Raw genomic sequence first — 259,439 nt, 5'->3', positions numbered from 1 at the left:
ATTCTGGGAAAAAACGGGGGAAAAAACCCCAATCTGCTGCAACATGAGAAGGGGTGTGGTTAAGGCTGCAGTGTGTGCATGATACTGCTGCAAAGAAAAGGTAGTTTGGGGATTAAGTTTATCACCAACTCCGATGGAAGATAAGACTTTATAGAACACCGTCTTACATAACATCTGAACATAATCAGAAAATCAATAAATAATACAGTAAACACAGCTTGTTTTTATGCGCCTTTAAGAAGCGGGAAAAGAAAAAGCAAAGGAACAGACTTTGTCCACCATTTAGTCAAATCGTTTTTTCCTTGATTGCGTATTTTATTGTTTTGAATGCTGCTGATCACACTCTGTGGACAGCAGTCTGTGATGATTCATCCCATTTTCTATCTTTACCCAATTTCTTTATTTTTTAAAACAACCGTAATAAAAAGAAGACATATTAGTTATGCAATGTTTAACATTTTTACTCTCCAATGACGATGAGATGAAAGCCTTATATAAGTATACAATTTCTGTTCATTTCACAAAGATATTTGAGTTAGTCAGCTAACAGTAGTCCTTGTTTCATGCTAACAGTTAGTGATGCACAATATAAGCAACGGTTTATTGAAATTAGTTGCCAGTATGCATTAAAAAAAATCTGATACAGGCACCTCCAACCAAACTGTGCTGCATCATTTCTGTTACATTTTTTTAAATGTATAAATTCTCATTTTGAAGAATAAACTCTGTAATCTCTGTGACGTTTTGTAAGAGAAATGCCCACTAGAGGTCGCCATATCACAGGACTTTTTTTTCAACCAAACAATATGTTGAAAACATGTTATCACCTTTCACACAGCCATGCAGTGCTTCAGTTTAAATCAGGTTTTCTCCCTGCAATGTCACTGGATCGCAGACCATCATAACCTCAGATAATGACTATACACTTTAAGGGTGAGCAGAATTTCTCCAGTGTAAATGAGACACAGTTATTTGTACTGTTTAACATTACAAGTTTTGACAATAGAGAATTTTTTTTTTATTTGGGAATGATTTAACCCACGTAAACCCAGTCTGGTTATTTGCTAAAATTGAAAAACATTAAAAATGAGCATAGACATCATTTTTACATTGTTTTATATTATTATTCTAAGGTAAATATCAATGTCCAAATAAAACAGATAAAAGCACATGATCCCTTTTTGAGATGTTAAATAAAACGCCAAACAGAAGTTTGGGTTACAGTAATGTACAAACACACAAGTTTCTCAGATTTGCAGAAATTAATTTTGCAAGTAAAAACTTTTTAAAAGCATTACAACAACCATAAAAGGATCAATCCATTTTGTTCTGCTTCCAGTTCGGAGTGGCAGGAGCCTATCCCAGCTGCCATAGGGCAAGAGAGAGGGCACACCCGGGACAGGTTGCCAAGCTGTTGTAGGGCTAGCATAGAGAGACAGACAACTATTCACAACTGTTGGCAATTTAGAATAACCAGTTGCCTAACTGCATTTTTGTACTGTAAGAGGAAGAGGGAGTATACAGAGATTCCACACAAAAATAGGGAGAACATGAAAACTCCACACAGAAAAGCCCAGGCCAGATGGTTGATTCAAACCCAGGACCTGCTTCCTGCAAGGCAACAGTGCAAAACCATTCTGCCATTGTGCCTACTGCATGCTTTATAGATTATTACTCCTACATATTACAGAATCATCTTGACGTTTTCTCAAATTGAAGTGTGTTACATTGGGTGTCACCACATGCTATAAGAAAACAGACAGATTTATGTGCTGCAACATGAAACCTGGATTTTGAATACATTTATATTTTTTATAGCAATACTCATTAGAAAGCTTGTAGCTTAAATGTGCTGACTGGCAAAACAATTCAATACCAAGTTAGGATTTTTTGTTGTTGTTGTAAATAAACTCTATTAAAATAATGACCTTCATTCATTGGTGTTAATTACTGTGTTTGAAATGGTTTTTATAACTAGAAACTTGCAGTGAAAGGGCAAACAATGGGACTTTGTGAATATGTGGAAGCCATATATGGATATTTTAGGAAGTGGAGGTGAAGGACATTTATGAAAAAGAAGGAAAAGTAGAAGGGAAGGAAGGGAAAATCTTGTCTATCCTATCCCATTGTATTTTTGTATTACTGTGAGAATTATGCTCATTTCTACATTTGAATGTGATGTAGGCAGGTTTGATGTATGGATGGATGTGTGAATGAGAGGGTGTTCAACATTTGTTTGTATTGTACTATAAAAAATTTCAATAAAAATATATGGAAAAAAAAAGAAACTTGCACTGGAATAAAAAAAAAGAATCCTCCAAAATATCCAGCAAGGTCATTGTGCTAGTCCAAGCTCAGCTATCTTAAATCTCTGCGAGGCACGTGCTCACCAAGGCCAGACGATGTCTTCGCTCCACTGGTTACATCCTTAGATGGTAGTTAAAACTGATGTGTTTGGACGGTACCCAAGAAGGTCCAAACTTAAATGAGAGTCACGTCTTTCTCCAGCAATTACTTCAATTAGCTCATGAAATGATGTCAACTCATGTGCATACTAATAACTCATTAAGCTGTGCATTCAAATTCCGTCTCTTCTCTTAGAAATTCACGTGAAAGATTCATGATGTCTGTGATGTTATTTGTATTCATTTCAGTGTGATTTTTAAATGTCAAACCATCTCTATGTGTCATGGTCGTTTTGAGTTTTGGCAAGGTTTAAGGGTTTTGTAGTTTTGATTATTTTTGTATTTAGTGTTGTTGACATCCTGGCTTTGTGTTATAGAATTATGATTATGTTCTGTGCCTTCAATTGATTAGAAGTTGTTTATCTCTGTTTGTGTTCCCTTTCTGTTCCCTTGGTCTTCTCTCTGTGTTTTGTTTTCTCTCTCTATGTGAAGCTTGTGTGTCTTTATCTTGGTCTCGGTGTTTGTTCCTTCCTGTTTTATTTTGGTGGTCCCTTGTCCTGTGCATTTTGTTCAGTTTTGCTGCCTCTGTCTCTTTAGTCTGTGATCTCTCATCAATCTGTGTATAGACTGTCTCAGTCTCGCTTTGCCCATAGTGTAGTTTAGTATTGAAGTTCCATTGTCTCTTAGTTTGTATTTGTATTCCAAGTTTTTCCCCTGAGGCTTAGCAATAAAGCTCATTCATGTGTTTTGAGTCCTACATTTGGGTCCAACCCTGCCTGCCACACAGCCATCCCTAACACTATGAGGCTTGGAGACTACCTAGGCTATTCCATGACCTTAATGTTTTTATTATTTAGACACTCTTTTATTCCCTCCGTGGTATGTTTTGGGTCATTGTCATGCTGGATGATCATCCACAATCCATCTTTAGTATTCTGGTTGAGGGGAAAAGGTTCTTGTCCAAGATTTTATGGTACATGACCCCATCCACTGGCCCCTCAATACTGTGAAGTCATCCTGTACCCTAAACAGAAAAACAGCCCCAAAACATAATGTTTATGCCTCTGTGCTTGACTGTACTTTGAGTCATTTGTCTTCCTCCAAACACAGCAGCTAGATTTTGGTTTCATCTGACCGCAGCACTTTCTCTGAATCATTTAGATGTTCACTGGCAAAGTTAAAGCAGGCGTGTAGATTTCTTGAGCAGGAGTGCTTCAAGATTTCAATCTATTGCAATTAGGTGTGTTATCAGTAATGTTCTTGGTGACTGTGGTTCCAATTGCCTTCAGATAATCAACAAGCTCCTCCCATTTAGTTTTGAGCTAATCCACTAACTTTTTTTTTTTTTTTCGGTTGCTACAAACGGGACAGACATGACTGGGGGATAGGACAGGGAGAAAGAATGAAAGAAAGAGAGGGAGAGAAAGAAAAACAGAGGGGAGAAGAGACGGTGAGAAAGGGAGGAAGAAAGAAAGAAAATCAAACAGAACACCTGGATCACCTGTATGGAGAAAAAAAAAACAGAAGAGAAAACAAACAAAAAAAGAGCAACATAATAAATACAGCACCATCACAATAAACTAGCTAGGAGCAGATAACAGTAGATACTAAATATTAAACGCTATTGTGCAGCACGCAAGCTAGACAGTGCACAATGTGCTTTGAGGCAGCAGTCAAGAAAGGTGTAGTCCGCGTCTGTGATAACCCGTGTGTACACCTGTGTGGATCAGCATGCTTGTATTACAAAGGTTTCTCCATGTAACAATCTGCTAGGGAGTGTGGGGAGCCATAGCCCCCACAGGGCATGAAGCAGGTATGGAGGAGATCCAGGCCCCAGACATCCAGAGGCCCCAGAGTACGAGGACCCGAGGACAACCACCAAAGGGGGGGAACCGTGCCACCCTCCTGGGAAGAGCTGAGTAGAGCCCCAAACAAGAGGTCACCCAGCAGCTACGGAGCAGAGGCCAGAGGGGGTTGCAGTGGTGTGCCCGCGGGCTCTGCCGGCAGCCAGCTGTGCCAGAGAGGACCGAGCTTCAGGTCCAGAGGCCAGAGGCCTGAGGGCACCCCACCCCCCGGAAGGGGCCCAGCCGGGCCACAGGCGCCAGGCCCCGCCAATTGGCCACCAGGAGTGAGCCGGTACATACATGAGCGCCCAGCCCCAGTCGACAAGAACCACCAACACACCAACGTCTGAGGGCATCAGCCACCGGCAGGGAGTGTGGTGAGGGGAGATAGGCCTCCGTACTTTGGAGGGCCTGAGATGTACCCAGAGAGGTTGAGTCTAAGAGCCAACCTGACATATAGACACAGACGAACAGGCGCACGGGGACACAAACGTGCATTCCCACCCCATATACACAACCAAATACTCGGCACTCACCCAACGTGTAGACAGACACAAATAGACACTGCACAGACAGTCACACTCCCCAAACATACTCTATATCCCAGGTCCAGGTACCCCCGCCCCCAGAGGGGCAAGCCGCACCTAGACCCAGGAGATGTAACCCTTCTCTCTGGGGTGGAGGCAAGCGGACCACCTCCTTATCTGCAGTAGCAGGGAGGCCCCGCATCCCAGACCCCAATCTGACGGCCAGCACCTCCTCCCAGCCCCCCAGCCCTGACGGCTAACAGAACCGGGGTGAGTGAAGACCCCAAACCTCCCTCCGGCCGCTCATATGTAGTGTTGCTGTGTGCTGTTCTAAAGTGCATTTAAAACACAGGAGAGCATGGTTCCTGCTTCCTATCAGAGAGCAGCACGGCTCCTCCCTAAAACCCTCAGTGTCTATATGCATTTAAAATTGAGGGTAGGGCACCAGCACCAGAGGTGGGTTGGAATACACCGACCATCCTCTGGATGCTGTTCCACTAATTTTCTTATGATCACGCACCCCTCATGAGTCAAGATCTTGCATGGAGCTCCAGACTGAGGTTGTTTGATGGTTATTTTATATTTCTTATTTCTGAATAATCATACCAACAGTGTACCTTCTCTCTGAGTTTCCTGATGACTGTCTCATAGCTATTCCAGCCTTGTGCAGGTCTACAATCTTGTCCCTGACATCCTTTAATAGGGTTTTCATCTTGCCCATAGTGGTGGAGAGGTTGCAATGGAGGAAAGTGATTCTGTGGACAGCTTTGGTTTATACACCTAATGAGTTGAGATCAGGCAGACAGTCATTCTGTCTCTGGCTTGGTTGCAGGGAACCAAATATTTGACTTAATGACATAAAAATCAATTCATAACTTTTTTTGTTCTGTTTTTTTTTTGTTTTTGTTTTTTTTGTGGTTCTGTTCAACCTTACTGCTTTCATTGGAATTAGGGTGACTAGAGGGCAAGTATCAGCCAAGTGCTGCTAATGAAATCAACTTCATTATCCAATTATCAGCAACTGTGAGAACTTGTATAAAAGCAAAGGTTTTAGCATTCAAGTGTGCTTTAACAATGCTGCACTGTTCCCTGAAGTTGACGTCACAGTAAGGTCAGTCAAGGCTAACAGGCAGGTCGGACTCAGGCACAGGACTTGGAAGGTCACCGTTAAATGCGTTTATTTATATTGAATAGATATTTACACAATGCAGAAGGGGAATAGCCCTCCAGTTGGGTCCAGGAAGGAGGGGAATCCATTCATCCAACATTTACAGGCAATACACTCTTAATCTCAGAGTTAGGATCACCACACTCCAGCGAAAGGAATCCAGGGGTCTGTACAGAGGACCCACAGTAGCCAGAGACACAAAAGCAAAGACCTAACTAGGTAGTTCAATAATCTAGCAAACAATGACCCTTAGCCACTACCTTAAGTAGTAGCTGCTTCATGAGATCATCGTCACAGATGTGATTGGCCAAAGCAAGAAACCCGCAATGAGTCCCATCCACAACACAGACAGAAACAAACGAGCACAGACAAAGAAGAGACTAGAGAAAACCAAGGGAGAGAGACAGAAAGCCAGGGAGGACTGAGGGACCATGACACTTAGACTGTACAATGCTTCAAAAACCCAAGACCTACATTTCAGACTCTACAAGCCCGAATCAGCAAGTTAAATATTTAGCTTCTTCTCTCTAAATAAAACATAGCAATACAGCTTAAATTTACAAAGTTGTATCTGTACAAACCATGAGATTTTGAGAATAATGTTCTTTCAACAGAAGAGACAAGACCGAAATGGAGATGTTTGGCCTTAATGCACAGCGCCATGTTTGGAGAAAACCAAACACAGCCTATCAGGACAAACACCTTATTGATGGGTGGGAAAAAAGAGAAAAAGAATCAAGATATTCCATTATTAAAATTCAGACCTCAACCTGAATAAAACACTGTGCTGGGATCTTAAGAGAGCTGTGCATAAATGAATACCTACAAAAAACCCTCCGTGTCAGTGTGAGAGTCTGATAAAGTTATACAGAAAATGATTACTCAAAGTTATTTCTGCTGAAGGTGGATCAATAAGGTACTGAATCATGGTGTGTATTTAGTTTTTCACAGAGGAGATGCCAGGTCAGAACACAGATAACCAGCTAAGATAGAAACAAAGACAAAGTTCACTATGACGTATTTGGCTTATACGTGACCACAATGGTTTTATGCACCACATCATGAATGAAGGTTGAATGAGGGGGTGTGACTGGCACTTCACACTCAGACTTAACACAAATTTATCATTGCTTCACACATTTTGACATTTGAACTTACTAAATTAAACAATATCTATTTATACTGTGTATGCAGAAATATAAAATATTGCTGCGAAAATATGCAGGAAATCAGTGACTGAAATTATTTAGCTAATAAGTATGAAAGCTTCCCTGCATTTAGCTAGCAGGATGTTAGTTCCTATGACTCCACAGCACAGCTGCTATCCGCAGTGTGTAAAACAATGGGTATATTATGTGATCAATATTAATATAACTTCATTACAGTGTGCATGGTGCATTGCTAGAAAATGTTTTATAGTGCTAATTTAAAAGTGGCTCCATCTTGTCTTGTCAACAAATTGATCAGCATTCCTGTGCAGGCTCTGAAATAGTTTTATAGCTACGTGGTTTTAGATCTAAACCCTATGGCTTAGACCACAAGAACGTCTTACTGATGTGGGTGAAACTTAGCTGGAAGCAAAAAATTAGATCCTAATCTTGCAAGTAAAAATGAAAATCAATAATTCAGAAGGTTTTATACATAGAGCTTGACTATTCTAATATTCATGGTAGCTCCAATTGCAGTGGGGCAGCTCTCTGAGACTCTTGCAGATCATTTGGAGTGAGGAATGAAGGAATTCAGCGAGGGGATTTATCTAATCAGTTCAACTTATGCAGTACTGTGAAACAATATAAACTCAATATTTAACTAATTTCAGAAAATGGCTTTATTCAAACTCAAAAAAGGTCACGGGTAGTGTTATACACTGAGTTTCTATTCCTCTTAATCTTTATTTGTGTACTATAGGTGGACATTTGTGCTTCTGCTCACCCTGAACTTGTATAACAGTCAATAAAGAAGTAAAATGCAGAGATATTGCTGTAAATGTTTACATTTTGCACATTCTGATTGTGAGAAATGGCCTCGCTGTTTAATAAGACACACTTGGTGCCCTGTTGTATAATGCAGTTATTATTAAGTAGACTTTTGCCAAAAAGGAAAGCCTTGCAGGAGGCTTGTTCTTGTGTCATCTCCCTTATAACACAAATTGCTTGGATGAAAAGATGCAAGGCAAATAGCAGTGCCAGCCACAGAGTGAGTCCATACATTCTAAGCCAAAGAATAACCTGCATAATTCATGTAATCAAAAAGGGAAGTTAGCCAACTGCATAGCGCTGAGTGAATATCAATCTATTTTCAGTTCCACCAAATTTAACATGTTGCTCCCTGCTGCTTTATATTTATCAAAAGTGCTTATCAACAAGCAGGGCAGGTAATTGTCATCATTATGCTAGTGCGGAAACGGAACATTGTTATGAAATGAACCGACGAGTGACAAGTAGATTAAACAATCATTGTTGCTATAAATGTCGTTTACACCAAAATGGAGTGTAACAGGATGGGCATAATAATGTGTGCTGAGGAGTTCCATATTTGGTCAACAGATGGTGGCAGAAGGCTGAAGATAACACATGTGCAGTAAAAAGAAGCATCTAGGCTTTTACCCCCCGCCCCGCCTCATTTTAATCATGTATTATAATCTATTACAGCGGATTTCTGGGAAATACTGTTAGTATCTTTAGAGAGATTCTTAAAATTTACTGAGGTTTTCCTCATCAATGTGAGGACCCAGCTGAAGCAAGTTGTTCTGTTGGAAAAACATAATTCATCATGAAACTCATAATAATGATCCTAATCTTCAAAACAGCAGGTTGCTCTCGCTGTTGAATTTATAATTGCTGAGACATGATCCTGCTGCTGCGAAGAACAAAAAGTTATGTGTCATACTGCAGCTGTTCATTGATGTGCATTATCATACAACAGGTTTGGTTACATAATACATGAAATATACATGATCAGGTGAAAAAAATATCCCAAGCATGGTCATCATTAAGTAAATGCCAACCTTTTAGCTTGCATGAGAAACTATTAGAGCTTCATAATACTGAGCAAAAAATTGTGATATTGGTATTTTCTGGATTATATGCAGTTATGTGTCTTTAACATAACTTGATTCAAAAGCAATATTAATCTCTAGTCTGAATACATGTTTTCAGTTGCCACACTGGGAAAATAACAAAGGATGATTACTGCAGTGTGTATTATTAATGACATGGAAAAAGAGCTGCGCTGCTGCATGCTTCCTGGAAGCTGAGAGACTGAAATACTTTAATGTTTCCTGTATTATATTCGAATAGCTTTACATTTACTTTTAGATATATAACTTCAGTTTTCAACAGTTTTTCTTTCCTGCATCAAAAACCTAAAAAACTTGACACACACTTGTGATGTCACCCAGATTGCATCCATTCCCTTTGTTTTCAGTCAATCCTTATCAGCAGCACCACACTGCTGCAACAACATTAGGACCTTGACTGACAGTGACAGTCATCTGGCCTTGAACAGCTGTTGTTGTAGTGTGCGTTCAGGCCAGCAGGTGACTCTGCCTCTTCTTCTTACTGGGGAAGAAATCTCAACTGTGAGCCATATAAGAGCACCTCATCTAATTCTATAATGGAAGTGATATAAACAACACAAAACATGCAGATCGTGGGATAAGATGAAGGATTTTTTACTTATGATTTTTTAAAAAAAAAATTGTTGTTGTTGCCTTATATGGCTGCATAGGTATGTCAACAATATGGGACTGCAGCAACTGCAAAAGATAAACTATAGGCTTGTTGTGTTCGGGCCTGTTCTTCCTTGTGTTTTTGAAACTTGCTTTTGTTGCAATCCGTAAAACTGAAAAGAAAAAACGGTATTTTGGGATTCCAAGCCAGTAAACATTACTATGTAACATAAGTGAGAATGGTGCAAAGAAGTCCTATAGTCTAAAATAACATCTTGTGTGTGTCTGAGTGTCCACGTTCGCGCACACAAGTGTGAACGTGTAGGTCTGCATGGGAATAAAATAGATTGAGGTTTTCATGCGAAAAAAAACCCAAACTAACTAACCGCAATGTGGCTGCTAATGTAAATACGGAATCTACTTTCACATCTTGCACTAACCCTAGGTAAAGAAAATTATATTTGGGGGGGGGGGGGGGGGGGAGTGTGGGGCTTGCATAACTGTCAGGTAGGTTATTACGATGATGTGCACGTTGCGATTTTCTCCCTCCACCGTATCCAATCACACCCTCCCCCATTCTCAAGTACAATTACGTGATGGGTGACGTTTCAGCATGCGGAGGAGGGCTCTGGGCAGGGACCACTTGGACCAAAGAGGACTAAACACTATTTCATTTCGGCGCAGAAACAACGCGTTCAAGTCAGTGGACCAGGGCGCCGCGCTGAAGCCTAGCCCATTGTCTGCCTCAAACATAGCAACTAAGGAAAATCGGCTTTGACCAAAACAGCGCTATTGCCCATAGGAGTGTCCAAGTGGTAGGCATTGCGGGTTTGTTAGCAACAGAAAAGGGGCCCTGGACAGATCTGGCCAATAACGGAAAATGAATCACAGTCAAGTTTTAATAATATGAGCCGCGTTTTGTTGCAATAGGCGACCAACTATTGATGCTTCTGCGCCGATCGTTTTCCAGACCATCAAATCGCGCGGACTTCTTTTGTTCGCATCGCTTTTATCCCAAATTATAGTCTGCTTATTATTTGTGTTGCCGTTGTAAAAGAGTTAGTAGCTCTAAAGAGAGAGAGAGTGAGCGAGAGAGAGCGAGAGAGAAGAAGAAGATGAATTTTCAGGCGAACGTCCCCGTGTCCGGTATCTCGCAGCAGTCTCAGCCAGCCATGCCCACTCCAGGCACGGTCCCGGCGCCTGTTCCCGTCCCAGTGCCCCAGTCTATCCCGTCCCAGTTCGGATCCGGATCGTCTGCAAGCTCAGGGGCTGGTCAGTTCGGTTCGGGGACTGTTTCGGGCCAGGCTGCACAGCCCGGCCCGGCCGGCTCGCAGTTTGTTTTGTCCAACTCAGCGGCCATCCGGGCAGAGATCCATCGGTTCGAGTCTGTCCACCCGAACATTTACGCAATCTACGACCTGATCGAGCGCATCGATGACCTGGCACTGCAGAACCAGATCAGAGAACACGTAATTTCCATTGAAGGTGAGTAAAGGAGGAATGACTGTTGTTTTTGTTGTTGTTTTTTTCTTCCTATTTCGACTAGGTCTTTTCATTCATTGAGATTCAGGGAAAGGGGGTGTAGTGTATGCGTGTGTTTTTCTTTTTTCCCCCATTCTTTTTTTGAAGTGGGGGGTGGGGAAGGTGTGGGGGGTCCTCATTTCCTTTCTTTTATGCACATTGGTAACATTGCCCTGGGTGCATAGCCTAGTGTCAACAATCACACTTTGAGGCTGGGGGCGTAGCTGATCTCATAGTCCTGTTCGCGGTTTGAACTGCACCCATGCACTGCAGTGTTAACAATAAACTCTTCAATTGCTCTCACAAGAGACACCCTGTGCAATTGTAATTAGCCCCCAAAATTAGTTCTGCTGCTTAATGGCATTTGCCAAAGGGTACCTTGTTTTCCATCTGATGCTGACCTCCAGTAATGGGCTGAGATTTTTTTTCTTTCTTTTAATATTGAGTTCACGTGAAAAAGAGGCTTCCAAATGTGAGATCACGTGTCCTGTGAAAGTAGTAATTGTCCTCAACAATGCAGAGGCAAAATTCAACACTCACATGCAGTCAGGGTAAAAAAGGAGAGAACACATTATGATGCACCACTACAGATGGTGTGATAGACATGATTGGGTTGGTTATAAAGCCTCTCCTGGGCATATTCCTTGTCGCACTGGAAGTCAATTCCAAATCTTATGACCTGCCAAAGAAAGGATGACAGAGGCTGTAAAACATAGCTGCCTTGTATGTGGGAATCAACCACATCATGACAAAATCGACTGAAAAAGATGCACTGTCAGATGCAAACATCTGAAATGATGATAGCAGATTCTTAAGCGCTTCTCCACCTTCTCACACGACCATTTATCAAATCGCTGGCTGCGTGACTGTGAGTCAAAACTCAGAGTTCTGGAAGATCAAGTCTCTGAAAGTGCACATTTTGTTTGGCTTTGGACTCATTCCTTATGATTAAATATAAAGAATCAAAATACAGGCTGAATTAACAATGAATCAACAAATACATAACATAAAAATAAAAACCCGACAGTGCTTTTAAAATTCTGTTTCTAGAATAGGAAAAAGAGTATGAAGAATTTGTGAAATTAGTTTAAGGCAGAAATCATGAAGAGAGAACAACTGCAAATGGAAGCTAATCCTACAACAGTGTTCATATTTGACTGGAGTTTATCATTAAAACACAAAATAGCCGTGGTTATGACACAGCATGATACAACTACAGTTCCCATTAAGTTTTGTGAACTCACCATTAAGCTATGATATATGCGTAGTTTACTTAGAAGCATAGGCTAATCTATGGATGGAATGGATTAATGTGTTTGCACAGACTTTTTGGGGGTTTTAACCTGGATTTTCACAACACGGCACTGGTCACTGCCATAAAAATGAAAGCAGGATCAGAACATTATACGGTGTGTCTGGTTTTTAGAGCAGGCTCAGTGTGAAAATGGAAAATCATCTCCATGTGAAAATGGAAAATTAATTGGTTGGCCTGTCTTGCCTCATTTCAGCCTTTTGAGGAAAGGATGATATTCTTAATTTTCCTGTTGCTTTGGGATGGTTACATAATCTTCTCACTTTTTTTTTTTCAATGTAGACATGCCTTTATTCTGTTTGATGGGACAACACTGGAGCCTTTAACGAGTTACCTCTCAGATGTACCTTTTTTACAAGTCAAAAAAGGTTATTGCTGAGTCTATTCAGATGTCAGTTATCATACAAATGTTTTGTTTCTTTTTCCTAAAAAGGCAAGTGAACACTTGACCCAAAGCAAAACAAGCCAGGCAGTTTCAGCGCTGTTTCCCTGTTGGCTGTCATAAATATGGAAAGCATTCAAGGGACAATTTTGTGGTGCAGAGCACAACTTTTGTTGTGGATTTGTTTTCTCTCAAGTTGGTGTGTTTCCTTCAGCTAAAGAAAGTCTGCTTTTCCTATGATGCAATTAAACCATCCTCTGGAAAATAACAAGGCTTTCAAATGTGATGTGAATGTAAGAGAGGATGTTTTGCATTTAACTAAATGCGGCCGACCAGTTCATGCATATTGGTGCTACCTTTCTGTTGTTCTCAAAACATGCCATATGGGCTGCATTAATGTACAGTGCATGTTTTAGTTGTATTGAAGCATGTTTTCTAAAGCTTTATCATTATGATGCACTGCATGTTTGACTAGAAGCCTAGTGCTGATGCTTTAGAAGGGAAATTGTCATATTCCAAATGATAAACTGGGATAATATGTTTAGACATTTGTGAAAATCTGACACCTAACAACAGAATATGCACAGATATTAACTGAATGTTTCCCTTCAGCTTATTAGTTATCAATTAATGTAGCACATTGTTAGCATTTTTAGGATTAACTGTGTCTTTTGTTCATACAGAACTGTAGTGAACTGATGTCTCTCAGCATGCACTAGAAGCAAAAAGGCGTTTTTGGCATCCCTCTGATGAGACACTGCAGTGGTCTGATGGTGCTTTGTCATTCTCTTAAATAAGATATGGTCGCTCTAATAACCACAACTTTAAGGAGCTTTGAAAACCTGCAACAGGAGACATTGGTTGACTTCTTTTCACCTGCACTGTGAAACTGCAGATCTGTTCCTCTTCAATCTTGCATCATTGCAGAGTCTGTTGCTAAGGAACCAGTGGCTCGTGCATTTAGCTGAAAAAAGAGTGAATAGAAATTACACCCCTTACAAAATGAATTCCCATCGATACTCAGGTCTCCCTGTTGTTTTGTTGATTAATAAGGCCTTTATGTGATGATGTCTCGCCATGCATGGTGATACTTTTGCGGTGATTGATATTTAGGGTGCTGCTTGCTTTCTGGAAGCCATTTCACATTACAGTTGCTATGATTACCATTCAATTTGGTTTTTCCTCTTCTACCTTTTTTTTGTTATTTTAAAGAGCCATGTTTGAACATCGCAACTGAAGTTGATCTGAATTAGACCAGTAGGAAATATATGATGAGCTAGGACAATTTACCAGGGAATACATGCAAGCAAAATGGCTGTGAAACAATATGAGAGCACTAGTAGTTGGAAAATCTTGAAGACGCTACGCTGTTAATCCAAGACACAGGAATAAACATGGCCAGGAATCCAGTTTGGAGAGCCTGGGGGAAAACATTTGTACTGATACACATACGGAGCTTCCTTACATTTTTCACAGGGAACCACAGAGGGGTTCCTATATTGAAATAGTATCTGGCTCAAGGCTCTCAGTTTATCAATAGGTTTGTGGTAACTTGATGAATTCCAGCTTTTGTAGGAAAACATCATCATCAGCGATTATATATAATACACTAATACAGAGCCTAGATGTATTTTAGAGGTGCAAATTTACTAACAAATTTGTAGTGTGAAATGACACAAAAGAGCCGTAACAAATGGAGAACCTGGGATTTCTGGGCCCCCTGTGGATAAATTGTCTGCGACCCAAACCGCAGTTACTGTTGGCCTTCATTGATTAATGCTAAAATGATGACGGTGAGGCTGCTAGTGTGGAAAACCCAAACTTTATCAATTTTGTGAGTGATTACTGTGCGTAATCCCTAAAATGTTTTTAGCATATGTGTCGGTTAAACTGTTTTCAGTTGAGGATAAATTACACAGCTTTTAACTGTTATGACATGAAACATGTGGAGTATTTTTTTCAAAGACAAGCACACTGACTACCAAGCTCATATTTACAGCGAAGTGAAGATTTGCACACTGTCTGCAGTAATCGATTCATTGCTGTTACATACGTATAAGCCTACTCTACAGTGAAAAGGTGACTTATCACATCACAGCCTAATTATTAACATTTTATTGAGTATCTTTTATACAGAGGAGTATATGGATCTTTTCATCTATAATCACAATGATGATCATCATAGGCTGTCCTCCTGCCAGTGATCGACTCAAAGCCTCTGCGAAATAACATAAAGGTACAACAGCTGTTTGCAGACCGATGATTGCACCACTGCATTGGTCAGCTGATTGCAGGCTAAACCCCATCCACCCGCTGGTCCCGCTGGGACTCAATCATGCATTATGATTATTAAAAACAAAACAAAACATGGAGTCATACAAAATATGTACTGTTAACTTGTAGCCATAATTGCATCCTGTATTTCTGTAAAATGTTGCTTTTATTCTTCTTAATACACCAGTGATAATTCAGCTAACATGCCTGTGAATACCAAATCAGGCATCTGGCACGAAACTGAATTTGAGCTAAAATTATTTGTTTGACGTAGCAAGTCAAGACAACATAGGACAAACTTATGTTTGTAAATGTAGTTTCTACCGACTCAACAGTGAACCAGGACCTTGAGGAACATTAGGTTTAGGTTTGTTAAGGGAATAAATCATGTTTTTGGACTTATAAGAAGAATATAATTCTGATAACTGATATATGGAGATGTAGCTGCAGAGATGATATCTCTAATGTGATGATTTTAGGTATTCGTGCGAGTGTAGAGGGAAATTCTGTTAACAAGGCTCTGCCCTAGAAATATTATCTTTAGTGTTACTCGTAAAGGAAATGCTGATTGATGCTAATTTACATTTTAATCAAATCTATCTTGTATAAGGGCTTTGTTTTCTAAGGACAGTTGCAGGGTAAAAATTATGGAGGTTTGTGAAATTTAAATATCACCTCTAGACTGACAAGAATTGCACAGATCAGTGAAAGACGGAGCAAAGTGGTCTGACTCCTTCCTGCTTTTTTAACCTCACGGTGGCGTTGCACTTTCTGAGTAGCACGTTAGGATTTGGGGGCAATGTCCCGTGTGTATTACTGGGGGATTTCCTTGGGTCAAGTGCTAGAATGTCCTTACATTATTCTATATCTCGAATTATAAGTGGATTTCATAAAACTGGAAAAGCTCATGTAGCATATTTCCAACTGGCAGTCCAATGTCAGAGCAAGGGCAGCCACCTAAATCTATTGCTACTCAAGAGGGGTGCTTGGGATTTCAAGAAAAGGACTAATAAGCTTGCACAATGGGTTATTGTGTGCTCAAATAGCAATAGGGATGACACAGAGAGATACAAAAAGCACACAGACAGAAGCCTCAGAGCTCTCTGTTGGCATTGTGTGGCACCTAAGCATCTCCCCAGTACACACTGCTTCTCTCGTGTAGTCAATCGCCAAGAAGAGCACGAGCATAGAGCTCATCCGCTAATCACAAGCAGAGAATGAAAATAATAAATCTTGCCTCCTGATCACTGACATGTAAAACACTAAAACCGTAACTAACACTGTTTCCATTGACTGCAAGATGCCATCCTGTAGTGAGTTATGGATGACACTGTTTTTGTCATTTAATTCGAGAATCATGATATGTCACAGGGTCATTAAATAAACATGAAAATGCGGCTCAGCAGAGGTTTAAAGTGTAAGGTGTGTGTGTGGTTGCGGGGTTTGTGTTATTCAACTGGGTGAACTGGGCAGTGGGCCATCTGTGTCAGGCGAATGCTGCTGCTACATTTGGCAAGTGAAATCTCCACAATGTGCTCATTATATTTCAAAACCATATCTGTGAATATGAATAAGAAACTTTCATAGAGTTGGAAAATGTCAGTCAATAACGCCAGCTGGGACTCTTACGCTCTACGTCAGTGTAAATTTCTGTTAAAGTGGAATGCTGTTGTTTATAGAGTAGCTCAGTAAGTATTTACTAGTTGTAGATCTTGTGCCTAAATAAAACCCTCGCATAAATACATCTGTGAAGCGTGGAATAAACTCAGCCGTGGCCCCGTTTTCCACTTCCCTCTCTCGAAACACAAATTGATCAGCTGCTATTAGAAGAAGAAAACTTTGTCTCTAGGATGTGGTGTTAAAATTAATTAGATAAATCTTTTATGATCCAGCCAAGAGATCCACAAATATCTGTACAAATAAACTGCACAGCAAAACTCGGGTCTTACATAAATTATCAGAATTTCACACTTGTTCAAATAAATATATCACAGAGTTGCAATTACTTTAAGCCCATAAAGTAAAAAGAAAAACAAAAAACCAAACCACTAAGCATAGTCAAAATATGTCAGCACAATGAAGCTTTTACTGCTTTTGCAGGTGGGATAGCTGATTAATCCAATTGCTTCTGACACTTAAGTATTTGTGGAGCCTTATTATTATTTCTTGTAGGAAAAAATAGAAATCTCTTGCCTTCTTAGTGAAAGTAAGATCAAAAGATTGATAGCTATTCTCATGCCTGTCTTGTCAAGTATAAAGCTGAAGCCTGGGGGCGATTACCCCACCTTATTGTAGAAGTAACCAGCCAGCCTCTCCAAAGCTTACAACACATTTTATCTTGTCTATTTATTCTACTAGCACATGCCCATGCTACAGTATTGTTAGGTCTGTGATGTTAGTCCATTTTTAGGTGGCTGCTATGGAAAATGATGATGTCATAATATAATCACACATAATTAAAGTTTCGTAGATACAAATTAGATGTTACGGTTACGCTGTTAAAGAGTTCTGAGGTGTTCAGGTGCATTCAGCCAGGTGGTTGGCATTCAGCCAATGTATCTGATATAGATGAGAAACCCCCCCCCCCCCCCCTTTCTGGGGCCTAAGATATACCTGTGTGCTATGTTTGATTGCTAAACTTGTATTGTAGAATTTAGCTGATGAACACAGTTTGTTTATTATAGTAAGATTCCTGAAAATAAAAGAGAAAATGAAAATTTATTGATTCTTTAATTCTTTGATATTGTTTCATGGATGCTGCTGTGTTCTCCTTACATGTTTAAGCTTGGTAAGCAGCCCCAGTTCACCTCTTTAAGTGGGGCAAGGAATGGTAAGCTAAACCAAGCATCACACTCTTTCTTTTGGGGTCATACTGGCTTAAATGTCCAAATTGCACTTTACATCTGATGTATGTTGATACTGCAGGGAATCTTTCTCAAATCAAGAGAGAGAGACATCAGAAACATCTGTGCTGGATGAAAGAGCAAGCCAGCGACTGTAGATAGAAAGGACTTTTTTGCTGTAACTCGTCTCTCAGCGGCCTACAACACCACTGTCAAGCTTTCACTCAAGTCTGTTGGTGTGATGTAATGAGGATCTGAACGCTTCAATTGTGCATGAAGCTCCCATGTCAGTCGCCCAAGTGGGGATTAATAAAGTATTCTTCTCCTTTTGATTTCCCATTCACTTGAAGACATTGTCACATCTTCTGCAGAAATTGAACCGAACCACCCCTGTGCACGGCAAGTATTAGGTTTCAAGTATATTTAATCCTCGAGCAACACTTCTCGTCAAATATACGTCACAGGTTTATTCTTCAGAGTGTAGTAGTAACAGACTGCCCCCCCCCCCCCCCCCCTCCCCGACAGATGCTCACCAGATAACAGGGTTTGCACATGCCTCAGACTCAAACGGCTCTCTGTGCGGGATCGGCCTTTACGATTTCTGTCATGTGCAGCCTCAAAACGCTCATGGCAGCCCCATTAAAATTCACAATAATGCTGCACTCGACTCCTGACTGCAGGTCAGCAGAGATGAGCTCAACTGGTAAGCTGTAAACAGAGCCTTGGTCTGAGGGCTCAGTGGGTCTGTGGGGTCAGAGTGCCATTTCTGTATCAGCCCTGCTCTCCCCTCTGTGCTGCCACACCATAGCTTATTGAATGTGACGCTATCCTCTACAGCAGAATGTCCTCCATTGTGCCATTGAACAAAGGTTCTCTCTCTCCTGTTGATGGATGCCTTTTTTTTAATTTTTTTTTTAAAGTCTCTTCTGAATATGCAGGGGTCAGACTAAGCTGGTCAGTTTAAAAAAAAATCTTTTAAATAAAAATTTGGAATCTACTCAACACAATCTCTTGTAAATAGAGAGTTTATAAGAGATGTTTTTCCCCCTCTGTTTTTTCCCCCTCTGTCGTACCGTGACATTGTCGGTTCTGATTTAATGTTTTATTGAAGGGAAAAGCCATTGAATCTCTTAGCTGAGTTCATTTTGAATAACTGGGTTTTCAGTACGGAATAAGAGATGCGCTTTTCCCAGCCAAGCACGAATCTACAGTTGTTTAGCAGCGAGCTTTATTAGATTTAGATGTAACATAGTGGGGAAAATTACCAATTTTCTTAGGATATATGGTGATCAGTATGGTTGTTTTTTTTTTTATTGCTTCAGGGATATTGTGTAATTGTGAAGATGTGACTTTCTCAGTTAAATTTCAGATGACAGACTACAACAAAGAGCAATACCCTCGCATTCACCAAAGTTTGTAGTCATTTTATTCCCAGAGATTTGAAGCGGTTTTGTTATTTCACAGTCAAATAACTATTTTCACGATTGATTAATCGATAAAGTTGTTTTGAGGAAACAAAACAAAAAGGCACTTTCCATTTGCTAACACTGAAATCTTGAGAATATGCTGCTTTGAGTTTGTAGTGTTGATAAGGGAAAACAAGCATCATCATCATGTCAGCTTTTGCTTTAGGATATTGTAAAGGGATATTTCACCTCATATTTCATTTTTCAGATTTTTCATGGATTAAACTTTTGATTCAGAGATAAAGAGCCAATAAAGAGATAATAAAAATAAGCTGGACCCTTACAACTACCCTTAAATTGCTTCTTGATGGCTATAATTTTGCCATTTAACATTATTTTTCAAGCTTGAGATGTTGGCCAATGAAATTAGCCATAGGCTATTGCTTTTTTTCTTTCTTTCTTTCTTTTTTTTGAATTTGTGCAGCAGCCATATCCTATGGTGGAAGTGCTCATGTTTCCTGCCAGTGGGGTAGGGCTGGAAGCAGATGGCTGCTGACAGAGGAAGGGGTTTGGAAAGCAGTGAGTGAGCAACAGATGGAAAGACGCATATGCCTCCAAGTCCCCTTAGCTTGCCAACAGTCCCGTGACTAACTGTGGGAAGATTCTGTCCTCATCCAGGTTGGGATGGAGAGAGGACCATGGGGAAGAATGAAGTGTCCTTAGAATAAAAACGGTTCTCTGAGACCAGTTTGTCTCTGGAAATTCAACTGTGGCAGGATTCACATCCCATTTAATTGGGGATGAATAGAGAATCGTGGCATCAAATCAAATTGAGTCAACCTGGGCTGCAGCATCAGTTTAGCCAGCGGAGATATGTTAAGCAGAGTCTTGTTTTAGTTATCGTGATATTTTAGGAAATTAGACCCAGTCGCCTTTTCTCCTTTGAAGGGAAATGTGATACAGGGACTTTTCTGGCCTCCGGGGAGCCGCGTTTCTTTACTGAGGACAATGCTGGATAACGGAAGTGTGGCTCCACACAGTATGTGACGCTGTGAATGTGCAGTGTATGATTGCATGCACAGAGCTACAAAGACAGCTCTGGAATTATAAGTTAGTTACTCTTCTTGGAGAGTCACGTAATTGACAATGTGCAGACTATTTAAAGGCAGCAGGGCAGTGGAAATTCAATGTAATTCCCTTAATAGCTCAGGGACGTGTCACAGTTTTTCTGTCTAAGTCAGTCTTCAAGGACAGTTTGTTTGTTTCCACATGAGGCAGGTTGGGTTATTCATGAAAGTTACTGTGGTGTGAATGGATCCCGCTGAGCAAGGAGGGGAAGGGCTGTGTTGTTATCTACTGCTATTGCTACCATTGAAAGCCTGCAAATCCTCCTCATAAATATCCCTTTAAAACCAACAAAGAAACCAGTTTTTACCTTTAAAATCCGCTCTTTATGACAATACTTAACTCTTGCCTTAGCAACCATTAAAATAGGATTACGAGGCACATTTGTAGTGGTTAAGGGAGGATGCGTGTGTGGCAGTGTGACATTTGAGCTCACAATTTGCTGTAAATGGAATATCCTTATATATCACTTTTCCTCACTGTATTTCTTATTGAACTTATAGTAGTTGGGAAAACCTTATCAGCACTAGTTTTTCTGAGGCGAGTCCTCCTGTCAGTACAGCTTGTTTAACATGCGCCAGCTAAGGGTTATCACCCAGGTCCTACATTCCTTTTGTAGATGTCAGTGTTTTGAGGGTGTTCCAACATGTCCTCTGGCCTCATCTTCCCTGTCTTCAAACAGCCCAGGCAGGCAACGTGCCAGGTGTTTGTTTTCTAGTTTGTTCTGCTGCTGATTGTTTCAAATATGACTTTGGCTTTGTGTTTTCCCACAATTGCAAATTAAAAAAAAAAAAAAAAAAATAGAAAAATGCTCCAGTGGACAGTTGGTTTTGATAAAGTATTCATCTGTTCTGAAGCATCTGTTACTCAGCTTAAGTCTGGATCAGCTCGGATATTTTGGTCACTTGTTTTGTGAATCATAACAAAATTTTGCAGAGCTGTTTGTTGTGAAAGGATGTTTTAGTCTGTGGGAATAACTGAGGAGGAAGTGTAATGTGACCCCCCAGCCCCTATTTACTGTTTATATCCCCGCTTCCTGCTTTCCACAACTGTTCCAGTTGTGGAAAGTTGTTCCACTGCTGGGTCCCTCTGGCCATGACCTGAGCTCATGTCATGTGGTACAGTATGTGCGCTACATGTGCTGCAGCCGCTTTAGGAACACAATCGCAGTCTACTCCCGAGTCAGCACCATTTGGCATAAGAGATGACATCCAAACGGCAAACATCTACTTCCTGTGGAACTCTCTGGAAAACTGGAGTCTGAAAGTTTTTCCATTTCAGAAGTAAATAATGACTTGTGGTGAACAAAAGTAGTAACCCTAATGCGTTCTACGTGTGTGGATTTAAGGTCATAATTACGCGCTAAGCCTTCGATTTACAGGCGTGTCCAGAAGGTAAATAGTTAATATCTCTTTGTGTGCTTGGAACCTAATGATTTCTTGGCTGCAGTATTCTCCATCCATATACATAAATCATGAAAATAAGTGGTAGGAGATTTTCCCTATGTGAAAAAAGTAGAGTTACTGGCAGAAAGCTGGCATATTTATCTCAGGGTTCAATCAAATTATGGAAGGCCGCAAGATGCCAGGACACGAGAGGCCGATGCCAAACAGCAGATGGGAAGAGCGGGTAAAATATGAAGAAATCATTCATAAGTGTCATATTCTTAATAAGCTGCCAGTTAGGACCAATGTTTCTATGGAGATTTGGAGAAAAAAGTCCAGAATTACCAGAATGCTACATTGTTTGCCGAGCACCATTTGGTCCGTTCTTAAAAATGCAGCGTTTCTGATACGAGACAGTGCTGCAGACGGAGTGACTGTATCGTCCTCTCTGCGAAGAGACACTCTGCAGTGCCCATTTGAAATAAGCCATTCAGAGTCTCGCTCAGGGCTGTGTCAGTGCAGCTTCTCAATAGCTTCGGTTTGGATGATGAGATTTTCCTCATTGAGGAGTCTGGCGTGAAAAGTGCACTGTTCAGCAGCCTGGCACTCGTTTTTTTCTCCTTCTTTTTTTTCCTTCTGAAGATGAGCTCTCCCTCGATTTTGTGATCGCGTTCTGGAACGAACTGCTGGCCCCAAATAAAATACTGCACTGGTAAAAAGGAAGAATTATGACACTCGTGTTGTCATGCAGTATATCTCACGCCCTGCTGTGCTCTTGGGCCCATTCTGTTGTGAAATTGGACCAACTGGTGTCTAGAGATGCACCCTGCTGCCGTATTAAAGCATAGTGAGCAATTTGTGTCAATTCTGTAAGACATTTACACGGCTTTTATTTCCTTTGCACACCTCTTTCTTAGCACCGCTGATTTGCAGGCTCTGTGTTATTTGCCCAATTGCAAGCACTTGCACAAAAATATGTTTAGGCCAGTGGATATGTGTTACTAATGTTTGTGTCTCTGAAGGCCTTCACTCTACTAAACTGTGGCTTTTCACATATTTGGCTTCAAGAGACCTTCTGCGGTTAAAAAAAAAAGGTTTCTATTGTTGTGTCAGAATCTGGCATGAAATCTAGATTTGGTCTTAAAAAAACTGGCAGCTAATCGCAGCCTAGACTAATTCAAAGCTCCATTTTGTCTGTTAACACAATAAAACAAATCTTTCTGTGGTCTCTTCATGCCAATAGGGCTTTTAGTAAATAGGACCCTGCCTTTAGTGGGCTGGTGAGTGAGAGCCTGGGCATGATTAGTGATCCACTTTGAAGATAAATCCTTTGGCCAAACTCACCCTTGCGGATTGTCAGATGTCACGTTTGGGAAGAGTCCATCTGACTGAAATCTCAGCTTACACCGACAGGACGGGCACAGGTCATTAAGCATCACCAGCCTGTATTAGTTTGTAAAATGAGTCTTCTAAAGAGAGACAAAGAAGTCATCTATATTGCTTCAGCAGTGTATGAGCTCTGATGATGCATCTACGTCGGTGGCTGAGTGTAGTGCAGATCGGCTGGTGCATGGGTAGGCAGTGGCATGCGTTACGCAACACAAGTAGGTGGCTGGAGTAGGTCTGCATGAGAGTGTGTGTTTGTGGTGTCCCTCTGGTGTTTTCTTTTCTTGCTTTTTTTTGTTGGATGTGTGAATTTCCCCGCACGCCTTTGCCACTGAACCTGGAGGGGTGTCTGTTGAATTCAATAGCCTGAGGAGATGGATGTGTTTGGAGTTTTGCTGAGGAGTAGTGACAAGGTGCTAGAGTAGTGTCATATTCTAGCAGAAGGTCAGGAGTTGTTGTTGTAGGGGTTAGACTGCCGTCTAGGAAGCCCTTTCAGAGAGCTTGTCTGCAAGAATCAGCCTGCAACATTTTTCCAAGTTTATAACCATTTCCTTTTTTTACTCCATGCTCTCCATACTTCTATAGCCTCAGTGCAGATAATTGCCCCTGCTGCTGCCTCAGACCCCTTTTGTTTGCAGCCAGTCCATGACTAGACATCCTCATTTCTGACAAAGAAAGAATCAGATCTCATCAGATAGAGTGCCCTGAGGGCAGGTTGACCTGTGGTTGTCTGAGCCTGTGCTGCTGGTCTGGTATATTTGGATAGACGATATAATTCAGCACAGTATTTGTTCTCTAAAACATCCACACTGGTTTATTTGCAGCCGTGCTCTTTGTGCAATCACACATGAGAGATATTTTAACCTTTCAGTCAACCCTAAACATGCATTCAATCATTCGCCTTCTATATCCATTTACTTCTGTTTACACAGGCGGATGGAGCACTGGGTAATGAGCAGGGAAATGCTTAGAAATGCAACCTGGCTGTCACTGGACGACCACATATTCCAGACAGCCAGATTCACACTGGCTGCAGGCAGTTTTTGGTCCAGTTGATCTGCATGTTAGTTATGAGCCAAATAACACAAAATAATCTCTTAACATCTTGATAATCAATAAATCCCCTTCTCCTTATGGTTTTGAAACAGCGTTAGGATATAACATCCTTGCAAAACATTTTGTGCTCTAAATTATGTATAAAGTGATTTACAGACACCTCCACTTTCTGTTTATTACTTTCCTTTCATGGGTCGTTACTTTAATTTTTCCACTTCATGTATTTTGTTGGTCACTGTGTCTCACAACACAGCTACTTGACTGCAGGAGGAACCGAGCAGGCTATTATATGATGCACTGTGTGAATTAACTGCCGTGCTGATGACTCACTGAAAATTCTTCTTGCTGCATATGATCCGTGCTGAGCAATGCAACGCCTCAGTCTGCACTGACTCAAGGACGAGGGAAGCTATGCAAATCCAAACATGGAGTGGTTTAGATGACTGTGACTTATTCAGTTATTGGACATGCACTGGAACCAAGAGGGTTCCACTGTATGTATGTATGTATGTATGTATGTATGTATGTATGTATATATATATATATATATATATATATATATATATATATATATATATATATATATATATATATATATATATATATATATATATATATATATATATTTATTTATTTTCCCTCAAGATGGGAACAGTTTGTTTGGTTGTTGCTATGGAGCTTTACTTGAATATCTTTCCTCTTGTGTCCATCTGGAGAAAATAACACCTACTCTAACATTCTTGTTGGATCCTTTGTTTATGAGGACCTTTTTATTGCTTAAATGCTGTAAAATTGAAATAGTCCATGTTTAGAATATTATAAAATGTTTAGTATTAATTGTCTTCCCACTGTGTCTGTATATTCATGCAGTCTGGGCATTTTAATCAAGCTATAGTTTCAATTTCGAGTTTGACTTCTGTTTGCAATAATTTTCTTTGTTAGAGTCTTCTGTGATAAATAGAGTGCCCCCACTCCCCACTCCTACCCACCAAAAGCCCAAACTCATTCCCTGTAATACCTTTGACAGATACAGTTCAATTTAAATATATTTCCTTTTGAGTTTTATTGTTATCTTTACTGTTATTGGTAACTGAGTTCAGACACAAATATCTTTTGCCACAATCCTTCTGTCCTTTTTACATGTGCGCTTCTGTGGAAATTGTTTAGATAAGCCATTCCCAGACTAATTTGAAATCTGAAAATCCAACGTGGCCTTCTTCAGTCACAGCTCTAATCAACACTTGAGGCATAATAAAAGTACTTCTTTCTTTTTGTTTTTGATTCAGTTCATTACAGTTTTATTTATACAGCCTAAAATCACAACAACAATTGCCCCAAGTCGCTATGATGACTCTCTATGAGCAAGCACTTGGTGACAGTGGGAAGGAGAACTCCTTTTTGACAGGAAGAAACCTCCTGGCAGAACCAGGCTCAGGTACGGGCATCCATATGCTAGTGTCGAACTTCACTGTGCATTCATGGCTCACCAGGGGCCTGCATACTGTTTTTTAGGCTTACCCTCAAGCGCTACAGGGTCTTCAGATGGCTCCTGTTGAAGAAGAAACTATGTCAAATAACGCAGGGCAGTTCTTTTTGTGCAGTTTCATCAGATCAGGTGAACCATGGGTGGTAGATAAGTAGATGGCTTACATACAGAATTAACTAGTTGATTTAAGGACTGGAAATTGAAGAGCACAAGCAAAGATAATGTAAATATCTCTGATGCCAACAGATGTTTTGATGAGATTTAACTGAGCTGGGCTGTTATCTTGCCATCTGATAAATATCTGTCAAAGATTAAACTTGCAAACAGTATTTTACACTGCTATTAAAAAATCCCACTTTAACCTATGCTTGCTTCAAAGACATAATGAAAATGCCATCCAGATAGAGCGTCTCACTGGATGAAGGATACCCTGACGAACTGTGTCTGTTTGCGACAATTTCATGAATTATTCACTCATTATTTTCAGATACATTATTCTATGCTGTTGCTGAGCTCCATTAGACAGCTTGTGTAAGTTTTGCAAGGAAGTATCAGCAAACTGTCAGCAAACTAAACTATCAGTGAAGATTTTTTCCTTTAATGAAAGAGAACTCATCGGGTGGCAGGTTGAGAGTTTAATGTGAACACTGGCAAACTTTTGATCATTACACAAGATACATGCTATCAAATCGATGCATGCATTTGGTAGCATGGGTGGTTGGTCTTATGAGGTGACTCTCAGCCTTCCACAAATTTCATACTTTATGAATCGTGTTTTGAAGTCAGTATTTATAGGGCAGATAAGTAAGAAGGCTCACGGGTCATGTGCTTGTCTCATTAGAGTGTACATAGAGTCAATAGATATGATTGATTCATAATGGAAGATGTTGCCTTATTGAGTAACCCGCTGAAGTTTGGAGTGATTTATTTTTAACTTCACATCTATTGGACTTTTCACTGATTTTCTTTGCTTCTTCTCCCTCATGCTCCTGATGTGTTTGGCCCATCTCCACGGACTCGGACACATTTAACTCTGCAGGTAAGCCCCACAAATACTGACTAATATCAACACACGACAGGAATGGCTATATTGTTAGACACCATCATTTTTTAGAAGGTTAACTTTGAAAACCCCTGGGTGAATTCATAGATTCATAGACTGGGCTTTCTGACACCATCTGTGGCTCTCAAAGAAGACAAAGCCCCGACTTCCCCTCTGTAGTCGTGGAACCAGCTGTTGAGTGTACCTTTGTGTCATTAACTGTGCTTAGTGGCCATCTGGCAACTGGTCATAGTGATTGTCAATGGGTACCCTGCCAGTCACAGGTCTAAATAAGAGCCAGAGAAGTATAAAAATATTTGCTTTCCATGCGCTTAAACGCTTAAAAGGGTTTACTTTCTGACTTGATATAAGAGCCTTTTCTGAAGTTGGAGCTAGTTTATCCACCCGTAAGCCTTCTAATATATTACATAGGTGGATTTTTTGTTCTAATCTGATGAAGGAGTAAAAAAGGGGAAGAGGGGGTTTAGCCTTGGGTTTCTGTGCTGAATAGCTTTGTATCCAGTGTTTTTATTTCCAGCATATGCTCCATGAAAGGTAAGGAACATAGGCCGGGCTAGATCATAAGCAGGGCAGTGGTGGTGATGTATTTAGAGGTCTTAGGAACAAAAGGGTTTTGGGAATCTCAGATTCTTCTGGAGCACGGGGGATTCTCACAGTGATAACCTCCAGAGATGATCCCAGATGGGGATGCCATCCTTTCAGCTGGCCTACTTCCCTGCCATTCGTCGCACATAGCAATTTGTGCAATCCGCCTTCACCACTTGTCCTGCTAAGCCAGCCATGTAATTATTGTGTACATTTTAGCCTTGCTGCAGTGGAAGACATTCATCTTGCTGCATGAACAATTTCCATACGGTTTGGACGCCGTACTTTGAGTGATTGTGGTTGTGGCAGGAGTGGCAGGAATGACAGCAGAAAACGTGTTTCTAACAGTGATGCTGTTATGTCTTAGGTAAAAAGAAAGAAAAAAACACCCCAATCCACCTCACTGTGTAACACCACAGAGCTGTGGGACATAATATAGTGGGACTTAAGTACAGTGTGCTACAGCTATTTTCTTTTTCAGTCACCTGCATGATAACGCACGTGAAGCCATTCAGTATTAGCTCAATAACAGGGCTTGGTTGGGAATACAGCTTTGGTGTCTGCTGCTGTGAGGATGCAGCTAAAATACTTGGTGTCCTGTGAATTCAGTAGTAAGTCAGTCCTGACCTGAAGGACAACTTTGGTGTGTGTGTGGTGTAACATGCAGCAATAGCCTTTGATTTACTGGAGGAATTCTGTTTATGAAGTAGTTCAAGAGCTTAAGAGAATATTTTTTAAATGTTCTTACAGTGGCTGCCCTGAAATCAGAGGTTCATGTTGCGGTTACTGTGGCTGAAAAAAAATATGGTAACAGTGTTGTGATGATTTCTATTGAAAATCTGGTGGGAAAAAGGGAAATAAACAAAAAAATATTATTGTGCTACAAGTCAAATTAATCTATAACTACCATAAAATTCATCATCTGTAGTTATTGTGATGACCCCAATTCTCCATAAATTTTTAAACATAAACTTGCAAATAAGTGGAGTCAACTCCCTACTCTTCCATTGATTCCCAATTTTAAATTGTGTCTGAAGTTGGAGTCTGTGGTTTGGTTTCTGAACGTTCTAGCTGTCAGTTGCAGATTGATTAGAAGTTTCTGTTTACTTCTCTACTTGCTGTAAACATATCGACATGGACTGCATGGTTTTGGCACTAGGTGGCTGCATAAACAACATCTAAAGGTTTCTGTGCAATAAAAATCTAATAGCCTAACTTGTAGGGCTTTGATTTGTAACAATATCAAATGTGTATTTATCTATGAGACCTGCAGAGTAATTTCCCTTAAAAAAAAGCATTTTTTTAATTCAGCATTTGCATTTGTGAAAGACAAAACTGAAAACCTATCACCAGTTCCAGTGTAAACTTGTAAACTTTGTTTTTCAGTGATTTAGCTGTGTGTGTAAATGGTACTTGGCAGCAAAGCCTTCTGTACTTGTAGCTGATAGTTGATGGTTCAGTGTTCACGGAAAATAAAATAATTCTCTGTCAGAATTTGTGACGTCTTTAATACAGTGCTGTGCAAAAGTCTTGAGCTCCTCCTCATTTATTTATATTTTGCTTGGAAAATTAAAAATAGGTGGAGTGATTTATTGAACCATATGGATATACATACAGGAAATACAGGATATAAGGGAATTAATTCTAATGAGCTTAAAAGTCAACATTAGATATGACCTTTATTCTTCAACACAGTGGGAACTGTCTCTTGTTTTTTCTTTATGTAGTTTTCAGGACTAGTCCTCCAGACATCCTGAAGGACATTCGAAGCCCTTCTTTGGATGTTGGCTGCCTTTTGTTCTGTTCTCTTTTAAAAATGATCCCACCCTGCTTCAATAAAGTTGAGGTCAGGGCTCTGGTAAGGCCTGGTAAGGTGTTCCATGGTGTGTTTTTCTACCCAGTTATGCTTTTAGTGCATTGGCAGTGTGTTTGAGATCACTGACTTGCTGAAAAATGACCTGTTGCCACTGAGTTTCAGTCCAGTTCTTGTGTATCTTGGCATAACCTAGCCTTTCCTCTTCGTTTCCTGTCTCTAAGAATGGCTTCTTGAACATTTTTGATGAGGCTTCAGTGGACAATAGATGGATAAGTTAAAAGGCCAGGATCTCTGAGGTCCCATGTCAGATCTTTGCTGGATTTTTTTCCCCTCGTATTTCTTAAGGATATCAGATTCTTCTCATCTGCTGTAGATAGATTTTAAGCCTACCACTTCTTCTTTTGTCCTCCAGTTGTGCAGTTTCCTCTTTTTAAGGAAACATTGAACACCATGTTGAAATTGCCATATTTTCATTTTGGGAATCAACAAAGCAGTTATAGGTGACTTAAGACTTTTGCACACAACTGTATATTTCCTTCATGTGTGGAGTTTGGATGCTCTTCCCACTCCTGTGTGCCTTTCCTCCGGGTTCTTCTGGCTTCTTCCGCAGTCTAAAGATATGTTTGTCTGGTTAACTGGTGATTTTAAATGCTCTGAGGATGTGAGGTATATAAAGTGCTTAAAGTGCATTGAATAAAGCACTTTATAAATGTACGGCTAGTCCAAAGCACTTTGAGTGGTCAGTAAGACTAGAAAAGTGTGATATAAATGCCATTGCATTTCCATTACTCTTATAGCTACACTAATGATTTTCCCCACACATGATCTGCTTCTGTTGTTCATGTTGTAGAATAAGAAATGCTCGTTTAGGGCATATTTCCTCTTCCTATTGTCCTTCTTGTGCTAATGTAAATGCATATTGACGTGTATGAGTTGTTCTTCAATAGCCAATGCTGCCTAAACCCTGTTAATGCTTTGCCTGTGATTTTGTCGCATTGAATGAAAATAAGCAATACAGTCCCACGCTTCAAAGCATCCACTTGTTCCATTATCCAACTTGTTCAATGAAAAGGGAACAAGGACATGGATAAAGAGAGACAGTTCACCTTCAAAGTATACCTTGCATGCTTTTAAGCGTGTTGGCTGCAGTGGCAAATTTTAGGAGAACTAGACTAAATAAATAAAAAGGGAAGGGAAAAAAAGTGGTCCAGTGGGTGACTCTGATACACAAGGCTTCACTCAGTAGAAACTTTTTTTCAGGACAATTCTAAGTGGAATTGATCAAAGCCCACTGATTGGCTTAGCCACATCTTTTTGTCCGAACCCACAACACGAGTCTGCACTCACCTCAGACATAATGATTTTTAAAAAAAAATCAATATTAACGTAATGGGTCATCACGAGTATGGTTACAGATCTGATTCCTCATTATTTATTTCAGGCTTGCTGGATGACTAAGCGTCATTTTGCTCTTTTGATCCCAAATTGAAAGAAACCTGTTTATGTCCACACCTCACTGCCTATAATCACATGTCATTTCTAATTCTGTTTAGCTCCTCAGACACTATTTGTGAAAATTACCTCATTTACTTAAATACACATCAGACTACAACTGAGCCAGATCAAGGGAGAAAATTACTTTAAGTATGCTTTTAGGTGATTTTTTTTGTGCTTTTTGTAACATTGGATACTGTTTATGTTGTAATTGGTTTGAAGACCTGCGGCCGGACAACAGCACCTGGTGATGATGGCAGGTTTTATGTGATCCATAATAAAGGATCACTTAGGGGCTTAGGCCCCTTTTATTTATTTATTTTTGCATTTCCTGCTGTGTTTCTGTACAAATCAAGGCACTGGACACTGGGCACAGGCAGCACAGGAATCATTCAATGACACCCTGTGGTGTAGTTCACAGCTTCTCCAGTTGAAGGGGGTTACGCAAGATCTGCAGCATCACACTTAAAGAGGAGAGTCATAAATCAAACAGCGCAGTCACAGCAACGCAGCAACTTTGTGTCTGAGTTGCTCTGAGTGCTCTTCATCTCTTCTGCTTCGTTTCCCCTCTGCTCGCTCCCTTTATCCAATCTGGAGGAGATAACAGATAACAAATAAATAAATAACTTCATTGTTCTTTTTCTGAGACTCTTTCAGTATTTGTGTGGTTAATAACAGCAATTCATGTGAAAATTTTCTTATCCTTTGTCATGTCCCCACCTCTTTCACACTTCTTCACTGCAGTGTCCTTTAAGCCTGTAAATTATAGGTACACTTTTTTTTTTTTTTGCCTGAATTGCCACTTTTCTTGTCTCATCAACTTTCCTGAACAAAGAAGGAAGTCTGAGATTGTGTTTTGCTTACTGTTTCAGCACCAAGTTGCAGGATTTTGGCACGAGCATCTCTTGAACGTCTTCAATAACTCTGAAAAAACAGAAGCTGATGCAACTTTTTTCAGCCATAGTTGAATTTAACGTTTTCATTCAGGTAATTCAGTTGCAGTACGAAATTTGCTCTGATGTGTTCGTTCTCTCTTGGGGTCTTCTGGTTTTTTTGCTCTGTTTTTTATTCTACCTAGTACCCTACATTGCTTCTTCTCACACACTCTTTTTGAACAGATTTATCTCTATTAAAGCCGTAAGTTTAATTAAGTTTTAGATTTCACTTCTGTTTTAAAACCACCGTCTTCCCCTTTTTTTCTGTCCGATAAATACTGTTTTAGAGGTGGATGCTCATATATAATAAACATGGTCATTCATTTAAAATGAATGAGGACAGCATATGTGTAAGAAATCCACATGAGAACAAAGATCAGGCTTCAGATTGCTGTAAATACTCAGATTCCAACAGTTTATTTCTACACCTGGTTTGTGATGAATTCACCAACACTAACATTATTTCTAATGTGGTCATGTCAGGCACACAGCGCAAGACCTAGTTTGGAATAAATAAAGGTTATTTTGAACTGTGAATCATACAAAACTACTCTGATGGACTCTATTGAATAAAAATACAGAGGTGCATAAAAGACCCATTTAAAATAAAATCATAAAGAATCATAAAAAAACAAACAAAAAAAAATGGTATAGTCAACATCCTGCTGACTCAATAACTGCTGAGCTCCAAACTTCCTCTGGCATTAACGTCGGCACAGTAACTGTGGGCCGGGAGCTTCGTGGCTTGGATTTTCATGACTGAGTGACTCCTGTAGGTGTAAGGTGGATGTGGCCCAGTACTTTTATTCATATACTGTAAGTGAGTGATGAGTGTAGGCATTATATTTTTAAGTGATTCCACCTGTCATCCATCCCATTATTGTGAACATGATATCTCAGGAACGTTGGAAGGGAATTTCTTCAGATTTGGCACAAATGTTTACTTGGACTGGAGCATGAACATCTAACATGGGAGGTCAAAGATGTCACAACACATGCTTTCAGGCCCAAATTCATATTAGAAAATTAGTTTTTAATGATAAAGTAATAGCGATGATCTTTAATGTCCATAGGTCAAAGATCAGGTTTGATCAAACATAGCTAAAGAGTGCAATTTGACCAGTTGGCAGAGACAACAACCAGATGATGATTGTAGTTAAACTTTTATGTAAAAAAAATATGTGGCCTCTCTAAAGGGCTTGTACTGCTTTGACCTTCCAGCACTCCCACAGAATCACGTTATGTTCATAATAAACAGTTTAACACCTCGCTGAAGTACAGAGACCAGGGAGCATCCGGTATCCATGGCCATGGCTGGCATGTGATAGAAGAAGGAGGAGAATGGGACTCAGCCGCCGGATGTGTAGTCAGGAACCAGTCATCACTCTCTTCCTAATCTCCCTGTTCACCCCCCTGTTCACCACCATCTGGAGAGGATGCCAAGGACTGGCCTGGTGGCAGAATTAGACTCACGGGCTCAGAGCGCTGCCAGGCTTGAGAAGAAAATCCTAGAGGGAAAGGGCCTTTTTGCTGTTCACGCTTGTCTGTCCTGCGTCCTTGCTCTGTGGAATTGGACAGCAGCCTATTGTGCTGACGTAGGCTGCCCGGCATCTCAACAAGACAACATCTAGCTCATCTGGCACCCAAAACATGCTCATAAGAGCAAAACCCTTGATTGATCTGTAATCAAAGCCTCTTTTATGCTTTTCCCGAACCCTCCTTTTTAGCAACTGTCTAATTCAAAGCAATTGCAAGGTTAAATTTGTGGTAGAGGTGCCTATCGTTTCCTGAGCTCTACTCCCCTGGAGATCACCGAACTGTAGAAAGCTGTCTTTTGCCAAATAATGGGAGTTTTAGCAAAAATAATGAGTGCAAAGATGCACTGAGGATGTGTTCAGGTGTTTGGTGTTTGCTGTACGTTCTATAAATAATGCTTTATTTGCTTTGAAAAATGGGGAGCCCACCAGATATAATCAATTCTGACCCTCTTGTCTTTTGAATCGGTGCAAGTTGGCTAATTGGTGATGTGAGCAGAGATGCAGAGCGAAGTAAACCCCCCTCCATGGTTACCCAGGTTTTATGCTTACAGCAGGCCACAATAAGGAACATTTTGTCTCTGTCAGCATGGTTAGTAAGCCAGATGGAATTCAGGCTGCATGGAGGAATAATTTTAGTTCACTCAGTGGACTGCCACTGCCAAAATGTCTGATTATCTCCTCTTTCTGCACCTCTTCTCCTTCATCACTACCAGTCAAACTAGCTTTAATAACCTGGTGGTCACTGCTTTGCTTTCACCTTTCATATCCTGACAGCTCAGTGGTCTGCCGAAAGACGAGACGAGGACAGGAAGTTATAATAGGTCGTTTGAGGCAGGGGTACAGCACCAATGTTTGTGTGTGTTCATAAATGAGTGGCCTGGCCTTGACTATGAGCCACGAGAGGAGCTCATCCTCGCTGATGAACTGCCTCTGATAGATTCCCTCCCCCTGCAGTAATATGGGTCACAATCACGAGGGATCTTCAAATGATAATACAGATCAAGTCCAACATGATTCCCATTTCACTTAGACTGCTAGGATTTTGATGTAAGCGGTTTGTACTGTTTGTACTGATTTTGGAAATGCTGAAGTTTTGATTGCTGGCACCAAAGACCCTAAACACTAAAAAAAGCTTAAATAGTTTTCATATCAGGGGATTTTTTTTTCTAAATGTCATTTTGTATTGAGGTCTTTTGTTACAATTTCTTTTAAACATGAGTGCGAGACCACTCTTTAGCCATCCCTAAAGGCACACTTCACTGTCCGGGGTCGACTGTCTGAGACAAATAAAGATCCACAGCACTACAGTATCACTGCGTCTAGGCAGGATTTGAACTTGAAGGTGTTCAGTCACAATCGTGCGCATGGTAGCTTAGCATTGTTTGCTCCTATCTGACCCGCAGTTCATACGGTCGTGCATTGGTTAGGACTGGATTTTAATCCACTACCTGGGTGGGGCCTTTTTGTGTAGTGTTTGTATATTTTGTGAGTTCTGTCATGCTAATTGGTTTTCTTGTCGTAATCCAAAGAAATGCATTTTAGGTTGGTTGGCAAATGTAAATTAATTTACTTGGACTCAATCATGAACTGATTTGCTCACTGTGACCTCACATCTTCAGAATGTATCCACTAATAGTCTAAAATGACAATTTGATGACATTTTATATCTAAAAAGGTCAAAGGTCAAGACTGAACAGGCATGGATGTAAAGTGCAAGCTGACTCGATGGTGGAGGCACACTTTTAGTTTTTGATTAAGGTGATAATCAGCGCATGGCTTCTCCTCTAAACTAGAATGTAACCTTGCTGTTATCATCAGTAGCAGCTACAGTTCATGTCCCCATTTGCACCATCAGTCTAGTTTATGATCTTTTAAGATTTTTAATATGGAAAATAAATAGCCTTACATAACACGACCGCACTTTGTTTCCCCCGTTGCTGCTTCTTAATTATGAAAGCCACGTTTCACAAATAGATTTCATAATCTTGCTGCAGTATTCTGAATTTGAATTCTGTCTAGACAGAAAAGCAGCGTTTCTTGAGCATTGATACGTTAGAAAAACATGGAAGCTGGAGTTGTTCGCTTTCCCCTCCGTGAAAATCAATGTTGTTCTGACCTGAGGGATAAACAGTACCTGAGTCTGTTGAAGTGGATTTCAAACAAAATGAGTTTCCTTTTTCCTTTAATTTAATTAACCAGAAAATTGCTGAAGTTCAGGAAGGACAAATGTGTTCCCCGCTGTATATACATAAAAAACCCCAAAAACAAAACATAAACATAACCTATTGGTGAACACATTTAGAGTTTGCATGTTTCCCTTCTGGCTCTATTCAGCCGCTCAAACGGGGCGATAGTAATCAAGGCCTGGCACTCCGCCTTCGATGTGTATAATATGCAAGTGTATTGTTTGTTCGTGTAGTCGTTTGTAAGAAAAACAGCATGGAGCAATATGGTTTGTCCTCCCATAATGTATTGTTGGTGTCTTACTGTGAAAGCAAGGTTTTCTCCTGTACTCCCTCCTACTCTCCCTCCCTCTCTATCTCTCTCTCTCTCGCACTCTGCAAGGTTGAACGTGGGCGGCTGTACAGAGCATGACAGCAGTGCTCTGTTGAATGTAGACTTGAAATGAGGAATAAAGAAATCCAGCACCCATGGAAACACTGAGACAGTCTTGATAATGGTGCTTGTTTGTCTTTAGGGCTGTGGATGTGCAATTGTTGAGCCGATAGTTGCAGCGCCATTTTGTGGTTTTTGTTTTGTAGTATGTCTACATTTAGGGAAAAGGGTGGATTGCGAGACTTTCCATTCTATTTTATTTTATTTACAAAAATTTGAATGTGAAGTTTGTTTTTTTTAATCGATGCTGTGTTCGTGTGCCAATTTCTAGTTTGAGTGTGTTCGTGATTTTCTCTGTCATGCTGTATATTTTTTTTGTTCATGCCAGGGGATGTTTGCATCCCATAAAGCCTTTGTTTCTATGTTCGCCTTTATGTAAGCATTCTTTTTCTTCCATCGTCTGCGCTCCTGCTGTGAATTGTTCAGCGAGGGGCTCAGCAACAGTGACACTGATGAGCACAGCATCAGCCTCCAGCAGTGTGTGTGTGTGTGTGTAGTTGGGGTTTTGTGTGTGGTTGTCCGTGCATGTGCCTCATAGTGAGTTTTTCTATTTGTGTCACGCCCCTCTTGACAGTGCGATGGCATTGATGAATGCAATTGCAGCTGGGCCGAGCTGAATGTTGCTTGTGATTGTGTATCTTTTCTGCCTCTTTTGTTCTTTTGGTCTCACCCAAAGTCAAACAGCAGAAAGACGTTTTTCCAATTTCTTGACACACTTTAGTTTCTGATAGAGAGAGGGGAAATGGTGTTGATTAGTTGGATGGCTGCACAGCAGTCAAACTGGGTGTGGAGCAAAGGCTGCAGTGGGGAGCTAGTAGATGGGTGACTGTGCAGAAATCGCAGCAGAGTGGATTAAATGTGAATTGAAATTAACCTAATACTCTTTTAATGTTCTTAGATTTTAGACATTAGAAGGTCATTTAAATGTAAATAGCTAGCCAGAGAATCTCATTTATCATATGTACAAGTTTATGGAAAGCATTATACTGTAATTCCCCATTGCATTATGGTAAAACACTGGCAGCTAGATTTTCTGGTGTTAAACTGTTATTTTACTGTGCACCTATCTTAATCCAATACAGTACTGTGCTATTATCTTGGTTTTATACTGTTATTTACTGTTCTTGCTGTAATGTGAAAAAATAACCAAAAAAAACCCCTGTTTATTTTTATTGATGTACTAAAGTAATCTGGAACTATGCAAACACGGTGCCTCGGCTTTGTCCGAGTACCCTGAACTTGTGGGCGTTGTAGCCTAAATATTATATCAAGATAGTTGAAATGAAAATGTGCATTTTATTGATGCTTGCACCAGCATTTAAGAGTATCAGTAAATTAAGAGTATTTTCCATCCTTCTTTTCCAGTCAGTTTCTGTCATTGATGATGCATCACATAATTTGAAGTGTGAATCTATTGAAACAAGATGCTAGCACGTGCAGCAGCAGCATTATTGTGCAATAGTAATGACACGGCATTATATTTAGTAGCTCCCATTTTAGGTATTAAATTTTATTGGCAGTGTGACGCAGCTCTTGCTCTCAGACATGCCCGGGCTTATCTTGTTGTTGGAAGGGGAGTTAAATGTGTGGCATTGCTGTAGCAATGATATCTAGATATTTTTAGTTCATGTTAAAAATTAAGGCCCGTATTGTCACGACAATGAGCTTTTGGCTCCCTTGCTCTTTAACACTTAACCTTATGGGAGTGCTCCTGCATTCAACATGTGAACATTTGTACACCTGAGCCTGACATGATTAATTGGACTCTTTCTTGGTAACTCTTAACACAGTTCTTAGAAATCACGTCACACATCCAGAACAGTCACAGTTTAAATGCAGCATTAAGATTGGAACTGAACCATTGTGATACTACTTTATATTTTTAGCTCATCATCTCCATCATCTGTCCATCAACAGTTGACAAGAAGTACTAATTACAAACTTGCGCAGATTGTGTCAGAGTCCCATTTAAAGCAGGACATTCTGCTTCTGTGTGTGACTTAAGTCATTCAAATATGATGCAATGTGATTTTTCCCACATGAATTAGGAGCTGAAAGAATTGAGCTGTGTTAACTGGGAATGGTAATGCCCAGAATTCCTTTATTTTATTTTTTACAGCAAGTTGTTAGAGTGTATAGTCTACAGCAAACTCTTGGTTTGAGTGGTTTTATTTCCAATACTTAAGAGCTCAATAAGACGCCCTCTTTCAGAAGAAAATAAATAAATAATCAGACTCCTGTTATGTAACTGCAATTATGCCAATATCTGCCTGGTTAGTTGTTTTTGTTTGACAATTGATTTTGATCATGACTTTGGCTGTGTTTCACTCCAGCTTCATTTTTGCACATATAATAATTGCTTTGATGGAAACAAGCACATAGTAATTGGAATTCAGATTATACTCATCCATCTGAGCTATTTGAAGATGATCTTAATCATTTTTTTTTTCGCTGCTCATGGCCTACTTTGTAAAGACTAAAGGCTGCCACTTTTTTTTTAGTTCTTATCATCTCATGACTGATATAAGTCAGCATCTAATTGTCTGTTTCAAAAATTCTCTTCACTTTTATCAGGATGCTGTGGGGTTAAAGTCTGAGCACCAGGTTTTGCTTACAAAAAGCGACAGGCAGATGTGGAAATAAAATCATGAATGAACGGATGAATGAAAAATGAAGTGTTGTGCAAGTAAAATGTAAAACAGAATTTGTCTTGACACTTAAACAGGCACGAGGGCTTTTAGGTTGCCTAGGCAACTGGTTGCCTGTGCGATGGATGGGCAAGTGGGCGTGGAGTCAATAGGGGTTTGTGGGCCGGCGAGAGCGGAGGCAGCCGATTGGCACACAGCACATGCAGCACGGGGGCTTAAAGCAGAGCTCATCATCTGACAGTGGTGTCTACCCGCGTCCATCTGCAGCGAAATGAGGAGGGTCACGGCAGCGCGGCATGCTGGGAGTCCATACCTTTGCCTTTGTATCCCACAACAGCTGTTTGTGAAAATGGCACAATCATGGGGACTCCCTCCCCTCTTGATTTTTTTTGTTTTTGATTGCCGCGTTCTCTGGATGCAGCATTAAAAAGTCACGTACTGCGCCTCTTAACATCAGACTTTTTAGTCATGACCTTAAGCTAGAAAATAGAATAAGAAATGCTTATTTATTTTTTGATTACTGGTCCATATTCCAAACTAATGTCAAGATTATCCTGGCAATATTGAAACCTATTGATCTCCAATGAAGTCCTGTGATTTAAAACCTCTTCAGAGATGACATACAAAAGCATCAGATCATTACCTACTTGCAGCACAGGCAACACATTACACACATTTGGCAAAGCTAATGAGTCTTCTATTGTTTGAAAAGCTATGTAATCAGCTAATATTTGCAGCTCTGGTTTACTGTAAAGTGAGACAATGAAAACAACAAATCCTCACACTGGAGAATAATCAGCCATGAATTGCCTTGCAGTAGTCTCACCACTTTCAGTGTTGACAACCTAGGCATGCAGCAGTGTTTCCAGCAAAAACCACTGAATAGAAGTTCAAAGCTCCCTATTAAAGGTCAGAGGTCTTGTGGTTTGCACATTACTGTGTGCTCTAACCGCAGCGAGGACTCCACTGACCCCCACTCTGGTGTTTATTTACAGTTGTGTTGCAAAATGATACCCTTAGCTATAAGACAGGTTGTGGTTTAGCATGAAATAAACAGCTATTTTCACGGGTATATTTGTTATTCCAGTGCATGAGTGTTGTTTTTGTTTGCAGTAAGAGCCTAATTAGTATTCCCTCCTGATAGCATCTCGTCTGTATAAATACATTTAGCTTATGGGGATGTCAGCAGCCATTTCTCCTCAATCATACAGCCGCCCAGGTCATTTGCATTAAGTAGCCTCTTTTTAGGAGCTAATTATTCACATAAATTTCTAGCCTCTGCACTGTTTTTTTCCCCTCAGGCTGTCACCTCAGCCATTTTGTTCTTACTTTGAGTGAGAGGCTGATCAACAGTGAGAGATTCCACTGAGGATGCATTGTGCGTGGGCCACTACCCCACTGATGAGCTCCTTATGTAATATCTGTCTTCCAACCTCTCAGTGCACACTGGTGGTGGATTGTCCACAGTCAGCGCGACCTGGCAGATTTCACTCTTGTGTGGACACATTTAACATATCTCACCCATGCATGTGTAATATAGTAGCTGAAATATCTGCACAGGAATCTGGAATTTCTTTTAGGTAGATTCAGATGGGTTTACCCTAATACACACATGCAGTAAAAATTATGCCATGTGTGTCAGAGCTCATCTTTGTTTCTTTCTGTATCTCCTGTCACTCTGGGTTAAAAAGGCCTTTAAATATATATATTTTTTATTATAGTCTGTCTAGTGTATTTGGTTTTTATATAGCAACAGTGGCCCCCTGTGGTGAGGCTCTGTCACCACATACACAACAACTGAGGCAGGTTTTGACCTTTGGTGTGAAAGCTCTCTTTTCACATTTCATCTCACAGAGAAATAAAGGACAAAGTGAAGCTAGACTGCAGCAGAATCACTGCAACAAGCAGTATTACCCACCAGCACCGGGGTGGGGAGGTTTGCAGAAAATGAGGGCGTCTGTTGTGTTGTGCCCCGCACTACGTGAGCAGAGCTTATGCTGGGATTGACATCAATCTCTTTCGTTTATTGTGTCAAGGCTGCGCTCAGTCGTTGGCTAAAGTCAGATTAGCCATTTATTTACTCTGCAGCTGTCCCTTCTCCAGAGGCAGTGCAAAGGCATTATTGTGTTTGGGTTATTATCTCTGGATCTAGCAGCCGATAGAGTACCCTCCCCCCCCCCAAAAAAAAGAGTCTGTTACAATAATTCCCTTTATCACTCGTCTGGCTAAATTGCCTTTTTTACCACGTAGGTTTGGTTGGTTGAATGAATGGGAACATCCTTTTCCAACCTTTTAATATTCTGGAATCCGGAATTTTCCAGATCCGGAAGTTTTTCAGCCATTTTCTCCGGTAATTCAGCATTTATGACAGGAGCTTTAAATGACTGTGCTGACTTTGCCTCAAGCCGCCCTGCATTTTGATGGCTGAGATGCTCATTGAGAAATCAGAAGGCATATAGGCACAGACAGAGTGAAGAAATCAATTAAAACATCATTACATCTTCACAGCATTCACGGCATTGCACCGCTGATGGTCTTCACAGCAGCTCTGAATCATGTGACCGTCTCCTCTGATGATAAGGCATAAAATATGTCAGAGTATCCGAATCCTAACATGTATAAAGGCGCCTGACATGCAAGTAAAGTGAGGTTCATGAATACTTTGATAGATGGATAAGCCGTAGATGTGTTCTAGCATGAGTCATTGCCGGACCATTAGGAGATATGGACACACCGATAGGATTACAGTGCACTGAGCAGCTGTTTATATGTAAAGAGGATAATTAGCAGCGCTTCTCCCACATATTTTTATTAATAGAATAGACTTCGGAATAGTCAAGAGAGTTTATTTGCGGTCAGTGCCCCACAGGATGCCGGCAAGTACGGCCTCTGTGCAAGTAATGCATTCTCTGTGGTGTTTGTTTCATGCCGAATGTGCGTGTGTCATGACTTTTTCAGTGTGTGCTTTGAAAGCAAAGTCTACTTAGCACAGAGAAAGTGAAAGCCAGCACAAATGAGACTGAATCCCGAGAGCAGCTGCTTATCTGTCAAGTATTTCATGTGCAAACATGTATTTACCTCCTTAGACAGTTTACACAGGATGATGATGATTTGCCATTCGAGCGCCATAGAGATCGACGCCATATACAGCTTCTTGGTTCATGTAAATTCCCTCACACACACACACAAACACACACACACATATACGCACCATTCTGATTTTCATTTACGTTAATTGCACTGTGTATCTTTGTTTTTTATAATTTCCACGCCGGACACCAAAATAATTCTTTGAATAGATGGAATTTAATTTGCGACTGCAGTGGACTGTGTCAGGGTGATTCGTGAGAAAACTCATATCGGCCGCTTTGAACCCACAAGATCATCACTTCTTGAATTTATGCATAACAATAAAATCAATTTGAAATCTCTCTGATCACCCCGTGCCTTGGTGTAGCACATAAAAATGACCATCACTAAAATAATCATTCATTTTGACAGCAGCAGCGCGGAGATAATCACCCGATGGCAGTGCAAGATGAAAGCAGTGATGTCACCTGCATGCATGCATGTAGATGTTCACTGGGAGGTTGGATAATGATGAAATACGCTGAGGGCCGCGTGGTTCCTACCGATCATCAATGAAATGCACATCAGTTAATAGAAACCATCGTTCTTCTCTTTCACTTGCCACAACTGATATGAAAACGCACACTTTCAGCTTGTTTTCTATTAGAGCGTCAGCAGTTTTATTGGCTTTCAGGTGTTTTAATCATCTGTTTGATGTTGCTCTTTGCATTAGGTAGTCTGCGTCAGCGTGCCTGACTACATACCAACACAAAGGAAGAACATCAAAGCATGTGGACTTGTTTGTTACACACTCCTTGGGAAACCCAGTTTTTTGTGTTGTAGCTTATAATAATTTCAGTGGAGCTCATTTAATTTTGAGTATGTTTTCTTTCCTGTTGCATCATTTCCTCAAATGTCCTAAATTCCAAGACTGCATGCTTTTTAGTTTGCTTATGTCTTCGACAGGAATTTGCCTGAAAGAAACAAAGAAACAGACTTTTTGCACTCAATTTATCCACAGTGGGTCACAGAATCTGTTACTGACTCAAACAATCAAGGCTTTCTATTCGAAAACTTGTACAAGCATATATCTTATACAAGAATCGTGGCCTAAAATGAAGTTTTTAACTTCATTTTAGGCCACAATTTTAGACTCAGATGTGATTGGCAGCATGGGGACAAACAGTTGTTGAGCTGGTCACAACTGCTGCACAGCAGTTGGTCACAAGGTTTTGCAATTAGCCATAGCTTCTTTTTAAGTGGCCACAAGCCAAAGGGACAGGAAGTCCGTGACAACCCCCCCAAAAAAGCATAGCATATGACTGAAGTAATGGTTAGCATTTAACAGTAAACCACACTGTTTTCGATATCTGTCACAATACACATCTACTCAGTAATTCGCTGCCTTCTCTCCTTTTCTATTGTTATTCCTGACCAGCTTCACCGGCTCTCTGAACGTTACCAGCCCTGTGTCTTTACAACAAAACTGTAGATGAGGCAAAAGCGAGCGATATGCCAGCCATCCTGCAGCTGTCACTCTGAAGAGGCGCAAAACCTGACACTGCGGCTGTGCTCATCTCATTGGCATGCAGCAGCAGTGACCAGGCAGACTCAGTACAGACAAAAGGGCCTATCAGAGAAAAGCGACAGCAGGCTTCACGCGCCTTTACCTTTTGATCCCCAAGCACTGACCTTGACTCCCAACTGTTTAAACTGCCTTTGTTGCTGCAGAGGTAAGACAGGAAGGGAATGAGACTTGGGATCTCTGTTATTTTTTTGTACCATGTGGTAGCTTTCCATCATCGGCCCTGAAACAGTGGTGTGCTATGGCACCTTTCAGCAGGTTTCTCTCATACCTGATTCTTCCAGCTGGGAGCCCAGAAATAGTGCACTGCAGCAGTGTGCTTCTCTTAGGGGTGGGCCGCCATGTGACCTCAGAAACTACCTATGGAGATGCCTGTGTAAAAATAGCAGAGCCGTCATCATCTGCTAGTACTGGAGATCAGGCTGTGTATGTGTGGGGTGGTGTGGGGGGGCTTCCCCTGAATTTCATTAATCTCAGAGTGTCTGCAGTTATTTATCACGCAGGATTGCATAACAGAGAATCGCATTAAAGAGCTGCATCTTCCCAGAAGTGCGGATGAAGCTGATGCATCTTGGAGGGTTTGAGGTAGCAGGTATTTGTAATGGTCCAGTTAAAGAACAGGTCTCCCTTCTGCTAGGGACTCTGCTGATGCAGTGTTCAGCAAGCACAAGAGGGGGATGGAGGATTGTGGGCGGATAGGACTGAGTTAAGGATGAAGAGATGCAGAACGAGAGAGGAGGAGGAGGAGGAGAAGAACCAGAAGGAGATCACATTCTTGTGTCATTTCTGCTGCTGAGGATTGTGTTCCTGTAGCCTAAACCTAAAATTCACAGCTCATTAGCCTGCTTATTTCACTTTGGAGTACACAAAGGAAGATGTGGCATGCGTGTGGAGTGTGTATGTGTGGCAGAGTGTTTATCATATCGAAACACATTAAACCTTAGTGGCAAGGAAAAAAAACTCAATTGCTGAAAAGTTAGCATGGATTGGAGGTGTAGGAGGTTATGACACTTCAAATCTCAATGAGGCCATAGTGTTGAATAATAATGCACACTGTACATGCTCTGCATACAAGGTGCTTTCTGTTAAATGGATTCAAGAGGCCTCTGGAAAATGAAATGTTTAAAACGGGGTAGATCGGCATCTCAAGTGCAACATTGTTCACTCTTGCTCATTAAATGGCCATTTATTGCAATTTAGATGCAATTTTCTTGGCTTTTAATAATTTGTTACAGGTGAGTGGGCGCTAGAATTTTCAGCAAATGGCTCAGTTACTGATATTAGGGCAGGCTACGCCTAACGTCAGTAGCAGTCTGGCTCGGCGAAGAACACGAGGTTGACGAGAGATGATGACTGCATCATTCCCATGGATGTTTGCTTCAAGGTCTCAACTGTACTTCTGTGGCAGCTGTCTGCCTGGACACTCTCCACAGAGCTGCAGAAGTTATTAAATTAATCTCTTTGGTACAGCAGCTACAGTATGTTCCTCCATTAAAATGACTAGATTGTGACACATCCAGAAGAGAGAAGTCCCCCATGTCTAATAAAGACCACTTGTCAGCATTTAAAAGAATCCAATCTGTGGTTTGGATGTAAGCCCGAAGAAGTGTGATCAGTTAATATAAATTCCAAGTACATTTTATATTTTGCCCGCAGGTCTGTTCACATGATATCTCACAAGCCTTTTGCCCCTCTTAAAAAAAAATCAAAAAAAAAAAAATCAAAGTAATAAAAAACTGATCAGTGCTGCTTCTGTGCACTTTCTGTTTTGCTGATTTGACTGTGATTTTTAAAAGGTCTCTCGTTCGAGCTTTTACGTGTTTTTGTTCCACCTCGTCTGTGTCAATACCCGACAAAGGAGCTGCGGTAAAATATCAGATGGAGGCACAGAAGCTTCGCATCGAGCTCTCTGCGGTCATGAGAATCATCAGAAGTTGACAAACGGGGGGGAAAGTGCTGAGCTTACGTGTGTGCAACATATTACCGTTGTTTCTGTGATTAAGCAAAGCCGTTGTGCGTGTCCTAGCTAGTCCATTACTCTCCTGCCATTTTCAGATTTGGCTTACATTGTAACAAAAGCCCTCCAGCAGGCCTCGGTTTTTTGGAGAGCCAAATTGCAGGAAACACTGTTTGGGGACCATTACTCAGTGTCTCCATGTCAAGTCTAATCAGGTCAGGTTTTGTGATTCATTTCGGCCTGCTGCTCGAGCCCACACCATGCTGGACAGAAGCAAATAGCACAGCGAAGTGTTTCCTCCTTCAGTGTATCTGTCGGGGACAGGATGATATGCCATTATGTTAAGGGAACCTAAAAATGTCACAAAGAGATGCACAGCTCCATATTGACTTGCACTAATAGAGCTGTCACGAAACTTCACCAAGTACGATACAGATGTTTTCACTGGTGTCCTCAACTTCTTTGTCATTCAGCCCCTATAGATAGCAGCTGAGCTGGAACTAAGCCTCTGTGTCTGGCTGTCTGGGTGAGGACACGTTCTCCTCCGGAATACTGAATGTCTGTCATTTCTGATAGAGGTTCAAAACGTTTACTGTACTGACTTTCAGGTTATTCAATTTCATGCTAAAGTGCCACTTTTGATGCCTTGGAGAGACGCCGGGCCTGTGGAAGTTGCAGAATGGGAGTCGTTATCTGTCAGTTTGGTGGGGTTTTTTTTATATCTAGATATTGTAAGTGAATGTTTTCTGGAAAACCCACAATCTGCCTTTGATGGATGTTAGTAAGCATGTTACAATGGCGTTCACTGGACTGAGTGCCATTAAACTGGAGCCGCTGGAGTGGGAATTAATTTTCAGTCACCTGTAGAAGTTTGTCTCCCATGGCTTTTCCACAGGCTGAAGATATGAGATTCTCATCAGTCACAGATATGCTAGTTAGGCGAACATAACAACAATTAATCCCACACTGAATGCAGAAATCGACGGTGCGTCAGAATTCTGGAGCCATTATCTGTTGAAAACAAATTGCGTAACTGTATGCTGTAAGCCAGCAGCACCGAATCTATTCACATGCAGCTTTTATTTCACAAACCTGGGGTTCATGAACTTAATTCAAAACAAATAAATGACCCTATTAGCTGCTCCACAGGCGTGCATGAGGACGGGTCACTTCTAGGTATGACTGTATCCCTCCTGACTTCTTGGTTGTTGTAGGTTTTTTTTTTTTTAAATTAATTATGTTTTTTTAAACGCGCTGTTGTCAGCTTCATAACGAAGCTCCCAGCTTATTGTTTCAGCATGCATGGGCGGCACAGGAACGGAGACAAAAGGCGTGGGAAATTACATGGGAGCTTGTGCCCGAATGTGTCGCTATTCTTGGCCCTCTTTTTGGAACAGCACAGGAAGAAAAACCTTGAAAAGGAGTGAAAAGACTCGACAGAATCAGACAATATACTGTAGATTCTGTGTAACGCAGCAGAAAGAAATATGGCCCACTTACGTATTTTGCACAATTACTAGCTTGTGAAGATGGAAAGATAAAGAAAACGGTTATATTGCAATCGGAACTAAAGTAAAAGTCTCCTAATAGTTTTGAGTTGCTTTACTGTGCTTTAGCAAGATGACAGCTGCGATTGGCTGCTCCATTTATTTTTCCAACTGCAGGGTTGCTGCAACAGGATGCCAGTGAGATACAAGAATGAAGCTGAAAGCCAGATGGTGCATGACAAATTACATTTTGCTGCTAGTAGAAAAAGGAAAAAAACTGAGGGAAAAGATGATCCAGTGATGATCCAAATATAGTCCAACTCCAAGTTTAAAAAAAAAGACCACACAGCTTGATTAAAATGATTTCTTTCTGTTTAAATTGCTTTTCACAAACCGTGCCCTACCTCTGACCTCTTTTTTATTAAGCAACAGTTTAGCTCACACAGATGTCAGCGAATTATTGCACATCCTAGCCATCGCTGCTCGCTATTTTGAGTGGATTAATTCACTAAAAGCGAGCATATCTCTTATCAGCTTCGCGAAAAAGATCATTGAGGATCGCCTTTATGTAATAACACTCCAAATAATGCTTATATTGCTGCTGCTTGCACATTTCAATAAAGATTACACAATATGTGCAATAGCACATCAAAGCTATTAGATAAAAGCGAGTTCGAAGGCAAGTTTGAAAAGACGATAGCAGAAGTAAGCGGGCGTTTGCAAACTAATGTGGAGAGGAGGAGGACTGGGAGCCACCAGCCCACACAGATCTGCCTGTAAAAAGAAAACCAAAACAACAAAAAACAACAAAAAATGTGCATCTCTCTACAGCTTCCTCCTACGTCCTCTTAGTGGTCATTTTGTCATCTTCTGCAAACCAGTATGTTGCCTCCGTGTTTCCCTGCCTATGCCCAGTTAGTGAATTCCAGGCTGACCTTTCCTGCACGCACTTGTTTCATTCTCTGCTGCCAAGTGTGCAAACCTCATCTTTTCTGCACAGTGAATTACTCCCCGTGGCATCACATGGCCAGTAGTATGTTAGCTGTCAGGGGCGGCTGTGATGATTACATGACACGAAAGTCAAAAAGTCAAGTCTCCCGCCTATTCATGCCCCCATGCACATACAGTAGACTTGTAGATACAAAGCATAAACACACAGCAAACAAACACTGATCCCTGGTACTGTTTTATTTTCTGTCAAAGGGAACAAGAAAATTAGCAGTGAGCAGCTTGGATGTCAAACATTTTAATTAGGGCTTATACAGCTTAGGTTACGCAACTAATACACACTCTTGTCACTGTCCCTCTCTCTCTCTCTCCCCCATTCAATCTCGTTGCATTCTCTGTCTCCGTCTTTCTCTCACACACGCGCTATACAAACGCACAAGCGCTCACTCTCAAAACCTGAATTTTAGAGACAGAAGCGTCTGGAATTTTTTCACAGCCTCCCACAGACGTCCTCGAACCTATCATTTTCTCTGCAGTGGAGCAATGGTGACGTATGCTCGTCGCTAGTGCAGCTGAATTTTAAAAAGCTCTCCACCCACGCTCAATACCACTACTGCAAGCATAATTATCATAAACTTTCCTCGCTGTCTGTAGCCTCTTCTGTGTGTGATTCTTCTGACTTAATTCATTTGCAGATATTAATTCAGCGTCGATGTGGGGAAAAGAGGAGTGGTGGGGCGAAAGTGGTCTGGTAAATTGATGTCTTTTTCAAAATTGTGTAAATTACACAATGACAAAATTGTCATTGTGTAATTAGCAGCACTGTGTAATCACCTGGGCGAAGCGCTTGTTTGCATGTATGTTTTTTTTTCTTGTGCCCGGTGGTACGTGTGTTTTTACGTGCACAGATCGGCTTATATCCCTCTCAAACTGTTTGTTTACATTGTGTCCGTGGCTGATTCTCGCTTGGGAATAAATACTGTTGCACAATATTTTTTTAGGCGAGGAACACGTTGTTTTAGTCCTCAGCTGCAGTATTCACCTGTGTTTCTGTGTAAGTTTTATTAGATGTTCTGCAGATGTTTGTTGAGGATTTGCAGATCTTATTTGTGGTTTTTGAGGGAAGCCACGAGTGCTGAATGTGCCACACAGAGACCTGAATATTCACACTCCAGAATAATTCCCCCATCCTACAGACTCTTAAGGCAATAATTAATTCGAGGGACAGATTTTTTTCATTTAATTTTTCGGTTTCGCTTACTTGTCCTTGTGCAAGAGTGGCATAATCAGTCAGGAAATGCTTGGGTGTTGTGAAACATGAAGATCTGTTGTATTAAAAGAATGTGAGAGCATGCACCAAAGCAATCTTAAAAATAACAGTTACACTATGATTACTGGTTTTCATTTTCACTCATGCTTGAATAAATCCCCCCCATACCTTCCCCGGATACTGATTCCTGTGATCTCAAGGCTGTATTATCTCCTCATTGCTTTCCAGATTATTTGATTGTTCTGTAAATCTCATATAGTAGTGAGTTTTGCATAGCCAGTAATGGTTATATATATGAGATGTTTTTGATATAGTTCCCATTTTCTCCCCCAGTTGCCCTACTGACTCCTGGTCTGTGTAGAGCAAAATTGGGCCTACAGAGGGTTTTTTTTTAGTGTTAGCACAACTGTTATTATCTCTAGATCTAAATACAGCGTGGAAACAGTAGAAAGAAAGACGTGCAGCTGTGTGAAAACTGACTGCTATGAGTTTGGCATCATTATTTTGCAATATGCAACTGTCTGGAAATCATGCCAGTGATAATTAAAGGAGCTGTTAAGCTTGGAAGGACATAATTCTGAAGGATTGGGCAATTTGGAACCTGTTCTCATTTCTCATCTCCACCTAAAACTCCAGGTTAAAACCAACAAAATTGCTTGTTTTTACTGACACATTTTTGCCAGCTAAAATCTTGTTTTCATGATAACTGAGGTAAAGCCCAGATTTTAAACGCAGACAATTAATGGGTTGGTTTACTTGAGAGTCAGGCAGGGAATTTAAAGACAATTGACTTGAGTCACTATGTACTGCATTTCTGGTTTCTGCTTCTGAAATATTACAGAAGATTCACCTTACAGGCACAGAGTTCAGTTCAGGTTTACATGCTTTGTCTGCCCTGTGTATACGCTTAAGGAGCTACATAGTTTAAAATGCAATCATCCAATTTTATTAAAGATTAAAATTGGTGTTATGAACCTTAAGTTTCCCATGTTTTAATAAATCCTTGTTCAGCCTTATATTTTTTTAAAATAAGTGGTCGCTTGGAAACTGTTCCAACCAGTCTTGCCATGTTCAGTCTTTTTTTTCTTTTTTCTGAACCAGAACAACTGGTTACGTTACGTTTAAATGCTAAAGCTTCAGCTAAGCTGATTTGAATACAGTTATCACTAAGATCTTGAAGGAAGCCACACGGGTTCCACTTCTGTCAGCACAGAATAGGAAACCGAGGCAACAGTTTACATGGGCTCACCAAAATTGGAAAATGACAAATTACAAATTGGTTGTTTGGCCTGATGGATGTCATTGTGTCATTCAGATGGTAGGGTCAGAATTTGGTATAAACAGCATGAAAGCATGGATCCATCCTGCTTTGTATCAATGGTTCAGGCTGGTGGTGTAATGGTGTGGGGATATTTTCCTGATGCACTTTTGGCCCCTTAGTACCAAATGAGCATCTTTTCACCACCACAGTCTACCTGAGTATTGTTGCTGATCATGTCCATCCCTCTATGACCACAGTGTACCCATTTTCTCATGGCTGCTTCTGGTCAGGTTAACACGCAGTGTCACAAAGCTCAAATCATCTCAAACAAGTTTCTTAAACATAACGATGAGTTCGATGTACTCAAATGGCCTCCACAGACATCAGATCTCAAGCCAGTGGAGCATCTTAGGGATGTACAACTGACAAATCTGAAACAACTGTGGGAAGCTATCATGTTGATATGATCAGAATGTCTGACGAGTGTTTCCAGGATTTATGCCATGAAGAATTAAAGCAGTTCTGAAGGCAAACAGGAGTCCTCCCTACTTTTGAGGTGTACCTAATAAAGTGTCCGGTGATGGCGTTATTCTGACAAGTGCTCTGAGAATTGTTTTTTGTATTAACCCAAACTACACCCCAACCTTCTCCCTTTTCTCTATCAAAAGAGCACAGCACTTTTTCTTGCATTTTTCGGAAATCCAGAAGATGCCACCAGGATTCCTTTGTTATTAGACCCTCAGGCAGTCTTGCATGAGGTCAATTAGCAATTCCGAGCGCCTGTGTTTCGTCTGTGATGATGATAATGATAATCACAGTACCTGACTCTCTCCAGTTAGGGCAAACATCTCTTCAATCAAGGGGTATTGCTGATAGCTCTGAGTAATTTTCTCCTGTTTCTCCACGCTGTGCTTCCTGAGCAATATATTGCATTCACATGTTCACACGAGGCTATATTTAAAGCGTGACATCAACACCTATGAAAAGTCATGAACATTTCTGTTCTCATTAAAGCTTGTTAGTCACTGTGGCAAACTTTGCCACCAATTTGTCACACAGAGCTCACTTTGAAAAGTTCTGAATAAATGTATTTGTGTTTTTTAGAAAGCAAACAACACATCCTTTCTCCCCTCATACGTAATGCTGGAGAATACCGGATGCCTGAGGCTTGAGCTGTGCTGATGTGTGAATGAGGTCAGCAAAAAACCATATTCGAGAAGAGTTGGGCTACAGCCTCCTACCTGCCGAGTGCTAATTATAATAAGTCGGGAGGCCGCCTTCAGTCTCTCTTCCTGTCACCCTGTTTGCCGGAGGAAGCAAACCGTCTCCGCCAAGGAGTTTACATATGTACGTGGCCGTCTTCCTCACACTGACTCATGTTCTAATACTGACGAGGAGTTAGTAAGCTTTACTCATGTGGCTTGAATGCATCATGCAATCTGCTAGACAGCACCAGTGTTTGTCGCACATAGTGTCTGCGTCTTATATAAACACACTAGTTCTGAGTGTCTGCTATGTCTGCTGTTGAGACATTTCCGTTATGTGTGTGTGAGTCTGTGTGTGTTGCCAGCTAATAGGTATCCAGATATATCACAAGCCCCAAAACTGCTCGAGTCTTCCAGATAATTGATGTTGCTGTAAAAAAAAAAAAAGCCTCGGGCTGAATTGGGAAGGCTGTGGTCCCCTCCGGGCTTACAGGAGGGGACCACAGAGACCAGTCTGAGTGAAGCTTCTTAGTTTTGAAAGTTTTCTTTGCATTATGAAATACTTTGTTATTTTAATGTAACTGATATAATGTTATAATTACATGCAATTCCTTAGCGATGTGACTGCCCCCCACTGGAAATGTGGTATATTGTGTCAAATGATCTAATATGAAGAGAAATACTGCTGACTGGCAAAAGCCTTGATTGAATTCGATTAGAAAGTGAAGGCGAAAACCCCAACAGGCAGTCTAATTAGGGATTTGACGAGATTGTCCAGTCAAATTTTATAATGATGCCTGCTTTGAATTAAATTCTGATGCCGCCATAATAACAAAAATGAAAGTACTGTAGAGATGATGTGCACGCTGTATTTGTGACACATTTAAAATATAATGTCGTCTTATGGGATGCTGGAAAAGTACAAAAGGGGTTTTTTGGATGTTAACCTGACAAAGAAAGATTCCAAACGTAGCTTATAGGTGAGATAATAATCGCATGGCGAGAAAATTGTCTTGCAAAAGCAGAGAGCGTACCTTTCTGTTGCTGAACGACTAAGGAATGTAGCCTAAGAAAAATTGAAAGAGAAACTCAGGTCGGGGTGTTGGCAAAACAGCTACGCCTGTGTTTGACAAGGTGACGCACAGAAATGAGATAAACGGCCAACACACACAGTATGACCTCCGCTTACAATCAGACAGGTGTGTACACATACACACAGGGAGATACAGACGCAGAGGGTAATTCTGAAACCTCAGAACATGCCAATCCAGTTTTTCAGAAAAGGTTTTCCCTCCACCTTCCATCAAGATACAGTTTCAAGACGGAGAAATATTTAGCTGCAGGACAGGGTTAAACACAAGAGAGGCTCTGTTACCTGGTCAGCACTTTGAAATCCCAGGATTTACAGCAGCACAGGTTTCCTTTGGACCGGACCACAACAAAGACAACAGGATAGTGGATTAACTTTAATCCTATCAGGACTTCATATGTAGGACCCTGCTAACCAACACCTGCATTAAGGAAAGGACTCAAAGGGAGCGATACCACATGGCCTTTCTGGGCCGCCTCCTCGGACTGTCCAGTAGCCGCTCCGGCTTCTGCTTGTTACCACAATATCAGGCTGGCAGGGAGTGCGTGCCAGAAATGACAAAATAGGGGTTTTTTTGGTTTCTAAAAAACAGGACAGAAAAAAACTGGGGACTAACTGAGCTGCATATGTCAACAGAAATGTCTGAAAGAAGCAAAGGAAGATAAAAACCCAGGAGTGGCGCAATGAATCAAAGATGATCAATAATCTGGATTCAGGCACCTAAATATCTTTGTTTCTTTTTGGTTATATCACGGAAAAGTGCCGCTGAGGTTATAGCTAGAATATGTTGATGTGCTTCGGGAGTCGCAAGCAAACTCGAGACCGGCACGAAATCCAGTGGAGTGAAAAGGACCGTTTACTCGACGATGAGACCCACATCCTTTCAAACCCCTGCTTCCTAGACACAGGTAAAGGCCGAAATTACAACCTCTGACAGCCTGATATGGGATTCAACTTTGCTGCTGTACTCGCTCACTTCAGATTTTTCTGACGGTGCACGCACTTGGTTAGAGTTTCCTGTAACAATATCTAAAATGCTTTTGATTGTTTTCATTCTAACACCGCTGAGTCAGTTGATAAAGAGACATAAGGGAGAAAGAAATGTGCCAAGAAACACTTCAAATATCAGGAATATCACACATACTGTAGATGGCACACAACGGCAATAGCAATTGGAGGACTTTAGGGAGACGTTACGAAAAAACAAAATCAGTTCAAGTCAAATGCTGTTGAGATTTAGCTTTTGGCACAAAGTGCAGCAGTTGGGCTGTAACTTTCTGCCTCCCGGTTATTCTGGTTTCCCCACAGTGATGCACTCAAGGAATGGCCACTTGTTGTTGTTGTTGTTATTCTTCTTTTCTCATAAGCAGTGTTGTTCAATTCTGATTATCCATCTGTTTTAGATATATGTTTTTTGTCCAGGCAAATTACACCAGCTTTGAATGGTTATCCAGCCGATAACAGTACATGCCCAGTGAACATTTTCCCTTCCAGTGTGCTTTCTCTTGTTGACCACAAAGGGGCAGTGTTCCAGTCTTAACCACACTGGGTGCTGCAGAGTTGTGGGGGTAATATCTGCATTGATTCTTTGTGGTGCATGGCTGTCTAAATGAGCTCTGCCCATTACGCTGCACTAATGCACGAGAAGATTGAATAGGCCACGTAAGGCTGCTCAGTCTTTTTATTCTCTGCATTTAATCGAATGCCAGCATTCTCAGTAGCTCAATGTGCTAATTTTCTCAATGAAGTTAGATGCAGGACTGCCCACGCAGTGAATGTGTAATTATGTTTAGATTCAGAGAATGCCATTTTACATAATGTCCAATGTACTGATTTCTGCCATGGTAACCATTAGTGCTTTAAAAAGAATAAGTTCCTCAACAGAAATAGCTGTCAGCCAATCTTGGAATTAAGCTAAGCTCTCCCACTGAGTGTAGGCTGTATAGTGGGAGCCACTGGAAGGTTGGTGTGTGGTTGTGTGGGTACTCCCATGTTACTCTGTGGCTGTGCTGCATTAGTATTCTCATAGATCTTTGAGCGAGGGAGACATTTTGACTTCTGCGTCCCTGTAAAAGTGTTTAAAACCTAAGCAGCGTATCCCCAAAGCTGATGTGTTTAGGTGAATCAGTCAAGTGTCTAAATAAATACGAGAAAGTTTATAGTTTATTCTTTTCTTCTACCATTGGTCGACCCAAGTAAAATGCCCACTTATGGCTGTTTCTTGTGGCTTGTAGTCTGTATATATCAGTGTGTAATCAGCAGAGTCTTATCTCGATCCTGTGTGTTCACTTTTGTCTGTTTATACCTCGGGGGCTGTTAGCAACTCTGGTGAAATCATGAGGGCGTGTTCAGTGTCCTTGGGATCCACTCCTTGTTTTCCATGTGTCCCGGGGGTTGGAAGGCAGCTGAAAGTTCAAACAGAGACACACTCCCTCATGCTCTACATGGCAAGAGCTCAGAGATTAAGGGGTTTCTCTGCACCGCCAACAACAGGGATTGCTCGCAGTTTGCAACTTGCCAAAGAAGAAGGATGATTCAGTTTTTTTGAGCTGTAACTTTTGTGTCAGATATGCCTTTGTTGCAAAATCAGCAGTTAAAGTTTTGTTTTTCTTCTGTGCATCTACTTGCTCGAGACAGGTAGAATAGAGCGGAGCAAAGAGCAGCTACCATCTAAATGCCTGTTTGATTCTGCTAAGGAAAGGAGCCAGAGGATGCAGGTGGCAGCGAGGCTTTGAACTAACTTGTTTGAAGTTGTTTTTTTTTCTTTCCTCATGTCAAAGGTGAAAGATTATACCTGGCAGAGGAATTTAGTCTTCAAATGAAGGACTTCATGAGCTGAATCTCAACTCTCTGGCAGAATGTAACACACTGGTTTCAGTGTGTTGATGAGGATGATTGTGTGAATCGGTCTGAATGAAGTGTGATGCTATTCCTTAGCAGTGGGAACGTGGATGTGACCCCAAGGAGTATAGCTATAGAACAGCAGCAGCAGCAGGAGATAACTGTATACCAAGTCTCTGTAATCTTGAAAGAAACACATACAGATGCACCGGTGTCAGAGCTGGAAATGGGCCAGGTCACTCACACCCTGGTTGGGAATTGTCAGCCAAATGGAGAAATGACTTGTATAGTCCAAATGGAGAAAAGCCCGAGGTTGGGCAAGGCACAGCACGAGCTCAGCAGGTGGCTCTCCCTCAGTAGCGCCGGGAGGCATAGAGAGGAGGTAGTGATGGAGGAGGATGAGGAGGAGTTGGAGGAGGTGATTGCGGGAAAAATGAAGACAGACAAGTTTTTTAAACCACCTTCAAAATATACAGGAAACTCCTTACAACAACACAGAGACGTGGTGGAGCTAACAGCTCAACTAGACGCCAAGGAGCAGCTCATTCAGAGCTCAACATTGTGCTCTGCCACCATCCAGGCTAAAGGACTTGTTCATGGGAATCATGACAGTGCACCAGGAAGAAGGTCTCTGCCTTGGGCCCTGCTACGAAGGTCACATAAGGATGAAGCCCTGCTCGGCAGAAGGACGATGAGCATGTATGACGGTCCGGTCAAGGTCCAAAGAGATCGTGAGCCCGAACAAGAACGACGACTGCTAAGGCCCAGGAGCGTTTGCATGCTTCCAGGCGCAGTCGCAGTTCTGCCAGAGCCCCAAGCCCAGGAATCCTGCAAATGGACAGGAAGTTTAGACAGCCACCAGCACAGGAGCAGGAAGGCTGAGCTAAGAGCAGTGGATGGCCTCAATTCTGTTGTGGCTCAACGGCCATCAGGCCCTGTGGAGGTGAACTTTAGGGTCCGCCAGAGGAGCTGGAAGCCCAGGCCCGTCAGTATGACAGTACTGGAACTAAAAAAGAGGGGCTCTGATGAAGAGATAAACAGCGAGAGGAGTGGCAGCCACAGAGGTGGCGAAGGAGAGGGATTTTTCAAAGGAGGCTTACGATGGAAACTGTTTGGCAAAACCTCTCAAGAGAAGAACAAGGAAAAGCAAAATGACAAAGATGCAAAAATTTCCCCCAAAAACAACAAATCTGATACTTCAAGAAGTACACTGAGCTCTTTAAGACGGAGTTTTAGTCTGCGAATCAGGAGGACTCGTCCTAGGGATTTGGGTCCTGGGGTAGAGTCAAAGGAGTACTCTCAGACTAAAAGTACTGCTGAAGAGGCAACGATGCCTCCTCAACCCTTCTCGTACCTCACAGGAAGAAAGATTTCAACTTCCAGTGATCAGACGGAAGATGGAGGCATGCAGTACATTCAGTATCACAGCAGGGGGAAGGTCAAGGTAATGGAGGTACCCCTCCATCCACCAAAACTGACTTCCAAACCAGTTCAGGAAGAACAAAGTATATGGCAGCTCATAGCAAACCGTTTCAGGAGGAAAGACCAGTCAAGCAGTGGCAAAAGTGAAATTCAGCAGTCCCAAAGCAAAGACAGTGGTCAATATCCCCACACTGGGAATAATAAGTCACAGCCTGTCACCATAGAGACTCTGGCAGGCATTGACTCCCACAAAGGTCAAGGTAAGACCTGCAAGACTGCTGATTTATTTCTCAGCTCAGTGCTCCATTTTATATACCCCCTCTTGCTCACTGCACAGAAAGTTACAGCTCAAGAGAAATGAGGAAGTGCACTTTTTTTAGGACAAGCAAATGAAAAACATGTGGGGGAATTGTGAGTTTGGATGGCATTCAAAAAAAGTCCAAAGAGTCCTTTTGGAATTTCTATTTCGGGTATTTTATTTCTCCAGTGTTTTTCATGTGTGAACCTCCAGTTCGTGTGCACATGCACAGCAATTACTTTGCCTTCTTTGAGGTTTTTGTAGTTCAGTCAAAAAGTAGGTGAAGTGAAATCACCAGTGACTGAAAAGAACACATGATAACAGTTTGTTTTACAGAGGGGCGGCTGTGGCATAACACAGTCCCCGTGCTATCTCTGTGTTATCCTGACCCAGGCCTGCTTATTGGTCTCTCAGAGACGCAGCTTAAAGAAGTAGCATTAAAGCAGTTAGTGGCTGTAATGGGGATGCATTTGGCAGTCTCGCAATGCTAAATTAAGAGAGCTTACATACTGTAATGATGGGGAGAGGAGCAAACGACTTAAGCGCTGTGTTTAAAGGTTAACTCTGACAGTGAAGTGTGTTTGTCCAGTTGCCTGGAAGAGCAGGCAGGGAGGCAAATATTTGTAACTATCTGAATTAATGGCTGTGATTTGCTGTGATTTGCTGTGTTTTGCGCGTCAAGCTCCAATTTCACACCTTTTCAAAGAGACCTAATTAGTCGTCTGTGACAACCTAATAACTTCTCCCGATGTCAAGTTGCACATGTCATGTATATATTCGCAACTTTTGAACCAGCAAAACATTTCTTTTGTTTTAATTTTCATGTTAATTTGAGACTCATGAAGGGGCTGAGGTCAGACTTGTTAATCGCTTGTCTGTTTGTATTCTCCCATGACACGTTACCAAGGATACCTATTGATTTGTTTTCCAGAGTCAAGTGGTATTTGTCCATTTCTTCCACTGCAGTCAGTCAGTCAGTCAAGCTTCAGGAATGTAGGTGTGCCGATCAGCTTGAGTTAAGCTGGGTGTTCAATGCCCTGGGCGGGACTCTGCGCTTGTTGCTACCTGCCTAACTGTTGGTTCTTAAAGTAAATTAAATCCAGAAAAGCCGAAGCCCAACTCTTCTGTGACTGAACGCTTGCATACACTCAGGCTGTACTTCAGTGTGTGTATGACGTTTGGGTGGAGGAAGGGAGTTTAACAGGGGGAAGAGTTTGAGGTGTCCCCACCCCCACCTGTTGAGTAAACAAAGCCATCCTGTTGGATCCAGGAGTGGCCAGTGAACTGTGTGCTGAAATGGGGAGTGGGGGGTGGTCTCTGCGGTCCTTTGAGTCGGAGAAGCAGTGTAGGTGGTCAGCGGTGCACATGTGTAGCAGAGGTTGAAATACTGCAGTGGTGCTGCAGATAGAACTCTACAGTAACCTGTACTCTAACCTGTCAATGTAGCTTGCAGACAGAAAAACACTCAGTGATGGGTATTTTTTGGAGTTACCTTTTAGAGAAAAAAATCCCCCCCACGAAGGTGAAATCCAGACTCATTTATCTTAAATCTGACACAAAATATATTCATGAGGATGGAATTCCCTTTGTTTCCCTTTCGCTTTGCCATTTCACATAAGGTGCTTCCTGTATGTGCTTTACCTTTCAGATGGAGTGGGCCTTACTTTAAAACCTGCAGAGTGAAAAATAATTAGAAAAAAATGCTTTTGTTTTTGGCGTTCATATCAGCAGGTGTAGTTGAGTCCCCAGCAGGTAGCTATGTTCAAGATAAATACACTTTCAGGGGAAGTTGAATAAACAGTGACACTGCGATAATGCCCTCTCAGCTGCAGCAGGACACATGGGGAGACGGCAAGATATTGAAACACCACTGAATCGCCGACAGTCTGGTTAGGAGCAGAGGGAAATCTGTTAATAACTGAATGTAACTTGTATATGAGCAGCTGCCACTGCAAATCTCAGCTCCAGTACATTGTGTTTTTCAGAACTGTGGCTCATTTGAAGCAGGATCCTGCCGTTTCACCAAGAGGTCTACAAACCATTTGCCAAAAAAACTGCAATTTGTAGATCTTCTCTAACTTTGCTTGCAGTTTCATTCATGCATGACTGATTCCTTTGGTTTTTGTTCTTTTTTTATTATTCCTTTTTGTAGCTGCAAAGATAACCTCTGGCACTCCCTTCTTAATTTGACAAACTGAGTCCGTCAGCCTGGGCATTCCACTGCAAGGCTTCTTGAAAACCCAATTTGCAAATCTCGTGTTAAATGTGAATCGGGATGTCCAATTTATTTTAAGGGGAAGTGATCAATGCCTTTCTGCAGACAACACAAGGCTCTGGGAGCTTTAATTAGGCCAGACCATCCAGGTTGTATTAGACGAGCTCGGGGTAAAGATTTTCACCTTGTTCTCTGGTAACTGTGTTTGTCACTTACCTAATTTGATGGAAATGACTGGCTTGTGTTTGGGAGCTCAGCAGAAGAGAAGTAAGAGCTCTTATACTTGTTTTTTTTCTGTAAATGTTTTTTTTTTTTTTTTTGTAGAGCTACAGACAAAAGGAAGATGCTGCAGGACCGTTTTTGTCATGACATGCATGATAAAAGTAGCCAGACAGGGAATGTCAGTTGGTGAATCATCGGAGTAGAAACACTAATTGCTAGCTAAATTCTCACTCTGTAATTCATGACGGAAGGAAAGTATGGTTGGAAAGTTGGTCAGAGTAAGAGTGGAAGTTTAGATCTCAAGGTTGTCCTCTCTCGTTCCCCCAAAAACCACTTCAGATTCACTGCACATTGGCACGCATGCATGCATGTGCATACGCACGGACTTGCTGCTCACATTAGATTTTCTTTTCTCATGGAATAAGTCGGGGCTTCGCTTGTGCTTCGCTACCCTCAGACTGAGTGGTCATTTTTATCTGAGCAGACGTGAGCAGCGAAGTGAAAGACCTGACAAACATGCTGCCAACAGTTTTACCCTCACAGAGACAAAGACACTGGTGTCCTCTGTAGGCATCGCGAGTCCCGGGCTCCGTTGTTTCCATAGGCATTCTGGGACACAGCGATATGGGGAAGGTCATATTTAAAGAATGACGTAATGCTGACCACATGGATTCAATTAGGGGTTTTTCTTTTAGTGGGGAAACAGTTCGGTTCCACTTTATCTCTTTCGGGATGGCAAATTTCAGGCATCTTTACCATGATGCTGTTTCTTTGTTGTGTTCTTGATTTCAATATTATTTTAGTGAAAGGCACTCATTTTCTATTGCTTCCTTTTGTTGTTATTATTGTCTGTGAAAGAATAAGTGGTGCTATTTTCCGGTAGTCAATGCGGTGCTCCAGAGATGAAGCAATTGTCAATGGCCAACAACACAATTTCTGCATTGACCTGCGATGACCCAAAATTTTCCTTCATGGCTACACGTTAGTTGGGTTGAGTTTAAAATACTCCTTGTTTAAAATCTGAAAATCACATTTTTGGGGGGCTTCATTTATCAAATATTATTCTTTATTCATTCTGCTTTATTTCACTAATAACCAGTTCTTCATTAAAAAGACAATATAGGAACTACTTGCTAATTATATTACTGTACTGATGAACGCATCTATGTACCCATGATGGCAGGCTTGTGCTAATGATACAGTAACAGGATGTAAACATTAGATGAGCTGTGATGAGACAGTAGAAAGAAAATAGTTCCTATATGAAAGTGCCGGACCATTTTTGTTAAAAGTTCATGATACCACGTTTGACAAAAACATATTTGTTGGCACTTTAAGTACAACAAAAAAAAGCTACATTGAGTTCCATTATATTCAAGAGAAAGCAGATATTACTACAGCCAGTATAAATGACTCACAATCTAGTCAGATAAATAGCAATGCAGCCCAGAGGAACATACAAAAAGTTTGATTTTGGGTGAGCTGTTAACAAAGCCTGAAAGACTGGCACCTTAAGATGGGTTCATGTAATTGCTATTTTTGAGTATTACCGCTGGTTGACCTTTCAATAACAAGAAACAGGAACTGTAATAAAATGGGGCGGCAGCCTTATCGGAGATCGCCTCAGAGAGCCGTGACCTGCATTGAGTTTCCTGCACTTAAAAACTGAGGCAGTTTGGATGTCTCCGCTCATGTTCTGACATGTCAAACCCACACTGAGAGGGCTTAACTGGAGGCGTGCTGTTTAAAGACTCCTCTGCTCCAAACAATGGTTGGTGAAAGGCCCCTGTGTTCGGGATGCACTCTCCTCTCCCACAACAAGTGAGACATCCACAGCAGAGTGACATTCTTTGTAAATGGATTGGAGAAAAAGTCAAGATTTTAACTGATTTTTGTGTTTGTGGGGTTTTTTTAATGGACAAGTCAAGGGGAATTTTTGGCTCATGTCTCCCCGTCTATGAGTCATTTATGCTTTTAGCATATTTGGAGAAAAAAAAAACCTGAAACATGTCCTATAATGACACTGGGGTCCTTACTGTTTATGCTTTGTGTCTTTTCATATTGGCATCGCCTGCAGCAAAAAGAAAAACCGCCATAGCTGTGTAATGATGGTGTATGAGTAGTTTAATTGTTATGGTTTAGAGCTGTGGAGGGGGTTACCTGTGCAAGGCGGCATGTAGGCTCCTGTATTAGAGATGGTATCTTATTTGGGAGGTTCAGATGGCAAGAAAGCCTTGATCCGAAACAGGAAGGTGGTCTTTGTTCTAATAGATGTTATGACACACATCTGTACTCCATCTCTGTGGGAAATGGGCACAGCTTGTGGAGCTGTCATTTGTGTTTTTAGTTCTGATGGTTCGCATTGTCCTTTATAGTGTTCTGCCCTTTTTCAGAGCTCTATTATCTAGTCAATGTCTCCAAATGTCACTGGTAAACCTACCATGCTGAATCAAGCCTGATAATAACTGCCTTTTAAAACAGATTAGCAAAATCCCTTCCTAAGATTGGGCTGTACATTGAAATGGCCTTCACAGACTGCATTAACTACAGGTCCCTTGCAATTACTTCTTCACACTTGTGTTGTAAACAAATAAACAAATCTAGAGAAAACAGAAGAGTCGGACAGATTGAAAATCGGTGTGGATTGATCCATCCATCCATGCATTTTCTTAACCACTTATTCAAATCAGGATTTCAATATGGAAATAGCTGGACCCAGCTGACATTAGTCACTCTTGGGGCTTCATCTAATATCGCCGTTAGATTTTGGTTTAAGTTCCTTTAATCAAAGTGCTTCCATCATTGAACTAAGCCTGAAAAACTGGCACCTTAAGATTCCTTATACTCTGAATGCAGGGATCAGTTTTTCCAGGTATCCGTTGTAACCAGCAGATACCTGGTCCAAGGTATTTTGTGATGTTTACAAATGGAGATAAACTTTTTAAAAAGTTAATTCGTCTTCAGATGTTAGCTCATGAATTTAAGATTGCATTTCAGTAAACGGGGTTCCACTTTTGAGGGGACCTGCATGCAGCTAAGGCTTGCTTAGATTTGATTGGTCGATTGAATTTGAACTAGGAGCGGACTATAGACTGAAACCAGAAAGCTTCCAGCACTAGAAATCACCAGAAGGTTCGAATTCAGCTCATTCATATGCAGATATGTTTCTGGAGGATTATAAAAAAAATCCTAGTTTATGCAAATTATTATCACAGAAATATGAGATGCACTAATTGTAATTTTCTTGGCTGATTTTTATTTCATATTTATTTATTTTTCAAAGTGAGGTGCTACTGATTTATTCATTTAGTTATTTATTTTATTTTATTTTTGCTTATTCCAGTTTTCTAAGCTCTATAAGGGACAGCTTATACAAAAAATCTACTTTTTTTTTCAATGCGGGATATTTTTACACTAAAATAAATTATTAAGTTTCTTAATTTCTCACAAACTGGACATGATAGACGCTCACTGAAAGAACTGAGAATAAGGCTACAGATAATTAGCTAAAATTGGTTTCTATACATTCGCCTTTACTTGACATATTTTACCCTACCAAACAAAAGCAGGTTTATCAGATTTATATATCAACACAAATGCAAGTTACATAAATAATATAATAATAATGTTTATAACGTCATCAGATAGCAGCACGTGGACCCTTTGCTGTTTTTTTACTTCGCTAAACAATTTTTTTTCTGTTTCTGCTTTGAGCCCTTGCTCATACTGAGTCTGTAGATACTGAGCTCTGGATAGCTTTAGCTTTAGTCACTCTTCCTTTATTAGCCTCTTTAAAATGTCCATGTTCAGCTGGGTGAGGGTGATTTAAGTGTCTCATTAGGTTTAAACATTTCATGGCGGTTCCTCCATGGTTTACTTTGGCCAACTTTGTGTCTTCCTCAGAGCTCAGTAATGGCTGTGAGCAGCTATTAGCCTGTGCTGCTGTGCACATGTTGCACATGCATAATCAGACATCTGTGAGGCTGTCCTATTGGTCACCAGTCAAGAACACAGAATGACTGTATCTTTTTCTTTTTACTTTTTTTTTTTTAAAAAATTCTATTTAAAAAAAAAAAAAAAATTTTTTACCTGTCTTGTCCAACAGCATTCAATATCAGAATTATGATCTGAATGCACTGTTTGCCAAACAGATTTGGTTTGCCTAAACTCTATAAATAATGTTTTAATAATTCATATATTTTTATTATTATTCACATAGGATATGTGTAATTTAGCAATGCCAAAGCTGACAAGCAGGGAGGGGTTGAAGTGGTAAAGAGAAGAGGGGGGGGGGGGGGGGGGGGGGGGGGGAATTAAAGAAAGATAAAAGAACAATGGGGGAAAATAGGAGAAAAGGTAAAAATAAAAGGACACGACAGGCCAAATGGCTATATATTCATAACTACACAACTTTTTCACTAAAGTTGGCTCTATCTATCTGCCATAAAACTTTGATTCAGTGGTTCTGGTTAATATGTGTGCAGGAATTTTTTAAAAAAGGGCAACAACCCCACAATTCCTTTAAAAATGTTTTACTGTAATTGACTGCTGTGTAAGTCGAAATGCTTGATGTGACTGGTGGAGCATTCAGCATAAAACTTATTGCAGACTCTTCAAATTCAGCCGCTAGCAAAAGCTGTCAGTGCCATATTACAGCTGGGGGTCAAATAGAACAGAACGCATATTATCGCTTAGTACTTTTTGCTTTTGTCATTTACGTCTTCATTTGTCTTTTTCTTTTTAGACTCTTTTGTCAACAGCCAGGAATGGACATTGAGTCGATCAGTGCCGGAGCTGAAAGTGGTGAGTAACTTTTTTTTTTTTTTTTTTTGACAATCCTGGTGTTAATTTGCCCTCAGAGGTTTCATCTTACTAACAGATTTAAATGTCAGTGGGAAAGCATGTTCTCTCCATGTAATACTAGTTTTGCATTTCACATGAGAGGGAACATTTGAGAAATTGGCTGGACTTTTCCCCTGGCACATAGTGGGTGATTTTTAATGAGATGCGTTGGCATGGCGATACAGGGTGGTTTTGCAGCAGGACACAGGATGAGTGACAGTTTTGGGCTAGGCCGGTGACACATCCTGGGTCCGCTCCCACCCGCCAGTGAAGCACACGCACAGCCTCTGCCAAATGCACTACTAACATCCTCACATGATTTAATGCCTTCCCCACATAAAGACTAGCAGCCTTGAAAGGCTCCGCTCTGCCGTTCTCCCAGTGGATATAATATTTTCAGTGTTAGGTGAATTCATTGTTGTGGCACCTTGAAGAAGGGGAAACTTCAATGGGGGGATTCACAGCGAGCACAAAGACAAACTTCCTTTATTGGCTTCAAACACTTTTAAATGCGTCTGTTGCTTTTTATGTTTCTAAGGTGTTAATTGGCAGCTTCCATGCGGGGGTTTGTTAAATGGACCCGGTAAGACTAAATTAAGTGTCGCAAAAATAGTAATCATTCTTTTCAAAACTTTCACAGAGTTACCGTGCAGCGACAAGGTCGTGCTGAAAGGAAGTTGGTTACAACTCTCAGAAGCTTTTAAAAACGATAGGGGGGGGGGGGGGGGGGGGGGGGGAAGCAGGTTTTGCTTTCTTCCTCTTTGATACCACAATAATAGGGGTCAAAACAATTCCTGTAGATGAATTAAAACGATTAAAACCATGTGAGAAAGCCTCTAATTTTTTTTCTGCCGCAACAGTGAGCTGTACTCTGGTACTGTTGATTTCGTGCTGGTGACTTGACTGTGGTTAAATCCTGTTTTATTGCCATCTTTTGATCATCTCACATCAGAGCTAAACGTCTACAAAGAAGAGTGAAGGTTCTGTAGTAGCATAATGCTGATACAGCATTTCGAGATCATGAATCCTATATACCCGTGGGCCACAAAGCCCAGCAGTTAAACAGCAGGAGAACGCTGGTTTTGTGGCACATTCAAAGCCTTTTTTTTTGACTCATAGCTTTTACAGCACCACAACTTTTTGCTAACTTTGAATTTATTCATAGCTTATTCTGCTGGGTACCTCATGATATACATACTTCAGTTATAAAGAAGCTAGGCTAGGAAAAGACCTTGAACACACCTTTTCTCTTGTGCCTCAAACGTCCCTATAATTAGAACCATACCTGCTTTAACACCCACTAATGATCTGTGGAAGGAGAGGGCGATGGTGGGTAGAGGAGGAGCTGGAGAGGGAGGAGATGAGGCATGTTGCAGTCTTTGTTCTTCCCAGACATGCTGGCATCGTCAGCCCACCCTCAGCCATGCATCACCCCGAAGGCACTGCAGTTTGGTCTGGTCTAGACGGCAGGGAGAGGTAGAACAGGACATACAACCAAAGTCGGGTGTAAATCAGAGGCACTTGGACAATATTTCAAACACGCATGGCCTACGAAAGGGACCTTTACCCCCTTGAACACAAACCATATGGAGTTTCTTTTACTGCCTACTACCTTCTAAAGTTTTTAATTTGATTTTCTTCCCCCTAGCCAACACTTGTTTTCACTTCAGGCCAGTGTGTAATAAAAATCTACTTAGCAGAGAAGCTAAACAATGGAGTCACCTTTAGGTTTAGTGTGAAAGTTTCATTACTTTTTTAAATAATTACACCTTGACCCATTTTAAGAGTAAAAAAAATAATAATAGAAATATCACACCCACAAAACTACATTTTTCATTTTTTCAATAAGAAACTTGCATACTGGTGAAAAAAAACGAGTTAGTCTTTTCAAAAATGCCTTAAATGCAGCACTTCTTCTTTTTTACTTATCTTCTTAAATACACACACATTGAAATATATGCGCAATACAAATGCCCAGAACGTCAGTCTTTGATTTTTCAGTTGAGTTCTGATGGTACGTCTCTGTAGAAAGAATAATCTCTAAAACTTTAGTGACTCATACAGCTAGGATTTAAGACTTAGCAGCCTAACTAAAGATTAGGAATGAAATAAGATGTGGAGATGGTTGTATTTCTGATATTATTGACCTTGATGCAGTGTTTTGCTTTTTGCTACACACAATTTGCACACACTGGGCTGAAAACTTGCAAAGCCTTAATGATTGAGGTTGAAGCTTCAGTTTTTGGGAAAGAAAATATAAAAAAATAAAACTCAAAACAGCACGACTTATGTAATTTCAGTGCCTTTATGGTAGGATCTTTTTCTCTGTCAGGTCACTTGAACCTGTACATCATCTCATAGCTTTTTGCTCTTGGACTTGCAGGGGATTGTGGGAAACCTGTCCAGCGGGAAGTCTGCCTTGGTTCATCGATATTTGACAGGGACATATGTGCAAGAGGAATCGCCTGAAGGTAAGAGCCTGCTGAAGAAAGCGTGGGTCAGGAGGTGGATTACAAACATGACACCCAGCACAAAGATCAGAGCATTGCAGATTTAATGCAGCATGTTTACTGTGGCTCTTTTGACCTCAGCACCTCGGCTGCCGCAGCCTGTCATATGTATTACATTGTTGACGATGTGTGAAAAGCTGGTTTTGTCAGCTTTCTGTTATGATGGGACGGTTGGGTGACCATATTTGGAGGAGTGTAATAGGATATTTAAATAATGAAGAACAGCACTGGTTTTTTTTTTTTTTTTTTTGGGGGGGGGGGGGGGGGGGTTTGCCGCTTCTGTGCGCATTTTTCTAATTAGCTTCCGTTAAACTGTTTTGTTTTGGATTTTGTTAAGCTCCCAAATAGTGAGATTGATAACTGGCTCAGTTCTATTTCTCCCTTCACTGAAAATGGTGGGAAAATGACAAAATGTAACATTTCTAGTAATTTGAAGCTCAATACTAAAACATGCAAGTAAAAGTGTCACTTTTACAAAAGCAGGTGCTTTTTTACACATTTAAAGCATTTGATATGAAAGGAATGCTTTATATATATATATATATATATATATATATATATATATATATATATATATATATATATACATATACATATATAGGGGGGCAAGAATGCCCCCCTCTGGCCTGAAGACTGCGTCCTCTACAAATTCCAGCAAGATGTTGGCAAACCCAGAGTTAACTGATGATCTTTGAGGGGTTTGCAGTGTTTCATTTTAGTGTAATTATAGTGAGGATGAGACATGAAGCGCATAATTAGTTTCTGGCATTTTGCTGCACCATGGGAGAAGGAAAAAAATCCTCATAGCTTAATTAGTCCTTGAGAAATCAATGGTTGAAATGCTGGGGGAGTAAAAAAAACCCAGATCGACCCTTGTTGCTTTAATCAAGGAAATGTATCGGTTCATATATGTCCGTGTCCCTTCACATCGTTGCTCTGATACGACGTACCTGTCTGGCGAACACCGGGTACCTCATTGTTTCTTGCGCTTCAACACTGGCTTCACTCCAGACTGACTATTACCATTGCAGAGAAGCTTCACCCAGCAGAGGGAAGGTTCATCCGTGGCTGTTTCTTCACTGTTTTGTTCCTGGGCTTTTGCTATGATATCTGAAAAAAGGTACTGGGGTGTGTTACTATGGCAACGCCGGATGGAGCTCCGTTGGATTGTGGCTCTGTGTCAAGGTCTAAGCCTCCGTGTAAGCAGAGTATGCTTACTGCGTGTTAACCATGCCTACCAACTCACCGTCTCTCTGTAGGCTGTGTGTGCAACGTTATCACTCGCCTGTTTTTTTTCTCCTTTATGAGACGTTGAGCACAAATTCACATTATTCATAATTAGTCTTCACAAGAGAGTGAGGTAGTCTGCCTCATTTATTCACAGCATTGGCTTATTCGGGCTCTAAATAGAGACCACGACATTCTGGATGATTATGTAACTGAGATGTTTACTTTGAATTTCCATCCATGTTTTCTCCAGAGTCGTATGCTTTCATTACAGATACTGGTTTCTGAGAGTCTCCTCCATAATCCATTCTGGAGTACGAACATGTTGCCAGCTTCCATGCAAACCCTTTTCTCTGATAAATCTTTGGTTTGCTCTGATGCAATCAGCATTCACACGTTTCTCAGTGCTTTGTTGGAATCTGCAAAGCGCTTTGACTTCAGTAGAAAAATATAAATAAATAAAAAGCTGACTGGTGGTTTATGAATCTCTCTCTCCCTGCATGTTATGCAACCAGCATCCAACAGGCTTTGAGAGCCCGTGCAAAAGGCTGGGAGAATCCCCGATTTGCAGAGCGGGCTAAAATCGACTTAAAAGCGTGGAAGTGTGGCTCAAGTGGATATGTACTGCACGCTGACACAGGAGTAGTGTCCGACTATTAAAAAGAAAAAATCTGGGGCCCCGCCCACTTACAGCTCCTCTGATGTGTGATCTTTAGTTCTGTGGGCTGGTTTAACAACACGATTTCCAACTTGTTCTTACTCAGTCATTCCAGGAGTGCACACATCTGCTGCCTTCAACATAATTTTCCCTTTTTTGGGGGAGAGGGGGGGATACATTTCACGATCATTTGTAGACCTTTTTAAATGTGTGCCTTATTCAGTTTTTTGAAACGGCTTTTGGCATATTTTTTTTGTATTCATGAGACATCGTTTTCACTCCCAGGGACATCTCTAGCCTCACAACTTTCTCATTTCAATGTTTTTAATCTCCACAGGATCGAGAACCCTTCAAATGATATGCAAAATCTAATTTACAGCGTGGTTCTCCCATTGGTGTAGTCTTTATCTGCAGCCAGCTTTGCTAACGGCAAGGAAAATCTATTTGGGCTACAAAAGAAATGAAGAAAAGGGGAGAGAAACTCAAGGCAGTATGGGTGCTACGTTCTTAACTTTCCACCAATTTTTCTGGGATGTGACTTCTGGGAGCAGAACAGTTTCGGAGTCACGACACATTTACTGGATTCTGATGTTTATCTTCCGTTGCTTCCTTTCCATCCTTTTATCATCTTTTCTAAAATTAAGTCTATTTGTCTTAAGATATAATTTATTACAATTAGCCGGAGAGTGTTTGTGAAGCAAAAGTCGGGCCTTTTCGTGACTCATGGAAGCGCAGTGATAGTGGCGCTGAACTGGTTCCCTCAGCAGCTGTGCATTTGACACGCTAAATGGCAATTTCTCGCCCACATAATTGGCCCCAGAGAGACCTGGTTTCCTGTCAGCATGTGATCCAGGCAACACCGTGTTCAGCAGGTCTAAATTGAGAAGCTAAATTGGTCTAAATTCAGATGCATATCAACAAACTTTTAAGAGCCATACATTTCAATTGCTTTCTTCCTCTTCTTCTTCTTTTTTAACTTATCAGTGGGTGTGAAATGTGTCTGCTGTCTTTCCTTTTTTTTTTTGACAACCCCCTGGTGGTTGGTTTACGTTCTAACAGACAATTTACACTTTGATTAATTGACTGGCTGTGGAGTAAACTCTTGGAATAAACATATCTTCCTTTAGGTGGACGTTTCAAGAAAGAAATTGTGGTGGATGGACAGAGCTACTTACTTCTGATCAGAGATGAAGGGGGGCCTCCAGAATTGCAGGTAGGATCCTTAAAAAGTTCTCTTTAATCAAAAGCTGCTGGGTAGAAACTGTCAAGCTGACAGAGCCTGCTTAGAGACAGACCATTACTTCTACAGGCCTGTTTGGAGCACACAGCACTCTGTGGGTGTTCTAACAAAAGAAACAACGGATCGATGCAAAAGCCAAGTCGAGATGATTTTTGTGGTCAAAGAAACAACGCCTAATTATCTTATTAGTATGCGAAATCTGAAGAGTTATGGTTAATTTTTAGGAGAAAATGTGATGTTGTGACACGTGTTATGACAGTGCAGCCATCAAAATCTCATCTTCGATTATTTGTGAACCACGGAGGGCCCAATTTTGAGCTACTGCAGGACTTTGTGACATTGGCTGTCTCCAATTTATATACTTTATCTAGTCTAAGAAACTATGAAGCTGAAGCATCAATGTCTTGATCAATCATCCAGGTAAGGAAACCCCAAAAAGTTTATTCTGCTCATCTGGACGTAGCATTTTCGGTGGGAGAAACATTTCATCGCTCATCCGCGTGACTTCTTCGGTCTTAGCTGACTGCAGGTTTCCCCAGCCTTCCCCAAGAGTACATTTGCAAAAGGAAACTAGCACCACTGTCAAACAATCATCATGATCAAAATGCTACGTCCAGATGAACAGAATTAACTTTACTTTGTAAAGCACGATGTTAGAAATGTAGTAGAGAAGTAAGAAGAACATTGTCATGCTACTTTATTATTTATACTTGAAGTAGAATAAGTAAATCCACTTAATTATGGGACACAAACTTTGCTGACACAAACAGTGCCTGTGATCACTGGCACTGTTTGTGTCAGCAAAGCATGATATCTGACAAATCTCCTTGTTACACCCTGTTTCCACCTTCACTCCTACAAGGCTCTACTCAGACCGATTTCCATAGATGGGAGGATTCAGTTTCCCATAACCAATCATGAGAGACTAACGTGCCCCCCCCCCACCCCATGAATGTAACCTAATTTCAAGTCCACCTTGATGCATACTAATGGCACCACACTGTTATACAGCTGCATAAACCGTGAGTTTAGCCTGTTCCTTCGTTTAACTGCTGTGCCTCAGGGGTGCCGACAACAAACATGCACTGGCCGTTTAAATTTAATATCGCTGTTGTGGCACAAAGCTTGACTACAGCCCATGGCAGTGATTGGCTAATTGGCACTCATGGGACACCTGTTTTTGTAACTGAAAAACTGCTGTTTCATGACGTAATGTCCGGCCAATGAACACGTCCAAAGAGCTTGACTCATTCAAAGCTGGCGGAGCTTTACTTATAAACTTATCTGAACTGATGACTTCCTCATGAGATCACAGAGGAATGTGGCGACATCTATGGTACTTTTTTGTCGCCTAGCGGCCGTAAAACTCTCAAGCACATGAAGGAAGGGTTGGGAAAACAAGGGGCAGGGGTCATCACACTCATTACTGTACAAAGTCGGGCTTCCAGCAACACAAGCTTGAAACATAGTGTTTGATAACATGGACAAAGAACAAATGTAGATTCCTTAAATTTTAGTGAGATAAGAAAAAAAGTAAAGTTAACCCTTATGTATGTTTTTTTCCCATTTGACTGCCGTAAAAATACCATAAAGGTCATTTTTTAGCTTGAAATTTGATGACTTTCTTAAAGTGCCCTGATATGCCACATTTGCCACACTTCTGGTCTTTAAAGGATTATGAGGCAGTCTCCAAAGACCGTCACAGTTAAACAGCATAGGAGTGGTCAAAATTGACCAGAATTACATTTTTAAATAATAATAATACAACAGAATAATAAAAAGTCCAAACTTTATGTCCTCCTTAACATTTATACTTCATATGTACTTCACATCTTCCAAAAGTCAATGGACCGGATTGAAGTGTTCACCAGGCTGATTCTGGCCCCCGGACACTCCTGTCTTAAACCAATAACAACATATAAAAGGGGTTAGGGTTGGGAAAAAATCACACTAATGTAAAGGTCTAAAAAACACATGTCAGATGTGATACACTTGGCGTTACAAAGTTAATACATGCTTTGTGGTCACCCATAATTACAAACTCACAGTTTTAACGTTGGTTCTGCTGCCCACTTCTTAGACATTAGGATTCACTCTTCCCATTCTCACCAGCATGGTTTCCAGCTGCAGCAGGCAGGAGTAATATGTACTCAGTTACTTTGCAACCTTAAAGTAAATAAACTCTCTCACGTGAGTCTTTCTTCTAACTGCAATGTTATTAATATTTTCTGTTGCTAAGCTTACATAGATTTGATGAGGGATTTAAAAAGATTCAAATGTAATAATCGGATTCAATTAAAGGCCCAAGTATCAAAACCACCAGCCCCGGAGAATATAGACGAACTTGCTTGTGGCTTCATTCACAGGGTTCAGTGTTTCCGGTGTATTTACCCTGCAGTTGTTTTAGCGGCTAGTGATGCCTGGCTTGGCAAAGCTCCGATTTACGCTTGCATTACTCTCGGCGAGATTAGGGAATAGAAATGAGTGCAGCTCAATTGTCAGCTGCCTGTGTAATTACTGGCATAATTAAAGGCCTCCATTATGTTCCCACTCGCAGGAGGCTGAGCACAGTTGTGGTTTGGAAGCTCGATTTGCCATTCAGTCCCTGTGGGGGTCTGGGCAAACGTAAAGCTGAATAAAGAAGAGGGCATTACAGGAGAATAGTCACTTGATTGTCACCGTTACTAGTACTGTGGAGTCAGCGTAGCCTATTTCCTGCTGTGGATGTTGAATCAGATTGATTCGCCCTGTTGGATCATAAACTATCCAGAAATTCTGACATATATAGAGATGACACAGAAAATACACATTTTCCTGTTTTATGGTAGCTGTGGGGATAAAGAAAGCAGATACGGATTCAGTAGTAATCATTATTCATTCAGTCTGTTCACCTTGGTCTGGTATCTTGTCTAAAAACACGTTTCAGTGTCCTAAGATTGTTGCTACACTGCCCCCTTGTGTAGATATACATGAAGTACAATAACAGTAAAAGTGCTGCAACCTATTATAAGGTAAAATGTATTCATAAAAGCTAAAACAAATAATAGCTTTGTGCAAATTAATTTGTGCATTAATTTGCACAAATTAATGCAAACGTTAATTTGTGCAAATGTTCTTGTGGTAGCTTTATTTCTTTAACACATTACCTCTGCTCTGCCCTCAGTTTGCTGCCTGGGTGGATGCCGTGGTTTTCGTTTTCAGCCTGGAGGATGAGATCAGTTTCCAGACGGTCTACAATTACTTCTTGCGCCTTTCCAGCTACAGGAACACAGCAGAGGTTCCCATGGTCCTCGTTGGAACACAAGGTGCTTGCCCTGCATCTGATATGTATATACAAATGTTCTTTATTGCCTCTTACATAATGAAACTATAGCTGTTATATGCTATTCTTTAATAAGTGAGGTATATTGAATTTATATCTTAATGTCAACAAAAGTCAGGAAAAGACCAAAACTGTTTTTGTGGTTTGAGTGCCGATTTGTTTTTGTGCAAAGCGGACTTCTGTTGCTGTCCACAGATCATTAAAACACACCAGCAAAGCACACTGTTGCACATCAGTACCCATCAGTTTTGGAAATATGGAAATATGTAGGCGTCTTTCAGATTCCGAGTATATATTCGGGACTTCTCTGTGGGGTTAATTTTTTGGTGAAAGCTGTTGACACTGGGTATTGCCAGCTTCATTCATGGAATTAAATGTTTGATCCACATCTTTTTTTCTTATTGCTCTCTTCTGCTAGATGCAATCAGTGCTGCCAACCCCAGAGTGATTGATGACTCACGGGCCAGAAAGTTGTCAAATGACCTGAAGCGCTGCACGTACTACGAGACCTGCTCCACCTACGGCCTGAATGTGGAGAGAGTCTTCCAGGACGGTGAGAGGGGGTGTTTTAAAAGTGCAGCTAGGTTAAACAGGAAGGTGTAAAGCGTAGCTTGAATGTAATGACGTTTTATTTTACAGCCCACTTTTAGTTCGATATACTTAGTAGGTTGTTTATCCTGCAATGCTTCAGTCAGTCGAAAGAGCAAACACTTGTCAGCTAATTTTAGAATAAACTAGTTCTTCAAATGTAAGGATATATGCTTAGGAACAATGTTGCGAACTTTGGATAGGCATTTTACATTTTTGCTGTTTGTAATGACCTTCATCTAAATTGCCTTATTCCCAGGTTCCATTGCAGGCAAAACATTTAAATTAGTCTCATTTCAATTCCACTCTCAGACTTCCACTTAGGATTTCTTGACAGTTTCTTGAAGAAACATTTAAATTGCAGTTTTTCAAATACCGGATTTTGTGTGAATACGACTAGGATATGCAATCTTGTCACCTCCTTCCAATTTTAGGAAACATGGTCCAATTTGGTCTAACTTGTATTTGCAAAACTATGAGCCTAGTAATTAGTGTAACCCTTATATTACACACTCTGGAAACTGTCTCAAACTGGCAGGGAGAGCATTCACAGAAGAGTTTTTCTCAAAACAAATGTAACTTAATAAAGCTGAAACTCACAAGTCGGCATTATTAGTGTTAGTTATTAGTGTCCTGTTTGCTGTGGAGGTGCTGAAAGGTGCAAAAAAAATGAAGGGAACAGGAGGTTTGAGGGAATAAGCACATTTTTATAGCCTGGAAGGTCCAGCTGCCAGCCTGCCAATGTCAGCCAGTTTCCCCTTGATGCACAGCCTCCACGGTGTGATGCCGTTCCCTCACATGGGGAAATGTTGGATCAACTCAATAAACTTGGATCAACATTTTCCTTGCTTTCCCGTGTAACTTTGTAAAGGCTAGAAGAATTTGTGTCGAAATTTCCATAATGACAGTTGTTTCTCTGTTTCTCTTTACCTCAGGCTACATGCAAAGTACTATAATATTTCACATTCAGTAACATATGATTGTCAGTACTGCAATTAGTCATTGTGGAAGTTAGATACATGATCAAGGCTCGCATGTAAATGCGAACTTCATTCAGTTCGGCATAAATGGCGGAAAATCACCATCTTGTATATTGTCTCTTTTTCAAGTTTCTGGAAACTGTTGAGTTTTTCCCTGAATCCGTAATTGAAGTTATGAAACTGTTATTTGGAAACTCGGCTGCTTCAACTCTGGCACATTTTCCCCTCGGGCGGCAGCTCCTTTGAAAGGCTGTCATCCCTTCAGAAAACATCTGAATATGTAACGCTGTGTTCACTTTGCATTTAACTGACTGTTGATGCGCAGGCACGTTGTCTTCCCCCCTGCCTTAATTGCTTCCTGAAGCTCAATTTGAAATAATTAAAAGAGATGAAGGAAGCGCTCGCTGTCTGGAGAAGTCGTCCAGTATCACTCGCACCCTCTTTCTGTATTTGCCATGCTGCAGCAGGCAGCCGGGCGTTATGGTCCCAGCTGTCAGCACGACTTCAGATCATCTCCCCTTCCCTCAATGCTAATTCACGTCATGCAGCCCCAAACATCACCTCCCTCCTTCGACGCCTCGCGCTCCACCTAGTCGCGTGTGCAGCAAATTAACGGTTTACGCCACCACCAGCATAGCCAATCAGGCTGTTTCGCGTAGTGACAATAGTTCCATTTGGCTAACATCACACTATAGAGCTCCATGAATGACAGAAAAAAATTAAAGCAAGTGTCATTTTGTATGATTACTTTTCTTGGTAACAGAGGCACCTTATTGTCCCAGGAGACATGCATAAGCAGTATGTTCCTTATTACCTGCCTGGAAAACAAATGGCCTGAGGAGGTTTAGATAATGTGCGTAGTTGGGAGTGCTAGTTTTTTTTCATTGCTTTTAGCACTCTAGAAAGACTTTTTTGGCATTTGAATTGCATTAAGACTGAATGTTGTGATGCTGTAGTCCAAATCTATAGCAGTCACAAGGTGAGATGCCTGATGTAGTTTTTCTACTTCTACATCTCTTGCTCTAATGCTGTTGAGCAATGACTTTATTGTATTATGCTGTAAAAGATACCCATTGTGCCCATATGAGGACATACTCTTTTTTTTGTTTAATAACAAGAGGATCTATAATGAAGTAACAGCTTCCTGTTCAAAGAGGAAGTTGGTTTTTATAATTATCAGGTCCAACTACTTAAATAACTGGGAGAAATTTAAAAGAGCATCTCAGACAAGAGCTCGAGTCTCAGGAGATTCATAGTGAGTGAACTGAGCTAAAACCCCAAAGTGTTCTTCAATTTTAATAAATATAATATTTTTGTGTTTGATTTTATGTCTGAATCGAAATTAAAAACAGTCAGTTTTATTTGTCAGTTTTTGTCTGTAAAACACAAGGATGCCGCTGACGTGTGCTGATTGGTTGTAAATATTGTAACCAACCTATCAGCCGACGCATTCCCTCGATGGCGCTCAGTTTTGTTCAGTGACCTTAACAGACATCTGAACTAAAACCATTGAACTAAAACAAAACCTTTTGTGTCAGAAACAGCTGACACAAAAGCTCAAAAGGGAGCGCTATGGGTCCAGAAAGAGGCTTTTGGTTCTGTTATGTCCCTAAAACTTAAAGTACTTTACTAAAACCTAAACTCCATAAATGTTAAACATAATAAAAATTCATTTTATGTCTGTTTTTACTCCCATGAACATTATATTTTTTGGCTTAAATGGCATATTTATTCTGGACTGTCGCAGAGACCACCTGTTAAACCTGAAGTTGAAGAACGGGAATTCTCTGTCTAAGAATTCGTTGAGGTTTCCCACTGTTGCTCAGCAACCGAGCTAGTCTACATCATCACACGTGATCCTGGGTTTCACATTCTCACAGTGTAACCCACTAAATCCCTAAAAACTCTCCCAAGGTTGGCTGACCGGACTAGTTGACCGTATCTTGCTGTGTGTTTGCCTCCAGTTGCCCAGAAGGTTGTGGCCATGAGGAAAAAGCAGCAGCTCTCTATTGGTCCATGCAAATCACTCCCGAACTCTCCCAGCCACTCATCAGTCCCCACTGCATCGATCCCCTCTGTTCACATTAACCAGGTAAGATCCAGATATTCACAGCCCACACTTAAATCCTCCACGTGAATATGTAAAAAAAAATCTCCAGTTTATGTAATTCTTCTCATGGTGATTGGTTGTATTGTTAGTGAGTGGGTAATTTTGTCCACATCATATTTTTCCTAAATTGACCTGGTTCTGTCTCCCCTGTTGTTGTTTTTTCTTTTCCTTTTTTCTTTTTACTATCCTCTCTCCTCCTCTTTCCTCCTGCTTTTCCTCTGATTCTGTCGGTTCGTGTTAATCCCTCTCGCTCCCCAGGCGGCCAATGGTGGGGGTGCATTCAGCGACTACTCCTCCTCCGTTCCCTCCACCCCCAGCATAAGTCAGCGGGAGATGCGCATTGAGACCATCGCTGCCTCCAACACGCCCACGCCCATCCGCAAGCAGTCAAAGCGCCGCTCCAACATTTTCACAGTAAGTATGCGACAGCTGATGCAAAGCAACACCCACTCACACTACTAGGAGGCATGTTGCCGAGCGCACTTTTTCCACCAGAGGGAGACAGGTAGCTCAAAATGCATAAAAAAAGCCACCTCTCCTGCCTCCGATGCAGGCAAAGACAGTGTCTTGTTCACACAGCACAATGGGCAAAGGAGAAAAAGACAAAATAAATCTCATTAAATCCCTGAAATGCACCAAAAAAAAAAAAAAAAAGAAAGAAATAAAATGAAACCTTAAAGCAAATATCAAAGATAAACACTGTGGAAGAAAAACATTAACTCTGTTCATGTCCTTTTTCTTTTCTAATTGGATGTAGTGAGTGCACATGAATTAAGTTCCTCATCTCACCCATAACAAACTGGGCCCTCTGCGCTGTCTAAATCTTTGACCTCCCTCCCCCTACCCCTCTTATTTTTGCTAGATCCTTTCTTTGCAGTGACTTCCCTTTTGGGGGAGAGACGGCAGCGACAAAACCGCCAATGCCACTTCTCCTGCCCCGATCAAGCTAAACTTTAAAATCCCAGCCAACCTGTGGCCCATTTACACGCTGCTAATAATGCATGCTGGCACCCTCAGCACCCCTGCTTCAGACAGAAAGTGCTCTAACTGGCCACTAATCAACTTGCTGAGTCCCCATTTTACATTTGATTTCGATCGCTAAGATTAACTACCACACCAGTATCCCGACACCCCTGTCTGCCTGCTCTTTACCCCATGTCCTGTCACATTTGCCCTTTGCCCTAACCGATAGCGTATGTGTGCACTAACCACTCTAATTTCCTTAGCTGTCCTAAGCTTGTCTTTTACTTGTAGCCTCTGCCATGTTTTTCTACCCAGCCTGTTCCCCTTCTCCCCCTTTTCTCTTCCCAGCCTTCTTCTTTGCTGCTAAGCCTTTCCTAAACTCGCGTAGCCGGACCTGGGCCTCCTTAAGCTTAGGGAGGTCTGCAAAAAAAGTACAAATCAGCAAGCTTTAAAATCAGTACAAACAATTCTCTAAAGTTCCCTGGTTGGGGAAAAACAAATTCCCCTGCGAAACCAGTGTCTCATTCACATGCCATCTTTGTATCCAAGTTTTCAATTTTTTCTCTGCAGAACTTTTTGAGCTTTATGAGACAGAGATCAGGCTATGTGAAATTACCCCTTTGCCTCTCCCTCCCAGTCATATCCCCTTTCTTTCACCAATCTACCTCCCTCTCACCTCTTGCTGTCACCTGTTTCCCATCTCATTCCTATTTCCTCTCTCCTCTCTTTCTAACCAACTCCTTCTCTAACCCTCCCCGATCTATCCCTTCCCCTCCTCTATTTGTCCTACCGCCTTCATGTTGTTGCCCCAGCTGCTGGGGAGCCGCAGGTTTTGTGGCCACCGAGCAGTACAGGCTGTGTGCTAGCTCCCCTTGTTGTCTCCCTTCCCCCCCGCTAGGTAGTGACTAACCATGTCCACCAGAGAAATGAGCCTCTCCCCGTCCGCGTCATGGAGATGCCGAAGCACGCCACCTACCCAGTGTGGGTGCCAGAGTGGCAAGCCGAGCGGGAGTTTCAGCTCATGACCTTCTGAGGAGCAGCGAGCCGAGGGAGGGAGGAGGGAGGGGGAGGGAGGAGAGGAGGAGGAGGAGGAGGAGGAAGGGACGGAAAGTTGACGGGGCGATGTCGACATTTCTTCAGTGACACTCGAAGAGAGCAATGGGCTCAGGAGAGGAAGACTTGCTTTGCAAAAACCTCCTTGCCATTTTACGAAAAACAGCAGAAAGAGAAAATATTTCATCAACACAACAATGCCGAGGATGTTCCTTTCCTAGCTTTGCACGTCTTAAAAAAGAAATTGGTATCTGTGTTACAAGTTCACAAAAAGTTCTGCCGGTAGATCGCAGGTTGCCAGGCACAATCTCGAAAGTAGGTGAGTAGATTGTAAAGCAGATCTCAGAAGGCCCCAAGAGAAGCTCTCCAGAAAAATGCCTTAATGTCATTGGTAGACGAGCTCTGGCAGATCAACAACAGACTCTCTTTAGTCACTACATACGAGGTCCGGTCCTGTTATAAATCTGAGATAATAGTAACACATGTCACAATCATGGCACTGGCATTGGGACTCTTGAAAATGAAGAAAAATCCTTTGCATTGTGCAGTTTACTTAGATAATACTGCTCCAAATATACCAGATATGGTTTACTTAAAAAGAAAAAGGCCCTTGAAATAGATCAGTGCTTTGCATTAATACATTTAGATTTTTTTTTAAAGTAAGTAAAATAAAACTCAAAGCTTTACATCAGAAGATCTTATCACTCCGTCTTTTCACCACCCTCACAAATCACCAAACCACAATCATTTCAAGCCAGTTTCCACCATAACTGTCATTGGCCACTAGGTGTCAGCACAGTACACGTTATTCTTTCCTAGTGCTTCCATAGTCAATAACTAAACAATGTGTTTTGTAGTCTGTCTGTGGTTTCCTGAGGTCTTCAGGCTGTCTGTCCCCTTTTTGTGTTGAAAAGCACACTATTGAGGAATATAAATGAATATTACAGCATTTTTATACTTAATTCCATCATTCATTCGACCCGTTTATTAATGTCCGCCGTTCAGTGTTTCTCCATTCTGTATTTCAGTCCCTGAACTTGTTTCTCGTGTGAAACAAAACTCCAACAACAACACAAACAATATTCATTTGACACTGTTTTTTAATATTTGCAGATTTGTGCTTCTGTTTCCAACCTTTCTTCAACAAAAAGGGCTTTCCGACTCCTTCCGAATTAGAAGAGCATGATGGTTTAAAAAAAAGAAAGAAAAAAAAAAAGAGTCCCCCTGCTTTGCCAGTCCTGATAGAGAGGAGATTATTGGTTGAGGACTTTCAGCTTGTTGCTGCTTTACCCTCAGTGCCCTATTGTATTTCGGGTAATGCGTAGAACGTGTGGAAAACGTAGGACTTTGCGTCAAATGCAACCTAAAGTAGAGTCCGCTCAAGTGTTTGAGTGCACTCAGAGTAGACCGTCTAATATCACAGCATGAGACAAACTGTAGGGACTCTTGTGGAAATGCCCCATCCACCCCCTTTTTTGCCCTGCCCCACCCTCTACTCACTCCCCCGTGCTCTCATTCAGACACGCCACACAAAAAAACAAAAAACATGCTGTACAGTCGAGTCACTTTTGGAACTGTTACCCAGCCACCTAAAGGACACAACCTTTTCCTTACATGACATCACGCTGCCTTTTGCCATAAATGAGGACTCAAGGACTAGAGGTGCCAAGTTGTTGTTCTTCTTTTGTTTGTTTGTTGTTGTTGTTTTTTTCCTTTTAGATTTTCCTCAATTCATTTGGTCTGTTTTTATTTGACTCGCTCTCCTTTTCCAGGACGTTTTGAAGTACTGAATGGATGTTGAAAATGTGATCTAAAGGTATTAGCGCAGAGGTATTTTAGATTAAAGCAGTTTGGGGTAAATTTTATGAAGGCCTTCATAAAAACTAGTGTAGATCGTCAGGGTGTTGAGGTAATACAGAGGCATAATATACGAAAAACAAATGAAACTGGGTTGCACCGACTTGTATGAATGTAGTTAAACTTAACAGTTATTTTCCTTTTATTTATTTTTAATTTATTGGGTTGGGTTTGTTTTTTTGTTTTTTGTTTTTGCAGATTCAGTTTTAATTTATTTTTTAATTTCTTTTCATTTTCCTCGGTTTAGGTTTGGTACAGAGATTATGAACTCTTGCATAATCGCTTTTCTATCATGAATGGATTGACAAAAATATAGACTGCTGTATATCTTGTATTGTATTTTATTTACAATGGTACTCTATAAAAAGTACATACATATAAGGAATATATGAAATAACTGTCCATCCTATATTTTGTGGGAACTGCAATGTTTGGCTCAATCTGTTGAATATTTTGAAGTGACTTTGTGACTTGCTTTGTATGGTGTCTGTATAGAAGCTAAACAAGTCATCATAAAAAAAAATAAAATGTTGGAAAAAAATATAAACGCCAGAGTTGGTTTACTTGAACTCAGACTACCTCTTTTCCATTGGTGACTGGACATCTCTCATGTTCTGAGTGAGACCATACACACTCATGTCTGTCCCTACCTGTACCTCATCTCTTTATTTGTGTTGGGGTGGGAAGGTTATGATTAAACTGTTTCATGTCAAGTTTCAGTCGCTGTACCACTGGGTTTTTTCCCCCCTCTCCACAGGCATTCCCAGGAGTTTTAATGCTGATGTATTTTAACTTCTCTGACACTTAAATTGTCTGACTTTGGCAGATTGATTTTGTGTCCTTCTAGGTTTTGCAGGCTGGAGGCTGGAGGAAGAAATACTACCAAAGCCTTTTTTTTAATAGAAAAAAAGAGAGAAAGAAAAATAACCACTCTCCTTTCTTTCCTTTCTAACCTGTTATGACGTTTAACATATTGATCGTGCTATACAAGCACTTATTATTTGACTATGTGAAAGGCACAGCTGATGCTGCAGTGGGTACAGCAGCAGGTGGTCTGCAGGTCCACTAAGGGCCCGCTCTGGGTCTCAGACAGAGGGAAGGATCTACCAAAGGGTTTCAGGGCTGAGTCATGACTCAATGTGTGGTCGTCTCTGGTCTCCTCTGTGTTGAGATGTGTCCAGTGTGGTCTTGGTTTGGTCTCTATTTTTCTTTAAATTTCTTATTTTCATTTTTTTTGACTTGCACGTCGGTGTTAATGCTGTTTGTTCCGCTGGTCTGCTTGTCTGTTAATTTGAAGCTTCTTTTGAAACTATTTTTTATTTTGCAACGCTTAGTTTACAGCAAATGTTCCAAACACCCTCTGACCCCCAGTCTCTTGCCCTCACGCACACACGCCCCAACACGCACGACCCCACCCAAATTCTCCTCATACCCCCACGGCTCCCATCTCGTGCTCTGTGCGTCGGTTCGGTGTCTGACTGACTTTCTTGTTTCCTTGCAGTCACGGAAAGCCAGTGAACAAGCAAAGAGCGTTGACAGTAAAACAGACAGCATAGGCAGTGGAAGGGCCATACCTATCAAACAGGTAAGCAGTTTTACTAACCTTTTTTTTAACTACATTTCCCACAGTTCCCGTGGTAAGTATGGCTTCTTTGGTCTGAGTAGAGGTTTAAAGTAATTTTATATTCAGTGATTTTGGAGAAAGGCAATATGCTACAAAATCCACTAGATGGCAGCACAACCCAATGTAACAAATGCTTTACAAGCAGGCACCACTACCACTATGATATGGAAGTCACACACACACACACACACACACACACACACACCCACCCACCCCTACCTATCAAAGTGCACACTTCCAAAAAGCTAAGGCAGAAATTTTAAACCCTGGAGAACTGAGGAGTTTGGTTACCTTTGACCATTATTGAGTCATTTTGTTCTCAGCAAATGACATGATCTGTCAGGAAAAAAGAAATCAACATTTCATTCATTAATATTTGATGTGTGATTTTTCTGAGCAGCAACTATAAATTTATAGATTATATTTAAAGCACCATCCTTTAAAAAAACATCCAACTTTGTCTACTGCAATTTTCCAGTCACAGTTTAAGGCTTATTAGTAGATAATAAAGATTTTTGTGTTTTTCATCAGCTGTTCCTTAAAGGATACATCTTGTTTTGACTGTGGCTACTAAACAAATATTTACTGGATCTCAGAACATTATTTAGGGTCAGATTTTTTTACATGTCTGTCAGCTGTAGATGACTCCAATCCAGTGAGCAATAATCCTGTAGTTGAACCTCTGACTCCACCTGATTGTGCTGAACTAATATTTAGTTCATTCATTCATATCTATATATTGTCCCAATAGGCATTTTTTATGGCGGCATTTTATTTGATTTTTTTGGGCCATGGTAAAAATGCTACAGCTTTAATGGTAATGATTATTACACAAACACTGCTGGAATATTAGTCTAATATTGGTTTGTTTTAAAAAATCTTGTCATTATTTATTGATTTTTTTTTGTGTGCCTGTGTTTCTTTATTGTTTCCCTATATTATATTTGTTTTAGTCACACGCTGCAGTGAATGGAACAGATGCACAGCAGCAAACCACCGAATAAAGCGTTTTCTAAATCCTTTCTAAAGGTCCCGACTGTAAGGAGGAGTAAATGGTACATTCATTAGTAATCACTCCTGATTATATGAGGGCTTTTGAAAATAGGTCAGCATTCCTGTATTATCATCTTTACCTGCAGCTGATAGAGGACACTGTCCTTTCTTTTGAAAATGTTTTGCCAGACCTCCTCGTTCCCTGTGGGAGAAAATTGCCAAGGCTTTGGGTCTAGCTGAAATAATAGCAGGGTGATGCTTTCTTAATCAAAAACGTTCCTTTGTGTTTAAAGTAGTTATAGTTGGCTATGAGGTGATCCCTCCGTGGGCAACGATACTTGTTTGTGTAATAGATAAGGCTTTTTATTTATTTTTTTATTCAGCAATACAAGTTCAAATTATGAGTCTGAGAACAGCTAAAAACACCTTTAAAAATGTTTAATACGTCATGATGGCTTTTCTACAAAGATGTAATTTAGGTCTCAGCGAAGTGGCTGCGTTTTTGTAGATCTGTGTAATTCCCTGCAGACGCTCATTAGTCCACAGGTGATCAGGAGTTTGATTTTCACAGATTAAATGAAATCCCCCTCAGAGCTATCTTTAGTGTAAACTCTTTCGGTCTTAGCCCGCGCATTTCTAAAGTGCGCAGCCAATTTCCCTGAGTATCACAGCCACTTTTGGCAAGATCAGAACCAATGCTTTATCTAAAGAAAAAAAAAAACACTCCTTCTTTTGGATGGGTAGGGATGCAGTTCAGATACAGATGTGGAGGGACGGATGGAGTGTTTGTGTGTGTGGTGGTAGTGGGGGAGGCATGTGGAGGGGGACTGACTAGCTGATCTCCAGGCCAGTGAAATGCACAATCAAGGAGATCAAAGTATCAATGTGAGCTTAATTACCACTACTCCCCACGCCCCCACCCCTCACCCTCACACCATCAGGCCAAATTACACATTGCACGCCCCCCCCCCCCCCCCCCCAAACACACACACACTTTCTATCTATAAAAATAGTGAGTGAGGATAGCAATGCACTCACTGCTGAGGAGCCGTCAGCAGCTCTTCACCCCCCACACACCAGCACACACACTTTTTTCCCTTCTCCTGGTGTGTCACAAAGGGCCGGCCTATCAGTCAGCCACAGTGGCAGTTTGCAGCTTTCCTCCTGGTAATCTGACAAAAGGAGAGAAAGACACTATCTCCTCTGTGTAGATATCACAATTGTGTGGACACAGAGAGCGTGTCTGACGACTGGCCCGTTTCCTTGTGTCGCACAAGCTTGACACACTCATCCTTTTGTGTGTGCGCGCGCACCCTCATGTGTACGTCAGTGTCGAGGGGAAGCGCTGGACTCCGCACCTCTCCTCGTGATTTCACACTATCCCATTTTCTAATCTGAGACAGAGCCCCGATGATTAATTCAATTAAATCGTATGTCAGGCTTCCAGTTATTGAAAGTGACCTGATCTATGATGATATTTATCACAGTCGTAATGGGCAACTGTTCACATAAAATAACAGAAAAATTAGTGTGCGTGTGTAGATTTTCACGTAATTGCCTTAGCATCTTTATCGATCTGCTTCACGGCTCTGATGAATAATTTGAAGCTCCACACTGATTGCGTGTATAGATTTGTGTATGGTTCAGTAAGACCACAAGATGAGGAACATATTTGCTTGTAAAACATGCATTATAAAGTTGCTAGAGGCCCTCTGACTGCATCATTTACTTTGTATGATTAAAGACACATTTAAAAAGTGTTTACAGTTCTTTTATTGACCATATTGAGAGAGAGCCCGGGCAGTCAGCAGCTAATCAATTAAAAGGACACAAGTTTCTTCCTGGACAAAAAATCCTCTTCAAGTATGAATAGTTACAAAAGGGTTAACAGTGGCTTTTAGATATTAAAAAATATATATAGTTTAAATTCTAATTTAATGGCCTGTGTTTTCCCTGTCCTCATTTTCCATCAAAACTTTAAATGCTTTCAAAATATTGTTCTCATTTTTGATTCATCTTCCCTGAAAACTTATGGGTTCTTAAATGTATTCCAGTACAAGTAATTCAGCAATACTTCATCGTAATAAACAACAGGCTTCGGCAACACGATCTGACAGAGCCGGCCTGCTCCCTCATTTTTCAAAGCTTACATTTGGATTTTCTTTTTTTCATTATAAAAATGTTATTTCTACTCTGTAAAGTAAAATTCAATTATTTCAGATGCAGATTTGTTGATAGGATATGAAGCCTGTACTTATGAGCACCAGCGTACAGCCCAGTTGTCAGGACAGTCAGGATTCATTTGTGGGGGGTGGGGGGGGGGTCGTGGCAGATGAATCAGGGTCTGGATTAAGATGATTGTCGGCAAACAGCCTGGTGCCCAGGTCACCGAGGGTCAGCTCTTCCTGATGTGTTAATCAGGATTAAAGCCTGCAGGATGGTCCTTACTAGCAAAACACTACCCCTTTGACCCCCCTTTTTTCAGCTCTCTCTCACACACACACACACACACACACACACACACACACACACACACACACACACACACACACACACACACACACAGGGCTGGGCTGTAAAAGCACAAACATTGCCCCGACTTAATCCCCTAATTAAGCAGGCCCCTCCTCACTATTTAACCTCAGAGAGAGCCTCCTGGCCCTTGCACTCAGCAGCCTTTGGTCACCTCCAGCGGTGGAACTCCATTGTTTACTAGTGGATTTACTAAACAGATAAGGAAACCTTGTGAGGCCCTAAAAGGCCCCAGAAGATAAAGTTGAATAGAATAAGAGATGAGTGGGCTTTGAAGAGGGTAGATCACACTCTCTAATCCCGGGATTGAGGGGTCTTCCAGAGTTCAGCATGTTATGTGCATGAATGCAGGGAGGAGGTCTGGCAAATTGGATTGTCTCTGTTTCTGAATGGTCCCTATAGCAGAGGAACTTGTCCAGCTTTGTAGGTTCAAGAGGGCGCAGAAGCAAAAGCAGCATTTCATTAAACCTGTCAGCCGCCGAGCTATAACAGAAAGAGATTAATTGCAATTGTTAGGTATTTGCCAAACTGTTTTTAATGTAATTACTTCCATACTGTTTCATAATTGTCATTTAATATGATGTTTGTTTGCTTTATGGTCTACCTCCAAGAAAATTCTCCATGAAAGCGCAATAACAAATCTGTAATAACAATAACAGCACTGTTTTATGGTATTTAACATCCATAATGGCTCATATCATCGACCGCGCTGCTCTGAGAGGAGCATATGCTCACCGTGATGGCTTGTCTCTTACAGGGAATCCTTCTGAAGCGAAGTGGCAAATCCCTCAACAAGGAGTGGAAAAAGAAATATGTCACACTGTGTGATAATGGCGTCCTCACTTACCACCCCAGTTTACATGTGAGTCCCCCCACCTCCACACACAGACTTTTGCTCCTTCCTTTGCTATTTCTTTTCCACTCGGCTTTATGGGTTTGTTACACCACTGTTTGTACTCGAGGGTGCTGCTGGAGGTTTTTAATGCAGGACTTTTGTAACCGCTGAGCACGATTCTCTTGATGCGATTACATTTGCCACCATTGCTGTAGGAAACTGGATTGCAACCACATATGCACACGATGTCAACAGAGACTTATTGCTGTGTGTAACGTAACGGCCATATTAGCAAACCCTGGGACTTTGAGCTTAGTATTAAAAAACGGGGTGTCCTAGTGGTCATCTCTGCCCACCCTGTGGTGCCAATCCACGGTGTCTGCTAATGGAGACATGGCTGTGCTGCTGCGTGCCTGCCGCGCCCAGGCCTCACGCTGGCTTGTATTTATAATGGTTCTCACCGCATGGCAGCAGAGCCTGACCAGCCTCCCACATCCATCTTTGTCAGAGTCCCGCTGGGCTGCTAATACCTCTTAAACACTCGGCTGGCTGGCAGCAGACAGCTGAAGAGCCCGGTGCTCCACTCAGAAATGCCCGTCTCTGCCCTCGGATTCCCTCCATCACTCTCTGATTCTTCCAGCCTTGCGTTTGGCATGTCTAGATCATTCGGCCACATGAAATGAGCGATATTTTCAGCATCTTGTCTCTAATGAGACAACTCAAACTTTGAAAACGGGCCCAGTGGTTAGACATGAACCCTGTGTGTGGTCTTTTTTACTCTGACATTGTGTTAGTGGTTTAATTTACAAGCAGTTATTAGTAGAGCGGTGCCAGGCTAAAGTGATGTATGTAATTGACTGAACAGGCTATCTCTTGATCATTACAGCTATTACAGGTCATTGGGGCAATCTATGAATCTATGAATCTGTTGACTTACAGAGGGAGGTGAAATAAGGCTGACAGTTACATTAGCTCAAGCTCATTTTGAGCAGTGGAGCAGAGAAGGAGGAAGAAAAGGAGGAAAAAAAAGGGGGGAAGAGAGAGATTGAGGAAAGGCGCGAGGGAGGGAGGCAGCCTGAGAGTGAAAGAGGGGAACCTTTAATTTCGCAGTCAGCCAAGCCATCCACACAATCACCTTCTGTTAATTCTATCTGCTACATCAATTAAATTGTTTGTAGAAACTAATTGAATGTGGCTTAATCACACATCTTAATAGCTTTGCACGCTTCGATCTGGCTGTTAATTCCAGCAATAAAATGAAATGAGAGCGCTCACTGGGTAATTAGCGAGGAGGCTTGGGAAAGAAATGAGTGCTTTATGACACGGTAATAAAGCAGAGGAGCCGGTGGGGGGACGGCAAAGGCCGAGCTCGCCTCTATCTGGATCTTTTTCTGCTGAGCCCAATGATTTTCACCTTGGCTTCCCACATTTGGGCGGCAGTCGCTTTAAACCAAATCAAATGGCCAAATTGAAAGAGAATGAGACAGTTTGCATTCATTAAGCCTACCATCTCGCTATTTGGAGAGACGGCGTGGGCACAGGTGATGTATAATGGCTTTACAATCATTTTCCCACTATCACGCAGCCGTAGTGGAAGGTCTAAGATGGGTTGTGACTAATGGGGATGGAAATTGAATAGTCTTTTAATTTGTTTTTCTTCTATAATTCCTGGATTCTTGTTGGTCCACAGTCTGTAATCAAGTAGGTAAATTGTGGGATATATCTGGAAATACGAGACTTGTGTAGGGTGAAGGCTGCTTGATACAATTGTAATGCTCTTATTTATTACTTCCTGTAGGACTACATGCAGAACGTGCACGGAAAAGAGATTGACCTGCTGAGGACAACAGTTAAGGTGCCTGGGAAGCGACCGCCCAGAGCAGTGGCCACCGTCGCCCCCACTGCTAGTCCCAAAACCAACGGGCTGACCAAGGACCGCAGCACTTTGCAGCTGGGCATAGGAAACACAGGTCAGAATCCCCGCCTCATTATTTGTCCAATGAGCAGAATTTCTGCTCTTTTTTCACATAAACAGTTATGATATGATAGGATTAATAATTTTAGGGTGCCGTGTCACAACATGAATGACGGTATCACCCTCTTCCTCCCTGCTCTGTATCCACTACACTTAAATTACACTGCACTTTTGTACAAAGAGCACAAATGTGAGCAAAGTCTAATTATTTGAGGAGCTCATAGTTTGCTCAGCTTTGCAGATTTCAGATTTAATATTTTATGTTTAAAAACTTTATACAGCTTAGTAATGTTAATGTTGATGTATCAAGAGAGGCACACTTTGCAGTTTTGGTATAGTTAGCTGGCACACCTGATGCATACTGCTCATCTAGATCTAAACCTGCACCGTTCTCTCAGCTTTGGGCTCAAATAAACTAGAGCAAAGTGCAGGACTGCACATGTGAAAACACCCTTAGATAAACTACAAATATGGTGGTATTTTTTTTAATATGACTTTTTTACATCATTGTGGTTTTGGACAAATCTCAAAAAACATGTTCTAGTCATTAAGTATTTTTATTTTGTTGTAGCCATAGTACAACCATCACTTCATCCTTTGGACTTCGGAGTGTCCAAAATGTAGTCTATTGGGAAATGATTTGTATATTTATATAATCTACTGATCCAGCTTAATCATAAAAGTTGCAATTTTAGCCGTGGTATTGAGGCTAGTGCCACATTTATAACGCTCACTTATGCTGGTAAATTTAAACGCATGGACACTTTTAAGTTAAGAGAGATCATATATATACATTTCCGGCTCTTAGAAGAAATAAATCATACCTTGAATATGTAATGGTTACTCAATTAGGCTTTTATTACATTACTAATTTTATATTGCCCTCTGTTTGCGATTAATCACAAAAATGGCTCCCAACAGGTTAATTATCTTTCTGTATGTTTCATATATGCAAATTAGCTGCCGTGTAGTATACACACTGATGACTTAATGAGCATCTATGACAAATCTATTACTTCTCTATATTACTGAACAGGGAATCGCAAGTTGTGTTCAAATAAATGCTGCAACCATGTTTAAGAAACAGTTGTTTATTGTTGTCTTTTAAGTCACTGACCTACTTATTCTCCATCCTCTGTGGTACTGTAGTGGTCACAGAGACAGCAAGCAGTTTGGTCCTGAGCATCGTGCCAGGATTTTTCCACCTTCAGGCTTAAAAATAGAGCTCTTCTCTCAGCAAGCAGTACCACTGGAGGCTGCTGAGAGTCTGGCAGCCGTATAGAGAGGAAGCCCGTGATTGGATTTAGGGGTTAGGATTAAGAGTAATTAATACTAATTAGCAGAGTGATCCCCGGAGGGAGGTGGGGTCCTTCGTCAGCTGTGAAATGGGCACAGTGTTTCCATCATTCAGGCTAAAGCTAACTGGCTGAGAGTGGGTTCAGTGCCAAAGATGGGCCACCAGGGACCGTTAGGACTGTCCGGGCAGGTTACTTTCAAATGTGGCCAAGGTGCTGCCACAGCTGAATGAGTTAATCAGTCACAAGCAGAAAGATGTAGGAGTTTACAGAGCGCAGGACAGGAGATCAAGGTTGTGTCATCCTGGAAAGTGCTGACCTTGAGTGCAGGGTTGAGGAGAGTCGTCTGAGTGGACGAAGGGCGGTGATAATCAGGCCAGATAAGGTTTTGGGGAGAATAAAACCCACCACCAACTGGGTTGTTTTCTTTCTTGTTGTTAACGCAAAAGTGTTGTTTTCACCTGATGATCATTTCTTGGAAAAGACTCATCAATGATGAATTCCCAACATTTTCAGTTTTCATCTATGTCTGCATCAGGGAACAATGTGAGAGAGATTTGCCTTAATCTCCACTTAGGAAAAGAAAGGTTACAAATCACATCAGGTCTCTCTCCGGGTGGAGGACCCTCTTCTGATTATGCGATCGGGATTTTGATTTCATTAGACATGCAATTGATGAAGGGAACAAAGGGGTAATTTTTCATTCACAGCGTCCAAATCACAAGCCTTGTCTTTGCCTTTGGTTATTCATTCATTCCTTAGATCTAAAGACCTTTATAATCACTGGGAGAAGAGGGATAGCAACCGGGAGAAGGAGGGGCAGAGTGGATGGGGGAAGATAGGAAGATGAAGAGGGGAGGTTGAGAAGACAGAGAGTAAATGTGGGAACGCACGCGCCCGCGAGTTTGCCAAGCGGCCAGGTTTAATTCCTTTGCTGGGTGCTGAGCGGAACCATTTTAAATATGATCCTCCCTGTTAACATGCGTCCTGCCGTGTCACCAGCGACAGATACATTGTATCAAAGTATTAATGGGCCCAGTCACTTTTAATCAATCCTCTGGGAGGGAGAGATGCGCTCACCACAAGGGAGGAAAAGGAGAAAAGTGTTTCGCCCATTCCCTCCCAGCTCTGCGCCATGATTTGTCTCCAGCTTATATAGTGCTACAGAACTAAGAGCCACATACTCCCTAACTAACAGGCCAGTAACAACTTCGGCAAGTTGAAATATTTCCCAATCTCTTCAGTCTGAATCCCTCAACCCTGTTGGGTAAGCGAAAACCATCTCCCATATTCCAAATGTGCTTAGCTTAATTATCTAAAAGTGAATGTTGTTTCTCTAAAGTTGCTTTATTGCAACATGGAAGTGCTGCTGGGGATCCCTCTGAGATCCACTGTGAGAGTTAATTGTTCGTATCGAGATCTGTTTTGTCAATAGAAATAGACGTCATCAGATGGAATCTGAAAAGGAGCTGAAATGGAGAAGAAAGCAACCGTAAAAATGTCTATTTCCAAACATAATACAGGCTGTACTTTCATACACAAGGGCTAAAATCAATATTTTAATGTTAATTTGCTGCGTACAGTTTATGAAATCTTTGTATAAAATGCATAAGTCTGAATGCAAATGCTGGAGTGACTTGTGATTGGACTAGGAGCCGCAGTATGAGAGGCGAAGGGGGACGTCTGGGCGTTGGTCATGATGATGATGGTGGTGGTGGATTACACAGCCGCAGATGATGTGTTGCTCGGCCCACATTAGCATGAATGCTTCATTATCTCACTACTTGTACATAATGGGAACAACTCCACGGAGGGGTCAGGCCTCGTCACGGCTCATCAGCCCACTGACGGCCCGGCCTAAAGAGAAATGAGAAGCAAGGCAGAGCTGCTCCCTGCTAATCCATCGCCTGTACTTAACACCCGAGCCTTGGATCGCCTGCAGTAGAAACTATATGGCTTTTGTTATCTCTTTTTACACATGACAATAAAGTCCACAGTGGGTTTTTTTCTGTGAAGAGTTTAAGCAGGAAATGAACAAAAGTTAAATGTTTAGCGTGCTTTCTTTATAAGAGAATCAGTGTCAGAATATGTTGAAGAAAAGTAGCAAATTGTTTTGTTTTTTTGGTGATATTTTTTTAATAAGTAGATGCAGTGGTAAAAGAATTACAGTCTAACAGATAGCAATATTCCAGTATAATAATGCCCCATTACAAATTCAATTATAATGTAATAATATAAGTAGATCATTATGATACATAGCAGTATTTTTCTTATTATTGTAGCTTTTTAAACATTTTTTAATGACTGTGCAGAAGGGTGGTTTAATCTATAGAAATGCTATTATTCTAAGCTTAATGAGGAAAGCTGTCAAACAAATAGAGCTGGGCAAAAAAATGTAACGTCCCAGTAGTCTAATATTTAGAACTAAGCAGTAAATGTCTTTGTTCATCTAGGTTTGCTTATTTTACACTACTGTTTATATTTCATGTAATGTCAACATAAATGGCTGCAATGGTTTTTCATAGAGACTTAAACAGAGACTGGACAGAATGAGGCCTCAAACTGGGGTTTTGGTTCATCCACAATTCAAAATAAATCCAGTTATATTGTCAATAATCATTAATTACTAATATTTTGTATCGTCTATGACACCAAAATCCGTGTGAGAGATTTTCAATTGAGTATTAATCCCTTGAATCTCAGTTTGAGTCATAATGTTTCGTCATTGTCAGTCCACCGTAGCGCCACTGTTAAATCTATAAAATGTAAAGGAGTCGGGCCTGGCTGGAGCTTTGAGTACAGTGTTCTTTTAATGCCACAAGCTGATTATTTCTCCACTGTAATTACATTATCCTCCCCTTTATGCAGGAGTGGTCTCTGGGGACTAATGGATACAGCCATGTATAATTCATTAATCATTAGCATCCAATTTGACAATTAGACATGATTGTTGAATTTTAAATATCAATCGAAGTTGCCTTGGAGTTATCTAATCCTTTTCCCTCCCTCTCCTCTCTATTTTAAGGTATCACAGAGTGAAACTTTGCACTCTGTGAATTAAAACACATTTTGAATAGTGGAAAAATGGATTTTCTGTTACGAATGCCTCTAACTTTAAACAGTAACACTAACGTCGGCTCTGGGAAATAACATGCAGTGGTGCACTGTTGTCCAAAATCACATAATAAAAAAAAAAACACTTACCAAGAGCAAATGTATAGAAGTCAGAGCTTTTAAAAAAAAAAAACAATATAATTTATGCATCACGTTTTTGGAAAACAAAGTTTCACATTTTCTTTTCAATTCTCCTACTCCAAGGCTCTCCCCCTCCCCTCCTCCCCCCCCCCCCCCCCCCCCCCCCTCCTCCGCTCTGATTTCAGCATGCTAATTTAGTCGGTGCTCCTCAGCATGATTCCCTCGCTCTCTCTCCCATTCTTGCTGCGATTCTGCTCCCTCCCCTCTGGGACCTGAAGATTAATATTCCTGGGCCCAACAAGATAATTACTGATACTAATTAGACATGATTATGTGAATTTGATACACTTATTACTCTAGATAATGAGTAGGACATATTATCCTAACAAGCACCCGTGCCGCTTAGTTTACTTTACACACGAGCCACACACTATATTTTCTGTTATTGTCACCTCAATCAGAAACTGATATTCTCTTGTAATTATTAAATAAAGGGCCTTGATGTGTGTTACCTGTAAGATGAGGAAGCTTTGTCAAGAAAATCAGAAAATTGTGTTGATTTCCATAACAAAACCTCTGATGTTTTAACCTTCTAAGTGCCAGTGTGATATCTATTGGCCTTATTAAACTGAATTGTTTTTACAATGTCATGCAGCATGTGTGTGTGTATGTGTGTGTTGTTTTTTTTTTTATGGCAAAAACGCTGTGAAAAGGATCTTGTTTTTAGACACCCACGCTACTTTTAAGTAGCACTTACTTTCCGTTACTTTTATGTATTATTTATTTTTAGAACATATTTTCATGTCACATGAGAGATTCCCATTCATCAGATTAACTGTCGGAGCTGTATTTTCCACCTCCGACAGTTAATCTGATTCCGCTCACATGACTGGAAGCATATCGATGAGTTTTTCGGAGCAGTTAGGACGTGTTGTAGGAGCTACTCGCGAGCAGGAGGGAAGGACCCCACATGGTTCAGCCTAGCCCATGAATTAGTAAAGAGAGCCAGGCGTCCGTGGCTTGCCTGATTGGAAGTTAGGGGAAGAACGCCTGCTGACGCCAGTGGAGATCGATGTGGCAGTCAGAGGGATGAGGCGAGATAATTAGCGTTCAGAGTGTATCTTGTTAATTAAGGGCTAATTAGAGGCAGAGGCGGAGGGAGAAGGGTTTTGTGTGTGTATGTGCGTGTGTGTGCGTGGGGGGTTGGTTGACAGAGATATGTGCACAAATAGGGTGGCAGCAGTGTTGCAGTGCAGTAGAAACTACCTAAAACTGTTAACTCAATTACATCATTATCCTCTGAGCTTGAAGAAAACAATCCTGCAAGTAAAGAATTCAAACAGCTGTACGCAAAATAAGAAACGAGCATTAATTTTTTATTTTATTTTATTTTTCCAGGCGCTTCTCACTCCAACAGCAGCACATCCCTCCAAACGGGCGGGTCGGCGTTTGGCGGCAGTAAAGATGGCATGCACCAGCGCTCCTTCTCTGTGTCCAGCGCCGACCAGTGGAATGAAGCCATCAACACCAGTACAAGCAGCGGAGCCCGTAAGCCCTCCACCTACGCTTTCTACACCCTCACTCGCCTCCCGAGTTCTTATGATTCGCATATAATTCATTATTGCCACAAAGAACAGAATGTATTAAAATAAACTTAAGGGGACCTGATCCTGAGTTGTGGAGTGATGGAGCTGCCATTTGCCGAGCTTCTTCGGCAGGTGAAACAAGCCTCATTTTCATAATTAGCTGATTAGAGCTGTGATCGCTGTGACCTTTTTGGCTGCTGCTCTTTGATAGAAGCAGCATGTTCAGAGGAGAGGAACGGTGAAGGTTAACTTTCCGCCATCGATGCATCTCCCCTTGCTGCCTCCTTGTCACATTTCGCCCTGTCACTGTACTTGAGTGAAGTAAGAAAATATATTCACCATGTCTGCTGCGCCCCCCCAATCCCATCCTGTCTTTACCTTCCATCTTACTCTCTGCCCCCCCCCCCCCTTCTGTTTTCCTCTCTTTTTCTTCCGAAGAGGAAAATGAATGCTTTTCGGGGGTACCATTCATCACCAGTTATTTCCCTCTCTTTGTGGTTGGCAGTAAAAAAGCACTTAAATGCACATCAACAGAATAACAGTCATTTCCATGCATGTTTGCACTCTGGTAGTTCTCATTAGCACGGCGGCGGCTCCCCCCCTCCCCATGGGCTCCCAGGGGCCCCGGCAGTTTAAAGAGCGCACTTTACGAGCGCTGCTGGAGTCCAACTGCACGGCCCTCGTGGTTCCGCAGACAAGCCTGTCTCTCATTTGGAGCTGCCAAACGATCAATTCTGCCTGGACGCAGGCACTTCCATCACCCCCTACCCCTGTCTCCCATCAGCAGCATGCCCAAAGCAGAATTACTTAGATTCGTGGGGTCCTCAAATAAATGAGCATGAGTGTGTGTGTTCGTGTGTTTGCATGTGTGTGTGTGTGTATATATATTCTGTATGTGTTCTTGCAGAATTTTTGTGAGTGGCTGTTTGTATGTGATTTTGTTTTCCACAGAGCGTGTTTGCATTATAATGTGTGTGTGTGCGTCTGTGGGGATGTTTGTGAATGCGGGTTGGGCGACCGAACTGCAGAGAACAAATAGGACTTCCTAAACATTGTGCTATTGGAAATAAGGAGGCTAGAATTTCCTATTTTCATGTTTGGTAAACTGTAAAGCCTTTAATATTAACATAGCTCATTAACCAGCATCCAGTCTTCAACTAAATCAGATACAATTTGCTCCATTATTTTATTTTCTTCAATTATTTTCATGCTACTTTTAAGGTAACCACAAATGAGCTTGAATGAGGCAAATGAGCTGAAAATAATAGTAGAAGCGATGTGTCAAATGATAGATTATGTTAGAGGAAGAGAAGTGTCTCTGTAATCAGTGCATAGTCAGTGCAGACAGTTAAAGGCTTACGCTGAACGCAGCATCAGAAACTTTGCTGAATATCTTGCCGTTAATGTCTCCTTACAGTTTAAGGACGTGAATTAAAGTAGCGGAGCAGATCTGCAATGTAAAGTGATGCCGGGCTGTCACAACACAAACTTGATTGAAACGCAACCCTCTTATCTTCCTTTCTAATGTGTCTTCAATAATCAATAGAGGGTGTTCCGCAGTAACGGCTGCTCATGTTTTGCCATGTGAATTGACTCCAACCATGCCCAATCACTCCATTATCCTTGGTGAAGGTTGCAGGTTAACATAAAATGTGATTCTGAGATGCAAAAACAGCAGATTGATGATTCACTGGAGAATGAATGCATCTTAGCCAGGTAACCATTTCCATATTATTTAAAGAATGTCCTCATTTGTAAACCTATTGAACGAAGGCAGAAGCAGAGGTAGTAGCATCTCTTGAATATTGAGCGCAGATTTTTGATTAAATCCCGGCCCAATTTTTCTATTGCTTGCATTCATAAAGACACCCATTCTTAATGCACCGGATGCTTGTTTAGATCCTGGTCTCCTTCACGCACCTCAATCTTTGAGCCTGAATTAAAAGCAAGAGGCTCAAACAGTCAATTGATAGGCTGGCTGATGACAGTAACTTAAGTCTTTGTCAATGCGCGAGTGAAAGTCAAAGTCAAAAGACTTCTGCATTTCAGTGTCACCGATGCCTTGAGCCAGGTCTTAAAACAGGTGAAATTGATTAAGTAAAACTTTACATCATTCAAAGGTTATCTTTTCGTGTTTTCTGAGGTATTTTTGGTTGATAATAATATTTCTAGTTATATTTTATCACATTTTATTTACGTTAAATGTATAAAATTGTTTTGTCAGAAATAAGTGACGCTTACGTGGAACAAAGAGTTGATTAATTAAGAAGTATTTATCAGGTTAACCTGTAATAATTGAAATAATTGTTAATTGCAGAAGGGCCTCTGAGCCGTGTCAGTTTTCATGCCAATATGAAAATATAAATTTTTTGACAATGCTGTGCTGATTACCAAAACCTTAGTCCATGCAAAGTTTGCGTCGCTTCCCTTTTTTTATCCCTTGTGCTCCAATTTATTTTTGCAGCGTTGCTAATTTATTTATATAAGAGTGTTTTTTTTCCTCTTATGAGTTTGCACATCAGCACACAGGTACTTAATGCACAGATAGCCTTTTCCTGTGGCACTGTGTTTTACACCTTGGCCTCCCAATGCGAGGGTGATGGCATGTGGGGCGTTTGATTTCTACGCCAGGCCGTAATGAAGTTTGACATTTAGTTTGGAGAGAGCAGCAGAGCGCGATCAGGCCTTGATTAGTACGCTCTAATTGAGGATAATAAGGGGGAGGCGGTGATTGTTTCTAATTTTTGCCATTAATTGCAGCCGTTGGCTTTGATTGAGGACAGGCAGGGCTGCCATGTCAAGGGGCCTGGCGGAATCATAGTGCTCCTTACCCGGAGCCTCTTGAATAACAATGAAATGACTCCCCCCCCCCAATTCTCTTCACCCTTTCCCCCCTGCTGCTCACTCTCTCACCATTTTTCATTCTTATTCATTTTGAGCGTAGCGTTGGTAAAGATGTTAGCAGCGCCCTCTGTCTCACCCATGGCCTCCGTTCTGGAGCTGTCATCTCAGTGCTGGGAGTGCAATACACTGTAATCACAGGTTAGCCTCGTACCTACTCTGCTGCCCAGGTGATCTTGGCTGAGTGGGTAAAGAGACTTCTGGTCCCCAGCGTGCTTCATTACCCAGCTTGGTCCTGATGGCCCTCATGCACGCTAACAGCCAGCTAATAATGCCACGGTGAATTCCTCGCTTGCAGTTTGCTTTCAACTTCATAATTGTCAACTTAACAAATTTTAATTAACCTGCCATGCATCATTTAGAGCTGAGAACCACTCAGGGGCTTTATATAAAACTATTATATCTCACACGCTTTGCTATTGTTGCTTAGTGATGTGTGCTGTAGTTTTAAATGTCCTGCTCCTACACCTGAATATCACAAACTTCTTAAAGCCCAGTGGATGCAAACAAAGGGGTGTGTATACCTTTTTACATATATATATATGTTTCAGGTGCAGAGCGAGCTGGGCCGGGGTCATTTTCCACAACATTAAGGGCAGAAATTGATAATTAGAGGTGTTTATGACACGGTTGGGCCCCCCTGAGGGGCAGCCCTCCCCTTTAACCTCAAGCGACATTAAACAAATGCTGGCTGTCACTTTGGAGGCAGGTTGGAGCTCGAGTCTTCCACCCGCCATACGGAGCTGTGCTGGCGGGACAGACGCTGGTATGGAGAGGGAGGAGGAAACAGAGGGTGGGGGGTGGGGGGCACATTGGAGGACCCCTGTGCCCCCAGCTGTCTGAGCCAGCTAATGACTCGTCTCAGGGGGGCTGTTGTAAGAGAGCAGGGAAATTGAAACAGACGCCTCGACTAGGAGCTGCTACATGTGTGGCTGCGCGCTGCCATTCAGAACACCAGAGAGCCTAATATATGGGCTCCAGCTCATGCACTAATGTTATGTTTATTAATGTGATGGCATATAATCAATACATTGCTATATATGCTGAAATATTAAGATTACCTTTAAAGACACTTCTCCTGTTTTCAAACAAATTAGAGATCGTTTTAATGAATTTGTTAATTTTTCCCAGTAATGACTTTACGGTTTATATACATTAACTCTCATCAAGAATAATTTGGAGGGCAGGCATAATGATGTTCGTCTCAGGTGTCGTTTCCTATATTTTGCCCACACTCGAGCAGTGTATCCCCGATCCTCTGAGCTCCCCCCACCCCGCTCAGGCATCTTCAGTCCCCCGCTGAGCCCATCTTACTCCTCCAAGACAGCCCCATCTCCCCAAAGGTAATGACCGAATTAGGCCTAATGTTGTACACTGGCTAATGGCACAGTGCCGCACATTATAGCATGTGCAACTGGCAACGACAACAGCAATAATCCCTGAGCCCCTTGTCCTCCTGCACTCCACCCCTGGGGCTGGGACGGTGCACAGGGAAATGAATGGAGTTTGCCACACTACAATGAGCTTTTGATGGGAGACAATGGAGGAGGCTGCCAGCACCACACAGGGTGGTAAGATGAGAGCAATATGGGGCCCATCTACTGGCCCTCCCTCCCTGCTTCCCCCAGGCCCCTGGCCCCCGCTCCCAGATTCATAATGGCATCCGGAGGGGGAAAGAAGGGAAAGTGATGTCAAATGTCAGGAAATCAGAAAGATGGCAAGCTGACATCCCCCTCCTATCGTCCCATCCCTCCTATCCCTTTGCCCAACGGTAGCACAGGTTAATATCACATTTATAAAATCACTTACAAGAAACAAAGCCGACTCTTAGCCCCCTGTCACTCTCAGACAGTCATATAAAGAGCTTTGCCGCAGGCCAACTTAGGTAACCATTTGTTCAGTGATAGCCCCATACCTGTCCTTCAGACCATCTAAAGCTGGAGTTGTTACACAGTTACTTTTAGAGCACTCATAGCCATTTTGAACTCCTCCTACTGTAGATGCAATACTGGATTGTGACAAGTCTACATTTACTTTTCATGATACTTTCAATATTGTAAACACTCAGCTGTCATTTCACAGGAATTAACATGGTGCAAACATACTTTTACACCCTTTTTAGGACATGTGATAAAATTATTATTTTTTTAGCTTCAATCTCTGTTTTTGTAACTCATTGCATTAACGCTTGCTGTGCCACTAACGTAAGAGTTTTGAGACAAGTGTATATCCGCGAAGTATTAAGTCTACATTGTCCACACAAAGTCACCTTGATGATATTGATCTGCAGGGGAAAATTCAAATTAAGTCATTTATAGATACATATGAAATCATTTAAAAAAATTTAACCCAGCATTCCCTTTTTCATCCATATTCTGCATCTCTCTTTCTAAATGTATCATGCATCATCATAGCAAAAGACAGAAAATCCTGCATGACCTTGTTTTTCTTCACCGTCTCCGTCAGATTTTTCCTTCAGTAGTTGTGAAGTCATTACTCTGTGCATTCGTTGCCTGCAGAAGCTCCAGAAGAAAATCATAATGTAAATATTTTTTCCCAACATGTCAAATCTAAAACAATGTTCATCCTCACAGTTCTTGAATAAATCATGATGGTTTTTTTCTATTGTTTGGAAATATTATCTTGACTAGAATTGATTCTGTCTAAAAAAACAGAAGCTTATTCTACACATTTCTATGAGTGATCCACCAATGGGACAGCTGCATTTAATCAGGTTTAAAACTAGCTAAAATTAATAAACATACCTGTCATACTTTATTTGTTTGGTGAGGTTTGATGCCAGTTAGTAGTCAGAACTACAATCATCAAGCTGATGATCATATAGTGAAAATTAAACTTAAAGATAAGGCTGAAAATCCAGAGTGTGTCTTTCTTTCGCTGTTCAAAAGCAGTAACTGTTTCCCCTTTTATGCTTTTTTTCCCACAGCTAACGGGATGAGTGATCCGACCGGTTCGAGTGTGGGCAGTGCAACGAGTCCTAAACTTGAGCCGCCTCCCTCGCCACACGCAAACCGCAAGAAACACAGACGGAAAAAGAGCACAGGCATCACAAAGCCAGATGGCTTATCCGCAGGCAATGAAGGTATGAAAAGTTACAATGCTACATTAGCTCGATGATAAAAGTTGCAGAATGAACAAAAATATATAAATCTTTCAAGTGCTGCACAGGGGACTGACTGGCAAAATACTCACCTACTATTATAGAGACTCAGTTTCATTTTGTGGAGCAAACACACAAAAAAATTGCAATTGTACATGTACAGTTTGTGTTTCTATGTTTAACACATAGCACCAAATTTACCAGATATACCATCTAATTCTTTCTCCTTCAAAGTTTTGGTTATTGGTTGTTCTGCACACACACACATACATAAAGTTGCACAGATCTAAACAGTAGCCCTAACTGGTAGGCATGTATGTATACAGACAAAAACTATAGAAACTTCTTTCCATCCTTTTACTGTTTTTATTAACATATGTGCTATTCAGTGATCAGATTTAAAATGACTCCTTATAGTCGTCATGGAATAAGTGCATGTAATCTTCTTTATTTTGGCTGAATGTGGCCTATGATACACATAAAGGTGTGTAGTTTTGTATCTCCCTGTGGCCCCCTGCACAGTTCACCCTCAAAGCCTCCATTTATTTTACTGTTGCGTGAATAGCGAATGTGGCCCTCCTCAGCAGGGGAGTGGCAGTCGACTCTCCACCCAATTAATAATGATTCTTCAGTCCAATGATGAATGGACTAGTCTAATTGGATGGCATTGTGAAAACACTGTGGCGCATTTCAGAGGCCATAAAACTGATGTCACCAGAACGGGATGATCAATCAACAAGATTGATACGCTGGATAACAACAACAATGGCATTGACGCCTCCTAAATGGGGCTTAGCATTTATAATCATTATACTTTTTTTATCATGGTCTCTGACAGCTTCTCTTTAAAGTCTGAATGGGTCTGCTGACCACATTGTTATATAGAGGGAACATCATCAGCATCACATAGATAAGTGGTATGAGATAAGTGGTGCCCTTTTTATTGCTGGGATAGTGTGTGGTGACATCAGCTTCTGTAGGGTAGTCCTACTGAGCAAAGCACTGGCAATCTTAAATCTTAAAGTTAGCCTTCAGAACAGACATCGCTGTTTCCAAAATAGTTGGGACGTTGTATCGAATTGATTTGCAGTCATTTGAAGATTTGTTATATTCAGAATAGAAATGTTGAAATTGAGACATTTTGCTGTTTTTTGAAATAATATATTTTCATTTTAATTTGATTTTGTAATGCATTTATATATAATTTTTTTATAATGGTCACTATATTTTCAGTGTGTCTGCCGCGCTGTCTTAACACGTGGCATTGTCTTGTTGTCCGGATGGCAGCCATTCTGCTCTAAAACCTGTATTTATCATTAAGCATTATGGTGCCTTCACAGATATATAAGTTATCAGTGCTATCACTGAGGTTAGCTTTATTATATCGATAATGCCACATCCACGATTTGCTAAATAAATTACAAACTGTGTACCATGGTGATGAAATCCCCACGTTCCTTGCATTTTTATGCTCTTAATTTATTGAACTATATGCCCACAAAGTCTTTCCGTCTCGTCTCTTGGAGATGTATATTCAATAACGTTCCCAATTAACCTAATTATCTGTGAGCAGATTGTCTTCCATGACGCATGCCCCAATTTTTTTGAACCATGTACTTGGGATCAAATTCAAAATGATTATATACTTTTCAAAAGCAGTAAAATATAGCAGTTTCAACAGACTATTTTCAGCCTTAAAGTGATTTCCAAAGCAGTGCATTCTGTTTTTATTTACATTCTAAACAGCGATCCAGCTTCCAAGAAATGGGATGAGCTGCTGTGTATCTAATCAAGCATCCTTTTTTTTTTCCAAGGCACCCGTTACTTCAGTTTTATTTGACATTACTTAGATCTTAATGTATATCTCCTGACAGAATTACACAGTTACATTAAAGTCTTCACTTAGCGATGGCTGGTATTATCGAACCCCTTTATATCTCGGCAATAAGTGTACCACACGGTGCAAGGTTTACTTCAGAGACCGAAGTATAAGAGTAATCAGACAGGAGGAGGCAGATTCTCAATGTTTCTCACATCATCAAACATGCACATTGTTTTCTGTCTCTCTCATTGTTCTCTGCAAGCTTTTCTATTAGCATCAGCTTGTCTGTTCTGCTGAATGCTCTGGAATACAGACGTATCGCTTAAATATTGGATTCACCCAAGTCTGGGATGTGAGTTGTGTCTCCTGTTAAAAGAACAGGAAAGAGAGAGAGGAGAGATGAGGTGGGATCCTTGAATAAATTGCTATCAGTTTATCTCATTTACGGGGCAAATCAGAAGCATGCAATGCAGGCTGAAATTGAATTTTAGTAGTTGTGAAGCATCATAAATCAAAACAGCGTGAGTGTCTTAAGGTGAGAAATCATTTTGGTCAACATGGGACGTGTGGGATGTACATGGGAGCCTGGAGAGACAGTCGCTGCAACATAATTTCCAAATATGGCACTACAGTAGTTAGCGAGGCTTCTCCAAATCACTGCTAAAGTGGAGAGAAATTTAGACTTATGTTAAAACTAAGTTCATTAGTATGAAGATTACAGGCTAAACACTCGGCAGATGGGCTCATACTTTCAAATGGGTTTGAGTCATCCGTTGTACTCTCTTGTAATTGAGCTTTTATTGTGCTTCAAAAGGATTTTATTTCAAATTAATGCAAGGCCATGTTTCCACAATCAATTTGAAGCCATATTTGGATAAAGTCAAAATTCTCTGTTTCGTCTAATGCGCTGCACTTGCACCAAGAATAGGCACAAGGGACACAGTCCCTAATATCCTATGCACTGTCAGAGCTGTGCGGTGTAATGAACTTCTCATGTGCTTAAAGAATGATGCAGGATGCATGGCGAGACAACTGACAGCCCCGTAATGTGTTTCCCAGCAGCCGCCCGGCGACGAGCTCTCTCGATGTGTCGCTCGCCATAAACCCACTGGAAAATCGATGGCCGATAAAGAGTTGTGTTCAGGGGGAGCCCCCTCTGATTAATGCAGACTGTCAGGGAGCATCATTAATGTATTTCTCTTTTAAAGAAAGTGTATCAAATGCTCATTGTTTTGGGGAGTTTAGCTTGCCCAATGTGAGCTGGGGTGGGGGGTGTCGGGACGGAGGTAAACTGTGACAAGACCTTCCTTGCTGATGCTTCCAGTTTTATAGGTGAAGATATTTATTCTTGCTAAAGTGGCAGAAATTAAAAGAAAATAAGAATGTGTTTGATGTGCAGACGGTAACGAGATTTGCAGACGTCCAGTCAAACAAAGGCCGTCAAACTGCACGTCTATTTTTGAAGTCGTAGGGAACTTGCTTCAAAAGCTAGAACATTTTTATTATTTAAAACTTATATAAGTCAAATTTAAGACGTATATCTGCCTCTCATTAGATTTAGAAAAGATTAGGGTATGAGATCATCAACTAACATGCCATTTTGACAACTTTTTTGTTCTATAAGTAGGAGTTTAACGTTTAATTTGAGTCATTGTTTTTGTCATTTTTGAGACTTCAGTGCATCTGCTTACCCATAAAACACAGAGAAAAAACACAAACCGTAACAGATCAAAAACTCGGGCGATGAAGTCAAAGGAGTGTCTGAATGTAGCTCTTGCAAGAGTGATTAAAGGTTAGTTGCAGCGTCAAAATCAAACACTTCCACAAAAGCGATGCATATTATAAATATAATTTTAGATTTGATGTGACTTACACTCCTAATATTTATGAATAAATGCTTAGCTGCCTGATTAAAAATCATAGTAATAGATGCAATTTGAATGTGGATTTGTGTTTTATTGTCTATCAAAGTAACTGTCAGTAACAAAAAGATGTAAAAATTCCAGAAAAAATTTATATGATGACATTCTAGGTGTAAATGTAATGTAATATAAACCTGCATCTAAACATCAACAAATAGGAGATCCTCAGTATAACCTACTGAATCTAAAATTATTAAAGCACTCAGACATGATAATAGTTAAAAACCATTCATAACATTTCACATTAATATGACATATTAAGTCATAATATATGATAAGAAGACATAAATGCAAGATAACCTCTTCCTTTTTTTCTCAGTTGGAGGCATTCAGAATAAAGCGTTTGTTTGTGAAAGAGCAGAATTGGATTCAGTGTACTCTGTTTCACAAATTAAATTTTGAATTAAAAAAAAGTGCAGAAACGGGATAATCACTTTAAATCTTTGAGTAGTTTCATTTAAAATTTGAGCTGATTGAGTTTAAAGTGGTTGAAAGCACTTGATGTAATTTTATCAGCAGGAGATAAAATAAAGGAGAATCGGGGAAATTATTTCTGTGTTTGTAAAAGTGTGGACTCTCAGAATCATAATGGTAACCGCCCTTTTTAAATTACTGGAAAGGATAAATTGAATCAGTTTGAAGATTGTGGCCAGAATGCTGATGCTGATGGGAACTTCACTTTGGTTGAAAACTGTAAATCATCTTACATTTAAAAACCATTTAAACTAAATTTGATGTTGTCAGTCTGCCACAGTCGACCCAGTGGAATCATTTTACTTTATATATGAACATGAAGAACGCAAACGGACTTAAATAAGCAAACACTGAAAACTAAATGGGCTTTAATACCAGCATGTTACAGATCATCTTTACTGTGGCTAAGGAAGAGGTATAAATGGACTGAAGAAGCTTATCACTGGATGCGGATTAGGAGTGTGATAAGTGTAATAATCTGGAATTAATGGCATATTTACCTGCTAGCAACTGGACAAAGAAACAACCAATTTGCAGTGATGTTAAATGAGAACGCCTAGCATACAGTGCACCAACCCAACTGGTAACACAATATATTTAAGTGTCTGCTGCAAAATGTTTAACTGCTTTTATAACATTTATAATATTCATTCATCAAACTTTTTTGGACTCTGTTCCCTAACCCAGGCCAGTCGATAGTAAGCTAAAGTTTTGCTTATATCGAGAGTCCGGCTGTAATCCAGTATTCTGTTGTCCTGCACCTTAGTAAAGTAAGGGTTAATATCCTCTGGAGTCCAGCTGGGGATTAGGAAATGGAGGTTTAACTGCCTGTGCTAATGGTGGGTGTTTATCTCAATACTTTGTTTTGTCACTCCCTGACTCGCTCTCATTTCCGAAAGCTGTCCCTGGAGCCTCCACTCTTGTAATGGCTTAGCTTTCTGAGCGCCACAGTACAGAGGGAAAGGAATAACAAGATTCTCATTTGGGCTCTATACACACTGCCCACAGATACATGTATAATTGGCCCTGTTTTCATTCTGCTCTGTTGTTAAATGCACTAGCTATTAGGGTAGTGGTATTGGTGCTGATTTCATGTGTTTGTTTATTGTTGGAAGGTGTGCTCCTCGTTTGTTTGAGCACTAGTGTGTGCGTGTAAAAGTGTGCAGAATTGTGTGTGTCAGATAGATAAAGAGTGTGCTCTATCTCTCTCTTCCTCTCTGCTTTTTTCTTTCGGAGTTTGGTCGTGGTTCCCCTGGGGCCCCTGTCGCAGTAATGGCCTGCTCCTGATTGCTCTGATACAGGTTAGGAATATTGGCTTTAATGATGTGTAAAATGAGCAAGCAGTGCCTGTGACATTTACAGATGGCACCGCCTTGGCCTGTTCTTCCCAACTGCTCGTTAATTCACGGGAACGGCAAGCACTTCTTTAAGTGACTGCCTGATGCATGCATACGACACAAAACAGCACATCCTACACACCAAAACAATAGCTCACCTTATGTACCTCTGCACCTTGTCATTTCAGTGAAGCGCTCACGCAAATAGATGAAATAAAGAGTCCTGAAGGTGAAGAGCTGTTTGCTAAGTCCTCTCAAAGGGTTTGTGACACTGGTCTCCAGAGGTCTTTGAAGGGCTTAGACAGATAGATCCTGGGTTGCAGACTGCGTTTTAGACAGCACAGCTGGGCTCAGCACCAAACCCCCTGAGGTGCTAATCTGGTCCACAGGTTCTCGATGGTACATCTGCTGCACATGCACAGCTATAGAGGAAGCACCATCCTCGAGTCCCTGTCTTGTCTGTGAGGTTTCAATTTGATTTTTGCACGTCAAGTAAATATTTTTAATGGCAGCCAGTCAATAATAAAGGAAGTACTCAATAACATCGGTACAATAACACAAAGGAGACAGCTATCCGCTAAATGCACTTAAAGCATTAAGTAATTATATGTGTGAATAGTGGATTCAGGTCTTGAAACTCCTGCGTACAAAGTGTAGAAGACAGTACACTAAAATAAATAATAAAGCAAACAAAATAGATATTTTAACATAACACAGAGCTCCACTTAGAATTTGTAGTAGATCACTATCCTATTTAATGTTTAACATAGAGAGCAGGACTCGAAGCCCTGCTGAAAACAGGCAAAGCACAAACATATTAAAACATGAAAAAGAAACTCACTGTTATATTAAAGTTTATGTTATATAGAGATATAAAACTGTAAAGAAAGGAACAGGGAGAAAGGAGAGAGAAATGGAGGTTTGAATAGACTTCCATATGACTCTCAGTGCAACTACATAATGAATATTTCCCTCCACCATTGTGAAATCGTTGGGCAGAGTAACGCCTGAATTATGCTCCTGCACTGAATCTATGCAGAGCCTATGACGCAGCCTGCGCTAGTGGCCGACTCCATCGGCAGCATTTAAATTACACGTCACGAGACACATGTCACGTCACAGCGAAGCACACTTTTTATATGAGTGACAGAAACACAATTTTCTGACTGAAACCCTAAATTTGTCTTATTCTACACTTGTATTCCCAAGATGTAATGTTGATTAAATGATCATATGCCTCAGTGACTCTAGATGTGGCTATTATTATTTAGCAATTCTAGTGTCAGATTGAAGAGGTGTGTCTTTAAAAGTATAACGCAAAGAGCCGTACTGCTTGCTTTTCTACAATTTAAAATTAAAACGTAGCAAGTTGAAGCTTGGGCAGGAACTGACAATAACTGCTGTATCCCTAATTAATTTGTCTCTGTGAGGAATAATGCATGTCTGACAGTTTGGTATTGAACAGTTTGGCACATAAAGCGACTGGCATCAGTGTAACTTGGTCATTTCAGGCTGAATGTGAGAAGCAGTGTACTTCTGAGAAAACTGGCATCATGTGCTTTCCATCATTAAATGTGATTAATAACCTTGTAGCAGTGGTATGGAAAAGCTGCAGCCTGCCTCTAATGTTTTTGGAAGAATATTTACTGGACTACATTACTGCGGTAGTCGAGCCTGCCACAGATGAATGCCTGAACACGTTTTCAGGATCATAACAAGTCAGAAAAACAGCCGTCTATCTAAGATGAACGATGGTGGCTCACAGTCTGTCTTATAACTTCACTTCTTCACATTAACATATAACTTAAATATGAAATCAAAAAGGGGGAGGGGGGTACAGTATCTTCTTTTGTAATTACATTGTAATTACACAATGTAACTACTTAAGCAGAGGTACTTAAAAAAACTGAACTCATGTAAGTCCAGTGTAGTTAATATGTAAAAAAACAACAACTATTTTCCATCTATTTTTGTATCTTGAAGAAACGTTTTGCTAATTAAAGTGCTTTTGTGTTGCTGCGAGGAGCCATCAAGTTGCGAATGAACCTGTGACTGAACAGTTTTATGATGCATTTAATGTCGGACAAAGATGTGTATCTTTATCTGTTCTTTCCTCTTTAGCTTTATGGCCATCACACTATAATTTCTTTTTTATTATGCCATGCTAATTGAGGGAAATCATAGTTTGGTCATTCCTCACAGTTTGTGCCTCCATTGGCTTTAAATTGTGTTCTTCCTCGTCCGCCCACTCGCAGAGCTGTGGTAATTTACTTCTAATTGGCAAGAACTTGTTGACCTTAGGCTCCCAGATTGATATGGTCAGGAGGTTAATGCTTATGTTAATGTGAGAAGGTGATGGTTCCTCTGTTAGCCGTGTGCTAACCGCAACAATTGAGTAATAACAGAAGCGCTAATGGTGCTTGTACAAGCTCATCATTGCAGGTGCCTGCGAGATAGCAGCGATACCTTTGACACTCGGTTCACGCTCAGATTTACTGAAACACTCTGACCTCGGCTCACGTGGAGCTGAATTGCTGCACTGTGTAGTGGAGCTGCACGTAATGACCGTACCTGGGTCACACATAAAGATTCCTGCTGCATACAATCGTGTGCTACCTCCGTGGTTACACCATATTTCACGTGTGTGCATTACTATGCATGGAGAATTGGATTTGTTTTGCCTTGTATACTCATCAGTTTAAGAAACCAGCCATCCGTCGCTTTTTTAATCTCCATAATGAAAGTGTTTTAATGCCTCCAATTTATTGCCTGGGCAGCCAACAGAATAATTAGCTTTGTTCAGGTTTTTAAAAAGATGAAAACACAAGTACAACAACATTTGAGTCTGAAAATCACAAATTATAATCAAATGCATTAGTTATTGTACCTGAAGGTATATTGGACAAGAAAAATGGATTTCTACTGTGCAATTATTCTTTTTTTTAAAATGTAATTTTCTTTTGTTTTCTTTCACCTATTTGCTTCTTTAACTTTAATGTTAGGCTTCTATCTTTTTTAACAAATATTGTAATCCCATCAGTGTTTCCTTATGTCACACCAACATAAAGACTTTTTCCACTATAAGTCTAAATAAAGAGGCTTCCAAGTCTTTATTGATTCTCTGTGACCTGAAGTCAATTCCACAAACTAAATCAGATAATTGAAGTCGGCGTCGAGCTAATTGGATTATTGCTTTCCCCCTGAAGAGATGGCCCTCCGCCGTGGCACAGGGATCGCTACATTAGTGGCGTCCATCAGACATCTGTCATTTAACAGCACAGGATCGTGTCTCACAGCAAGGAGGGTGAATTGATTATGAATGGGGGAAAAAAGTAGTAATTTCTTTGATTAGATGATTTGCCTGACAATCTTATCGCCATGTGATAGCCGTCATTTTATAACTCATACAGAAGCCGTTTATTGTTAAGCATCTCCTTGTGTTCAGATTTCGGAATGGATTGCAGTAAAAGCATCAATGCATCTGTGCAATTAAAAAACTTTTAAACTCATTTAATGGTAAATTATGTCAACACGTTTGGCAGTAAACAGCAGCACAGATAGCTTATCAGTAGAACTATTTCCATTGGATAAAAGCTACATAGGAGGAGAAGAAGAAAACCCTTCCTCTTGTGTCTATTTGCCTCCAGTCCTCCAAGCATGGTTTATGCAAATGAGATGACTATTTGCATAGACATAATTAGGTAATTACAAATCATTTGGCTATGAGCTCAAGCATGTGCAGAGACCAGAGACGTTACACGGGTACAGTACAGAGTTAATGAATTGCTGCTGAACAGCAGAATCATTACAGCATGTGTTGGAACATATGTTGTGTCAGACCTCTTCTTTGCAAACGACAGGTGACATTTTCATAAATCTTAGTTAAACACAGTGAATGGATGGAAAAATGGATTCAAAGCAGCCTGGTTTAAAAATGTATCTGTGTGTTATGACAAGGAGGAAAAATTGGGGGATAAAGGATTAAAATTTTGGTAGTAGATTTTAGATTAGATTTTCAGACAATTCATAAAATAATTTTTAAGGATTTATGACACAAATATTTATAAGCACCTGCTTAGCTTGGACTAATAACTGTTGCTGGAGATGTGGCAGTTAATTTACAAACAATATAAAACATCTACAAAAACTCTTTGAAAGCTAGTAATGATATACTCTGTATGAAACCCAAATCTGGCCTTATTTGGTGTTCCGACAGTCTAAATCTTCAATTCTAGACACATTTTTAAGCTGCCTAAGATTTCATTTAAGTCCTGCTATAATACTGTGCAAAATCACTCTAATGAATGGCAGGTGTGTCACAGGGATTAAATGTAAGTGGTGCTCCCACACATTATTGCTTATTGACTAGTGGTTCCCTCTGTGACTGGGGCTAAAGTGACAGATCTGAGGCAGTCCCTTTCAGTTTCTGTTTATAAAAACTTACCAAAATGGTGTGTTAATTAAAATAATATTTATACACACACACACACACACACACACACACACACACACACACACACACACACACACACACACAAACAATTAGATTTACATTTCCAAAAAAGAACTGGGCAAAGTTGCGTGTGCCATTAAAGTTGTAGTACGATTAGTCAAAGTAAGTATCAAATTCCTTTGGTGAGAACCAAGATAGTCTCTTCTATGAGTTGAGCAAGTCAAGTCACTGCTTAAGTTATTCAAATCAAAGCCATGAAATGCAAAATTCTGACTGTGTCCACGAGTTAGATGTCGCATTTGGTTTGGAGCGGCTGATTACTCCACATCCATAAATATATCTGACATTTGTTGACAATTAGTAAGCCTCCTGAAAGAACACACGTGGAAAGCAGTACCACATTAGCTTTAAAATACTCAAAAGGAAAAACAAATATAGCACAAAAAACTTGAGACAAAATGTTAAGCATCACATGTGATACTGCCACTGTTTGTCTGCTTCATTGTTTACAGTCGTATAGTGAGTCATAGCTAAATAATATAATTAAAGTGAATCCACAGATGATTATAGATATATTTTATATTATCATGGGAAGCATTTTTTAAAGTTTTAAGTTTAAAACGCATAAATAAAAAAAAGGAACAGGATTTATATTTTTCCTCCTCTACTTTTTGTTTTGATCCAGAGGATGCTTAATAAAGATCGAGAGCTAATCTTGGACTATCATATTTAAGTGAGAGCTGTACAAACATTATTTTATCAAATGCACATTGTCAGCTTTAAGCAATGAACTTTGTAACTGTCAATAAAGCAGTCTCTGCTTTAAGAAGTAAGAACATGAGCTGTAATGCCATTCTTCTGGTGCTCTGCTCTAACTAATCTGACCAGTGCCAGAGCCTCATATCAAAAACTGTAGATGACAATTGCCTCCCAGACTAGTCTTTCTGGTAAGACATAGGCAAGAGTTGACCAATCCCAGAGTTTTAAGAGAACATATGTGTCTGCTGGTGAGATTGCCTCTGATAAAGCATCATTTAGTTGCATCTTTGATTACAGAAGGGTTGACAACTCAAAGCAATGTCTATCGATGTGTTTGCACAGATAGCTTCTGTAGAGCTCAAATAGTGATCTCTCAGATATCCATTTCCAGGGGAGGAGAAAGTTGGTGACCTTGACTTAGCAACCTCAAGCAGATAATGCTCAAGACTCTACAGGTTATAAAGCTAACTTTGCAGTGACCCTGGTGCGGTATAAGTATTTTTTCTGAGTCTCCAGTGGTTTCCTTTTCTTTGTTTTCTTTTTCCTTTTTTTTGGCACATCTGTATCAACACCAGCAAAGCTAAAAGTAGAAAAGCAATTCAGATAAAGTCATGAGAAGACTAACTCTGATTGTCTTTTAGCAATGTGTTTCAAGTTGAACCACCAACACAAATTTTCTGTTTAACGTTGGATGTGTCACCGATTTCTGAGCTGAACTTCAAATCATCTGTTTTAGGTCTAATTCACGACTATCAGTGTCAAGTCAAGCTAATATATTAGCTGGTCAACTTTGCAGCACGTCACTCTCATACAGTAATTCTTGTCTATCTGTACTATTTATTGTTAAAAGAGGCTAAAATGACCAAAAGATGTTTTATACACATTCTTGCCAAGCATCCCCTTAATTCAAGATTTTGAGGTGATCAAACAAAATGCCCGTGCCAGGCAGCATTGTGTTCAGTGTGTTCACAGTGTGTTCACATCTAGCTAAATACTAATTTATTGTGTGTCTTTTTTTATTTTGTTTTCCAGAGCAAGAGGATTCCTTTGAGTTCGTGATTGTGTCGTTGACGGGGCAGACGTGGAACTTTGAAGCATCCACGTATGAGGAGAGGGAACTGTGGGTCCAAGCTATCGAGAGCCAGATTTTTGCCAGCCTGCAGTCTTGTGAAAGCATAAAGAACAAGGTACAGTTTGTCATGAAGGATAAAGACTATCAGAGGAACTGGACAGGGTTGGCGATTATCATCTAATCAAAACATCGTCATGATCGTCATGATCGTGCTACATTTCTCCCACTTAATTTACATTCCTCTTTTTCTCCTTCTTTCCAACCTTTATCACGCCTTCACCCTCCTCTCTTCCCCCACTTCAAGCTGTCACATGTGGGAGGTTGTCAGACAGGTGCACCGCAGTGTGGGGGATCTCTTATTAGAAGTGACAGACATCAGAGATAGAACACGACTTGTGTCAGCATACTGGGGAGACACATCCTAATTTTCATATTCATATTTTCTCTGCCTGTGTCTTTTCCCGAGACTTTGAAAAACCTTTTCTCTCTCCCTTTGCTTGTTGTCTATAATTTGAGTCCAGCTATAATTGTTTGCTTTCTCGTGATCTCCAGTGAAATAATTAGTTCCCGTTGATTTATTCTCACCTTCATTTCTCACAGTCTCGGTTGGGCAGCCAAAGTGATGCAATGGCCATTCAGTCCATACGAAACGTGAGGGGGAATAGCTTCTGTGTGGACTGTGACGCACCAAGTGAGTATAACTCTCTACGGTTAAAACACATCTGAACACATTGTCTATTACATATGAAATACAGATATTAAAGGAACAGATTAAAGACAAAAACCCAACATTCTTCCCCTCTTTTGGTGACATAACAAAAGGTAGTAGAGGTCAAGATTTTGAGAGGGTTTTTTAATCTTTAATTTGTCACGTCGTGCGTAAAAGCAAACAAACAAAAAAAACCTTCAGTTTTCATACTCCTGTAACCAGATTCCTTAGTTTTGTCAAAAAATACATTAAAAACTTTCCATACAACGCACTTACAGTGCAACAGGGCACAAAAAACTCCACTTAGAATATTAAACACTTTGTAGGAGAGCTGGTAATGCTATATGAAAATTATAAACTCATATTATTAGATAATAAAAGTGGGTTGGGTTTGCATTTGGAGGTGCTGCTACATTTGGGAAGCTGCAAAAAACTACATTTTGGGGACCAAACAGCAGCTGCAAAGGTTTTATTTGATATCGAGTCATTTCTACCAGCTTTCCTCAAGTTAGATCTAGTATTCAGCACTGTTAGAAGTACTGCATCTTGCAGTTTTGGCAGATACTGATTATTCTTGTCTGACTAATATAATTGTACTGTTTGTTTTTTTGTCCTAGAAGAGGTTACCAACATTAAACCATACTCAAAATAGGCTCATCACAAATTTCCTGGTCAGGCTTTTAAAGCATCTCTTGTTACTACTTTTAATTTTTTATTAATTCCTATCTTCTGTCACGCAGACCCCGACTGGGCCAGTTTGAACTTGGGTGCCTTGATGTGCATCGAATGCTCAGGCATCCACAGGAACCTGGGCACCCACCTGTCTCGCGTGCGCTCTCTTGACTTGGACGACTGGCCGGTGGAGCTCAGCATGGTGATGACTGCCATCGGTAACGCAATGGCCAACAGTGTGTGGGAAGGCGCTTTGGAGGGGTACACCAAGCCAGGGAGCGACAGCACCAGGTTAGCATACTTCTACAAATAAAGGTGCTGCTTAATGAAGCGTGCAGAGATTATAGAATGAGAAGGCAGCGCTGTCTTCTCTCCATTAGCTGCCATTTATTAGCCACCCACATTTGAACAGAGGCAATTCACATCGCAAAATGCTCCATAAGAAGCACCAGGGGTCCATAAATGTCAGCCTATTGAGCCAAAAACACAGTATTTTATGTCTGAGCGTCAGTCCATCCTGTACACACTGATCGCTGTGCTTCTCTTGTATCAGTCACTGCTTTGTTGTTATCAACAGTCTCTGTCATGCTTCTGACCCTCTGGAAAACCATATTTCACCAGAGGAACGTGACATCATTTTGCACTTGCCTGATAAATGCTCTGACTTGCTTCATATCCATCATGTTTCTCATTTGATATGTAAGTACTAATCAAGAGAAAATTAGCAAACCAAAACCACATCTGAAACAGCTCTCTGTTCGGGCTTTCTTTTAAGATCCAGCATGTGCCGATAAGTCTGGGACTTTCTCAGCACTGTTTGCAAAGCCAGTGTTTTACTTTAGATCCTGGCGAGCGGCTCTTGTTAATACGTTTTTCTTAAATTACACTTTTCCATTCACCTTGTGAACGCCTGTCCTAACTTAACCCACCCCGACAAATACCTTTTCCCTTTCTTCTGAGATCTGGTAGGAGGATTGTTTATCTCTTGGTGACAGGTGAGGCCTAGCGTTCCCGCCTGACTAATGATCTGCTGTGTGGCTGTGCAGGTAATTAAGCACACCATTAGGGCTAAACCCCACCCTGAGAGACAAGCCCTCAGGTCCCAAGCTGCCCTGTCACATATCCATCATACAGGCCTGGGTCATCACTCTGTCTGTCACACAGAGACTGTCTGTAGGGTCTCCCTGGTGGCATTAGACTGTTTAACATCACAGCTTTGTAACTTTAAGAAAGCAGGATGTCTGGTTATTTTCTTTGCTAGTACCTTTGTTTTTACATTTCAGAGACTAAAATCTTTCCAAATTTTAATTAAATATATAATAAAATTAAAACAATATGGCGTTACAGGGACCGGGACAGGGACAGGCGTTCACACTTTTTATTGCAAACTAATTAGAAAACATTTTTCATACCAACTTGATAACGTAGATGTATTTTGATAGTATCCAATCAATGTGGCCAACCTGTCTTGTAATGTTTGTTTGTCCTCGAGAAACATAAATAGTGGTTAGGTTTAAAATTTTAATGTAACAGACTTTAACATGGTAGAGGTGTAACATCTTTGTTTTGTCATTTTAAGCCAATGCTGAAATGTTTAGTAGATTAAGACAGTATAATATGTTAAATAGCAAGAATGTGTTAAACATAAATGAACCGCTCACACTTTATAATGGTCCTACTTTGTAATATGAAAGGACTATTGAACTGGGGCAGCTGTTGCTCAGGAGATAGACCGGATCTTTGGCTGGTTGGAAGGTCAGAGGTTCGATTCCACAGCTCCTACAATCCATGTGTCGACGTATACTCAGGCAAAATACTGAACCCTGAGTCTGAGTGTGTAAATGTTACATAAAAGCACTGAGAGGGTGAATTGCAGTAGAAAGTGGTTTGAGTGCTCAACTAAAGCACGATATAAGTACCTGAACCATTTAGTGAAATTCAAACTGTTGGTGTGGAAGAGAATGTATTAGGAAGATGTCACGTTGGGCTATGAAACCTTGATGAGCTGGTCATTTATTTTTGTAGTATTTTGGACTACAAATAGGTTAATCGGTTGAAACCTCTAACGCTAATAAGCGCTTGAGTGATTATGAGTGGAAACGGTCATCAGTTCCCGGCCTAATTCCAACCTTCGGGTGATACTATGGCTTGATTGATGCGGGCATTTTAGGCCAGTGCACACTTTGTTTACAGTGGCGCTATTTACAAGCCAAAAGTGGCATATAAACAGTTAATATTGCACTTATAACATATTGTTGCTATATGCCAAAACTTACTGTTGGAGTTTCATTAATTATGAGTGTAACCTCCAATATTGCTGCTAATTCATAGTCTGTTTTTCCCGTGAGTTTAACCTTTGAAATCACTTATTATAGCTTAGATGTCTTAATAAGAAAGCAGCATAAGGCTGTAAAACTGTAAATTTTATCCTTCATGAACTACTTTCTTTAGGAAATGCATATTTTTCTGCTCACAGTTGGCCCACATAAAATGATCTGTGCAACATTGAGCAAGTTTTCAGTTATTTTTCCTCTTGGATTCATTCTCTGACTCTCCGGCCAGTTCAGACCTGAATGATGGCCTACAGTTGTTTATTGAATGGTATCTGTGTGAAAGTGCTCCACTGTGGACTTGATGAAAGATTATTGATGTTGATTTCTCTCCCTACCGCTGTCAGTCGCACGTCGCCTCGAGCAGGAAGGTTCTTCATTGTCTAAAAAATCCGATCTTATCCCGGAGCAGCATCTCCATTAGTTTTCACTGTCAAACAATAAATCTCATTTGCAGGATAACTAATCTTTAGCCAAAAAACAGAACTTGGAAATATCATATATGAACACCGGTCATTTAGATGCTCTGGACTTTCTGCTCTGCTTTGCATCAGACTATTTTGCTTTATCGTGAATGATGAATTCAAACCAATTTAAAGGGATGCGGTTTCTTTTATTATTTTTATTGAATTCTGACGCCGCTTCTGTGGGTGCTTCTCTTAAATTGAGCACCGCACATAAGGGAGAATTTTAATTGTGTCACACCGGTGACATGCAGCAGCTTTGTGATGGCACCCAGGCAGGCGGTGTATGGCTCCTGACTTCTACTAAACATTAGTGACACCTAATCTAAACGATTCAGTAACTACCTGAATATCAAGTCGGCGTCTGATAGAATGTCTCCTGCAAGACTAGTTTTACCCCTTTTTGCATTTTTGAGATTTAACTTAAAAGCACTCATCCACAAGATTGTTTTAGCTTATGATATTCGGGTGCGAAAGAACACAATATATAGATTTGTCATACGCGGATCTGCACAGCAGTGCAATTGCTGGCGTAGAACAGAATGATTACAGACATCATAATAGAAAGCGTGTTAATATGCATGCATATGTACGTAGGATTACCTGCTTTTGCAGAAGAATGCAAGGTACCAATAAAGCATCATTTACAATGGTAGTAAATTATTTGCTGTAGTTTTGTTTTTTTAAGCATGAGCTATTAACTAGAACTTGTTTGGGATTTTTCTTTTTGTTTTTTGTCCTTGTGAGAATAATGCAATTAATGTAATTCACAAATAAACACCCACGCACCAGTATGCATGCGTTTAAAGGATTTTTGTTATCATTTGATAAATATTTCTTAATGTTTTCTAAGTTGGTGTTAAATTTGAATATTTTTGGAATAGGCATGTTAGACAAAGTCTCTTTGACTTGTTATAATGCAGTTATAACTGCTATTGATTGACCAATAAGTGCTCAGGGCTTTCAGGTTCTAATGAGCCACCAAGTCTGCTGGTTTTCGTGTTCTCTTCAGTTTTTTAGTCCTCATCTTATAGGATCTCTTCCCAGAGAGTGCTTCGGGAAAGACTGCTTTCCCGAAACAAGGAAAGCAGTTCGATTAACTAAACTGCTCTTGTGCTAACGCCTTACAGCCAGCAGATTTATAAATAATTATTTATTGGTAGAGCGGTAAAGCTTCTTCAGTATCAAGTAGTGCCAACATGCTAACAGCAGAAGTCATATCTGGCCAGGATACAGTTAAATGTGTGATAATAAATCTGCGGGAGCTGTGCATTGTGGCTGATCTCTGCAGTCAGCATATTGCAGGGGAGTTGTTCTTTTAATTAGCACCTGGGAGTTGTTGTGTTTTGCATGTCACGTCTAATTGCTTGGCATGTTCGTGATAGAAAAACACAACATTTTTACGGAAACTGTGGGAGAGGTCTCGCGGTTAACTTTACCCCTATCCTTTGCCGCGCGCACACACACACAAAAAAATGAAACACATACACAAGACACCAAGACTCATTTGGGGAGATGTCCTGGAGCATGGACGGATGTGGACGGCTATCCCTCACTGACGTGGGCCTCTCACTGTCACCCTCTGTAGGCTCCGCGCTGCCCTCGGCCACAGGCAGGTAATAGCTCTGATGAGAGCCCTCCACTTTGTTTCAGAAATAATTTGCCACTCCTGCCGCCTGCAGGGGCTGCGTGGTAATAAAAATGAATCACACCGCTAACCTCTCCAAACCTGGCCCCGTTGCCTTTTTTAACCCCTTCTGCTCCAGCAGTGCCACCTTGGCGTGCCCTGCCAAGTTCTTTATTGCTGCTTTAAAAAACAAAATAATATCAGCCATAACCTTCTGTTTTAGGATCTCACCAGATTGGCCTCTGTGCTGCATATTAGTTCCCAAAACATGGAGCAAAGCTTCCAGGCTACTCACAGGTTACGAGTGCGGGAACACCAACTCTCTAGAGAGATTTTAGAATAGTTGGCCTTGCCAGGAGCCCTGGTGGAAGAAGAGTAATTAATTAAGACAAATGAATGAATGGGCCTTACCATGTCCTCTGCCTCTCTTTCTCTCTAAATGAAACCCACAGGTCAGTAATTAGCCCTGTGTGGGAGAAGTGGTACTGTAGTCACTAATTGCCCACATGCCACCGGGTTTCAGGGCCAGGTGGACATAGAGGAAGGACTGCTTCATTGAAGAAGGGGCCTAAGCCATGAAATTAAGATTCAATATTGTTAGCATTAAAAAATAAAGACTAATAAAGAAAAAGAATCCAACCCAACTGCTTTATGTGATCGAGATTCGTTTTTTAAACCTGCGTGTACTGGGACGCACACTTAAGGGGGGCATGTGCTCGTCGTCCCCTCAGCTTTGTATGTGAGGCGAGGGTTCAGCAGGGGTTAACAGCGTGAGCATTTAAGGGTGTTAGTCTTGCTGGCACAAAAACACAGCCACTCCATCATGAGGAGGCTGACAACCTCATTAATGTCACAATATATTCAACTCATCCCTCTGCCTGCCTACAGCAGCCAGATGCTTTTCCACTGGCCTTTCTTTAGAGTACAACACAACAACCTTTTGAATTCTGGTCATCTGTTCTTGAAGCGAGAAAAGCAGCATCAATTCCACTTGTAAAATATTTGTCTTAATTCTTTTGTGTTGTTATTCTCAGAGCAGAGCACACCGTGTCTACAGTGTAACCCGTTGGACCATAGGAGGCCTTATTTAGCACTCTTGCTGTGGCGTTTACTGTGTTGCTCCTTCATTTCTTGCCCTTAGCAACCTTTGATGCTTTGGGGCCCAGCTTTCTTTCCCTGTTGTGTGCTCTTTTTTTTTTTTGTTCATCTCAGTAGTTTCCCTCTGAGCCCCCTCTCTGTCTTTCTGCTGCTGCCCCTCTTCCTCACTCTCCCCTCACACACACACACACCCACCCCTCGGTTTGTGGAAGTGAAGCTGCTGGCTGCATGGGAATTGGTCCCATACAAGTCGCCCACCCCCACTGTGAAGTCTGTTCAGGCTGGTCAAACCCAAAGACCCTTCCCTCTGCCATTTCCACCCTTCAGTGCGTCTGTTTGATGTATCCACAGTGACTCTGGATGATCATGGACGAGTGGGAGGAGCTTAGACGCTTTGATAGTTTAGGAGGACTCGGCATGTGAAAGATGTGCGATGGCCATCCTCCTGTTCCTCTAGGCCAAGGCACCACTATTGCAGGCACTCAGATTGGTCATTCCTGTGGCTCCTCCACCGTTGGCTCCACCCGCTTTGTCTCAGTTTCCCTTCCCTTCCTATAAATTCCTGCTTGCCTTTGTCTTTCAGGCTTGACTAATTATCCTTGTTTGTTCCTCTTTATTTGAATTCAGTCATGTGTTCTTGACTCCGTGGGCTGGATTTAGGAGAATCATTCTGCCATTTGCCACTTAATTAAGTCAGGGTCAGAATCCATTGCTCAACGGAGAGCTGGAGGGACGGAGCTCTAATAGAATTATAAAAGAGGCCTTTCTCCACTGTTAAGGCTGCCTTTATCTAGGTGGGCTCCGCATAGGAAAATGAAAGGGGACACCAGCTCTAAGCAGGAATCCCATTTCCACTTTAGAGTCAGTAAGTGTTTTGATGTTTGCCCAAAGATTACATTGGAGTCAAAGCCAGCGAAAGAAAGTTAAACAGCAGTGATCGGCCGTGAGATAACTCTGGATGACGGAGGAAGTTTGCGGCGAAGCAAACACCTCTTCTTTTTTTGGTTGGAGGCGCAGGCATTTTTATTGGGAACCTTAAAAACCTCTAATCCCTAAGCGACACAGAAATTTAAAACAACTATGTGCTCGAGCCTGGGTGGGGAAATTAGTGTCTGTGTGCTTAGATGTCTGCTCGTACATAGAGAACTAACCATCGGTTCAGTTTTCAAAATTCCCCCCCATGCTGTGAAACTCACTCTCCTTTCCCTCTCTACCTCCCCTGCTACTCTGTCCTGGCACTTTGACATGCGAAATCTGCTGATTTTATTTTTCTTCCTCCTGCGGTGAGGAAGTGTCCTTTTCAAGGGTCTCAGTTTCCCCCCACCCCCCCTGACTGTCTAAACCCTGCCTCTGTTTGGATTGTTTTTCAATTTCAAACAAAAGACAGAGGCGGGATTACCATTTCACTTCCTTTCACACTCTTTCAAGTGGCAGCAGCTGAGTTTTTTTTTTTTTTTTTTTAAACCACTGCCTGGCTGTTTTAGCTTTTTTTTTCTGGTCTGTCTATTCTTGCTGAATTTAAAGCACAGCATCAGCAGTGAGCGAGGCCCTTTTCTGCAGGTCTCCAGGGCTGATTTCGTAGTGAGGGCTAACAAAGTGCCCTCAGGGCTCCTTTCTGAGTTGTTGACGTCTTCCTAATGGCTCTCCTCAGCCTTTTTGTTTTCACATCTTGGTGCTAACTTTCTGCCTCATTTAGCTCATATCAATTCACTGGGCTTTACGGATTCAGCATCTCATTCAGAGTCCAGCTCTCTGAAGCAAACTTTGGACAACAGGTTGTTTTTAACCCTGCTCAGATTTTTGTTAAAGGTTGTAGAGTTTGCCTTCGGGATTACAGCCAGTCAGTCAGTTTTCAGACAAACTTAAATCTCTTTGGCTGTAAAGAAGGGAAATAATGGTGGACGGCAGGACGGCCCCTTCCTGTTCTGAGCAGACCACCGATTCTAAGGCCAATTGATTTGCTAACCGGCTTGTCCCCACATAATGACTGAGTAGGGATTGATGGAGGTCTTACACCATAAAACTGAGCCACAGCAATTGCCTGCTATTAGGGCTGTATTGTTGTTCACAGAATACCCTCTGCCTAAAGAAAAGATTTGCTTATGCTGTAGCGGGAGGGGGGGGACTTTCTCCGTCATTGCTGCATTACATTACATTACCACATTCCCTTTGAGGTCATAATGAAAAAAATGTACCCATGTGTCTATAGGACAATTACTTTAAGGCTGTTTTGAGATGCGGCTAAGTAGCTTTATGAGCTGCTGGGTTTTTTTTGCAGTTAATCAATCTCTGCTTGGGTGCTGATAGAAGAAGACTTGCCCCTTTTTCATCACATCCTTAACTCCTGTAGTTAGGGCGGGTGCCAGGCTGCTCTGTGCAAGACTGACTGCTTTGTGAAGTAAGCCTGGCAGCTGACATATGAGTCTGAACACGGTTGCTGTCTGCGGTAAGTCGGCAGCCTCGACACCTGGCTGCTAAGGCAATAAAAAGTAGTGGCGAAGTTTGGTTGCTGTTTTTAAAATGGTTGTTTCTGATTGAGATTTCGCTAACAGGATCTGTTGCTAAAATACTGTAAATAGATTAAAAACAACAGTGAAATTATCCTTTTAATTATCTGTGTAGCCAAAAATTTGACCATACCATAGAGCTGCACTGTTGATGGAAAACACTTTGTATAAACGTTCCTTTCCTATGATGAACACAGGGAATGCACTTCTGCTGATATAAATTAGTGTGTGCTTCAAAAGTTTATTATTTGCTTTAATTGACTACTGAAAACTCATTTTTATTGGTTAGCGCTCCCTTAAACTTCTCCCCTTTTATTTTCGGCCATTTTTTTGCAACTATTTTCATGTATGTGTGTCTGACCGTAAGTTTGTTTACGTGTCTGTATGTTTCAATATATGTACTTATCTTCACTGTGTAAGTTTTATTAATACTGTGCAGCAGCCTATTTTTGAAAAGTGCTTTTTAATCTGTCCAAGAAATATCCAGCTGTTCGGGAAAGAAAAAAAATATTTGTGAGCTATGTTTGGGGATTTCATTTTGTGGGGAAATTGGCGAGGGGAAGGAAAGGGAGGAAAATATTAACAGATAAACTAACAAAACTCACAAAATTAATCTTACATGATGGATAGCTTAAACCAGAGCATGTAGAACTGTCTTACTTCATTTGTGTAAACCAGGTCTTTATAGTAAGCTGATACATACACAATATTATTCACTGTGTAGAGATAGATTCATCCACTTCTCATCCAAAAGGTAATTTTTTAATAAATGATGATGAAAGCTGGCCATTATTTGATGATGAAATACAGTTGAATTGAGTTAGAGTGTCCGTTTGTACTTGCTGCCATGCCTCGACCCGCTGATAGAGAGTCCCATGAGAGCCTTGTCACTCTAGCCAGCGTTGCTGCTTTAACTTATCCTTACAAACCTTCCCCGTTCTGTCACTCACCCACAAATCCAAACAACAGCCTCTTTTTGCTCCTCTTATCACACCGACTGACAGGGTCACCGGGTTAGTACCACACTGGGCATGCTCAGTCATTCGCGTATTGATATTGATTTTTTTTCTCCCCCTTTCCTATTTGTACAGTTTGTATGTGGGCACAGAATCAAAGGGGGGGGGGGGGGGGGGGGTCAAGATGGAGAGCAATAGATAGAATTCTGCCTGGTGATAGAGGATGGAGCCTTCCCTCATCCTCTATTCTCTGCTGCGGGCTGGAGTGAAGGAGCCCCACATCCCACTGTCCCTTTCTGGCTGCCATTCAGCCCCATCGATCTGACTCAGGGCCCAGCCACCCCAAGGGAGACTGGGGCTCTGAGACACACTGCCTCTTTTGTGGAGGGGATCCACCAGTTCAGACTGACAGCCGACAGCGCTGATAAAAATACGTCCCCCGCCTTCCCGTATTGTCCACAGCAGACATGCTGTTCAGGATGTGTAACCTTTAGAAAGCTGGCCAGGCTTTAACGGTCATGCTGACGACCATAATCACTAGAAACTGGAATATTGCCCAAAGCGTCACACCCTTTGGCATTCTCTCATCTTTCCAGCACATCTTGCTGTATTATTTCCCACTGTGATAGTGAAGGCTAGTCACTTTCCTGTGCTCTAATAATTTAGAAATGTCACTGCACTCCGGTGAGTCTCTTAGGCCAATTACTCTAATATTTCCCCTGTGTGTCTGCATTTCTCCTTTTGTACATGTCTTTGCCTTTACGTCAAGGCCTCTGAATTATGAGATATGTTTCGAGAAAGTTCTTTAACTTGGGTGCGAAATTGCTCATAGCGTGTTCGTCATGTTTCACCCTGCCTGACCTGCGTTGCCCCTGTCATTTCCTTCCCTCCAGGGAAGAGAAGGAGCGCTGGATCCGAGCCAAGTACGAGCAGAAGCTGTTCCTGGTGGGACTGCCCCAGTCAGATGTGCCTCTGGGGCAGCAGCTGCTTCGGGCGGTGGTGGAGGATGACCTGAGGTTGGTGGTGCTGCTGCTGGCCCATGGCACCAAGGAGGAGGTTAATGAGACCTACGGGGATGGAGATGGACGCACCGCTCTGCACCTCTCGTGTGCTATGGCCAATGTAGTCATCACACAGCTGCTCATCTGGGTGAGTGGGCTCCACTGAGCGTTGTTGGGAGCATTGTTAAAGGTGGATGAACATTTGAATCAGTGAATTCTGCTTTCACAGCAGAGCATTTGCAACTGTCAGTCATGGAAAAATTATATTTAAATTTACTTATTAAATTATTTTAAAGTAATTCAAAAGTGATTTTAGGGGAAATTATCTGGAAATCTATACAAACTACTGTTTCATTGTATGTTTTGGTATAAATAGTAGCAAAATAAGTACTTAAGTACTTAGTATTAGGTGGCATTTTGAATTGGATGGACAACAGAGGTATTTCAGTGAGTAACTGGGCATAATTTCACAACATGGAAGAATTCATTTGGCAATGTGAAAAAAAAGAGGAGAACCTTGGGGGAAGGAAAATGTAGGAGGCAAAATATTATAGAATATTAGTATTTTCACACAAAATTTCAATATACCTCCGATTAGCCAGCACAATGACTCAATGCAGTGCTGAGCAAAAGTCTTGAATCACCCCTCCTTTGTTTCAAAGATCCAGGCTTTCTTGTAATGTTTTTAAAGTGGTCTTGAGCAATAGTTCTCCAGGCTTTCTGAAGATCTTCAAGGGTTTTCTTTGGACACTGGCTGCTGTGGATTAGTCACGTGCCTGACCATTTTCAGAGGAGAGTTTTTCCTAAGCTGCTTAACGCTGACTTACGAATCATTCAAGTATAAAAACGGCACTCACAACTTAGCAAAGAACCATTTTTTAATTCGTCATCATCACTATGTACAGAGGAGATAAGGAGAAAACAGTGTATACAAGAACTGGACTGAAAATCAGCCCTAACAGGTCTCAGTACATAAGGAGGTCACTACAATGTACAAAGCTTGCCTAAAAGAGGCTGTGTCAAAAAATACAGGTGTTCATACCAAATGTTGGCTTTTGTGCTTGTTCAGATGTAACAACGTCTTTCTTATATGCTGTATTTCCAACTTTCCTAGCAAAATACAAAGAAATGGGGGGTGGAGGATGGCTCAAGGCTGCACAGTACTGTACCACCCCACTAAAATGGCTTTTTTACAGAGTGCTTTCAGGGAAATCACAAACGTATCACATTATTACTAAATCTCATCAATGAACCTAAATCATAAGCATTAATTCCAGAGGACGTGCCAAAAATAACGTGTAGTTACTTGTACTTTATGCTTATGTCATTCTCTTATGTCAACCATTCTCTCCCACAGTACGGTGTGGATGTGAAAAGCCGAGATGCCCGCGGCCAAACGCCGCTGTCCTACGCCCGGCGGGCTGTGAGCCAGGAGTGCGCGGACATATTACTCCAACACGGTTGCCCCAACGACACCAGTAGCCTGACCTCCGTGCCCACGCCCAACATGAGCCGCCGCAACCCCAACATCAACAACAACAACGCCCAGTGTGAGCTCAACCGCAGTATCAGCATCATGTAGGAGCCAGAAAGCAGCTGCAGACGAGCACCCACCTAAACCCACCCGTGTCTCCTCCCAGTACTTCCTCCTCTGTTTCTCACACTGTGTAACCCAAAACCAGTACGCACGGATAGGTATCAGGAGCGACGGACCTACTGCAGATATTCCACCGCGCTGACAGAAGTGGGAGCGTTTGGGGTTTCGGACATTGTACATTGTTTATTTTATATTATTATTTTTTATTCCTGTTGTTTGTTAAATTTATTCAATCTCGGTCTGAAGTGATCACGATGAGCTTTAAGCTTTTTTGTTTTTTAAGCGTCAACCAAACAAATGACTTACTTTGGCATTCATACCTACTCTACGAAAAGCATTTCCTTAATGCTTGAACATTTCCTTTTTATGTCTTCCCCTTCTGCGATGTGAACTGATTATACAGTGTGAATGAGAAACTTCCTTCAAATTTCCAATCCTAAGTGTAATAACATAAAACTGTAAAGAATAGTTTTAGAAGTGACAAAACACTGATGTGGGAAAGAAACTAAATCTCTCTTGATATCAGTGGCTGTTGCAGGCTTTCGTAATGATGCATGTCTTCAACACAGCTATCAAACTCTTGACATACTATTCATATACAAAGGCAAAGCAATTATAGTTAAAGAGTCCAAATGATTTAAATACTTAATTTACAGGGAAATGGATTCAGATCATCATAAAGGAGTTGATTGCACAATTCCTATCGGGTGAAATTGAGTCATTTCCTTCGCCACCCTTATCGTGATGCTCGGGTAAAAGTGTCCGTGACTACAAAGGAATTAAGGGGCATAATGTTTTATGACCATTGAGCCACATGGCTTTGTACGCGTTCCTCTTCAATCAGAATTCATTCAGATTCAAAGGTTTGATTAAAGCAGTGAAATTGTGCCATTACAATCTTTTTGTTGAAGTAATTTCCCAAATGACAAGATTGTGTTGATAATTGACACAGATTCGCGCAATTTCATCCCGTGAGCGTCCTGGAATATCCACTCGCCTCCTGTGGCCGAAGGCTGTCGTATTTGGTACTCTAAAGAAGACTTCCTCTGTTGTTGCTGTGAAATGCATATACTGGTACTGTGTGTGTGCGCGCGCGTGTGCGTCCATACATAACGCTATGATACGTTTGTGTTCGCGTGTTCGTGGGCATTTCTGTTGTTGAAAGGACGCCGGAGAGGTGACAGAAACTGTCAGTGACGATTTGGGATCATAACTGTGTAACAATGTACAGACCACTGTAAAAAGTAGTTCTTCTTCCTTTGCCTTATTCCTTATAAGAAGTTTGAACTTAGTCGATGAGAAGCAGCCTTTTACCTTCTCCTTAAACCTCTGTGCTCTCCCCCTGAGAACCTGTCAGCCCGAAAGCAGGGAGCTAACAACGCGCATTCACGTGACTGACGTGAGACATGTAGGGATTCAAATGAGCAAAGATGTTCATATATATAGAGAGACGAGTATAATTAGTTTGCATTATTACAAATGTACAGTATTCCACAGATGTGATAAGCCAACTCATTTAGAGTAAGTGGGACTCGGACGTAAAAATGACTTTAGATGGAGTCGGCACAATGTGGGTGTATTTCTCCTTTTATTAAACTGCCATTTGTGAGGTTTTAAAACATCTTGATTTTACGTGTTTACATAGGCAGAATGTTTGTTTACAGAGCAAGTTACGAACTTGGTACCTTATCTACATGGTTTTGTTGTTGCGTTACAGTATTCCTGTTTTCAGAGCCTACTGAAAATGACCATGGGGTCAAAAGAGGGTTTTGTTCATCCAGGCGATGGAGATACTGTAAAAGAAAGTTTTGACATTTTAAAAAAATATATGCTTATTTGCTTTCTTGATGGGAAGATTGTGTACAGATGTTTTTCCAGAGCAGCCATATGAAGTAGTTATCAACCACATTTGGTAAAGGTTCTACTTAGGTACATTACACCTTGTTTACAGCGCCGTTACCACGATGGAACTAGGCCTAATAAAGAAGTTACACCATACGTCCCTATATTTCTGGGCTTTCTTGCTCTGGAGTTTATGCACACCTAACAGTCGTATCGATCTTCCTGTCTTCCTCCCAGCAAGACGCGCATAAGCATATTTAATAAAATGTCAAATTAATCTTTGAAGACATCCCCAAAAGAAATCAAACTGACTTCTTTGAATTTACTAGTACTGTAATGTAATACTGGCCTTATTTCTGATCTTTACTTGACCAACCTGTTTCATTGAGTGCATTTTGTTGTCCAAGGGGATCGGTAAGAGGAGTTAAGCGTGTACAGTGATTACCCTTATTTACATACTGTAGATGATTTAAAAAAAACACTAGAAATCTGCCTGTTTTTCCCCCTGAAAACAAGATGAAGTGTAAATATTAGCTTGATGCTTTTATCTGAAGACAAACTCCTGAACTGAAATGGTTTTCGGTCTTCCTGACCAACAAACCGTATTTTGATATGTTTTGTTTTGTTTGTTTGTTTCTTCTTTGGCATATTTTTTAAGGTACTTCTGTTTGGTCTTGCCGTTAACCGACCATCTTTGGTACTTGTGTATAATGATGTACATTTAACATATTTATAATGCAGTATGTAAATATATTTTCTTGTTTTTGTTTTGTTTTTTGCTCATTTTCCTATTGTAATTCCTTTACATTCAGAACGTGACTCAAAAGCTAAAGAATAACTTGTTGTATGCTTGGATGCTTGGCTGACAGTTGACCTATTAATAAACACTCAAATAAAAACGATGTAGCCTTCCCTGGATTTAGGGAAATCAACGCATTTGTCTTGTGTATGTGTGTGTGTGTGTCACTCTTTATCCATCACACTCCTGTCTCTCCCATCTCTTGTCTTGCTGTGCCTTAACGGTGAAGGTGAGGCTTTCTTTCAAATTAGAAGTCACGTTTTTACTCTTTTGCGTGTCCCTTCCTCAAACTTCGTGTCCGAAACAACTCAGCCAGGCCTGCCTCGAGGTAAGTGAACCACCCTCTTCACTTCCTGCTCGAGGGACCCCCAACAGTTGCTGAAAGAGGATTAAGATAAAGAGCTGGGCTTAGTGTCAGGCAGCACAACACTGTGGGGAAAACTGAAAGATCTGTGTTCAGAGGAGTCAAGCCCTCACTAATCCACTTCTTATTTCCTGCTAATCTTGTCTCAGCATATCTTCATCCCCTTCCTCTTTCTGTTGGCCAGCATTGTTTGCTCTTTATCACCTGGTTTCTCTTTAGTTTCTCCTCTTCCTCCCTCAGCACTGCCTTGAAATGGAGACTGACTTCCCCAGGTCACGCTTTAAAGCTCTTAAAAACAAATTTTCTCAACCAACTTCCTTATTAGTAATTGGGTAGTATTGTCTTTGCTTACTTCACCTTGCGGATTAGTGACCTTCCTCTGTAGTCTCCTCAGAGGGAGGAAATTAATAGGGCTAATTTAGAATAACATTATCACAGCTATCCTTTAGCAGCATTAGATGGGAGGTGTTCGGTTGCTGTCATGAAAAATCGAATCCTTCTCACATTCCTTTGAACTTATTTTCATTTTATACTCCTTCTCTTTTTGGCCTCTATGCACTAATCATGAGAACAATTCCTCCTGTTTGGCTTTCGATAGCAATGAGCAACTATTTGGAGGAAAAGATCAGCTTACAAAGAGCTGAGAGTTAACTCTGATTAAGGTAGCAGGCCATGAAACCCAGGGAATGTAAAAAAAATGATATCAAATGAACCTTTAAAGGTAGTCTGTGGGACTATTGCAAGATCAGGTAACACTCTTGTGTTTTGTTTAATAATAATAATTGTAGATTTAAGATTTATAAACCTTCAAGGTCTTTAATGTCAGAATTTAAAGGGTTTGCTCGCACATACCTAAACTAGTGCTTGTCTGTTCTTACCTAGGGAGAAAAAAAAAACGGTCTTGTAATTTATTACCATGCCTCGTGTCTTGGCAGACCCCGGCCACTTGTGTTTGTTGTGGTGAGACTGGAGCGCTTGTTTGCACCGCCGTGTGTTTTGATATTTCATCAGGGCTTGCTAAACAGTGAGGAGGGCTCTCTGCCGCCCACCTCTTCTCAGACAAATTGCCTCCGAGATTGCAGAGGTGGGTCTGAGGCTGATGGATGGGCACACAAAGACCTGACGAGACCATATTTGCAAACATTAAATCCATACTTCCCTTATGCAGAAGCTGCTTGGCTGCAGGTCACCGGCAGTGAGTGATGCACCCAGTCCTGATGTGAATGCTGCATCAAGGTGGCACTGAACAAATGTTTATCTTACATGTTCCTTGCTGCCTGTCCTGATGTGGATGTGTTCTGTTGCTCCCTGTTTTTCCTCCTCTTTTCAATCTTGCAGTCTCTTTAACCAGTAATTATATCCTCTCTTGCCCTGACCCTCTCTCCTCTCCTGAATCCCCCACAGACTTAAACATCCATTATCAATTCCAGCTCCATCATGTCTGAGCAGTACATCCATGTTGCACCCTGCCCTTCCTGACTGCCCCACGTCTCCATACTCATTTCCCCATCCTCTCAGTGATCGACCTCTCTTTCCCTACTTGCTGCCCAACCTGGCTGCTTCATACCCACCGTGCCATCTTCCTCTTCACCCTCCTCTCACTCCTTTGTCTTATATAAACGCTCTGTTCCCATCACTCTTTCTCTTTCCCTCCTTCTTCCCTTACTTTCTCTCCTCTTCCCCGTTGGCTTTTGCCTGCATTTTGCTGTTAATTTGCCTGAGAATGCATTAGCTGTAATGAAGGCTGAGGGCCGAGGGAATCCTCCAGGGTTCCATTAATCATCCCCCCTCAGACAGGCAACCTTGATTACAAGTGGCAAGAAATTCATTAGAGCCGGGCCTCTGACAACTCTTATCTCCGCCACTAGATCTGACTCATTAGGCAGCCAAATTAAAGCTATGATGGCCCTGATGAAACTCATCGCTTGTTTATCTTGTGCGATTTGATGCATCTGCCCATACATCACTGTAGCCACGACCGTCCGGACCCTCCCAAGAAGTCAGGCCTCCAGTCGGCGCTGAGCAGACTGCACACTCACACAACCAAGCCAGTAATGAGCTCCCTCGCTTTCCTCCCTCCCTTTCTCTCTCTCTCTCTCTCTGCAGGTGGGAATGAGGGAATAGTTACACGTCTTTGCTGGAAAGAACTTCTGATATTTCAATTTGTGATTCAAGTAGCACAATGGCAGAATATGGAGTCTCGAGATTGAAGTGTTTACTGAATGTGCGGCTTAAAAAGAACAGACTGTTAGAAACTTTGAATGAATTAACACAGTAACCCGAGAAACTCAAGTCTGCTACACATTACTCTCCCCCAGAAAGCTTCTGCACGTTAATAATTCATTAATAATAAAAGCAATATTATTTCTTTCCACACTAACAGCTCTAAACCTGCAGGATCTCAGTGATAACAGCCAGTGCCTATCATGAGTTTTGTCATGGCTCCTCATCGTCAGCCCCTCCATGCAGCGCATGCATGGGATCTGAAATAGCTGTGGCACTCTGGCACAGTGACGTGGAAATAACCATCTATGTTAGTCAGCTCTTGGACCACAATCAAACTTCCACTGCACCTTCACACGACCATCACTCCTTGAATCCCCATGTGAGTGTCACAATCTTAATGCATGAGGTGGACGGTGAAATAAAGTTTACTACTCATGGGTGCCCGGGTCATGAAGTGTCTGTTTATGCTCTGAGGTCAAGCCTGTATTCAACAGAGGCGTGAGGAAAATTTAATGTAAAGATGATTATAGATGTCTGTTGCTATTTGAGATTAGTTTTTAAAAAAAAAAAAAAAAAAAAAAAAAAAAAACCAAACCCACCTTATTGTGGCAAAAGTTTAATTTCATGAAATATTAATTATCTGAGGAATCCTGCCTCATCATATTTCAAATGATGAATAAATAAACGTGATCTGACGTCTACTGAATCTTTTTGGAATCACGAAGACTATCTGATATAAAGTTTTAAAAAATCCAACATAAGATTTTGTGCAAGCAGCTCAGAGACAGCGTGTAAACCGAGGACCGTGATGCACATGAAAGTTTTCATAAAAACACCAAGCCTTCCTCCTATAATAGGGTAGCTGTTTCTGGTTAGAGATTATGTTAATATTGCTGGCCTGTAGAGTACAATTTCCGATTTGATTTCATTTAGCACCGCTTTTATTCGCTCAGGTCTGTTTCTGTAAGTACAAGACGAGTAATTGCATTTACTAGCTACAGGTCTGTGTATGTATCCTTAAGAAAATCCGCGTTTTAGGAGTAATGTAGTTTCTTACAATCATAACATTCATTAAAAATCAAACATATAAATATCGTCTACTTCGGCCATTGAAACAAAAGATGAAATACTTCATATTTTAGTAAATCTCGAAAGATGTCGACATTTCTGAGGGATATTAGTTGTATTAAAATGATGCATCTCGTATCTATCAGGTGACACAGCACCAATAAATTATGCCTTCAAAGCGGACTTTAATGCGTCCTATTAAATGACTTCTTGTTCATATTTAGTTCTTTTTGGATCGATTTACAAAAAAAACATTTTAACGCCACGAGATTAAAGAGCTTATGTCTGTTTGTGTCGGTGCAGTGACTGATAGAGAAGTTCATTACAGAGTGTTGAATGTGCTCAGCCTAATGAGGATCCATCAGTTCAGTTGAGACAACATGGCCTCCTAAAGAGAAATCAATCACTGCTGCTGCTACCTTAAAAAAGACTGTTGCACCTCTCAGGTCCTTGATGTATCTAAAATAAAATTTAAAAAAAATAAAATAAAAAAAATAAAAATTAATAGATTCTTAAAGAATTTGCAACTTCAGAAAATTAAGACTAACAGATGTGCAGCAGAAGCTATGAAATTACACAAAAACAGACATTAATGTGCTTCTAACGCCTCACTGAAACTCTCTAAAAAAATGCTTTAAAAACGTCTTCTAAGTCCAAAAAAATGAACAGAAATATTTTTTATGATAAAATTTCAACGTTTCATCAGGATATATTTTTAGTCAAAACAGCCGCCTGACCGTAGTTTGTTTGTTTTTTTAAATGAACTTGTTCAATAATCTTTCGTGATGTTTAAACAGTAAAGGCCACCTTTGTTTTAATTTTTAGCGTAATCAAATGATTTCAACAGCTGTTGCTCTACATTTTAATAACAATGATTCAACCTGGATTCCAGCTTTCGTATAAAGCGATTTATTAGGTCAATATACTTTACAGTTGTCTCTTGTTTGGTCGTTAATTCCTTCACATTTTTTTTGTTCTTCCACAAATAGCTTTAAAAGGTGGTTTCTACACTTGCCAAACAAAAAACGCCTTAAGTTACATGCAAATGTCTCCAACAAATTGTACGAAACACAAAACAAACAAACAAAAAAATAAATCCAGAATAGCTTCATCAAATGAGGACATGCACATAACCAACAAAACAGTTTGGCCCTACATATAAATACTTAAAAAAATCTTTACAGTCGCATCTCATAGTGCTCATTTGTACCAGTTTTTACCCATTTATATTTACATATTAACAGAAACAATAAATAAAAATGAGAGCATATTGCCAAATAATTGGTCTGTCTGTGAGTAAATCCTCTTCTCCCTCAGACAAAATAATTGGAACATCCTTTTTGTGCTTCATGCGTTCAACAAATCAGTGGAACCTAGAGTCAAGTGTTTCTAATAATATTCTTTTTTTTGATTTTCATCTGAGTTCATGGCCTGGTCCCTTGCTCTATTTGTTGATGCTGACTCCTCACAGCGAACCTGTTGACGTGCACCGGGATGGGGACCACAATTTTGGGATTTCTCACCGGTTCTCCCGACCGGTTGTTGACGTTGCCCGCTTTGATCCGTTTCCACTTGGCCCTACGGTTCTGAAACCAAATCTTCACCTGCACCTCGCTCAGTTTGAGTGCGTGTGCGATCTGGGAGCGTTCAGTCAGAGAAAGGTATTTTTTACAGTGAAACTCCTTTTCGAGTTCGAGCAGCTGCTCGCTGGTAAAAGCTGTTCGTCTCCTCCGGCTCTTCCCTGCTGAGCTGCCGGTCGGTAGCGCCTCCTGCGAGCCCGTTTTTAGTTTGCTCTTCTGGGACAGGGCGCCGCAGTTGTTGCCGTCCGAGAAACTTTCGTTCTCGCTGTCCGCGGAGCTGTCCTCTCGGTCGCTGCAAACTGTGTCTGCTGATTTTAGGTCCAGCTTCTCGTCGTCTGAACTGTAGAGTTTGGTCTCGCCTAAAATGCGAAGATAAACAAAGAACACACGCAAACATACGCATTTAGTGATTTTATAGTTTATGAGCCCGCGGTGACAGCTGCAGATGTCTCACAACGTTGGACGACACTTGGTGTGTTTTGGGGGGGAAAAAAAGGCTGGCAGAGATCATGTGAAAGAACTTTTTTTTTTTCTTTTTTTGAAATTTCAGAAAAAAATCAGACCAGTCATGCTGAATCATCAGCGGTTTGTTTGTGGTCACTCAGTTGTTCCATAAGTTTCCACCGCAACTGAGAAACTTAGAAAATGCTGCATCCACATATAGACTGGACTTATTCTTGGCATTTAGCTCTGTTTTATGCTATAATAAAGACTGGTTCAGAAATGATTTCAAATACGGCCTTTTAAAATAGCAAATGTGCCTGAAACGGCAGTTCCCTCATAAAGCTTCGCTTTATGCTGCATACTCGGGATTTAGTAAAATACATTTTAATCAAGAGCTCTAAATGTAAAGAAGATGAAGGTGAAGATGAGATTAACTAGAACTATACACTATACCTGCTAATTCATCTTCACCCAAGAGGCCACTAATCTCCGCTTTATCGCATTTTACGCACAGTGGTCACTTTTACGCTGCAGCCCCGAGGCTTAAATATAATGAAAGAGAATGACTTGTAGAAGTGGTTGAGCCTACCTGATATTGTCTGAAAGGTTTCCGAGAAGTTGAGCATCTCAGAGCTCTTGTCCCGGCTGTGCAGCTCCTCGGAGTGTGGGCTTTCTTGCCTTCTCGCTCCCGGGTCGGCAGCGCTTAAACGTGGACCAGGCAGCTCTTGTGGTGGATAGAAACTGTCCGGGGGATCCGAGAAACTTGGCATTGTTGTTGTGAGCGCAACCATGGACGGTACCCCCTGTCCCAAACTGGCACAGAACGTGTTGGTGAGTCGTCCCGCAAAAGAAGCCAATGGCGCGAGTGGAGGTATACCAGACGATAAAGGAGAATGGGATAAAGCTTGTGGGATAACCAAAGGTCTGTACGGCATGAACATAGGATAGCCCGTGTAGAGCAGGTGTCCCGGTCTGGGCTGAGGGGTCCCTATCAGGGAATCGATTGAAAACGCCGTCCCTTGCCCGCCTGGTCGCTGCATTTTGCAGGCAAACACTTTTGTTCGGTGAAAACTTGAAAGCAAATGTCCTTCCGTCGACGACGAGCAAAACTTTCAGTTTAAAGAGAGTGTGAATTGAAAGTAGATCCTCTGCTGTGTTGTCATCCCTGGAAGTAGACCTCTTCTTCGGATATCTGCGCTCTAAATGCTTCAGTCAGTCGGACGCTTTGTTGTGTGCACCAGCGCTACCCTTTCCCTCTTATTTGTCACACACTGAGACATAAACACACGCTCCCTCTTTCTATCTGTCCCCTCTTTCCAACTCCTCCCTTCACCCCTCTTTGATGCACAGTGTGTGTGTGCGCGAGGAAAGAGAGGGCGAGAGCGCATTGGTTATCATCTGCAATACAAGAAGAATGAAAAGGGGGTGTTTCCCTGGGGGCTCATCCATCTTCCTCAAATTACGCTTCATTTCCTTATTCAGCCTCTGACTTTTTGGCCGTCTTGAGAGGCGGTAGTTTCCCAGTGGAGACCAAATAGACGAGTCACCCCCCTCATCTACCCCTCCTCAAGCCCTCCTCCCCTTTTGCCAGGTTCACCATTGACTGCAAAACGGTGTGAGAGACTGTTCCAGCCCTTCCCCTTCTATAATCGTTGACCACACCAACCCAATCAGCTATTATTAATTTTGATTGATGATAAGTAATTACTCTGGATTCAAGGGACAGCATAAAACAACGGTGGCTTTTGTTGAAATATTGGGACCGATGGGCATCAGAGTCGGGAGGGAGGAGAGGCAGATGTTTCTCCCATTCTCCGCGGCTAAAAACAATGCGTTTGGCTTCAGAAAGAAGAAGTGCCACGACAATTGCTCCCCGGAGAGAGAGCAAGCGAGGTAGAGAGAGAGAGCGAGATGCTGCGCGCGAAATTAGATTCAGATAAAAGCCGTTTGTGAGGTCAACTTCAGTGTGGACACAGACTCACAGTGGCTAAAGTTACTAATCCCCAAATCTAAATCTATAAATCTATAAACTTTAATCTCTTTTGCTGGCCATATGCCAATTAAAACAACGTGTGCTTTTTTCTTTCTTTTTTTAGAAACTAAATAAAGCACTAATTTTACTGTGCGCTTTTGGAAAAGTAATTTGTCCCTGATCAAAGTCGCATAGGGTGGGAAGAAAAAAAAACTCTTTTCTTAAGCACTGGTTTAATCGCAGATCATCTCACCTTTTAAATGGCAATGGGAACTGATGATGATTAGCCCTATTGAGTCCTGGGTGCCCGGGCTCTCCAACTGGTCGTCTGATTGCATGAGGACATAAACATATCACCACCGACTCTGATTAGCAGTGGAGGGCCAGGGCAGGCTAATTCTTATAATTGCAAGTGACTTCAGCAGCACCTCGCTTTGATCTACTGAAACCATTTGCCGAGCTCGTCTTCCTTTCTTTTTCGGGTTATTCTGAGTTTACGTTGCTGCTCTTTGCGCGCTTTGTGAACAAAATTCTGTGATTGCCTGTTTCATTTCTTAAAGACCAATCAAAACTGTGTTAAAATAGGGCCTGTGTTCTCAACCTCTTTATGACTAAAAAAAAGTTTTATAAGGCAGGGATATAAAAATGATACCGAACCTCTATCTGCTGTCTGTAAATTCACATTAAAGCTGCCCCCCCCCCCCCCCCCCCCGTGTAATAATTTTAAAAAGGTCCAGATCGTCTCCATCTAAACTTTTCCACCCAGTAAGTAATGGAACAGAAGAAGCGTTCTTTTTTCCGCCTGTTCGTTCTAACCTCAAAAACCAAATCTAAAAACAATTTCACAACACACATTCAAATATCTCTAAAAGTTATTCATCATATTTCTGCTTAATTTGATTTCAATTTTTAATTTTTGAGGGCATACTGGATTGGATACCGGTGCTTCCTAAAATATTTTTGTGTTATAAATTACTAATTTCCAGAAAAACGCGGTAATGACAAAACAGCCAGTAAACACACACAGAGAAAAATGACTACAAGCAAAAACATGACAGAAAAATATAAAAACACGAAACATGAAAAGAACAATGACCAGATCATGCAACAGTAGTGGAAATCTTTATTTCCATTTAAAGCCTGTTTTAATCATATATATATAATTACAGGCATCTCGGTGGCTCAAACGATTAATGCAAATATTTTGATGGCAATACTCGATGTGCAAAACATAATTACTATGCTTCCCAGCGCTGACCTATGATAATAGCTATGTATACAATTTAAAGCAAGTCGTCCTTTTTAAATTAAAGTGTAAAAGTAAGAAAAAAAGAAAAGAAAAAGTGATCAAAAAAGTAAAGAAAATATAAACCAATACAGCTGCAGCCCCACTGCATAATTTAATAATTCTAGTCTGTAGCGCCCTCTTGTGGTGCAACATCAAACGTGTTTCTGCGCTGAGACATGGATCAAAACATGACAGGAAACGACTCTGAGTCTGCCTCCTGAAAATCTTATGTATGGCAGCACGCACCCTAAAAAAATCTGCGTATTGATTCACATTGTTGGACTTTTATCACCATCGATATTTGGTACAAATATTCACACTCAGATTGGACTTTTAGTGAATGTATCCTCTGAAATCCAGGAGAAGATAGTTCTTGATGAACTTGGGCAGATCGAGCTTTGGGACCACTTTGTGTACCCGGCCTTCCAGGAATCTCCTGAGACTGCAGCGAGCCAAGTGTTGCAACGAGCGAGGAGTCATTTCCAGGGAGAAGACTGACTCATAAAATTCTTTGTGTTCCTTTTTTGGACAGAAACACACAAAAAATAGATTTAACTGATGAACTGATACTAGATCGATGGCTCTATATTGATGCTTTGATATTCTGAGTTTAGTTTTGCAATCAGCTTATATTTAAAAATGAATGATTAAAAAATATCTTTCTGAATATAAAATAATGATAAATTACTTAATGTTCTTTTCATTTTTAAAAGCCCTCATATTTATAAGGCAACCTAAATGGCTGAGATGGGTCACTTTAAAAGTATTAATTTAAAGACAATGAAGACTAAAACACTTAACTAAACATATTAATAATAATAATAATAATAATTAAAAAATAATAATTTCACATTTAAAAAGCTTGCCTTAAACACCTCTTCTGACACGGACTCAACCCAGGTGTCCGTGACTTTGAGGTGACTGTAGGCATTCAGGAGAACCTCAACAGTGCGTGGCGATTTGGAGCAGTGCATCAAAACCTGCAAGGTGCATCACAACTCAGAGCAAAGCAGTACGATTTAAACAATCAACATTTAAGTTCATGAGCAAGCATGTGACTCCATAGAACTGAAGAAATAAAGTAATTAAACACTTGTGAAATGAACAGATTGGTCTTCCCTCCAGGGGTTTAACTGGAAATTATGCAATTAGTGCTAATTAATCTCCTATTAACACTTGCCTAATTAGGAACCAGGCATTTTGTGTAGTGCACGTGGGTTCACTGATAGTTGTAGTCTGTTTCCCGCTGAGAGTGCAACACTTCATGTTGTGCCATGAGATGGTAATGATTTGAATGTGAAGTTGTGAAGTCTGGAATATTGCAAGGAACAGTGTAGTGTTTAAAATAAATCTTAGTCAAGGTGTTACATGTGCAGTACTTGCTAATTATGCAAAATGAGCCACCTTGATGAATAATTGGCTGTAGCCGTGATAGCATGCTTCTCCACACGTTTTATTCTGACTCCATGTAATATTCAAGCATTTGGGTCCCTACCTTCGGAAGAGCACCGGGCCACACCCGAATGGAGCCGTGGTTGAGCAGAGAGCGGACAATCCTCTCAGGACTATGGGAAATCTTGTAGGTCACCACCTTCAGGATGTTGTGCATCGGAGCTTCACCTCCATAGTCCATGTTGTTAACGCAGGCCCCATTTTCGAGCAGCAGATCCACTATGTCTGGGTTCGCATTCTTACAGGCCATGTGCAAAGGAGTGCGTTTGTCCTGTTCCTCAGTGTGGATGTTGGCCCCTGCGTTTATAAGTATCTGACACACCTTGAAATAATTACGGAGATCCTGTGCCTCCTGGGGCTGTGAGCAAGCAGAATTGATGGAGGTGAGACCCTCATAGTTCTGTTTGTTCACAGCAGCTCCATGACGCAGGTACAGCTCAGTGTGGTCTGGGAGGCCATTCCTGGCAGCCACATGGAGAGGAGTGTCATATTCATCTACAGTGCAGCCGTTGATTGCAGCTCCATACTGAAGGAGATACTTGGCACATCTGCAGACAGGATTAATAGAATCAGGTAGATCAGTTGTTCCTACACTTTAGATTTTTTTTCCCTTTCAGATTCAAAGGCATTTTAATGCATTATGCTTGGTATCTTTTTTTGTCAGCTGTTTATATTACAGCAAAATTTACAACTAGGGGCAGCAGCAGTCCCAAATTTAATATATTTTACTGTCACTTGTAGCTTCACCTCCTGCTCCTGGAATATGTAACTCCTGAAGGAGGAAATGACAGAAACAACAGAATGTTTACTCTGCAATAAATACACCTTTTGCTCAGGTAAATATACTCAGGGGTTTTGTTTGCTCTTATATAAACTCGCAGCTACAAGGATACAAGTTCAAGTACTGGTGCTTAAGACTGACTGCACTAGATGAGGAATGAAAACACCCTTACATAGTTTTACTGGATTTCACTTACTCAAGGGATTCAGCGCTTGTACAAACATGCAAAGGCAGAAGGCCGTCCTCTGAGACAGCATTGGCATTGGCACCGTGCATCAGCAAGAGTTTGGCACACTCTGGTTGGCAGTTTTCACAAGCCTCGTGCAGCGCAGTGGTGCCGCCAGGTGCTAGGTCAACATCTGCTCCGCGCTGCAGCAGGAGCCTCAGGCAGTCCGCGAAGCCTCGACCAGCTGTGATGTGAAGCGGTGTCGTCAGCTCCTGCTCATAAGTCAGTGACCACAGTCCTGCCAACAGGGAGCAAAAGTGTCATGAAGACAACATTGAACTCAAGCCATAGGACCACATGGCTATATACATGTATACATGTCACATATATGCTTCAGCAGATATAGTATACAGCAGGGGTGACAAAAATAAGGCCTGAGGGCCAGAATAGGTATGGCAAGGCTTCAATCCAGCCCAGGGGATGGCTTTTGGAAAACATTAGATAGGGAATACATTTTTGGATTTTCAACTGTATTTTTATATGTTTTACAGCTTTTCCTGCTATAAACTAATAGACATAGTTAAGTAATAGATAAAGAATGAAATGACAGAGAAGTACCTGTTTTTCTTGGTTAAAACATAAAACTTTCAGTGGAACAAAAACTTTAGGTTTTTAAATACATGATAGTCTGAGCTACCAGGCATTTTTTTTTTGTACTTTTCCACATTTATCATGCAGGAAAAACTGAGATGTCATGTTGAAACTACACTTCTTTATCTTATATTAAGGTACCTCTGGGATCAGATGTTTGGTTAAACATCCTTACACTGACAAAGTTGAGTTTCACCCGTCTCGCCCACTTAAAATCAAAGTGGACTGTATGTAACCCTCAATGTAATTTGACATCCCTGGTATACAGTGTAACATTTTAATGTACTCATAACATGTTTCATCAAAATCTAGTTTAACCTTGCTGATGCAAGATTAAACATAAAAATCAAGGACCTACTCAGGCCTCTGTAGTTAAATCTAAAGTTCTTCCACTCCTCCAAGTTGCTGGTGTCATAAATTGCATCAATAAGGTAGCCATACTCATCATCATCCACGATACCGAGGATAGTCAGCTCATCGCCCACGAGCAAAGAGTTCCAGAACTGCAGGATACAACCTGTAGCCTTGGCTGTGGCGATCACATCTTCTCTGTATTTCTTTTGTTTGCGCCACTTCACTCTAGGTGCTACGTAAGCCATATTACAGCGAACTAGTTTGTTTTTAAAATGTATTAGTTGTGAGGTTTCTCCTGAAGCACCACTTATGCAGGTTGTTTGTGCAGACAGGGCTATTTCAGGGAGGTGTTATGTGATATTGTGCTTGACCCTTTGAACCCGTGGCATGAGAGCCAATGACTGCATTGCATGTAACCTGCCTAATTCTCCAGCTAATACAGTTTTGCAGTCTAAGAAATTAGAAGTGACACATTATTTAGCAACAACAAAAAAGTCCTTCATGATGTTTTTCCAGTGACAAAACAAGTTATTGAAAGCGGACACTGACTCAGTCTTTAATGGAAGGGTCACAACTGAATCTAATGGATTGTCCTGTTGCACAGAACAAACAGATGACTCGCAGGTCTGATTATGTGGTGGGCATATGATGGTTTCTATAAATAGCTCTTTGGGTTCTGTGGCTATAAATATTGCATTGATTTATCTAGTGAGAGGCGCCAGATGCACGTTGCTCAGCAATGCACAGCAGTGATTTCTTTATATGTTTTAGCCTTTAGTTTTTTCGTGAAATCACAGGAAGTGTTCAAACCATACTGATTTTGGATGCCAATCTCGAGAAAATACGGTCCGATTCATGTGACTTCTTAGATCACTGATGAAGACAGATGTTGTCTCTTACCTTCCCCTCTGGCAGCCCAGCGCATTTCCCCTCCCTGTGGCTCAATGATGAGGTTTGCTGTGGATCCTCTAGGAAAAAAGTGCTGCATAGCCTCCAGGTCTCCTGTATACAAAGCATTGTGGATGACCACATCGTGGCAGACAGCTGGTGGCAGGGACTTCAGCAGTGCTCTGTTGTTGGCCTCCTTCTTCAGCATATAGCTACTCAGATTATGAGAGGCAAGTTGCCTGCTGTACTTGTATCTCTCTAGCGTGTCCTTGTCAAGTTCAAGAGAACGCAAGGCCATGGACGTGAAGACAAAGCTGCCTCTCGACATGCTTGTTGTGCGATATGTGTATGATTATGTCTAACAAGTCCCTTCTCTCTGTTTCTGTTGTTATTTCACTCTCTCTGGCTGATGTCCACTTTGTACCCGCCGGCTGTTCACAGGGTTGATTCACAGAGTTGTTTTGATATTCGGCATGAGACCCTCCCTGCAGCGTGACAAGTAAATGCTATTTTTATGTCTCACACGCAGCCACTCAAACCTCTCCGGTTTGCCTCCAGCAAAGTTATAAAGTCTCTCTGTTAGACTGCTAGTATCAAACCCAGTGCATGCTGTTTTAAAAGTAATACAATGTTTACTAAAATTACAATTAATTTAGCAAAACTTTACCAAAAGGAGGCTTAAAATCTACTGATTTTCAGTGTGGTTCTTTCAACTTTCCCTACTTTAAATTTATTGAGCATAATAAGTCTGAAAAGTCAGTGGATGTGAACCTTTTTGTCCACTGTTCACCTTCACTGTTTTAACAAAAAAAAAAAAAACATGTTAAAAAAGAAAAAATCTCCAGACCTATAAGGTCAGATTTTGCCGTGACATTTTTCTTAGAGGAAGAGCAAATAAGAACGCCCTATTTGTAAGCCCCCGAGTAGCTAGCAGAATGCCTTTTTCAGCTCAGTATTTTTTTTCCAAGAGCTTTAATGGATTTTATGTATCCACATGGCTCCCTGCATTAGAACATTAGGCTGAATGACTGGCAACCGCTGTGTCACTCTGCCCCACGTGTAGTGTTCTGATGGCGGAGGGACGGCACATAATTAAGCCTCTTAAGCCTACTCGCTAGGCATCTGACAAACATCTCTTTTGACTGATGAACAACCATTTTCCAGTGGTAGAAATTCTACCCAGCAGAAAAAACCTAAACAAAACAAAAAAAAAACCCAAAACAAAACAGATCTCACAGCTCTGTAGACACCAAGGATGCAATTTCATGTCTTCAAAGGGTGACCTTCAATTTGACACCATCACCATCTAATTTTAGCAGTATTTGATACATTGCGTATCAAAAACACACTTTTTAAGGTGTACTTATCCGCCTTCGTGTTGGAGTCTATTAAGATGCCTGCAAGCTCTGCGGAAAACAAAGTTTGCGCCACAGGTGGAGGAATACACGATATTGGCGAAGAGGTTTTACCTTCTTTTCTACTCGAAAACACAGAGGCAGAGCCGCATCTCATCTATACCTTAACGACTGTTCTGGTATGGAAATCAAGGTCATTTATTTTATGTTACAGTTGGTAATAGATGCCACATTAAACTGAAGGCGAGTAAGAGTTTCAACTTTGAAAACACACATTACCAGAGAGAGACTAGGAATATTGTTTTTGCGGCTGGAGTACATCCTTTTAAATGATATACATAATGAGTTTATAATATGCATCTGGGCTACCTCCTCTCTACTTTGATGTCTTCCAAATGGCCCGGGTGTCATCAGCAAAACATGTAGGCACTTTCCCGCCTCATTGACTCCCAAATGTATTTTAAATATCATTCCTGGTAACGCAATTATTTAAAACGCTGAACTAAACACTTACTAATGGGGAAAAAGACAGCCACTTCGATAAATTCATTTCTCAAATGGTGGGCATTCGTGTTTCCTTTTTTCCCCCCTTTCTCTCTCTCTGTGAAGCGGAGGCAACTCTGATGATAACAAAAAAACATCAGCAGCAGTAACACCCCCTGCCCTCACAGCCCCCTGTGGACATATTAAATCTATGGTTTCCTCACATTACCCACCAGTAGCTGCCTCTCCAAGGCTTTCTGCATTGTGGTCAACCACCTTCCTATCCCAAGGCAGTCAGTAAGAGGCTGGACATCAGCAACGGCCCTGATGAGCGCGAGGCACTTCATTTATGCAATCATAGGCAATTAGTTCCCTCTGATTATGAGGCTCTTAATGCTATTTTGAGTACTGTGTGCCACAGTACTACAGAAAGAAATTAAACTATAGCCCTCCCTCCACACTGAGCAGTCATTTAATATACTGGGAACATAATGAAATGTACACAGTAATTACAGTAATATTAAATGCTAATGGGTTTGCAATTGGCTCTGCTGTTAGCTTAAGAGAGTCAGAAAGACAGTCCAAGTTTAGACATAGATCAATTATCCATCAGGTGTTTCTTATCTTAGTGGTTTATGTGTTATTTCATGTTATTCCTATCAGAAAAAGCACGATCAGTGCTTGAGCAACTCTGTGCTGGTTAATACGCTAGATACACATTTCAGCACATGTCTCTGCCATGAAGTTTGCATTCAGGTCGTGGAACAACTGATAAGACATGATAGGCAAGTTTAATTGGCTATTGTCATTATCTAAAGACAAGCTAGCTGTTGCATTTACTGTATGTATTTTCCGATTTTAATCCGGGCTCACTTGTTCTAATTTTCCTTGTATCATACTATAGTCCATCCAGTCGTATTACGCTAGGCACACACATGCACACATTTGCATATTTCATGCCATTAAACATCTTGGATAACTAATCAGCAATGCTTTGCTTCTATACATGTGACACATAAAAATCTACAACTGGGCTTAAGTGAGGTTTCCTGTTTGCAAATTTTCCTCAAATCTCATCACAATGCTTGAGATGTTGGTGAAGAACCTAAATGAATTTATAGAGCCTTGAATTGAACAGTAGCCCCAGACCATTCAGTGGAAGCATGATTACTTTTTCTGTATTCTTTCAGCCCTTAGCCCACTACCTATAATGTATTGTATGGGTCTTTGCAGATTCCAATTGTCTCTCAATGCACTGATCACCACGCAAATAGCCCTCTGTTTCATCATGACAATTGAGAGGTTCATATTTCAACCTAATAGTCCTGTATAACTTTAACCATCTATCACAACCTCATTTCATTGCGGTTGCAGTTAATACGCGCTTCCCTGCCAAGTGGAACATTTTCTAATGATGCACTCTCACATGAAAACAAGGCAAGTCATCCCAGGCTCTGCATCACTCACTAATGCACCCATCCATAATGTGTTCATAGCAGTCTGCCTAAAGGAGACAGCGATGACTACTACTAGGCATGGGCATAAGAGGGGATATGGGGAAGAGTGCAAGACACAAAACCTAAATGGCCACGATTATTATGAACAAAGTCACTGCCATTAAAGGCCGTATCACCCTCATAATAACGTCTCTAGATTTCATATCATTACCAAGAATACTAGGAAATATCTGAGATGGTATCTCAACAATAACAGTCAGTGGCAACCTGCATTATCACAGTAAGTCTGGCTTTGTGGGACGTTGATAAGTGCAGTCTAATAGGTGTATGTAAAGCCCGATGTAAACACCATCCTAATTAGAGAGACCTTTATCAGTTCCTCCGCTTTATGCAGATTGAACTGGTGCAAACGCTAGTGTCATTATCCTGTAATCAAGTAGCATTCAGCTGATGGTGCCGTCTCTTAAAAACCTGATTATAATGCATAACAAGGACACAGTGTTGCTTTATCTCCTCTGTTAGTTTATAAATATTTCAATTTTAAGGATGACCTAGCCAGATAAAGATCTTGCAGGAGTTTGCATGAAGTCCATCGTAAGTGAAAAGATTGCTGTATTTTAAAATATAAGTAAACGCAGTATTGTGTATTTAGTCAAAAACAGCAAAAAACTAATGTTGACAACATACCAAACTTCGAAACGTATAAACACCACTGAGTTTTCCTTCAATTAAGTAATTGCTCTCTCTCTATATATATATATTATTTTATAAAATTATCATCTCATTTTTTTCATTATCATGATGGACAAAATTTCAGAAATAACTTCTAAAGATTATTTCTTTGACTTTTTCTCGTAGCTGGACAGCCAATCCGGAAATGAGTTCAAATGATTAGTGACCAAAACCAAAGACATGTTTTTTTGTTTCAGTACCTGGCATAAGTCAACATACACTCACACATGTTAAATAAACCTTCCTTCATTCTTTCATCGTCGTCAGGGTTAACAGGATGACTTGCTAGCTAGCTAAGCTATAGTTCAGCTAATTTCCTAACGTCACTTTTCATAGTTACAACCGCCCAGGTTATGACGATGATGGTGAAGATGTCTGAAGTGAAAAAGAGACTATTATTTGTGGTCGTACAGACTATGAGGTCTCGAATCATTAAAGAAAGTATACGTTAAAAAAATCAAGGCGATATTACCTGGCAGTGATCAGGTTCAAGTTTACATGGTGACGCAGGAGACACCTGTTTAAGTGCCCACCTGTGCGTGCTGCTGTTGTAATCTGCATCTGTAATCTGCCTGTAATCAGAAAGAAAGTGTGATGTCATGTTTTAATCAGAACCATGTTTTCAATAGGTTTGTTATGGACAGCATCCAGCAGACATATGCATCCATACATCACCCAGGCTGTACTGGTGAAATATGGCAGACCTCTACCACACCATGTTTGCTTATCGTGAATTAATAAAGCACTGTGGTAAGAGAAAATTCGCTAATGGAGCTTAACTTGGACATTCTAGATATATAGAGGGAAATATTCAAGCTCCCCGACAAAACATGATAGCATTCAGTGCACTAATGGCTTGCTAAGGTAGAATTTCTAAAGGGTTATTGCTGCTGTATTGACTTTATTGGCTTTTATAAAAGTTATCAAGTCGGTGAAAGGAATGTTAATGTTTAAATGCGGAGTGCTACTGGCTTCCTAATGAGTAATTTCTGTAGTTTCTAGTTTGCTATCACACTGCGGTATACAACTTATGCAAGGATGAAATGCACAAAAGTCCCCTTTGAAGGTGCATCTGAACAAGATAGATGCAATTACCCCATCTAGTGGCGACACCAGCCACGATGGCTTTACTTTATTGGGGGAGGAAAAAAAAAAGAAAAGAAACTCATGGCTTTGTGAATTATTTTAATGACCAGCTTACAAAACTGCCAACTCTCAAGTTTAGATTCCTCAACATAACGCACTGGAAGTTTTCACTTGGAGCTGGTGTACTTGGTGACGGCCTTGGTTCCCTCAGACACGGCGTGTTTAGCTAGCTCCCCGGGCAGCAGCAGCCTCACCGCAGTTTGCACCTCTCTGCTGGTGATGGTGGAGCGCTTGTTGTACTGAGCCAGGCGGGACGCTTCTGTGGCAATCCTCTCGAACAGGTCATTGACGAAGGAGTTCATGATGCTCATGGCTCTGCTCGAAATCCCCGTGTCCGGATGAACCTGAGGGCAGGAAGAAGGGTTGCCATGCCATTTAATTAGAGGACAAAGAAAACCGAGGCAGCCGTAAGGTTCGTTGCGCCTTTCTTCTTCTTCACCCACCTGTTTCAAAACTTTATAGATGTACATCGCGTAAGTCTCTCTTCTTTTGGCTTTTCTTTTGGCTTTTTTCTCAGTTGAACTTTTCCCCTTCTTTTTGGATACGTCGTTAGTCATGTTAACCAGTCAAAATTGCTATATCCACTTATTCAGGAGCGGTTATGCCAATCTTGGTTGACGGGCAGCTGCTTATGTAGCGTGCCTTAATTAGTCATTAATTTACTTCACCTGGTTTGCTTCTCTAGGCTAGACTGATAGACATCAAAGTATAGCCAAATACTGACCATGAGAACGGCTATTTATCACAATAGTGTTATTCCTTTTTTCCTTCCTTCTGTGTTTTAGTGGCTTAATTTATTTATTTTTTAATTTTTTATTGCAAGTGGAAGTAGATTTCTATATTTAGGATGTTGCACCTAACAATGGTGTCCACTGGGTGGCGGACTTGCATTAGTTTTAAAGACTCGATATGCGCTTGAAAGCGGATTTCTATACTTGCTTTTGATTTAATTGCAATCCACTTTAATCTTCCTTCTGCCTCGTGGGTCATTAAATGTACCAAATATGTGGATGCCATTAAGCATCATAACATTTATCAACAACACCTTTGAGTTCCATTTGCAGTCATATCCAGTGTTTAGGTGACAATCAGCCAGACATGTAGGGTTATACGGTTTTCCGATAGATTAATGCGCACTGAGGCTGTGTTTATTAAAAATGCATGCCATTATGAGCAAGGTTGAATTAAAGCTTTAACCCCAGCCCCAAAGCCCAGAGTTCGTTTTGCTCACAGTTGTATTTTTTTTAGTGTGACAAAATTAATTCTGCACTCTTAATGGGGCACAGTGGTGCAGAGGATTGGACTGCTGCAAGAAGGCTCGGTAACCCCAGGTTGCCAGCTGGCAGTCTTCTTGCCATCTCCTTGTACCTGTGAAGGTTTCCCCTAAGCTCACCACTCTCCTCCCACAGTCCAAAATATGCAAGTTAGGTTTACTGGTCACTCTTAGTTGCCCAGTCTCTTTGTGGCTGTACTCCACCAGTGCTTTAAAGATAATAGAGCAGAGTGAATGGATAGATTGAAGAAAAAAAATTCAGTGTGATGCTAATGATTGTTTCCTGCCACATCCATCCACCCATCCATCCTTTCGACTTCTCCGAACATGTCCCCTTTCACATGACAGAATCAGAATTTATACTTTATGCTTCAGCTGAACTTTTACAAATGCAAAACTTACATTATTTATGATGATTTTCATGATTACTGCTCTCATTAGCAAACAGAAATCGTGTTTAAATATGGACTGCTGTACAACAGGAATATATTCCAACTAACTGTTGAAATTTCCTTTTTCTTTGTGTTTATTTTGAAAAACTTGAAATGGAAAACTTTTCACACATATTTCATTTTATACTATTACCGCCAGAAGTAAGGACAAATTAATGGTAGCAGGTAATAGAAGTGAGCCCATAGTAGGTTTTTCACTCTTCTTTTTTGATGTTAAATACTGAATATATTTCAGTCTGTGCTGGTGTAAATGTGTGATTGTGGCTGTTTGCTTAGTAGTGCCGTGTTTACATCTCTAAGCTTGTGTTTGATCCTGGGCTCTTTCCATCCCAGATACATGTAAGCTTTTCATGCTGATGATTAAGATTAAATGTTTATGCTCCAGGCCTGTATTTATTCTAGGTATTGTTGTTGTTTTATCTGGAATGAAAAGTTTACCGTCTAAATTAGCTTTCAGCATGTGATCTATTCATTAAATAGGATATTCAAGGACGAGTTAGAAGCCAACGTGATTATAAAAACATATCAACATTTGACTTTGTCTTTAAAGCAGTGTGGTTACTTTTTTATTCTTTGAAATTCTCAGCATTGTTGCATCTTTATGATTTTAGATGGAAAATATTTTCTCCATATAGCAATAAGATATTTCCTAGCACTGGCACGCTAGTGAACATGTTAGACAAAATTGCAGTCGAAAGCTTTATCAGTCTTGTCTGATCCGTTTGTGCATACTGGAGGTCTTAGCTTCTGTATCAACAGCAGTTTATCTGTTTGATCGATGAGCTCCAAGGTACAGGAAGTAAACTGAATACAAATTATTCACATACAAATCTCTCTAAACGGCGTAGCACCGTGTTATGCTCATTCATTTCCATCATAACAAAGCTTTCTACAGCCTTAAACATGTTTGAGGTGACGTTTGAAATACATACAATTTATTTCCTTATAGGTGTCTACGAAATGTAGGTAAATTTGCTTTTTCTGAAATAGGCACTTTAGGTTGCTTAAGGCAACTGAATTCTCTAATGCTTGAAAACTCTGGACTACTTTGTAAAAAACTTGAATCTGCAGTTCTGTCAAGTGGTATCTGCTCATCAAAAAGCATACATAATTTATATATAGCGTTCAGCTAAAACATTAAAGTCACCGATAGATGATGTAACATTGCATTGCATTGTCTGCTAGAAAACAATGAGGATTTGTGTGGATGCGACTGACGACCCACCTAAATATTGCTGCACACCAAGCATGCCTCTATGGCAAAAGCACTCCCAGGTAGCAGCAGCCTCCCCCTGCAGGATACTGGGTTTGCACCTCACAGCAAAAACTGCAAAGCATCCAGCTCCAAAAGATCCAACTTGATTGAGCTTCCGTACGATGCTCTAATGATGATGATGATGACAGGTTTCACAGAGGGCCCACTTCACAGCCACACTACAGGAGACGCCCAGAGGTCTAGTGTCCTGTGCCCAAGCTGTTCTGGGGGAAAGTAGACAGTATTATGCAATATGAAAAAAAAGTGTATTGCAGAGAAAAAACACATCCATACTATTTAACTTCACCCCCAACTGGGTGTGGCAGGTAGCTGCCGCTCCCTGTGTCTGGTCCTACCAGAAGTTTCTTCCTGTTAAAAGGACGTTTTTTCTTTCCACTGTCACCAAATGCTTGCTCATACGGGGTCATCCAATTGTTGAGGTTTTCTCTGTATTATTTTAGATCTTTACCTTACTATATAAAACAACTTGAGGCAACTGTTGTGATTTGATCGTGCTACAAATAAAACTGAAGTGAACTGAATTAAAATTGAATTGAACTGTGCTTAAGGATTTACTCTTTATCACTGAACAGATGTCATAGATTTAAAACTGTCTGTCTTTCTTTTTCTGTTTGAAATTTGCACATTTGTGTTAATCAGTGAATTCTCAGTGTTAACACAAAGTGTTTGAACAGGGCCAAATCTCTTCATAGCGCTACATAATGCCAGTACTTATTCCAGAGTCCAGGAATTTGTCTTTTCCTGTTGCAAGCACACATTGAGCAGTAGCTTACATATGAATCGGCTTTTATCTCAGAAAAGCATTTATGCAAGGTCATTTGCAGCAACTGTCACAGATTAAGTAGCAGCCATTGGATGAGAAGGTCATCTTTTTATTTCTGTTGTTTGACAGATTTTTGCTGCTGGATTTTTGCAACTCAGAAGAGAAGATGAGAAAAAAAGGTGAATCTGTCTGACTGTCACATACAAAAAGTGAGATGTTGGCTGTTGTTTTTTTTCTTCTTCTTCTTCACAGTTTAATGTTGCTTAAGGCTTTGAAACATATTTGTTTTATTGTATTCTTTTCTATAGAGTTTGTTGTCCCTTAGAATGAAACTCGGCTCGATATCTGCAGTTATTACAGCTCAGGTTGTGTCTCAATGATGTATACAAATACATCTGTTTGTGTTTCTGTGAACATGCCCACACTTTCATTTTGCAATCATTGAATGAGCAGTCCAAAGCCTTGATAACAGCACAGCATTTTGCTTAACAGTGGTTATAAAGTCTTAACCCACCCCCCACCCCGAAAAAGGCAAGACTAGAAAAAGTTCAAACATTTTGACATAATTTGTCTTATCTAATGGGTAACTTCTGGGTAACACATGGAGGTGTGTGTGTGTGTGTTGTGGGTGGGTGAGGGGGGGTTTGTTTTACACAAACAATGTGCGAATAGTTTTAGGTTTAGTGCTATTAAAGGAACTGTGCCAAGCTTATTAAGTTATTGAGATAAAAAATCTGAATGGAGACCCAGTAAATATTGAATCTTACAGTGTCTACTTATTTAAGCTATTTTTATAGGTTTGTTGTGTTTAACTTATTTTTTTTTTCAACTTTAACTTTTTTAACTTTTATTTGCTGTAACAAGAAATGTCCTAGCTTTGAATAAATCTTCTCTTATCTTGTCTTAATGAAGAGTACATAGCCTGAAGTACAACAACAATAACTAAAATTGTGTACTTTTTATTACCTAAAGATGAGAACTGTTGTGAAGTGGAGGAAAAATGTCCTGTTTAGAGTGACTTTGCCAAAGCTCTAGAGCTACTTTGTAGTTAATCAAATGAATAGGAGGCTGGTTTGATATCCAGTAGAGCGATTAGCAGTACAATACCTCTGAAGATACTAAAAGTAAACAAACAATATGAAAGTTTCAGTTTCATTTTCCAACTGCAGATCAAGCAGACCAGCAGCCAGTGTGAGCAAATAAATGTGTCCAAACACTGTGAAATCCTCTGTTTTCCTCCATTACTTTTTTGTAAAATTCATAGTTAGAGGGACTAAAGAGTATTTTATGTGCCTATATCCATACTGCCTGCTGTAATTGAGGTTCAGCAAAATTAAGAGGGTGTTTTTCATAATCATGTGATTCTGTTTTTTGTTTTTTGTAAAAGCTACAGGGAGGGATGGGCAAGAGAGCCTTAGATTCTTTTTGACCTCTTAGTGTGTTGATCTGAGGCAATGGTTCACCAGCCGAGTATCAGTTCCACCACAAGCTGATTTCCAATCCTTTGCAGAGATTTCAGTTTCCAAATCTTCGATCCATGCATTCAGCTTACATTGTGAACTCTGGCATGAAAGAGCAGATTATAAAATTGTGATGCAATTCCTTGTTTTAAACAGCCCTCTGTTGTGACATTTTCAGCAGGTGTTAGTGGAGATCCAGTATGTGAATTATGTTGAAGCTCTATAAAGCTTTGCAGCTGTAGAAAGTAAAAAATGCTTTCTATTCAGATTAAAAATGCGTCTCGGTTATTGAAAAGACATGATAACATCGGAGTTTGGATGATAGAGATCTTAAATCTTTCCAAGCCCTTAAGAAGCCCAACATTTAAATGTAGCATCTGTTCCTGCGGGGATGAAAAAGCGGTTACTCCATATTCTGCAGTGTTGTGACAAAGACTTTGGCTCTTTAACATATTAGGTTTCAATCACATGTTTTAACAACTGAAGCACCAATCTGCTTTTGCACTTTTTGGCTGTTTAACTATTTTTAGACTATAAATGGTAAATGGCCTGTATTTGTATAGCGCTTTTCTAGTCCCTAAGGACCCCAAAGCACTTTACACATCCAGTCATCCACCCATTCACACACTGGTGATGGCAAGCTACATTGTAGCCACAGCCACCCTGCGAGGCCGGACACTGGCGCCACCGGGCCCTCTGACCACCACCGGTAAGTAACGGGTGAAGTGTCTTGCCCAAGGACACAATGACCAAGACTGTCCAAGCCGGGGCTCGAACGGGCAACCTTCCGATTACAAGATGAACTCCCAACTCTTGAGCCATGATCGCTGTAAATATAAATAGTTACGCACATTGAAACTATAACCTTGAGATTTATATTTAAAAAATAAACCAAAAAAACGAACTCTGTTACATTTATTGACTTTGTTCTTATAGTCACAGTAACACTGTTACAAATGTGCTCGTGCCAACTTTTGAAAACTGTATATTGGAAAACAAAGTGCTTAGAGGCTGGGATCACACTTTTAATCTAATCAATAGTTCAGGGTCTGTTATTGTGTCTTCATCCTGGCACTGCCCCCTCCAGTGCAGTGTTGCATCTTTGCTTCTCATTCTTTACTTAATATATGCGCTCTTAAATGTCATCTGCTTTAATACCGTGTCCAGTTGCTAACTGGGTAATCTGTTCTCAGAGGTGCTTGCCAAATCTCCATAACTTGGGCACTGCATAGAAGGACTTGCTGTAATTGCTCTTTTTTAGCTCTGCATCATATCAGGGCGGTTTGCTTGTCATGGGAATTTTTTGCTGAACTGTCGTAATGATAGCTCATTACTTAATGTCCAGCACCGTTTAGAGTCACATAAAGTGGCAGCCGTAATCACGTGCTGTTTTCACATTTATTGTCAGACCAGGTAAAGCTGTGTTAAGAGTACTCTGAAGATTGCCAAAGGTTTCGCAGCCTCGCTCTCATGAATGAGAATGAATCAGTGTTTGTGACTGTGTATACATTTTAATCTAAACTCTTACAATCATCCCAGTGATCTGTTACAGTCAGAGCACAAATAATAGAAACTATTTTCAGTAAGTCTTCCAGGCGGATGCATTTGGTCACATTTCTGGCAGTGCTGCAAGCTTTTATGGATGAATATACAACACATTCGGTTTGAGTCCACAAAAACAAAAAACAATATATAACCAGATATCTACCATTTGAATAAAGTATTCTACCGTATATAGAAAAATGGAGGAATATAGATTATGACTTAAAACTTAATTGTATCACACATTACTTCATCATTGTTTCTATATGATGAGAAAACAGGTTCTCGTGATCACTAGTAAGTAGTGTTTATGACACAGACACATTATATTGTGTCCCTTATGGCACATAGTCCAAAGCCCAGAGGTGCTTGGGGCCTGGAAATTTTACAGAACATTAGTTAATAGTTTAAAGTCAAATTCAAAGGCTCCTTCAAAGAGAGTACAGTGCTTAGTAGTGCCTTAAATATTACTTCTCCTAATTAATATTCACTGCATTATGCTGTGCATTCTACCATCCACTTGAAAGCCAATTACTGCTGAAAAGTCTCCCACTTTCATGCTGCAACTGCAACAACAGGCTTACCTGCTAGTGTGAATTTAGGTTTGTTAATGTTAACACAGGATGTTATCAAAATATAGAAAATGGAAATAAATACAGTGTGAAAAGCATTTGCATTTTCTGAGTGTACGTCGAAAAGAGAATGCAGATGTATGCATAAGTGATGATGAAAATCATTATAAGATAAATACTGAATATTTATTGAGGTGTGTACGAATGTTTCTATGTTTATTCCATTAAGGGTGATTTATTCTACTTTAAATTCTAATCAAGGGGATTTAAATCTATTGAGGTTTTAAATGATTGTTTGGTTATAGTGAAAATATGTCACTATTGTTGCTGTTGGTGTCACAAAAGTTTCACTTTAATGTTTTCTGTTCTACTAATACAAGTGAGTGAAGGTAGTAGTGGTGCAGATCTTCAACAATCTAATGATCTGATTTGATTTGTTAGTGCTGTGATTTCATTCAGAGTCACATCTCGATTCAAAAGGATACTTCATGTCATGTAGAGCATAGGACCCTAAAAAACGAATTGCTTCTGTGAAAAGATGGCTAGGAGAAAGCCTTTTCTCTCTAAAAAGATCATGACAGCAGGGCTTAAGTTTACAAAGTTGCATCTGAACAAACGATAAGACTTCTGGAACAATGTCCTTTGGGGAGACAAGACCAAAATGAAGATGTTTGAGATGTATGCACAGTGCCACATTTGGCGAAAACCAAACGCAGCATATCAGCACAAAAACCTCCTACCAGACTCCTCTGTATACCAAAGTATTCTAGAGTCAAACATGAAGCCGTCTCTCTGACAGCTGAAACTTGTCCTGGGTTTGGGTACATGAAGAATCAGGGGAAATGATGGGAAGTGGATGCTGTTCTGTTAATGTTCTTTCTCTGCTAGTGGACAACAGCTTCTCTTCTTCTGCATAGGTACTTTGGGAAAGCCATCATTATCCAAAAGGCGTGCAGATGCAGGGCTTTTGAAGCAAAACACAATATATAGACAGTTTTTGTTTTGTTTTTTTTTTTTTGCTTCTCACAGTTTGTGGGAGTTTTTTTTTTAAGTGCATCAGTTTGTGTTCGACAGATTGTTTCATTAGGTAGTGCTCAAGTTCAGTGCCCTTCTCCTCTAATCTGTCATTGTTGTGAAATGTTTACGAAATGTAACTATTTGCACAGTTAATTATGAAGTCATTAAATGTGAAACAGTCCCAAATTCATTTTAAAATATTGCTTTTCCACCTTGTTTATTTGAACCATCAGTGGGGTTTTTTTTTTGTTGTTGTTGTTGTTTTTGGTGTTTGGGATTTAACTCACAATCACAGAAAATAAGAATCACAGTTCTAATGTATTGCATTTTTTCTAGCCATTATTAAAAAAAAGAAGTAACATTTCATCACATTAACAAAAGCCCAGCCCTTGCAGAGGAGGTTGGGTGTTGTTGCTGATCATGTGTTTTTCTACATATTGTCTTATCAGCAAACAGCAGAATTGGCTGTTTTTAGTGCAGGGACTGCCACATCTAATGCTCCCCACATCCATTATGATTTAATGGTTTCCTGTCACTTTACACAAATATGTATAAAGTACCAGAAACATTTAGCCAAATTCCTACTTGATTTCTGTTTCAGGCAGTAATTTGACGCCTCGGTGAAGGATTTTTTAGTTTGTCAGTGACTCTCACCTCGCAGTCATTGAGTTGCATAACCCTGCTCTGTGAGTGAAGCCATATTTAAACTCAGTGAAGGTCTCTAATGCTAAAGCACCATCCATCAATGTGTTTTTTATCCCATTAATCATTATCAGTTCTCACTGTGAATGCAAAGGGGCGCAGCTGAATCGTATTCATTTTCAAATATTGAGACAGGCACAAACCGCTTCTTTATCCAAACATCTTAATCAAGCTAATGACATTTTGACAAGGGATAAAATGAGACAAATACAGACGTGTCATGATGTTATGAGTTATTAAAGTGGCTTAATCTTGCTCTTATATTGTGGTGGAATAACAAAAATGCAACTGTCTTGTAGTTTGGAAATTGTTATATTGTAGATTTTGTTTTGGTAGACATGTTCAAAGCCTGTGTTGTGATGGGTAGATTTTAAAAGTGCAACAGCCTGTCACTTCAGGCATCATGTTCCATTTCCTTCTGCGAGCATTTTTAAAATTCCATCTCAGCTTTGACAAATGTCTTTTTTTTGTGGGTTTATGTGAAATGTATACCTCTGTAGTACTCTGGCTATAGGTTCCTATGGTTGCCAGGACAGAATATTGATGCCTGAAGGGCTGTGGTCTCATCCCTGGCAGTCCACCTATTGTTGAGATAATAAGTGATCCCTGAGTAGCCAATGAGTGATCGTCTTGTTTGGTCCCAGGAGAAATTGAAGGGCTTGTCAGAATGGTGAGGTGAACTTTTGACCCCACAAGAAAAATCACCAATTTCATTACTGGTCAAGCCTAAACTGTAATTATACACACAACAAATAAATGTTCTAGGACTGCTGCAGAAAGACTCTGAAAAGGGATTTTTGTATTGCTTGAAGCAAAAAGAAAATGTATATATGTGCTATAAATGCATATATATATATATATATATATATATATATATATATATATAACCTTTTAAAATTTTATATATATATATATATATATATATATAACTTTTTAAAATTTTTGTTTTATTTTTATATATAAAAGACAAAATGGAAATATCATCTATGATTGGACTGATACTCAGTTATAACTCAGTTATGAAGCCATTTTTTCACACTTGTTGTTGACATTGTTATAAATAGGTTAACATGTGGAAACTTCTGGAACACCATTGAACTCTTAATATGTGCATCGATGCAGTAAACAACCTGTGGCATTGTTTGAGCAAATGGTTGATGACACAGTGACTGGACAGTAGGTAGGAGCAGATTAAGGAATAATAACACAGTGATGGTGATGTCCAGATTGAGAGACTCCCCCTGTGAGCACAGAGACACAAACAAAGCAGCCATTCAGCAGTGGAATGGATCCTGACTACTAAAGAGGAGGAGAGAGAGCGAGAGAGAGAGCAAGAAATGGGGGAGTGGTGGGAGAGAGAGAGGGAGAGAGAGGATGCGAGAAAGAGAGTGAAAGGCTCCACACGGCAGAATATAAATCTGTATGTTAACAGGACTAAAGCTTGGGGTCTTGGAGCGGCTTTAGCGGTTATGCTGGTGGGGGGTGATCGTAAAGCGTCAAGAGGTGGTCATCCCTATTAACTGAAGATCTGTGCAAATAAGGAAGTGGAACCCGTGGAATCTGTGAACGCCGGTTGTCAAGCACACTGGTGGGCTGGTGGGAGGTCTCTGACCCCCTCATTTTCATTTCTGGAAGAAAAGAGAAGCGCAAAAGAGACACGAGGGAAAAAGCAAGGTGGCAGCGAGGGACCAGTGAGCCATTTCTCTCTTTATTACCTTCATTCACAAAACCATTGCATCCCATTATCATAGCGATGTAGAGGCATTCTCTCCGATTGGAGGAGGAAGGGTCCCATTGACTGCTCAGGCTTAGCACCTCTCTCCAAACGCTAGCCCTTTTCATTGCAGTGCCCACCCCCCCTCATCTCTCGCCTCTATCCTTACGCCTGCTATATTCTCTGTTCTTTCTTTTCTTGTCCCTTGTATTCTTCCTTTTCACACGACTCAGGAATCAGGAGGCATTGCGTTTGGGTAGAAGTGGCTGTTTCTGTCATTGTGTTTGGTGCCGTTACAAAGGACAGCTGAGCAGGGAGTGTGAGAGACAGCTTTGGAGATAATAAAACAGAAGCCTGAAAGAACAGGGGAGACCTGGGACTACAAGAACAGCTCAGTGGAATGCGAACTGTCATGAAAAGAAAACTGTTACAGAGACTGGCAACCCTTTTAAAGGTGGCTATTTATTGAGACCGTTACCACTTCTTGAGGGAATAAAGAAGCAGTGTGGCAAACCAACACTGCTGGTTGGTTTCTGCTATTCTTGTTGCTAAGCAAAGTCTCTAACCCGAAGTTCTTGGGGTGACAGTGCTGAGCATCACTCTACAGCCATGAAGGGAAGCTCAGAGGAAAGCATAGAGAGCGTCAGGCCCTCCAACCTGCAAGCTTTTGCTAACATGTCCACCCTACATGGCATGAGTCACATATTCGCTTATGGGCACATGACATTCCGCCGATTTCTTTGGACGCTTTCTTTCTTGGGTTCACTGAGCTTATTGATGCTGGTCTGCATGGATCGGGTGTCATATTATCTGGAGTATCCTCATGTCACTAAGCTGGACGAGGTGGCGGCAACAAACCTCACCTTCCCAGCAGTTACCTTCTGCAACCTCAATGAGTTCCGCTTCTCCAAAATCACCAGGAATGACCTCTATCATGTGGGAGAGCTCCTGGCCCTCCTTAATAATAACTACCAAATAGCCAACCCACACCTGGCTGAGCCTGAAGTTCTGGCCGCCTTAAAGGATAAGGCAAACTTCCTGAACTTTAAGCCAAAACTTTTCAACATGACTGATTTCTATAACCGAACTGGTCATGACATCAGTGACATGCTGCTGCAGTGCACCTTTCGAGGAGAGGACTGCCACCCGGGGAACTTCACCACAGTAAGTAGCCAGGGGTTCTTGTGCTTGTCCTTTAAGCTGCTGTAATCCTGTCTCGTTTCCTGCTCGTTTTGATAGTCTGTCACTTTATTTTGCATCTGGATAAGTTTAGACCCAGTTTCAATGTGACTTTGTAGTTTATTTGGAACAGATGTCTTGCTTTAGTTTGTGTTTTTACTACTCTATAATGTTATGAATTATATCTTTAATAAGGATAAGGTCCTGAGATGAGATACCGCTATTACTTGCTCAGTGATCTCAGAAGACAGTTTGATTTCCAAGAATACAGAAAACATATGTAGTGTGTGTGTTCATCTTGAAGGAACCTATATTTTCCATGATGGGTTTCATTGAGGTCAGATACACAGTTTAAGTGCACGTAAACCTTTGTTTGGGCAAATCAGACACTTTAGTCACAGTGTTGAAATTAAGCCTCCTAACTGATTATTATTTTGCAGCTGTTTTGTATTCAAATGTTCTCTGTTGTTGCTCTGAGTGATCTGTTTTCAACAAGTAATTTCTCAATTGTCACACAAACAATGCAATGTAACAGATTTATTTTTGTTTAATTTGAGAAGTTGTTCAGGAGAGGTGTTCTGATGCCGAGCTATCACCAAGCATCCATACTCTGTGCTTTGATTCATTCCACACTTCATTTGGCAGTCACACACAAACTCTTCATTTACTATTCGGTATGAATGAAATTCACTAAACTGTAAAGTGCCCTTCTGCTTGTGTGGTAATAGGAGACCCTCATTCATTTAAAACATTGTGTATAGTTGGTAGGAAAGGGAATAATTGGAAAGTCATTTACAGAACATATGCTTTGTTCAGCCATTTAGAGTGACAGACTTAATTATTTAAAGCAGAGACCTGGATCCAGGTAATATGGAAATAATTGCCTTGTCCAGATGTTTAAATCTGTCAGGTGAATCGAGTTGACTGGAAATAAATTGTAAGAGTGGAACAAGTAGGCAGTTCTGTCTGGCATCAGCTGATGCAATGATGTCTCCTCAAAGATCTGAACACACCCAAGGACTGCAGCTGCGTTACACTGTGAAATGTGTCTGCATGTTCTTAAAGAGTGACTCCTGCACAGGCAATGTGTTCTTACTGTTTTTCATTGTGGTTTACTGGAATCCCAGTTTATTATTGTGATTAATATTATGCTCTGAGCATTTTCCATATAAGGCAACCTGTGATCTCCCTGTTTGCTGTTGTCTAGTGCGTTGATGGAATTTCAAGCTTAATCAGCCTGTTTAATTGTTATTAGCTCATTTTGTCTGAGTGAAAAACAGACCCAAAAAGCAGCAAAACCTGGGCTTGGTCTGGTGTAGCCATTATTTGATATAAAATAGACTTCTGTACATGGGCCAGTGAATAAATAAACAAATAGGTGCAGCCTAGGGATAAGCTGCAATATCAACTGTCTCTGTTTCACTCCCATTTCCTTATTTTAAGGTATTTTACTATTCTCAGAGTGCCCGTGTCCTTTATTTCATCTCTTGCAGTGCAGGTTTGATAGAGTAACACTTAACTTACACTGAACTTGCTAATCTTTCAGTTGAATCTATCCACTCAGAAAAATATGATTGCTTATCTATGTTGTATCTTTAATCAACTCTGAAATAACTCCCTCCCTTCAAGATGTCCAGTTTTTAAGTGAGTGATGGTACTATCTTCAGAGTCAATCATACTTCTTCTCTGCTGAAGGAGGAGATAAAACCCAAATGTAATATTGCCTTTCAGGCTTGCTTCTTTTCAATTTATGTCGCAAATATTGCGAACTGGGGATGTCTCCATTTACATGTTTGTTTCTGAGCAGCACTCAAGAGTGTCTTGAGAAGCAAATCGTTCATGGGAAGCTAATTGCTGTTGTACGGGTTGATTGAAAATGCTTGCGGCGTCAAATGAGCTGTTAGAAAAATTTAATAACTTTGGTTATGCTGCACGTTGGTTTTTCGTTGCCAGGTAAGTACGGCAGATCCAACAGTAAACTTCCACTTGGCTGAGGATAGGTGTGCCATATTTAAGCAGTCTTATTTGTATCCATTAATCACTGTTGTATGTTGTTTGGATGGACCGGTCAAAGCAGTGCAACACCCCTCGGCTGTGCTCGCAAATGGGTCTGTCAGGACTTGGATTGGTGACAGTATGCCATACCCATCTAGCAGAGTGTTTGTTGCTGTATCTTAGAATCATCTCTCACAAGTAAGTGCAGAAACTGCTTCCTGCTCACTAATAGAGTGACTAAGTTCATAACCTGCTTCAGTGCACTGGATGCTGCGAAAAGACCCAAATTAATCATCAAACTCATAAAGCAGGTTGGATTAGGCTGGCTTGATATCATAATATATCATCATTGAATTTATTTGTTTTTTTCTTTTTAAAAATCAGTATTGTGGTGGCTGTAGCTTATATTCAAATTCCCCCCACAGACATGTTGAGAAGCAGATTTACAATGCAAAGGACAGTGGGAGTGATGAGCTTTGACCTTGAATAAATGAAGGAAGAATCCCATTAAGTCCCGGTGATGATGCAGTTGGGAAACAAAGCATTCAAGATGTTTTGCATTGTAATGGATTGATGGGCAAGAGGAGAATGGTAATTTGTAATTTGAATACTATTAAAAACTTTAATCCCTTTTAATGATTTTATGAGGCATATATTAGCAGTTTTGCAAAGAATTTGGATTCTTCTTATCTCATTGTTTCCTGCATTTAAATTTTAAAATAGCTGCTGCAACACTGACAAGCTTTTTTAGTTTGAAATTCAGGGACGTTTCAGTTTCTTTGGAAATATTGTGCACTTTGAGTATCTGCAACCTTGAGTCTCGTGCTTAAATTCATTGTAAAGTGAAGTAAAAACATTCTCATTATAAATCCCACCTCCTAAAGTGATTTAATATGCAATCATATCTAAAGAGAAATCCCCTTTTAAAGTTTAATTTAACAAACTGGGACTTATTTATGTCTATATTTATTTGTATAACAGAGTTATATTTCTAATTGAGTTTAAAAAGGTGTGTTCAAGAAAGTGACCTTTTTCGAAATGCATTTATTGAGTTGCTGCGACTCTGTAAGACCTATGACTAACACTATGTAAATGGCACCTTGGTCGATGATACACTGCAGCTAGTGAGCAAGAAGTTGATTATCATAATCTGATGGTGTGGATGTAGTGCTCCATTCTTAAGTCCTGACAGGTTATGACAAGTCCTGATGGGCTACATTTCTGTCAATTTCTTACAGAGTGTGTGAAATCTGTATTCATCATCACATTCTGCTGAAGCTCAGTCTTTAAGATGTGAGTTGTCTTTCATCTTATAATCCCGATGACAGTGGGTGCCAAGGGTATAAAACACGGCCAGGCTGACACTATATGACTTGGTCTAAAAGGTCTAAAAATTTGGAAGAGGTCCTCGAGTCTAATTTTCTGCCTATGAACAGCCTGACGCTGGAGACAGACAGTATTTTCAGGCTGTTGCATTGTTGGAATATACGTGCACTGTATGTCAGCTTTTGTATTTATATTGGCTGATGGGTTCAAGTGTCATAAAACCAACTTGAAGTCATTAAAAAACAGTCATTGTTTCCCTGTTTGTTGAGCAGGTTCTTTTGTTTACAGTACTCTGCGACAGCTGAGTTGGCGGAGTAAAATATCACAGTTCAGCAGATGGTGATGCAGATTCTGTTACTAATAACTAATGATTAGCTATAAAAACGCGGCAATATGTGTCTTTGTCCCAAGTGTTTAACAACCTAAAAAATATCAATATTTCATTTTTTTTTATATATCATGAAAAGGAATCAAACTGAAAACATAACACTGACATGTTTTCTCCTAATAAATGTATTGTTTCTGACTTTCATACATGATTATCTAGCATTGACTAGCTGCGTCTTCTTGTCTAACAAATGTTCCTGTTACAATTAGGTCCAAAATTGAATTTATTTTACACCTCTGTTCACTACCAAAGTGGATTTTAAATTAAACAATCAAGTTATGATTGAAGTGCAGACTTTCAGCTTTATTTCAAGAGGTTTAACCAAGAAAACAAAAAAAAAAAACCAATCCATTAGCTGTTCAGGAATTACAGTCATTTTTTTTATACATGGTCTCCCATTTTCAGAGGCTAAAAATTAATTGAACATCCTAACATATTTATTTATGTAACCAGGACTGTATTTATTTGTATTTAACAAGAAATGTGTGCTTTATTGGGTTTAGATCAAGTGACTAGTTAATCTTCTACTGAAGAATGAGAAACTCTTGGATTGGTTTTGATTTTGCTTTGGGTCATTATCCATTTGCTCTGTGAAGCTCTTTGCATTCAGCATTTGGCTGATCTTCATCTGAGTGTAGCCCTGCACACTTCACAATTTATACAGCCAGCTCTCTTATCAATAAACACTAGTGACACAGTTCCACTGGCAGTCATACATGTCCACACATGTCCAATACCATGTTTAACAGATAATTCTGTATGCTTTTCACCTCCCATCGCTCTGGTTCAAGCACATTTTGGTTTCATTGGCCCATAGAGGTTTCTTTAAAGAGCCAGGCTCTTTTAGTTGTTTTCTGGCAAAGCCTAATCTGGCCTTCCTGTTCTTGAGTGTAGCCAGAGGTTTTACCTTGTTGTAAACAGTCTTTATTTCCATGAAGGCATTTCTTAATTGTAGACTTTGGCAGTGATACACTTGCTCCACAAGACTGACATCATTAGATGTTGTGAAGTTGTTTTTTTAAAGTAATTCTGTCATCATCCACTTTTGTCTTCTGTGGACTTTCTGAGCTCTTTGGTGTTGCTGAGTTTGCCATCGCACTCATTAAAAAAAGAACTAGATTATTGATTTTGCTATCTTTATTGTAGTTTTTCAGCCTAATGATGGCCCCACTTGCACTGACACCACTTTATATTTCATATTTAAAATAAGAGTAAAAAGCTAAAAAAGTTTAAAAAAAACTAATTCAGCACTTTGAATCTGATTTTATGTCTGCTTCACTTATCATGAAATAACAGGGGAATCTGCCTCACCTGGACATGAAACTCCTTGTCAGTCAATTGCCCAATTAATTTGGAGCCTTTGAAAAGGGGGTGCCATGTATAAAAATGGCTATAATTCCCAAATAGCTACTGCAATAATTTTTGAGACCCCTTGAGTTAAAGCTGAAAATCTGCACTTCAGTTAGATGAGGATTTTTTCCATTTAAAATCAACTGTGGTGCACAGAGGCAAAACTACAAAAAATGTGTCTCTGTCCAACACATTTTGGACCTAACTGTATTTAAGAAAAATGTCCCAGCTTTTAAATCTGTGTATGATTCTATCATTTATATTTGTTTCTGTCTATTGTTAAATGCTCTTACAATCTATTTATTGGAGCGTTTTCATTAAAAACAACTGCCAGTGTAGCTAGAAACGGTGCTGATGACCGCAGTATGAGTACACAAACATAACGGTGAAGGGTGATAATTATGTGATTCATTACTATGCATTCTGCTTAATTATTACACACAGTCCTTGAATCCATTATAAGATTTTTCATTAGTATAGCTTTGTAACTGAACATTACATCACTGCTTTTCCTGCTGTGCCTGCTGTCGATGTGACTTTTGGGCTCCAAAATATTTGTATTGATTGCTAAAATCCAGCACCAGACAGGCTTAAATCAGCGTGCATGCTCAGAATTTTATTTGCTTATCTTCTTACCGTATGTACATGCACATAAACACAGGGGCTTGTCTGCAGTCAGAAACATGGCAGCTGACACTGCCACATGAAAAGCCTTACGTACACACACAGAGAGCAAGCAACAACGCTTCATAAAACCGCTTCCCGTAAAGTACAAATTTAAGCAGTAAAATATCAAGCTGCTCCAGCAGCCACCGAGTAGACCTCCTGTAGTCTTTTTGTTAAGTGGGTATGTGGGCTGACTGTGTGGAACAAAGCTATCCTCACTCTTCAGCTGGACAGAACGAGTAGTCTTTAAATCTGCATCATTAAGCCAATTGGTTTTAGAAGGGGGAAAAAAACTAAATGTGTGTCTCCACGCTGTGCTACTAGCTGCTCGGCAACAGCAGCTGATATGTGAAGGCGAAGCGGCAGTGTCAGGAAAGAAGAAAACAAGACACTCCACTGAGTAATGTTTCATGAGTTTTATAAGAGGTGTTGAGTTATGAAAACTTATCAGAGTATAGCAGACACACTCTGTATAAACTCAGGAGAAGATGGAGATGGGAAAATCAGAACATGGGCATGTCTGAAAAGTAAGATAAATTGATGTTTAAATATGGCTAAGGTGCCGTGCATTTTTCAAAGAAAAATCTGTGAGTGCCGCTGTGATTCTCAGAGCTGACAAAATAGAATATATTCTTACCCTTTTTAGACAGAAGTTTGTGGGATTTAACACATTTCCACGTTAAAGCGATCCTCATGTCACTGTGATGTGGCGGTCCCTTATGTGGATACACACAAGGAAATGTGCTAAGAGTTATTATTTTTATGGTCAAATATCAGCCACGCGTACTTTTTCAAATACACCACAGTCACCAAGAAATACGCAGAATGGTACATGGGCATATTTTCTACAGCAAGCCTAATTGGAAGCTTATGTGGGGATAAAGTCAAGTCAAAAGTCTGTGCACATGCTCGGCTTCATGAAAGTAAAGATGAGTTGCTGGGACTAGTGGTCAAAGAAGTAAAGTTTCAACTAGTGTGCAATTTAACGTCACTTTAACATTGGCTTCTACTTCGTGTTTGATGAACAACAGTATTTCAGGAAGGAAGCAGTTACAGAAAGAAGTATAGGCCTTTTTTTCCCCCTCAATTATTTAAAAGTAACAACCCAGATCTAAGAATAAATCCACGATACCTTGAAAAAAAAGAAAAGAAAAAAATTGACAGGCCATAAGAAAAAAAATATATCATTACACGTGAGGCATTTACTTTAGAGTTCATTAATGTTCAGCAGTTTGAAGCATCTCCTGAAATTCACAACAGGCAGAGGTGTTACAAAGGCTTTACCTGCCTCCAGGCAGAGGGGCTTACTGTCTACCGCCCTAAAAATAGACATATTTATCATCAGTGTGTATCTTGGAGAGAAAAGATGTAGCCAGTAGTAGCACAATTGCACATTTAATATAGGGAGTTAACTGCTCATTGGAGACAATGATTCCCTAATTTTGTCCTCTAAAGCAGTGCAGTGTGCTATTCTGTACAGAAGCACTGTCCTGAGGATAAGCTCAGTGTACAAGCACAAGTACAGTTATCTTCTGTCTCCCCTAACCTGTAAGCTTTATGGAATACTATAGAACTAGATGAAACACTGACATCAGGCTAATTGTGCAAATGCACAATGACAGAAATGAAGCAGATAGCACGTCCAGCTACAAAGACACCGGCACAGCTCTGACTGCAGGCGAATCCATCCTGGGACATCTTTGACCCTGGCTTTGGTTTTCTCATAATTACCGGTTTTTGTTAGGTTTTTTTTAAACATTATACTGTCCCTTCACATTCACATGTTTATGTTGTCCGATAAATAGGCTTTATTCATATGAGATAAACACATTATTTTCTTTTGAAACATCAGCAGTGACATTTTTCAATATGACAAACGCTTGGCAGTGTTGTCTCAGGAAGGCTGAAACTGTCTAGCCTGGATGCAGTTTTTGTCACTTCTCCCACCGAAGATGGCTATTCTCGTCTGCATTCCAGTCGGTCCGTTCACTGAGCTTAATGTCTGCCGAGATTGCTTCGTGTCAAAGCTCGCATTTGGCATCAGCAGATAACGTTAGTTATGACAGCCTACAGCTTCTGCAACCAAATGGCACGTGTGCTGTAATATTCTGTGTAATGCTCTTATTAATCAAAAGTTTCTTCTTAGTGACTTTAGATTACACAAAAGGTGATTTCTGATATGAACTGTTTTATTTATTTATTATTTAGACTAAGATGATGCTAAATTAGACTTGGATCATCTGAAAATGATTTGTTCTATTCAGTCCTCAGTATAATGTTGAAACACACAAAAGGAATAGGAGTATTTCTAGTTTTGTTGATAGAAATGTTCACTTCATCTAGAGGCAGTACTTCATCACTAGTTTAGATACATTGAGATAAACAGAAGCTGAAATACCAAGCCGAGAACTTCTGGTAAGTTGCAGTTATCATATATAAAATGCTGATGTTGATACGAGAAAGGCTGGCATTCTTCTTGGAGACTTTAATAATATAGAACTTCTCAGAAGTGAACTGAAAGATATTTGCTTCTTTAATAAAGAAGCAAATAAAATAATAAAAGTAATGCAAGCATAAAAGCTCTTCTTTGATGGGCTAATACTCAAAGCCAAGGCTAAATAATGCCATGGCTTGTTAGAACAAATGTTAGGAGACAGGTATACGCGCTCCAAAGCAATTTAAATGGCTGACAGCTTCATAAATCTCATCTTCTGGATAATTTTGCAGCATCCAATCAGGAAGAGTTGTCTCTGGCCATTACATGCCCTTCCCTTTGTGTCCACTGTCCCAGTCACTTATGGAGTACCTCATGGCTTTAGTTTAGGCCCCATTATATTGCCTTTATAAATATATACCTTTAGGCTCTGTCTTCTGCCATCAGAATCACAAAAAATGCAAGAACGCTGAATGACAGCAAGATGAAAATAAATTGACTTGGTGTTTTCCCCCAAAATTGTTACTCTGGGGTAGCCACCTGGGGTGGCTGCATAGCGGTACATTTTATTTTTTTCTTTTTAAACTTGCTGTCATTGTTGATCGACACTGTAATCTCACAAACAAATGACCTCTGTGATTCTGCTACTGAGGCGTGTTGCTAAAATGAAGTAATCTCTGTCAGCAATATGAAAATTTTTATGGTCGCAGCTCATCAAGGCTTTGCAACTGTATCAGAGTATTGGCCAGTCCCAGCTGTCTGGTCTAATCAGAGCTGGTCCAAAATGCTGCAGCAACACTCCTCACAGAAAAACAGACTGCATTACAGCAATATGAGTGGCCCTGAACTGGCACCTGATTCTTTTATTGTACTTTGTTAGGAAATAATCCAGGCTTCTTAGATGCTCTAATCATTTGCTTTCATTTAACCACAGTTGAGGCTAGTGGATAAGGGTAATCATGACAGTGGCAGCTTTGGAATAGCCTTCAGCTTTCAATCAAACATTTCCCCTCCAGTGATACATTCATTCAGTTTGATTCGTTTTTTAGTATCTTACATTTGTTTCTTTTACAAATTTCATTCTTTTATCCTTATATTTCAGCACATATTTAGGAATGCTGTACACAGCATTTTGCCACATTGTCATTTTTAAATGTGCTAAATAAATAGTGTTTGTTTGATATCTGCTACTTTTTGTATTAAGGTTTGTTATGTAGTAGAACATGAAACTTCTGTTTTATAAAAGTCTTGAAGTGGCGTCCCAGGCCCTACTTCTTTCTATAAAATTGACCAGCGTCGTGAATTAACATTTACATTAAAGAGATTTCTCAACAGGAAATTTATATCTGTGCTCTGAAACGTGAAAATGGGTATTTGTTCGAGTATCACTCCCCCTGAGAAAGATGACACCACCAGAACAACAGCTTACACCTTGAAGCTATGTGTTGCGCCATTATATCTGCAAATGGAAAAGAGCACGACTCATTCAGTTTGCTTGAGGCTGTTATTGTCATGAATTTTTGATCCATGTGACCCTAGGTAAAGTATTATCACTTAATTAAATTATTTGTAGGACCGTGTGTTATTACTGCAGAGAGTACAATCATTTATACAAAAAGCAAAGGGTAATCTAGTTTAGTTTACAATATAACTTGGCTGTACTGAACAACAGATACACAGAGGATGATGTTTCTTTTTAAAAATGAGAACTTCTATACTTTTGGCATTGCATAAACACAATGAGCATTTTGCACCTTCTTTTTGCACGAGTGCTTTATTTTCCATTAACATGCAGCAACACAATGAGAAAGGACAAATGAGTATGTCTCTGCGTAAATTGAAGTTCAGAATCTTTATTAATTTCCACCACATTTGGCCCAGAGGTTGAAAATAGGCTACTCCTTTAGTCCCTTACATTACATTACATTACATTACAGTCCATCAGTGAACCAGAATTGTGCTAGAAGTCATTACAGCTGTCATTACCGTGATTGTGACCTGTGCTGCACCATTATAAGCAGGGCTGCGTTTCCTTGCTCATTTTACATTCATGGGCTGTTGTGGTTTGTTTATCTTTTCCTAAACCGGATTACTGTTTATAAGGGCCAAGATGTCAACATGTCTTGTCTGTTTTGTACAAGCCTGGTTTATGACAGAGTATAATAAATGCATACAAATAACAGAACATCTTCACTTCCCCCCCACAAAAAGAGAATATTTTGTCCTAGTAATAAAAAAGTTGGAGTTTCTTCTCTGCTTTACTTTGATATGAGATAGCTTGGAGTTTTGAATTGCTGTTTAATGAAATTAATCTTAGGTTGCTATGTGCCTCTAAGCTCTACACTGGCTCTTGTGTTTTGTTTTGTTTTTTTGTTGTAGATTTTTTCTTCTTCTTTTTTCTCCCATTAAATCCACTTATTTTGCCTTCGGTATATAATGTGCTCTGTCATGACTTGTCCCTTTTATTTGTCCTGTAACAACCATGGCCAATACTATTATGTTTGTGTGGATAATACCAAATCCAGAGTATTTGTTCACTTCACATGAGGGCTTTCCATGGGTGGCAATGCATTATGCGATTTATTCTTATTTCTACAGCTCATGTGGTACATATTGTTTAGTATCACTGCTGCTGCAGTGGCAATATGTTGAGTAATGCATGCTGTAGTAGATCAGTGGTTCTCAAACACTTTAGCGAACATAAAAAAAATCCACTCTGCAAGTGCTTTAGCCAGAAATGAAGACACTATCACAAATAGGCTTTGCAGTGGGTTTATTTCTATACGCTGCTAGAGTCTGCACTCACAGTACATGGTGCAGTTATGGAAACGAAGCTGTTAGATGAAGTGATAGCTCACACGGTCAATGGCTAGACAGAAGGTCACACCTCTGCTTTGGGAGTAACAGACGAGTCCAGCATTTATTACGCCTTTCCCATGTGGGAAACTATCTGAGCTGAACGTCTGAACATTTAATTTGCATGCTGTATCGATCGATAGATAGATAGATAGATAGATAGATAGATAGATAGATTCATGAAATATAAGAAAAATGTGTATCTTAGATTAAGACATAAAGTGAAATTGCTTTTTATTCGCTTAACATTTCAAAATCCATGTCAGAATAATTTTTTTTGCAAATTTTTCTTTAAAAATGTATGAAGTGATGAATTGATTGGTTTCCACATTTTTTCACATAACAGATAAATTACCTAATAATTTTGGCTCTAACGAGCTCTAGAATAGAAGTTTAAGCATCTTAAGTGTGAATTATTATTCCAGCTTTCAGCAGTGTTTTAAATATAGTCTCTTGCGATTCAGCAGTCCTTCCCTGCACATTTTTTTTTCCAAATGTCTCTCTGTGGTGGTTAACTCCAAGATTTCAAAAGACGTGGCCAAAGGGAAAGTTGTTGCATTGACAAGGGAGCACAGTGTGTGCCTTTTGAAAGCTTGTTTAATCATAATTATCTTTGTCTCCCTTTACTGGGTCCAGCCAAGGTCTTATCAGAAACAATTTAAACAGTTTCCAGGCCATCATATATACCATTGTATCTGCTGCAGTATAACAAGCTAATGAACATCTTGAATTTAAAGTTGTTGTTATTGAATAGTTGTTAATTACATTACACGAGGCTGCTGATGAACAGATGCTTTTTGTGACCAATTGTCTGGATTTTTATTCCACATGCCTGCCAGTAATGGATGAAAAACAAAACTAAATTTAGTATGTGTTCTAGGTTCTATCTGTAATGACTAAAACACCATTAGCAGTTGAATACCAATTCATTCGATCTGTGTCTAATCAGTGTTGATAACCTACTTTTATTAAACCTTCAGTCTGGATCCATTAGACCAGAGCTCGATATTTTGGTTGATGTGTTTTTTTCCTTTTCAGGGTGAAGTGAAACTCATTCGAGCCCTATGTTACCTTGGGGCAGTCTGTTGCCATGGCAGTCATCTGTGAGGCATGTTCCTATGCTGGTATCAGGAATTGCATTACTCAACATTCTGCACAATTACCCGACTTATCTAACCAGCTTGTAAGGTGCAGCTGGAACTCTTCTGATGGTTAACATGGGGCGTGATGCAGAGTTGAAACAAATATCATATGTTTCCTTTGCCTGCTGTATTTGCTCTGTAGTTGTACCTCTGAGAGGAACGTCCCATGGGTGATCAACATGTGACCCTGCAGGCAGTAAAATTACATCAGAATTGAGTACTGATCAATTTATTACATAAGGGAGCCTTAAAGCACGTGTAGATTTCACTCAAATGAATCAATGTGTAAAGAAAAGGGTACTTTCAACTCCTTTGTTTAGGTGGTAGCCACAGTGGGTAGCTCCACATGGCAGTTGTTTTTTTTTGTTTTGCTTTTACTCCAGACACACTTCCTGACACTATGGAGGCACAACAGAATCAGCGTGCGAGTTTGAGTCATATAACATTAAATAATATTTTACAGGTGGCACTTTCATCTTACAGAGAGAAGGTACCTTGTTTGAGCTTGCTCTCCAGCTAAGACTGCATGGGTTCGCTCTGAGTACTTGGGCTTCCTCCTACAGTCCAAAGACATGCTTCTTAGGCTATCTGGTAACACTGAATTGGCCACAGGTGTGAAGATGAGCGTGAACAATCGTCTGTCTCTCTGCAATAGACTGGCAAGCTGTTTAGGGTCTACTCCACCTCATGCCTCATAAGGTAGCTCCAGGCCCCTGTGTCCTTGAATTGGATAAGCAGTTAAGAAAATTGATGGCTATAGTATATTTTACATGACTCAAAGATTCATTGCAGGATGCTTAGTTTTACATGTGAACTGGAGCTGGGGCTCAAACTACTCACCTTCCATACTGAAGACATGGAAGGTCATCCACCAGTCTGAAATTCAGAGGTTTGCTCTGTGGCTCTTCTATCCTTGTTTTATGATAGCGACTTAGGGTAAGATACTGAACTGCAAATTGCTCCCGATGCATGTGATTTAATGGGTCGAAGTTCTTTATATAAAGAATAAATCTCTGTTTTGATCTTTTTTGTATAAAAGATATTGTGCCCACTGGAACACAAACCATTTGTCACTGGAGTCCCGTTTAAAGCCTCAAGTTGACCATTTTGGCTGTGGCCACCTTGGTCTTTTGAAACTGGATGGCACCAGTTAGAGCTAGATCTGTAATTCATCTCCTCTCCACCTCCCCTCCTGGAGGATTTCAGCCTAGCATGGAGTAAAGAGGAGGGACAGGTTAATGAAATGATAGCACTACTCAAGTTGAGGGCAATTTGTTAACATACCAGTGGAATAAATACGTGCTAACGTGTGTTAAGATATCTAAAACTAATAGAAAGATATAGTCTAATGGCAGGGAAGTTAGTCCTGGCCAGATCATTGGCAGCGTACCCACGTCTTTCAAATGGGCAGGAGGAGTAACAGTTAAAAAGCAATCCAATTTCTATCTGTACTAAACGACATAAAGACTTAAAAAGAAAAGAAAGAAAAAGAACCAGTGACAGGGTTTGGGACACAAAATTTGAATTAATGTAGAGATATTTATCCTGGCATCACTCATCTGGCTTAGCTGATAAATTAGCCCTTTAGTTTTATGAATTCATGCCACTTTACTCTCTCTGCTCTTTATGTTTGGATGCAGTTCTAATGATCTAGCTTGCTGTTTGGTAAGAATCAGTGCTGCTTTTCATTATTTGCATTACCTTGCTTTCTGTAAAACTGCAGTTGCTATGTGGGTTGTGTTTGTAGTTATGTGAATGAGATATGTGTTAATTTTCAGTTGCTCAAACTTGATTTGGGAAAAACTCACAGCCAGAGTATATTGCTAGATAAAGTTTCCTTCTAATGTGATAAAGCCACAGTGTGACAACTGTAACAAGTTTCAGGATGTTGGCCTCTCCTGTCCTTGTTTGTATTTTGGAGAGAGGCTTGTTATGACAATGTACTCCCCTGAGACTCATTATGACTCTGGATCTCGAGGATATAAAATAATGGTTTCACTGGGGATGCGAGTGTCACCAGAAACCTGTTTTTGGAATAGGAAGTTTCCAGCTTGTGTGTTTCCTTGTTTAGTTTCATTAAGATGCTGGACTGTTGCAGTTCAGACACTGAAATGCCAATTGTGTGCACTCGTGGTCACACCCTTCAAAAGTGCTAAAGTGACTGTTGTCATGGATATCCAAATGTGACTCAGGCTGAGCTCATAGTTTGGGGTAATTCAGAATTACAGTGGTGTTCATTTATTAATGGGTTTGATTGGGAGCTGTCATGCCACCTGTAGATTTTAATGGAGGGCAGTCAAAAAGTGGACATTGTGTTGTTGAAAGAGCACAGCCAGAAATGCACTGGAGGTGTTGAGAATGTATTCTCACAGTTTGCACTCCTGCTAATAATGAGAGAGCTCTATGAATCAGACAGTGTCTGTATCACCACAATGCCTGTCTTTAGATTTGCAGTGGTTTCAACAATAGCTCTATAAATGAGGTCCAAACCTCCCACCGAGTGAGCTGGAAGGGTTATTGGGGGGACGTTGACAGGGCTGCAAACCTGCAAGAGATAGTGAAACAAAATCACGCAGTTGGCGCGGCACTGAATTCTGGTACTGTATTGTTATCTGTAATTGTAATGACCTTACCTGAAATATGTTGTTCTGATACGTGCAAGGAGGAGTGGTGACTCATCTAGTTTGCATTTTCTGTAACTGCGCTTATCTCAAAGTGTCTCTATTCTGCAGCACAGTTTGTACCTTCCTGTCTCCCGTCCCTGCCTCTGTATCTGCGGATTAGTGAACCTTTGCTGCTGCTGATTCACACTTTGCCCATTACGACACAATCCACAGCTCACAGTGCATAAAATGGTTCATTTGAACATGTGAGGTGCATACGTAACGCCCGTGTTAGAGTTTGTTAAAAACCTGTGGGTGTTCCATGTGCTTGTTTTTAGCTGTTGCATCAGTATGAGCTCAAACAGACCCTTCTCGACTCCTTTGACTGTAATACCTATGATTTGAGTAGCTTTGTGTAGAAAATACCACTCCCAAAAGAGCCATTGTTTCAGTCATTACTGGGAGCCTTTGAATGTGGCAATTACTAAAGTAATGTAGCACTGCACTTATTACAGTGTGAAGTGAATCTTTGCTTCTGTCTCCTTATTATTTCCTCATCTCTTCTTTAGTTTGTCTCACACTTCCTCTCTGTCTCAGCATCTCTGTCATATCAGCTGATAAAGTCTATTAGGTGTCTCTGTGTGACAGCCACAGGGGGACATTCCTTTTAGAAGACACTTTACTCTGAACACTTAAAACAATAATTGCTATTAGGAAACCGCTGCTTTGGTAGCTGAACTAGCTCTCTCCCTGATGGCTGGTTTAAGGCTACACTCTGCTCAGTCGTACTCCCCTGAAAATGCTGGAGTCATCAAGGTTCTTTCGTCTCTGTTTTGCTGCTTACACGCTGATGCCATATGGAAACTGTGAGGTCTGGTCAACATCATGTTAAGCAGCTGTTGCGTAGACACCGGAGTATCCATGCATCGATGTAATGCTGTTGCAGAGAGCCGATGGAGGCCAGTTTCTCTTCAGTGGATCGTGGGAAGGCTCTTTGCAGACAAGTCAGTGTCTCACTCGCTCTGCTTAGTCAGGCCAAACACACCCGGGGCAGATCACTCTCTGCCTGCATATAAATTAAAGCAGATAGCCTTGTCCATGCTTTATTATGTGCTGTGCTGCCGAGTGCTGTATCAAACTTCTCACTGAGGGGTGGTGCTCGTTTCACAGAGGCTAATGACTGGAGCGTCGACCCTTTTCTCATGCCTCAAGCTGAGGACGAGTAACGACCACCGTCATAATTTATGGGAAGTGCTGCAAATAAATGATCAGTGATTCATCGCCATTCTGTTTTTGTCAGGCTTTTATTACAGTTTATTTGTTTACAGTCCGTACATGAGGGACTACATGTGTGTGCTTCATTTTGAAAAGACAAATTCTGACTCACACTGATTCACGGATCTTACCAAAGGCTTTATTTTTCAACCAGTAATTTTTTGGGGGGTTTGTGTTCAATAAGGATGTGTTCAAGGGCTTAGTCATATAGTAATTAGCTCACATACTTTAATGATAACACATTTGTATTTGTTTTTCATTATTGTCAGTAGATATTCAGGATTCAGAACTTAGCTAATAAAAGATAAGTAACATCTTTGCACTTGTGACAGACTACTGACCTTTTTAAATGCCTTGCCGTTTGACATGTGGCAGCTGGGATGGGCCCTTGGGTTGAATAAGAGAAGGGAAATGGATAGATGGATGATATCTGTGCATCAGTGTATTTTTAAATGTTCAATTGGTTCTGACATCAACTGTGAAGTAAAGGACATTTGGAGCCAGTTCTACTTTTCCTAAAGTTGATGGATTGGCAAAGCTGAACTTTAGATGTTCTCAGCAGAATAACAACAACCTGCCAAAAGGATGGCTATCTTAGTAGTACAACCTCCATCAGCCCTTTTGAGTAGAGTGGTTCGATGGAGCCACTCGTAAGAAAAACGCAGCTTGATAACTTGCATGACTTTTACATGACTCATGAATCATGAGGAAGAAAAGCCCACTAGTGAAGGGATAATCAGGTGAACAATAGGTGGATTGTTCATGTTATAGGGGTGCAGCTTTAACCCGGGACTGAGGACAGTGTCAATGTCAACTTTATTTATATATCACTTAATAGTTGCACCAAAGTGCTGCACAGCAAAAACACCCAAAAAATTGATAGGAAAAAAAGAAGAAAAACACAGAAGACATGAATAAAATAATGAATAAAATAATTCATTCATTTAAAAAGAAATACAAAAATAATGAAAAGAATAGAAATTTTTACGATATCAAGCTCTATTTAATTCAAAAGCCAAAGCGTCTCGAGATTACGAGCAGCTCTTATAGATAAATAAGGTAAATTATTCCACAGTTTTGGGGCTGAGAATGGACGGTCACCTCTACTTTTCTGATTTGGCCTGAGAGCAATTGATTGTTTGACCTTAGTATTCTTGTGGATGTATGGTGTTTCACAAGGTCCTTTAAATATGACAGGGCAAGACCAGTAAGACCCTTAAAAACCAGTAGCAACATTTTAAAATCAATCGTGTAATGTACGGGAAGCCGCTGGAGTGAAGCCAGAACGGGTGTTATGTGTTTCCAGTGTCAGTTATTCTTTTCTAATCTTTCAACAATGACCCAAAGCATACAACTACAGCAGTGCAGAAGTGGTTTTAGGACAAATCTCAAACTGTCCTTGAGTGGTCCAGCTAAAGTCAAGACTTAAATCCTAGAGAACATCTTTGCAGAGATCTAAAGATGGCAGTTCAAAGACACTTTCAATCCAATATGACAGAGCTTAAGAGGATCTACTGGGATGAATAGCAAAACTGCACAAATCCAGGTATGCACCTGTTATAGGGACCTATTGAGGAAGCCAAAAAACGATGATTAAATGTCCAAATACTTTGATACCTGAATTTTATTTTAACAAAAAAAGATAGTTACAAAAAACTTGTATGTAGCATGTTTCCCTCATGTAGGGATTAGTGACTGTACACTGGCACTCTACAAGATAATAAAATACATGTAAACAGAATAAGTTATTATTAAGGTGTTCAGATCCATACATTCTAGGATTAGGATCCCTTATCGTATTTAGTCCCTCAGTTTGCAGAAAATACAGCAGTAGTGAGTTTTATGGCCAAATAGCCAGGATTTCTTTTCCGATATCATTTGTTTCATGTCCTTTTATTGAGCTTGACAGTGAAACTACATAGAGGAAATGTGGATAGACAATGAGCATATTAAGTACAATGTTTGATGTATTTTTTGGGGGAGGTGACAAATGAAAGATGACTAAATAAATTGTGGCAATAGCTCTGACTTTGATGCTGAAGAGGTTTAGAGTTGACGTTTATAATGGTTTCACAACCAAAACTGAGACAGTGTCAGTTTAGGATTACTGTCTGGTCTTTGTAATTTGCTAGAAAATGGGACCAAGATGAGAATAGGTGCAGAGATTTTGTGGGGAAACATAGATGGAAAGTATATAAAGCAAAAACAGAGTTTGTATAATTCTAACAAGCTTAAAGGTCGATGTTTTGTGTGACCACCTTTATTCTTCAACACAGCCTGAACTCTCTTTCAGGTTTCACGTCATTTCTTTAAGTAGTCTGCAGGAACAGTTCTCCAGGCTTCTTGAAGGACATTCAAAGCTCTTCCTTGTATGTTGGCTGCAGGTATGTTTTCATTGCATTGGGAGTGTGGGATCATTGTCATGGTGAAAAATGAAGCCGTAGCCAATCAGACACTTTCCACATACTGTTCCATGCTAAATCCAAATCTGATTGTTCTTTTCTTTGCAGTTTCATCAATTTTGACAAAATCTCCAACACCTTTACCTGAAATGTAGCCCCAAACGGTGGCAAAGCCTCCACAATTTTTTACATACACCTATAGATATACACTATCCTGACCTCCTGTGTACATTCTGATGATGAATTTTTTAAATTTTGTCCAGTTCAGTCCAGTTTTTGTGTAATTTTTCATTCTCAGCCTTTTTTTCCTATTTCCTTTAAGAATGGCTTCTTGACAGCCACCTTTCTAAGCAACTGAGACCATTTCTAATGAGGCTTCAGGGAGCAGCAGATGGATCAACTGAAGGGCCAGATACATCTCTCGGGTCCTTAGATTTTTTCTTTTTCCAGTTTCTTAAGGACATGACTTTCAGATATGCTTCAACTGGTGCAGATGGGTTTTTTAAGGATACACTGCACACAGTGCTGAGATGTGCCAAGTTTTCGGCTAATAGCTCTTTGGGAATTACCTTGTTGGTGCAGAAATATTATTTTTATGGCTGTCAAACTACATTATCTTTGGCATTTTTCATAGATTCAACTCAAGAAATGGGAACCAATTATGTGAATTTTATGACAGGCTGCAAGTAAAGAAGTGCCTAAAGATACAATTTAAAATTGTTCCTTTTCTAAGTTGTTTGTTATGTGTAGACATTGACACTCGTTCATCCCCCAAGTTAGGTGATTTCTTTATGCGTGAATGTTTCATAGGTCAATTTTAAGTGGGTTAGTAAAGAAAACTTTAAAAGAACTTCAGATAAACAGTTGCTGTTTTTTTTGACAGCTCCTGTTAACATAGTATCTGTATTCTGTCTATGGTGTGTTTGAATGATTGCTTTAGGGCATGCATTTATTGCGCATATAAGTATAAGTATTAATATTGCAAAACTATTCTATGTTGTTACCACAAATGTCAAATATTATATATTATTACTGGCTTCAAAAATCCCACATAGGTCAATGATATTTTTGTAAAGCCGCATGTTTGAGTGCAAAACATCAGTTTACAAGCAGACACAGCTGTGTTCATTTAGATCATACTTATACTTTCTCAGCAGCAGTCATTTGAGATGCAAAATATTTCATAACCATTGTGCATTCGGCAACATCTTATCTGCTCAATACATTTTTTGAGTCTGTTTTGCTTTGCTAATCTAAATTGCTAGTGGAGAAGCTAATACAACAGTTTAAGATGCAGAATAGAAAATCAGCCTAGGCTGTTTCATTATCCTAATGAACTCATTATGGGTCTGATAATTCTCCTCAGTTGGAGCAACTGATTGGAAGCTGTTGGCAAGTGATATTTCTCTGAGTTTGTTTTCAGTATGTGTTGATACAAGAATCTGTGTAACATTCTGTAATGAGACAGCCATACTTATTGGCACTGCACTTTTAATTTCTATTTTTGGTCATTGTCGATGTGGTTGTGATTGCATTTTCACAAGTGTTGCCTTCGTCTGCTCAGTCGCTTTCTCTTACATATCCATTTACAAAAAAAAAAAAGTAAAAAGCAATGGAATTAGCAGAACCAGAAGAACAGAACATGTGACAAGATTAGCTAGATCCATGTGAATTGTGTCCACATCGAGTTTGGGAACAACAGTTGTGATAGTGATTCAAAAGGGGGATTTTTAGGAGAAATCACACATGGAAGGGTTAAGAGTGCTTCACACTGGTTTAGACAGATTCTCACGGCTGAATAAATTCTCAAAGACAAATGAGTTTCTGTGGTTGTTTCAACAAGGAAAACTAAACAAAAAGAAAGAAAAAACAGTTTTATAAATAAAGCTTGTTGCAGATTTTGCCACAGCACCACTCAGTTGCTATGCATTTTATATTTAAGAAGTGATTTGTTGCTTTTTTAAAAAAATCTATTATCAGAGGGATGAGAGAGCCGGGGGAAAACTCACTTAGGCTGTTGTTACTCCTCATCTTCCAGGTTTAGGTTTGTACTCATTCAGGCTTTCACAGGTTATCCTTGTAAAGAGGATTTCATTGAAACTTGTGCCTCCTGCCTCCTTCGCCTTCAGCACCCACCCCAATCTCATTTACCAGACCAATTTCCTCTCTTGCCTGCAAACCAGAGCCAATGTAAAAAATGCCATGCTCTTGTCTTTTATTCATGTTAGGTTGCTGACATGTTTGGTGAGGTGAACACTGCATATAATTGTGATAACAGTATAACAATACTGACTCTGGCTCCACATTAAAAGTGGTTGGCAGAGGGATGCTTTGATGTGTTTGCATCTTTGATGTTATGCTATTTCTGCTGTGGTGCTTTGGTATTCCAGTTTATAATTTAAAATGACCAAAAATGTAATGTCCTTAATTTTTCTCTATTTACACATGTTGGTTATGTATACAGAGGGCTATGCTGTGATGCACTTGCAGTTGGCGCTAGTAATGTAACATCTATAACATGTTGAGATTTTTAATCCCTGCCACGCCAAGCTTTGTGTCTTAAATTTAATCTATACAATAGCAATAACCTTTTTTAAGAGTGACAACAAAATTAAGCTCCAAATAAAAGAGAAAATGAAGTTGTAAAAACCTAGTAGTGAACTGACGTTCAGCTTCTCCCTTCAAGACTTGGTGAAAGTCCCACACGCCACAGGCGTGTTCTGGCAGAATGGTGCTCGGCTTGTACCAGGGGGGTGAGAAACAGCTCCCTCAGCCAGCAGGATAACATTCTCCTCCCCTCCAGTCTCACAAAAGTGCCTCCTGCCAAGAGCCTCCTACTGCACAGCCACCTGGTCTTCTGTTGTAAGTCTAATCCCAGCCAGAGACCCATCCATAAGGCCGCCAGGTTTTTCTTATGAAGCTGTAGTCCCACCGTCAGACCTCAGCAAGGACCCTGGCAGCGACTTGTATGAATAAGCGAGCATCAGTGCCAAGTGTTTAGCTAATCTTTGTTTAGGTGTGATTGAATTAGAGGATTGAATAAGCAGAAAATTAATTGTTGTCCTCTCAAATGTGTCGGCCAATTAAGGTAGTCACTGATGGAGAGTACTGCACATTTGGTAGGACAACATATTAAATACAAAGGTCCGTGTCATTGCAGATTTAGTAGTTCAGATGGAGGAATTACACTATAAGAAGTGACATTTATGTTGGTATAACAAATGTCTGTTTCCAAGAATGGGTGTTTAAAAAAAAGGAAAAAGAAGAAGAAACAAAGGCAAATGTATTTAAGTCGTTTGCATGCTTTTGATACAGGAGGCCAGAGCCGTACAGGGACCCAGACATTTAGTTATTTAGTATGAGGAGAGCTGAGGCTGACCTTTTTAAATGGAATTTTCCCTAAGAGCAGTCGCCAGTGACCAAATTTAAGTCTTCAATCTTGTAGATGTAAACTCTGACATTCAGAGCCCTTATGTTTATCTCATTGATTCAGCAAACGTCAAGCACCAGGGGGTTTCACGGAGGCTCCCCGCTCGCCTCCCCTCTGCCAAGCATTTTTCCCCTCTTTTTGAGGGGTTTGTGAATAGTGAATACAAATTGTACTTGATATTTAAACAGCCATAACATTTGCCTGAATCAAACAGTCATTGCCCGAAGCAGGTTCCCTTCATCAGCAGCATGTTAAACGCATGCTGTTGATTAGTGTTTGTAATTTGCCCCGCTATCTTTAGTGAGAATACAGCACGTTTGCCGTACGCTTAGAGGTGACAAGGCTGCTGTCAAAGGTTTCAATCAATTTATTCACAGAAAATCTAATTACCAGCCATGGTACACCGGCAGGCATTGTTTTCATTGTATGAGGCTGTGTGTGTGTGTGGGAGGGGCATCATGGAAAATGATTTTTTGAGGGCCGAATAAAAACATTCTGATATTAATATACATATATATCGGTATATACCCCAATATCACATTATTGTACAGTTATATTAAAAAGAGATAATGGTGGGATCATTCTTTATTAAATTTCCAGCAATGTATTTCACAAACTAGTTAGCAACCTACTGTGAAGACACTGCTTGACTTCCCACCACCGTCTGCTCTGCTCATAATGTCACCATTTCCAAATTATCTGAAGCATCATTATCTGCTTTATTTTCTGTAAAGAAAAAAAGTTTTCACATCCGTGGTATTAGCTGTTATTACCAGCTATCAGTTATTACCAGCTAATACCAGTGTGGCACTCATTTATGTGCCAGTCTGTCTTTCTGAGTATAGACTACAGCTGTGCAAGGTACAGCTGCAAAAGTTTACAGGTGTTTTATTAATTCTCCAGTGTTTGCATGCTTGTCATTCTCTCTGTCTGTCTGCAAACATGATAGCTTGAAGGTTTTGAATGAATTCTGGGTGTTGAGTGGAGTCCTGTTAACAATCCTTTAAAATTTGGCTTAAATCCACACAGGTCTACTTAAATATTTATTGGTAAAAAATTGACAAAAAGCCTAAGCTATTTAAAGCTATGTTTCATATTGCTATTGTTAGTATTGACAACATATAGGCATATAGGGAATTATATATGGGGATTAATATCGAAATATCAAAAAAGGTTTCACAGTTTCATAAAATGTCTTTTATTTTTAAAGCTATGCTTAAAGTCATACTGCCTTTTGTTTGTATTGGCAACATTTAGGAAATGATGCTGGTGTAGGGGATGCTAAATATCACATTATATTGTATATTGTGTATATTGTGTATCCAAATATCATCTCAAATTTGACCTCTGAACTTTTAATTTCCATATCTTTCAGTTTCACCCCAACACCCATCATATACTTAACCTCCTGAGAATCAAACTCTTTCAGGGCATGCACTTTTAATTTATCTTTGCTATTTGGGCTGATTGGGACCTGATGAATGTAAAAACTAATAATTATCCTTTTACCTGATTTTGCACTACAAGGGCCTGATATTTACATATGAGGTCATTTGTTTTACATTTTGATAGAACAGTGGCAGTATAATGTCCTCATAAGTGGATATCAGGCCCTTGTAGAGCAAAATTTAGTATTGTGGTCTAAACAACCCAAAATGTGATGTCCACATATGTGGACTCCAGGTCCTAGGAGGTTAAAGAAAGTATTGTCAGTAGTTAGTTAATTCAATTCAATTCAGTTCAATTTAATTTAATTTAATTTATATAGCACCAAATCATAACAACAGTCACCTCAAGGTGCCAGGAGTCAGGTATTTATTATACTGTTATATAAGTTATACTGAAATATAGTGTAGTATAATATTATATAATAAGCTCCAGTTATTCATGTCTTTCTTATTTACAAATCAATACATATTACCCTTTGTGTACTCCTCCATAATGATTGTATGAAAAAAAAGCCTGTCATGCTACTTTTATTTTTACTGCACTACACAGATCTTAAAATGGGTTTAAAAATAGCAATAGAAATATGTATAATAATATATACACTATATAAGTTAATACTGCCTAAAGTGAGATGTGTTGGTGGAGGATTGCACTCTCTAACTCCTTTTTGAAATAAAAAAAAAGACATAGTGTAAAGGTGGATGTGATTTGATCCATGAGTACTTACTGTTGTACAGTTTTAATGTTTTAACAAGTACTACCAACATGTTGACATGTTCCTTGATTTAATTATTTAATTGAAATAGCTGATCTACACTTATTAAGTCAAGCAATAATGTAGAAGTGGTGCCCCCCCACCCCCCCTCGCCGAGCCTGGCTCTATTTGAGGTTTCTTCCTGTTAAAAGGGAGTTTTTCCTTCACACTGTAGCCAAGAGCTTACTCATAGAAGATTGTCTGATTGTTGGGGTTTTCTCTGTGTTACAGCAGGATCTTTACCTTACAGTATAAAGTGGCTTGAGGTGACTGTTGTTGTGATTTGGAGTTATATAGATTACATTTAATTGAACTGAATTGAATTAATAAAATGGAGGACAGAGCCTTTCGTAATGCCACAATTAGATTTGTTTCGGAGCGTCGGTCTCGAAATTTGATCTCCAGTTGACTGTACACAGCATAGTTCCAGTAAACACTTTACACACTGTGCACTCATGTTTTTAGCTGGCAGTTAAGCTAATTGGTGGTGATAAAGGTCCCTGAATGAAAACAGCTTGTTTGTTTAAAAAAGGCTAAATGCAATTTACTGAAAATATATTACAGTAATATATTACAGTGTTCTTTAATGAACAATATTCCCCACCGATGATGTTAGCTGTGTCATGCAGACAAAGACGCTGGTGTGTGGTGTTTTACCAGTGGTCTTGAAACTTACATGAGCATTTCTATTGTATTTTTCTTAACATGCTAGTATATTTTCGAGGGAAAACTTCATTTACTTTACTATGTTCATTTGACAGCTTATGCTATTTGTTAATTTGAATTAAAGTTAGACAATTAAAGTGAAGCTATCCCATTAGTTCATTAATGGTGCTTCAGGTAAAAAAAAAAAAAAAACCTAGACGTATCATTTTGCACAATGACTGCTTTTGCTTTTAGTCTTTCAGGTATAATTTGATGATAATATTAGTAGACTTTAGTTACATTCTGAATGTTTCCCTTACATGAAAATTATTTTCACTCAGTTAAAGATGTGTGCACTTTTTCCTCTGAGTTTTACAAACATTTAGCCAGCACCCTCTTTGTTTTGATATTAGTTTAATCTCCCCCACCTCAACCACCAACACTACTTGGAGTAGATGAGGGTGCTGCTTTGCTAATTTTTGAGATAAAATATAATGCCAACCTCTGTTTTGTCAGTAAGTTACACTTTATTTGGTGTTGTTGTGCCATTGGGATATTCATTTATTTAATCACGCTGAGAAAAGTAAAAAAAAAAAAAAAAGGGTGGTAGATCTTCTTTATATGAATAAATATTAGAAAATATTCTCTTTCATATTGAAATTCAGTGTACCTATTTATCTTCTTCTTCTTCCGTAATGCATCTTCAGTGCTGTGGGATAATGAAGAACCTTTCCTTTTTTGGGCCATTGTGTTGAAACTCTGTAATTCAAGCACATTGAATTGAATTATTAAAAAAATAAGTGGTTGCCAGGCAATGTGATGCTGCTATAATATATCATTTATATCATAATATTCAAGTTCTTGGATATAAATTATATGTTGTTCACATTAAGTTCAAATGATATGATAATTTTATAAGGTGCTACAGGGGCATACATTTATAAAATGGATCATTTTAGCCTGTTGGTAGGTTGTTGCTAGGTAATGTAACGACATCATAATACTGGATATAGATAAGAACCTAATATATACCTGTGTGCCAGTTTTGGTTGCACAACTGCTGTTTATGTAGGAGGAATATCACTGACAGATATTTGGTGCGTTACAGGAAGAAGCTGACAAAGGTTTAAGTCTGTGTGTGGAGGGACAATTTCCAGGTTATTGTTCTACATTTTTAATTCTTAACATTAAAAAACCATATTAATATTGTTCACTCGTGAGTTATACCCACTTTATCCTGTAAAGGGTTGCTGGGGGAGCCAATTCTAACTGCCATTTGGGAAGAGGCGGGGCACACTCCTGCCACTTCTTTGCAGAACTAACATAAAGAGACAGCCAACCGTGCATCATCAATTAACCTAACATGCATCTCTTTGGACTGTGGGAGGAAGCTGAAGCACCAAGAGAAAATTCTTGCAGACACAATGGGAACATGCAAACTCAGGAAAGAGAATTCTTGCTATGAAGAGACAGTGCATACGACTACACCCACACGCCGCCTGCGATTTTATCAGCAACTAACAAAATCAGTTTTTGGACTCTCTGGATTGATTCAGAAATGTGGTAGATAAAAATCACATTTGCGTTCCCTCCGTCACCTTGACTTCATAGGGACATTCCTTTTTTTCTTTTCTGAAAAGAAAGTTAGTTATAGGTTATGATTTCTGCATGATAACAAACATGTTACTCCACAGTTTTACTCTGCCAAATATACGTACAATGTGGAATGATGAGTCACCCTCTTCCTCCCACCCCAGACTGTGTTTTATTGACCAGAGTGAATCTACAGACTCATGTCAGTGCAAAGAAATGTGGGGCAAACTCAGCTAATTCCTCATGGCTGTGTGCCACTGGGGCTAGCCTGACCCAGAGAGCACTGTTTCTTACTCAAGCATACACACAATCCATCACAGAGTCACCATGATGAGCTCTGGCCAGCCTCAGCTAAATAGGTACAAGGCAAAGCCATCTACCTTGATTAATAGAGTAGTTGAGTGTCAAATGAAAGTCTTTATGTAACAAGATCACTTGGCTGGGTTAAAAATTTTGATTATTCTACGGAACAGAGCCAGGAAAAAACACACAAAACAGACACAAAAAAGGAGTTTTACCCCTACAAAATGTGATTCGGTACAATTTGTTTGAAATTGTACCGAATCACATGTAAGGTACTTACATTTCAAACAAATTGTACCGAATCACATGTAAGGTACTTACATTTCAAACAAATTGTACCGAATCACATGTAAGGTACTTACATTTCAAACAAATTGTACCGAATCACATTCTGTAGGGGTAAAACTCCTTTTTTGTGTCTGTTTTGTGTGTTTTTTCCTGGCTCTGTTCCGTAGAATAATCAAAATTTTTAACCCAGCCAAGTGATCTTGTTACATCATTAACAAGCCTAAAAACAAGCTTAAAATAAGTTTTACTGCCAGAGTGCTTGATTAACAAAGCACAACTGCATTATTGTAGAAATCAATATGCAGCTAAACCCACTGTGCCCAAAGCCAACCCAACACCACACGTGGATCTGCATGCTGCCTTTGTCCCCAAACATTGCTGGAAAGAAGGCAACATGAGCGAACAAATGACAAGGCAACTGCATTGCCCCTTTATTCTTTTCTGAAGCACAAACAGACAAAGTGCACAAAGCTGCAGGAGATTCGATTTTTTTTTCAGTCTCTTGCATCACTGCATTGTGAAATGGTGTTGAACACAGGATGTAATTACGTTAACCTCAATAGGTGGGTTTACAAACTGAATTAAAATAGCATAGACTGCAAAAGTGAATACAATAGGTGAGGTGAAACCCAGCATTTGTGGTTACTCTGTTTGTGCGTCTCTGCGTGTATCTGCATTGTGGACAAGCGGTTACTTGTATTGTGAGGAAGCCAAATAAAGCCAAGTCTTATTTTACTGCAGTTTATGCTTTCTATACACACTCCCATCAGACTGTGGTGCAGTGGAAATATTTATGTGAGGTTGTGACACACCCAGACTGTTCTTTGAGCCTGACCTGAGGGTTTCCTCTGTTCGCTGAACACAGTGACACGATTTGAGTCAGTGACTCGAGTTTGTCAGCAGGGTTTTTGTTTTGATTTCAGGGATGTTCCTCCAGTCCTGTGAGTGAGGAGCATTTATGGTCAAGTGGTAGTATTTCACAAGTATTTCATGGGTGGTTGCGGGTTCCTGGACTAGACAAACCTTTTGATTACTGTGGACAGATGGTGTGATTAATATGAGAATATGGCAGTGTTTGTACACATAAACACTCGTCTTAAGAGTTTAATAATAATAAACTGTACATCTGCAACATACAGTAAACATACAAATATGTCCTGTTCAAGCATTGTATACCCCAAGGTGAAATATGGCAGTGTAGCTGGAGTGCATCTAAAAAAGGCCTTTAGCTGTTATGGTAAGCCCTTATCAACATACCTTGTATCTGTATGACCATAATTTCCAGTGTCAGTCACAGATTACACTGAGTTAAAGAGTCAAGTCTGTTTCCTATTACCTCCTTGACTTGCTTGTGTGAAGACTCTCTGTGTGAAGAGAAAGAATGAGCATTACCCTTTTAGCTGCCCATTTTTAAATATTTATTTATATTTTTCTCACTACAGTTAAAGTTACAGCCACTGTTTAAAATATGGGTTGTTAACATAATGAATATACAGTTTACACATCAAAGCTTTGATGCAGACACAGGAAGAGAGGTAAACTTAAAGAGGCAGAAACAGACAAATGAACATGTACGGCCTGTCCTCTAAAAGACGATTCACTGCTTTGAAATGGAAACTCTAATAACAAACATATACAGTTAAAGCTCAAAAACTGTATAGACACACATGTATAAGCCCTATTGGCAAAGGCCTTTTCTCAGGTTTAACCGGCAATAGTTTATGGCATTAAGGCAGTTTGTTGAGAAAATTATGCAGTAGTTCTTGTGGAAGAGGACTTTATTTTATATTAGAGATATTTTTACGATGCTCTACGGGTGGAGGAAACATGGGACCTGGGGTGAAGGACTCTTCAGTGTAATGTGATATTTACTTGTTTAATTGATGATACTGGAGGTAAATTCTGCAACAATAAAACAATGTGAAAGGCTCTTATTTGTATTTACAACCGTTATCGGAGCATCTTGTTTCTACTGAAGTCAGTGTGGGTAGTTTTGCTGTGTATCACAAAGATTACATTACCATTCTTAATTTGATTTGATTAGGAACTAGACTGAAAATGACTAAATTATAGATGAAGTTTATTTATATGATATTAAGTAGTTTTACTGTTACAAGGCCATGCAATGTTAGAGGAGCAGTTTCTATCCCATTTCCATCTATTAAACTTTGTGAATTAAGAGGATCTTTTCTTGCCACTGCAAATGTCTGTAACTTAAAAGCTTCATGTGCTTTTTATTTAGTGACATATTTAAGGATAACTAAAATAGATTTTACTTTTAAGCTGGAGAGAAGTGACATACATACTCTGTGACTCATAAACAAAACAAAACAAAAAAGAACATTTGCTAAAGATAAAAGAACTACAATCCATTCACAGACATGCCAGCCAGTCTTAAGAGGAAAACTTTCTTTAGATCATTTGCTCAGATAGATTTGTGATGTTATTGTATTTATTCTTTGCTATTGTTTTGAAACATATCAGGAAATCAATTACTTCTGTGGCAGCCAGTGTCATTGCCAATTGTGTCTTCTTGGTTCCTCTGTTTTCGGGACACGGCTGTCTCGTGCTCTTGCAGACAAAACTGCTGACGGGGCAGCGTCAGCCCAGCAGACCATGGAAACACACAAAGTTTGGTTGTTATTTTGTGGCACTGCTGCAAGGAAATTCAGAAAAGGTTTGATAAGAAATGCATTTGTTATTACAGTTTTCCTCACGGCAGCTGATTGACAGCTGAGAAAAGATTTGTCTGCATGTGCTCAGAGATCCATTTGGCTAGTTTTAATAACTGTGTGAGGGATTACGTCTCCTCTTTCCAGCTCTTACCTTGGAATATAGAGAGGTAACTGAGAAAATCTGTTTTGTTGCAGGGGCTTGTGACCTGATGATTCCTGTGTCCAGATTTTGTGACGTTCGGGGGTTTTGATAAAGCCAGCCGGAATATTGATGGATGCCTTTGCAAACGGCTTAGGTATTAAAAGACTTAGACTGAATCATTTAATGTGTCCTTGGCCAAAGGTTTTCTGGTGCTTAGAAATATCACCCTGTTCAATGAGCCAGAGGTGCAGCTTCTTTGCTGATACATAGTTGAAGTTGAAAAGGTCATGTGTGTAGACTGACTGAGGTTTGTTCGTCCTCTGTAACTCAATGAACTGATGGGGAAGGGTAAAGGTGCAGTGAGTTTATTATTGATGCATACATGTTTCACCGAGGCGGCGTTAACTGTCACAGTCGTAGCCAACCTCACACACAGTAGTGCTGCTGTGATGTGCCAAGGAAGGAGGGAATAATATTTTTTGTTTCATATTTGCATCAGCACATTTTGCTAAGTAATATTTATTGCTATGTTGGTTTGCAGCCAAATTCAAAGTACTAACAAGCGGTGAGCTTGTGATCATACTTTATGAGTACTCATAACAGTTAATTTGTTGTTTCTGGAGGCTGTTGTCCAAGTGTTATACAATAATGTCTTTTATGTCTGTTGCTCTATCAGACTTACTGCTGTGATTACCTTTAAATAATTGGTGAACTGACAATATAATAAAAGACAGAGTGTAAAAAGTGATGAACAGTTAAAGCTGACTGAGACAAGCAGGATTTGTTTCTACTATTTATCTGTTTTTTCTCTGTAATAAAGTCATAATTCTCTAGTTCAGATTTATTTTTTTATTCGGACACCAAACCAAAATAAATTTGGGGTGTTTTAATAGAAGACAACAAGCAGAAAATATTCACATTCAGGAAAGTGCAATTACATTAGGATTAATTATAAAAATTGCAGCTAATTAAATTTCTGTCAATCAACTGTTTGTTTCAGTTCTTAATTGAATTCGTTTTCACCACATTATTGAGTTTTACTCATTAGTTTTTTCGCCCTCTCATGAGTCATCATGATATCGTGATATTTTGGTCTTGTTTGTGTCAGTCAGAACAAAGCCGCAGTAATGTTGGCTGTGAACATCCAGCATTCAACTTTTCTCATGTGACTTTAAAGTTATTTTTGTACTCTAAATAACTTTGATTGTTTATTCAGTCTCATACAAACTCATTCCCATTTTTTTTCCCATTTGGTATTTTTTTATGCTGAGGCACAAAAACAAGACTTTACCCTTTTTAATCACGCCTTCAAAATTCTGATTGGCTCAGTTGTTTATCCAAGTGCCGCAGCACCAGATGTACCCGAATCACTGAAACACATCTTGGATATGGGCAGAGATTCAGAGGCCTGAAAACAAACTGCAGCCAAACATCACAAACATGCTTGGCTCTGGGATGTTTGTGATTATTATTTTTTTTCACTAAATCAGAGAGCAGTTGCTTATTAACATTTTTGCATTCGTAAAAGAAAAAAGTGACAAACATACCCACTCAGAATCTGCATTTGTTAACAATAACAATCAATTGTTTTTGAAATAAAAAAAAAATGGGGCTATACCATAGATAGATAGATAGATAGATAGATAGATGGCATTCTGATGTAAATCCAGGGTCGCACAAAAAGGAGGGTTGAAAAAATACTTGTATTGTACCTGAAGAACTGTTCCCACACAGCTAATCAGCATCATTTACCTTTCAAGGAAAACAAACTTTCTTCATTATATTTACTTGTGACATTTCACGAATATAATTGAACTGAATATGGCTACTGGCTACTCACTGTTACAGTAGGACTGTGACAAAGGACCCGATTCACACAGCATTGCAAGATAAGTGGATGTTTATTTACAGCGGTTGTTCGCTCTTTCTTTGCGTAGCTTTCCAGCTGCCTTCTTCAGCACCACACACAGCTCTCTTGTCAGGTCCCGGTATCCTACTCAAATAAGGGAGGCATGATTAGATGATGGAGGTCAGCTGTTTTGGTCAGCCTCACTTGACACCACACCCTGAACCCACTACTCTACTCCCTCCCTGCAGGAGAGCCATAAAGCACACTCCACCACAGGCCACTTTATTTGAGTTTTGCAATGGTGAAGCAACATTCCAGTTAGATAGATATTTACACTAAGATTGCATGAGTGTCCCTTCCAATTTAGACTTCGCAAATGCCTAAATCAAAGAAAACAGCAAGCAAAGCAAAACAAAAATCAAATAACCTCCAGCATGCACTAGGGTGGTTTATGTGAAGTGCGAATCAGAATCAGCACCTTCAAATCTGAGATCATGTTTCTCAGCTGGAAAAGGGTGATTGCCAACTCCGGGTCAGGGTTGCTGCCCCAGGTGGAAGAATTCAAAGATCTCAGGGTCTTGTTTAGCGTGAAGTTAGAGTGGAGTGGGAGGGTAACGGATTGACGGTGTCTGCAGTGATGCAGACTATGCTGGTTTCTTTTGGTAAAGAGAGAGCTGAGCGTGAAAGCAAAGCTATGTTTTTACTGGTTGATCTTATCCTACCCTCACCTTTGGACATGAGCTCTGGTTAGACACAGAAAAAATGAGATTGTAGCTACAAATGGTAGAAATAAATCTCCTTCAAAGGGTGGCTGAGCTTTCCCTTAGAGACAGAGTGAGGAGAAGGGCTCATTCAGGAGGAGCTCAGAGTAGAATCCCTTTTCCTGTTGAGGTGGTTCAGACATCTGACTAGGATGCATCCTAGACACTATCTAGGTGAGGTGTTTCAGGCATGTCCTAGCATGAAGGGGCCACAGGGCAAACCCAGGGCACGCTTGAGAGACTATGCACTTCGGCTGGCATGGAAAGATCAAATTCCCAACGTGTCCTCTCAGATAAGCTGGAGGAGATGGCCGGGAAGGTCAGGGTGTCGCTGCTTAGTCTGCTGCCCCTGTGACCCAAACTCAGATAAGCGGCAGATAATGACGGATGGATGGAATTAAATGGTGTGGAAAAAAATAGTTGAACTAGCACAAGGTTTGGACTTTTGGATGAAAGTCTTATGTCTTGATTATACCGCATCATGGACACGGACAGTTGAGTGATCCTGTTAGACATCTTTGAAGTCCTGACTTCAAGTGCAGCGTATGTGCATTTGGTGCATTGTTATGTAAATTCTCCACAGACAAGACCCTTGTAGTCACGAAAAACAGACAGGCACTCGGAGGTCCTACCCTCGTGCTCACCTTCTGATGATGAAATTTGTGCCAGTCAGGCCCAAGTAGACCCTGGTGGACTTATGGACCTTTAAAGGATAATCAAGGTTTTAGACATCCAATAATCCACCGACCCCCTTATCTTTTTCTTTTTTAAATCTCCCTCAAGAAGTCATTAAGGATACAGTTTCTGTATATTCAAAGAAACAGACAGGTTTGCTTATTTACCTCAGCTGTGCTGTGTCACAAAGTATTTTCTCTGAGAACAGTCACAAGCAGTGAAGCATGACCTCGTCATCCAGATACAGATGAGCATTATCTACTTGACAGAGGCCTGTAGCACTAGCACAGGAAGGGCTGAATTAATTCATTATTACTCTCTTAATTATACCTTTGACGACACTGTAAAGTTTTCATAGAAGTTTCTCCATGCAGGAGGTCAACTTATTCTGTTTTAGACTGAAGAACCCCCAGGGATGCATAAGAGGGGAAATGAGAGAATTGATCTCTGTCACAGTTTTTATGATCTTTAGCCTTGTTGGTGCTTTAGTTGATAGCAAAAGGTCAAATTCAGCTGGTGTACATTCAAGACAAGACCTGGGAGAGCAAATAAATGTTTGTGTATACTCACTCACACTGACACAGAGAGGCACATTCCCATGCATGCACTTATCCACCCACTGGTTTGTACACGCAGAAACACACACAAATACACAATGCAGCCTCCCACACATATATATGCACACGGCATAGAGATTGTTACACACACAAACACGTCACGTCCCAAGTGTTTGCATGAAAATCCAACCTGTCTTTTAACCTCTTAAGCCCCAACGCCCCCTGATACGGGGGCAAAAAGCAGGAGATCAGTTAGGCTTGGGGCTTAAGAGGTTAAGTCTGCATTAGAGAGCATTTTGATCCTTCACTTTTTTCTCCTTGCAAGTTAAAAGGATGATTGGCCAGTCATTACAAAATAAACGAGGGAAGTAAATTTAGTGATACTTTCATTATCTCCTTTAATTATTTTATGAGACAATTTTAGTATGTGTGCACATGCCTGATAATGGTGGGATAGTGATGTATGCCATAAATCCGTATGTTTAAAGTTGGTTAAATATGAGCTCAGTTCAGTAGTTTGAACTCGGAGCATTTCAGGGAGCATTTGTTTTATGTCCCCACTGAGTGGAAAGGGGATTATAGTACATTTTGTGAATGTCAAATATTATTCTACTGGCTCTGACAAAGTCTTTATGCTCAGGTGCATTATACCCCGAAATATTTCCACAGTGTGCTTTAGTGGCATTGTGCTATATTAAATGCCTTTATGTAGCTTATTAGGCTACATAGCTGACAAACAACACAATATGTCTTGATTTGGTACAAACAGTAATAGGTCTCAGCTGAATATCTTTTTACTGAGTGTGAAACAACTGGTGTCTTATGTTGAATGGGCCTCATTTATCATTTTACTTCTTCAGTGCACTGGAGGTAGGTGTTGATGATGTGTGGGGATCCTTCCAGAGATGCTTTGCCTCTTCTTCTGGGTTTTAAAGTACTCTTTATCTTTAATAAAGCATGTTGTTAACTTTGTAAATTATGCTCCCAATTAGAACCAAGTTGATGAAAAAGCTGTGTGTTATTTAATGTCATTTACCTGCTATACCCATATGAGGCTGCAGCATCCTTTGATATCTCAGTCATGTGCACTTGTTGCTCATCACATCAGGTTTTCGATAAAATCAAGCACATAGCCATAAACATTTGTGAAAGAATGGATCATTCTAAAGCACTCACTGAATTCAAGTAACAAGCCAGTGCATTGCAATTCTTCCCTCCTAGATATTCTATCATCAACTTACAGTTGATCGTACAAGCATCAGCACAAAACATCAGCACAAAAACTGGACTGAGAGCTTTGTGGCATGGCTTCATGGGTTTCTCTGGCCATGTAATTCCTGTAGCTGTAATGTGTAGGTGGCCTAATACTTTTGTCTATACAGAGTACGGTCTATGCCTGAATTTAGCAGTGTCAGCCTTGCTGTTAAAAAACAAATCCAGGCTAGCAAACAATGCTGTATATAGTAACGTACTATCTTCTAGCTGCTCCAGTTGTCAGTCATTTGCAGCCATGATAAAGGCCACAACCACTCAAGATTAACGTTTTAAGTTTTAAAGTAAAGTAAATATGCAGAAAAATATATATATATATAAATGAAATTAAAATCCTTTGCAGCTGGTCTTTAGATTGGAGCACACGAAACTGCTTTTTGAGCCCCTTGGGCTGTTGCTCCCAGGGGCTAAATCAGCAGATTGGTTTGTGTCTACTGGTTTTAACATAGACCTACCACTAAAAACTCTCATGTTCTACATTTTAACCTCTTAAATAAAGCATGGCTTTTAAAGGAAGATTCACTATTTAGTGCTTAGAAAATTGGAAGGGGACACAAAGACCCTGACATACGCTCACCAGCCACTTCATTAGGAATACCTATTCAACTGCTAGTTAATGCAAATATCCATGCATTTTAGAAGCCAAGGTTCAAACTGAGTGTTGCAGCTATAAGGCAGGGATGACTCCGGGAGTTGCTTTCTCACTGCATATGCTTTATTTCACAATCAGATCGATAACAAAAACATACAGCAGCTCCTCTCCAACTCCTAGCCCTTCGCTGCGGTGGAAAAAAGAACGACTCCAAACCCCTTCAAGGAACATACATACAAAAGAGTTTTCCTGACACACTAATGGGGCGTTCAGTGCCATCTTGTAAATATGAGTACTCTGGCAGAATAACAGTTCAAATGAAAAATACACCAGAACAAACAAGCAAACAAAAAAGAAGTGTGGGGTACCTTTGAACCAATGAACAAAGTATAACAATTTATACTTTTTAACATAACCTGACCCCGTCAATATGTGTATCTCTCACATGAGCATCAGAATAGGGAAAAAAGAGGATTTAAGTGACTTTGACCATGTTTGTTGGTGCCAGATGGACTGGTCTGAGTATTTCACAAACTGCTAATCTGCTGGGATTTTCTCCCACAACTAGCTCTGGGGTTTAAAAAGAATGATCTGAAAAAGACAAAATATCCAATGAGACAGTTTTCCTCTGACCTCTGACATGCCATTGTCAGAGGTCAGAGGAGAATGGGCAGACTGCTTTGAGCAGCTAGGATGGCATAAGTGTTTGGTTTGTTGGCACAAATGTAAGTTTAACTTTTAAGGAAGTAAAGTAAATATACTGAAAAAAAAAAAATTTAAAAAAGTATTTGAAATGAAAATCCAGTTTCACTTTGGAGCTGTTTTTTTAGATTAAAGCAGATGGAGGTACAAAACTACTTTTTGAGCCCCTCAGACAGTTTGAGATTTCCAAACTAGTTTGAATTTTGTTAGCAGAAAGCTACAATACTCTCTGCTGAGAGAAAACAAAAAAGGAGAACAGTGGGAAGCAGATGGGAGGGAAAACTTTCTCTGTATTAGTATAAACATCAGGAAAGAGCCAGTGTAGCCTGCTGGTTTGATTGGACTTCATTATTTTTGCCACCTCTCTGCAGAACAAACAGCCCATGCAGCTCACGTCTCCTTACCCATTGTAGCCTCTACATTTGGCACGTTGCCCTCTACTCTTCTTTATTGTGTCTTTTTTCTCACATCAGAGCACAGACAATTGCGAGCTGCTTCCTTATCGAGTTGCGTTTTAACACAATATGGTGAGAAGCAGTCACATTTGCTGTTTATTTTCACAGGTTGCGTCGTATCAAGTACCTTCATTACCAGATCAAAGAAGGCCACATCGTCACATTTTGTGACTCAATTTTATGACTCAATTTTATGAAGCTACAGGTACAGGGAGTTCTTTTTAGAGTGTGCTTTCAGCTTTTTTTTAGTACTTCAGGGTTCACATTTACACACTGGATCACTTTTTCTTATCTGCCAATTGTTGCCGGAGTTAATGGTTCATCTTGTATCGTGATACTAAACCAAAGCACAAATTCACACCCTTTCTGTGTATTTTTTTCCTTCTTCAGAGTTTACCTAGGAAGTGTGCCCATCAGTATCAGCAGGGAGTCTGAAGACTTGTTTTTTTTTATTTCTGCACTCCAAATGCACTGTATCCAAAAGCTCATTTGTTGATATTCTGTTGCATTCTGGCTCTGTCTCCCAAGTTTTCCCCAAGGGGCTGAGAGCTTGGGTTCCATGTGGCGTGGTGTTTGATTGATGCAAGCCTTCTCCGTCTACACGATGTGCTCACTGATGCGGTGGTGATGGAGTGAGATACCCCTGCTGAAGCTGATCTAGTGAGCAGCTGGCCTGTGTTCCTCGCTTGCACAGTGGCTTTGCAGTTGTTTTTCCATCACATCTTTCCCCTTCATTATCACTTGAGGGGTTTTTGTGTTGGTGGCTTCTCTTTAGGGAAATGGAAGGATTTACTGAGCCGCTTTCCACCTCAGGTTAGTCTTTTTGATGATACCTCACTAGAATTTAGATTCACGTTTAAAAACTTGAAGTGACTGAGTGCTGAGAATTAATATGTCACTGTAGTTTATAGCCGCTGTTACTGGTGTGACTGAATGCAGCGACGTATTGTGTCGGTATGGGTCAAGATATGTGGCTGAGTTTTTAATTCAGTTTTAATTCCTTTGAAGGTTTAAATGACAGCACATCACAGATGGTATATTATGACAGATTTAGCTCATGAATATTAATTCTCTAACTACTAAAATTGAGTTTTCTCTACAGCCAGGTAGAGGGAAGACAAATGTCATTCTATATCACTATTCTATAGCTGTAAGTGGACTGGGTATTCATTTTACTCTGAAGAGATTTTCGCCATTTAACTTTATTACATATAAATCTTTTATTGCCTGAATTGTTCTGCACATGGGCTAGTCTATGTAATAAGTAACATGTACTCTTCATATGAATATGCAGATTTTGAAAGCACGGGATAAGATTTTTGCTGCCAGAAGCCTTTTGGTTTTCCTTTGTTGTCTTAGTTGTTTTGACCAGCCATCTTTGAGCAGTAAACAGTCAGTGTGGTAATAAAAAATATGCGGTTGCATTTGCCAAAATGAAATTAAATGAGCACATATTAGATCTCTCAGGGAAATGGTGGTTGCCCTCAGGAGCTAAATCAGCAGAATAGGTGGTGAGCTCAGAGATTGGGTTGTGTCTGCTGATTTTAACTTTGTTATCAATTAGACCTACCACTAAGAAATCTCATGTCCTTTTAACCTCTTAAAGAAAGCAAAAGCAAAACTGCCTTATTGATGACAGAGGTCAGAGGAGAATGGTCAGACTGCTTTGAGCAGCAAGGATGGCAACAAGTGCCTGATCTGATGAGTCTCAAATTCTGCTGCAGATTCCACTGGTGAGGTCAGAGGTTGGTGCACAAGCACACAAAGAATAGATCCTGCCTTGTATCAACAGTTCAGGGTGGTGCAGGTGTCAGAGTTGTATGTAGGTGATATTTTCTTGGCAGTTTTAAATAGCAGAGCCTATTGTTGCTGACTATGCCCCTCTCCCTCACAGTGTACTCATATTTTCTTGACTGCTTCAGCATGCAGGTCACAAAGCTCAAATCATCTCAAACTGATTCACTGTACTCAAATTCCCTTCACAGTTGGCAGATCTCAATCCAATAGAGCACCTTTAGGATGTGGTGGAGAGGTGGACAACCTGCATCATGCTTGTGCCACTGTCAAATCTGCAGCAACTGTGTGATGCTGTCATGTCAATATGGACCAAAATCTCTGAGGAATGTTCCCAGCATCTTGTTGAATCTATGCCGCAAAGAATTAAGGCAGTTCTGAAGGCAGAAGCAGGTCCAACCCAGTACTAGCCATGTTTAACTTGTGAAGTGGCTGGTATGTTTTTGTGCATTTGGAAACTAATAATCTGCGCTACCATTAAAATTAGGCTAACAGACAACAATTTTTTAAAAATACATTTAGATTTTTAGTTTATTTGCTTTTGAAAATGACAAAATTAGCTTTTAGAAGGTGTGGCAAAACTGGATTTACAACTGGATTTAGATTAGTTACCTGTAACCATAGTAACATGGTTGTTGTTTAACAATAATAGCATCAGACCAGCTTTGTCTGTTTAAGTGTAGGTAGTGCAGACCAGCTGTCTCTTTGGAGTCACTTTACGCAAGGATTGTGCAGTGAGAAATAGAGCTACCTGCTGTAAAGACGCCTCCGTAGGGATGGCTCATTTCATGCTTTAGTGATGTCTGAGTGAAGTAAATGCATCTGCTCATTTTGAGCAGAGAAAGTCACCCTGACCCTGTACCTGCTTCCTGACTATAACCTTAGCTGCTGTTTCAGTGCATGAATACTATGGTTACCGGGTCATCTCTTACAGGAATACAGCTTAAAAGCATACAGTGCGGTAAAGAAAAATGATTTCACCTGACTGACAGGCTCGTGGTTTTAAAGTCAAAGTGTAGTTGTACTATTCTGGCTTTTTGTGTATGTATTATATACATATGCACAGTATATGGATATAGTATGTGTTTGTCTAACAGTTATATTGGAAACTAAGGAATCCAACTTAACATTTGCATGGGGAGTGGTATTACTAGAGTGAATGATTTTGTTCTATGTTCATTTAATGCTTGAAAAAACTTCAAGTGTCTTATAATAAGTTTCAGCTTAACCTCACTGTCACAGTTCAGTCAGTATTGTAACTGTGAAAAACAAGACTCTAATCTTTCATGCAGTGTGGAATTGCTCCTTTGGCATTACATATCCTGAATTTGAAGACTTGGCCAATGTTTATTTAAATGTACATCCAAATGAGCATTATGTCATGGCAGGACTATCAGTCCTAACCAGAAAATGTAAACAGAACACTAGAAAATCATTCAAGGTACAGTTAAACAAGCTTCTCCGTTTCTTCCCACTTTGTTCTGTGAGGAGCTACACATGGATGTGACACTGCAAAATCATTTTGTTGTGGTCTCTGGCATTCAGCAGTGAATGTTACTTTAAGGGTGAGGAAGGTTATATAACAGCTCAGGGGTTTGGATATGAGAGAGAGTGATATGAAATGAAACTATGTACATAAAGACAGCCAACCTTAAACATTAAATAAATATATATATGTATGTAAAACAGAAAAAATTGTTAAATGTTCTCTTAAAGATTGTGGGGTAATGTGTGCACACAGATTCAAAGAATTACCCTTAGGACTTACCCTAAATAAAAATTTTGTACATTAACACAAACAAATAAAAACATGTAATGTAGTTTGCACCGTTTGGTGAATGATAAGCCAGTACCTCCTCATGAATTTGAATTTAACTAACCTAATGCTCAGGATGCTGCTCTCCTGTTAGCTAGTAACCTTTTCTGTTTGGATCAACATTTAGTTAAAGCAAGAAGATGTTGTTACCTCCTCTAGCTTTGTATAAACTGGATCTTTATTTCCTTTCTTACAGGCAAGAAACATAATGCAAAACATTTGGATGGGTGTTATACTGAACCATATGTATGCCCAGATGCTGTATGGCTGATTATAGGTACTCATCGATGTCAATGTGCACGATGTGCTGCAGCTGCTTCTCACAAGAAGGGAGTTACATTAACATAATAGCGCAAAACATTTGTGACAAACAGCAACTTGGCTCAAAGAATCTGAGTTGAATTGGGGACCTTTGATCCATGATTTTTCTAGATAAAAGATACAAAGCTAGTTAGCTTTTTGTAAAAGGTTTGAGGCCAAATACTTTGTCTATCGTTCTGCCATGAGAAAGATGACTCACAAGTGGGGCGATTGTGGCTCAAGAGTTGGGAGTTCGCCTTGTAATCGGAAGGTTGCCGGTTCGAGCCCCGGCTCTGACAGTCTCGATTGTTGTGTCCTTGGGCAAGACCTTGAACTGTTGCCTACTGGTGGTGGTCAGAGGGCCTGGTGGTGCCAGTGTCCGGCAGCCTCGTCTCTGTCAGTGCGCCCCAGGGTGGCTAGGGTGCCATCACCGGTGGGTGACTGGATGTGTAAAGCGCTTTGGGGTCCTTAGGGACTAGTAAAGCACTATACAAATACAGGCCATTTACCATATCAGTTAGCTTGGAGTCATGTAATGAATTCATCCTGAGGTCATAGTCTACAGGCCACAGTTGGCATGTTAAATGTTATGGTTCAAGACAGTACAATAAGAAAAATACTCTTTAATTCAATTTTCAATTCAAGTGTATTTATATGACACCAAATAGCAATAGTTCCCTCAAGGTGCTTTATATTGTAGCATATAAATACATGAGATTCACAGAAATTCATCCTAAAATTATACAGAGAAAACCCCAAACATTTAGACGACCCCCTGTGAACAAGGACTTGCCAACAGTGAGAAGGAGAAACTCACTTTTGACAGGAAGAAACCGCGGGAAGAAACAGGCCGGGGTGACGGGAGGGGAACAGAGCAAAAGACACACAGTGGAAGAGAGACAGAGACTGAAGATGAAGACACACTAAGTGCATGATGAGAAGCCCCCAGCAGTCTAGGCCTATTGCAACATAACCAAGAGAGAGTTCAGGGTCACCTGATCCAGCCCTAACTGTAAGCTTTATTAAAACGAAAACTTTAAGGCCTAATCTTCAAAGTAGAGAGGCTGTCTGTCTTCTGAATGCAAACTGGGAGCCGGTTCCACAGAAGAGGGGCCTGAATCCTAAAACCTCTGCCTCCCATTCCCCTATGGCAGGGGTTTTGGGGCGATATGGTACTATGAGGTCTTTAAGATAAGATGTGGACTGATTACTTCCAGACCTGGTATGTTAATTTGATTCTGGACTTAACAGGGAGCCACTGAAGAGAAGCATTATAAGAGGAATATGGTCTCTCTTTCTAAGTCCAGTCAATACTCTTGCTGTGGCGGTTTGGTTTAGCTGAAGGCTTTTCAAGGACAGCCCGATAATGAATTACAATAGTCCAGCCTAGAAGTGATAATCGAATATACCGATCAAGCATGGCTTGCTTGGAAAAGTTTTCAGGTGAAAAGTACTTGTCTTTAAAAAGAACACAGCAGCATGGCTTATTTTTTGCAAAGGTGCATGTGACCAAACCACTAAACTTCTGGAACGATGTCCTTTGGACAGACCAGACAAAAGTGCAAAAGTCTGGCTATAGTGCACAGTTCCATGTATGGCAAAAAGCACACATATCATATCAGAACAAAAACGTCAAACTAACTATGGAGCACGTTGGTGGATGAGTGATGATTTTGGTTTGATTTCAGGCATCTTAGCTGAAATTGGGTCATATAACAGGACAATGATTTATAGCACATTAGCAAATGTGCAACATAATGGCTGAAAATGAAAAGAACCAGGCGCTTGCCGAGTCAAAATCTAGTCTTTAACCTGATTGCAATGCTGTGGTGGGCCCTTAAGAGAGCTGTGCAAAAACAATAAAGCTCAATAAACTGTAGCAATGATGTCAAAGCAGAGTGGGCCAGATTTCCTCCACAATCATGGGACAGACTGATCAAGTCACACAGAAAATAAGTGATTACTACTTTTGAAACTTGGTTTGAGGAGCAGATGAGGATTTTTCTAATGTAATGTGATCTTATAAAAAGAATTCCTAGAATGTGTATTTTTCTCTAAATATCAAATCATTTGGGCCCCTTTTTTTTTTTAGGATTTCAATCAAAAACATTGACCTAAACCCTTTTGGATGTTGACATTATGGGACATTTTCCACCCAGCTTAAACTGAAAGGTATCAGGTTAACTCAGTATATCACAAAGGACATTGATTAATCGAATTCTGTCCATTTTGTTTTTGTTGTAGCAGTGCAGCCTGCAATGAAGATGGAGTTTGAGGCATTGATGCCTGACTGTAAAAATGGAAGATACTGTGTTTGCTCCTAAACAGAGGGGTGAATCCATGACATCACTGTAAAGAAATACCAATCTATAGTTAAACAGAATGTTCACGATCATCCTTATTTGCATGTCAAGACCTGTATTTATGCATCATTATCCAGGAAGGTGCGCTGAGTCATCCTCCTCCTCACTGATATTTGTTCCCTAAGCAATTTAATTGAATCATTTTCACCTTATACGCAGCGCAAGATTCAGCATTCACCCCTTGAAAACAAGTAGATCGACTGTGGATCTCCTCTCTGTGGACAGCCTCTTAACAGAGCCGGTTAGTCACACATTGGAGCACTCTGACAAGTGATTTTTTTTTCTTTCATGTTGGCCAGCTGTAAATCTTCAGTCTAGAGCTGATTGCTGCCCATGTGCATTAGACTGACTGTTTAACATATGTGGGGTAAACAAAGCTTCATTATTTGACTGCTGTTTTTGATGATTGTGAATTGTTTCTGGCTTTGTGTTAAATTTGTCACATGTGTACTGTACTTCACTGAGACAATCAGAGCAATCACATGACGCTTATAACCCCTGCAACTCACAACCATTCATCTCTGCAAAGGCTAAGAGTGAAAAATCAATCAGTTATAGCTGTGGTACTTCATTGCGGATTTCACGTGGCCCTAGTTGCTTTTGAAAAAAGGAACTCTCTATTTTCTCTCTGTTTATCCATCCATCCTTTTTCTTCTGCTTATCCAATTTAGGGTCACCAGGGGGGCTGGAGATTATCCCAGCTGCTGTGATTCCATAAAATTCATGTGACATATTGTCAGTACCTATAGCTGCTTCTTTTATTATTAATCACATTGATGAGATTAGTCAAGTGAGAATAAGTGGTATTTAATCTTTGAGAAGCCTGCAAAAATGCTGCCATTTTACATTTTCCCAAAGCATGTAAAAAAAAAACATAAATAAATACATTTGCTTATGGCAGGAGAGATAACCGGGCTTAATGTGAAAATTGGAGCAAATTCAAAGAAAGCAAATTATGTAATTGCTTAGATTAGATTACCTAACAGCACCAAATCACAGGCAAAGTTAACTGGTGAGGTCATCATTTGGTCATCTGGTCATCTATTAATATTAATAAATATTCATATTAAACCAGAAAAGAAACAAATAAAAACATAAATAATAGAAGAATGTCAATGATAGGCCTGATTAAACAAATTAAAATTTTAATTTAAAGACTTCACAGCTAAACGGATCTGTAGTAAACTGTTCCAGAGCCTTGGTGCCACAGACTGAAAGGCTCTAACTCTCTAGTCTTCCGTCTTGTACAAAGGACAGCTAATAGGTTTTGAGCTTGTGAGCAAAGACAGTGTGCAGCAGTGTGTTTAACAAGAAGCTGATATATATATATATAGTCTGGAGCCTGTCTGTCAAGTGCTCCATAAGTAGGCATGAGAATTTTTAAACAACTGTGAGCTAATGTAAAGAGAATAAAATGGGGGTAAAGTGACCTCACTTGCTAATGTGTGTTAGGAGTATGGCTGGAACAATTGCATTACTTAGAGGCGTGAAAACGATGATTTATCTGAGATGGTAAATAAGGCATTATAATAAGAAAAGTATGGAAAGTATGGAGAAGGAGGGAAACACCTCATGATGTGAAGCATAGCACATTGTCTGGCAAACATGGTGTAGGAATTGCTGCAACATGGGCATGTGTAGCTGCCAGAGGAACCAGGCCACGACAGAAGCAGCAGCATGAAGCTTGAAGTGTCCAGGGATATCTTCTCATATTCAGCCAAGTGCTGCAAGACCCATGAGACACATGGTGGTTGTTAAAAGAAAATTATAGTAAAAAATATATAAAATTGTTCATAAACTTATTAAACCTAACTGTAGTACCAAAATTCTTCATGTTATGGCTTTTCTTTGCTTATTGCAAAATTTAAAATGTAGTTATTGCTTACATTTTAATTTCTGTGCACTGTCTTCTTGTTTGATGGCAGATACTCCCTTCACACTGGCCAAAAAGACTAAAATGACCAAAGAAAAAGTGGAAAACAGTTAAACATGAGAGGTTTTTGGACAAAGTTTGTGTTTTTTCCATTGTTTAAGCACTGCTTCCAGCCAAGAGTGATGCCATAAATCCCCTATAGCTGCAGAAAAGGCTAACATTGTTATCCTTTTACAAAAAACAGCTGAACATGAGAGGTTTTTGGACAAAGTTTGTGTTGTTCATTCTTTAAGCACCGGTTCAAGCACCGTTTAAGCACCGGCACCGTTTCAAAAGTACTGGTTTGGTACTGGTATCGGATAAAACCTAAACGATACCCATCCCTACTATTAAGTTGTCATTGTATCTTAAATTACTAGTTTAGAGCTGTGCATTTAAAATCAGAGAGTGGAAAATTCCAGAAATGTATCCCTGCAGTAAAGAGCGATGAAGTTCCTGGCTTAGGATTTCTGCTCCACTGATGCAGGACTTTTGTTTTCCTGTCAACACATCTCAGACCTCGACTTATTCTGTTCCAGCAAGAAGAAAGACAAATGAAATACTTTTTTCTCCCCCATGTTAAATTGCCACATTTAATTACACAAGACCTGATTAAACGGCTGCTTCCCCCTGAATACAACAGAACAAATGGTTGCACTATATTAGGTTGTATCAGAAAATGTGCTTCCATTCTTTGCTGAACCTTCAATCGTGAATGCCGAGAGAGTCTGCAAGACGCAACGAGACCAGCCTTATAATTAGGAGAGGCTCAAAAAAACAATTTCACTAGTGGTGCTGAAATAATGACTGTAATGAGGTTTAAATAATAGCAACGCCTTCCATAGAGTTTTCCTTAATATATAGGTATTGAATTAATGTGTGTTTATTAGCTATGCAAAGGCCAAATTATTGTAGTCGCTCTGAGCTTAAACTCCAGATAGACAGGAGCTGCTCCAGACCTCATCGTTAAGTGAAAGCTAATGAGTTGTATTACTGATGACAGAAAATATACATTTTTATTCCACCCTCAATAACACCTGATTTTAATATGTCCTATTCGTCATTTGTTGGTTTTCTCAGAGTCTGTCTTTTTGCTCATTTGCAATAAACAATAAAGGAGTTGACAGCTGCAGCAGGCTGCAGGTGATTTAATCCAGATTATGAAATAATTCTGTTTGATTTACATAAACAGTAACCTTTCGTATCAAGAAGGTATCGGAACTTTAAATTGTGCAGTATGGAGTGAGTGAGCAATCTTGCGTTTTCCTTAAAGTAATGCTTGTTGGCATTTGTAATGACCTTTTTGCTTTTGACAGAATGGACTGTAATGAGAATTATCACAAGCCCCCTGAGAAACACACAGGCAGATAAAGCCAGACAGACTAAAAGCAGGCAAGTGGAAAAAAGAAAGTGAAGCATTGTTTCGAAATACTTTGCTAAAGCAAGATGACGCCAAATGCAATATGTTACAGATGTCTGTGCGGTATGGTGGCAATATCACAGACCTTCTAAAGCACATAAACATCTCCTCTATAAAAGAGGAAAGAAAGAAGAAAGCATACTAAGTGTACTTCCATCAGATGCCCTGAGTAAGGTAGCACTCTGTGATGGAGCTTTTCAGTCATTATCCAGGGGTACATAGCAGGAAAGTCACAAACTGTAACAAAACATTATCAGCTGTATATCTCTGGATAGCTCAACAAATAACCAGATACTTGTCTTTCTTAAGATAGAATAATTCATAATAATATCCTATATTATATATCTGATAACAAGACATAAATATTCTCCCTATATAGTGCTTTTCTGCTCTACCTAAGCACTCAAAACACTTTATTTACAACATGCTTTATCCACTCATTCATATAAGCACTTTTTTTCTATGCTTATGCTTTGTATCTAACATTCACACTCCAATGAATGCAACTTGGGATTCAGTATCTTGCCCAAGGATACTTTGGGATGCAGGATCAAACCACCAACCTTCTGATTAGTAGATAACCTGCCATACCTCCTGAGCTACAACCACCTCATACAACCATAAGTAACAGAATGTTCAGTACTCACTATTTATATACACAGTGTTAGGGGGATTGTGTATACCAAAAGCTTTTAAAGTAATTTGTCCAAATATTACAGCTACTTTATGGTAAAGTGCAAAAGTCTTGCGCCACCCCTAATTTAAAAAATATATATTTTGGTAGGAAAATGGGAAATAGCTGTAGTAATTTATTGAAACATGTGCAAGCGTACAAGGAAATATAGTGAGAGACAAAAACATAGTTATTCAATTCTTACAGTCTTGAATTTTATAGGATATTCAAAGATCGTTTTTAGATGCTGGCTGCTTTTTGTTCTGTTCACTATCAAGATGATTCCACACAGATCTGGGTTCAGGGAAGACAAATCATTGACTGATGATCTTCTGCAGCATGTTTTTCTATCCACCTATGCCTTTACTGATTTTCATCCAGTTCTTGGGTAATTCGCTAAAACCTGTCCCTGTTTCCTTTACTGAAGAATGGCATCTTGACAGCCACCTTTCCACTGAGAATATTTCTGATGAGGCTTCAATGAACAGTAGATGGATCAAAGGCCAGATGCATCTCTCACCTCCTGTGCCAGGTCTTTGGTGAATTTTTTTGTGATTCTTAGGACATAACTTTCAGATATTCTTCAAATGCTGTATTTTTTTTAGGCCTGTCACTTCTTTTGTTCTATGCTTGTCCAGTTTCCTCCTTTTTAAGGGCACACCGAACACCATGCCAGCTCTTCAGCTAATAGCTCTTTGGGAATAATCTTTTTGGTTCAAAAATACTATTTTATGCCTGTCAAACTGTGTTATCTTTAGCATTTTCTAATGATTAAACTAAAGAAATGAGAACAGATTGTTTTTTGTGATGGGCTGCTAGCAACACAGTGCCTAGGGAAACAATTTAACTTTGCTAAATCCTTTGCCAAGTTGTCTGTTATGTTGAGTTAGGTGCCTTTTGATGCTTGAATGATTGATAGTAACCAAAAAAGCATTCCTCTGAAGATGGTCAGGATTGGACTGAAAATGAGTGAAAAAGCAGCCAATGTCCACAGAAAAACCTGGAAAGACCTTCAGGAAGACTGAAGAACTATTGCTCAAAACCACTTTAAAAAATGATTTTGCCTCCTTATAACTGTAAAATAGAAATAAATGAGTGATCGGTCAAGACTTTTCTTACTAGACAGTTCAGCAAATTTAAAAAAAAAAAAGCGTTAGTATTATTATAAGAATGCAGTTTGTCACACTCACTACAAACAAATGTTTTCCAGTTTGACTCTTATTGGTGCTTAATCGTTTTAATGTGTGAAGAATGTCATTGCCACCTAGGACAAGTGCAACCAGGCAACTGTGTTAACTGAAAACTATTTTTTGCATGAGTAGTTTATAAGGCTCCACTTAACAGTGTTAAATCAGTCTGTTAGCTTGTGTGCTCATCACACCCCAGTACAAGTATAAAGATTAACTTTTTTAGTCAATAGACCAGGACGGGGCATGTTCAGGCTTAAACTGGGAGTTCATTTGCGCTCAACCTCATAACAAGCAGTGTCTCCTGAGGTCTCTCAACAACCATAAGGCTACTTAAGGAGCAACAAAAGGGGAAAATGTGTGTAGTAATGGGTTAATGAAGTATTCATTTAAAAACATGAGGGATATCAGATTCACTTCGCTTTCATATTAAAGCGGGAGTTTCCATTTGCCAGGTCATGCTCAGGCAGTGATCTGTGGGATGTCAAACAAGTCAGTGCTTCCTCCATTTTCATTTTGATAAGTTGAGTTGACAACAGTTGAGTATGGTTGAGTCATGGCATTTCACAAGTCCAAGTTCAGTCAGGTGAAAGAGGCAAAATCAGCCAGCAGTGCCAGAGACTGTTTAAGTTATGCAGTCACACAGTTGTGACTAATTACAGTTTATAATCCATCCATATCCAGGTGGTTATGATCAAACGGTTAACAAAAATGAAGCTACTGATAACAAAATCAGATGCTCATTCATACGCTTGCCTTGGACGTGAGAGATAGCATAAACTTGATAAGTTAAGAAGATGAAGCGGGAAGAAATGGCAGTTCATAGCAAAGACAAAGGGCAGTGAAAATTAAGGTGTCAATTTAATGAATCATGAAATAATCACTTAGAGATGGAAATGTTATCGGCAAGAGGAGCATTCCTCTCGATTAATTCAGACTGTAAGAAGCGGAGCTTAAAATTTATGAAAAAGCTTTAAATTGCTCATTGTTTATATTTCATATGGACATATTGTTGACTGTGCCATCATAACAAATGTGTTATATTTTTATTAATAACCTTTGATCAGTGTACAAAGAAATGTAATGTGACGTACTAATTAATAAACAGCATCTCCGTGATACAACTGCTCAGACACCTTCTGTTTAAAGCTTAATTATCTTGTATCATATGAATCCTCCTCATGCTGTAAATTCACAAGGGCCAAAGCCATTAAAACATATGCCTCATTCATATATATTTTTTAATTTTATTACCTACTTACTCCTAGCAATCAGATTTTCTGTTACATCTAATTTGACTGACACAGCAAAACCCTCCATTTCCTCTTTGCAGAGAAAACCATTTGGTAACAGCTGTAATAAATCTTCACTGAGGGTCCACATACTGCACCGCTTTAAATCACCAAGCTGCCCATGGACATATAATTGCCCAAAGGATGTTATAACTTATACACTGATGGTGGGATGATGGCAAAAGTATGTGACATGAGCAAATATTACCGTTACATTTGATGGCATAAACTGTTTTTTCTTGAAAGAAAGGTAAGCGATACCTGAGACAAAACTTGTCTGTAATCGATCTATCACATTTGGTCAGAGTAAAACATGCACAGTAGCCAAAACATGTAGATTAACTGCTATATTTGTTGCTATTCTTGTATTTTTTGAGATGCTCTGCATATCTAAGGCTATAATTTTTATCCTTTTCATTTGTTTCAGTGTAAATCTTTTTCTTTCTTTCCTTTTTTTAAAGCAAGGAAGGGAAAGAGGGAAGATGTGGGGTGTGCTATGATTATACTCAATCTCCTGGAGCAATCGCTACGAAGACATGTGTTCAATAGAATGAATGCTTTGCTGCAGGCACTTGATTGTATTGTTTCTTTGCTATTGATTTGGGGGGGCAGGCTGTGGGGGGGTAAGTGGAGGATGGGATATCAAAAGGTACCACATGAGTAGGCACAAGGATAAACAACATCTACAGCTGCAGAGTGGATATTGTTTAAAATGCAGGAGGTATAAGGGAAAAAAAGGCTCATTTAACCCCTGCTAAACAACAGAAAGCAGCACCTTGGGGTGTGAAAACTATTTTAAAATTACAGTATTTGTGACTAAGTGTGGGTTTTTCTCTGAGGTAGGCAGAGGAGCGGAATGCAAAATCAAATTAAAGATACATAAAAGATGTTATTACTTGTGAAATAAACCTGGCGATGAGGCAAAAAAAAAATCTCCACTGAAGTCATGTTACCGGTGGTAAGCAGACAAGTTTGGAGCATCCATTTTTTTACCCTGTAGGCAAATCTGAATCTGTTGTCTACACCGTTTGCATATATGAATCTACATTACAGCGGTAAGTGAGACCCCAGCCTACACACATTGCTGTGTGCGTAGGAGGGGGATAGGATGACAAGCCCAAGATACATAGTGCTTGAGTCGAGCTCACTCGGCGTTCCTTCCTTCCTGTATTTCAAAACTAACATAAATCACACGGAAAGGTAGTTTTCATGCCAATACCCACCACGTGCCGACTTATTGTCTACAGTGATGGTCCACATTGCATCGCGGTGCACAAATAATATCCTCTTCTTACCAGCTGTGAGAGCTACAACAGCAAAGAGATAGATGAAGAGGTATCTCTTTGTGCCGCATCCATTTGATTCTGCACCCCCCAGAGCTACAAGAAGAAGCCTTCTCCAGCTAATGATCCTTCACGAATTAAAAAGCTGCGGCCCTGAAACCAAAGCCCTCCCCTCCCATCCATCAGAACGTGCCTATCATTGGACCAGTCTGTATTAAATAGGCCTAATACTGTTTCCCTCACGCCCTGATGACACAAGGCTGCACACAAACTGCATAATCAGTGTGAGAGGACGGAAATCTAAAGACCAATTGATCATTAAAATTAACAGTCTTTCTATGACTGACTGAGCATCTGGTCTATGTTCAAAGGAGTAGGTTTTAATAATTGGGTGCATAACAGTAACTTAGCCGCCCTGATTACACAGGTAAATCAATGCAGGCTTGAAACGCATATAGGTAAAACCACTTCTCTCTTTTCCGTTCCTTCACACTTTACATTCAGATGTGATTACTGTGTCAGAGAAAATATCTGTCTTTAATTTACAGGCTGTGTTTATAATGACAAATGGCATCACATGGCAAGGTTTTTTTCTGTCACCCACAGATTTGCCCAAAGAGCATTTATCATGGGTGGACAGGCTTGTTTGCCGTATGCTATTGGTCATGGCAGCTTGAGAGTAATAGGTGGAAAGCCAAGTCCTCTTCCACTGCCGTGTCCCGGCACTTCTCAGAGGCACCCAAACCCGCTGTAATCTCTCACACGAGTGAACTTAAATTAAATTGAAATTCTCAGGTGTCAGAAATGTATAAGTGCCCTCTTTGCAATGCTACTCTTAAGAGCTCACAGGCATGATTTTCTAGCTTTCTTAGATGCCTGAAGATGAATGAATGACAGCTCTCATTTATTGATGTTCAGTTATGCAATCATATGAATAAAGTGTGTTTATAGTTGGGCGCCTTAGTCATTTTGGAATAAATGCAGCTGAATATGTCGTCAATGGGAACAAAAATAAAATAACATATCGCAGAACACAGACAAGTGTCCACTGAGCCTTAATCTGGAGGCTCGTCTCTGCTGCAGATCTGGACCAAGACAGATAAATAGATTGTTTGCTTGGACTAAGTGAATGATTTGGGGCACAGTAGTTACTATGTAATGGAAAGCACACAGCCCATGTGTGTGTATGCCCCTCTGTATAGTTAGTAGGATTTCCCAGCACACTGTTAATTAATTCATTTGCCTCGTTTCCCAGGATGGATCATATGTTTTTAGTATGTTGTGTTTAATGCAAATCCAATTCTAAAGAAGTTATCATGCTGTGTAAAATGTTAATGAGTTTGTCAAGTGGTGAGCCAGGACCCAAATGCAGATCCAGAAAGGCTGAACTAATCCTGGCCAAAGAGACACTAAGGAACAAAGGAACATACTGTTCAGTCACAAAGACCAGGTCACTGAACAGTATGTTCTGACAAAGACAACAGTGAAGACTCAGACAACATCTCACCCAAGGTCCCCGTTACAGACTGTTAAAAAGAAGGGTGGATGCTGCACAGTGGTAAATATGGCCCTGTCCCAACATTTTTAATGCATTGCTCTCAGGAAATTAAAATAGAAATCTTGTTTATTTCCTAAAATGGTAGATTGTCTAATTGTTTAAACATGTTTTCTATGTTCAATAGAGATCAAATTATGGGTTTCATAACCCATAATTGAATGCATTCTATTTTTCTTTACTTTTCATCCAGCAGCCCAACATTTTTGGAATTACACTTGTGTATTGTTGTGTTTTCATTTCAGCCAGTCGATATGCCAGATATGTACATGCTGTACCTTTAATGTTGTGTTGTTTTTAAATAAAAACACAGAGTGCGGTGTGATTATGTAGCACCTTTGTAGCCAGCCAAGTTCTACAAACAGCTTTATTGTTTCTCAATCATGCATTCACACCTAAACACTCACATGCCAATACTATGCAAGATACTGAGCTGCCACTGGTAGCCGCCTAAGTGTCTTCCCCGAGGATACATTGGAACTTTAAGGAGCTGGGAATCAAACCACAAACCCTGCAATTTCTTTCCACCAAGCTTTAATATTTGAGCCATGGCTTCCCAGTTTTTAACTTTATGAGATTCACATTTCCAATGCAATCCAATTTACTCTGGCACAGAAGCACAGCCGTATTCTGCTTTACTGAAGCTTATGAATACTAGTTTCTGCAGGATGTTACTTCACATATGTTTTCTAAGGTTTTAATACAATGCATCACAACCTCAGTAATATGTGTAATATCCTCCCTTTCATGTGTGTAAATCATTGCAATCTGCAGCCTCAATATTATACAGAAAGTCATAGTTCTCTGATAGCATCAGGCAAATGTGGACAGTATTGTGTTTGTGAGATAAAAACTATGGCTGGGCTATTGCATTGGGTTTTACAAGGCAGCTAAATAAAGAGATCACTGAGTGTATTATGTAGAATAAACTTTTCTTCTCCCTATCACATTCATTTCAGACACAATAGAAACGATGTTTTGGCCCTGGTTAAATAAACATTGCCACCTGCTGCCAGCCCTTAATAATTGAAACATGGCACAAAAAGATTTTTTCTAAGAATTGCTTTTTTTCCCCATTCACTATGTCAGTCCACTGCCTGACATTTAACTTTGCTGTCATACTCCAACAGATTGCTTAACTGAAAGGGAGAAAAGTGTCTTCAGCTATATCATCAAACATTTAGCTTTTCTACTTTGTGTTTTACAGATATACACAGCCAGTGCAGTTGTTTAAATGTAAAAGCTCCATCTCTGTTGGAGAAGCAGCTGAGGCATTGAAGACGGTACTACCCAGGGGGTGCAGTCAGCTTGTGGGGACTGTGACGATGGCGAGCGTTTGGTGGATGAACAGTGGAGATGCGCAGCAGATAGCTGTGAGGCACTCAGGAGAGCTCGTTAAGGAGGCAGCTGAAAAGGATAATGGAAGCTTGTCACTTTACTGTCTGTTAAAAGGCTCAGACACGCACGAAATACTGCTCTGAGAGTAGACGTGCACCCAATACAATAAGCTCCGGTGCTTTTTGCGCCCTCAAGGTAATATCAAAAGTGGCGAAATTGGGACAGAGACAGAGATACACAGATATCAGTGAAGCTGTAAGAAATCGGAGGTAGCAGGAGAGGTCTGGTGTTATTACTTTTTTTTTTATCGCCCAAAACAATTTCCAGTTGTCTGATTTCCAAAACATGTTTCAGACACTGTGCACTATAACATTTGAGAAATCGGCGATCCACTTAACTTTAACTTAAATAAACTTCATGCAACCTCAGTTTAGTGAAATTATTTGTAAATAAATGCAATTATTTTTAATATTAATTGCAAAGTCATTGCTGAAGTGTTCTTGACTTGGCTTGCAAATTATTACATGAAAACAACTATGAAGGCAAAACATACAGACGACCAAAAAGAAGTAAATAAACTTTAACAACTAGAATAAATTGAGTAAAATGAATTCGTTTAAGTTAAATAAGGAGAGCGTTTGCGTTTACAGCTTGAATTCCTTTGGAAAATTGCTGTTGAGGGTGAAATGCTTCATATTTATAAGCCTCAATGTGCTTGCTTCTGTCCTGCTTGGTTAACCGCTAGAAAGACTGATTTAGTTAATCCCGGGGGAATAAGAGAAGAAGGGTTCCCAGCGGGGTGTTCGCATGGATTAATGTCACAGGTTGTAGCTGAGTGAATGTTTACTTGCCCAGTTTAATTGAATTCCTCATGCTTTATACACAGCCATTACGGGTCGCAGATAGCCTGATTAGTTAACTCAAGCTTGCATCCCATTGACAGTTCTCTTCCACAGCAAACAATCAGATGTAATAAGGAAAGATTCTCGCAATCAGTAAAACTACTGACTCTAATTCCCCTGATTCCCAAGTGGACTTATGTCCTCATTTATTTTATCTCAGCTTAAAGGTGCCTGTCAGATATACACAAAGAAGGTAATTGGTTTCAGTGTGTTGTTCCCACACACAAAGTGTCTGTCACGCCTCAGCTTACCAGAGGAGAAAACACATTTGTCTTTGAAGGTTTATTAACAAAACCAGGAGACAAATTTAAATATGTAAACAAGTAACTTCTGCAGTTTATCCAGTGCACGGATGACTGGGCAGATCTGTTTATGTAGCACTTTTCAAACATCAAAGAATTAAAATTACTTTAAGAAGTGTACAAAAATATTAAATCAGCATTTAAGATTTATTACAATTAGATCTTATAAAATACAAATACATAAGGAAACTAATGGTAATGCTGTTGGTGGAGTGAAAAACATCAATCATCAATCAAAATAAAATAGCAATAAAATTAAATTAGATGCCCAAATCTCCAAAAATAGAGTGAAATTAAGACTTTTTTCCTTTTGTTATTTTGCAATTAACAAGAAAGTCCACTAAATAAAGACAATTTATAAAGGTTGTTCCTTACAAGCCTATTCAAAAGGTCCTCCTTGTCTGTTTTTACCTGAATTAAATGTCATCACGTCTTCTTATTTACTTTCTCTAACCAATGGCACAGCAGGGAATGTGTTACAATTTGCGAAAGAAGTAAACACATGTCTAAACCGAAACAACACAATGAATACCAGAGGTGGGACGGAGTGACTGATTGCCTCTGTCAGCCTTTAAAGTCGAACATCCAGCCAGCATAGGTGTCAGACGTCCCTCTGAAGGTCTCCTAGCCAGTCTCCCCGAGAGAGAAGTGAGCAGACAAAAACCAAGCAGCACTTCATGGTCATCAGCCTTTCCAGTAATTCTGTCTTTCTCCTCTGTTTCATTTTCCAGACAACTTTTAGACAGCTATCAAAACAATCAAGCTCCTTCCAGTAGTATATTAATTGGTCTGAAGCAATTTATAGCCACTATAATTAATGGCTGTGGGTGTGAGTCACAAGCAAGCTTGCGCTCTCCGTGCAAACTTTACGCCTAGGCATTAATGCGAAGAGGGAGTAATTCTTTATTGACGTGCACTGTCCAATTCCTCTTTTTGATTGTCAGTGCTAATCCAGTTAGCTGACTTATACTGCAGTGCAAAGACAGGCACGGAGGACATTAGACTGTGGGGCCGCCAAAATTCTCAAGTCTATTTACTGGTATCAGCATTGCTATAAAGATATCATACTGACTAAATACAGCAAACTACTTAGCTATAATGATGAGTGATAAATGGATTCCATCAGTCAACATCACAACAGATACTTCATGAATTTATTATGATTAAGAAGTAGGATGAGCGTGTTTCTCTGCTTGACAGAGGGGCAGAACAGAAGAGCCTTGTCCAAAATATTTGTTCAGTCAGGGTTCAAAAGCGCCTCACGGTCTTCACCACTGAATAGAATGTCTAAACTCTGCCTATTTACCAAAATGTAAAATCGACTGCTGTCGCTGTTCCCCAATTATTTACGTGACAACAACAGAGTACAGTTCATCTGCTAAGATGCTTCCAGCTTCCAGTTTGGATTCGGGAGACAGACACCCTCTCACTTTTAAGATTTGGCTTAAAACTTTTTTTTTTAAATAAAGCATATAGTTAGAGTTGGATCAGGTGGCCCTGAATCCCCTCTTAGTTACACTGCAATAGGTCTACGCTGCTGCGGAATTCCCATGATGCGTTGAGTGTTTCTTCTTCAGTCACTTTTTTCACTCACTACCTCTCTACATTTAATTATTAGTTATTATTAATCTCTGGCTCTCTTCCACAGCATGTCTTTTGTCCCGTCATCATTCGCTCACCCCCAAACCGGTCGCGACAGATGGTCGCCCCTCCCTGAGCCTGGTTCTATCGGAGGTTTCTTTCTGTTAAAAGGGAGTTTTTCCTTCCCACTGTCACCAAAGTGCTGACTCGTATGACTCATATTAATGTTGGGGTTTTCCCTGCTTTATATTATAGTAGGATCTTTACCTTACAATATAAAGTAACTTGAGGCAACTGTTGTTGTGATTGGTGCGATGTAAATAAAATTGAATTAGAATGCAGACCTTCAGTTCAGTTTATTTTGTCAAACTACTCTTTCCATGGTCAAAGTAACAATGGACTGCTCAAGACTGTCCTCTTCTCTTTTTTCTTTACTTTTAAGGTTCATTTGAAGTAGAAATACTATTAGATATTCACAGACAGCCATTCGATCATACTGAGAACTGCAATGTCATGACATTGCATAGCTGCAAAGGATATTTTTTTCCTCCCACATATTTTGAAGGGTGGAAAACAAAAGAGTGTAACAGTCTTTGACTTTGCAAGTTTCTCTTGTTTGTACAGTTTCACGTTGCCTAACCACACAACACATACGTTACCTGTCTGGTGCACAGACTGTATAGATGTAGCCATCTTGCCTTTCCCCAGTGATTATAGATGTCTTGTTATGAAGCCTCAAGCTGAGCATTTTTGCTGTACATGTAGCTACCTCGGTGTTTTGAAATCGGACGAGACAAACAAAGAGTGCATCTGACTGAGAAGCAGAAAGACAGTGCACAGACGTGGGTAGTGACTTGTCAGTTACAAAGCATTCCCCCTGCTTTATTGCCTTTCTCAACACTAAATGGGGCAATAATAAACATTGCTCATATTTTTTTCTGTAAGATGCTGGAGTTGCATGGAAACGTCATGACCCATATGAAGATTTAAAATTGTAATTTTGTTGCAAAAACATGAAGGATGAAAAAAGCTGCAGCCTTCAATGCTAAGTGTCTTATTTTCCCTTCTTATAGAGCAAATGAAAAGAACGTCTCTCATATTGTCTGTTACTCACCAAACATGCAAAACAGCACGACTGTCATGTTTTCTTTCTTTCCTTGGTTCCTTTGATTTCTCAGATTATTAAAATAAGTGGTCACTGTCCAGCCTACAATGCGAGAAAGACTGCTCTCTTAACGGTGGCTTGTAAGTCCTTGGCTTCAGAGTTCTGGGCTTTTGCTGCCAAATGGATTTTTAAAATTATGATCCTGCCTACGTTATTGGATCAACCTACAGTGAGTTGTTTTGCAGTAAGATACCATTTTGATGCCTCATATTAGTGTGTCTAAAACAAAATGAATATCTGGATCTGAAAAAAGATCTTTTTTTTATAATTGAAATTCCAAAAGATTAACTTTCGTATATTCTCTATTCATTACATGTAAAGTGAAGCATTTCAAGCATTTGGTGTTTTAATTTTGATGATTATGTTTTATAGCCCATGAAAACCAGAACCCCAGTAACTCAGATTATTAGTATATTGCCTAAGAGCAATCACAAAACAAGAATTTACAATACAGAAATGTCATGTACTCAGTACTTGGTTAGGGCTACATTTCCTCATGAGCTCCTGCATCGGTGTTGTGGAGATGATCAGCTTGTGGTACAGCTGAGGCGTGACTGAAGCCCAGGCTGCTTTGATGGTATTTTGAGGTCAGGTGTTTCTCGTGGTCTTCTCTGTGGGTTCAGGCCAGGAGAGCTGACTGGCCAAATATGTTCAGTAATAACATGGTCAACAAACCTTTTGATACTAGGTTTGGCACTGTGGCGAGGTGCTAAATCAGCATCTCCATAAAGCTTGTCAGCAGAGGGAACCATCAGGTTGTCTAAAATGCTCTGGTAGATTTCTGGTTTTCTCTGTATTATTGTTGGGTCTTTGCCTGAGAATGTGAAGCACCCTGAGGCGACTGCTGTTGTGATTTGGCACTATATAAATAAAACTGAATTGAATTAAACTAAAAATTTGAAATGTCACCTTGCACTTTTAAACACCTTGGATTATATGCCTCTTCACTCGTCCTGCAGACTCTAGGACCTTGATTTACAAGTGAACTTTCTGAAACCAGGACTTTAGACCACTGAACAGTCCAGTTCCTTTTTCTCTTTACCAGGATAAGATGCTTCTGACACTGTCTGTGTTTCAGAAGTTGCTTCAGATTAGGAATGTGATATTTGTTCCTCCTGTCCTGAAGACATTTGTGCATTGTGACTCTTGATGCACTGACATCGGCCTCAGTTCACGTCCAAGTCCTTGGACGTTCTTTTCTTTACAATCTTCACAAGGCTGTGATCATCTGTGTCGCCTGTACACCTTTTTCTGTGACGTTCCCCCTCCAGTGATCTAAATAAGCTTTAATAAAGCAGTCTGCAAACTTTTCAGTACTAACCTTCTGTGGCTTAACCTCCTCATGGAGGATGTTGTCGATTGTCATCTGGACAACTGTCAAGTTAGCAGCCTTCCCCATGATTGCTGTTACGTTTACTGAACAAAGCAGAGAAATACATGCCATGTATACTGTGTGAAAGACAATTTACTCAAATTGTAAATTAAATATTCTAATAATTTGAAATATTTCTGATCAAAATTAAAACAAACAAGATTGGAATATTTCACGTTGTATGTAATGGATATTGAATATATGAAAGCTTTCCCTTTTGGAATTTTGGAATTTTCCTAGTTGGGTTGACTCAGCCTGATGGGATTTTCAATAAACATTCTTCTCTATAAGAGGTACAACACTTGGACTCAGTTAGAGCCAGCACTTTGCTAAATTTGGCTGGACACCAAGAAAAGGACAGAGAAAGCTATATTTAGAAACATCTCTCAGACCTAGAGACACACACAGTGTCCATGTTATCGGTGATTTCATCAAGTGGAGCTTCAAGTGGAGCTTCCTGGATATTTTTCTTGTGTTCATGGAGTCAGTGAACTTTTGAACAATGGACCATTCACTGTAATTTCCTGGAGACCTGAGCCCTTCGGGCAGGGGGGTAAGCTCCAACAATACCATGTAACACAAATTCCACTAAGTCAGCAAATTACAATCCTCCCCTTCATTATCCAGGTGGCCCTGGAGAAAAGTGTCTATTATCACAGGTTAAGGATCACCTCACATACGGGTAAAAGTAACCATTGATTCGATTTTAAGATGGACGTTTAATTTTAAGTTTCATCCTCAAAGATTAGAGAATTAAAGTGCTTCCTAGAAAGTGACCTGGACTTTTCTTATTCTCTCTTGAAGCTGAAGTAGTCCCTCATTCGTCAGACTTAAAAGGTCGTCTGGTGATGACAGCACAGGTTACAGGCTTGTCTCGTGTATGACTTTGAGGAAAATGGAGTTATTCAGAAAAATAGAATATTGTCTTATTTGAGAATAAAATGCTACAGCAGTGTTCTCTGACCCTTAGACAAACCTGTGAAATTAGTTTTATACATTTTTGAAAAGTTCACTCTTTGAAGAGGCCGGATCTTCGCACCATGCACAAAAATGTATCAGATGGATTTTTTTTGTTGTTGTTTTTTAAGATTTGCTTCTTGAGAGCGTTGTTTCCAAACTGCTCTCTTAAAAGGATAAGGGAAAAGTCACCTTTTATTCCCCTTAACTGTGCTTAGAGCTACAGTAATTGCTGTCTTAGATGGACAGAAATTAATTTTTGAAAGCTCTTTGAAGTACCCACAGTGAAGCTTTTCAGCCTTTCATACTCAGTGTGATTACTTTGGCAGCTGTATGAAGAACGCCGCTTGTGCCTGATGAATAACTGTCAGCATGGAGTTAGGCATTAAAACAAACTGGGGAGGGTTTCTGTCATTTCTACGAAATACAAAGATCGTTGTCTCCTCTGAAGCCGTAATGCTGTGTGAAGCAAAGATACAGTGTACACCACTGCATCTTTGCAAGCGCCAATTCGAGCACCTTCCTTTTGCTAGTGTGACACCCATTTTGTCAAGGATTCTCCTGTGCTTGGGTCAATACTGAAATATTGAATTTCCTCATTAATCGCTGCCCATTTCCTGCTTGCCATAAGAGAAAGCAGCTGCGCTGTACACTCACTGAGGCCACAGACTCTGATTATCGCCATTTAAAAATCTGATCACTTCTTATGAAGTGAAAGTGGACCAGCGGATGGTAGCCGCAGATACTGCACTGGCATTAAAATGTGTGAGTATTATGTAGTCCTGGCTTATTCAGATGACCAGTGAGTACTTCTGCATAAGTGCAGAATGAAATAAAGGCAAATCTAAAATTGTTTTTGCACCATAGAAGCTCATAGAAATGAGGTGTACACACGGGTGTTCACAGACGCGGACTACACCTTTCTTGGCTGCTGCCTCAAAGCACATTGTGCGCTGTCTATCTTGCGTGCTGCACAATATCGTTTAATATTTAGTATCTACTGTTATCTACTGCTAGCTAGTTTATTGTGATGGTGCTGTTTTTATTATGTTGCTCTTTTTTTTGTTTGCTTTCTCTTCTGTTTTTTTTTCTCCATACAGGTGATCCAGGTGTTTTGTTTGTTTTTCTTTCTTCCTTCCCCCTTTCTCACCATCTCTTCTCCCCTCTCGTTTTCTTTCTCTCCCTCTCTTTCTTTCATTCTTTCTCCCTGTCCTATCCCCCAGTCATGTCTGTCCCGTTTGTAGCAACCGAAAATAAAATAAATTCATAATTATAATAAAGGTCAATCAAATGGACCAATGGCCATGATGATCCACTCGGTAAAATAAATCCGCTTGGCATCTTTCTTGGCCTTAAGACAACAATTCTGATGGCTAAAGATCCAAATGGGACACACAAAAAAAAAAAGAAAAAAAGAAATGAGGTGTTTTGATTGCAAAAAGAAAATAAAATGGTGCTGGTCAAAGGGGAGCTCTTTTGTTAAACTGCAGCTCCTTGTTTTTATTCCGGCTGCCCCTAACAAATAGAAGGTTTTGAGGATCAGTGTTTGCACATTTGCACAAATTCCATTCATTTTTGCTCTGTTCTGATAAACTATTTACATAATCAAGTCATCATTTGAGTGCTTAAAAAAATTAAACATCCACTGCTTCAGGCCTGAACTGTGAATGTCTGTTGAAATTCCAAAGTTGAACTGAATTAAATATTTTGGAATAATGGACTTTTGTTGGACAAAACAAGCCATTTCCTGCAACACGCCTTGGGAAATTGTAATGGACATTTTTAACGGTTAATGCTTTATGATTTACATCATTGGTTCTAATGGAAATAACATTATGTGCAACCCAACAACAGTCTGTCAGTCACAGCAGTTGCATTTGCACACTTTGAAGAGATTGACAATGGTTAAAAGTTCTGGGAAAGAAGAGAAAGCAGACTATGAGTTTGGATCATTGAGTGGCTTTTCTTATTTGTTTTCTTCTGTTTTTTTCTTGTTTTGTTTTTGTTTTTTGCTATTTAGCATTCAGTCCCTCCAGTCACTAAAAGACATCATCACTTAGGCAAACTCTAAAGCCTAACTCCCAGACAGTTCGGGGGTCTGAGGTTTAAAACATTTTGAGATGAATTCCAGCATCCAGCTCTCACCCTGCATTTTAATGAGCCTATTTGCATACTTGTTCATCATTATCTCTGTAAAGCTTATTGATGTGAAAAGTGTCGTCACATTAATGTGTTAGCTCAGCACTTTCAAACTTGGCTCCTTTTCTATATTTTGATTTTGGAAATACATGAAAGGACTTGTCGACATGTGATGAGAGGAATGAGGGAAGACAGTTGGGCAACACTTACATAAAGTCACTGTGGCTTGAATTCTACTCATGCAGGACATTGTACCTCCCAGCTGTGACTGCTGGCCTTCCTGCCACAAAGATAGCAAGCTAATTAGGATTTTCGGAAGATTTCGGATGGGCAGGTTTGACACTTTACCTCCACAGTCAGTATTTAAACGAACCTTATACTTTTTCAAATGATGTTCCAGTAGTCACCTATAACATTCCCTTTGTCAGATTCAGCACTGACAGTCTCGACACGGTCGGATCTGATATCAGTAACCATGACACGTGTGAATCCAGCCTCAGCGCCGTCTTCTTCTTGCTGTAGAGTGAAAGAAGGTGCTCCCAGGCCACAGAGAAGCCATGATGTACTGAACTGCTGATTTCTTGCGGCAGTGCATTAACCAGTACACTTAACTTAAAGCAGCTGGAAAAACTCCACAGTGTATTGATTGAGCAGTGGCTTGCACTTCACTTAGAGTGCACCTATTAATTACACAAATGCACCGTGACAACTTTAGCGTTTGTTGTAGTTGAAGAAAGATAATTCCATTTCCCGAGAGATGATAGAGAAGAGCGGAGATGGTACTTACACAACATCAGTGCCGATTTTACTGAAAGCATAATGAAGAAGTCTCTAATGAATTCACAAACAGAAAGTCTCAGTGCCTCAGCAAACTGTGTGTACATTAAGTCATGGTTTAAAGATACTTTCTTTAAGTTGTTCTATCTGAACCCTTATAGTTTCACATTTTTATGCTTTTTTTTTTCTCCTGTTGGTTGAGGGAGTGGTTCCTGTTCTTTCTCCTTTACTAAATGCTATCTTCAAGGTTTAAGAGCTTTCTGGTTCCCTTTTTGTTTTTATGTACACATACCTCAATGCTCGACTAAAGTGTGCTACACCTTTAAAATATTTTCTGAACTTCTTGATTTCTTAAGAACTCCCATCGAGGTTTGAGGTTGTTTGTCTGTTATTTTATTGCATGTGTCAAATTTTAAATGTTATTTGGTGGGAAATTCCAGCAGGCTGCTGGCCAACAAACAAATTATTAGTTTTTGTTGCATCCTGATGTTGCAACATAGCGTGTTGCCCGTCATTTCATGTCACGAACCCTCACTCTGACCTTTTATGTGTTATTTTAGTCTATAGAATATTTATTTGTAAAAATAATGAGCGAAATGCGCCCCCACCGGCATGCTATTCATACACAATCCTATAATATTACATTGTTTGTTTTGAATTCAGGAATAGATTTAAAATTAAAGGGATATTGCAGCAATTTTCACTAAGCGCATTATTTGACCTTAATCACTACAAACAAATATTTGCATATTTGGTTCCTGCTGGTCGTTTGCTTTGTAGGCTTGAGCTTAATCTGGAGACTGAAAAAACACCACATTCTGACTGCAGCTTAGTTTTGTTAACACTAAAACATTTTGTTCAATTCAGTCAATTTTATTACTTACTGAATTTAAGGCCATGTTAAATGACTTGACGTGCTGACTGCAGATGTTTTGCCTGAATATTAATATCTTTGTTTCTGGCAATAGAACATTACTTTTACTAAGGCATTTGTTCTTTATTGACACTGAAGTTTATACATTTGGGTTGTGGTTATTTAATTTATTAATTCATTCATTCATGTATTTATTTTGCCAGTACTTAACTGGTGTATGGATTTATATATCTATGTGCCATTAATTTATATTAATGTACACAACTTATGACTGTACTGCTGTCCTTCTTGGACTGGACACTCTAAAAAATCCTTTTAATCTCAAGAGTTTTATTAAAGGTTAAAAAATAATAAGCAATTATTCCACCTTTATATTGTAAGGTGAAGAGCCCACTATATTAGAAAACCAGAGGCTCTCTTATGAGCAACACTTGGGAGTAGTAGTGAAGAAGAACTCCCTTTTAATAGGAAGAGACCTCCAGCAAAACAAAACTAGGCTCAAGGAGGGACAGAAAGCTACCAACAACCAGTTGAGGGGTGAGGGGAAAGAGAGAGAAAAGAGAGAAGAGAGAGAAAGATTAAAACACACAAATAGTTGGCAAGAAAAGGCAAAAGATAATGCTGTACATCTATAAACAATGACCGAAGGGTGAACAGGAAGTTTATCCCTGGATATGTGCAGCTACACAGGAATAATTGAAAAAAATCAGCTGTTGGCCCAAGAGGTTAAGTCAGCAGACTAGCCAGTGGGTTTGCATTCAAGCCTTATATTCATGGACATTACAGTTTGTGTCACACTGATCACAGAAAACATGACAAAAAGCATAGTGCTGGACACCTTTTTTAATCAAAGAAATGCAAAACAAAATGATAAATTGCACTATGCATGCAAAAGTAAGTACCGTCAGTACTTACTGCATATGACTGATGGTGTACGTACAGTCCGTTTCCGGCTGGCACACATTAAATGATAGAGTTAGGGCTATGACAGTGTTAAGTGCATATGGGGAGGTAACAACTTAATTAATAATGTTAGAGCTCTTAAAGCTGCACCGATCAATATTTTTACATTACCCGGGGAGTAAATGACGGTGAGTAATGAGCAATGTTGTTGTGTTGTTTGTCGTAATGTAACCAAGAGTCACCCTGCAGTTTACCCTCAAAGTGTTTTAGTGCCTTCAGTTCATTCGTTCGGGCGTATTGCCCACAGCCTTTCTTTCCACATTCATTTCCACTGCTTTCACAAGCATCAGGAGGCAGATTTTCTTTCATGAAAGTCTGGTTCAGAATGATTCGCCTGCCTCCAAACTGCAGAGAAACAAAAATTAGCAACTAGCTGGTGAACATTGTGAAACTGTTGTCAGGTGAAGAACCAGATATTTCTCCTGAGAGTTGGTGGGGACCAAAACAGAGGTGAGAGGGAAAATTAGAGTCAGAGATGTGTTGAAGCAACATCTTAAAATTTACAGGGAGCTTGCTATTGGACTTCCAATTGGTTGCAAATCCTTTGTAACATGGTTGTTGTTAGATGTGATGAATAAGTTCTGCTGTTCCACCCACAAAAAGCAAAATCCATATTTGATTTTAATTTTTAATTTTTGATGATCTCCCATGTGAGGTCGTCTCCTTTTGCATCTCCTTTGCACATGCTGCTTAAAGTCCAGTTTTCACCACATATGATGGTGAGTGGCGATTGTGTTGGTGTAGCCAATAATCTCCTGCCTTTTTAATACACTATGAGGGGGGCACACAATGGCATGTACTACAGAGGAGGTCGTTGGGCTGATTGGTGCCAGACCTCGGCTCAGTCGTTTTGGTTTCCACCCAGCTCTCGTTACTCGTACAGATTCTTGGCATGGAACTCAGGCCATTTTCTCTGTGCACAAGTTTTAGGTATTTTGTGAAGTTATAGACGTACAAGTGGAAGTATTCAGAACAGGATTTGAATAGATCGATCGAATAATGTTGGCACACAGTGCTGAAGTGCTCAAAGAGACAAATCAAAGTCAGCTAATATTTTTACTGGGTTGCTGAACCTTTTAGATGCACATATCATGAATACAAGACAATACGACTCACAGAAGTCAGCTGTCACTCGCAGCAACTAAAGGAAGTAAGTGCACATAGCTGAATAAAGAAGAGGAACAATAAAGTGAGATGGAGGCATCAAAAAAGCACAAGGAAGTAGATATAAATCAGTAAATATAAGAGATTACTTAGTAGGGAAAGAAAGCTGGTCTGAACTGGTTAACCAGCCTTGTTATAAGTAGTCCTGGCAGGCCATTAAAGCTGTGGCTGAGGTCCCAGCATCAGTTACCTTATTAACTTGGCTTTAAATGAATGCTCCTCTAAGCTGATCAATTCTAGTCGAGACAGATTCTCGCCAGTGTGAACTGAAGTAGCCTCAGGCTCACATTCTGCAAATATACACCTCTGTCCATGAGTTAAAAAATATGCAGGAGGGCGCATTAATAATTGATGCAGTTACAAAACTCATGATAAGGAGACTGCGGCAGGAGAGAAGAAGATGTTTGCTTTAAACTTAAAGGATCAGGTACATGTGTACTGACAAGAACCTAGTGTACTTATTTTAACCCATTTCAATGGTTTAAAAGAAATAAGTCAGATATGTATGTTACCCTCTAACATAATGCTTTGTATGTAAAAATTCTGTCTGGAGGAATTAAAAGTTAACTGAAAACCATGAAAGAGCAAAACTTTGACCTTTCAGAACAATCCCTATGCATGTGCTATTAAAGAAAGCACTAAATTATTACTCCAGTATAGCTTCTAAGGTGTGTGGCATCTCAAGCTAAATGTGAAGCTAATTGAGAATTCATCACATGTTGTAGCTTTAAAATGTCAGCTGGCTGTCAAACAGCCACGTTTTTATCTGCATGACATCATATTTATGATGTCTCCGAGGGTTTTGACCGGCTGACACTGATTAAATGACAGTGAATCATTCAGTTTGAGATAAAACAGTAAAAGTCCCCAATGCAAGTGTTAAAGGGAAGTATTCACAAGTTAACACAAATAAATGTCTGGAAGCTTCCACTAGAAAAGGAATTTTAACAGAAGAGAATAGTATTTGAGTACCAGAGGTCAGTAATGTGCCTTACTTTCACGTTTGCCTTTCTGCTGCATCAATCTGGACTCTATCCACTGCTACCCGCGAGGGAAGTGAGGCTTACTTCCCAGTTGAAATTCTATCTCTTGCGTTCAATGTGCCCTCTAAGATCTTATTGTGGAATGGTTGATATTACAGTTCATTGCTGCTTCCCAGCTCCAGATATCCAACCCTTTCCCCTCCCTCGGGTGGGAAAGGGAAACCAGACACTGTCTTGTCCAGCCTCCCCTTGGTTGGCTAAACCTCTCTGCTACCATCAGTTTTCGTTAGGGCACCGCTGCAGCCACACGACATCTGACAACTGCAAAACTTGACTGAGGAAAAATTTGGAGAAAATGGGAGCTCCAGAGGAGGAAGCGCCACGTCCCCCATCAGACATCACTGTTTTCGGGGCCAACTGTACGCTCCACGGCCTGAGCCACATATTTCTGCCCGGTGGAGTGACTTTCCGGCGGTTGCTCTGGGCTGCTGCATTCAGCGCCTCGCTTTCCATCTTCCTGCTCCAAGTGGCCGACCGTGTGATCGAGTATTATCAATACCCCCATGTTACAATTCTGGATGAAATGGACAGTCCCGTCATGTATTTCCCAGCCATAACCCTCTGCAACTACAACACCTTTCGAAAGTCCCAGCTCCGGAGGAATGACATCTTCTGGATGGCTGGACTCCTGGGTGTGGAACAAGGAGACTTTGATGATTTCATGGCCGCTATAGGGCAACCCACAGACAGCAACACCAAGTTTTTCCCCAGCAAGACCTTCAACATGCTGGAGTTTGTGCAGAGGACTAGTCATAACATAGAGGAGATGCTGCTTGACTGCAAATACAGAGGCAAGGACTGTGGTCCAGAGAACTTCACCACAGTAAGTAAGGCTCCTCATGTAGGTGTCACCTCTAGTGAGATCAGTGTAGCCACTTCTCAATCATTTAGGGCTAAAACAAAAAAATCCCAAGCAAGATCACAATGAGAGGTTGAACATGTTCTGTGCAATATTTCATAATGTCTCAGCAGGTTAATTGCTGATTCATTAATATTTAAACAAAATATTTAATGGGAAGTGTCAAATCGTGTGTTAAAAATCTTTAATTTGAAATTATTAATAGAAAGCTTGAAAGCAAAATTTGAACAGAAACACAGCCTCGGGCAAAAATACCAACAACTGTGAGATGTTCAATATTCATTATAAAACTACGATTCCAGCGCTTCATTTTGCCGGGGGGTGAAGTGAAAAATGAGTCTGTTTATGTTTCTAAACACCAGGAGATCTGCTCAAAGACGTTAGATTTCCAAAATGAGCACTGTCATGATGTCATGATGAGCATAATCATTCAAATCAGATATCGTTAGTAGAGGAGACATCACTGTATTTCAAATTATGCTGTCACTGCGTAATTTAGCTTTTTTTCTTAACATAATCCCTATTTTTTAAAAAAAAAAAAAATACTAGTATAAATGACATGTTTGTGAAAAGATAAAGTAGCTTTAGGGAGAACAATAGGTACGTGGGTGGAAGAGGAAAAGTTTCTGAGGAATACTAATAAAGCAGCACTTTATCTCTGTTTACAAAGCAGGAATGTGTTTGGTTCGCCTTTATAGTGATGCCAATATTTATGCTGGGTCCAGTTCTTCACTTTGTGACTGCTATTAACTGTAATTTTTCATGAAGGAGAAATGAGAGTTACTTTCTTAAAAGTGTCCTCCGAAACGTTTAATCTACTGAGGTGCCATATGGTTCAACAAATCTCTGCTGGCATCATGCATCATGCATTATGAAGCAAGCATATGCTGTTTTCAAGACCAGTAGGGTTTTTACTGTTTTTCTTTGTAAATACCTCAGAAGGATTGTCGTCTTCATCGTAGTAATGGCACCAAATGTTCTAAATATTTGTCTCCGATCACAAAAATCTAAAGCACATAATGTCACAGGAACAATGTCATTGTAGAGATGAAAAGGTAATTTGTCTTAACTTGTCTGCCTTCATTTTTTATTTATTTTTTTTGTGAACTCCAGTTTTTCCTTCTCAATTTTCAGGTCTTTACGAAAGAAATAAAATTATGTCAGCAGAATCTGAGCGGAACTTAATCGTCCTGCTGCAGAGACAGGGGAAGGATTGTATTTCGATGAAATGGGCCATTGATTTGAGTGATGAAAACCCAGCCTGAGACGGGTGTCTCATGCTGCACAGTTTCTTTGGGAACCAGCAGTGAAACAGAGGCAAACGATTTATACTAATTACCTAGCTGTTCTAATGTAGCACTACTGTTGCTATTTATTTATTTTTTTGTTAGTGACAGTGATTCACATTAAAAGAAAAGCTTTGGCTTTTCAACTCAAACCAAACCTGACACCTGCTATGAAGACTTGCACATTTAAATGACTCATCAGGTTCGAGTCATATTCTCAAAAACAACTCAGTGCATATGAGCTAATAAAGATGCATTTTGATATCGCTGTGATCAGTCAGATGACCTTGGCTTCTTCACATCCCTGCATACAAAGGGCACATTTCAGCTAAATGTCAGAAACTGGAGATGCTCGGAGGGCCTAAGTATAGAGGGGACTAATTAAAGATTCATAGAGCTGCCTGAATTCCCCCTTCCTTGATTCCCTCGGCCTGCTGATCTTTCTGTGGGAGGCTGAGAGGCAGGTCCTCTCATAGGAGATAAGATGGGATGGAATTGAGATTACCCATTATATACTTCAGCAACATCAACACAAAATGACTCACACAAGGTCTAGACAACATCCGACAATTAGCTCTGTGTATGTGGAAAAACCTGAGAAAATATATGCACTGAATCATTCAAATACCTCTGCTGATGCACTTAGTTGATCCATTTTGGTATGGCTTTTAAAAGGACATCATTAGAATAAACATACAGCTCTATTTTCCTATTTAAACCCCTTAGTACAAAGTTTTGTAGCTATTCGACCATATTAGTTGTAGCATACAACTAATACTTCACTTTAGTTTGATAACATTTTTCAGATGTCCTATTTCAGTACATGCAAGCGTGTACGTATGTGTAGCATTTTAGACAAAGTAACAGTGGCTGGAGAAACTTGGCATGCCTGACAGTGACAGGAAAGACCAGATGTTTCAGCTAATGAGCTGGGTATGGGTGCAGTCGTATTGAGAAATCTCATAGGGGAAATATCAGCGCCCCCAAGTGCAATCACTCCCTTTGCATCAAGTAATGAAATATTTTTTTGGGGGGAGAGATGCTGTAATTTACTGGTGGAGAACGACTCTCGTATATTTAAAAGCTGGCAGATGGTAGAGGCTGGGAATGTTCTGCCCATGCGGTGCTCTAAATATACATAGAAACATAGCCCTGAATGTCCGTGGATCAGTCTGTGGTAACAAGCCGTGTTCAGACTACAGTTTTTGGTAGCTAGGACGCTGTATATGACACAACATCACATTAAAGAAAACCATTTTTAGATTATAATATATATGATTTGCCAAATAACTGTCTTGGTGGAGGCTTTACTTCATTATCAAATTAATCTCATGCCTCCATCTTGGTGCCTTACACACTGTCTGTGAAGTGGCGTGTGATTGATTACCTCATTAATACTCAAAAGCGTAAGCACCCCAACACACCCTGAATCATTGCTGTGGATGAAGCCTGCAAGACTAGCTCACACCAAATAAATCATCTGTCATTGTGTATATGCAGGATGCATGCCGAAGCTGGTGTAATATCATTTCAATCGATCACCAGCTCAGCACTTTAGCCGGCCCATGCCACTGCAGAGAGCTGATCCTAACATGTTTATCCCATTACGCTTGATCTTCTGTGTTGTGACTGAACTTCCTGTAGATCTATTAGTTTATGGTGTAACAAAAGACCTTTGGTTTAAGCTTCCTTTTTAATATTACATTAAGTCTTGCCTGCCAAAGGTAGAGCCAGGAGCTGGTGTTTTACTTTATGCGCTGCAGTATCGTCTGGAGGCTGATGTTTGCTTTGGAGGTCAAAGAAAAGAAAAAGGTGAGTAAAAGAAGCAGAAGACAGGATTGAGTATCAGAGATGCAGACAGAGAGAGAAAATAGGCAACGTGGAGAAAAGTACAAAAGAATAGTTGCTTATACCAGAGAGAGGTGGAAAGGGTGAAAAGCGACAAATAGAGCTGAAGGGGAGCGCTGACACAAAATGGAAACAAATGAGAAAGAGAAAACAGAAAAAGAGGCTGCGCTGTGCTTAGATTGAGGTGGGACTGGGACTCAGCTGAGCACTGACACCATCACTGTGATTCAGCCTGCTTTGGAGCAGAGCCAGTGCCTCGATGCACAACTGGAAGCATTAGGAGAGATGAAAGGAAGAAGGTGTGTGAAGGAGCACAAAATTACACTGCTGCCTAGAGCATGAAAAGGAGAGTAGAGATAAAATAGAGTATAGTGCAAACAATGAAATAAACAAATCTGAGGCACCGAGCATAGATGACAGGCCAGATTACAAATACTTTATGTGTTTATTCCAGTACTCAGTGTCAGAAAAGATTACTGTGCAAATCGCTGTTACTCTAAGTGCAGCATTGGCAGTCCAGTCAATGGCACTGAGGAGGAATACTGAAGGAATTCATGGAGGGGATGCTGTGCGAGGGTGCTTTATGCTGACTTGTACATTCGGCATATGACCATAGGCAGACATCGGAGGTGCCAGTTGACAGAACCTCTTAAGTTAATTGGCTTGTTAGGTGGAGACACCGGACACAAATATTGCTCTGTCCAAAACCAATAGAGCCATTATGTTTTGTTGTAGATTATCAGCCTCCTGGCATCATGATATTCAAACAACAGCATGCATTGTACTCCCAAGTTTTCCTAATCTACTGAACACAGATGGAGCACAAATGACTAATGGTTCATATCACAAGTTCTTTTGATTTTTGATTACCTCAGAAGCCATATTTAGCTTTTTTTTTCCCTCCACTAATGGCCTCTGGGAGCTACATCCTGGTCTCTTAGCCAATTAATGTTATGCACTGCACCTTTCAAAGTGTGGAGTTGCTTTCTGAGATTATTCTTCAAGACTATTTGGTCAATATCATAGACTGTATATAAAAGATGAACCCACTGGTTTGTGATACCTTGTTGTGAAACATCAGCATTAGTAATTTGGCCATGTTTGTGTCATGTTGTTGTTGTTGTTTTTAAGGCAGAATTGATCATATATGGACAAATGGAGTATACTGCATAGCTCCATTAAACTGACACCATCACCAGGTATTTTTGCTAAGTAACATGCAAATGAATGATCCGCACAGCAGGCCATCTATTTTTTTCTTTCAGATAAATCCACTAAAATATCTGAAAACACCACAAACATGCTGCAGAGATCCAGTCCAGTCAATTAACAGGGGTGAAGTCTACTAAGCCTACCAGTAAGTTAAAGTGGAAATGCCCTAACTTTAAGCCTTAATGCAGTTTAAATAGTAAAGCTATAAAATAATTTATCACCTTTTTAGTCATCTTGAAGAAATAAATTACCCATAAATACCAAAATACTTTTTTGTACCAGCATGCGAACATGTTTACATTTCTGCTATTTTTGTTACTTTGCATCGTCTTAATTTTTCAACCCGTTGCACCTTTAGACAGAGGAGCTTAGACATCACCTATTGTTGGAAATGCCTTATTATTAGGCCACACCTCTTTCAGTACAGGTGTTTTCACTGCCACGAGTATAAACTTGTATACAATCAAGCACTTAGTAATGCAGTCTGCCTTAACAAACATTTTGAAAGATTATGCCGTTCTAAAGAGCTCACTGGATTCTGTGAGATTTCTTTCCTCCTAGATCACTCAAGTGTAAGTGGTTTTTATTTTTGTATGTACTGTATGTTTGTATTTATTTGTTCAGACTGCAGTATAGTAAGATTTAAAGTAGCTGAGTAGCTTCAGGGTTCACCTGAAGGTTCTGAAGGTAAATGAAAGATAATCTAATATCTAAATGAGGTCTGTTCTGTGAATTGCCTCTAAATTTAACTTATGGGCTTTTTTCAGTACCGAGCCCTGGAAGAGAGGCAAACTGACAGTTTTATTAATGCTGAGAGTTTTAAAGTCGTGCTGCTATGGAATGTAAACGATGCAAAGAAACAGACGAGACATTTTTGTCTGAGACATATATCACCATATCGTCAGCGTACATCTGTTAACCTGCCCCATGACTGTGGTGAATGATTTATATATTAACTGAAGTGGAGTGTTAGAGAGGTTAGAAAGGATGGTTTTTCATTATTAATAACAACTCAGCGATTAATGTGACAGGCTGAGTTAATAACAACTCAGCCTGTCACAGTCAGATATTATAAACGCAGTGTGACATGCTGCATATGAATGCATCAAAACACTATGTAATTCACACACACACACATGCATGCATACATAGGGTCTTAGCCTTACTATGTAAAGCGCCTTGAGGTGACTGCTGCTGTGATTTGGTGCTATAAAAATAAAATTTAATCGAATATAGTTTTATAGGTTAAAATAAGTGATTAGTTAGTATTATTAACATACTGTTTTCAGTTACAAAGATTTAAATCTCTGTAAGGTTGTCAGAAAAATTCAATTTAGAAATCATACGACTAAGAATGTCATGATTTTATGTTGTGATTATGTGTGTCAGACCACATAAAGTACTGCGGCACCAATGTTGTGGTAACTCAGTAAGTGCACAGCTCCAAAACTCCTCTGGCATCTGCACAAAAATTCTGTGTTGGGAGCTTAGTGTCATGGGTTTTCATGGCCAAGCAGCTCCTGTAGGAGTAATGTGTGGGTGCCCAGGTACTTTTGCCCATATAATAGTCTTCATTCTTTGTTTTTTCAGTTGTGATTTTTAAACTATGAACATGTAATTGGCTTTCAAAATTTGTATTCCGTAATAAAAGTCCTTTAAATGCTGGCAAGGGAGAGATTTGGTGATTACAAAATCACCAAAGGCCTCAGGAACGTTTAAGGATATGCTTTTTATTCTTAACATATACATGAGGGGGGCAAAAAAAGTTCCTGATGGAATGCTGGGTTACACTGTGGCAATTTTAGACTGCTGGCAAGTGCTTATCCCTGAATGGATTCAGGGTACCAAAAGCCTCCAGCTGAGCAAACAAGATGAGGAAAAAAAGACATTATCCCTGCAAAAGTACCGGTGAGGAAATTCGAGGAGTGAGTTTATCAAAGTGTGACTGCAGGCTGCAGAGTGAAAGCTTGAGTGACAGCGTTTCTTGGATTCTGCCTGGAATGGAACAAGGGAAAAAGACAGCAGGTGTAGCCAGCTGCATCTGTGTTTTATTGATACAGACTGCATCTGCCCCCCACCTGGTTTACTTGGGAGGATATACTGTACATATGCTGCACCAGAGATCTTTGTAATTACTCTACATTTTAAATAAGTAATGGGAGGGCACATTTTTAACTGAACCAGAAAAAAAAACAAGCCGCCTCAGCTTAACGAAACAGCACTTTTTTTTTTTTTGTGGGGTGGGGGGGGGGGGGGGGGGGGGGAATGTAACAAAAAACAAAGACTAACACTTTTATGTCCAATAAATGTACACTGAATATGTTCCTTCAGAGCAGCTTTGGTGTATTTTTTGTTTAATTAATTTTCCTACAAAGTGTATGGCAATATTTCTTCGTTTTGATGAATTTTATATGAGGCATTTCACAGTATAAGCCTCTCTTAGCAAAAAATATCCACTCAGGGTTTCCGTGCACGACTGGTGCAGCATACAAAGTGGCTGTGTGAGAGGTTAGTTTCATTTAGAGGCAGGCCACAAGATGTCTCCCTCTGCTAAAGAAGCTGCCCGTCCAACAGAGTGACAGTCTGATTGCAAACATTTCTGCTCTATCTGGCTGTCTCGTCCAGATTTGCATTTGTTTGGTCATTTTAAATCACAGTGTCTCTCAGCCTGTCTCTCAGCTGGCCTAAATCTAAAATTTGGAAATTCTCAGGGAGTTTTTCAAGTTTTCATGCAACGCCGAGTCTGACATGCTGCATAGCAATGAGGATTCCTGACCTCATAGAGAATATGCTATGTTACTCAGTGTGCTCCGGCTTTATTTATTCAAGCTCTAAATAATACGGAGCTTTATAAATTTTCATCTTAAAACTTTCAAGGCTGACACTGAATACTGTTTTTCTGTCATCGCGGTTTGGCCTGCTCATCGGAAAATGTGCTGAGTGGAATAAATCAAACACGTTGCAGTCGGTGTAAAATGCAGTTCAAAGCCAACACAGGGTCATTTCTGTTTACGCATTAATCCTTTTGTCAACTGAATAAGCGACTGTTTTGATAAGCTTTAGATCAGTTTAGATTCTCCGAGGCTGACAAATGTTCTCTGATCTCAGCTTATCAAATGTTTAGATTTGTGTCTAACTTTAATATATGTTATTTGACTGCCGTTATTATAAAGGAGGCGATCCCGAACTCTGCAGGGGAACTTTATATGATCTAATCAATACATCTTTTAATTAAAGGAAAACTATATATAATGTGCATGAGAGGGAGAGATGATTTAACAGACTGATTAATAATAATTAATAATACATGTACTATAATAGCAGCATCCTTTTTCAGTAAGCAGGCATTAGGGCATTGGGACAGATGAATAAATTATTTTCATTATTAATTAATCTGAAAGTTATTTTCTTGGTTAACTGTTTGCGCTCTCTATATGTTATAGAAGACTAAGAAATAACAAAAAGCTGAAAACAGTGTTTGGCATTTTTGCTTAAGATTTTCCTAAACAGCTCATAAATACCCTAAATGACTAATCAGCTAATTAGCTAAGCTTTAATAGTGAGTGGACATTAATGCTGCGCATGCCTTGTGTCCACCTTCTTCTCTTCCCCGGCTGCACTCTTGAGGTTGTGATGTGCATCTAATTGCTGCCAGGATTTCATTTGGTGTTGAACATTCTCACTGGCCCTTGAAGGAGCTCTCCCCTTTACTCAGTCAAATCTCTGCTCCTCCTCTAATGAGACCGCTGGGGTTTGCCTCGGCTTTGACATAAAAGAGGATGGTTAGTGTCATTCCCTGACAGCCTGAGGGATCACCGAGTTGCTCTTTAAGTCAGGCTAGTAATACAAAAATCTGAAAGAATAGATATTTCAAATGGTTCTGCTTTTCTTTGAGATGCTTATTTGAATTTGGTAATTTTTCTTATTGCACCACAACCCTCTGATTACATGCTTCGGTACTGAGACACAGTTTAAATACATTTTCATCCAAAGGATGATAACAATAGCAGTGTGTGAGCAGCAGACGTTTGTTTTCAGTACGGAGGATAGCAATTTTATTGGTAAGAAAAATCATTACATTTTGCCCAGAGTCCTATATATTCCTGTGTCAGTGCAGCACTGTGTTGGAGGGGATATTTTAATTAAATTAATGATTTGGGAAAGAGTTGACAAACAAACAGAGTTATGAAAGTTTTTCATACTAGAAAAAAGTTTAAAATCATTGCATTGCTGTGATTACAGAGTCTGACACCAGATTTAAAGCTTTTGTCTTTACAATTCACATTGGCCCGGGTGTACAAAGCCCTTTTTATTGCGATTATGTTGCTCTTCAATTCAGGACATCTATAATTATTTTACACAAAAATGAATACAAAAAATAGTTACATCTGTCCTTTAAAGCTACAATACCTACTACTATAAAATCCCAGAATTATCAACTGACTCTATGGAGCATTTTAGTGTTTTTGGCTGAGCTCTGACTGTGAGAACAGCAGCTCCGCCAATCTGCTGTTCAAACCTTCTGTTTGCAAGGGGCAGCCAATCAGAGGGAAGTTGACTTATAGCAAGGGTGGCAAAGCTAAAAAAAAAAAATCTGTATGAATGAAAAATGAAATAAGATTTTCAAACTGTGAGTCATGCAAAGCCATCTAGTAGAGACCAAGAATAAAAAAAGTTTTAGCCGGAAAGAAGTATAATAGGTCCCTTTTAAGTAATAATGTGTGTATGTGTTAGCCCCCGTAGGGAAATTACTCCTCTGCATTTAACCCATTCACCCAGTGAAGCAGTGGGCAGCCACCAATGCAGCGCCCGGGGAGCAGCGTGTAGGGACGGTACCTTGCTCAGGGGTACCTCAGGGTAGCTGTTCAGTGGAGTCGAACCCCCGACCTTCCGATCATGGGGCAACCACTCTACCTACTGAGTTATCCCTGCCCCTAAAGTGCATGGTTTACTTTTGTTTGAAAATACCACATCGAAAAAAGGATGGATAGCCACTGTCAGGGAGCACATGTTAAGAGAGTAAAGATGATTGTCATGTGTTGCTAGTGTGTAACCTCTGGAGATCAGAGTAATGAAATTGCGTTTTGGTTCAAACTGCTGACGAGGGATGATTCCGAGACCACAGGAGCAGCCTGCCACACGCCTCCACTACGCTTGAATAGAATAAATGAGCTCAAGCAATTAACTTACTAGTTAAATGTGCTTCATATCTATTGGCATCTTTCCAAAGACGATGAGAATAGAGGAAGTCTGTACAGCTGGTCAATAAATGGAGAAACAAGGCAGATAAGATGGTATTGTTGGGTGTCCTACTCTGCTGCTACACATACAGCATTAGTATTCTTGTTCTCCTTATTTTGCCTGGGTGACTTTACTGGGTCTGAAACAGGTTGTCAAGTGTCGTGTCAGTGCAAATCAAATGTCAGTCTTGTTCTCCTGCCATGTTGTCTGCTCGATGTGAGACATTTCTTATTTATTTATTTATTTATTTATGGGGGGGGGGGGGGGGGGGGTTGCATGCCCTATGATATTAATGGGGCACATTAAACCTGGATCCTTCCAACCTGTACAGGTTTCTCAACCAATTCTATTATTCAATTTATTCCTGATTTCCCTGAGTATACTTTCTCATATGTGCATATCCTAAATTTGTTAGAGATCCCCCCCCCACTTCGCTTTATTATCAGTCAGTCGCTATCATCTGGCTGCATGCCAGAATACTTTAAAACAGTCAGCATTTGTCTGTTTTAAGACCCCTCCCTAGATCCCACTGTTTTAGACAATTATAGGCCAATTTACAAATTGCTGTTCATTTCTAAAATCCTCAAGAAAGCTGTTGCTCATCAGCTACTTGAAATAGGGTAACAATATGTTGATAAATTCCAGTGTGGTTTTCAACAAAATTATAGCACTGGAACAGCAATATTTAAAATTACTAATGAGATTCTTATGAGCTTAGATAAAGGTAAGTATTCCATTTGAGTATTGCTTGACTTATTCGCCCTTCATTTTTATTTACAGATTATAGAGTTTCTGGGTCAGTATCTCTGGCACTTCTCTTTTTCAAATTTCATATTTATAACTACATGTCCTCCTCAGCACCCCTGATATGTGGTGTCTCCCAAGGCTCAGTTCTTGGTCCAGTTCACTTTTCTTTCCATATGCTCCCCTGGATTATCTACTAAATAGCTTCAAAGGAATCTGCTACCGTTGCTGTGCTAATGATACATGACTGTAGTTTTCTGTTAAGCCAAACAATGAGCAATATCTGCTCAGAACATTGCTACTACTCTTGACCAGCAAAGCTCATCCAGTCTTGTTTTCTGCTAAACTACAAATAAAAATTAGCCATTAGCTAGTACTGGCTTCAAGTGAAATTCCAGTAAGACTTGTATTCCAGGGGTTGGCCCCTGGGTTGCTCTTATTTTGAAACCAGAGGTGATTATTTTGAGATTGTAGCTCACAAACTTTATGTAGTTGTGTAGTTTTATGCAAACTGTGGAGCACTTTATAACTGTGCATTTTGAAAAGCACTATGCAAATAGTTATTCTAATTAAAGTTATTATTATTAAAGATACCCTATTTCTCCAATTAAACGCTTATCCAGTTGTTTTTATAGAATAAAGTGGTTCAGATATAAGGCTAAAAGAAAAGCAATACTGGGCATCTGTTGTGTCAGGAGGGCAAAAAGGATGGGTGGTGCAGACATGACATATAGTAGCTGTTAGAGCTAAATTCAGCCAATTAATTTACTTGTTTTGCTGCTGGAAAGCTAGAAAGGACACAGAGGGAAAATAACCATTGTTACTGTATTGAAGCTTTAACCTTCTCTATTCTTTGTTTTTCAGTATCCAGGCGTTCATTAATCTTATCAGACTATTAATATCACGACTTTTGAACACAGAGGAAACAGTGTTGCTTTATTTTTGTAATGCATTTGTAAATTTGGCTTTAATAAAATGGCTGGGTAGAAATTGTTTTTATATAATTCTTTCTTTGAATCACATTTTGCTTCTTTGAAGATTAATAAACGACCTATATTTATCCTGCACTAGTCAGAAGCTTTGTTTTTTTTTCTAATCACACCTTCACTAACGTATACTGTGCTGTCAGCACTAATTTTGAGGACAGCACAAACCAAGGCAGAATAATTTCCGATGAATATTTTGACGCGATCACCACAGACAGCACAATAATTTAATAACACGACAGGTGAAAATAGAAGAGATACCACAGATAAATTAGTGGTGTTTCTTGGCACTTTAAAGTAGATTTGATGGCTGCTGGACTGCTTGAAGTGCCATGTGTCTAATTCAATGTGACATATCAGACTTTCCTGTGGTTTACGTGCAAGCATTTATTTTGAGCCCATTTTGCTCTTACAGGGGTAATTTGACGTTTATCTGCTTAGGTGTGATGCAGGGTTTTGCAGACCATCATCTATATGTTGAAAATATGTGGAACAGTTTCTTTTAATTGTGTTTATGTTGTTTATCTTAGCCCCTTCCCCAGAAAAGACAGAGGTTGTAAAGAACTCCTTTGTAGGAAAGTGTAACCACTTAAAAAAAAAAAAAAAAAAAGTAACTGATCCGCAGCCCTCGTCAGTGCTTTTTATAAATGCTGTTTTAGAAGCTATGTCTAGCTACTCCCTTCTTCACAAGGGGTCCCACAGTGGGTAGCTGTGTTTGAAGTAACATCAGATTCCTTTCCTGACACAACCCCAAGGGGTTAGCGTCTTCTGGGACTAAAGCAGGGATTGTTTGCTTATCAGGTGAATGTGTAAACCGCTACACTACAGAACCACTTATGTATATGTTCCTACCTCTTCTTCCTTAACTTTAATTTTTTACATAATTAGCATTCAGTCTATGCTACTATCGCTACAGTTTAGATTTTGTTTTGGACTAAGTATGACGCTGGAGCCAGTTAGCTTAGCTTAGCATAAAGCCTAAAAGATCAGGTGAGGCTAGCCTGGTTCTGCCCAAAGATGACGAAATACTCTTAATATCACAATGAAATCATTTCATATTTATATGGATGATAGATTTTAGTTGGCTGTCCAAAGACTGTCTATACTTCCTTAGAAATTACAACCTGAAAAAGCAGAACGTTAAAATACATCTCTTCAGATGCGGTGACCTCCTGGATTCTTGAGCAGGGCTAGCCAACTATGCTTCACATTTACCCAAATACTAATCTCTATGCACATGAATCTGCCTGTGAAATGCACATTATCCCAAATAAATTAACATGAATGGCAGTTTACGTTGCTGAGCGCTCCTGTTGCTCTTGTCGCCCTTCTCTTTATTTATCTCTAGCCGATCGGTTACTTGAATTCTTCATTTCTAATATCTCAGCCTTTTTGCAAAAAGCCATGTTTATGCCCTCAAATACTGAAATAATTTACATGAATATGTTATTATTGTGTTAACAGAATCATTTGGTAGATCCTCTCTGGCATTTAGTCAGTGAAACCCAGACTCTACGAAGCCCGAGAGTCATTTACACTCCTTTGTGTTATATTAAAATAAGTTCATTCCAATTATTTTTTATTAGCTCCCACCATCTAAACCTGCATATGACACCCTCTGGTCTAAGTCTGCGCAGTAATAAAACATTTTTTCTTTCTATTTTTAACTTTGCGCAATAATTTTTTACAACCATTTGTCACCTCAGCTTTGATCAGGTTACCCAGCCAATACTCGCATTACAGATTGAAATTATTCCAGCTAAAATAATGGGGGGAAAGTATCACTTTCTCCCAAACACAGTCCTCTGATAGTCTCACTAAATGGAGCAAAGCACCTTTAATATCAGCCAGAGCCACATCTGCATGCAGCAGGATGTCAGCCCTCATTACTTTGCATTTGTGAAATTATACTTGAAACTGGAGCAAAAGAAGATCACAGATCGTACTGTGACATATTTTTCTAACACATTTTAAAGGATATTTAGCTGTTTTTCTCCAACTTGCTGCCTCCCTTTCAGTATTCAATTATATAGACATATCGACCCATGAGCGAGCGATGCTTCAATATTAAAGAACTTCAGACTTCATCTTTTTTTTTTTTTCTAGAGGAATTTCTTTAGCACAATTATTTGTACTTTGATCAATACCACCACCAACCCCCTCCTCTCTATACCATTGGAGGTGCACTTCATCACCGAAGGAAAACAATTTCATCCAGTGGCTCCACCTCATTCTCCAGTCGACTGTAGAGGGAGTGAGTAGGGGGGCAACAAGCTTTATATTCCTTTCTGCGGGCTTCAAGTCAACACACTAAAAAGCATCTCTTCAATCTGTGGAAAAAGGGAGGAGTTGGGTTCTGGGCAGCTACTGCACAAAAAGAGAAACCACTGAAATCTGCAAGTATTGTCTGGCACTGGAGAGGGGGGATGAAGGAGTGAAAGATCTGAGCAACAGGGGTAAGCCTCTCCGAATTTTCAAAGTAATTACCTCTGGGAGTGAAGCCGTCGCTTACATCTGCAATTATCACGTCCATTTGTCTATTGACGAAGGAGTGTGGATAGTTACGCTGGATGTTTTTGTTAATGGAGTGATTCAGCTGTTTTTCTCATAAAGGAATCATTATGTAAATCAATTTTACATCCCCCAAGGAGCACAGTTCCTTTGTTTAGATCTTCATGGCAAAGTGTTTTCAAGCCTGAACAGTAGGACAGCTGCATGTTAGGACTCCAGTCGCTGCTACCTGGATTTTTTTATACACACACGCGCTGTTACACACATATTAAGATGCATGTGGAGAAAATGTGTAAATTGTAGTCTAGTGGGGGCAGCTGAGAAACTGCACTTGACAACGAAGCACTTTCCTTGACTCGCAATTAAGGTTTAAGACTCCACATCCGAATCTGTTTCCATGGAGCCAAACAAATCAAGTGATGCCCAGAAGACCCCTCTTCAGAACCCACAGTCCAGCTCGCTGAAAGCAACATGGAACGAGATCACGGTTGATTTCATAATGAGGACCAAGATCCACGGTTTGAAGTTTGTCTTCTCTCCGGACAAGTCGAAACCACAGCGGGTCATCTGGATCATGGCCTTCTTCCTTTGTCTGAGTCTCCTCTTCACCTGGTCCTGGAATCGAATCCTCTATTTGATGTCCTACCCCGCTGTCACCAAGATCTACATGGTCTGGGCTCACAACATGTCCTTCCCAGCTGTTACCTTCTGCAACAAAAATGTTTTCCGGGTATCCTCTCTGACTAAAGATGACCTGTATCACAGCGGCTACTGGTTGGACCTCCTGTATCATAATCACACAGTCATAAAGAGGAGCCTGTCTATCCTTAAAGACAATCACAAGCAGGGTCTGCTCACTCTCCTGGACTTCAGCAGCTACACCCCACCCCCCAATTATCACACCAACACCACGGAGATGATGGGTCGGCTCGGTCACCAGCTCGAGGACATGCTGCTGGAGTGCAGGTTTCGTGGGGAAACCTGCACCTACAAAAACTTCAGCACTGTATGTACAGAAAGAGAGATGGTGTTTGCCAGGTGTGGATGTGAGTGTTGTTTATATGGGGGTATTAATAATTCATGTTAACATTTGACAAAGCTACAGCAGGCATTCTCTCTGGGTCTTTTAAGTCGTTGATGTTTCAGAACTGCAAAACAAGCCTGTCCTGCTTTTTGCCTTTAAGACGTGACAGCTGTTCCCTCATTAAAAACCATGTCTCCTTAAAATTCACTCAACAGCACAAACACAATGATGTGGCTTCAGTGTCTGCTGTATTTAAAGGTTTCGTATTTGGCTATGTTGACTGGCTATTTCCACGAGTCCCTCTAATGTCTTTTTTGCTTTATAACATGACAACATTTGGGCGAAAATTGAGCGCATTAATAATTCAGACGTCATAAATCAGTTCAAATTAAAATTTCAGCATCTCTAATTAAACATCTGTTGGGCACGAGGAGGATATGCGTCAAAATATGCAGCTGAGTTTCCCATTTAAACGCACCAGACGTGGATCCATTACAGCCATTCATCTCTGAATAACTGAAGCGAGAAAGTGGGTGACATTTGCAAACCATAGTCCCGCTCTTCCGCGTGGTGATATCTTGAGTAAATACATTCGCACACAAACCGGTAGCTTATAACGTCATTAGAAAATATTAGCAAGGGCGACTGGGGAAGTTTCTGCAGTGGTAAGCCTGCATGCAGAGGGACTGAGAATATTTTAAACCTGGCAAGACACATCCAGATATAAAACCTTCACCTGTCACAGGCGTCACATTTAGCTCCCTGCCTTTGCTGAGGTGGGTCTGAACAGCTAGATCCAAGTCATAAAAATCAAACATGTAACTGTGACAGCTTCAGCTGATGGGAGACATTTACAGTGGGAAGTCTTAGAGGCTGCAAGAGGTCAGCTACCCATGGTGGCTTCATAGCAACGGAGAGGCTTTAAAATCTTCAAATTCTCTGTTTTTGGCCAGATTGATGGCTTGAGATATGCAGGATTTACATTTTGCTATCTGTTTGTTGCACTTAAGCAACTCATATTGGGTCTGCAGCATGGATGATTGATGCTCTCATTTGATCTAAACATAAATATGAATATTTTAAAACAGTCATAAATTGTATGATGTGTATAGGCACTCCCTCATTATATAGCCAGCAGGGAGGGGGGAAACAAAGATCTGTCTTATCTGTGTGAGATGGATGTGAGTCTGTCTGGGTCTGGACATGGAACGCTGAATCTGATCTCTCGAGATCAGCTTTGCCATGCTGGCTGAGTTTTAACCAGCAGCCCTCTTTCTATGACCTTACCACAGTAGAAATTAATCCAAACTTCAGTCCTTCCTGCACATCAAAAATCTCATGCTAGCAGCACACATTTTTGTTACGATGATGAGAAAAGGAAGTCTATAAGGGCAGCTATGATCATTAAAACAGGACTTTAAGGTCTGTAAGCTTTCACTTTTACCTGAGATTGATTTCAATTCATCATTACATAAAATAATATTGTAATTCAAAAGTTTACAAGCACAGATTGCAAACTATACATTACAGAGTGAAACTTAGATAACATAAATTTAAATTAATACTTCTGAATTGGCAATGTTTTTGAGAGTAAGAACATTTGCAGCTGCCAAAGTTTCAGCGACACTCATTTTCATTTATTTATGAGACTTTTTGTCCCCTTTTGGCTTCCGTACTATGATTTTCTTGTTTAGCCATAACTTATCGCATTTTAATGTGTAGCTGTTGATGTGAACACAAACAGCAGATTGCTGCAAACATCATGATGATGAACATCTTGAAATGCTTATAGTTTGTTTAAATCTATGGAGAGTCGATGATTTTAATTCTACATTTTGATCCTTCTGAGACTGATTTATATTTACTTGCTTGGTAGATGACATAGAAATGTTTCAATTATAGGTAAAAGCCATAAAATTGAAAAAGGAAAAATCACCTCTGGGCACAGAACCTGAAATTAAATTATTTAAACATAGAAGGAAATCTACTATAGTGATTGCACATCAAACATTAAATCCTGCTAAGCTTTCCTGGCAGAATTTATAAAGCAAAATACAAAAATGTCTGCTTGTGTGTCCAGAGAGCTTCCCCCTCATATGTTTCTCATTAAGTGATGGCAAAATAGTAAATTCAGTCTAAATCACTCAGCTGCTGCTGAGGAGCACTCATTACTTCCTCAAATCAGAGCCAGGTGCCTGTTTAAAACCTGCGCTGCCTTCTCTGATAATCACAAAATCTTTGGAATGATTACCTGTCCTGCACAATATGAGACTGGCATGTAATATAGCTCGTGCTGCTGCACCGTGAAAAGAATTGAACTTTTTATTTGTGCTTATTTTTCTCTGTGTGTGTCCTATTTTTCTTACAGATTTACACACGGTATGGAAAATGCTACACTTTCAACTCGGGATTAGATGGCAACCCTTTACTGACCACGTTAAAGGGCGGCACGGGGAACGGCTTGGAGATCATGTTGGATATTCAGCAGGATGAATACTTGCCTGTTTGGGGCGAGACAGGTCAGTGAAGCATTTTTACAGTAACATCTGATTTGCGCAGATTTCCATGTGGAAATCTCATCAGCTTGTTGGTTTATCCCCGAAGTCCTGACAACTGCCACAGTATTTTGTCATCTCCGTGACAAATGGATGCTCCACAGAGGAATGTTGTACATCTCTCACTTTACCTATAAATCTTTGCCTATATATTTTTTTGCACCACACTGAAGCAGACAAAGAAGTGATGCACTACCACGGTTAACCACTTATCATCTTGATATGTTTCTCCAGGTCTACAACTGACATCAGACCCAATAAAACTGCATTTACTGACTTATTGTTTCTCATTTATGGTGGGCCACAACATAACGGGACCATATATTCATAAAATAAATAACATGTAATTAATTCTGGTTCTAAATCTGTTTGATATTGAACCGGCACACTGACACAAGAGTTTATTTCTTATATTAGCTTCCATTAATATGATGAAAGCGGAGGGGTAGAAACCCTGGATTAATGTGACTGCTGGATCGCTAAACAGCACTGGTTTCCGTCGATGACCGTACATGTTGTTGTATTTTCTGGCGTGCTGTATCCACAGATGAGACCTCCTACGAAGCAGGCATCAAGGTTCAGATCCACAGCCAGGACGAGCCGCCTTTCATTGACCAACTGGGATTTGGTGTGGCACCTGGTTTTCAAACTTTTGTGTCATGTCAGCAGCAACTGGTACCTAACGTTCGGCCTCCTCTCCGACCCCAGCATCTTTTGCTCTGCTTCATCCTGTGTTCGTCTCAAAAACCCTTGCCAGCCAGTGTCCATCACCTCTGTGTCACAGCGCGCGGAGCAAAATCAGATCCAGATCTTAGTATTACCTTTGTGTTGAGATGCGCGTCTAATGTGTTACATAGACAGCCGATGAGTTGGGTTAGAGTAAATGAAACTTAGTTATAGCCGCCAAGAAGTACTGATAGAGCAGGGTCAAGTAATGATTGCATGCAGGAATACGAGCATACTGTGCTTATCAGAGCCAAAAAAGCTTCAGACTGCACAGCATGCAAAAAATATATAGCAGCTCAGGGTGTTTAGTTTACTTTTTTATATTGAGTCTTCATTAGTTGGAGCTCAGGAGAAAAAAAAAGGACAACAGCTTTTTATTTGCAGCCCTGAAAATCATCTCTAGTGACACTAGAGTCAAACAGAAGCCAGCAAAAAACATTGAGGACTAATCCACACAGCCAACTTCAGCAGTCTTTAATCATCTGACATTATCGCTGATTAACTCTTTTTTAAAAACCCACACTTTACGGTTTTTAAAGAGAGACTTAACGTTTTCTTATGACTAACTGTTGGGGTTGGCATTTAGCTAAAAGCTGACTATATCTTAAAGGAAATCTACTAAAACTGTCATAATGTTGTTTATGTCAGTTTGGACCATATAAAGGAGCCTGGTGCACTTCTCATTACATTATTTTTTCTCCCAACACCAGTAATATGGAAAAAACGTGCGTTATTGGATGAGAAAGATGACCCACGGCTGTTTTGTAGACATATTTTAATATGTGCTATGATTTGATGACACGGTAAAAAGAGAAGCAAAATGGCCTGTGGCCGGTTTGTTGACCGAGTCCACGACACTGGCGTTGCTGAAGGATGAAAAGTAATAACTATAGTTAAGCCCGAATTGATTGAAAAGCCCGTGTGCAAGGTCATAACGCTGAGCTCACATGGATTTTCCATCCAAATCTAATGAAACAATACGGCGCTTATGTGATCTGCCAGGAGAACAAATTCAGACTCTGTTGCTTTTGTGCACACTAGCGTAGCTCACAAAGACAAAGAAAAGTCTTTGATTTTCAAACAGAAACACTGACAGAATAAGGAAATAGCCTCTGACAAACAGAGAAGCACTCAGTAAGTCCCAAGAAAATGGCGGCAGTGCCACAGAGGATTTTAGGTTTTTGCAGTGATTACCTTTGAGATCAAGTGTATTTGTGCCGCAGGCTCGTTAAAAATTTCCACCGTATAATCAGTTCTTGTGAAGTCATGATGTAACGGACGCCTGAGCAGCGATTTAACTTAGTTTCTTTAGCAGTTAATTAAGCCTAATTTAAATGATTTTGCTCCTAAATTGAATTGGCTCGTTCACCTCACAAGCTTCAGCGTGCTAGCAGAATAACATGGGATGGTTGAGGCACGGTTGGTCTCGTGAAACAGACACATGGACACCACAAGAGATGACAAATGTAACTTTTGGGAACTTGCATAGAAATGTATCTTTTTCTCGTTTTTCTCTCCTTCTCTCTGCAAATGTTGTTGGTGCTGAGAGTGTATCATCATTCAGCCATTTCCAAAAAAAAAAAATAAACCTGGTCTGTTACTCACCATCACAGAGTTTCCTCCAGGAGGCAAAAGTGCATGGTTTGCCATTTACAATCATGACATGAGCACCCACACCACTGACAGCTGAAAGACGTGTTTATGGCATAAACGATGTGATGACTTAATTAGATTGTCATTATAAACTCTGGCCTGCATTCGTTTCACTCAGTGTCCAACGAGTGACATTGCTCTCGGTGCAATAAGAATAATAGCACTCGTGATTTCGAGGCTTTACATTTGTAAATCTTCTGTCGGAGGAGTTTAATTTTTAATAAGAGACTTTGACTTGTGAGCAAAGAGAAACATCGATACTCCACCACCAACAGTTAGAAGCGATCTGTTGCTCAAGACTGAGTGAAAGTAAGAAGAGAATGGCTGAATGACAACCTACCAGTCCTGCTTGGGACTCTGACAACAGGATGTTTGTCTGGAGGGGTCATTTTCTGTCCCCTTGCCTTACTTTATCTCCTCTTATATTTCGATAATGATGTGGGCTGTGTTCCCTCACCCCTTACCCCTAGATGAGACGTCCTATGAGGCCGGCATAAAGGTACAGCTTCACACTCAGTCAGAGCCTCCTTTCCTCCACGAGCTGGGCTTCGGGGTTGCCCCAGGCTTCCAAACATTCGTTTCCACCCAAGAGCAGAGGGTAGCGTATGACTGACTGGGCTTGCTGCATGCCACAAAATACTGTATTGTACATACTCATTAACTTCCACACTTTCATCTCCTGGTCCCGCCCTCTCCAAGGAATGGACCCATGTGTGCCCCCACTACCCCCCCACCCCCCTCTGTGTGGCTGAAGCAACGATATGTAACAGTGTCTGCAGTCTGTCCTTGTTGCCATCTCTGCTCTCTGTCCTCACCAGCAAAGAGCTGGAAAGGTGTTTTATTTCTTTGAGCCATTCATCCAAATCTGTGTCTTTATCAGAGCTGTTGTTTGGCTTTACCCTTTCACATCCACATCTGCTTTTGTAAGCATTTTGTTTTTGCTTATATGTGTTATCGGGGTGATCCACTGGACCTCTGCTTAATCTCATCTGCAGGGACCAGACAATGTGATTCATTAGGTTTTATTACCCATGAGAACTCTGGCATGAGTTTATAGTCTTGATTATATTGCACTGGGGTTTTATCTCCAGTGTATCTCCACTTATGAGAGTCTGTGGGCTAGAAATGGAGTTCAATAAAGGCTTAATCATGTTTGCCAGTTTAAATCCACTTCTTTTGCGAATTGCACTCTATCTCTGTCACTTTGTATTGGCTAAATGACAGTTACATTGTCAGAGTTAGCACCTGGTTAGAGCTGGTGGAAATGATTGGGAATTACAGTGAACCTTAATGTGACAATGGAGGTGTAATTTCTCTGAGAAATTTCCCAGGAAGAAGCCTTTGGCAGAGATTGTTGGCTTGCTCCCCACTGCAGTTAGCGGCTGAATGCGCAACTACCCAAGCATCGCCGCCCTTCATAAATAATTGGCTTATTTTTGTCATGAAAATAAGTAGCAGGCAGAAAACAAGACACTTAAAAGGGGGGCTGGAAGTCTTGTTGGTGGTTAGAGGCCACGCTGTGCAGCACACCAGAGAGGAAGTCCCTTTAACGTCAAAGCAGATCTCACACAAAATGGGGCACGCTGCTGCAGCTCAAAGACGGATGGCGAGGTCTAATGTTAAGTGTGAATTGGGTCCTTAAAATTCACTTGTTAAATATTCTTCCCTAATGGATTCATTTAGAATTCTCAGAGTTATTCATAAATGTAATGACCTGCTCTCACCTTATAATGAGAGTTCTACCACTAATGAGACCGCAAACTGAGTGTACACTACATCTCCTCCTGATTGCTAAATTCATAGGGATATTCAGGGTAGTTGTGTAATAAACACTCATGGGCGTCAATGAGAAAATATAGGTTGTTAATCAACAGTAAAACCTCTTTAGAAAGCTTTCATTGACTGGATTATTCATTTAGGTTAAGCTACCGTTATATACTACTTATTACCATAAGAATTTTTCTTTAAAAAAAGCTCCGTATGTTGTCTCTTAAATTCAATGAATCCTCCAGTAAACCGTTGATTGTTTTCAGTTCCGTTCTCAAGGTTGTAAAATTTGTCCATTGATTGTGGTGTCCTGTCTGTATCTACATATTTTACAGATTTCTCGTAAGCTTGTCTCTATCCCCATGGTACTCTGCTTTCTACCGGGGCCTAGACCTGCATCAGTAACGTTATGCATGATGTCTGCTTGCTGCTACACATGAGCGATGATGTTGTTCCGACTGGACGTTTTATGCCAGTATTGTCTGAGTGCACATTTTCATTCAAGTGCTTCTGTATTTTCTTTTTTTCTTTTATGTTTAAGACATTTGTGTTGGGTTTTGTCAGCTTGTTGTCTCCCTTTTTGAACTTCTGCTACACCGGGCTTGCATTATGGTATTTGATGTGATCCTGTGTGCTGATACACTGAGGGCAAAACATGTGCTGCTCACTCTTTCAGCTTCAGTACCTCCCACCACCTTGGGGAGATTGCAAGTCTACTCCCATAGACTCTGATTACTTCTCCACGTACAGCATCACTGCATGTCGCATCGACTGTGAAACACGGTACCTTCTGGAGAACTGTAACTGCAGGATGGTTCACATGCCGGGTATGAACTGAGAGTTACTTGACCAATAAAAAAAACCCCATAAATCTCTGTGCCCTCGTGTTGCATTTATAAATAAGTAATCATTTTCACTTTTATGTTGGTTCAAACAGGAAACACAGCCGTTTGCACACCTGAGCAGTACAAAGATTGTGCTGATCCAGCTTTAGGTGAGCGCACACACTTTTTTTTATTGGATTAAGTGTAAAATATTAGTGTGAGGTATTTGCATTAACAGCGGTGCCACAAGCTTGTTGTATCCTGTAGATACTACTTGTGTGAGCCTTAACTTCAAATTACTTTAATTCCAGATTGTGCTGAAACAAAAGCAATAAAGTAAAAATCATTGTTTAAAAATCCCATTAGGAAGATTTGTGATGTGTCTGTGCTTCGCTGATATCAAATAAATCCTGCTGAGTTTTTTCCCCCCCTTCCTCTGTTTTATGGCTTCAGTCATTATTTGCTTTCATGGAAAGTGAACGATGGCAGCAAATGTAGCTCTGTTGTGCGTTGTGTGGGATATTTTTAGCAGGGCCTCTGGATACAGGTTTGTTTGATTCTTCATAGTGATCGCAATATTTTGAAATGACTTTGATCATCCACAGACTTTTTGGTAGAGAAAGACAACGATTACTGTGTCTGTCAGACCCCCTGCAACATGACTCGCTATGGCAAGGAGCTGTCCATGGTTAAGATCCCCAGTAAGGCATCTGCTAAATATCTGGCTAAGAAATTCAACAAAACTGAGCAATATATTGGGTAAGTATTATTAGCTAGTTATTTAGATAAAGGCCTCTTTTTCCTTTTCCTGTTGATGGATGGATGTACTGTGGTATAGCATGGTCTGAGTCTCCATCGTTCACCTTCAATGTAACAATAATGAATGATAGTTATGCAGGAGATGTGAGTTATCATTCGTTCTGTTGGGAAAATGGCCCTGGGGGAAATCTGATGGATGTGCTCGTGTGTGTCCTCTCTCCAGAGAAAATATTCTGGTGTTGGACATCTTCTTTGAAGCTCTGAATTATGAGAAGATTGAGCAGAAGAAGGCCTATGAAATTGCTGGACTTCTCGGTAAGATTCTTGCAGTTTCATATTTGCTGTGAGAAAAATAAATAAATAAATAAATCTGACCTCAGAATCAGCACCCTCGGCGGGCATCCCCCCCGCCGCATATTTCGCATATTGTGTTCATCCCTGGTGCTTTGAGGTTCCCTCTTTGAACTCGTGAAACAGGCTGAGCATGTTTTCATAATCTGATGCTCTTGCAAGGGCAGCTGCGTTTGTGAAGTTGGGGCTGGTTGGACGGTTTTGACAATTACGCTCAGATTCCTCAAAGAGATACAGAATTCAATGTGACAGCAAGGGGGAGTGGTTTCACGCACCATTGTTTAATTACCCGTATCTGTTAATCTCTCCCTCTGTAGGTGACATTGGAGGCCAGATGGGGTTATTTATTGGAGCCAGTGTTCTTACAATACTAGAAATATTCGACTACCTATATGAGGTAAAGTCATGATCTTTGTTAAAGATTTCTAAGCAATAACTAAATGAATTCTTCTGTTTTTAGATCACATTAAATTCATTTTTAGTAACCTTTACATTTTTTAATTCAGTAGTAGAGAACTTATGGCTTTCTTGTGGAGTCTGGAGAGCTTAGCATAAAACATAAAGTGTCTGCTACTTAACCTTTACATGCTGTTCATATTAGCTGCCTGCACAGTATGGTCTGGGTCAAGAATGGTCTCATAATAAGTGTTTATATCAAACTACAGATCTATTTAAAATCCAACAGTCCATATAGACAATCTCACCTCACAACAATCTTCTTGTTGTGAGGTGACAGTGCTAACCACATCCACTCTTTTACAGATTTAATGTCTGTGTTAGGGCACACTCTGACCCCTGTATGACCGCTATTCCAATATATTGTCACTCCGGTGCAGTTTTACTATTTACTACTTTGAAATTCCCCCGTGACTGTTCAGAGACCTTCAGGATTCCCTCAGAGACCAGCAAGTACCCGTCTCTCTGGGTTCCCCAGTATATGTTGTAGAAACACAGACAATTCTCATGACAGTGACAAGATTCCTGTTGAACTCTGTCACCAGTGCCCACAAAGAAATGTACAATTTCACAGGTTTCTAAAACAACCATTTCCTATATTTGACCCATGCTGGTGGATCCAACTCAGTAGATTCGATTTAATTCAGTCCAGCAAGCAAATGTAAGGTTACGATACTACAAACATGGATAATGTAATAAATGTAGTTAAACTGCAGAGATTCTGGTCAGATTTGACCCGGAGCACAAATGTAGAACAGTATAAAAGATATTTTCATTTTGGTGTATTTTGGTCTCTTTAGGAAAAGACATAAAATGTTTGTTTATCAGGAAGACATCATATGTGATGTGAACAGTATGTAAGGGTTAAAATGTTAAATTGGAAATAATTCTACTCAAAATATACCTAAAAGTATTCTTAACCTGAACATCTTATAAGACTTCAAGCTTTTACGCAGTTTTTTTATGCAAGATACGATGCTTCATCTTTGTAGATGCTGTCAGCCTCAGTATTGATCCTCTTCACTCCCCAAGAAAGCAAACTATTGGATGAGTGAATCTGTGAATAATGCTTTTCTGATGTTTTTTAGGTGTTTAAAGATAAGCTTTTGGGTTACTTCATTCGCAAGAAACGGCCACAGCGCTGTCAGAGCGACAACCTGGTAATTTTTTAGTCCCTAAGAATACGCTTGATTGAGTGAAGTGAATGTGATGTACAAAATAAGATCAGGAACAATGGTCACAGCAACATCAAAATATCTGCTCACACTTGAAATGCTTTTAATGAACAGCACCAGAGAGAAAGCGAAGGCATTATGCCATCATTAGTTTCAATTAGCCCTGCAGAAACAAAATATTTTTCTAGAAAACACAATCATTAATCATACGCACATATTTTTACTGCACAGTGGGAATGCATAATTAGAGTAGTATTAGACGCATACAGTACTTTCTTTACATGAACAGAAGCAGCATAAATTATTCCCTGTAATGACAAAAAATCTGGGATGCACATAAGTATTCCAAAAGAACAAATTGACTTTGTGCCCGTTTTCTTTTTAAGCTTTTTCCCCAAGTGATTTGCCACTTAGTGCGCTTAAATCTCAGTGCATGGAGAAGTAGAAGTAAAGAGTTTGACCTGGTTTCTATTGGATTTTATTCATGACTCATAAACTCTGTTTATTGTCAGAGGTTATCTCATTTTATCCCACACACCAACCCAATGTTCAGTATTTCCACACTATATAGTCGCTTCTCAGCGTCACCCTCTTTTGTACTATTACAGAGCTGTTATTGTTATCCGGGTTTTACCACCAAAATTCTAAAGAGATTTCATTAACATGGTAAAAACAAAGCAATGAAAACTGTAGTACTGCGAGGCGTTTCAGTCATGCCCTAAATAACAGCATTTTCATCAAACCCTGTGGTTTAGCACGCTGCATCCAGAGGCATCTCCACTCCTCCTGTTATGCAAGTTAGTAAATGATTAATAACATACACACATCGTTTTAGGATTAGCAATGAGCTGTTGTTCAGGACAAATCAAGGCTTACAACATATAGAAAGAGAGATTTTAATCACTAGAGTCACACCCATGCAAATAGTGGGTGGTTTTCATATTTATCTAAACAAAATTCTCGAATCAACAAATTATTGCATAACGTAGTTTAACTGCATGTACTTTACTATTTCGCAACACTCGCTGTGAAAATATCAGTGCATTTGACAAGTGCTAAATACCTTCGGTCAAGCTATAAATAGATTTTATTGATCATATTGTGCGTAATGCCACTCTGAAAGAGTGTTAAAAAGGTAGAGGTATAAATTCAACAAAGTCCAGCTTTCTTTGTGTTTGCTGGCTTGACAGAACTTAAAACGTCAGTGGTTAGCAGCTTTCTCTGTTAACCTGAGCATTCTGCACCATTCTGTGTGTCCTCAATTAAAAAGGGGTGTTTGACACGGCAAGCGAGTCTTTATGCACACAAAATGATCCCTATGAGTGCTGCCTACTCCTGTCAGAGATGTCAATAGATGATGATGATGATAATATAGTGGTAAATATCTATAAAGAACATAAAAATATAACAGTAAAATGCAACACTGTCGCAAATGAGACAAAAGTCTAATGCTGGAGAAAATCGTTAAACTGGTGATTTAACGCACAAAGCAATAAAATAAACATTTTAACACCGAAATAAACAGTGCGGCTGTTTGTTTCTAATGCGACCGCAGCATATTAGAGCTCTGAAGCTTTAAACTAGACACGTTTAAACATTAAAGGTTTCTGTCCCATCGCCTAATAAAGGAGACTTCAGTGCTTTAGCTTGTCAATAGATCAAAGTGAAATTAACTTTATTGACTGAACAGGTATTCTTGGTGTGTTGCAGCTGCAGTTCCAGCATTGTAAACGAGATTTAGCAGCAGATTAGGATCATCTATAAAATGTTATTTCTCTTTCCGCAACATGGAAATTCAAGCGACAAAGGGATGCACAGTTTGCATTGCAGCAACTTTACACTTTCATTTGTGATGTTAGCTAAACAAGTTGCACATATGAAATATATTTTACCAGCAGATACGGTTCACTTAAAACACGCTCCTCAGCCAGCCTCCTAAATATTTTAAACCGAGAAAACTCGGAATCTGCTGTTATCCATGTTACCACGGTGATTTAGGCAGGTAAAAAAAAAGCTACTTGACATAGAAAACTCTGACTTTTAGCTCGACATAGCTCCCTAAGCCATGGATCTCACTTTGTAGTACACACCTCAGGGCTGGTTTAAGTTTTACCTCTTTGATAGCCAGGAAGCTTCTTCAAGCCTTATAGTAAATCTAGTCAAGTCTTTAGGAGAACTGCATGTTAAATTAACTTGTCTGAAAAGTATATACAATCAAAAGTAGTAGTAAATGTAATGTATCAACCTTTCTACTTTAGCTGACCTGATATATTTCTGCTTGCAGTATGGTAGTCAAAATATTTTTTAAAAATCCACATTTTCTCAAACTCAACTTTCACTGAAAATAGAGCTTGGTATAAGAGTATAAATAGTGTACATTTTTTAGCATCATCATTTTTTCTTTATATTTAGAATTCCATCATCTATAAAGCTACATGAGCTAGGTTCTTCGATATTTTTAAGGCAAATATCAGATACTTTCAATATGGAATCTCAGGGTGTAGCTCAGGTAAACTTGAGTGATGGGCGCTTGAAGTCCCTGAAATATCTGGATGCCTGATCTGTGACAGCAGTTTCGGAGACTGGTAGAAACTACAGTTTTCCAGATGTGAGGCTGATTTTGGTTCATGTCTTGGAAATATTACAATGAATTTTGGTGAAATTGCGTTTTTTCCATGTTTAAGCTTTAATATGTGTGGAACCCTTTATCTGATTTGGACTGTGCTTCATAATCTTATGTGCTCTGTCTGTATATGAGAGAAGCCATAACTAAAATATCTGTCCCCTACCTGCAAAACAATGTTTTTTACAGGCCTCAAAATATGCAGTCAGAGATTGGGCATCCAAATATTATAAAGGATCTATCTTGCTGTTAACTTGAGCTACACTGCAGAGAGTCGACCTTCACAGAGATAGTTGCACTAAAAGAATTTGAAGGAGCTAGCTCAACAGGTTTCCTAGATAATGGGATTTTTAAAACAGCCCCTTAAAAACGATTATATAAAAACATCTAAAAACACTTCCTAGTTACAGTCGGGACCTGTCGTTTATTTATTTTAGCTAATGAAATCAGATAAATACCTACCTGCAACATCTCTTCTTTTCTGGTGCTGTCATAATGAAAAGCATTTAAGTAGATTTTTGTTAAGTGCAGAAATTGTCTTTTGTCCCTGAGTTTATTCAATCTGAGAATTTGCATTCCTTGGCTTCATGCTGGAAATGAAAGCTGTGCTCTCTGTCATACATTATTAGAGGTAAAAAGACAGCATGCAAAATAAGTTGTGGCCAATTCTGTCTTCAAATCTGTTTGAAAGTTGTGGTTTTGTTTCTGCATGAGGGCTGTGCTCTTGCATGCTTGGGTCAGTATTGAGTTTGTTAGCTGTTGTAGAGGAAAAGATCAAAAAATATGTTTAATGTCTTTTACAAAAGTGGAGGTTTATAGATTTTAAACAAAAATATCAATCAGGTGATTCTTTTAGTCTTTTTTTTTATTAAGAAAAATACTAAAACAGCAGGAAAGAAAGCTTTCATTTAGTGGGATGCACTCAAGCTTTTATAGTGTTTTCTCTTCTGCACTCTGCTCCATTCATGTCATATGTTCACCTCGTTACAATAAACCATCCTCTGTACTTCTTTTTTCTCACATTTAATTATGTTTTTTCAACTAGTTCACTGTCACATCTCCACTCAGACAATCTGTTAATGAAGCGCTTTAATTGTTCAGGAGACATCCTTCTGGGTGACACTGACTTTAGCCTTCCCTGCTCATTAAGAAACCCCTTCCTTCAGTGCTTTAATGATATCACCGTGTTCCCTTGGGAGTTTAACTGATAGCATTTACATTGTATTTTATTTTCATTTCAGTCACCCTCACCCATCTTTCTTTTCATCATGTCTATTCCAGGAGTTTCCAGAGAACCCAACCAGCCCTGGTGTCACGCCTAATCATGCCCCCAGGTAGCACATCCCATTGATAATAGATGCTCCCTCCCATGCTGTCCCTCTCTTTCATACATACTTGAGATCATCACATTCATCATTTTCTCCATGGTTACAAATGATTTGGTTGGCAGTCAACAAAAGAGAGGGGTGATTATCCAGCTGTAGCGAGCACTTTTAATATCTGCCGCCGTGTAAGAACAGGTTAGTTGTTGTCTGCTTTGACAGAAGGGTGCTGGGCCGACAGAAGGCTGAAGTTGGTTGGATTCTCCAAGTGTATAAAGATCTTATTCTCTGCAAAACTTGTTCCTTCCACCAAATAATGATGCTTTTTTTCCCCTCGTAGGATAAAGTGTACTCCTGTGAAAGCATATCACATATTCATTGAATTGCACAAAACTCTGAACAACATGAGATCTATTTGTTTCCCTGCAGCACTAAGGTCTATTTAGAGGCAATGCATCGGAAGGTCCGAGCCAGATAACATCACTAGATGCATTACTTTGTGATGTTATCGCAGGCCTGCATGCAGTGAGTTTGCACAAAGATAGAAGGTTCTTTGTCAATGGGACTACCGGTGTTTGTTATCCACATATCTGCAGTTATCTGCTGAATAAGGGCCTTTGTACATGACGAAAAATGCAGACATATGTGGATGTTACTACTTGCATAAGTATCAGAATTACACATGCTAGTGTTAAACCAGGACTAAAAATCTGCTGTTTTCTTTCTCTTCTCCCTCCTTTCATTCATCTTACCCCATCATCTTACCCCCTCAATTTATCTTCTCATTACATATGAAACATATGCAATGTGGCTGATGTCGAAACCCCTGAATCTGTTGTACTCTTTGCCTCATCATTGTGCACATATGTTTCTGTCATTCATTATCCTTTCATTCACAATCATTCCCCCATTTTTTCCTGTTTTTGATCAATTTCTCCTTGTTCCATTGTTTGTTTTTTCTCCCCTCTGCATCCCTCTACGATTGTATTGGCTGCTCTCTTTTTACCTGCGGCTCATTTATTTCCTCCATCATCTGCATCATCATCGCTCCCTGCATCGCTCCTCCCTTAACCCGGTTGAACTCGTCTCCCCTCCTCCCCTCCTCTCTGTTTCTTGCAGAGCACCTGTGACACCCTCCGGAGTCACTCGGACAGTCTCGGATTCACGCCGAACATGTTACCTCGTCACCCGACTATAGGCAACTTTGAGGAGTTTGCTTGTTGACAACATAAAGCAGGGGTTGGGGATGGGGTGGAACATCTGGGTACTTGACAGCAAACTGTGAAATCATTTTAACAGAGAAAGGCTCTTGAGTGTATGCTCACAAAATGCGTAGTACAGTTTATCAATGCCTGAATAGAAATAGAATACTATCATCAGAAACAAAAGAGACCACTTCCAAAACACAACTCAGGTTTAACTGCCATGTCAAGGCATCCATGTTAATTTACTCATGTTTCATTCAGTAGATTTGTTTATGTTATCGAGTATACAATACGTGAGGATAAACGTGTTCAAAAAGAGGAATCTGAACTGTGTTGCGATGAGTCACGTGGTACTGCTGTGCTAGTATTGATGTACATCAATCAGTCTAGTTAAAACAAACGCATGTGGATTTGTATGTGTAGCAGCGTTTATCAGTGTTATGCCTCCAGCATCTAACCAATGCTGTATTGAGTGACCTTATAGCAGTCACGTTTTAACGGAAGAGCCTTTTTAGACATCTGCTCCACTTTTAATGAGCTGATTGTTGACGTGAATTAAAACACTAGACTAGTGTTGAATGTTGCCTTTTGCTACTATGGGGCTTTAAATTGTCTTTAATTAGACATGTGTGCTTACCCACCTTCGAAACACGAGAGGAACTTGATGATTTGTATATATGCTGTTTTGAGACTCCTGAACTACATGGTTTTGTTGACTTTAGGCTTTTTTTAAGACAGTGAGGGTAAAAAAAAAAGAAAAAAAGTCAGAAGGCAAAAAAAGGCAGTTGATTGTACTGTTATATTTCATTTTCAGTCATATTTCCATTTTTTTATATAGTTGCTGCAGAAATTGTCCCCATAAAAGCTGGCCCTGTTTTCAATTGAATTCGCTCCAACAGAAACAATCAGAATTTCTTTTGCCTTTCCTAATAGTTCAGTTGTTTTCATCACAATGTCTTAAAGATTCATCAGCACAATCCCCTGTGATAGTAATCTATTCTCTATTGAAAATGCTGTAAGTAGAGTTTAAAAGGCTTGCTGGTGACATTCCTAAACTTGACAGAAATTTGTAAATACCCACAATCAAATGCCATGAAGAAATTCTACATTCTCATGTGAAACACGTCATATATATACATATAAATATAGATATATAAATTTAAAATACAAAAAAAAAAATCTTTCTTCATCCGTTCTTACACCACAAGGAATTTGGACTTTCTATCTAGGTGGACCGTCAAGTGTCTTTGAGTACAACATGGATGGCAGACTTTATTAGGTACAAGAGACTTTGCCTCAATACATCTACAACTCACTGCACCTCAGCCCCATTCAGTTGATTTATATTAGAAATGCATTGTAAAATTTTACCATTGTAACCTATTATTATTACGATTATTATTATTATTATTATTATTATTATTACAGAATATGTAATAAGTCACAAATAACAGTTTGTGATGTATAAATGATCAAGTATAATAAACTCTATATTTACTCATCTTACTCCTCATGTACACAACTTTTCTTCGAACCTTCGTGTCAGTCTACTTCCTTTCTCGTTTAAATAACACAGAGCGTGTTATTTAAATATTTCGGTTTTGATTTGTAGGTACTATAAATACTGGGAACCTTTTTTTCGTGAAACTTTCATGTATAACGCCAGTCAAGTGAGTGGTGTTCATAACTCTGTAGCTTTATTACTCTGTTGTCTGTGTATTAGATGACTGTTGATGTGAAGCACAAACCCTTGGAAATCAGCCATCACTGGAAAGCCAATGACTGGGCGTCTATCGTTGTAACTACCTTTTGTGGCTCTAGATTTAACTACACACTGTTACGCGTGGTGTGCTCACAGCTCCGGCGTTATCAGGAACAAGACTGGTAATTTAAGCGGAGCCAGAGAGCACCTTGTGGAAGGACTTAATCCAAATGGAACTTTTGCCTTTCAGCAAGCAGACACTAAGAAAAAAAGGGTTAGTCAGTGGTATTGTGTTACGAGCAATAAATGCACTGAATTAGACAGCACTGTTAGCAAACTGACCGGAAAAAGATTGATTGAGGATCCAAATGATCAGTTTGTGATGTATGAAACAGTTGTGATGGATGTAAACCGAGCAGCTGCCGCCTGCAACAATGATGTATGATATGACAAATAAACCATCATGAACTCAATAAGAGACGCAGATGCCAATCCATGTTACACAATGATCCTCCTCTGATGCTGTATTGCCATGATGATTTTGAGTGTGTGTGATGCTGCTGGGTTACAAGTGACCCAACATTACCGCAAACTGTGGAGATATGAAGGCTTTACCTCTCTCTCGCCCCACCCCCTGCCTTACTACCAGTCAAAGAAGCAGTAGAGTGTATCTGAGCTGGCAGAAAATATTCCTTAACTATTTATTCTCATTAACTAATCTTTCATGGATATTTACAGCATAGTTACGGCCAAGTAGAAAAAAAAAGTCCACTATATATTTATGCCACCAAATACCTGAATTTGATTGATTTTATCCTAATAATTTACAGCACATCGCCCATTTTCTTCCTTGCATGTGTATTCCTATTATCTCTGATCTATTAATGTAATATTAGCTATGCTATTCACTTTGTACTGTTCAAAGTGTATTTTCTTTGGAGTCAGATGAATCAAAATAGCGTTCTCCACATCCTGCACTACAATGTCCTGGATCATTATGATGTAAGAATCCTCCTCTAACCAGGCTTGGGACTGTGCAATACACAGAATAATAGTTTTTTGTGGCTTGATTAAACTGTGTGGCTTGAAATCAAACTAAAATGTGCCTTTAAGACAGGTTCTTACAGGTAACAAAGATTTTCCTGTGCCAACACACACATAGACACACACACATACACACACACCTGGAGAACAAGAAGTTGTTTCATCTGGCTCTATATGCTATATGTGCATTTTATTGTAGATATGTGATTTTAACTCTAAGCTGTACATTAAATAGTTAACACACTTAACTATGTG

The 259,439-nt window shown here is 40.1% G+C and overlaps 6 protein-coding genes across 13 annotated transcripts; 3 read left to right on the top strand and 3 right to left on the bottom strand.

The window, feature by feature from the left end:
• Nucleotides 1–10,218: 10,218 nt before the first annotated feature.
• On the top strand, nucleotides 10,219–40,659 carry LOC146497659 (uncharacterized). The gene is made up of 2 exons (XM_085139170.1): nucleotides 10,219–11,099; nucleotides 26,830–40,659. Exons 1-2 carry the CDS (start codon nucleotides 10,730–10,732, stop codon nucleotides 26,847–26,849), a joined length of 390 nt encoding a protein of 129 aa, XP_084995296.1. The 5' UTR covers nucleotides 10,219–10,729; the 3' UTR covers nucleotides 26,850–40,659.
• A 12,612-nt stretch (nucleotides 40,660–53,271) lies between these two features.
• LOC146497658 (arf-GAP with GTPase, ANK repeat and PH domain-containing protein 3-like) lies at nucleotides 53,272–128,336 on the top strand. The gene is made up of 18 exons (XM_085139165.1): nucleotides 53,272–56,880; nucleotides 64,100–64,158; nucleotides 66,581–66,668; nucleotides 69,720–69,805; nucleotides 72,996–73,137; nucleotides 73,573–73,707; nucleotides 76,687–76,814; nucleotides 77,091–77,246; nucleotides 82,207–82,290; nucleotides 86,612–86,716; nucleotides 88,488–88,659; nucleotides 94,553–94,702; nucleotides 100,589–100,744; nucleotides 112,562–112,716; nucleotides 113,202–113,292; nucleotides 114,051–114,273; nucleotides 123,858–124,113; nucleotides 125,323–128,336. The coding sequence occupies exons 1-18, from the start codon at nucleotides 55,281–55,283 to the stop codon at nucleotides 125,545–125,547; spliced, it is 4,011 nt and encodes a 1,336-aa protein (XP_084995291.1). The 5' UTR covers nucleotides 53,272–55,280; the 3' UTR covers nucleotides 125,548–128,336.
• Nucleotides 128,337–132,754: 4,418 nt separating this feature from the next.
• gbx1 (gastrulation brain homeobox 1) lies at nucleotides 132,755–136,857 on the bottom strand. Its single transcript, XM_085139169.1, has 2 exons — nucleotides 134,475–136,857; nucleotides 132,755–133,800 (listed from the first exon to the last, which is right to left on the bottom strand). The coding sequence occupies exons 1-2, from the start codon at nucleotides 134,923–134,925 to the stop codon at nucleotides 133,286–133,288; spliced, it is 966 nt and encodes a 321-aa protein (XP_084995295.1). The 5' UTR covers nucleotides 134,926–136,857; the 3' UTR covers nucleotides 132,755–133,285.
• Nucleotides 136,858–136,960: 103 nt separating this feature from the next.
• Nucleotides 136,961–146,509, bottom strand: asb10 (ankyrin repeat and SOCS box containing 10). Of its 3 annotated transcripts, XM_085139168.1 has the most exons (6): nucleotides 145,937–146,509; nucleotides 141,450–141,551; nucleotides 139,575–139,842; nucleotides 138,641–139,145; nucleotides 138,012–138,125; nucleotides 136,961–137,664 (listed from the first exon to the last, which is right to left on the bottom strand). In XM_085139168.1, the coding sequence occupies exons 2-6, from the start codon at nucleotides 141,535–141,537 to the stop codon at nucleotides 137,479–137,481; spliced, it is 1,161 nt and encodes a 386-aa protein (XP_084995294.1). In that variant the 5' UTR covers nucleotides 141,538–141,551; nucleotides 145,937–146,509; the 3' UTR covers nucleotides 136,961–137,478. The 3 variants fall into 3 exon arrangements, with proteins under 3 accessions (XP_084995294.1, XP_084995292.1, XP_084995293.1); XM_085139166.1 differs by lacking the exon at nucleotides 145,937–146,509 and having other exon boundaries at nucleotides 141,450–141,997; XM_085139167.1 differs by lacking the exons at nucleotides 141,450–141,551; nucleotides 145,937–146,509 and adding an exon at nucleotides 140,554–141,441.
• Nucleotides 146,510–146,632: 123 nt separating this feature from the next.
• On the bottom strand, nucleotides 146,633–147,239 carry h2bk1 (H2B.K variant histone 1). Its single transcript, XM_085139171.1, has 2 exons — nucleotides 147,054–147,239; nucleotides 146,633–146,954 (listed from the first exon to the last, which is right to left on the bottom strand). Exons 1-2 carry the CDS (start codon nucleotides 147,165–147,167, stop codon nucleotides 146,718–146,720), a joined length of 351 nt encoding a protein of 116 aa, XP_084995297.1. The 5' UTR covers nucleotides 147,168–147,239; the 3' UTR covers nucleotides 146,633–146,717.
• Nucleotides 147,240–156,715: 9,476 nt separating this feature from the next.
• On the top strand, nucleotides 156,716–256,483 carry asic1c (acid-sensing (proton-gated) ion channel 1c). Of its 6 annotated transcripts, none has more exons than XM_085139873.1 (11): nucleotides 156,716–158,545; nucleotides 243,391–243,541; nucleotides 246,427–246,554; nucleotides 248,400–248,550; nucleotides 248,661–248,717; nucleotides 249,153–249,306; nucleotides 249,530–249,621; nucleotides 249,975–250,054; nucleotides 251,202–251,273; nucleotides 255,193–255,245; nucleotides 256,353–256,483. In XM_085139873.1, the coding sequence occupies exons 1-11, from the start codon at nucleotides 157,991–157,993 to the stop codon at nucleotides 256,429–256,431; spliced, it is 1,572 nt and encodes a 523-aa protein (XP_084995999.1). In that variant the 5' UTR covers nucleotides 156,716–157,990; the 3' UTR covers nucleotides 256,432–256,483. The 6 variants fall into 6 exon arrangements, with proteins under 6 accessions (XP_084995999.1, XP_084995998.1, XP_084996000.1 ...); XM_085139872.1 differs by lacking the exon at nucleotides 246,427–246,554 and adding an exon at nucleotides 244,125–244,252 and having other exon boundaries at nucleotides 156,719–158,545; XM_085139874.1 differs by lacking the exons at nucleotides 156,716–158,545; nucleotides 246,427–246,554 and adding exons at nucleotides 208,510–226,134; nucleotides 244,125–244,252.
• The last annotated feature ends 2,956 nt before the right edge of the window (nucleotides 256,484–259,439 follow it).

Source organism: Neolamprologus multifasciatus, chromosome 18 (assembly GCF_963576455.1).
Source record: "Neolamprologus multifasciatus chromosome 18, fNeoMul1.2, whole genome shotgun sequence".
Taxonomy (NCBI): Eukaryota; Metazoa; Chordata; class Actinopteri; order Cichliformes; family Cichlidae; genus Neolamprologus; species Neolamprologus multifasciatus.
Note: the sequence above shows the minus strand (reverse complement) of the source record. Positions and strands in the feature narration are given on the sequence as shown.

Bases quoted from the DNA above. Each gene is read 5' to 3' on its own strand.
- LOC146497659 (XM_085139170.1), top strand. From the start codon at position 10,730: ATGAATTTTCAGGCGAACGTCCCCGTGTCCGGTATCTCGCAGCAGTCT. The intron at 11,100-26,829 runs GTGAGTAAAGGA...TTAACTCTGCAG, and splicing joins ACACGTAATTTCCATTGAAG to GTAAGCCCCACAAATACTGA.
- LOC146497658 (XM_085139165.1), top strand. From the start codon at position 55,281: ATGCTATTCCTTAGCAGTGGGAACGTGGATGTGACCCCAAGGAGTATA. The intron at 86,717-88,487 runs GTGAGTCCCCCC...TACTTCCTGTAG, and splicing joins CTTACCACCCCAGTTTACAT to GACTACATGCAGAACGTGCA. The intron at 112,717-113,201 runs GTACAGTTTGTC...CATTTCTCACAG, and splicing joins GTGAAAGCATAAAGAACAAG to TCTCGGTTGGGCAGCCAAAG.
- gbx1 (XM_085139169.1), bottom strand. From the start codon at position 134,925: ATGCAGCGACCAGGCGGGCAAGGGACGGCGTTTTCAATCGATTCCCTG. The intron at 133,801-134,474 runs GTAGGCTCAACC...TTCGCATTTTAG, and splicing joins AACCTTTCAGACAATATCAG to GCGAGACCAAACTCTACAGT.
- asb10 (XM_085139166.1), bottom strand. From the start codon at position 141,765: ATGTCGAGAGGCAGCTTTGTCTTCACGTCCATGGCCTTGCGTTCTCTT. The intron at 139,843-141,449 runs GTAAGAGACAAC...CCCTGTTGGCAG, and splicing joins CTGGGCTGCCAGAGGGGAAG to GACTGTGGTCACTGACTTAT. The intron at 137,665-138,011 runs GCAAGCTTTTTA...TGTCCAAAAAAG, and splicing joins TGTCAGAAGAGGTGTTTAAG to GAACACAAAGAATTTTATGA.
- h2bk1 (XM_085139171.1), bottom strand. From the start codon at position 147,167: ATGACTAACGACGTATCCAAAAAGAAGGGGAAAAGTTCAACTGAGAAA. The intron at 146,955-147,053 runs GTGGGTGAAGAA...TCCTGCCCTCAG, and splicing joins TCTATAAAGTTTTGAAACAG to GTTCATCCGGACACGGGGAT.
- asic1c (XM_085139870.1), top strand. From the start codon at position 240,396: ATGGAGCCAAACAAATCAAGTGATGCCCAGAAGACCCCTCTTCAGAAC. The intron at 249,622-249,974 runs GTAAGATTCTTG...CTCCCTCTGTAG, and splicing joins TGAAATTGCTGGACTTCTCG to GTGACATTGGAGGCCAGATG. The intron at 255,246-256,352 runs GTAGCACATCCC...TGTTTCTTGCAG, and splicing joins ACGCCTAATCATGCCCCCAG to AGCACCTGTGACACCCTCCG.